The sequence below is a fragment of the Lissotriton helveticus genome, chromosome 9, assembly GCF_964261635.1.
Source record: "Lissotriton helveticus chromosome 9, aLisHel1.1, whole genome shotgun sequence".
Lineage (NCBI taxonomy): Eukaryota > Metazoa > Chordata > Amphibia > Caudata > Salamandridae > Lissotriton > Lissotriton helveticus.
This window is the reverse complement of record NC_136070.1, coordinates 557,688,356-557,960,047: the sequence shown is the minus strand read 5'-3', so window position 1 is coordinate 557,960,047 and position 271,692 is coordinate 557,688,356. Positions and strand designations below refer to the sequence as shown.

Genomic DNA, 271,692 nt, shown 5'->3' with positions numbered 1-271,692 from the left:
GGTTCCCTTTTCTGTCCGCATTTTGTCCTTTTTCTTCTACCTTTCATCTCTACACCCCCGACTGGCTACGCTTCAGCCACCTATGGGGCAACATGCATTCCAGACAGAGCACGACTGTGCTACCTGTCCGTCTCAATATTGACAGCAGGCAGCACTTCAACCAAAAGGTACATAGTCATACAGACGTTTTAAGGTTATGGACATGAGATAAATGCACATCCACAGAGTCTGAAAGTGAAATGGAACACATTACACAGTCTGTGCTCATTCCAACACCAGCCAAGGATCCAGCCTTCCTGAACCAAACTTGGACACCTCTGAGTCAGCATTTCAAAAACTTGTTATAAACTGCAGCAGATCCAAAGGAAGAGACAGCTTTTTTGACATTACGTTTGTCAGCCTCACTTTCCTTTGCTCCTCAAAGTACAAACAAATGCGTGATCACATGACTACCTCCAAGATTTAAACACAACTGAATTTTTAGTCATATGAAATACCACAAAAGACCTGAACATTTGCTCAAAGTTGTGTGAAAAACTTTGAAATCCACAATTGTCTCAACCTTATACAAACATATTTTGACTTGAACTTATGTAGGTTGTCTATTTACTTATATATTATTGCGGGACCTCCTCTGAAAGGCCATGAGTTTTAATCCCTGCAAAGCCAATAGTTTGTCCAGAAGAGTAACGCCTGTGGGTCGTTACAAAGATCTGGGGACAGCTGGTTCTGTGGCTTATACGTCGATGTTGGCGTCACTTCAGACCACACTTTAAATAGCACTGACCCAAGTACTGGTTGTACATTACACCAGGGGCAGTATTATGCATAGGGCCCCGGGGGCAGTATTATGCATCGTGCACCGGGGGTACAACCGGCATATGAGGAAGGAAAGCATCCAGAGACTCGATAATCCACAGCCCCACTTCTTTCACGCTTAGCTTGTTTCATACTTGAGGCACGTATTTAGAAAAGTAATGACGGTCATGGGTGTTCTCCGCCCTCTAGATTCTGGAGAGCTGGTCAAACGCTGTGACCGTCATGTTTGCAACCAGCTGCTCAGCTCCCGAACGAAACTCCACCAGCAGCAATCGGCCCCTAGGTAACCTGATTTAATAATAACGACACATTTTACTGTATGTTGTTTCACTCCAACATGTAAGATTTGTTAGATTATTGTTTAAATTCTGTGATATTTGTTTATCCTGCTCGTGCTCACATTACCTACGCACCCTGTAGGGCTAGGCCTTTGTGTATGTGTATGGCAGAGCTATCTCGTCCATGACAGATTCTCAGACAGATCACCTATGCCGCTGTGCAAACCTGCTATCATTGGCAAAAACAAGTCTCCCATGTGACGTTTGAGACAGCCCCGGCATTGGGGTTGGTGTGACAGAAGGAAAGATACATAGATTTGGGCTTGGTAATTTTTTTACCTATGTTTCACCTGGGTACCGTGACCCAGGGTGACACATTATAAGAAAATCCAAACCGTTAAAACAATTTTGACTTTATTTTACTTTCCCTAAAAGTATTTGCATTTTCCATACGATGTTGTTTCTGCAGTGTTTTCATGAAACCGATATGAATCTACTACAGTGCACTCGGTTGGTTATAGGTGTCTGAGCTAGTTAAAGCTTGTGAGTGACTATTATGGGACATGATAGAGAGCTGGGAGGCTGAAGGCACAGAGAGCTTCCCACAATTGGTCAAATTAAGGTGTTTACGCTATCCAAGCTTTGGCCTGTCTGTAGAGAGATGTTCACATGTAGGCCATTTGTGATTTCTAGTTTATATAAAAATGTGTAGAGTGGCACCCCCCCCTCCCTTTTCTAACACGGGATGAGTGTCTGTCACTGTGCTAAGGCCAGCCTGCCAGGCACTCGTTATGTTAAGATCAGACAGCCACCAAAATGTCACACTTAAGTAGTCTGCAAACCTGGCAGCTATGTTTCTGGCAGCTATGTTTCTGGTGTTTTGCAGCATGTTTTAAAATCTCCTAGAGTTTCTCATTGCTCAAATGGGTGTGATTTCTGATATTTATATGTTTCCTTTGCCTTCATTGCTTTATTTTTGCTCGCGAGAAAGTGTCACTCATAGATGTTGAATTAATGTCACTCATAATTACACCAAAATTATGAAAATGTCACACATAAGCAATCTGAAACCTTGGCAGCGCAGGTACAACACAGACACAGTCAGTGTCAGTGACGTCCACTGCTGCCACCAGGGCCTGGTCACGTAGCGCTGGGCTGTCACACATAAGCAATCTGAAACCTTGGCAGCGAAAGTACAACAGTCAGTGTCAGTCACGTCCACTGCTGCCACCAGGGCCTGGTCACGTAGTGCTGGCTGTCACACATAAGCAATCTGAAACCTTGGCAGCGCAGGTACAACAGTCAGTGTCAGTCACATCCACTGCTGCCACCAGGGCCTGGTCACGTAGCGCTGGCTGTCACACATAAGCAATCTGAAACCTTGGCAGCGCAGGTACAACAGTCAGTGTCAGTCACGTCCACTGCTGCCACCAGGGCCTGGTCACGTAGAGCTGGCTGTCACACATAAGCAATCTGAAACCTTGGCAGCGAACGTACAACAGTCAGTGTCAGTCACGTCTACTGCTGCCACCAGGGCCTGGTCACATAGCGCTGGCTGTCACACATAAGCAATCTGAAACCTTGGCAGCGCAGGTACAACACAGTCAGTGTCAGTCACGTCCACTGCTGCCACCAGGGCCTGGTCACGTAGCGCTGGCTGTCACACATAAGCAATCTGAAACCTTGGCAGCGCAGGTACAACACAGTCAGTGTCAGTCACGTCCACTGCTGCCACCAGGGCCTGGTCACGTAGCGCTGGGCTGGCTGTCACACATAAGCAATCTGAAACCTTGGCAGCGCAGGTACAACACAGTCAGTGTCAGTCACGTCCACTGCTGCCACCAGGGCCTGGTCACATAGCGCTGGGCTGGCTGTCACACATAAGCAATCTGAAACCTTGGCAGCGCAGGTACAACACAGTCAGTGTCAGTCACGTCCACTGCTGCCACCAGGGCCTGGTCACGTAGCGCTGGGCTGGCTGTCACACATAAGCAATCTGAAACCTTGGCAGCGCAGGTACAACACAGTCAGTGTCCGTCACGTCCACTGCTGCCACCAGGGCCTGGTCATGTAGCGCTGGCTGCGCTGGAGAAGCAACTTGCTTCTCCAGCGCAGCCAGCGCTACGTGACCAGGCCCTGGTGGCAGCAGTGGACGTGACTGCAAGCAGCGCAGCGCCAGGAGCGCTGCTTGCTTGCTTCTTTACTTTCTCGGGGGCCGGGCAGAAAATGAAATTAAACTGACTCAGTCACAGAGTCACTCACCTCACTCAGGCCTGGCTGCCGTCCAGTGTCTGCTGACTGCTGTCTGCTGTAACTGTTGGTCAGTGTTGGTCAGGCACGGTCCCGGACGGTGGCACAGGCAGGCACTGTCTGTGGCAGAGACACAGGGGGGTCGGGCTAGGCGGCGCCGGCGCTAGTAGCCAGTGAGTCCACTGCCAGTAGCCAGCCACCCACTAGAATAAAATTAATTTATGGGCCTGGCGGGACTCCGACTCAGTGCGCACAGGGACTTCTCTCCTCTCTCGTGAATCGTCGTCACGCGCGCAGTAAATTACCAATGCGCATGCGGAAGGAGGAGAATTAGTGCCGCACCCTAGAGAGGCGCGCCGCGCGCAGACGCGGCAGAGGAGGGGGCAGGCATAATTCTGCGCGCTGCGCACAGGCACCTCCCCCCTCCTCCTCCATAACCATAATCCATTTGTTTATTGTCTGACTGACTGACTCATGTGTTTACTTCCTGGGTAACGGACGGTTACGGTCGGACTCGGACCCTCACCCGGCGGTGGTTTGCTTGCTTGCAGATTGCAGTGCTTGGCGTTGGGGGCAGTGTTCGTGCAGGCAGGCCTGCATTATACAGAATCAGTTGTGCGAGCAGGGCAGGCTGAAAGTGAGTGACGCACGCTGTCGCTGCCGGGGCCCGGGGCAAAATCGGCCCCCGGACACAAAACCGGCCCCCTTTTCTGAAACCGGCCCCCAACACCCTCCAGCCGACCGGGGGATTGCCCGGTGCCCGGACTCACCAGTCCGGGCCTATATGATTCCCGTTCCGACAACTGATTTCCTGTTCGGGTTCATTTGTTGGCAAGTCAAACACCTTTGGCAAAGAGACTCTGCAATTGTTCTAAACTTGGTATTGAACCAGGTCTCTTTGAAAAGCCTAATCATAGAATCTCTTCCAATATGACCAGGGCCATGATACATTCTGGCCATGTCAGCAATCATGCAATTTGGTAAAACTATTCTGCCATTTTTGTAAGTCCAAACTCCATCCTCATCTCGTGGCCTACATTCTGCTTTCAACCATGTGTCTTTCTCTTCATCATCAGCTTCATTTTGCAAGTCCCTAATTTCCTCCCATGTCTCAACAACAGATGTTAGCATCAATGAACTTGAACCATAATCTTTGTTTTTCCCCCGATTGAGTGCATAATCATTTCTTGCACAAAATTTTGCAATTTCATCTGCATAAGCATTGCCTCTGGTGATAAAATCCTCACCTTTTCGATGTGCTGCACATTTAACTACAGCAATTTCTTTCGGCAACTGTATGCCATCAATTAACCTTTTGATAAATTCTGCATTTTTGATTGGAGAACCTGCTGACGTCATATAGCCTCTCTGAGACCAGAGCTGTCCATAATCATGCACAACTCCGTATCCATACTGGCTATCTGTAATTATGGTAACTCTCAAATCCTTTGCTATTTCACAAGCACGAATTAAAGCAATTAATTCAGCCACTTGTGCTGAACGAATTCCTTCAAGACATGAAGCTTCTTCAACATCTGCTACTGTGCAGACCGAGTATGCTGCTCTCAAAACACCTCCCTCTGATCTCAGACAGGAGCCATCCACAAAGAAGGCGTAATCTGATTCAGGCAATGGTACATCTTTAAGGTCCTGCCTTGGCTTGGTACAGTATTCCATAACATCCAAGCACTCATGCTCCACACCATTTTCATCAATATTCTCAGTATCAGGCAACAACGTGGAAGGATTTAAATTCACACACCTTGCTATTGATACATTATCTGATCCCAGAATAATTTTTTCATATTTGGTCAATCTGCTGTTTGTCAGGTGCTGCGTTTTACTCCTTGTAAGGAGAATTTCAACTGAGTGAGCAACATAGACTTTTACAGGAAATCCCATTATTATTCCTTCACTCTGCTCAAGGCTAACACTTGTTGCTGCAACTGCTTTTAAACAACCTGGTAAAGCCTTTGCAACTGGGTCAAGAACTGCTGAGAAGTAAGCAATAGGCTTTCTCATGTTACCATGTCTCTGAATTAACACAGACAAAGCACATCCTTCCCTTTCACTGCAATACAGCTCAAAACCTTTCTCGTAATCTGGCATGCCTAGAGCTGGAGCTTCACATAGGCTTCTTTTTAGTTTCTCAAAAGCTTCCAACTCAATGTCAGTAAGAACAATCGGATCTTTCACGTCTGGCTTTGTCAGTCTCTGCAATGGCTTCGCAATTACCGAAAACCCACTGATCCATTGACGACAGTAACCAACCATTCCCAGGAACATTCTCACCTGTCTCTGTGTTCTTGGAGGTTGCATTGCCTGAATCATATTGATTCTCTCAATTGTCACCTGTCTCATTCCTTTTGCAATTCTATGACCAAGGTATTTTACTTCTTGTTTACAAAACTGCAGCTTTGCAGGAGACACTTTATGTCCTTCATCTGCCAAATGATTCAAAAGTGTAATCGTGTCTGTCACACAATTATCTCTCGTTTTTGCTGCGATTAACAGATCGTCAATGTACTTCACCAATGTCGATCTGCCAGGTAAATTCAAATCCTCCAAAGATCTTTTCAACAACTCATTAAAGATAGAAGGACTCTCTGTATACCCTTGAGGGATTCTGCACCATGCGAGGGTCCTACTTTGGAACCGGAAAGCGAAGATTTCCTGGCTCTCTGGATGCAATGGAACAGTAAAGAACGCATTGCAAAGATCAATGACAGTATACCATTCTGCATCATGCGGAATCTGGTAAAGAATGACAGCTGGGTTTGGAACAACTGGGCAACAAGGAACAACAATCTGATTAACTTTTCTCAAATCCTGAACTATGCTATACGTTCCATTCGGCTTTTTGAGTCCCATAATCGGTGAGTTACAAGGACTGCTCACAATTTCTTTTAAAACACCTTGCTTGATGAATTTTTCAATTACAGGAATAACACCCTCAATTGTTTCTGCCTTCATTTTATATTGAGGAATGTTTGGAAAATATATTCCCTGCTTCATTGTGATTTTGACTGGATCGACATGTTTCATCAGACCCATCTCATTTCCAGTCAAATCCCAAATTTCAGATTTAACTGTCTCTTTCAATTCCTCTGGTAAATTTTCTTTATCAAAGGTGGGAAACAATCTCTCTTCTTCTGCCTCAATCATTAACATGGTTAGCCTGTATAACCCATCTTCCTCCATGGTTTGTAATTCAATTCCACCAGGTGAGCAATATATTCTGCAATTCATTTTACACAATATATCTCTCCCAAGCAAATTCACTGGACTGCTATTACAAACTACAAATCTGTGTTTGTCTTTGAAATTTCCTATCTCCACATTCACAGGCTCAGTAAGGTCAGTCTTCATTTGTTGATTGCTAACTCCGACTACTTGGATGGTATCCCCAGAGAGAGGTAGGTTTTCAATTTCTACTGATCTAACAGTAGAACGGGTAGCACCAGTGTCCACAAGAAAAGTGATTTCTACATCGTTCACCTTTCCATTTACAAATGGACCAGACTGGTCAACCTCAAGAGTGGCTCCAATCACACACTTTTCCCCCTCTCTCGGGCCCCGTCAGAAGCAGTCATCAGAATCGCTTCCTTGGTTTCCTGTTAACAAAAATTGTCCTGATGCACTTTGTAAATTTTGTCTTTGATTTCTTATTACCTGATCACATCCACTGAATCCAATATCTGGATTGAATTTTTGACCTCCCCCACAGTTAGGGAAAGGAGGCAATGGAATCTGATTCTGCTGCTGGGTCAACTGCTGTTGTAGCTGTCGCTGAAGACTCAGATCGCTTAGTTGACGCTGCAGCTGCAGCTGTTGCTGCAGATCAACATCATTCTGCATCTGTGGGTTTAAAGATGTGTTTTTAAAATTTCTGGGTGGGTTTTTACATTCATTCCTCCAATGACCGATCTCGCCGCAATTAAAACAAGGCATCTTTTGTTTTAACTCTTCAATTTTCGGATTAAACTTTGGCTTGTTAGAATTGTTGAAATTATTTTTAAACTTTCCCTGACCCTGATTCTGATTTTGCACAAAATTTCCATTTTTATTGTCAAGGCTTGCAATCTGTTGCTCAGCCACTTTCACCTGTGCCCACATCGCCTTTTCCTTTAACTTTTTCTGTTTAGCCTCCAACTCATCACTGCAGTATTTTGCCTTTCTCAAAATATCATCAACTGAATTTGATTGCCATCCGACAATATTATTCCTGATCATTTCTCCAATTTCTGGTCTGAGACCATATACGAACCTGTAGATAAAATGGCTCATATCCTTTTCATCTAATTTTTCATAGCCACTGTATTGTTTGAAAACCAGTAATAACCTTTCATAAAATGAATGAACTGATTCCTTCGGTTCCTGGTTTGTCCTGTCTATTTTAACCCAGTCAACCTCTTTTGGTGCAATTTTTTGTTTTAACCAGTAAATCACTTTTTCATAGAACTCCATGACTTCAGGCGCTGGAGCACCTGTCTCTTTAACTCGATCTGGTTCTGTTTTTGGCCAACTCACAGCAATTTTGCATTCTGTCCAGAGATCTGATGGGACGACAATGTCGAAAAAGCCATCCAGATCAATCCACAGAACTTTTGAAACTTTAATAAACCTGTCTACCTGTCGGTACCATTCCACAGGCTTTTCTCTCAGCCGAGGAAAATCATTAGTAAAGAGCAGAATGTCCTGTCTTGTCCATGGAACATGTACATACCCTCCACCTGCAATTTCTCTCATCGGAAACTGTTTAGACAGATTATCCAACCTATCCAACCTCTCATCTTCCTTCTTTTTGGTCCATTTCACTCTCCATTTACTCAAGTCACCCAATTTCTTGATGTAAACAATCAATTCTTTTATGTGTGTAATTCTCCCTCCTGTATTGAAATTCTCAATGTCTTTTTCTGTAAAATTTAATCTGTAGTGCTTACCCAGGTTTTTCTGTTTGCTTAAATCAATTTCTAATTCATCTGCCAGTTCTTCCAACTGATCATATTTATTCTTTATTTTCCATTGCATACTTTTGCTGATGAACAGGAGTTCATCATCTCGATAGAATTTTAAACTGTCAGGACCAACTGTGCCAATTATTAATTCTTCCAAGTCTGCTTTTAATTTTGCAACATCAAGTTTTGGATTCGATTCTCTTTTCTCAGGAGTCTCAGCATCTGACTCTGCACCCATTGGTGTCTGGTTAAAAGAACCTTGATTAAAAGTTAAGTCAGGCATCCCTGATTTTTCACGATTAATTTCAGATAAATCTGAATAAAATTTCTCAGCTACTTTTTGAATTTCTGCATTTAATGGAATTGTTAACCCTGGCTGTTTAATTTCCTTTAGATCGAAAACAGGCTGAACAGGACCAATCGTTACTGGAACTGTCACTGCTTCCATGCCTTTAGTTATTTGCCTAATTAATTTTTCTTTTGATCGCAAGTATTCTGAAGTATTCTCAACTTCCTCATTTCTGTCAGTCCTCATCAAGTTTCTAGGGGCTTCCCTTTCCATTGGAAAACTTCTATTTTCAACAAAAGCACTAGAATTAGTTCTTGTCTCAAACTGTTCTGGAGTTCCAAAAGATTCAGAATTATTAGGGTACAATTTTGGGGAGTCATTTATTGGGGGTGCACTAGGAGTGGTTCCAGCAGAAACCGTTGGAGTGGACCATGAACGAGGCTGTCTCAAAGGGGCCTTTTTATTATTTGTCGTATAAATGTCTTCTAAGACTGGATCCTCTGATTCAATTTCTACAACAACATTATTTTTCTTCTCAGTTCTCTTTTCACCTGGAGACCCTAAAACCATTTCTCTAATTAAATAGAGACCATCGCACATATCTCCCTGTCTCCACATACGCATTCTATCTTCATGCGTTTCTCGTCTGTAACTCGGTGTTTTTGGAGGTCTTTTTATCCCATTCGCTTCCTTCTGAAGTTGAAACATCTCATCCTCCCATTCAACTAAAGCTTCAAATTGTGTCGGTCTAGGCCGTGGTACAAGAGCTGACATTTTCTCTCTCAAATTTCTTAAAACCTTTACATTAAACGAACCATCATCCGGCCAAGCCAATACGCCGTCGTCCCTTGTATAATGTTTCCAAACATCAAACCACAGAACAGTATGGTAACCATATTCACCTTCCATATAGGCTGCAGGTGTCTTGTACTTATGAAGTAATTTACCACCTCGCGTTTGAATTTTCTTGTCAGGTGAAATAAAAATTAAAAATTTTTGAAGTATCGAAGTCTTTTTCTCAACATGTTTAAAATAATAAGTCATTATCAAATCCGCTTAATCAGAAATGATCGTAAATGTTTTCCTGGTTGTTCCGCAATACCAGCCAATCCGTGCGCGAAACACACCAACAAGCCAATCAGGTTCGAGCTACGTCACCTCCCTGCTCGACCAGTAAAAACAGAGCTTCCCACAAAAGCCAATCAGCGTTTAGCTCAACAAAGTCACGTGAGCCAATCAGAGTACAGCTTGTGACGTATAGTGCCCAATCCCTACGCGGACCGTGTGACGTACACAGCCGCTGCGGTTTCTCGCGTCTCACTCTCAGCGCTCACCCCTCCTTCACAAAAACTTTTCACAGCGCCATTTTAAAGACGCTTTTCTCAATGAAATTCAATTAATCAACAACAAAAAGAACAAATCATTTGTCTGTTTCTCTAAATAAGATGATAGTTTTTACAAACACACGAGAAATTCTTTGCGTGAAATAGACGACGCTATTCTCACAGAATATACATTCGCCGATAAAGTAAACTTTTACTTTACCCTTCACACACGTAATAACGAACGCGCTTCTCTCTGAATGCACATAAAGTAGCAATTCAAAGTTTGACTCGAACGGAATTACTGAATCATTTACACACTTTCAAACGGAAAGTATCCCTAACCACACACACATGAAATCCTGGCGGGACTCTAACCCCCACTGATAACATGAATCGTCAGTAAAATAAGCGACGTTACCTTACCCTTCACTCAAGCTCGAATAAATTCTATTACTTTCTCACAGAGAGTTTTAGAACGGGCGCATTGTCCCTATACTCAAAGCTTCGATTTCATAGACAATCCTCACTATGCATACATCCTACCTGACACACCTATATCCCTAACACGTGCTGCATGACGACAACACGTGTGATACACGACGATACCACAACTCTGAAACAGATCAAATGCACTGTGTGACTTGTGACTTCACCCTGGCCACACTACTCTGTACCGGTACAACTAGGATTTTTCACGCAGGAAAAAACCTTTCGACTACACATAACGAAAAATGAACAAACTCAACATGTGTTAATTATCGATCCTATGCAACTACCATGTAACATGTCGGTTACCATAGCAACCATCAAGTCTGCTACCAGGAAATAGGTCCAGCGGGCTATAGGAAATATGTCATAAGCAACGCTACCCAACTCCACTATATACACCATCAATCAATAAACACTCATAAGGCCCATAAATCTAACATGACATATTATAACCAACTGAATCATGTGACCTAATTAACCTATTCACAAATTTATATACATTTATATACAACCATGCTAAATGTATTCATCATACTTCACAAACCTGCAAGCTAATTAAGCCACTGTGGCGATAAGATCTAGCTATAATAACCTATACCCATGAAAATAACAAGACCAGCTTGTTTTCCAAAGTAAGATTTTTATTAGCCACTCATTTGGAAATGTATTAGAAATTTTATTAAAGCATTTTTTATTTGAATCATTGCAAATGGTTATGGCAATTTTTATTATGAATCAAAAATAATATTGCAAATGGAAATTATCAGTTTGGCATTTTCAAAACCTAAGTCCCTAACTAATGCTTACTATAATGAAGAAATAAGAATAAAAGTTTTGAGGGTTCTTACGTATTCCAAGAATGTTCATCCGCACGACACCCTCATCAAAGGTCCGCAAAGAGAAGCAGCCAAACTCTACCACGGGGCAAGAGTTTTTATACCTTTCTACGCTAAGCTAATCTAAAAAGTGTATTCTTTTCTGCTGAAAATGGAGTCCCATTGGTTCAAAAGTGACAGGCGACGTGTCACCATATTTTAAAATCACAGTTCCGTCATCATTCTTAGAGACCATTGTCTATAGTTTTCGAACAACGCTGTTTCCTCCAGTTCGCAACATTCTTTGCAAATAAAGTTTTTGGCTTCCTCGGATACGTGGTTGCTACAAGCCTTTTGCCGGTTCCTGGCCTTGGCTTTGTTTAGCTAAGAGAATGTCATCTCAGCACGACAAACTTTTCAGACCGGAGAAAACTGTTGCCATCATGGACTCACTCTGGCTCCAAGCAGATTTTTGCAAGCACGGAAATTCACTAGGCCCAAAACCTTTTTCCATTAACTATCATATAAACAAACACAAAAGAATAATTAATGCGAGTAATACAGTTCGTTATGTTGCCTCCCTCTATTTCTAATGATTAACCCATTAGTCTAAATTACCTAGCTGTAAGCAAACAAATAAAGCGGCATTTTATATCTACCATTCTTCTTTTAATCCAGCAGAATTCCTTAGGCACCTATATAGAATAGAGTGACACCACATAGACAGGGAAGCAAAATAAGCACATGCCATTTATTCTAAAACAGCTGCAGTTAATTTCTGACATGACAATAGACACGATTAATTTATTATTTTTCACAAACAAGGAAAATGCAACATACTGCACATTTATGAGCACACATGTTAGTACCCCATATGTATTTGCGTGTATTGTAACTTAAAACTAATGGACTTAACTCAAGTCTTTTGTAATGACCAGCAGGGCCAACTAAGGAAGCGTTTCTTTAGGAGGAACGGTAGTCAGACAAAATATCGAAATTAAAATATCGATATACAATAATATCGATGTTTTAATATCGATGGTATAGAATATCGATGTGCCATAATATCGACAGACAGAATATCGAGATTAAGGTATGTATGTTAGTAATATCGAAATTTTGTTGTTTGGTGTTATGTATTTTATTTTGTTGTTTATATGTTTGCTAAATATGTTTAGAAAAATGTATGTTTGAAAATTAGTAATTTTGTTAACATTTTGCGTTTTAGTATTAGAGCGGGTTGTGGGTTTATAGGGGAATAGGGTGGGAAGTAATTTAATAATAATTAATTAATTAATATATGTTTGTAAATATTTTTAATTAATAATTAATTAGTAATTAATTAATATTAATTAGTTAATTAATTAATATATGTTTGTAAATATTTTTAAATAATAATTAATTGGTAATTAATAATATTAATTAGTTAATTAATCAATATAAATTTGTACATATTTTTATTTAATAATTAATTGGTAATTAATTAATATTAATTAGTTAATTAATTAATATAATTTTGTACATATTTGTAATTAATAATTAATTGGTAATTAATTATTATTAATTAGTTAATTACATTAATTAGATTAATTTTTTAATATATATAATTTTTTTATTGTTACTTAATTATTTGGGAAAAATTAATATTAATTAGTAAATTAAATTAATTTTAGCTAATGTGCTAATATATTTACTTTATTGTTATTGTTAATTAATAATTAATTGGTAATTAAATAATGTTAATTAATTTTGGGTAAAGGAGTATTTTTAGGGTTCAGGGTCAGTTTTCAGTTCTTGGGTAAAGGGGTATTTTTGGGGTTCAGGGTCAGTTTTCAGTTCTTGGGTAAAGGGGTATTTTTAGGGTTCAGGGTCAGTTTTCAGTTTTTGGGTAAAGGGGTATTTTTAGGGTTCAGGGTCAGTTTTCAGTTCTTGGGTAAAGGGGTATTTTTGGGGTTCAGGGTCAGTTTTCAGTTTTTGGGTAAAGGGGTATTTTTAGGGTTCAGGGTCAGTTTTCAGTTTTTGGGTAAAGGGGTATTTTTAGGGTTCAGGGTCAGTTTTCAGTTTTTGGGTAAAGGGGTATTTTTAGGGTTCAGGGTCAGTTTTCAGTTTTTGGGTAAAGGGGTATTTTTAGGGTTCAGGGTCAGTTTTCAGTTCTTGGGTAAAGGGGTATTTTTAGGGTTCAGGGTCAGTTTTCAGTTTTTGGGTAAAGGGGTATTTTTAGGGTTCAGGGTCAGTTTGGGGTTTTTGGGGTACAGGGGTATTTTTAGGGTTCAGGGTCAGTTTTGGGTTTTTGGGGTACAGGCGTAAAGGGTAAAAATAAAATAAATTTAAATTTAATTTAAATCAATTAAATGAAATTAAAAAAAATAAAATTACATTAAATTATTACATTTTTAATTTATTTTAAATGTATATGTATTACTTTTAATTTTTTAATTATGTTTTAATGTTTTTATTAATATTTGTTAAATTATATGTATTTTAACATTATTTTTACATTATTATTAATACATTTAAAAAAACGATATTTTTAATTTCGATATTTTTGTACTACGATATTATTTTTTCGATATTTTTGTACTTACCTTTATGAAGATAGGATCCCGATATTATTGTCCTCGATATTTTTGTTGCGATATTTTTGTATTGCGATATTTTTGTGGTCGATATTATGTCATACATTCAGGAGGAACCGCGCTGAAGCAGCGCGATAAGAAACGCCGGCGAATGTCACTGCCCATTGAAATCACAGGAGGGAGTCTCCACGCAACCCGCGTGAGACCCTGGACCAGAAAAACAGGAACTAAGACAGATTACGCGCACCATCGCCCTGGCGTTGCTGTCTGATATAAACGATGCACCTCCCCTTACAGGCATTATGGGAGATGTAGTCCCTAGTGCAGTTACTAAACCCAGTTAGGCGCTTGAAATACCGTTGGTCCCAGTCAGCGCCTGACACAGACATACAGGAAGAACCCGTGACTAATTGTGAAAATGAACTATTTGTAGATGGCTTGTGCATGAGGCATGAAGAAGGAGGGTTGAGTGCTGCTTATGCTATTTGTACATTGGCTGGAATAGTCGAAGCATCCTATTGACCTGGAGTCAGGTCTGCACAAGTAGCCGAATTGATTGCTCTGATTAAAGCCTGCAAAATTGGGAAAAACTGGAGAGTAACCATTTACACTGATAGTATGGTTACGGGGCTGTGCATGACTTTGGCCAACTTTGGATGCAGAGGGATTTCATGACTTCTTCAGGAACCCCTATCAAAAATGGACAATATGTGAAAGAGCTTTTAGAATCAATACAATTGCCAAAAGAAGTAGCTGTGGTCAAATGTGCTGCACATCCGTCAGGAAATGACTATGTGCCTGCTGGTAATCATTATGCTGACCAAGTTGCTCAATACTGTGCTTAAACAAAAATGGCAGTGAACAAGAAAATTGAAACTACAGGAATCAGATGCCAATCTATACTTATCTCAGCTCTAGAAACATGGGATGAAGTGAGAAATTTACAAGATGAGGTAGAAGTAAGTGAAAAGGAAGAGTGGATCAAAATAGGATGCCAAAGGAGAGAAGGAGCTGGTGTCTGGATTTATCCAGATGGCAGACCAGTCATGCCAGATTGTTTACTCTCACAGCTAGCAAGAATGTACCATGGAGATATCCATATAGGTAGAGATGCTAAGATCAGACTTTTCAGACGGTATTGGTACAATACGAAGTTTAGAGCTGTTGCAGAGAGCCTTTGCCAGAGGTGCTTAATTTGTCAATAAAATAACCCAGGTAGGAAAACAGTGGTCAGTTGGGGAAGAAGTGGAAAGGCAGAAGGACCATTTGTAAGGCTGCAAGTTGATTTCATTCAGTTACCACCATGTAGGGGACTAAAATACATACTAGTCATAGTGTGTTTAGTCTCACGATGGATGGAAGCATACCCAACCAGGAGAAATGACAGGATAACAGTTGCCAAATTATTGTTGAGGGAGCTCATTCCGCGTTTTGGTTTACCAGTAACAGTGGAATCTGTTAGAGGATCTCACTTTAATAATGAAATCATTCGATTGATCTGTGAAGCATTCAAGATTGAACAAGAGTTGCACTGTGCTTACCGCCCAGAGGCTTCTGGGATACTGGAACAATTGAATGGCACAATAAAATCAAGATTGGCAAAGGTGTGTGCATCCACATCACTATGTTGGCCAGATGCATTGCCTCTTGTTCTGATGGGACTCAGAAAAATCCTGACAGAAATACCGGGTTGAGTCCCCATGAAGTACTCATGGGAAGAACAATGAGACTAGCTTTCATACCTGGACACAGATTGTTAAGCAAAACTGATGATCTGGTATTGGACTATTGTAAAAGATTGGCTGATCTAGTGCGCTCTGTCTCTCATCAGGTTGGAGAAGACGCAGAGGCCAGGCAGCCGGATCAAGCACATGATCTAAATCCAGGTGACTGGGTGGTAGTGAAGAATCACACCTGAGAGATGTGTCTAGCACACAGGTGGAGTACCCCAAAACAGGTCATACTTGTTACAACGACAGCAGTAAAATGCGCAGGATTGTCTAACTGGATACATGCCAGCCATACAAAAAGAGTACCAGCTCCTGATGAGGGAATTCAACAACAAGAAATCGAAGTTGAAGGTGCAGAAGGTTGTGCAGTTAAAGAGCCTAGAATAACAAACTCTTAAGTAGCTGATCAAGAACAACCAAGCACTAGTCAGGAGTATTGGGTACCAGTAATCGACTTACCTGATGCAGAAATAAGAACAAGGAGCAGAACGAAAACAGAAAAGCTAGAGGCTAGTGAGGACCAGTGAAATACAGAAGATCAAGTTAAGGAAACGGAATATGAGATTGTTGAAGATTCTGAGCAGGAACAGATAGGGATTGAAAAATACATGCAGACTGAGTTGAGCAAATATTTTCCCGAATATGAAGGAGAAAAACATGAGCAGAACCAGGCAAGACTAGGGAAACAAGAACAGGGAGAAGAACAGGCTAGAGAAGACGCTGCACAGGGTCAGTTACATAACGCGGAACATGTTCAGGTGAAGGGTAGTACTTCAAAAAGTCCTGAATTAAGTCAACTATAGAGCGATTCAGAAAGCGAAGAAAATCAAGTTGTGCCACAACAAAATACAAATAAAACAATACTCGAAAGTGACGAAGAAAGTGAAAATACAGTGCAACCTAAAAGAGTTAGAAAGGGTGATAATTGGCCCAGGTAGATGAAAAGATTGAGGTATCACCTAAAGACCATTGATGGATAACCTGATCAAGTGAATGAAGTCACTAGTCAATCAGGACAGAACAACGAGAAACTCAAGCGAAGGAGTCAGAGACTAAAAATATTGAACAACTAGCAGCCCGCCCCAGCGTTGCCCGGGGCAGAAGGGGGCTGGGGGCAGCATTTCAGGCTTGCGTGCACTCCCGCCCGGCACCCGCCCGCCACGACATTTCCACTCCTCCCCGCGCTTCACTCAGCCGCACACGTTCCGCCTCCTCCCAACGCTCCCGCGCTTCACCTACCTTAGCCCGACTTCACCGCTACTCGTTCCGCCTCCTCACATCAGCCCGACTTCACCGCTCCTCGTTCCGCCCCCTCCCATCAGCCCGACTTCACCGCTACTCGTTCCGCCTCCTCCCATCAGCCTGACTTCACCGCTCCTCGTTCCGCCTCCTCCCATCGCTTCTCTGAGCCACACACGTTCCGCTCCTCCCCGCGCTTCATGTATCTCAGCCCGACTTCACCGCTGCTGTCCCCCGCTCCTCCCCGCGCTAGATGATGTCAGCACGCACGTCCATGTTGTTAGCGCACACGGCCGGCGCTACTTCTTAGGGACTACTTTTTTTTATTGTTTATTTTTTAAATAACGTTTATTTTTATGTTTTTATAGCCTATGTCTATCTACAGGACCCCCCCTTTCCAACGCTGTATTGGGTGTTGCGATTGGTGGTGTACTTTTCGAGTTTACCTGGCTCAAAGGACACAGTTCTCTCTTTATAATAGTAGTATAGATAAGTTTAGAGGACCTGAATGGACTTACATTATTCTTGAAAATGTACATTTAAATGAAGAAAGTGATGAAGAAATAATTGCAGATCAAATTGATGAAGGAGAGGTGAGACTTCCTTGAAGACGAATAAAGAGAAGTTAAAATTTTCTGAAAGAAAAGAAAGGAGAGAGATCTTCTTAAATGGCTAAAAACAGAGTTGCTGAAAGACCAAAATTAAATTGTTTACAGAAATGTTGTAGAATATGTATATGTAGTATCCTATTAGTAATTATAGTATGGTTAGGATTAACGATAGCGATACCATATTTGATGAGTATAGAAAAGAAAAATACCACAGTTACAGATGGAAGACTAGCTAACTTAAAAGGAAATAGAGTAGAATTAGAAGCATCAGATGAGTTAGAAGTACATCACACAGTAACAGATAATAACACAGATTTACATTTTTTCACAAAGCTAATTTTTGAATATGTAGATACTATGGAAGTTAGTGATTGTTATGTATGTATAAAATTACCAGCTTCAGTAGCAGAGGGTGTCACATACCACCACCTACCATTAACCTATGGCATTTCATGTAGTGTATTAACAAGTCTGTTCTGTACAACAGGGAAATTGCAGTATTATTACTCAAACCTAGATGTGATATTTTCAGAGATTCCTGTTAGAAAGAATATGAATCCAGTGCTCACTAGTTTAGCTGCACAGTTTATGGGAGAATTTTTTTAGAACAAAATGCAATAGATATAGCAGAAGCTCACAAGCATAATTTAACATGTTCACTAAAAGAAGAAGAAAATATATTTTTGAATTTAGTAGAAGAAAGGAGACAAGATTTCCAGAAGAAGGCCAATGAAAAGAAACCTAAAATTCCACCTTGGGCTGAGAAAGAAAGAATGTATACATGTGGCAAGGCTCAGGCTGCAATGGCACTCGATTTCGAAAAGAAAGGGAAGATTTGTCTCCACAGGTTGAAAACTGACTATAACAATGTATTTATTGGTTCCAGTGAAAGTGAACATAATTTCTTGATTATTGGGGGATGGGGACTAAAGGGAGGAACAGATCCAGTATTTCCTGGAGTCTATTATATATGTGGCAACAAGGCTTACTTTAAGCTACCTGAAAGATGGTATGGGAGTTGCTATTTTGGAATAGTATTACCTAAAGTCTATCTTGTAAAAAGAATCACTGGAAGCAATGAAAACAATAATGAACTAATACGTAGTAAAAGAGCTAGTTTTGCAGAAATGGTAGGAGATATATTTAGTGCACTGATACCTTCAGTGGAAGTAATTCTGAATTCACGAAGAATTTGTCAATTGTCCACAGTAGTTGATCGCTTATCGACTAACACTGCTGGAGGGTTTCTAATGATCAATACTGAAATGGTTGCGATCAGATCTATGGTTTTGCAGAATCGACTTGCCCTTGATATTTTATTAGCAAAAGAGGGTGGAGTCTGTAAAATGCTGAAAGCGCAACATTATTGCACTTACATACCTGATAAAAGTACAGAAATTGGGAAATACATTAAGAATATTACTAATCTGGAAGAGGAATTAAATCCACTGGGAAGTTGCAGTGTATGGAAAAGACTAACGAATAGTCTAACTTCAATAGGATCGTGGTTCACTAACTTTGGTAAAGGAGTTATAGCCCAAGTAATTCTTCTGATACTTGGAATAACATTGATAAGTCTAATAATAATGATCTGGTGCAAATGCATTAAGAGGAGAAGAAAATATGAAATAAATAAACCGGGAAAGAAAAGAAAATATGAAGAAATTAGGCTTGAAGAACTAAAGGGAGAATTATATTAAAAAATGAAGAACATGAAAGAACAAGATGATGTGGAAATTGATAAGATAGAAAAGGGAATGGAGATATGCTAAAGTTGGCATTTGATTTGGATATGGGTAGTTGTTGATGGCATAAAGGCCATCAGAGAGGGGATTGATGGAGCAAGGATTTGCACATAAGCAACTTGCTGGATAAATCCTCTCGTATAATATCGTAATAAATTACTAATATTGTTTGTAGTACTAAATGTACACGTTATTCTTACATTTATTAGAAAAGGGGGAAGCTTGCCTATGTGTCTACTAACAAGCAACCGGAGTGAGACTCAAAATGCCTGCTAACGCGGGTAAACATACTGCGCATGCGTCAACTGCATGACGTCTTAACGCTTGGAGGGAAGGCTTTGCTTCTGCGCAGTAACACTCAATATGGCTGCTTAAGAACTCACATGCTAAGCATCTGCTTTGCCCGAAACTAAATCGAGTAATATACGAAGTGCTAATGGATTAAAAGTTTTTTAATGGGATTAGAGTAGAGATAAGTGGTATACAGTGAAATCATTTTTTATGATTCTAACATCTCATCTTTATGACTTCTCTGTTAGTTCCTATTTGGGCCTCAAATAAAGTTATGGCTGATAATAACGTGGTCCCCATGCACAGGCGCAATAGAGACAATGCCGGAGTTATGATCTCAAGTCTTGGAACCCGATCAAGGACACCCCTTTCCCATGTCCTAGGAAACAGCTGAACATCCTGAAGACTCAATGGACAAATGTATAAATGTTATACAATGTTAATAAAGACATTATAAAAATAGGTGGGAAATGAAGCTTGGGAAAAACAAACTAATGGGTGGGAACATAAGACAATGCTCTTAAGAAAAGTATTAAACTTAGCATGGTGTAATGATCATCCCCTTGGCTTGTCCAATCAGAATTAGGAGTTTTCACGAGTTTGAAACATTTGGGTGTGGAACATACCATTAAGAAAGTATAATTGGGGTAGTTAGTTAGATCCAGTAGCCATTGTCGCTGCCAGAACGCTGAGAGATAGAGATGCTGTCTGAATGCTGATCGAAATACCTGAAAGTAGACTTAGAATTTTTATTAACAAATAGAACTAGGAAGGAGTTTTGCGGATGAATCGAGGAGGCAGTAGAACTAGGAAGGAGATTTTGCGGAAGAATCGAGGAGGAAATTAGCAACAGAGAGGGGTTTTGACGCTGGCGTCAAATCTAGAAGAGGTAACCTGTCCTGTCCTAATCCTGCCCTGAACCTGTCTCTTGAAACTTTTCTTGAGGGGCCCAAACTCTTGGCCAGAGGGGTCTGATATCTGTGTATTGTGTTAATGTGCCTTTTCTCTCTGTCCTCTTCCTGAGGTACTCGTCATTGAAAATTATAGTTTCATCTAAATAAGTTGAATCTTACCTCTTCAGAATAATGGAGTTACACTGTAATTTGTCTTGGATTCCTATAGTAAAATTTAGATAAACCTTTTAAACTTAACCGTGTCTGTGGTTATTTAATGAGCAAAACAGGTAAATGTTTTAATGTCATAATTACAAAATCTAACTCAACTAAAATAGATCCATGTGTAAAGAAAGGGCTTAGAATTAAATAGGCTCAAGACTGAGAGGCAAATGGACATATAGAATTTAGACCTAAAAATTGATCTCCAGCGAGGTTTCATCGACCGGATATTGTGAGTGAGTGTGGTTTATGGGCCCGAATGTGTGTGTTTTAGTGATTATTGTCCGCAGGTTGGTGTCCCGCTGGATCAATGGTAAAGGGGCATTATAATGGAAGCAAGGCTATTCTGCTTGGAACACCATCAGGTGAGCAATTGGAGAAAAGACCAAGGTTCCATTATGGTCACCAGTCCCTATGGAATGGCCAAAGGCGCCATATGTGGGCGCAACAAATTGATAGAGTAAACACTCTTTTGGAATAATACTACTTAAGTCCACTAGAGAGCGAGTGTTTCTCTAATGATCCCCAATTTTGTTGATGATCCTCAACCCATAGGAGCCATAGCACCATCTGCCTTTTCAAGTCAGTCTTGCGCATCCAAGGATGATAGTGGTTCAAAGGGGTTAAATGTAGAAATGTTAAAATGAGTTCGACCACAATTAAAAAAAAGGTCTACCAGTACTGTATGTTCAATTGTTGAGACTTGGAACAAAAGACTGAGATCTATATTAATGCCCCAAAGGGAGTGCCTTTACTTTCCCAGGAAGCGTTTTCAAATTTCTGAGGTGTCTTCGAAGCATGTCTACAGTCGCGGAAGTCTTACAGTTCACTAGAACACAGTCTCCTCCAGATTCTTTTGGATAAACACCAACCCATGGGACTCTTCTTGCCGAGATGATGTATATGTCATATGGGCATCTTGTATTTGGTTTTATCCAATGCACATAGATATTTTTCAAGGCTGCATGGATTTCAAGACTACCTGTGGGCAACAGTCATGTGCTTAAGAACGATCATTTAGGGCTGTGGTTCCCAAACTGTGCGCCGCCGCGCCCTGGTGCGCCGTGATTAGAAGCCAGGGGCGCCGCGGCGCAATTCCTCCCCCTCCTTTGTGCTGCCAGGTCACTCTGCATCTCAATTAGTGATTGATGGAGAAAGCCAATTCTCACACGTGGCAGACATTGCCCCAGGGCACGCATCTCCCGGTGTTTTCTTCTCGCTCCTATATGGACTGTTTCTCTGAGCCCGGTGCAGCAGCCTGTCCTGTTTCTCTGAGCCCCTATGTAGCTGACTGTCCTGCTTCTGTACCCCGGTGGAGCAGCCTGTCCTTTCCTGTGAGCCCGATTGCGCTGCCTGTCCTGTTTCTCTGTCCCCAGTGCAGTTCTTTCTGTGAGTCCAGTAAAGCTGCCTGTCCTGTTTCTGTGCCCAGTGGAGCTGCCTGTCCTGTTTCTGTGCCCAGTGGAGCTGCCTGTCCTGTTTCTGTGAGCCCGGTTAAGCTGACTGTCCGGATTCTCTGTGAATGAGTCCAGTGCATGTCTTCCTGTCTTGTCACTCTGTGAGTCTCTGAGGCTGCTGTTGCCCTATTTTTCTGCAAGTAGAGCCTGTCCTGTCTGAATGCGCCGTGTCCACAGTAGGCAGAATGTCCCACTGCCATGTACCCACTTGCACTCTACCTATGGTTGAGGTGCAGCGCCCTGCCCCCTGGCACGGACAGTCTTCACTCTATGAGCTGTCGGCTCTGCCCTGTCTCCTCTGGGTCGCCCGGTTTCCTGCATGAACAAGTCCCAGACTGTCCCCAGCTCAGGGCCTGTCCCCTGTGTGGCCAAGCCCAGTCGCCGAATGTATGATGTTACAACGCATGCTTTTACCACGCATGCTGTTACAACGCAGGTTTTACTACGCATACCATTACAACGCATTACACTTGGGGGTGCTGGATAGTGAATAGTTTAATTTACTATTCCAACTCCAGTCCCCGTGGATAGTAGGGAAGGTGTTGGATAGTAAATTAAACTTATTCCCTCTCCTAGAGCGCCCCCCAGTGTAATGCGTTGTAATGGTATGCGTAGTAAAACCTGCGTTGTAACAGCACTGCGTGGTAAAAGTTTCTTTGTAATGGTTGTAAACCCAGTCGCCACGCTGAGAGAGGGCGTCCTAATGCTCCCTGCCCCTTCCCGAGCTGCCTGCTGCACCCCTGGGCCTCCATTGCCATCTGCTGGTCATGTAGCTGTATTATACAGCTGCCACTTGCACCCTGCATGCTGTGCTTGGGGAGAGAGGAAAGTTGGGGGCACTGTGAGGTCCCTGGTGTAACTGAGTGGCTGAAGGTTGTGTGCATGTGAGCGGGGCACAGACGTGTGAGCAATGCACGAACAGTGACGTTTTGAGTTTTCGCTGAAGTTCCTACAGGGGAGCTTTTCATAGATAAGTTTCAGTGGTACAAAAACACAGGAGTAGCCAACGTGCCCCCTTTATTAAGCTGCTTGTGCAAGACAACAACATAGCAGGAACTAATGTCACACTATTTGTACACTGTTTATATATTAAGACGGGGTGGGGTGAAACACATTTCCCTACTTTTCACATCTGAAAGATGGGGGGACATGAAGCAAAGTAAGCGTGTTCCATTTTAATTACACAAAACAAGAAAAGTACAGAACCAGTTTGCTCCATTTTGTTATAAAAAATAACATCAGACAGGCGGGTGTCACCCGGTGCGATCCTCACCCCCCGCACCCCCTAGTGACGCCACTGTATCTGGTGATTGCTTATTGTGCTCATAAGCCCCAGCACCTTACCTGCTCCTGCTGCCCCAGTGGCGAGCTGCTCATTACTGGACTAGGGGACTCTGTAATTACTGATGGAGAGTGTTGGGTGGGTACAGGATCAGAGGCCTGGTGAAGAACGTTGGGTGGGTACAGGGTCAGAGGCCTGGTGGAGAGCGTTGGGCGGGTGGGTGCGGGGTCAGGGGCCTGGTGGAGAGCATTGGGTGGGTGCAGGGCCAGGGGCCTGGTGGGGAGCGTTGGGTGGGTGCAGGTTCAGGGGCCTGGTGGAGAGCGTTGGGTGGGTGGGTACAGAGGGTAGAAGGGTGCAAGGCAGAGGGGAGAAGGGTGCAAGGGAGAGGGGAGAAGGGTGCAAGGCAGAGGGGAGAAGGGTGCTAGACAGATGGGAAAATGGTGCAAGGCAGAGGGGAGAAGGGTGCAAGGCAGAGGGGAGAAGGGTGCAAGGCAGAGGGGAGAATGGTGCAAGGCAGAGAGGAGAAGGGTGCAAGGCAGAGGGGAGAAGGGTGCAAGGCAGAGAGGAGAAGGGTGCAAGGCAGAGGGGAGAAGGGTGCAAGGCAGAGGGGAGAAGGGTGCAAGGCAGAGAGGAGAAGGGTGCAAGGCAGAGGGGAGCGGATTGCAAGGCAGAGAGGAGAAGGGTGCAAGGCAGAGGGGAGAATGGTGCAAGGCAGAGGGGAGAAGGGTGCAAGGCAGAGAGGAGAAGGGTGCAAGGCAGAGAGGAGAAGGGTGCAAGGCAGAGGGGAGAAGGGTGCAAGGCAGAGGGGAGAAGGGTACAAGGGAGATGGGAGAAGGGTGCAAGGCAGAGGGGAGAAGGGTGCAAGGCAGATAGGAGAAGGGTGCAAGGCAGAGGGGAGAAGGGTGCAAGGCAGAGGGGAGAAGGGTGCAAGGCAGAGAGGAGAAGGGTGCAAGGCAGAGGGTAGCAGGTTGCAAGGCAGAGAGGAGAAGGGTGCAAGGCAGAGGGGAGAATGGTGCAAGGCAGAGGGGAGAAGGGTGCAAGGCAGAGAGGAGAAGGGTACAAGGCAGAGGGGAGAAGGGTGCAAGGCAGAGGGGAGAAGGGTGCAAGGCAGATGGGAGAAGGGTGCAAGGCAGAGGGGAGAAGGGTGTAAGGCAGAGGGGAGAAGGGTGCAAGGCAGAGGGGAGAAGGGTGCAAGGCAGAGGGGAGTAGGGTGGAAGGCAGAGGAGAGAGGGTGCAAGGCTGAGGTGAAGTAGGGTAAAAGGGGAAGGGGTAGAAGGGTGCATGGTGGAGGGGGAGATGGGTGTAAGGCAGAGGGGGAAAGGGTGCAAGGGGGATGGTGATGAAATTAAAAAATTCCCCACCCCCCGAAAACATTTCTGCGGATGCCCATGATCAGAGCCCACCTCACGTAAACTTCTTGTAACGCCACAGAGCTCCTTGAGCCTTTCTCTAGCCTGGTTACTTTTAGTGGGAGTGCTTTATACTACTCTATGATGGTGTTGTATGCACTGAGATGTACTTTATAAGATCTTTGTGATTGCAAATAAGGTTTTATGACAGGGATGGCTACTCTCTGAATCCTTCATCACGTCTAGGCTTGATTCTTCATGTAGACCAGTGGTTCCCAAAGGGTGCGCCGCGGCACCCCGGTGTGCGGGTAAAAAAATGGTGGGGAGCCACGGCCAACTGCCAATTAGGTCAAGGGAGCCACGGGTCCAAAAAGTTTGGGAACCACTGATTTAGGGGGTACACTCTGGTGAAAGTTGTGGACATACATTTTGAGATCGTTTTCCCGAGGTGGCCGTGTGGGTTGAGTTTAAATGTGCTACATTGTGTCTGCCTAGACTCAGGTTAGCCTAAAGAGGTTTTAGGCATGTGGCTAGTTGATGGAGTCGAAAGAGGTTTGTCCTGTGCCTGTGGCGGCTGCTTAGTCGAAGGGGCCATCGGAGAAGAGGTAGGAAGATTAGTTCCCTTGACGGAAAGTGGCAAGATCTTAAGAGTCCTTATCTGCAACTCCAAATTCTCTAGTCGGGCTGCTAAAGTAGCAAGTTCCTTTTTTAAAATGTCTTTAAATTGCTCAATACATGACTCCATTACCTTGGAAATAAGATTAGTAGTAAGTCCTCACGCAGGTTCACTTATCATTTTGACAGATTGGTAGCAATAATGATTAATAAAGTGTGGCGCTTTGTCGGTTGGTTAGTACAGATGACTGGTAACAGGAGAGGCAACCGCCTTTGCTCTCTTTCTTTGTTACTTTGGGCGTGTTACCCTTTTGGCTATAAAAGTGGTTTCCAAGGATGCAGAATTACCATACAGCAAACTGGGATCTCTTGAACAAGACTGTGAAGACGTTGCTAGGGAGGTGTTTGAGTTGTAAGGAGCATCTTGGAGAGACTGGGACGTCATTTGGGAGTCAGATATAGCATCCATGATTAATAGATAGGGGGCTACAGAAGGAGAATCAAGGTTTAAAGATAACCTCCTTTCTTAGGGAGCAATATATGTGGATACTACACCAATTGCCCTCTCTAACATCCCATCAATAGACGTACATTTGTTAGTCCAAGTATTAGACAAAGTCCCATTCCTAACTGTTTCTTCCCCATTCTCGAGTTTGAAATACCAGTAGATAGCACTACTGGAGAATAAGAGCTAAGTGAATAGAAGTACCTTTGTGGCTAAGATGGGCCCGGTCTTCGCCTGGGTACATGTCTAGGCGCGAACTGTGCGTGTCCCGTACTGCGAGACGCTGGAGGTAGTGTTATCGTGTTCTGACTTCCACCCTGTCAAACTGCACACTGGGGGACAAAGTCCCACCCCAGTGCATCCAGCACGGACCAATTGCTTACAAAACAGTAGGCAGGGAAACCGTTGATGAAGGCACCCGCACTGCGAGAAGGTGGAGGTAGTTTTATGGTGCTCTGAGCTCTACACTGTCAAGGTGCATATTGGGGAACGAAGTGCCACCCCAGTACATCCAGAACTAACCAATTGCGGGCAAAACAGCAAGCAGGGAAACCGCCAATGAAAGCCCATTTAAGGAATGAACCTGCCCTGTTTTTGCAGTCCTAGAGTGAGGCAATCCGTTGGGGTTCTTTCTTGAACGTGATCACTTTACTGTGCATACTCTCTTGTGTTATCCTTTGTCTATACAGCATGCCCTACTAAGTGGCTCTGATCTTGAAGGTCAAGAACTGGCTCCTTGCCCAACCCATAACAGACACCATCACTATCGATGGACCTACATTTTTTGGGAGTACCTCTCAGCAATGATGAGACACTGCACACAAAATTTACACTAATGGCAGCAGAATAGTATGGCGTGTGCCTTTGGCTGCATTGCGAGGCACATCCCATGATCCCCATTCTTCCCCTATTAGCCTAGGTAGGAGCAATATCCTTAAACTACTAATTTGATAAAGAACGCTTTAATGTGGCCTTTGGTAGGGCAACTGAAAGACTATTTTTGATGCCTGCAAGGCTTTTACCTCTTGAATATAACTTTGTTTGAGAGTTACAAAGTCTCTCGAATATCGCATTACGCTTTTAACAACGTTCTCACCCCCACCCTATACACATGCAAAACCTACATACTACTGCTGGGCACTCCTCGCCACACCACAGCAATGGCCTAAGATTTTTGGACGACCCACACTTTTAGTAAAATTTGTTTTGTATTTAGGCATCCATTTCGAAGTAAATATATATCGTTTAACAACCAGATTCATCACTTTGTCAAAATTTACACTTACCACTTAAATCTAGCTTAACAATCATCTTTTCTACGTTGGAAAATCCTAATTACCTCCAGTCTGCTAGTTCCCAAACCTCAAGCAATCCAGTAGAGCACAACTACACCGACCCTTAGCTAAAAACTGCAATATTACAACTAAGAAATGCCATCTAGCATCATGTTCACAACAATATGCCTCACCAGTAAAGCTATCCCCTACAGAACTCATTATGCCCGGGTCAATGTGCCAAGGACCTACCAGCAACTTGAAATCCACCAATTACTGTTGCTTACACAAACACTAGATTAGTAGTATCACAGCAGTTGAAGATTCTCAGCACACACTAAAGTCTCCTAGATTCTTAAGCCAAAACCTGAAAACTTCCCGCTCTACCTTACATTCTTAAGTAACTGATCGGGTACCCGCCACTACTGCTCAACATACATTTTATGTACAGTGCTTAATACAATTTAGTGGTTTGGGGACTTTGGAAATTTGGGCCCCCTTTATGGTTCTAATTTACTTGCTGACAAGAGTTAAAGTGGTCTGACAGACCACTGATGATTTATTAGGTTGAGCCTATCCCATTCCGCAGGAATGGATAGGGGAGAATTTTAGTGGGCAAAATAAGTTCTCAAACCATCGGGCGGATTTCAAACAGTTCACGTGAAATCACGTGAACACAAGCACGTGCATTTCCCCACATCAAAGCCATCACCCTCCCTCCCACAGGCTTCCTCAGCGTGCGCAGTGCGTGCTGGCCTCACTTCTCCTCCCCCCTAATTGCTTGCACTTTCACGGCCGCCAGGCCGTGAGCTACATCAAAGGGTTCCGCTGCCCCGCCCCCTGCTTCACGGCCGCTTCTCATTTCTGCCCGTCATCACATCATCAGTCTCCCTCCCACAGGCAGCCTATTTTTAAAGAAGACTTGTTATCTGAGCTTCCTTGTTGTGAACCATTTTTTCCTGATTGTCTGCTTCTTTCGATGTTCTCTTCTTGTCTCTCTCATCTGCATTTTTATTCACATTTTGTGCCTCCTTCTCCAGGCTGCTGTCCAGGACAGGCTTAACGAACAAGAGGGTGTTCCTGCCGTGTTCAGTCCTCCTCCAGCCCGGCCACTTATGGTGAATACAGCAGACCATAGAGTTTACAGCTATGTTGTTTCCAGGCCGCAGCCAAGTGTAAGTAGTTCACAGTACTATCCTTTTCTAGTCGATATGCATTTCAGGCCGCCAGGCTGACATTTTGGTACAGGAGATGGAGACTGTCAAACTAATCAAAATTGTCGGCGCCAATCCAAATTTTTAGGAACCACAAGTTTCAGGCGCATGGAACTTAATTTTAATAAAAAGTATACCTAATATCACAAATCAAACTATAAATACAATGTCTGTACTCAAAATATTTAGCCGTTTTTATTGTGAAACAGTAACTCACTGACTACAGGCATCCTTTTGTCCCTTTCACCTGCTCTCTTGCACCCTATGCCCTCTTGGCTGCTCTCTTCATTCAGTCATCTGTCGGCCCCTCTTGCACATCGCTGCCCTAGTTGCGGCACTACATTGCAAGAGCCACCACCCACATTTTCTGCTTTCATCTTTCTCCCAGAACCCCACTTTCATCAGTTTTACTTCCCCCTTCATCTACTATTTTCTGAGCCTCGTCGTCGCACTCTCCTGTTTCCCCTTAGTTGGCCGGTGATTGGAAGAAAGGAGTAGAGTGAATCTTTTTCCTTGATGGAAGCTGCTGAACACCATAAAAGCGGTCTGCTGCATGTCTAAAGGAAGTTTAAGGTGTCTCCTGGAAGGTTTAATAGGGTGAAAGCAACAATTTTAAAGACTCTTTGAATGAATTGAAGGGGTAGTTGCAAAGAAGTGAGCAATTTCAGTAGAGTAGGTTGCTTAAGACCTCATCAAGCAGAGTCGTTTTAGGCATGTAGAGCAGATGGTAGTGGACAGAAATGGCCATCAAATAATCATTAAAAAAAACGACTGAAGTGTGCAACTATGCCCATGCATGGTATCTCTGCAGCCTGTGGGATGATATTACTTCGTCCGAGAGCACTGTGTAAAGCTTAAGCAGAAAAGCTAGACAGCCAGATTGTGCACTGTTTTCTAAAGAGAATATAGTCTGGCTATGAAGAGAGGCCAGCAAGCTGTTCCACATTTTGGCTGAAAAAAAGTTTAAGTATGCCACACTTTGTGAAGGAGGTGCATCTTTAGCAAATATGCAGAAGTAGAACAAGGGAAAGGGGAGTAGTGTGCCTAACAAAACTATTATGAAGAATCATGGGCTCCATTCATTGAACATCACTGTGTGACACGGTGACCGTATTAAAAGTGCTTCCCTGATCCATGTTGAACAATTGTAGATCGAGGAGGTGTTCACAGGCAGAGTCCAGGTGAGAAAGACCACGATTCTGCCTGATCATTGCATTCTGGATAGTTTGCAGCTGAGCTATTGGATATGTGGGCCGGTTGAGTTGGATGGGATGACACCACTGCCTGGATTATAAATATGCTTCAGTAAGAAGGGAGCAGAGACTGAAATTTCCTCAAGGTTAGGGCACAGGAAATGCTAAGAAGTGTCCTTACTGATCAGAGGTTGAAAGACAAATTGCCATCCAGTATGATCCAAAATTGTAGGGCCACGAGGAGTTAAGCCATGGACTGCGGACCCCCTACAGCCCTCTGCCCTCACCAAACTCGGTGTAAAGGAGTTTCTTCCCTGTCAAACCCAAAGGGTTTCAGGGTACTTCCATATAGCATTGGCCATGAGCCTCTAAATCCACCCTCTAACTCCACCCTCCAAATCCACCCTCCAAATCAAAAGCCAACTCCACCCTCCAAATCAAAAGCCAACTCCCCAACTCCACCCTCCAACTCCACCCTCCAAATCCACCCTCCAACTCCACCCTCCAACTCCAACTCCACCCTCCAAATCCAAACCAGTGTTTGTAATATCAATACATGTAAGTCACATAAATACAACACATATTGCATTCAAATGCTATAGGTGTCACATTTGCAACAGTTATAACTATTAGCGTTGTAAATGACAAAGCAATTATTTTCACTATTTTCCCCAACAAAACATTAAAATAAAATTGTTCATTTACAATAGCAATAGCTCAAACTTTCCAAATGAGAAACATATTGCATTGCAACTCCATGTTAACTTCTGCTGATTTGATGCTCACTTTCACCACACCTCCTTCTCTAACTCGCTATTCTATTCTCTTCTCCTGTGCTGATCTGCTGCTCTCTTCCACCCCACCTCCTTCTTTAACTCCCTGTTCTCTTGCCCTGTGCTGATCTGTTCCTCTCTTCCAACAAACTACTTCTCTAACTCCCTGTTCTCTTCTCCCATGCAGAACTGCTGATCTCTTTCACCCTGCCTCCTTCTCTAACTCCATGTTCTCTTCTCTTCTCATGTGCTGCTGATCTGCTGCTCTCTTCCACTCTGCCTCCTTCTCTAACTCACTGTTCTCTTCTCCTGTGCTAATCTGCTGCTCTCTTCAAACCCGCCTCCTTCTTTAACTCCCTGTTCTCTTCTCCTGTGCCGATCTGCTGTTCTCTTCCACCCGCATCCTTTGTAACTCCATGTTCTCTTAGCCTGTGCGGATCTGCTGCTCTCTTCCACCCCAAATCCTTCTTTAAATCCCTGTTCTCTTCTGCTGTGCTGATCTGCTCCTATCTTTCACCCACCTCCTTCTCTAACTCCCTGTTCTCTTCTCTTCTCTTCTGCTGCTCTCTTCCACTCTGCCTCCTTCTCTAACTCACTGTTCTCTTCTCCTGTGCTAATCTGCTGCTCTCTTCAAACCCGCCTCCTTCTTTAACTCACTGTTCTCTTCTACTGTGCTAATCTGCTGCTCTCTTCCACCCCACCTCCTTCTTTAACTCCCTGTTCACTTCTGCTGTGCTGATTTGCTCATCTCTTCCACCCACCTCCTTCTCTAACTCCGTTCTCTTCTCTTCTCCCGTGCTGATCTGCTGCTCTCTTCCACTCTGCCTCCTTCTCTAACTCACTGTTCTCTTCTCCTGTGCTAATCTGCTGCTCTCTTCAACCCCGCCTCCTTCTTTAACTCCCTGTTCTCTTCTCCTGTGCCGATCTGCTGTTCTCTTCCACCGCATCCTTTTTAACTCCATGATCTCTTAGCCTCTGCGGATCTGCTGCTCTCTTCCACCCCAAATCTTTCTTTAAATCCCTGTTCTCTTCTGCTGTGCTGATCTGCTCCTATCTTCCACCCACCTCCTTCTCTAACTCCCTGTTCTCTTCTCTTCTGCTGCTCTCTTCCAGTCTGCCTCCTTCTCTAACTCCCTGTTCTCTTATCCTGTGCTGATCTGCTGCTCTCCTCCACCCGCCTCCTTCTTTAACTCCCTGTTCTCTTATGCTGATCTGCTGCTCTCTTCCACATCGCATTCTTCTCTAACTCACTGTTCTCTTCTCCTGTGCTAATCTGCTGCTCACTTCCACCCCACCTCCTTCTTTAACTCCCTGTCCTCTTCTCCTGTGCCGATCTGCTGTTCTCTTCCACCCGCATCCTTTGTAAGTCCATGTTCTCTTAGCCTGTGCGGATCTGCTGCTCTCTTCCACCCTAAATCCTTCTTTAAATCCCTGTTCTCTTCTGCTGTGCTGATCTGCTCCTATCTTCCACCCACCTCCTTCTCTAACTCCCTGTTCTCTTCTCTTCTCTTCTGCTGCTCTCTTCCACTCTGCCTCCTTCTCTAACTCACTGTTCTCTTCTCCTGTGCTAATCTGCTGCTCTCTTCAAACCCGCCTCCTTCTTTAACTCACTGTTCTCTTCTCCTGTGCTAATCTGCTGCTCTCTTCCACCCCACCTCCTTCTTTAACTCCCCGTTCACTTCTGCTGTGCTGATTTGCTCATCTCTTCCACCCACCTCCTTCTCTAACTCCGTTCTCTTCTCTTCTCCCGTGCTAATCTGCTGCTCTCTTCAACCCCGCCTCCTTCTTTAACTCCCTGTTCTCTTCTCCTGTGCCGATCTGCTGTTCTCTTCCACCGCATCCTTTTTAACTCCATGTTCTCTTAGCCTCTGCGGATCTGCTGCTCTCTTCCACCCCAAATCTTTCTTTAAATCCCTGTTCTCTTCTGCTGTGCTGATCTGCTCCTATCTTCCACCCACCTCCTTCTCTAACTCCCTGTTCTCTTCTCTTCTCTTCTGCTGCTCTCTTCCACTCTGCCTCCTTCTCTAACTCCCTGTTCTCTTATCCTGTGCTGATCTGCTGCTCTCCTCTACCCGCCTCCTTCTTTAACTCCCTGTTCTCTTATGCTGATCTGCTGCTCTCTTCCACATCGCATCCTTCTCTAACTCACTGTTCTCTTCTCCTGTGCTAATCTGCTGCTCACTTCCACCCCACCTCCTTCTTTAACTCCCTGTCCTCTTCTGCTGTGATGTTATGCTGCTCTCTTCCACCCACCTCCTTCTCCAACTCCCTAGTCTCTTCTCTTCTCCTGAGCTGAACTGATGCTCCCTTCCAACTGCCTTCTTCTCTAGCTCCCAGTTCTCTTCTCTTCTCCTGTGCTGATCTGCTGCTATCTTATACCCGCCTCCCTCTTTAACTCCCTGTTCTCTTCTCCTGTACTAATCTGCTGCTCTCTTCCACCCGCCTCAGTCTTTAACTCCCTGGTCTCTTCTCCTGTGCTGATCTGCTGCTATCTTCCACCCCACCTCCTTCTTTAACCCTCTGGTCTCTTCTCTTCTCCTGTGCTGATCTGCTGCTCTTGTCCACCCCAAATCCTTCTTTAAATCCCAGTTCGCTTCTCTTCTCCTGTGCTGATCTGTTCCTCTCTTCCACCCCACCTCCTCCTTTAACTCCCTGTTTTGTTCTCCTGTGCTGATCTGCTGTTCCTTTCCACAACCTCCTTCTCTAACTCCCTGTTCTCTTCTCACATGCGGATCTGCTGCTCTCTTCCTCCAGCATCATTCACTAACTCCCTGTTCTCTTCTCCTGTGATAATCTTTAAGCTATCTTCATCCGCCTACTTCTCTAACTCCCAGTTTTCTTCTCCCGTGCTGATCTGCTGTTCTCTTTCACCCGCCTCCTCCTCTAACTCCCTTTTCTCTTCTCCTGTGCTAAACTGCTGTTCTCTTTCACCCCGCCCCCTTCTCTAACTCCCTGTTCTCTTCTCATGTGCTAATCTGCTGTTCTCTTCCACCCGCTTCCTTCTTTAACTCTATGTTCTCTTCTCCTGTAATAATCTTTAAGCTATCTTCCATCCACCTACTTCTCTAACTCCCTGTTCTCTTCTCATGTGCTGATCTGCTGCTCTCTTCCACCCCGCCTCCTTCTTTAACTCCATGTTCTCTTCTCCTGTGCTGGTCTGCTGCTCTCTTCCACACTACCTCCTTCTTTAACTCCATGTTCTCTTCTCCTGTGCTGATCTGCTGTTCTCTAAAACCCACCTCCTTCTTTAACTCCATGTTCTCTTCTCCTGTGCTGATCTGCTCTCTACCACCCGCCTCCTTCTTTAACTCCCTGTTCTGGTCTCCCATCCTGATCTGCTGCTCTCTTCCACCCCGCCCCTTCTCCAAAACCCTGTTCTCTTCTCCCGTGCTGATCTGCTGTTCCCTTCCACCGCCTACTTCTCTAACTCCCTGTTCTCTTCTCCTGTGCTGATCTCTTCAACATGCATCCTTCTTTAACTCCCTGTTCTCTTATAATATGCTGATCTGCTACTCTCTTCCACATACATCCTTCTGTAACCTCACTCACATACATAAAACCATGCACGCACACACATACAACACACATATAACCACACACACACAACCACATCTATCGCCCTCACTATATCTATCGCCCTCACTATATCTATCGCCCTCATTCTATCTATCGCCCTCACTCTATCTACTATCGCCCTCACTCTATCGCCCTCTCTATCTATCGCCCTCACGCTATCTATCGCCCTCACGCTATCTATCTATCTATCGCCCTCGCGCTATCTATCTATCTATCGCCCTCACGCTATCTATCTATCACCCTAACGCTATCTATCTATCGCCCTCACGCTATCTATCTATCGCCCTCACTCCATCTATCTATCGCCTCACTCCATCTATCTATCGCCCTCACTCTATCTATCTATCGCACAACAACAGCATCACTCAGGGGCACCACAAAGTCACTATGCGCTACCACAGCATCACTGAACGTCACAGCATCACTCGTTGCCACCACAACATCACTCAGCACCACCACAGCATCAATCTGTGTAACCATTCAACAACAACTGGTTCAAATATGTTCCCTCAATGTTTCAAGCTTTATTAAAAATGTCACAAAAAGATGTTAATATTTCACTTCTGTTCTTGGATTTTCGTCACAATAAAATGCACTGAACATAATCTTCACAAAAGTTATTTACAAAAGTTTAAGCTATTGCCATTATAAATTACAATAACTTTTATTTAAGTATTAATTATTAAACAAGCATTGGAAATGCAATAGGTCTCGCAATAGAATAGTTAGACATTTTTCTTTTTGCAAATGGAAGAGTGGCGTTGCGTGGATGAGTGGCGTTGCGTGGATGAGTGGCGTTGCGTGGCTGAGTGGCGTTGCGTGGATGAGTGGCGTTGCGTGGATGAGTGGCGTGTGTGAGTGGCGTTGCGTGTGTGAGTGGCGTTGCGTGTGTGGCGTTGCGTATGTGAGTGGCGTAGCGTGTGTGAGTGGCGTAGCGTGTGAGTGGCGTTGCGTGTGTGAGTGGCGTTGCGTGTGTGAGTGACGTTGCGTGTGTGAGTGGCGTTGCGTGTGTGAGTGGCGTTGCGTGTGTGAGTGGCGTTGCGTGTGTGAGTGGGGTTGGAATGCAATAAGTATCGCATTCGAAAAGTTGTAGTTATTGGTCTTGTAAATGACATAATTTTTTTTTTTTTGCGATGTTAAAATTGCTATATTGATGGCTTTGTCATTTACAATGCCAATAGTTATAACGTTTGCAAATGTGACACCTATAGCATTTTGAATGCAACATGTTTAGTATTTACGTGACTTCTATGGCAGCTCTGGTCGTTATGCTACATCTCTAGATAGTTTTATCTTCTGCAAATGTGACACCTATTGTAACACAATATGTGTTGTGAGGGTGAGTGAGGGTGAGGGTGAGTGAGGGTGAGTGAGGGTGAGGGAGGGTGAGTGAGGGTGAGGGGTTGAGGGTGAGTGATGGTGAGGCGTTGAGGGTGAGTGAGGGTGAGGGGTTGAGGCTGAGTGAGGGTGAGGGTGATTGAGGGTAAGGGGTTGAGGGTGAGTGAGGGTGAGGGGTTTAGGGTGAGTGAGGGTGAGGTGTTGAGGGTGAGTGAGGGTGATTGTGAGTGAGGGTGAGTGAGGGTGAGTGAGTGTGAGTGAGGGTGGGGGTGAGTGAGGGTGAGTGTGAGTGAGGGTGAGTGAGGGTGAGTGAGGGTGAGGGGTTGAGGGTGGTTGAGGGATTGAGTGAGGGTGAGGGGTTGAGGGTGAGAGGGTGAAGGTGAGGGTGAGTGAGGGTGAGGGGTTGAGTGTGAGTGAGGGTGATTGAGGGTGAGGTGTTGAGGGAGGGTGAGGGTGAGTGAGGGTGAGGTGTTGAGGGTGAGTGAGGGTGAGGAGTTGAGGGTGAGTGAGGGTGAGGGTTAGTGAGTGTGAGGGGTTGAGGGTGAGTGTGGGTGAGTGAGGGTGAGGGGTTGAGGGTGAGTGAGGGTGAGGCTGAGGGGTTGAGGGTAAGTGAGGGTGAGTGAAGGTGAGGCTGAGGGGGTGAGGGTAAGTGAGGGTGAGTGAGAGTGAGAGTGAGTGAGGGGTTGAGGGGGAACGGTTGAGGGTGAGTGAGGGTGAGTATGAGGTGTTGAGGGTGAGTGAGGGTGAGGGGTTGAGAGTGAGTGAGGGTGAGGCGTTGAGGGTGAGTGAGGGTGAGGGTGAGTGTGGGTGAGGGTGAGTGAGGGTGAGTGAGGGTGAGTGAGGGTGAGGCTGAGTGAGGGTGAGTGAGGGTGAGTGAGGGTGAGTGAGGATGAAGCTGAGTGAGGGTGAGTGAGGGTGAGGGGTTGAGGGTGAGTGAGGGTGAGGGGTTGAGAGTGAGTGAGGATGAGGGGTTGAGGGTGAGGGGTTGAGGCTGAGTGAGGGTGAGGGTGATTGAGGGTAAGGGGTTGAGGCTGAGTGAGGGTGAGGGGTTGAGTGTGAGTGAGGGTGAGGGTGATTGAGGGTGAGGTGTTGAGGGTGAGTGAGGGTGAGTGAGGGTGAGGGTGATTGAGGGTGAGTGAGGGTGAGGTGTTGAGGGTGATTGAGGGTGACTGAGGGTGAGTGAGAGTGAGGGTGAGTGATGTGTTGAGTGTGAGGGGTTGAGGGTGAGTGAGGGGGAGGCTGAGGGGTTGAGGGTGAGTGAGGGTGAGGGGTTGAGGGAGGGTGAGGGTGAGGGGTTGAGGGTGAGTGAGGGTGAGGGTGAGTGAGGGTGAGTGAGGGCGAATGAGGGTGAGTGAGGGTGAGTGAGGGTGATTGAGGGTGAGTGAGGGTGAGGGTGAGTGAGGGTGAGTGAGGGTGAGTGAGGGTGAGTGAGGGTGAGTGAGGGTGATTGAGGGTGAGTGAGGGTGAGTGAGGGTGATGTGTTGAGGGTGATTGAGGGTGATTGAGTGTGAGGGGTTGAGGTTGAACATTTTTTTTTTAATGAAAATGTCTGACGCAAAGCGCCACCTTAACGCTACCTACATTTACCAGGTTAGCGTTCTACTTTTTTTTTTCTTTTCCCTACCGTTACGTCTTTTTTTTGATTGACATTTTTTTTAGCCAATCGGAGCGCTACGTTTTTGACGTCGCGTTCCGATTTGCATACGTAATCGGTGGAATTCTCCAGAACATGGAGAATAGCCGGATGCGGAAGGCGTGTTCCTGTTCGTGTGCTGTTGGTGCGTCGTATGATAGGTAAGAGATTTCCTCGACGTGTTTTTTTAATCTAATTTAAAGTAGTATTGATAGTATGCATAAATTAGTTAATAATTATGAGTGTATTTATATAAATAGTGACATATTTTGTTAGCGATTGTAATTATTTTAGTTATTTATGTAATTTATATGTAAGTAATTGTTTTTATTTACTACCTATAGTATGTTTAAGTTAACGAATGAATAGGAGTGTATTTTTAATAATGTTGACATTGTATTTTTTTGTTTGTAATATTTCGAAATGATTATGTAATGTAATTAAAGTCTTGTTTTTATTATTCGATATGTAATGTATTTAATTTCTCAAAGTGTTATGTAATGTATTATTAGCAGTTGTTTGTTATTTGACGTACAAGAGCTGTTCTTTGAGTTTCTAAGTACTCTTTTCGCCATGAATATTGTACACTTCAAATGTATTAATTGTATTACGAGTTGTTTTGTGAAGCTAAGAGACATATGTAATGTTTATTGATGATGTTAGCGCTGAATCCAAGTTGCGTAATATGTTTTTTATATTTGATGTAATTCCGTGTGATGAACTGCTATTGTTATATGCCTACGGCTTTTTGTGTAACTCGTGACAATTGTGTTTAATCCGTCCCATTTACCGGATGAATAGTGCTTGTTTATTACCCAAGTTAAAAATAGGCTGTTTTACTTTTGTGTTTGTACATCCTCGTCCTCGCATCCTGACAGATATTTCTTCGTTCTTTTGTTGGTGTTATTTTGTCCTAATAATTGTTGGTTTGGTGACCTGAAGCTTGATAAACATCATTGCGCGTATTTTTACTTTGGTTGTTATTTTCTAGGATGTCTTTCTGTTGCGTATATTGAGGGTGTATTTGTAGGGTGAATTAGGCTGTTAGTTTATTAGGGTGAATTAGGACTCAGGATTTCTATCTTGGAGTTAGAGTGTGGATTAGGATAGTTTATTTCTTTTCTTCCTTTTGTTGTTGTATGTGTGTGTGTGTGTGTGTGTGTGTGTGAGGGTGAGTGAGGGTGTGTGAAGCTGAGGGTGTGTGACGGTGTGTGAGGGAAGCTTGCACTGCTGCTGTCGGTGCTGTACCTGTTCCATGTGTAAGGGAAGCTTGCACTGCTGCCGCCTGTGCTGTACCTGATCTATGTGTGAGGGAAGCTTGCACTGCTGCTGCCTGTGCTGTACCTGCTCCGTGTGTGAGGGAAGCTTGCACTGCTGCTGTGGGTGCTGTACCTGTTCCATGTGTAAGGGAAGCTTGCACTGCTGTTGCCTGTGCTGTACCTGCTCCGTGTGTGATGGAAGCTTGCACTGTTGCTGCCTGTGCTGTACCTGCTCTGTGTGTGAGGGAAGCTTGCACTGTTGCTGCCTGTGCTGTACCTGCTCTGTGTAAGTAAATGGAGAGGAGGGAGAGAGTTGGAAGAGAGTGAAAGAGGCAGAAACGTGGAGAGTAAAAGAAAGAGCGAAGGAATATGTAAGCTGAGAGATGTGGCATAACAGAAGGATTGGTAGTGCGGGCACTGCTGCTTAGGGTTTCTGCGAGATTTGTGTAAGTAAATGGAGAGGGGGAGAGAGTTGGAAGAGAGAGTGAAAGAGGCAGAAACGTGGAGAGTAAAAGAAAGAGCGAAGGAATATGTAAGCTGAGAGATGTGGCATAACAGAAGGATTGGTAGTGCGGGCACTGCTGCTTGGGGTATCTGCGAGATTTGTGTAAGTAAATGGAGAGGGGGGAGAGAGTTGGAAGAGAGAGTGAAAGAGGCAGAAACGTGGAGAGTAAAAGAAAGAGCGAAGGAATCTAAGCTGCGAGATGTGGCATAACAGAAGGATTGGTAGTGCGGGCACTGCTGCTTGGGGTATCTGCGAGATTTGTGTAAGTAAATGGAGAGGGGGGAGAGAGTTGGAAGAGAGAGTGAAAGAGGCAGAAACGTGGTGAGTAAATGAAAGTGCGAAGGAATCTGTAAACTGAGAGATGTGGCATAACAGAAGGATTGGTAGTGCGGGCACTGCTGCTTGGGGTATCTGCGAGATTTGTGTAAGTAAATGGAGAGGGGGGAGAGAGTTGTAAGAGAGAGTGAAAGAGGCAGAATCGTTGAGAGGAAAAGAAAGTGCGAATCTGTAAGCTGAGAGATGTGGCATAACAGAAGGATTGGTAGTGCGGGCACTGCTGCTTGGGGTATCTGCGAGATTTGTGTAAGTAAATGGAGAGGGGGGAGAGAGTTGGAAGAGAGAGTGAAAGAGGCAGAAACGTGGAGAGTAAAAGAAAGAGCGAAGGAATATGTAAGCTGAGAGATGTGGCATAACAGAAGGATTGGTAGTGCGGGCACTGCTGCTTGGGGTATCTGCGAGATTTGTGTAAGTAAATTGAGAGGGGGGAGAGAGTTGGAAGAGAGAGTGAAAGAGGCAGAAACGTGGAGAGTAAAAGAAAGAGCGAAGGAATCTGTAAGCTGAGAGATGTGGCATAACAGAAGGATTGGTAGTGCGGGCACTGCTGCTTGGGGTATCTGCGAGATTTGTGTAAGTAAATGGAGAGGGGGGAGAGAGTTGGAAGAGAGAGTGAAAGAGGCAGAAACGTTGAGAGGAAAAGAAAGTGCGAATCTGTAAGCTGAGAGATGTGGCATAACAGAAGGATTGGTAGTGCGGGCACTGCTGCGTGGGGTATCTGCGAGATTTGTGTAAGTAAATGGAGAGGGGGGAGAGAGTTGGACGAGAGGGTGAAAGAGGCAGAAACGTGGAGAGTAAAAGAAAGAGCGAAGGAATATGTAAGCTGAGAGATGTGGCATAACAGAAGGATTGGTAGTGCGGGCACTGCTGCTTGGGGTATCTGCGAGATTTGTGTAAGTAAATGGAGAGGGGGGAGAGAGTTGGAAGAGAGAGTGAAAGAGGCAGAAACGTTGAGAGGAAAAGAAAGTGAGAATCTGTAAGCTGAGAGATGTGGCATAACAGAAGGATTGGTAGTGCGGGCACTGCTGCGTGGGGTATCTGCGAGATTTGTGTAAGTAAATGGAGAGGGGGGAGAGAGTTGGACGAGAGAGTGAAAGAGGCAGAAACGTGGAGAGTAAAAGAAAGAGCGAAGGAATCTGTAAGCTGAGAGATGTGGCATAACAGAAGGATTGGTAGTGCGGGCACTGCTGCTTGGGGTATCTGCGAGATTTGTGTAAGTAAATGGAGAGGGGGGAGAGAGTTGGAAGAGAGAGTGAAAGAGGCAGAAACGTGGAGAGTAAAAGAAAGAGCGAAGGAATCTGTAAGCTGAGAGATGTGGCATAACAGAAGGATTTGTAGTGCGGGCACCGCTGCTTGGGGTACGACAAACAGGAGATGGTGACTAAAGTTTCAACCATGAGGTTGGAAGGCAGTGAAGTGAAATGTGAGGAGGCACTCCGATTACCTCTTCAAATTGTAAAACAGACGGAGGGCATTGCTGTGGGGAGGGGGTGTAGGAGAAATGCACACGGCGGGCAGGGAAGGGGGCGGAGCGGGGAGAGCGGCATGTGGGTGTGAAGAAGCCGGGGCCTTTGAAGTGAAGCTAAGCTTCACTTCAAAAGGTGTCGGAGGAATGCGGCTGAGGGAACAGACGGCGATTGCGGCTGAGGGAACTGATGTGCACGCGCTTTTAAGCTCAATGCACATGCGCATTGAGCTTAAAAGTCACGGGCACTGCAAGGAATCGCCACGATTCCTTGCTTGCTAGTTAAAGGTTGTTTAAGCCGCAATAGGCTCGCAAGCTCGATGCGCATGCGCATCGACAGGCGAGACCTAAAAATAAATGCCATTGTTATTTGTAATATCAATACATCTAAGTCACGTAAATACAACACATATTGTATTACAAATGCTATAGGTGTCACATTTGCAAAAGTTAAAACTATTGGCATTGTAAATGACAAAGCTATTAATTTAGCTATTTTCAAAACCAACACATGAAAACAAAATTTGTCATTTACAATACCAATAGCTCAAACTTTCCTAATGCGAGACCTATTGCATTGCATATACTTGTTACAACGGCAGGATGTAACCAGTTAGGTAAAACCCGTTATGGTTGTATGTAGAGCATTACATTCATGTATGTTTGTACTGATGGACATTGCCGTGTTGATTAGTTCTTCGGGGGTGTACGTTAGTTCATTGTTTGGCTTCACACACGTACCTGTCACTTTTCCAGCACATCCCTGTCCAAATGGCTTTGATGCCATTTTATAATCCCTACAAACTATTCCACATACTCAAACCTAACTCCCAATCCCCGTCTAAATGTATATGCGCTCTGAAGCGTTATTGTGTATACAAGGGCGCGATACTAAAGCCAATAAATAAAAACATTTTCGTTTTTTTATGTGATATTTTAAGGTACTGTTGAAACTACTGCATCGGACATTAGATGTGTTCTATACAAACCTTGTACGCAAAACCCGTCATTTATTTGTATTTTATTCTGTATAAAAGGCCGCCGAATACTTAAGTCCTTATGCTCCTCTTAAACGAGGGAATGTTATATAATACTATTAGATTCAATTTTATATTACTTTGCATTTCATTATTACTACATCCTCGTGTCGAGTCTGCAACCCCCAGGTGAGGCCCACGAAGTCTTACAGACATCACCTGCACATCAAACATGATCTATTTATGTTGAATTCAGTATTTTAAGGACATGGACGCTGTCGAAGAATTATCCACTTGGCCCTGCGTTCGTGTGCGCGCATTTTGTAAAACCTCCTTGTGTGTGAAGCGGTGGCTTCTCTCATGTATTATGTTCAGCACAATCGAGTGGGCATACGGATGTAGGCATCTATTAAATTCATTATACTGCTCCTTGAGCCGGTGCGCCTTATTAAGGACCCGAGGCGCGATATATACGTCTATAAGATAAATGTATATTTTCACGTCCCCTCGCCCTGCGCTGCTGTAGCTCCGCCTCAGGCCCCTGAGGGCTCCTTCACGCGCTCGCCTCGACAGGGGCCCTCCCTTTCCACCCCGCTGCGGTTCTGAGCCTGCCCCCGGCCCCTGGGGCCTCTCCTCATCCCCGGCCCCTCCCCGGGTCAGGGGCCTCTCCGTTCTCTCCCCTCCTCGGCTCCTCCCCCTCGCAGGCCCGCAGTGGCCCCTCCTTGCCCCCAGTGTGTGCAGGGCCCTCCTCCATCTTCTCGTACTGCAGCTAGCGCGCGGACCCTGCCTCACCGCGGGCCACAATTGGAGCCCCTCCGGGCCCGCTCCGCCACCAGGACCGCGCCCAGCCGCCACCGAAATCTAACGCCGGGGCCCGGGAGGGCAGCTGGATTCGGGGAGACGCCGGGCCCGAGGCCCCGAGCTGCGGCGGAGGCCCCGTGGAGGAGCCACCTACCGGGGTGGGGGACCCCCCACCTCCCGGACAGAGAGCCGGGCTGAGCGAGCATGGCTTCCCCGGTCCACAGCCCCGCGAGGCGGGAAGAGCAGCGCGCGGCGGGTGAGTGAGGAGCGGGGGCCCGTGGCGGACGCAGGGCCAGCGGTGCGGCATGTTTAATGCGCAAGGCTCGGGGCCCGGCAGAGAGCAGCACGCGCCATCTAGCGGCTAGTAGTAGAGGTGGCTCACGGGGACAGACAGACAAACAAGACGGACGGGGAGGAGCAGAGGCCGGGTTGCATGAGCTGAGATGGGAGGATGGAGGGCGTTCGTGAAACGGGCAGATAGATAGGCGATGGTGTTTATTATAGAGAGGGGCAGGCGTGCTCTGGTGATGAGTAAGGGCAGCGACCATCTCGTTTTTGGGTCAGGTTTCCCGAGGTACGAATTATTTGTGTGGTACCTTTAAAAATACAAATAACACTAAAGCTTTAAATTTACAAGGTTGAGAGATAATTTTCGTAACGGCGCTCAGTTTGAGGGTCATAAAAAAGAAAACTGGATCAGTGGCGAAGAACGGGTTTTAGAGTTTCGGGTCTGAGGGGGAAGGCGATCAGGGGACATGTTTAAGGATTCATTTGTGAGGGACAGGCCGTACGAGGTCAAGTTTAGAGATTCTGCTGCGAGGGGCAGGCGAAATGATCAGGAGACCTGTTCAGAAGAGAGGAAGTGCGCTCAGACCAGCCAGGGCCGGGCTCTGTCAAAACTAAACAAGCATTGGCAAAGCCAATAGATCTCGCCTTTGTGACCAGTTGGCTTTCCAAGGTCTCGCTTTTGTGACCTATTGGATATCGCAATGGTTTTTAGTTATGTTGTGCAGCATGGATACCCGAAAGCATTTTCCAAGGGGCCAAAAAGTACGGTCTGTGGTGTGGCCTGGTGCTGTATTGATACCAGCAGGGTGGGAATCAGGGAGAAGGTAGATGTAAGGTGGGTGTAGGTGAAGCAAAGCATGTACATGGTGTGGAGTCGTAGATTTATTTTGAGGGTCTCATTCCATACTGCTCTCTAAGTTATGCCCCTAGTTTCTAGAAGAGATGCAGATTGGACAGTACTGTGCTACGCCATCTCTTAGTTATCCATCTTACTCGCCCTGGGGTGGGCCAACTCTGCTTGCTGTCGCTACCTTTAGTGAGTCAAGTGTGTAGCTTGATTACTGAGCTGGAATGAAATGAAAGCTTAGGCCTCACAACCTCCTTATTCAGTTAGTCTATTGTCTGTAAACATTAGGAATACTTAGAAACAGCCTCAGTTAAAGATAGCAGGTGCTATAAAAACTCACTGACACAGACCCCCTGCTTTACTGACACTTGCACTCTAAGTGTTGTTGGTAAAAGGAGAATTTTGGGTGTTTAATCTAATTGTTTCCAATGTCTGCACACAGTTCTTTTTATTGCTTTTGATTATATCATAGTGTATTTTTAGATTCTTGTGGAAAGTTTTCTTAATGTTTCCCTGCACTGTTTTCAGTAGGTCCCATTATCATCCGTAATTATGTTTGGTCAAGATGTAAATTACAGATAGTAATACAGTAATTTGTACATATGCTTCATTGATGAAGACTAGTCTTTTCCAGGACTTAATAAGAAAGTAGAAGCTGAGAAATGCGCAGCAGATATATGAACAAATTATATGAAATTTGCAGTGTGCTGTTTCCTACATTATCTGCAGGATAGTTGAAAAGAAATATACCAACAAGGGCTCATGTGCGATTGACATTTCGTAATTGGCATGCGCTTGTGGTGCTGGAACAATTATCAGAGGTGGGCTGCTGCCATTCCTGTTATACCACTGAAGTCAAACTGCAAACTACATGTGTCACACAAATAAGTGTAACAAATGTATTCAGTATTAGAGTGGTAAGGATGTAGTATGTAGCTGGTGGTACATTTTGGAGCACACTGTCGCAAATATATTACTAATGGAAGATGTGGTAGCACACAGTCTGTTACATAAAACACATTTTCCACTGAAATGACCATTGCATTTGCACAGGCTATTAATAAAACTATTCCGCACACAAACTATAGTGTGTGAAAATTGGAAAAACCTAGTATATTGATTTTGTTTTGATTGTATTTAAAAAAAGAATTTCAACTATGCTTCAGAATTACAAAAGTATTTAGTTTATTTGTGCTTTTCTATTAATGATATATTCTTGAATATTTGTACAGTTAGTTCACTGGAATTTAACTTTTTTTGTGTGCTAGAAAGAAATAACATCCTACAGCCTTTCCTTACGAATGTCAGTACCCAGCAAGATTGTCCCATACATCCTTTCACTTTGCAGTCAGAGAACACCAAGCTCCTTTGGAAGACAGAGCCTAACATTTGACCCTTGTCTTTGAATGCACAGCAAATGTGACCCGATATTACCAACATTTTCTAAAGCTTATTTATTGCTCATTCACTTCTTAACTCCAGCATGGTTGTGTTTGAGTGCTTCAGCATCCCCCACCTAACCCCGTACTTCCAATGCCTATGGCATGGGCCTTAAATTGAGGAAGTGGATTGTTTAAATTATGCCATTGGTAAAGAGCACTGACCAAACTATATACATTTGTAGACAGAACATTTATCCTCACAGGCATCAAGATTGATGAACTGATAGTGGCAGAGATAAGTAGATTCAGTGGAGCAGAAAGATAGGAGTCAAGAAACCTTTTCAAAGAAACACAGCACATTTACTGTCTTGAACTACCATATAAGAGAGAAAACTGAAAACATATTCGTTCTCGTGGAATGACTCACAAAAAAGAAAAAGTTCCCAGAAACGGAGCACTCGTAGTAGAATACAAGAAGCCAGTCAGAGAGATGGTAGGCAGGTAGACAGGCTATACTCCACTAGTGGGACAAAGTTCTGCTGGACAGCCTAAAACAAATAAAGCCAGCCAATCGAAAGATAGCAAATTGCGATACAAAACACAAAGCCAATAGTAAGCAATGGGTGGAATGCATCCCCAGGGAAGCTTTCAGAATGTCTCCATCATGTCTTTGCAACCACTGTCTGGTAGTCTTTGACCTAAAAAGAGAACAGTGGGGCTGATTAGGATGGCCCGCCACCCTGTCGTAAACGGGACCGCCCGTCAGATGTCGGTGGTCCCGGCAGAGGCATTACAATGCGACCGCTACCACGGCGGTCCCAATGCCTATATTTTGCATTGCGGCGGGTGCTGCTGGCTGCAGCACACACCGCAATGCAAAATTGGGATACTTTACATATCACTGCACTACGTGACAGGCACCATGCGCTGCCTTCCACATGGTGCAGGAATATGTAGTGGGACAACATAGGTACCCCCCACAACTCACTACAGTGCCACCATTGTAGGGCATACAGCCCCTTCGCCTCAAACAAACCGCCCGCCATTGTAATATGGGAGGCTGGGAACTTTCTTGCGTAGGCGGTAAGGCAGCCACCGGCGGGGTGTTGGTGGCGGTCTCGCAACCATCGTAATTGGCCCTTATGTATAGGGGAGGACAATAGTTGTTACATGATTTCTGCAAATGTCCATTGAGCAAGAGCTGTAATCAGATGGTCATGAATTTCTGCTGAAAAAGTTGTTCTCCAAATGTATGGAATTTTCAGATTTCTTTATTTGCAAGCCAATTTTTGACAGACCCTGCCAACTCTTTACGTCCCAATGAAAGAACTTCATCGGGGCCTATAAAATAAAAAAATAAAATAAAATAATTTATATATATATATATATATATATACACCTACCCAATAATCCATATATAACACAGACATAAAATAATGTGTTCCTAATTTTATTTAAATTAATGTATATGTTGTCAGGGTTCCTGCCACAGCTCACCTCTCTTGACTATCACAATATACTAGCATGACTCATATCATTCCTCCCACCACTTATGAATGAACAAACGTCTTGTTCCCTGACATTTGACCATATTACATGCTGTTATTAATAGCTAGCTGCAGCTGGTGTTCCCTGGTTTGTTTCAAAAGGCTTAATACCTTTTACAAATGTTTTATCATGCATATGCAAGGTCATGTTTCAGGTGCTATGAAAACATCCAGAAAATCCACCAGAATAAGCATCAGGCAACAGGCATAGGCAACATCAACATTAACATTCTGGAAGACAGCCCTCATCAAATGAGTCCCTTGCACCTTTTCCTTGCTGTAAGCAATTAGAATAGGAGCTTTGTGAACATTCTAGAACACCTTCCAGAAGACAGCCTCATCAAATTAATCATCCACCACCTTTTCCTTGCTATAACCAATCAGAATGCAACCTTTGTGAACATTCTAAAGCACCTTCTAGAAGGCGGCCTCATCAAGTTAAATATCTCTCTTTTTTTATTTGGAAATCTTTGTTTGGTTAATTAAAACCGTAACAATGTTGCATAAAAACTTTATTTTTAAAAAATTGTCAAAAACCCATTTGATTTCTTTCCATGAGAGTTAAAATTACAATTCAGATACTAAAAAATTTGATTATATTGTCAGTTAAATTTATGTGCTTTTTCAGGCAGATTCATAATGCTTTAATAACTTTTAACAGCTTGCAGTTCAATTGAATGTCTGATGGGTTAAGGCACTGAGTTATAGCGCTGAGTTGTTACAGCTCTACATGTCCTGGTATCTGCACATATTCCTTGTTAGAAACAGTTAGAATGTGAGCTTTATGAACGTTCTAAAGCAGTCTTATTTAAAGACCATCCACACTGCTCCTTCGCCTAGCCTCTTCGCCTGCTACTTATCTGTTTCCCAGCTTCCAGGACTCTGTTTTGCCAGGTCCCTTGATCCTCTCTCTTTTACCTCACTGCAAAGAACGTATCACATTAGTCTCGCACCTGGATAGAAAAAGAACAAGAAGAAAAGGAGAGATGCATTATCGGACTTGATTTTAGTATGCGCTGAGCTTATTCGCAACATCGTGCTTCAAACAAAGATAACCTGCGTTTTTGTTCAGGACTTTGCCAGAGCAGACTTGGGTGAAGTTTATCCCATCCAAATTTGGTTGTGGGTTTGATGCTGAAATCGTACTCCCTACCGTTGTGTACATTTTGATAACGGAGCCTCTACAGACAATGTAAATGAAAACAAATCAACAGCAAGTCTAAAGGTACCATATCTGCCGGTACCATTCATCAGACTGGTGTGAATGCCTGCTGCAGTGTTGCTGTTGAGTGGACGAGCCACAGCAGCTTTGACTGTAAGTGCTCTCTCCATCCCAACCCCCTTCCCCCTGGGATTTGCCACTGAAGCAGTGTTTCCTCCTGTAAACTGAGGGCAAGTCTCTGGAGCATTCGGGAACTTTCATCGCCGTCCCATTGTAATCCTCTGTAATCCAGATAGTTTGCTTATGAAAGCAGGCTAAGCTACACGCCTAACATTCCTTTCGGGCGGCGTCATGACCAATCAAGACCAAATATTCACGGATTACCTAGCACATGCCTTATCAGGGGATCTCAATGACGCTAACAATCTGTCTAAGTTAATGCAGCAGTTGCAACTAGATCTGAATAGGTTAAAATAAGAAAATGCAACACTTAAAGAAGAGTTGCAACTAGAGAGTACACATTTTATAAAAAGGAGGGATGCTAAACCCAAGGATAGTTGCGCAGTTTTAACCCAGCTTTGTTCGGAGAACCATTTCAGAGAGGGGTGTTTACAACCACTGACCAGAATCTGCACATATCTGTCATTACATCTAACCCCATGCTCTTAGAAGCTCCAGAATATTTCATGCGACAGTACTATATTTTTTATTTATTTTTTTCATCAAAAGGCGGAAGGCACACTCATTGAAATCACAGAGACGATGTTTTTAATCCAAACAGTTTTCTTCTTTATTTTGGTAATTATACCAGATAAAACAGACAGCCAACGCGTTTAGTTACTTTCCGTAACTTCGTCAGGGCTGAAAACGATCATAAAAAACCACAAGGTACACACACAAAAAGTGCAACAATTACAATGTGACATGAACAAAATATCTACAACATAGAATGGAAGACACAACAAGGACATGATCATATTGTGACAATCAAAAAACCGTATGTACATCCTCACCACCTGAAACACATATATAAGCAATACATGTGTGCAGTGCTCACATAATACATGAATATATACATATAAAAAACATTTTTTACAAGCCAAGTGCGAGGGATAATGGGTACATTTATGAATAGAAGTTAATCAAAGAGAAGACAAGGAAAAAACGAGAAGGATGGAAGATTTAGAAAATTTCTAAGCCGACAAAATGGTCCACACCAGAGCAATACTAACAGAAGACCAGATGTAATACAAGGACATGCTACCAGTAGCTAGGTTAATACGAACAGAGTCCTACCCTCATGGTCAAATACAGGGAATTAGTCTTATTATGACATAATATATTGATCCTATCAACTAATATGAAACAATAATATGTATCATGGGCAACCATCCGTTTAATTCTTAAAAGGTAACCACTCACCAAATATTCAGATGTTATGATGAACCAGAGAACTGATGGTAGTAACCGCAAATGTGGATGCGAGGTGCAATTTCTGCAGCTTTAAGAATGCACTGTAAGCAGATATAAATTAAAAATAATCCTATAAATGATCGTAATGACTGACCTAGTGATAAGAAAAATCTGCAAACATTTTTTGGGGTATGCTGGGAATTCCCATGACCTAGCAAGAGAGGCAACAGGGCTCAAACGATCAGTTATAGGATGACAATAAGTTAATTTGGCGTCATCCAAATAAATACAACACAAGAGTAAATGAATTTCAGAAAAAATTGCTTATATCTTATTAATTAACGGTCTGCCAAAATAGAACCATCTGATCAAGTGTCATTCTCACCCTACCACAATATCAAAAAGCTGGTCCAATTGCAACAAATCACGCTGTGACAATGATCCCGAAACACCGCGTATAAACACATAAGGACCGTACTATTGGATGTATGACGTTACAACGCATGCATTTACATCGCATGCCTTTACAACGTAAGTATTACAACACAGTCCATTACAACGCATAGTGCTTTTGGGCGCTGGATAGTGAATAGTTTAATTTACTATTCCAACTCCAGTCCCCGTGGACACTAGGGATAGTAAATGAACCTATTCCCTATCCTAGAGCGCCCCCCAGAGCAATGCGTTGTAATAGTTTGCGTTGTAAAAGTTGCGTCGTAATGGTAGTGCGTTGTAAAAGTTTTGTTGTAAAGGCTGTTCACCCGTACTAATTAGAGCACAGCCTCATTAAGCAATACAGGATAATATGATAGTGTCTCACCTTATGAATACTCTTCCACATGTATATGATGCGTGACAATCAGGAGGTACTATTCTCTATCGCTATAAAATCTGTAAGAAATAAAATAGTACCCGGCTGTAATATAATTGTTGATGAAGTGAACTAACTCGGATGTGGTAACTGAAATATTATGAATCCTTTCAAAAATTGTGTAGTATTGTACCTGTGGCATGTTTCTAAATAAAAACGATGCAAAAAGGTGCCCCGATCACCAAATAAACAACAACCGCTACCCGTGATGTCCAGGTGTATCTCAAAGTACTATATTTGCAGCCTTTGAGTCAATGCCAATTTAATTTCCTATGTAAACCCCAGGCTTTCCCCAATGACGCTGCTAAAGTAGCTTTTGTAATCTCTTATTTGGGAGGTGTATCTGCTAAGTGGGCAGTTTCTTTAATAGAAACAATTGATCCCCTTTTGTTGATCTGCCCGGTTATTGTGCAGATTTTATTGATCTTGTGGTTAAGCTAGATCACCGATTGCGCGAGTGAAAGAGTGACCGATCTCGCAGTGACACCAGAGTAATTGTTCTCAAAACCGAGAAGGAGTCAGACAGTGAGACTCTTGATACTAAACCTAAGCAAATAGGAGGTATAAGGGGTCCAATTTCGAATGTGGAAAAGGTACGTCACCTCAAATTAAACCTATGTCTTTATTGTGGCAAAGCTGGTCATTTCGCTAGGCAATGTTCTGCAAAACCAAAAAAGACTAAGGCTGTGGCTAGTGTATATTGTCTCATTGAGAGAAGCCATACAGGTCTCACAATATCTGACCAATGTAGTGTTGTGTACCATTTTAGGACCCTATTGTAATTTTCCCGATTCATGCCCTTATATAGGTATAAAACACCATATCAAACAATATATACTTTATTCGAAACAAATTTCATAAAAGTACAATTATACAGTATCCGAAATACATTAACATATTCCAACCCGTATACATTGAACAAAAATAACTATACATGTAACATTTCAGACATCGGGTAAAAGTTTTGACCTGATGAACCAAGCATTCGCCACATATTTGGCCACCCCACAAACCATATGCATTGAAGTGACATTAGTTAGAATGATACGCATGGCTATTTTATGGTCCCTCACCCCTAAATTCCTACAAACAGGTTTCAACCATCTTTCTCTCGGTTGTTTGTAAGCTACACATGCAAATAGGAAGTGGCCCATTGATTCTTTCGGGCAGGAACAACCTGGACATTTTAGCTCTGTTCCTCTATATACTTTCCAACCTTCTTTGAATGAGTTAAGGGGTAAAATACCATATCTGAATTTCAAAAACAATGTTCTATCGCGAGGGACCTGGATGAAATCCATGAAAGGCTCTAACTTTCTAAGAGGCTTATGGTCAAGGAAGGCACTAGTTAAATGACCCCAATTTGGATTCCTGAGTTCTTTTGCAACAACCCAATCCCAGTAGAGTTTTTTAACAATTGGTTTCGAAGGTGGCATTTGTGAAATCCAGCTCTCCTCCAGACCTATAGATATCACCAGCCTCTTTAAATTGTTGAGCCATTTAATTTTATTGGCTACATTCAAACTAATCAGCTCATCCAAAACCTGGGCATAGTTAAAAAGTTCAGGGGTCCTTCTAAGACGAACCCAAAATAACAAGGGGCGAATTTGCACCAGATCAGAAATTGATTTTTTACCCAGGTCTAAAAATAAAGGTTTCAAGGGGGACGATAAGGGTAGCGAAACCATATCTCTAATAAATTTATTTTCCGCCACTACTAAAGCTTTTATATTTTCCGCCCCCCAAAGTTCTGAACCATATACTGCCGCTGCCAGTGCTTTCCCTTCATAAACTGCCAGGGTAGGAGCTATGGGTCTACTAATGGATCGTCGCTGATTCTTAAAAATTACTCCTGAAACCCTTTTGAGATTTAAAACCATTTTGGCGATATGGGCAGACCATCTCAGATTATTACAAAGTCTCACTCCGAGGTAATCAAATTCTTCTACCACCTCCAGCGAAGTGCCATTCAACAAGAGGTTTACCCTCCTGTGTTTCTTTTTCGCAGTCAGCACCATCAACTTTGTTTTCGAAGTATTTATTGACAACCCCCTAACTTTGCAAAAACGATCGAGCAGTTTTTGCAAACCCATGGGGGATTTTGACATGAGAAGGGTGTCATCGGCAAAGAGGAGAGTGGGTGTTTTCTCTCCTGCAAGGACGGGGGCATCAGCAGGGTCCTCCCTCAAATGGTCTACCACCCCATTGATAAAGAGGGAGAACAGAGTTGGAGCCATCACACACCCTTGTCTCACTCCCCTATTTACCGGGATCTTTTCAGTCAGTTGGCCCTGGGTTCCCCAGCGAATCCTAGCATAATTCCCCTCATGGAGTTTAATAATAAGTTGTAGGAGGTAACTAGGGAAACCCATATCGGATAAGACCGACCAGAGCTTAGCCCGTGGAATGACGTCAAATGCTGTCTTCAAGTCTATGAAAGCCAGGTATAGACTGCCCTTAGTAATTAACACTGACTTCCAACAGACTGCACAAAATCTAAAGACCTGGTCTATTGCACCTATATTGCATCTAAACCCGGCCTGAAAGTGGGACAAAATGCCTTTGTCCACAAGCCAAGACTCTGTACGATTTATGATCACCCTTCCAACCACCTTCTGAATAGTGTCTATCAGACTTATCGGTCTATAATTGGCGGGGTCATCCCTTTCACCCTTTTTATAAATGGTTATCACCTCAGCACCTTTCCAGGAGTCAGGAACAGAGTGACCAGACTGAATCAGATTCATCAGACAGGATATATACTTAGCCTACGCATTTGGTTCATACTTTAACATATCCCCTGGAAGACCATCTTGGCCTGGGGCCTTCCAGGGGCAGTAATTTAGAAATGGCATCTAATACTTCACTCTGGGAAAATAAATCTGTGTTGGGGATCAAATATTCACAAGGCATGCTTTCGGGGATAGTAACTGATGGTAATATCGAGCTATCCAAGCTATCCTCACAATACAATTTTAAAAAATGGGAATACCATTCCTGTTCGGTAATGTGATTTAAAATGGGTCCTGCTCCATTTCTATCTAGAACAAGGGGTGGTGATGGACAGAGTCTCTGAATTAAGCAGAGTACTCTCACCCAGTCAAGAGATCAGGGCTAGATCCAACACCGTTTTTTAGCTCATTGCACCATCCCAGTTTCAGAACCTGGCTGTATGCAAATTAGTCTGTCCCTGGCCCAGTGCATCATGGGAACAGGGCAGACCAGACTACAAAAGCCAATTCTTACACTGGGAAGGAAACAAGCTTCCGGGGACCGGTTTCTGCCATTGCAGGCGTCTTCGGCCCGGCTTGCTTGAATCCTGATGGTGCAATGAGCAAGGGACTCACATCTGAATATACCCTTCCACGCTTAGGGTGGACAAAATTATTTACAACAAGGGGTGGTGATGGACAGAGTCTCTGAATTAAGCAGAGTACTCTCACCCAGTCAAGAGATCAGGGCTAGATCCAACACCGTTTTTTAGCTCATTGCACCATCCCAGTTTCAGAACCTGGCTGTATGCAAATTAGTCTGTCCCTGGCCCAGTGCATCATGGGAACAGGGCAGACCAGACTACAAAAGCCAATTCTTACACTGGGAAGGAAACAAGCTTCCGGGGACCGGTTTCTGCCATTGCAGGCGTCTTCGGCCCGGCTTGCTTGAATCCTGATGGTGCAATGAGCAAGGGACTCACATCTGAGTATACCCTTCCACGCTTAGGGTGGACAAAATTATTTACAACAAGGGGTGGTGATGGACAGAGTCTCTGAATTAAGCAGAGTACTCTCACCCAGTCAAGAGATCAGGGCTAGATCCAACACCGTTTTTTAGCTCATTGCACCATCCCAGTTTCAGAACCTGGCTGTATGCAAATTAGTCTGTCCCTGGCCCAGTGCATCATGGGAACAGGGCAGACCAGACTACAAAAGCCAATTCTTACACTGGGAAGGAAACAAGCTTCCGGGGACCGGTTTCTGCCATTGCAGGCGTCTTCGGCCCGGCTTGCTTGAATCCTGATGGTGCAATGAGCAAGGGACTCACATCTGAGTATACCCTTCCACGCTTAGGGTGGACAAAATTATTTACAACAAGGGGTGGTGATGGACAGAGTCTCTGAATTAAGCAGAGTACTCTCACCCAGTCAAGAGATCAGGGCTAGATCCAACACCGTTTTTTAGCTCATTGCACCATCCTTGTTTCAGAACCTGGCTGTATGCAAATTAGTCTGTCCCTGGCCCAGTGCATCATGGGAACAGGGCAGACCAGACTACAAAAGCCAATTCTTACACTGGGAAGGAAACAAGCTTCCGGGGACCGGTTTCTGCCATTGCAGGCGTCTTCGGCCCGGCTTGCTTGAATCCTGATGGTGCAATGAGCAAGGGACTCACATCTGAGTATACCCTTCCACGCTTAGGGTGGACAAAATTATTTACAACAAGGGGTGGTGATGGACAGAGTCTCTGAATTAAGCAGAGTACTCTCACCCAGTCAAGAGATCAGGGCTAGATCCAACACCGTTTTTTAGCTCATTGCACCATCCCAGTTTCAGAACCTGGCTGTATGCAAATTAGTCTGTCCCTGGCCCAGTGCATCATGGGAACAGGGCAGACCAGACTACAAAAGCCAATTCTTACACTGGGAAGGAAACAAGCTTCCGGGGACCGGTTTCTGCCATTGCAGGCGTCTTCGGCCCGGCTTGCTTGAATCCTGATGGTGCAATGAGCAAGGGACTCACATCTGAGTATACCCTTCCACGCTTAGGGTGGACAAAATTATTTACAACAAGGGGTGGTGATGGACAGAGTCTCTGAATTAAGCAGAGTACTCTCACCCAGTCAAGAGATCAGGGCTAGATCCAACACCGTTTTTTAGCTCATTGCACCATCCCAGTTTCAGAACCTGGCTGTATGCAAATTAGTCTGTCCCTGGCCCAGTGCATCATGGGAACAGGGCAGACCAGACTACAAAAGCCAATTCTTACGCTGGGAAGGAAACAAGCTTCCGGGGACCGGTTTCTGCCATTGCAGGCGTCTTCGGCCCGGCTTGCTTGAATCCTGATGGTGCAATGAGCAAGGGACTCACATCTGAGTATACCCTTCCACGCTTAGGGTGGACAAAATTATTTACAACAAGGGGTGGTGATGGACAGAGTCTCTGAATTAAGCAGAGTACTCTCACCCAGTCAAGAGATCAGGGCTAGATCCAACACCGTTTTTTAGCTCATTGCACCATCCCAGTTTCAGAACCTGGCTGTATGCAAATTAGTCTGTCCCTGGCCCAGTGCATCATGGGAACAGGGCAGACCAGACTACAAAAGCCAATTCTTACACTGGGAAGGAAACAAGCTTCCGGGGACCGGTTTCTGCCATTGCAGGCGTCTTCGGCCCGGCTTGCTTGAATCCTGATGGTGCAATGAGCAAGGGACTCACATCTGAGTATACCCTTCCACGCTTAGGGTGGACAAAATTATTTACAACAAGGGGTGGTGATGGACAGAGTCTCTGAATTAAGCAGAGTACTCTCACCCAGTCAAGAGATCAGGGCTAGATCCAACACCGTTTTTTAGCTCATTGCACCATCCCAGTTTCAGAACCTGGCTGTATGCAAATTAGTCTGTCCCTGGCCCAGTGCATCATGGGAACAGGGCAGACCAGACTACAAAAGCCAATTCTTACACTGGGAAGGAAACAAGCTTCCGGGGACCGGTTTCTGCCATTGCAGGCGTCTTCGGCCCGGCTTGCTTGAATCCTGATGGTGCAATGAGCAAGGGACTCACATCTGAGTATACCCTTCCACGCTTAGGGTGGACAAAATTATTTACAACAAGGGGTGGTGATGGACAGAGTCTCTGAATTAAGCAGAGTACTCTCACCCAGTCAAGAGATCAGGGCTAGATCCAACACCGTTTTTTAGCTCATTGCACCATCCCAGTTTCAGAACCTGGCTGTATGCAAATTAGTCTGTCCCTGGCCCAGTGCATCATGGGAACAGGGCAGACCAGACTACAAAAGCCAATTCTTACACTGGGAAGGAAACAAGCTTCCGGGGACCGGTTTCTGCCATTGCAGGCGTCTTCGGCCCGGCTTGCTTGAATCCTGATGGTGCAATGAGCAAGGGACTCACATCTGAGTATACCCTTCCACGCTTAGGGTGGACAAAATTATTTACAACAAGGGGTGGTGATGGACAGAGTCTCTGAATTAAGCAGAGTACTCTCACCCAGTCAAGAGATCAGGGCTAGATCCAACACCGTTTTTTAGCTCATTGCACCATCCCAGTTTCAGAACCTGGCTGTATGCAAATTAGTCTGTCCCTGGCCCAGTGCATCATGGGAACAGGGCAGACCAGACTACAAAAGCCAATTCTTACACTGGTAGCTTGTCTCCTTTCTGGTGAAGAATTGGCTTGGTAGTTTGGTCTGCCCTGTTCCCATGATGCACTGGGCCAGGGACAGACTAATTTGCATATAGCCAGGTTCTGAGCTGGGATGGGGCAGTGAGATAAATAACGGTGATGGATCAAGCCCTGATCTTTGGACTGGGTAAGAGTGGTCTGCTTAATTCAGACACTCTGTTCATCACCACCCCCTTTTCTGTATCGTTTTTGGCCACTATAGGTGTGGCAGGGTATACTCAGACATGAGTCCCTTTCTCACTGCTCCATCAGGATTCAAGCAAGCCGGGCCGAAGAGGCTGAAATGCCAGAAACCGGTCCCCGGTAGCTTGTCTCCTTTCTGGTGAAGAATTGGCTTGGTAGTTTGGTCTGCCCTGTTCCCATGATGCACTGGGCCAGGGACAGACTAATTTGCATATAGCCAGGTTCTGAGCTGGGATGGGGCAGTGAGATAAATAACGGTGATGGATCAAGCCCTGATCTTTGGACTGGGTAAGAGTGGTCTGCTTAATTCAGACACTCTGTTCATCACCACCCCCTTTTCTGTATCGTTTTTGGCCACTATAGGTGTGGCAGGGTATACTCAGACATGAGTCCCTTTCTCACTGCTCCATCAGGATTCAAGCAAGCCGGGCCAAAGAGGCTGAAATGCCAGAAACCGGTCCCCGGTAGCTTGTCTCCTTTCTGGTGAAGAATTGGCTTGGTAGTTTGGTCTGCCCTGTTCCCATGATGCACTGGGCCAGGGACAGACTAATTTGCATATAGCCAGGTTCTGAGCTGGGATGGGGCAGTGAGATAAATAACGGTGATGGATCAAGCCCTGATCTTTGGACTGGGTAAGAGTGGTCTGCTTAATTCAGACACTCTGTTCATCACCACCCCCTTTTCTGTATCGTTTTTGGCCACTATAGGTGTGGCAGGGTATACTCAGACATGAGTCCCTTTCTCACTGCTCCATCAGGATTCAAGCAAGCCGGGCCGAAGAGGCTGAAATGCCAGAAACCGGTCCCCGGTAGCTTGTCTCCTTTCTGGTGAAGAATTGGCTTGGTAGTTTGGTCTGCCCTGTTCCCATGATGCACTGGGCCAGGGACAGACTAATTTGCATACAGCCAGGTTCTGAGCTGGGATGGGGCAGTGAGATAAATAACGGTGATGGATCAAGCCCTGATCTTTGGACTGGGTAAGAGTGGTCTGCTTAATTCAGACACTCTGTTCATCACCACCCCCTTTTCTGTACCATTTCTATCTAGGGCATTAATTAATTTCCAAAATATGACAGTATTTTTCCCACATGCTGCTTCCTTCAGCTGCTGCCAATGCTCTTCCTCCCAATCTCTTTTTGCTGATTTTATACTACTTATATAATCTTTCCTAGCCAACCGTACGGCCACAGAATCCTTACTTCGTATTGCTTTAGTAATTGCTTTCCTTTTGTTTCTACAATTAATCGTGTACCACGGGTTACTTTTAGGTTTAATACCAATAGAGCGGGATTTTGCCAATGGCTTCTTACAAAAATGGGCTCCCAATTTGCTTATTAAATTGTTATAGGAGACCGACAAACTAGGATCGGCTAGATTAACTGGCGAAGAAACTAGAGCTGTCAATTTACTAGTTTCTTCAAGTACCAATTCTTTAATATTTTGGAGCTTCCCCTCATCACATTTGACCACATTCCATTTTAGCTTCCGGTTATTATTTACAGGGAAAACTTCTTTAGTTATCAACTCTGTTTTCCGGCTGGGATCGCGGCCACTTACCCACTGAAGTTGCATACATAAGGGGTTATGGTCGCTATAGGAAGACTCCCTGACTTCCATATCAATTACGTTGGGCCAGGAGTGTTCATCTAAGAGGATGTAGTCGATACGAGAGGGGCACCCTAACCTATTAAAGGTCATCGCTCCTTCGTGATCTGACTTTGTACGGCCATTAAGAGCCCATAAATTATGATCTAACACCAGGGCATTCAACTGAATGACCCTCGATGACCATTTCTTAATTGGGCTAAGTTTCAATGGTGGTATGATCTGTCTACCATCCACTGCATTAGACCCCAATGCTTCTTCAACATCTAAAGGTTCGAATGTGCAGTTAAAATCCCCCCCAACCAGTATTTTGGATCTGGTTGGGAGGTTTGATAGCTCCACATCCAACAATTCCAATATTGGGGAGGCGAGCCCTCCCTGGAGGCCTCTAGCATAAATACAGAAGATTTCATAACTATAACCCCCTGCACAATTCTTTAAAGTAATGTGTAAGATGTCATTAGAAACATACTTGTTAGAGATAACACTACAGTTCAAAGATATTTACACCCAGATATGTAACCCACCGGAGGGGCGCCCTCTCCCCTTTGAAACAGCTGGAACATAAAAGGTAGAATAACCATTCATGTATTCGGGGGATAGGCACCACGTCTCTTGAAACATACATATATCAAAGTTGTTAATAAAAACGTTCCAATCAGGATTTGCCAAATATTTCTTTAAATCTGCAATATTCCACAATAAAATGTTGATAAAGGGACCCGGTGCCTTGGATTCCATTTGTCCTATAGAAGCTGTATGTAGCGTACAGTTACCGGCTGGAACCAAGGTTTCAATACTAACTATACCATTACTGATGGAACCTGCAATTGCCACTCTGTCTACAGGCGGTTTTACTTGATCTCCATGTAAAACCTGCACCACCCGACTACCCAATCGCTCAATGGGCTGGTTAGGGAGTCAATCGACTTCCTCCAGACCATTGAAACGATTGTGGCATTGGATAGGGTAATCCAGCTGTGGGCCCAACCATCTCTCCTTAAACCTGTTTCCACCAATGTAGGGTCTACCTCTCCCTCTTCGGACTTCTTGCCAGTCTCCATTTGCATCCCATCCCCAATTATTGGAACGTTGATTCCCTTTGGTTTCAAGTCTCCTCCTACCATTTTCATGCGTGGTAGCCCTTAACCAACTCCATCTATTATCGTGGTTCCCCACGGGCATATAGAAGTATGACAAGGGTTTAACAAAGATCTCCGAGTCATTGTTACGGCAATGCCCAGAGCAGATAAACTCTACTATGCAAGGGTCTTCAAATGTAATCACCACACAGTCTCCTTTGAGATGTTTCTTCTTCTCTCCTACCCATGGTGCTCTCTCTACCATAAGGATATTTTTATTGACATTAGGAGGGGGTGGGAAATTCCTATCCAACCAGTGACAAACTTTATTTTTGAGTCCCCAAAATGTTTCGGGGCTGCCTGGTGTAAGCTCTGGGACACCCGTTAGCACTATCACAAATGGGCAGGCGTCTGATGGTAAGCTAATATTCCGCCGTACCCTTGGTGACTTCACCAGGGGAGGAGGAGGGACAACGCTTGAAGCCGAAGAACCAGCTTTTTCCATAGGTTTATTAACGTCTGCAGAAACTTGTTTAGTGACCACTTTACCAACCTTCTGCACAGTTGGAACGGTAGGACAGGTCTTGGTTAACTGATTGGGTGCTGGTAAAGGGTTCTTGGCCAATGGCAGTGGGGTTCCCGATGTACCGGCGGTATTCTTCAGGATTACTTGAGTTGCTTTTTCCCCCTTACAATTCAGGTCCTTGGATATAATTTCAAGTTGGTGTTCTATACCCTGGAGTCTAGTTTCCAAGGGCAAAAGCAAGGACCTAAAAAGTGCCGCTAGAGAATCAAAAAAGGGCGCATTCTCATCCTCGTCACTCTCTACAGATTCGTCAGGACTACCATTATCAAGAATGCTAGCCAAGCTTGAATCGGATGCAGTTACATCAGGTAACTCTAGGGGCAGGGGGTGGGATACACGATATGGCCTGCCAGTGTCAGCTGGGGCGTTCATACTTATCCCTCCCTCCTGTAAACCATTGCCCACACAAACTAAATTCCCCATACAAGGCAATGTATTCAGATTAACTACAGTATCACTGGACACCTCTATGACAGATGATTTTGGGGAGGATGTTATACCTTCTACAGGGAACCCTTCTGACTGTGAAGGGGCTGTGTGTATAATAGCAGAGATAACCACTGGAGTAGTAAGAGAGGCGGACTCAATTGAGGGTACTGGTAGAGTGGGTACCGGGGGTATATTTATACATTGAGACTGGGCCACAACTGATATAGGGGTCACATGAGTGGTTAACAATTGAGGCGTATCTGATATACTCGAATGTTTGTTCGGAGTACAAGCCAAGGCTATATTACCCAATGACGATCTTTTGGCATGAAGCAAATCTTGAGAAACCCTCCGTTCCATCAAGATAATACCCTCGTCAATTAGGGTGTTAGTGCGAAGGATAAAGCTATCCAAGGTATTTGTAAGTTTTTTGGTTTTTATATTCTTTACCCCCGCCACCGCCTGACTTCGGGTTTTTCGAGATGACATTGTATAACGCCAACACATAACTATCAAAGGGTACTCTAATTAAAAAGTAAAAGAACTGATACTTAGGTAACAACCCCTGTAATGTTAAATATTACAAAACCAAAATGCTACACTTAATGGTGCTAAAAAGTAAACATTTACATCCCTTAAAAGAATATAACACGTCAAATGACAACAACAATAATCAATTAATAAACTTGCAAGGAGATGCGACCAGTCCAGTCCTTTCGGTCCTCGGAGGGCCTCAGAGGGCCCGCCCTTTGCCCGGGCTCTGTCCCGCGCGCGTACCGCATGCGCGTTCACCCAAAGGTTTATATAGGGAAGCTGGGGGCGGGAAGAGACACCAGGTGCGCTAAGATGTTAACGCGCTAGGCACCCTGGGTCTCGCAGTCCCGACCCGGCAGTAACAGCGGTAAGTCCCGGCGGTCCTTGTGGATCAGGAGCAGGAACACCCAAAGTCTAAAAATCCTTTAAAAACCAACAGCAGCAGAGTATCCCCGTGTGAAGACTGCGAGCGGCCCCCGCGGAGCGGGGGCCGCGAGTCTTAAGTAGCCGTGAGCCTGGGAAGCTGGGGCGGGAAGAGACACCAGGTGCGCTAAGATGTTAACGCGCTAGGCACCCTGGGTCTCGCAGTCCCGGCCCGGCAGTAACAGCGGTAAGTCCCGGCGGTCCTTGTGGATCAGGAGCAGGAACACCCAAAGTCTAAAAATCCTTTAAAAACCAACAGCAGCAGAGTATCCCCGTGTGAAGACTGCGAGCGGCACCATATCCTTATATGGGCATAGAAATCATAACCATATTTGGCCTTAGCTCATGCAGTCCAAATACGGCAGGGATACTTCTACTAGTTCCGAAAATCTACAACGATTTCTTGGAAAACTCAGCTTCAGCAGCCAGGGACTTCCCCTGGCTCGAGAACTGACTTGTCCAAGAACTCATGGAGTTTTCAAAGAACTGAGACTCTTTTATGACGTTATTATGTCCACCTTTACGTCAAACTCTGCAACTTCAAGGTATAAATATGCCCACACTTGCCTTAGCAAATACACAGTGGTTTGGAGCAGTTCGACTATCTACTTGCCCGACGCATCCTGCTACAGCAAGTGCCGAAGGAAGCCGACCCTCCAGCAGACGCACTGAGATAGACACTGTCTTTTCTCCTGACGAGAAATCCAGCTCCAGTGTTTCCAAGCTACCCTTGCGGGTTGCTGGGAAATCGAGTCCTGAGCCTGACTTTCTTATTTCCAAATCAAGGTACGCAGCTGATTAGACCCTAAGAGAAATCTTGGACAGATTCTTGCCAAAAGAATACTACATTTATGCTACACCTCACTTACTTCTTCCCTCGTACTAAGCTTAGGTTAGGTACATCGGGGTAGGCGTATTTTAGAAGCACCAGTTGAGTACTTTTAGCCTCTGTTATTTATGTATGTATTAAGCTATGGTTTAGGAACCATACAATGCTCTTACAGTATGATTTTATTCTACTCTTTTTACTGTATGCATTATATTTTGCAACCAGTCTTACGATTGTAGCAGTTCCTTTCTTATGCTTGAGAAAGAAGACTGTTCAATAAAACCTTTTATAGAAAACGCCGGTCTACCTCTATTTCTCTGCACCTCTGGTGAAACGAAGCATGCACGATTGACTGAGTGAAATATCTATCTATTGTTTCCACGACTCTAAAGATCAGTTTATTCTTGGGGAAACACAGTTGTCGTGTGTATGCGGTTGTCAGAAACTAATCACTTCTTGTTTATTCGAGAAAGTTTCTAGTGACCTCTGAGCTAGCTGGCACTCACAATTAAGTCTAATATATTCGACAGAGCCCTAGTTGACCTCAGTCCTACGTCAAATCTATAGGATATATTATTCCAATGCGCAGAGCCTATTGGGAATATAGGAACTACACTACAGTAGGAACCCAAATTCTGCGGCATCTGAGTCGCAGTAATCCCCACGGCAGAAGCACATAATATCAATGCTTATTAACTCTGGAGCCACAGGCAATTTATTTGATCTAACCCAAGCTGTCAAGTACAGACTCACAAAAAGTTCCCAAAGAAAATCCTGAGCCTTTGTGAGCAGTAGATGGTTAAGAGTTGTTTTCTGGAATAATTTGCTTTCAGACAGAGGCTCTAACCTTAGTGTGCGATAATGGGCATAATGAGCAACCTGTCTTTGCTCTAATAGACACTCCCACCTTTTGAGGTTATTTTCGGAGTACATTAGCTAGAACATTATAACCCAAAAATTGATTGGGTACACCACACCAAAACCTTGGACTCACTATTCTGTACTTCTGTCTGCTACCAATAGGCTCCAGAGGTGGGAATACCTCTGCATTGCGTCTTGGTCCTAGGAACAGAAAACATTAAACTGTCCAGAGAATACCAGGACTTTCAAGATGTTTTTTACCCTGTGAAAGCAACCCGAATGCCCCCACACAGAGCCTTTGATTGCCGCCTAGATCTCCTCCTGGGAGCAACACTGCCCTGCAGTAGAGTTTATGCGTTGACAATATCTGAAACTCAATATCTAAGCAAATATCTGGATAGACTACTAAAGAAAGGTTTTATACGCCACTCCACGTCGCCTGTGTCTTCCCCACTCTTCTTTGTACCAAAGAAGATTGGGGAGTTGAGGGCTTGTGTGGATTATTGGGCAGTCAATGAGATGACTTTTGAGAACCGCTACCCTCTCCTGTTAATTCAGGTACTACTTGATCAGGTCAGAAATTCCACCATCTACACAAAACTAGATTTATGGGGAGCTTACCACTTAATCAGTGTATGAGAAGGCGATGAATGGAAATCCGCCCTAAGGACTAAGTTCGGGGTGTTTGAGTACACTGTTATGCCCTTCGGGCTATGTAATGCTCTGGCAGCGTTTCAATAATTCATTAACGAGGTCTTGAGGGAGTTTTTGGATATTTGTGCAATCATCTAAATAGGCAACATTCTGATTTACTCAAACTCAGAACACAAGCATGTACAGCATGTACGCGCCATCTTGCAGTGCCATAGAGAAAACTCTTTTTGCTAAATTAGACAAAAGTTCCTTCTATGTACAGTCAGTAGAGTTTATGGGGTATCCCTTATCTCCGACAAGCATCACTATGAACCCAAAAAGGTAGAAGCCATTTCTAATTGGCCACGCCAACAAATGTCAAGGAAATTCAACAGATACTTAGCTTCACCAATTTTTAAAGTTGTTTCATCCTGTACTTTACAGAGATAGTGGTGCCTATAAGACAGCTGTAAAAAAGGTGCAATCATTTGCGTGGTCTCTAGTAATCTATCAGGCATTGCAACTGTTAAAAATTATTCTTATTTTTTGTGTGGAGTTTTTTTATAGCGCAAACTAGACCCCAAGGTATCAGAGTGCTTAACATGAGCACCAGTTACATTACGGAGGAACACATTCATTTTTGTTAGACTCGGGTAGATTAAGTGATTCGTCCAGATTGACAGAATGTTGAGCGACCCTGCCAAGACTAAAACCTGGTTCACCAGCTCCGAGGTCGACCGCTCCAGCCGTTAGGCCACATTCTCTGCAGCCATTCTTCAGCATCCCAATCCAGTCCAGCCCCATCATGTCGAAGCCGATGATGCGCAGGTAGCCGTATGAGGAATTTTATCTCTAAAGAACCCAAGAACTGGCCACATGCATCCCATAACATTTTATTCCAAAAAAGACGTCTACCAGCAGAGCAAAACTATACAGTGGCTTAAAGAGAACTTCTGGCGATCAAACTGGTATTTACTGAACGGAGGCATTACCCACAGGGGGCTAAACATACAGTCAAAATATTCTCAGATCCCTCCCCCCCCCCCCACCCTCCCCCATCAAATGTGATGGCAGCATTTCTTAAGTGGGTTCCATTTCATCATCACCTATCGCCCAGGAACCAAGCAGTTACAGTCTGATGTCCTTTCTGGACTGGGCTATGCTCACTCTTCCCATTCCACATCAGACTTACCTTCTATCTTTCCACCAGAAAATATAGTTGCAGTCAGCGAGGGTGATACTTTTATGGTAGCCTTACATGAAGTATATAAAAAACGAAATCCCCAAGAATGGATAAAAATCTCTAACCCTTCTATCACAGAAAATCTGTCCCTTCACGATTAGAAACTGTACATCCCAACTATAGAATTAAGATGTCAGGTAATTGAATGGAATCAGGACACAGCATTCACAGGGCACCCAGGTATAACGAAAACCCTAATGAATTGTAAAAAAAAAGCCTTCTGGTTAAACAACGTGCAGAAGGGTATACAAGAATACGTATATGGTTGCCCAACTTGTGAACGAAACAAGAACACTCACACTGCACCTGCAGGCTTATTGCAGCCTTGGCCTATACCCCCAGTTCCTTGGCACACTATTAGTCTGGATTTTATTACTAACCTTCCAGCAAGCAATACCTTCACTATCATTTTAGTTCATGCCTGGAAAAACTCACTCGCAATTGGGAGTGAGATTTTAGCAGGTTGAACTATTTTTAGCACTTACTAGTGAGTAAACTTAAGCTAGAAGAAACAGGTGTTCTGCTCATTCAGAAAGTGAGTGAGCAATTAGGAAGCCTTCAAATCTTGTTTTTATCTTGACACATTTGTCACTGCTCAAGGACAGAGGTCAAACATCAGTTTGTCTTCTTACTAATTGTTGCCTTTCTGTTCCTGGAAAATGCTTTTTACTTTTCTTTCTCTTATTACAGTTAATGCTTTTTGTCAAGTGAGCTGACAAGAACAAGCATTTTCAATGCAATAGGTCTCGCTTTTGGGAGGGTTTAAGCGATTGGCATTGTTAATGACAAAACCTTTTATTTATGTGTTTTAAACCCAACACATATATAAAAGGCATTGTTATTTTTAATGCCAATAGCCCAAACTCATGCAAACTCATGCAAATGTGAGAGCACTTTAATGTTGGCGCCCTCTTTCTTTAGATGCTGCTTTCTGTATTCAAGTTACAGTGATCAGCATCTAAACAAAGGGACACAGACAATATCAAAGTGAAAGCGCATATTGTGCATTTTCACACAAAGCAATAACAAAATAATTACGCTTCCAGGATCCGTATTGCGCGCCCTGCTTGGTGTAATTTAGGGGTTATATAAAGTACTGATGCGCTGAATGATTCAGCTAGTCCCTCTGCGCATCCCACCTGAATTACACAATACATTAGCGGCAGCAGTGAGTGTAATATTCTGTTTATTTCTATTGTTGATTGTTGGGGTCACAACGCCAATGGTTCAGTATAAAAAAGAATTACCGGAGGACAAGGAGTTATATCTATCTAGTGAATTTGAATCTTTAAACAGGAATTGTGAGCTTGGGGTTAGTTAGAAAGCTTAAGACATAAAGTGATGGGAGCACGCATTTCTCCAACTACCTATATTGTAATGGCATGATTAATACCTTTTGCACTGCAGTGTTAAACAAATACTTTCCATTTACATCAGTCGGTGAAATCTCGCTTCACCAACCACATTGTTAATATGGAACTCTGAGCTGGACTTGTGTTATTTTTTTACATGAAATTCGGTGATGCGCGGGCATCTCTTTGAGATACTGCGAAAATAGGTTTAAGACAGTACTTTGAAGGGTTCCCTATTTACTGCAACACGCACAACTTCGACAGAGTTCAGACAGTTCTCCGAACTTAACGCGCAAGGAACAAACAGCTTATGAGCTGGTACCTATTTTTGTCTTGGCGCATTGGTAATTGTCTCAGAATATATATATATAGATATATAGATATGTAGATATGTAGATATGTATATATAGATATAGAGAGAGAATTGTAACATAACCCAAAGCTAATTTGTGCCGGTTTCCTTACAACCTTTTGAAATACATTACAAAATATGCACACAGAGCTGGACAGAGATGCCACCATAAGTAAACAAGAAACGGCAGGTTAACGAAAGAACTGGTAAGTGTGAAACTTGGCGCGGTATAATCGTGAACAACGTCGTAAGAAATACATTAATTCTCCAAAGAGGCACAACCCTCGGTGCAGTCATCACACTGTGTTTTGCTTAATCTATCACGTAAAACGACGGGCACGAATGAAAATTGCAGGCGGAGCAGAGACACGACTTCTGGACCTGTATTGATTCCAAGAAGCCCTCGCATGGCGAGAGCAATGAATGCGTGCTGCTAACGCCAGGTGAGACCTAAAAAAGGATGTAAAATGCCAGTTTTTTTCTGTAGCACATTAAAAAGCTTGTAAATGAATAGTACAAGTATTTTAAAATATATCCGGAATTATGAAAGAACCTTGTTTTGTAATTCAGAAGTGTGATGGAAACAAAGATTTAAATAGGAGCAAAACAAATCATAACACTTTACTTGGTGATGTGCAAATGACACATATTTGCAGAAACTTTATTTCCAAACATTGTACACTATATAGTTTTAAAACCTCATGTCAGTGACCAATTCTGTGGTCATGTCAATGTAAAATCTGCTGAATGCAAATGACAGTGTGCTGCTACTTTATTCTTTAGTTATTTATTTATTAAAAGTGATAGTTTTTAAACATGATTTAAGAAACATTCCTACCCCGCCCTGATGGCAATGCAGTTATTGAACTCGTGTATTTGAAGGTGCTCTTATATGTGATAAAGAAGAAAATGGCGTCTCAGTGAATTCAAATATTTGCCCAGGATCATATGATTTGAAAAATGTTTATGGGTGAAGAGCATTATAATTAGATGTAGTAGATTATTTAAGTCACTAGACCTCCAGGTCTAGTAAACAATTTTTGGTTTTTTCAAGGCCTGTAGTAGTTGTTGACATGTTATCTAAAATGGCACAATTCATCCCCCTCAAAAGAGATCCACCGCCGCAGAATTTAGTCAAATATTCGTTGTTCATATCGTAATACTGCATGGTCTACCGACTTAAAACAATCATCTCAGATCGCGGAGATCAGTTCACATCTACATTTTGGAGAAAAGTCTGTGATAAGTTAGAAATAGAGGTAGCCTTGTCATCTGCCTTCCACCCACACACCAACGGGCAAACTGAACGGGTCAACTAATCCCTAGAAACTACACTAAGATGCATACTGTCCACATACACAAGATAATGGGATCAGGCCTTACCGCCAGCTGAATTAACTTATAATAACAGCACCCACTCAGCCACAAACTAAAAACACCCATCTTCTTCAAGTGAGGATAACTTCCTCGGGCACTTCCCATTGATTTATCAGGAGTTTCTACTACGCTACCTTCAGTCACAGAAAGATTAGAACAAGTGCGTGAAATTCAAAAACTCGCCAGGACAAGTTTAGCAAAAGCCATATTGCTAATGAAGGCACATGCCGACAAGCCTAGAATCCCAGCAACATGATAAAAGGAAGGAGATCGGATATGGTTATCAACACAACACCTATAACTAGAAGGCCCGAGGAAACTGCGACCACAATTTATATGTCCTTATGACATTATCAAGATAATTCAGTCACCGTCAAGCTATGGCTTCCCCCTGAATACACTATCCACCCAGTGTCATTTCACTGATTAAGCGATACCACCCGCCACACTAAAGATACACCAGCCCCATCCGTTCTGTTTAATGCCAACAAGAGTACGAAATGTACTTTATCTTGGACTCTAAATGATTTCAGGGAAAACTGTATTACCTTATAGATTAGAAGGGTTATGATCCTTCAGAGCGTTCCTAGCAATAGGCCTCCTCGCATCACGCCCTGTCTGGTGAGAGGATTTCATGCCCTAATCTACTGCCATTGGTTTGAGTATAATAAAAAAAATGCTGCCATTTAACATGGCAGGCAATTGTTTGCAATAACAAAACTAAACATAGCAGCTGATGTCTGCCTTGCAAGGGTATTGTAAATAGTTTATTGTTGTTCTAAAGTTCAAGCATGATCTCCACATTTAGAACCAATGTGATAGCTATCTTGGAATGATAAAATAACAATACACTATAGACAGTGTCATTCCATAATGGTCGTCTGGTTTAGCGGAAGTGGCCATGTGAGATGTGGAACACTGCAGATGACATGAGCAGCAACCCAGAGAATGGTTAGCGTTGCCCAAAGAGCTAAAGTATCATCTTTGAAAACTTGTACATTAAATTCAGATTGTGAGTACGCCCAGTCTTGGCCTTCACTAAAAGATAGAGCAATAATAAACTTTGTTCAGATCTTTGTAATTGTAGATTAGGGGGGCAAGAGACTGTGTTACATTTTATTCTGCTTTGAGCTTGCTCCCTGCAGATCCTTTGTCTTCGCTTTAAAAAACATAACACAGGGCCTTGCAGGAAGGCAATGTCACTATGCCTTCGATCGGACTCAGACTTTTTTTCCAGATGGTAGCTTCGTATATCTTTCTGGCCTAGAAATGTACACGAGTTGGTTCACATTCTTGTATAAACTAATTTTCCTGTATACTATTATTGTATTTTAGAGAATGCCGGTTTTCAAATTGTCGATTTCAATATGTTTATTTCATTATTATGTCAACGTTTTGAACTTTTATGTGGTTTTTTTTTAAACTGTTTTTATTACAATATCAGTAAACTTGGCCATACAGACAGATATTAATTACATTCCATTATTGACTTATATCACATTTCTTCTATAATTACCCATTTCGCTAATGCTCTGTGTATCTTATTGCTGTATCAGTACCCCATCCTATTTCTAACCCCCTCATTATTCCCCTTCCAATTCCTCATCTGAGCTATCTCCATCTGATTCTGGCAGCGGATCACAAATGTCCCCCCTGAAAGTTTTCCAAGCCATCCATATCTTATTCCATTTCCGCGGGCACCTTCTGGTGGCATATACTGTCCGTTCAGTGATCATTGTTAGGTCCATGTTTCTGCACCATACGGACAGTGTTGGTACCTCTGCCGCTCCCCATTTCTGTGCAATGTCTCTCTTGGCAATTAATAGACCCAGTGTAGTCCATATCTTCCCATAGCGTGTGAGGTTGTTAGGTTCCCATATGTTTAGCAAACATCTTCTTGGTTCTGGTAGGAGTGATGTTTCTGTTGTCTGTGATATAGTGCGTAGCACCTGTCTCCAATAGTTTGCTATTCTTGGGCAGTCCCATACCGTATGAAAAAAGGTCCCCTCGTCCCCGCAGCATCTTAAACAAAATGGGTGTGGTGCCCTCTGTATTTTATGTAGGGTTGTCCTAGTATAATATATTCTATGCAGGATTTTAAGTTGCACTAACCTCAACCTGGCAGAGATGCCTACTTCCCTAGGTGATGCCAAGGCCTCTCTCCATTCCGGGTCATCCATGTCCCCTATCTCTGCAGTCCATTTCTCTTTCAATATAACTGTGGGGTCTGGCTGATTGTTAATAAGTTTCCGATATGGTCCGTCAGTAGTCGGTCCTCCAACGGGGAAGCCTCAGGGACTTCAGTATCTAGTGGGAGCACCGTCAGTAAAGCATGCCTTATTTGCATGTATCTAAATTTTTCGTTCGGGCCTAGGTTATATTGCTGCTGCAACTGTGTAAATGGTATCACTGTTCCTTTGTCCCAAAGGTCCCCCACTGTGGAGATGCCTATGTTGTCCCACTGTGTAAAGCCCTTACTCCGCCGTAGTTGTCCTAGTGCTTTGGTGTCCCAGAGTGGGGTCAGTTTGGTTATCACCCCTCTCCATCCCAGCCAAGCTTGTGCCGCGTACCAAATCAGCGCTGTATGTTTAGTGGGTCCTACTTGTTTCGTGACTAAGCCTCTGTTATAGAGTACCGCTAACATGTTATTCGTTCCCAATTGCGCCCTGTCTGCGCTGTAGGCTGGGTCGTCATGGGGCATGTGGATCCAGTGGTTTATAACTTTGAGTTGTGCGGCCCAGTAGTACAGTTGGAGATTTGGGAGTGCTATCCCTCCGTCGTACCAGCTGTTATATAGTTTCGCCTGCGCTATGCTGGCCGGGCGGTTGCCCCAAAAAAGAATTGAAACCTGTGCCGCCACTTGCTTAAAATATCGGGGTGGGATCAAATCGGACGCATTTTCAAGGGCGTATAGGAACCTAGGGAGGGCCTTCATTTTGTATTGTGCTGCTCTGCCGGGAAGTGCGAGGGGTAGTGATGCCCAGTGTGTCACATCACGTTTTAGCCGCTCCAGTGGGGGAGCTAAATTCTTAGAGAAGAAGTCTGTTGTGGATTTGGTGATGTGTATTCCTAAGTATTTAAACGAATCTTCTGTAGCCAGCAGTGGACACTCTGCCGAAAGTATTGGCTTCGGACCCTTCAGGATGTACATAACCGATTTCGACCAGTTTATTGTATACCCTGAGAATCTTCCATGGGTGTTACATATATTAAGTAGCTCTGGTATTCCGCTCTCTGGCTCTGTGAGATAGACCAGCATGTCGTCCACATAGAGTGAGAGGCGGTCTTCCCCTCCCTCCTTCCAACTGATCCCCTTTAACAACGGGGTTTTTCTAATTAGTGTTGCCAGGGGTTCCAGCGCTAGTGCGAATAGCAGCGGCGATAGGGGGCATCCTTGACGTGTCCCCCGTGCCAGGGCTATCTCCTCTGATATGTGGCCATTAGCTGTCACTCGTGCCACCGGTTTAGTATATAGGAGCCTTACCCATGCACAGAATTTAGGGCCAAAACCCATATGTGTCAAGACTCCGAATAAATATTTCCATTCCACCATGTCTTTTATGTGGTTTTGTCCTACTTGTATGGCTTGTCATAGCTGAAACAAATATCCCTTTATATTGAAATTTGTTTCTCTAATGAAATATTACAATAAAAAGTAGAAGCAAAGAAATTAAAAGGTAACTATAAAAGGAGAACATTACAAAGCCACTTCTAAACTAAAGGACTGGCAAACCAGCTGGACACTGAAATGCTCATTTTCAGGTGATGTACACACATGATCTGAAAATGCAGCCTTTCACATGGCAAGAGAGCCAATGACAGATGCGGACTGCATCATTATCCCATGGAGTTTGCTGTAATGGATGGAAGCTGTAGGAAAGTACTCCTTTTGCCATGGTTACCTCCCACCTTTTGCCTGACTCTGCATCTTTGACTGAGTGTGCACTGGGTTCCTACTAACCAGGTTCTCTGTGGTCTTTCTCAAAACTGTACCTTTGTTTCCACAATTGGCACACCTCTGTCTCACATGTAAGTCCCTCGTAATAGTATCAGTGGTACCAAGGGCCTTGTGACCAGAGAGGGTCTCTAAAGGCTGCAGCATGTATTATGCCACCCTAGGAGACTCCTCACCAAACACAGGCATACTGCCACAGCAGCCTGCATTTTTTGTCGGAGATAAACGTGAACAGTCGACCTTGCACACCTCCCTGTGTGCAGGCCTACCAGCACTGCAAGAGTCATAGGTAAGTCTCCCCTACAGCAGGCCTTACAGCCCTACGGTGGGGTGCACTATACTTCCTGTGAGGGCGAAATTCATTAGCAGAAATGCCCCTATAGTGTCTAAATCCATTCTTACTAGTTTAGGTGAGAGGAAATCTCAGCTAGTTGCGCACTGTTCACTGTGTGTTATCCAACACTCATCAATTTAAACACAAAAACAAGAAGACACTTCAGTTATTTTAATCCATAACCTGATGCTTCTATGATCATCTGAATGTTTTTACAAAATACAATAATAAATCAATTGAACACATAATTTTGTGATTCTCAATTCTATACATGAAACATTTTTGTTTTCAAATTATCACAACGCAAAATGTATAGTACTTGATTTTCATATTTTCATATCATGCCCAATGCATTTCGGCACAAGGGTGTGCCTTCATCAGGGGCTAATCTGTAATAAAGGTAGAAACAATGGAACAAGTAAGTGTATTGTGTATGTTGTATTACATGGGGGTGTGTATATGCAAATAGAGTGTCATCATACCTCTAGTGGACGTTAATTCCTCAAGTAAACTGTAGGAATAAAGTAACAAACCAAATGAAAGCCAGTGGTAAAGTTACCTAAACCAGATAAAAACCAATAACAACAATAATACAAATAATAGTGATGATGGTCCATCAAACAAATGAATAAGCAGCCGCTTACCTAGATAAATCTGAAATGTATTGCCCTGTAAATACAAGTAACAGCCAAGACATTTACGCCTGTTCGTTCACAAAATGCTCATGACATAGAAGACTTAATAATAAGAAACATGAGGTCCTACCTGATCTGCGTTGACTATTCCAATCTAGAAAATATATGATATGGTTGAAAAGTATCCAAAGGGACTCCAGATGCCCATAAATAAAACTATACATGCATTGGAACGTTGCAAGTTCACTAGTCAATGCTGTTTCTCAGTACATATAAATACATCCGAATATGTAGTTGTCATCCTTAATATGTAATTATAAACATGTAGTCAGATCGCAAATCATTAATTAATTGTCTTGGGTGTATACATACGAGTACAAATGATACATTGGATAAGCAGCATGTACATCATAATATAATTCAGACTTATAATAATATCACTATTGGTGATCTATATTTCAAGGGCAGACCACTTATCATTTCGTGGGACCTTTGACAGTGTTTGATAATAGTATACACTGCATAGCGCTTCTTTCACAGGGAGTTTGTGTTTACATCATAATGTTTTAACCCTTTTTTAAAATGGCGATCTTGGTTTACTGGATTATCGGTATACTTGGTTGTTAGAGTCCGTTTTCAGTGTTGATGACTCTCACATGCTACAAACAAGGTCGATTCGAGTAATGGCGCGAGACGTCTTGTTTCAAGGCAACTTGGATTAAATTGAGATACGAGGCTGAGAACTACTGTTTAAAATATTGGCGACACTTCAAGCAGGTAAATGGGTATCTCGGTTGTATTTGGGATTGATTGTCACACTAGCTTTACTGATGTAGGATAGCCACAGTGCATAAACTTTTTGTAGTTATAAATCACTCGTTTTTTTGTGTTTTAGGTCAGAATTTAGCACGTATGAGGTAGGTGATTTTAGATTTGGCGGATTATTTATGGGCATCTGGAGTCCCTTTGGATACTTTTCAACCATATCATATATTTTCTAGATTGGAATAGTCAACGCAGATCAGGTAGGACCTCATGTTTCTTATTATTAAGTCTTCTATGTCATGAGCATTTTGTGAACGAACAGGCGTAAATGTCTTGGCTGTTACTTGTATTTACAGGGCAATACATTTCAGATTTATCTAGGTAACCGGCTGCTTATTCATTTGTTTGATGGACCATCTTCACTATTATTTGTATTATTGTTGTTATTGGTTTTTATCTGGTTTAGGTAACTTTACCACTGGCTTTCATTTGGTTTGTTACTTTATTCCTACAGTTTACTTGAGGAATTAACGTCCACTAGAGGTATGATGACACTCTATTTGCATATACACACCCCCATGTAATACAACATACACAATACACTTACTTGTTCCATTGTTTCTACCTTTATTACAGATTAGCCCCTGATGAAGGCACACCCTTGTGCCGAAATGCATTGGGCATGATATGAAAATATGAAAATCAAGTACTATACATTTTGCGTTGTGATAATTTGAAAACAAAAATGTTTCATGTATAGAATTGAGAATCACAAAATTATGTGTTCAATTGATTTATTATTGTATTTTGTAAAAACATTCAGATGATCATAGAAGCATCAGGTTATGGATTAAAATAACTGAAGTGTCTTCTTGTTTTTGTGTTTAAATTGATGAGTGTTGGATAACACACAGTGAACAGTGCGCAACTAGCTGAGATTTCCTCTCACCTAAACTAGCATTTAAGTCACAGGCGTGACACACCTGATTAGTTGCAGCACCGATTGTACAGGTTGTATATAGTGTTTATAACGGAGTGCTCCTCACAAACCCATTAAACCTCACTAAATCCATTCTTAGACATTATAAGTGCACTGTGAAACCATACTGAGTACATGGGCTGGGAGATTGTTCCACAGCTCCATGATACATGATGACTTTACCGAATTCCAAGATGTTTGGTACCAAACGTCTCAGCTTAATAAACCCACACCTGCCAGTGTTGAAATTTTTAAGAAATGCACCCGGGGGCACCTCATACATGCCCCCTGAAATCCTACCAACCCTCTAGTGTGTACCTGACTTGGTCCCCACCAGCCTGCTACCTCTAGGCCGATTTCTGACCCCCTGAGGGGGTAGCCTTTTGCTCTTGTGGTTCAGATACAAAGCCTTTTCTGGGTGGAGGTGCTTCACACCTACCGCCAAACAGGAACAGCATAGAAAGGCGGTGAGCTCAAAGGGTTCCCGTCCTTTGTTACGCTGACCAGGGCCTCTCCAACTAGTGGAGATGCCCCCCTGCCCCGACCAAGCCCCGTATTTGGTAGTAAGGTTGGGGAAAAATTAGTAAGCAAGAGAGGTGTGTCCTCTCACAGCCAAGGACTCTAGCCTACAGAATAGGGTTAGGGGTATGCCCCCTCCCCAGAGGGAATGTGCATACAAAGGGTGAAGGCACCCTAAAGGTAAGTAGCCCATTGGCTACTACCTTCTGACCCCTGTAACACCCCTGAAGTTAGTATTAAGGGGGCACCGCTAAACCTTAACCCTCTGGTTACTGACAACATACGAAGAAGAGGATAAAGAAGATTAGATCCTTGCACGACAAGAAGCTCCCGCCACTGACTTGGTCCCCAGCCCGGCCAGCCTATCTGCGAACTTCGAGCTTTGAAGCTCCCACGACTCGTCCCGCAGACCTCCAAAACCCTGGGAGGACTGCCTGCCTTCTATAAAGCTTCCTGATCTCCGTAGGCAGCGGACCTGTTCAAAGGGAAATCAACTTTAAAGTCCAAAGGTCGCCCTGCAGGACCGTGAAACCAACTACCTCTGCACCCAAGGCCCAGCAAAGGTTCCCCAGCATTTCTGAGGAAGAGTCCACCATGGGCTGCCCCTTTCTGGACTCCATGTCAACGCCTGCAGACTCTGCACGACAACCCCCCCCCCCCCAACCTTCACCGATAAGCTGTTTCCTGACGCCAAAGGACATCCCTACACCGAAGGCCTTGGGGAGATCAACTAACAGTTTTCTGACACTCCAACACATCCCAGCTTACCTGTGCAGCTGTAGGTCTCCTTTGATTGGCCTTCTGGTCTGAGACTGCAGCCTTTTTTCCAACTTTGAGATTCCCCATTGGTTTATATCAGGCACCTGACGCTGTGTTTGCACTCTACACCGGGCCGCTATGTGTCGCTGGGGGTGTACGTTTGGTGCCTCCTTCTGCCTCCCGTGCTTTCTTAAACCCCTAGAGACTGGGTTACCAAACCATGCTGCTTACCTGTAAGCAGTACCACTTCAATTGTCCCCTTTCTCCATTGGATAACATTGGCTCTAAATACAGAGTTTCACCACTGCGCCCGGCTGCCCCAGTGCTACTGGTGGTGCAGTTTTGACACTTGCCAGAACCTTACCTGGTACTGATTCTGTATCCAGAAACTCAGTACCGTAAGTCGCTTACTTAACCGGCATATTGCTGATTGTGTTTCCTCCCATAGGATAACATTGTATTTTTGAAATATTTACTGTGCCCATTATTAGGTCTCGTGCGCTGCGTAGGAGACCTTTAGCCGTCGTTCTGCTCTGTTTCAAAGCACATTCTCGTGCTTGTGGCGGTATCCACCTTGCGGGAGCGTGCCGCAAGCACGAGTATGTGCTTCCAAAAAGAGCAGACTGCGCACGCACCACTCCCAGGCTCACCTCCTGCTCCCCCTCTCTCTCACACGCATTCCTTTTTTTTTTTTTTTTTTTAAACTTTTAGCTCGTTTTCACACACGCATTCCTTATTTTTTTTTTTTTTTTCAGCGCGTTTTCACACACATTCCTTGATCAACCCTCCTCTCTGCCATTTCCCTCTTTCTTTTGCTTTCTGTCACTTTCTTTCAGTTTCTATCTGTTTTTCTCTCTATCTTTCCATATTTCACTCTCATGTTTCTACTTATAGAGGTCTTTATCTGTCTGGAGCCCTCTTTCTCCCTCATTTGCTCTCTCTCCTCATCTCAGTCTGCCTCTCCCTGTCTTTCTCTGTGCCTCCTGGACTTTTCTCTCACTCCAGTCTTTGTCTCTTTTTCCCTCGCTCACTGTTCATCTCGAACCTTCCCCCAGATACCTTATGGTTGAGGCAAGACTCCGTCAGAGTGACTTTAGCTCACTCACAAGTATTTAAATGTTAGCCATATGTTGCCAGTGCTGTGTATGTGTGGAGCATAGGTGACACGTGCTGATAGTGACACCAGGCAGCGTGCGCCCCTCGCCCCTGTGGCTCCTTCTTAGAGGCACTGGCTGATGAGACCCAGCGGATACACCTGCATTCTGGGAGAGGTACTTATTTATTTATTTTATTTATTTATTTATGGGATTTTTAGTGCGCAACTAATACCCTAAGGTGTCTGGGCGCAGTGAGATACTCTAGGATACAGAAAAGTCAGGACACGAACTTATTGATTAAAAAGCCAAGTCTTCAAAGCCTTGCGAAAGACAATGGGAGTTGGTGCAGTTTTAATGTACAAGGGGAGTGAGTTCCACAGTAAGGGAGTTGCTACCAGGAAACGTCTGTCTCCCCATGTAGCCGTTCTTGTACGGGGTACAGACAATAGACAACTTGCTGCTGATCTTAAGTTCTTTTTAGGAGTGTACACCTGAAAAGCATCCTTTAAGAACTTCGGTCCAGTCTGATGAATGGCCTTATGGGCGATGCAGAGAGCTTTGAATTTGATCCTGCTCTCCACCCTTAGCCAGTGAAGGTGGCGTATGGCTACTGAAGTGGAGTGTCGCCTGGGAATGTTAAGCAGGATCCGTGCTGCCATATTTTGGACAGACTGAAGTTTATTCAGGATGTATTTATGCGTGCTGAGAAAAAGAGCATTTCCGTAATCCAGTTTTGAAAACACTAAGGTGGTAATCAGTGTTTTTCCTGCTGAAGCTGGTAAGTATGGCATGAGTTTTTTTTTATCTTCTTCAGCACGAAGAATGCAGCTGAGACCACCTTGTTAACATGACATCCAAAAGATAGCCTGTTATCAAAGATCACTCCCAGATTCCTGACCTTAACAGCTGGAACCGGGGGGACCCATCTGACTGGGCCACCATATTGGGGACCATTCTGGAGAAATTTTACCGAAGGTCATGACCTCAGTTTTCTCCGCATTAAGTTTCAGGCAGTTACTGTGCATCCATGATTGTACATCCAGTAAACCCTCCTGAAACTTAGCTGCTACCACTGGGCCGTTCTTGTGCACCGCCAACACAAGCTGGGTGTCATCCGCGTAGGTGGTTAAGCACATCCCATAAGATTTAATGACCCTCGCCAAGTCCGCGACGTAAATATTAAAAAGCGTAGGACTTAACGAGGATCCTTGAGGGACCCCACAGAGCAGTTCGGAGGTAGGTGAATAATAGTTGCCCAAATTTGACTTCCTGCTTACGATTAGCTAAGAAAGAAGCTATAAGGTCTTTGGCCAGATGGTTAATCCCAAGGGCTGCGACACGATCGACCAAGATGACATGGTCGACCGTGTCAAAGGCCGCCGACCGGTCCAACAAAATGAGCACTGCCGCTCCTCCCGAATCCATGATATCTCTGATTTCATCCGAGGCCTTTATCAGTGCTGTCTCGGTTCCGTGTCCCTTCCGGAACCCGAACTGAGTGTCATCTAAGAGTTTGTGGTGTTCAATAAACTCTGAGAGCTGTTTGTTCATGATTGCCTCTACGATTTTGGCTGGGAAGGGAAGGCAGGCAATAGGCCTGTAGTTGGACGTAATGGTGGGGTCTAAAGAGGGCTTCTTAATCAAAGGTTTAACAATGGCCTTCTTCCAGGTCTCTGGATAGACACCGGTTTTGAAGATGGAATTGCATATATTGGTCAGCGGCTGCGTGATAACATTATGTAGTTGATTCATTATGGCGGGAGGACATGGATCCAGCGGAGAACCTGATTTGATCTTGCCAACAAGCGCGCTGACTTGATCTTCAGTAACTGGCTGAAACTGAGCGAGGGAAGAATGATTCGTTACTGGATGAATGATTGAATCAGTAGTTCTTCCCACCAGCTCTTTAGAAAACGTGTAATAAATATCCATCACCTTAGTGGTGAAAAATGTAGCCAGTGAGGTGCAGAGGTAGCCTAAAAGCCATTTAACTGCATTCCCGTTCACTCCAGACTGACGTGTTACTCTCTGTTGCTGAACGACAATAATCTAGAAACAGATCTATCCAGAGAACCTCAGCACTGGCTGCGTGAACATTTGACAAACCCTTCAATACTTTTGAATAAGCCTAGATAACTCTACACACTGCCTTTACCATAACACATCAGCAGGAAATGTATACTGACTGGCAGGGTGTGGGGGGGACCTGAATTTTAAAGCAAAACCAATAGGTCTCGCCTTTGGGACCTTATAAGTATTTAGTTATGCAGCACAATATCCTTAGTGCAACAACATCAACCGTTGCATGGGTAAACACTTATAAGGTCCCAAAGGCAAGGCCAATTGTTTATGCCAATGCTTGTTTACATTGAAACGCATTGAATAAAAAAAAGATATAAAAAGTATTATTTTTACAAACCATTAGTATCGGATTTAGTCATTGAATATGTGCATCATTTATTGCCTGTTTGTGTATAACAAATGCTTAGCACTGACCTCTGATCAGCCTAACTGCTCACCCACACTACCCCAAATAGAGCATTAGTATTATCTACTTGAGCCTCTGGGGATCCACTAGACTCAGTGCACATTTCACCTCATTTTGGTATAGTATATAGAGAGCCAGCTTCCTACAGAAGCAGAGTGTAAATGACAGACTAAATACATAACCGAGCTGAACAAAGGCCCTATATATATGTATCAGCTAAGAAAAGATTCTAGCAAGGATTATTACAGTACAAATCTTCTCCCCCATAGGGTTTGTCAGAGGCAGTAACCAACACCAATATCCTTGCCTATAAAAGGTAATCTTTTTTTCCTAATTCGCTAATTAGGCCTGTAGCTATAATCAATGGCTTATTACCATAACCAACGGAGCTCCTGTACTGAGCTTAAGCTTTTAAGGCCACCATGAGGCATACAGTCATACTAGCGTACAGAATTATAGTTGGCAAAGCAAAATACTATCTCCTAAAAGGGGCAAACAAGGATTGTGACAGTACAAATCTTCTATACCCACATTTTGTCAGAGGGGGTAACCAGCACCTAAACCCTTGCCTACTGTGGTAATCTGGGAGACTCCATGTAACAAAATACCTATCTGTAGGCTTTAATACAGAGTAATGACAATCATATCCTTAAATGTTTATTGTCTTTAATGTATGCATTTTACAGTCAGTATATTAGGCCTTTTTTGTAACTTTTCATAACAGCAGTCATTGATAATCCTTGCTAACTGATTATTTCTATTTTCTATCTGTGGTTGCCAGGACCCCCTACAATTAAATGTTCAAGTTAGTCATGTTTAACTTGGGTGATACGAAGTTTAAAGACCGGCCTCTCGCCTGTTCTATAACCACAGAACATTACAAAGGATTTGGTGGTGTTGATCTTCATAATAAGGCCCTCTATGAAGGATGCAAAAGCAACCAAAAGACGCTGCCATGCTACAGGTGTGCGGCCCATAAGAACCACGTTGTCGCTGTACAGTAAGACTGGCATTGCGCGCTTTCCAATCTGGGGCATGTCTTGCACCTTCATACTAGCTCCCTCTGTAAGTGGTTAATATAGATGGAGAATAGAAAAAGCGCAAGGACACACCATTGCCTAATGCCCCTATGCACCCTGAACATTTCGGAACACCCCGGGCTCAAAACTTACTGCAGCAGTTGAGTCACAGTAAATTTCCTCAGTGGTGTTAATAACTGGTTTGTCAATGCCTAAGCCTTCCATAATGTTCCACAATTTAAATTGGAACACACAGAAAAAGGCACTGGACAGACCCATGAAGCCCTGGTGGAGTGCACCGTGTTTGACAATTGTGTATTTTCCCAAAAAGAGGCAAAGTTTGATGCATTGATCTTCCGTCCCCATCGCTCTCCTGAACCCATACTGGATATCCGAGAGAAATCCACTCTCCTTAGCGCAGGCCTCCAAGCAGAAGAGTGGTACGCTTCCCAACACCTTCACAGTAGAGTCCAGTATGGAAATTGGACTATAACAACTTGGGTAGGTAGTAGCTTCTTGCATTGATTCAAATTATTTAATTTAATAATAATTGACAATCAACATGATCAGAGTAAGAAACATAAACATTATTAGCGGGTATTCTGTAAGGGTGGGCGGAATTTGCGTAATTGCGTTACGCAAATCTCCGCGAAATGGTTAAAAATCTCCACCAACAAGCAAAAATTCCGAAAACACGCGGAATTGTTTTACGCAATGCTTTTTTACTGTTTGCAATCTCTTTGCGTGCTCGGGTGCAATATCTTGCGAACACGCATTTTGAGAACGCGAACAAGCAAAAATTTCGCAAAGTCGCGAAATGCAAAATTTTGGGCAATTTCGCGTTCTCTGCGGAACGCGAAATTACCCGAATTCCGCGAGCGGAACGGAATTTACCAGCCAGGCCTAGTATTCTGGGGGATGTCACATAAGAAATGTAGAGTACCTGTGGCAGAGGTGCTGATGATTTTTGCAGTACAGAGGAAAAGGTGGTAGAGAAGGTCAGATGCAACCCAAGGGCCCGGAGTGGTAATCAAAATCCTTCTTTGAATATGTTTTCCAATCATCCACAAATTGCACTATAAGAGTGAGCATAGCAAGCTGGCTCTGCCCTCTACAGTTAGATTTGGAGTGGTTTCCGTTAAATAACATTTTTACTTGTTTTTTAATACATTGGCTAAAACGCCACAGGATTTCCAGGCAGTTCTGAAGGAACAGTAATAAAATATCAATTTAATTCGAGGTCTGCCAATTCAGGTGCACATTACTCCAAAGTACAACTACTATGCTTGCCTAAGAGCTGTTTTTGATACAGGACATGCTAGCAATGTTCGATGCTTTGTGCACCACCGAGTGAATGCTATTATAAATCCTATACTGACAGAAATGACAGCTGGTTTTAAATTCTTTGCCATAATGTGCATCATTGCTTCTGTGTCACTTAAGAGTAGATCAAAGCTTTGGTGCTGTAAATGGTATGATGACAAATATGGCAGCCTGGCAGGCACATTACTTAAGAATGCAACAGTTCTGCTTAAAAATGCCAGCCTGAGAACATCCCTGTTCGCTTTTCCTCCTCTACTACTCATATGCATCTGTCTATTACTCCTACTGTGGGCTGCTGGGCTTAGGACCCACAGGCTCAGAGCTGCGAGGTGTAGGATCCACATACTTGACGCTGCAGGGATTGTACTCCCACAACTGACCGGGATTTTAGAACATAAGAGCAACATCAGAACAAGAAACGCTAAATCCACTGTTCCTTACACTTCATGGAGAAAAGACATAATGTTTCCCAACTCAAGTTCCTCATCCTAGAAGTGATCGATCAAATTTAGGGGAGTAACAACAAGAATAAACTTTTGCAAAGAGAGAACTACTGGAGACGATACCTGAGCACGATACAGCCACATGGGCTGAATGATAGAATGGAATTTCTTTGTTATCTTTAATTTAACATTTGCTTGATATAATCAATCAATCAATTGTTGACACTTATAAAGCGCGCTACATACCCGTAGGGTCTCAAGGCGCTGGGGGGGGGGGGGGGGGCGGTGCCGCTACTGCTCGAACAGCCAGGTCTTCAGCTTCTTCCTGAAGGAGAGGTGGTCTTGGGTCAGGCGCAGGTCGGGAGGGAGGGAGTTCCAGGTCTTGGCGGCCAGGTAGGAGAAGGACCTTCCTCCTGTAGTCGCTCTTCGGATGCGGGGGACGGCGGCGAGGGCGTGGTTGGCTGATCGGAGGTGGCGTTTGGGAGCGTAGAAGTTGACTCGGCTGTTGAGGTAGCTCGGGCCTTGGTCGTGTAGGGCTTTGTGTGCGTGGGTGAGGAGGCGGAAGGTGATTCTTTTGTTGACGGGGAGCCAGTGAAGGTCTTTCAGATGTCCGGAGATGTGACTGGTTCGTGGGATGTCGAGGATGAGTCTGGCTGAGGCGTTCTGGATCCGCTGGAGTCTCTTCTGGAGCTTGGCGGTGGTACCGGCGTAGAGGGCGTTGCCGTAGTCCAGTCGGCTGGTGACGAGGGCCTGGGTGACGGTCTTCCTGGTCTCGGTGGGGATCCACCAGAAGATCTTCCGTAGCATGCGTAGGATGTTGAAGCACGCCGAGGAGACGTTGTTGACTTGCCTGGTCATGGAGAGGGAGGAGTCCAGGATGACGCCCAGGTTTCGACAGTCATATAATGAATATGACTGTCATTTACACCATGATCTCATTTACACCGTATGGCACTTTTTTTAATACACATTTACATGCGTTCATTGGCACTTAAGGGTCTTCTTTTCACGTTGTTCCGCTCTTGTCGTTCATGAAGGCACAGTGTGTTTATCACCCCGTTTTCATCATATTCTGTTTCATTCAATAGCACACATAAACACCCTTTTAAGGTGGCGCCGAAACTTTTCACTACACTTTGAACTCGTCTTTTATACGCACTGAACTTCCGGCTCCGGACGCCACTAACTTTACGAGTTATAACGCCCACGCGTTGAAATGATTCACCTACAAAACATGAACCACACACAGCTCGTATGGCCTCGTAACTGTTAATCCAGTAAGTACACTGTTGAGAGGACTACCCATAAGGTGGTTCACCGCACCGGACTTTTTTTTCTTATTGCCGTTAAACTTTGTTTTCACAGAAATCACGCGTCCCGGTTTCACCGTGGAGAACGTGAGGATATTTTCTCTTACTGATTTAAGGCACTCACTGTTTGCGTTCATTTGGTTTATCCACTGACTAATCTTTTATCACGGCACCTCGATCAGAACCGCTTCGTTGATTTTCTTTCGGTTAACCTCTGCATGTCACGTTGTTCATAGAATTTGTTCGTACTCCGTTCTCTCCGATTTTCGCTCACTCGTGTGCGTCACTTAGGTGCATGTACTTTTGCACATCCGAATACTATTGGGAAGTATGATGTTGTATACAGCCTCACATTTTAGACACCCACAGTATAGGTTGTCTTTTCATTGTATATAATTTGTGAGATTGTGCAGTGAGGATCTTCTTGTAAGGATCTATTTCATGTGTTTTCATTTCAGAATATTCCCCTGACCAAGGGTAGAACTTATGCCCGAAATGCATTGGGATGGACATTAAAAGGGGATACCATTGAGTTAGTTATGATGCTTTCATCATCAAGCCATTTAAGAGTATTCATATGTACTATGTCACGAAGATGAATTGACATATGCAGTGAACATTGAAACTGAAGAACAGTCATTAAAATAGATGACAACTACTCACGTTGCATTTCTCAAGATTTTTCAATGTTAAATTTTTTTGGGGGGATTGAACCATTAAGTTGGGCTCTCACGCTGTGCACTGGGGGACAACTCCTATACAGGAGTTGCATTTGCATTGACTTTGGAGTAACACTTGATGGAACGGAAAGTGAAGCCCCGCCAGCACGCAAAATTAGTTTCTTCTGTCTAATCTTGGTCCAAACGGTTGTGCGTGTCCTTTCCATATGATGACAAATATGGCAGCCTGGCAGGCACATTACTTAAGTATGCAACAGTTCTGCTTAAAAATGCCAGCCTGAGAACACCCCTGTTCGCTTTTCCTCCTCTACTACTCATATGCATCTGTCTATTACTCCTACTGTGGGCTGCTGGGCTTAGGACCCACAGGCTCAGAGCTGCCAGGTCTAGGATCCACATACTTGAAGCTGCAGGGATTGTCCACCCACAACTGACCTAGTTGTCTGAAACCTCTGAGTCCATATTCGTCTTCAGTAGTTTGGTTTTTGCTCACTCAGGAGTTGGAGTAGTCCTTCTGTCTTAACCTCCTGGTCATGGTCTGGTTACCCGCATATTAAATCTACTGCTTTCATGTTCATGCAATTGTATGACATCACTGCTTTACTGCTTTGCTATTTTGACCCAGAAGATAAAGTTACCTGTAAAATACATAAGGCTGCTTTAAGTAGAGGGAGAAAGCAGGCAGTTTGGTTGGGTTCAGGTACTGGCAATAGAGTACGGCTGTCGTTAGATTAGGGCCATGGGCGTTTTTGTGCTGGATCATGGCAGACATCTAGCTCTGAAAGCAGACTGTATCTGGGAAATACCACGGTGGTCACGTAGCCAGTCTGGTTCTTAACCCACAGTTCCCTTTTGAGTGAATGAAGTGTACCTTGATCTACTTCTGTGTGCAAGCGAAGTTTATCTTGCTGGTTAGTGATCATTATGTACTTTTTTGTGTGTGGGTAAGGAGCAATCACATTTCCGCTGTTCTGTACCATTGAGGAGGGGTGTTATGTTATGTTAGTTTATATAGCGCGTAATCACCTGCAGGTCTCTTAGCAATTGGAGAGAGAGCTCAGATACCCTCTACCATCCCGGATGAGCACCAAACAATTGTGTTAAACTGTGTCCAGAGCCTCCCAAATCAGAAGGGTTTTGAGGCGTTTCCTGAAGGGGAGGAGGGTGGGTTCCTTAGGGGAGTTCTCAGGCAGTTCGTTCCAGAGTTGGGGAATTAAGACAGAGAAGGCTCTGCCACCTTTATATGCAATTTTGGCCCGAGAGTGAGCCAGAAGACCTGCCTCGGACGAACAAAGTATGCGCCCCAGTGCATACTTCACCAGGCGCTCCTTAATCTAACCACGAGCCTCACCATAGATGGCATATATGTGTTTATGGCTTTCGTGGCTGCTACTTGTGCAGTACCCTTATGTATGTGATTATTTGGAGGATAGAAGAAATTGTGACTGAGACCATCCCAAAATTAACAAAAAGTGCACATTTTGGAAATCAAGGGAGTGATAGTGAACCAGACATTTGTTTAATACGAAGGCTTAAAAAAGAGAACTCTTTTTGGATGACTGGTACAAGATTTTATGCAGTTAGGATAACAGGATTCGTAGAGGAGATCTTGGACTCCTTGCAGAGCGAAAGCCCAGTCATCTGGTGGAAACTTTAAAAATTGTAGACCTAGCGTGAATCCTTAAATCCCCAATTATATTAATTAAACCACACTCTCTTTATCTTCTCAAGACTGGCCAATCATTTGCAGGACCTTGTGACAGCATCATTTTCGCTATCAAGAGGTAGTGTTCATATAATCAGTAAAATCAGACGCAAAGGGGTGCGCCTTGGCTATGGGCAAAGCAAACTTGCTTCTAATTTAGAAAAGTATCTCAAAGTTTGACAGTACTTTTCTGAACACATCTAAACCATCAGATGATACACTCATGGCTATAGTGGCTTGATATCATTTGACTTTTTAGGTCTCGCGCCTGCGATGCATATGGCGAAGCCATATGCATCGCGCCAGGCGCGATACTATAGTTGCGGAGTCTGCTTCCCAGGAGACAGAGACTGGCGCGCGCACGCTCAGGAAAGCGATCGGAGCCGGCCGCGCGCGCGTTCCCAATCTCCTGTCTCTCTGGGAAGCACACAAGCAAGCCCCGCCAAGGCATCACGAGCACGTCCCAGCCCGGGGTGCCAGCCAGAGCCAGCCCGCGCGAGGACACCCCCTTTTCTTTTCCCAGCTGCCGTCATGGGAGTGGAGATCGAGACCATTTCACCCGGGGACGGTAAGCCGCCAGGCGGGAGGGGGTTACGCGTGCGCATGGGTGCCGAGCAGGGAGGATCCCCGGGGCTGGCTGGTTCCATACAGCGAGGACAAAAGTCATTCGTAACTAGGTTGGTGAGCTGGTTTTTACAGGTCGGAATCGACCTTACACTGAAATTCAAAGTGCATCTTGATGCGTTCATTAGCTCTCAATCGGCAAACATTATCATTATGTATACATTGGCCAACTCTTGAATTGCATTGTAACAGTAGGGCATGATTTGGCAATTGCAGGTTGCATCGTCCTCTGGGGCTGGGTTTCCATTGTTCCGATATTGCATATACATTTATAAATATTCATATAGAGGTTTTGTTATACTACAGGTTAACATTTAGATGGTCTTTAATTAAAAAAATTAAATTGAAAAATGGGCAGTGACACAAGCTGTAAAATTAGAGTTCTTTGTCATGGTTGGACCGGCAGAATTGGTGTCTCGTTAATAGAGATCCTTTCTACAATGCAAATCTGTGTTATTAGAAATTTAATGCAGAAATTTGCTTAGGTAATTCATAAATGGAGGAATTTTTAGGTTTCGTAACCTGGCGAGGGGCGAAGCCCCTCCCAGATCGAAATCTGTTGTTTTTAATAGTGAGGTTAGGACAGCCTCTGTTTCCAATTGGCTAGCTCCATAAATGGAGGCTAGCCATTGGGAGGCAGAGGCTGTCAATCGCGTTTTCTCTCGAAAACGCGATTCGGGGGCGTTTCTGGTGCTTTTTTTAAGCCCCGCCCCTTTGTCCCGGGCCGCGCTGCCATTGGCTGCCGGCCCGGGACACCCCGTGACGTCATTCCAGGGCCGCGCTGTGATTGGCTGCCGGCCCGGGACACCCCCGTGACGTCAGCCAATCACAGCGCAGCCCGGGACCTGACTTGTTCCCTTTTGTCACTGTTTTACCTTTGGTGTTTTAGTTTCTCCCATTTCCACTATTTGGTCGAAGCCTGGTAAAGCAAAAATAATTTATGGTCCCTACCACCTGCAAATATCGTCACAAAGTAGGCACTGGGGCTAACGCCGATGAGCGAGGGTTAGTCAGGAACAACTCTAGCCACTCGTGTTTAAAACGTGTCTGCCGACAAGTCTCTTATATCACCCTATTTACTGTAACCATCTGACGTCTTGCCACATCAGGAACTTGAGAAACCTTGCTCAGGCACACAGGGCAGTCAGCGTTTTAGGTGTGACATTAGGTCGCCAAATGGACAGATGGGTCTGCATATTCACGCAATGACACTCGGCAAATTCATTCCCTTACTTTAATTTCTTTCAGGTTAGTTCTGCCCATCTGTCCCAGAGTTCCTGTCAAAACAGGTGTCTGAGGTATTTTCGTGCCAGCCCTTCCTCCGAGGCTGGCAAGTTCACTGACATCACGTGCCATATACCGGAAACCAAGCACTTACTGTCCGGAAAAGTGAGCATTCAGAAACTGACACACCGGAACGGAGGGAGGAAATCATCCGTCTCCGCAAACCGCTCTGTCGGGTGGCCTGCTCTACGCCTTTGCTCGAGCGCGAAATACTCTTACGTCACTCAACTCGTCAAGGGACAAAAGAGTCCCAGACACCTGTTTCCAGCCACCGGGAAAAATGTGCCTAGGAATTGTTTCAGGGCTATTGCTAAACGCCCTGGACTGCTACCATGACAGAAGATGACATTGGACGCAATTAATAATGTAATTGCATTCGTCCATTTGCAGCCGTCACCGCGTTCTGCCCGTCAGTGACCACAGCGTGCAACGTCCGCCTTAGCTGCAATTGCAGGTACGCATCCTGCCCACGGTGAGGACATTTCTCTCTGCCAGTCACCGGGTCAGACTGCTGTCTTCAACTTTCAGCTGCTGCCGCGTTCGCCTTGGATATCTGTTAAGTATGAGTTTATTTTGTGCATGATATTGTCAGCATGCTAAAACCGGACGTTCGCTTTTCGCTCTCTTAAAGGGTATTCTTGTTTAATCAGACTTTACTGTTCTCTATCCTCAGTTAAGCAGGTTCGTGATTTTTGTGGGCAGGGCTTGTTTTGTATTTTCTTTTGGTAGGGCGTGCGCTTGTTTTGGGCTTCTTTTCAAGGGGGAGTGTGCTTGTTTTGGATTTCAGACCTGGCAACACGAGTGGCGAGGTGAGACGCAGTCGTGGTATCTGTGCACAGACTCTGTCCATGGGACGGCTTGCCTGCCCCCTCCACTAGCTGCCCCGGTGTCCCCTTGCAGAGCCTGCGGGGGCTGGACGCCCTGCTGTTGTCGTTGGTGTGGCTGCAGCCTGTGGCCGGTAAGGAACTGCAGCTGTGTCTGCTTTGGGTGGAAGGAAGAGGATATGGGGGGGGGGGGTAGATAATCGAGGCAGTATTGCAGAGTGTATTATTTTAGAGGATATACGGGTTATGGGCTTCTGTACGGGCATGGGAGACTTTGGCGGAGACTATGTGTTTTGGGGTATATGGTACTTGAGTAGTCAGTGTTCGTTCCTTTATGAGGGGGGTATGCGGTGGTTTTCTTTTGGGAAGTATTTTCGGTAGGTTGTGCTCTTGTGCATTGTCTACGTTTTTTCGGGATTTGTGTTGCTTTTTAAGGCTATGAGTTGTTTACTTAGAAGTAGTCTGTGTTTTTGTCCGTTTCCATTGGAGAGAGGGTATGCGCAATGTTTTCTTTGGTATGTTTCTGTTCGGGGTGTATGTTTTAAAAGTGTAGGCTTTTCTTTGAGTGCCGTTTTGTGTGTGTATGTGGGGTACGTGTCTTCGGGCGGGCATGAAGGGTATTGTTCTTGCATTACAAAAACCCGCGCACTAAAAATGTATTCTGGTTCAATGATGTGGAACTAAGGAGGGTGACTGCTTTGCAGGTATGGGATGTGGGAGGAGGGTTGAGTTTAGCAGGGTCCGTTATGCAGTAGTTCGTGGGTAAAAACAACTGTTATGGTTGGGCTGCGGCTAGCAGGAAAATAGATGGGCAAGCATGCATGGTATCGGCGGACCAGTCATTAGGGCTACATGTCTGGTTTCATTCGGAACAGTCTATTGATGTGGAGAAGTGTGGCTCAATGGTTAGAGCGGCAGACCCTGATGCAGAGGTCTGGCCCCGGACCAGGGTTCTATTCCCGCCTCGGCGGGTCTTGGGCTCAATCTCCCCGGACCTGATAATTCTCGCCTTGGTGCCTAGTCTAATCATGGGTCCCACTCTGTGACTCTGGGCAATAGCTTGCTTAATCTCCACAACGGCCCCAGCATGCACCACCTCGTTTTATTTTATTCTAATTGTAACAGATCTTTGTGTAGTGTGCAGAGTAGTGAGTGTGCAGAGTAGTGAGTGTGCAGAGTAGTGAGTGTGCAGAGTAGTGAGTGTGCAGAGTAGTGAGTGTGCAGAGTAGTGAGTGTGCAGAGTAGTGAGTAGCTAGGGAGTGCAGGGGGAGTGCAGGGGGAGTAGCTAGGGAGTGCAGGGGGAGTAGCTAGGGAGTGCAGGGGGAGTGCAGAGTGAGTAGCTAGGGAGTGCAGGGGGAGTAGCTAGGGAGTGCAGGGGGAGTGCAGAGTGACTGCCGACATTAAGCTAATGGCAATGTAAATGACAATGCCATTTATTTATCTGTTTTCAAAACCAACACATAAATACAAATGTTGTCATTTACAATGCCAATAGCTCTAACTTTTCCAAAGGCGAAACCATTGCATTGTAAATGCTTGTTTTTTAAAGCAATCTAAAAAAGATAGTGTCGCGCACCTGCATGCTTTTGGGGTGAGGTGGATGATGAAGCCTTGGTTTATTTAAGGTTTAGGTCACTATGACATGGCTGGCAATGTGGGTTGGCTGTCTAAGTCTGCTATGACCTTGTGCCTCAAAAGGTTATCGATCAACCTTGATAGGCTGGGGTGACGTTCGCCCTTGCTGATGGTGCATGGGTTGCTCCCACACACGCCAGTATTTTAAAGATGCACTTTTTTTTTTTTTTTTAAAGTACTTGTCCCTTAGTGAGTAGCCCTGAGAGTTGTGTGGACTTGTACCCCTTCCGCCTGAAGTGCTGTGATTCATCAAACTGAAATGTTTTGTTCAGAAAACAATAAAAGGTATTGGATGCTATTGATAGACGCACAGCCGGTGAATGCATGGTTTACAAAGGCCTAGAAAAAGATTGGAATGTGGTCTGGACATGACTAGACCTCTAGCCTTATCAATTTTTGCTGATTATTAAACAGTAACCTGTTGCTGGCGCCTCAGAAGTGTCATTATAGCAATGAAGTGCATGTAGGTCCTCAACTTTTTTTTTTTTTAAAACTTTTTATTAATCCTCAAAATTGTTGTATATACAAAGAGCGTTTATATTGCATCATCCATCCCTTTTTTTACAGTTCACTTATCTACCGCTATTAACAAATCTAGGGCCAGGTTAATAATGTTCACCTTGGTACCCTGCTTCCCTCTTACAGTCCTCGATATGTCTGCCATGCAGTCCAGATTTTCTCCCCTTTCGTAAATCGTCAATTCCGCTTGCCAGCATCAGTCCAGATCATTTTCGCATTCCTCCAGTGTAGGTGTGGACATCACCCCCCCCCCATTTCCTTGCCACATTACTTTTAGCAACCACAGCCGCCAACACCAGCCACTGCTTCACATGTCGTGGCCAATCCTCGTTTTCTTCTGTTATTAGGAGGAACCATTTGGGCTCTAGTTGGACTTCCATGCCCAATACTACTGACATTGCCCTAGCACACCCCCTCACCGTCACACCCCCTCACCCTCACACCCCCTCACCCTCACACCCCCTCACCCTCACCCTCACACCCCCTCACCCTCACCCTCACACACCCTAACACCCCCTCACCCTAACACCCCCTCACCCTCCCACACCCCCTCACCCCCACACCCCCTCACCCCCACACCCCCTCACACCCCCTCACACCCCCTCACCCTCACACCCCCTCACCCCCACATCCCCTCACCCCCACATCCCCTCACCCCCACATCCCCTCACCCTCACATCCCCTCACCCTCACATCCCCTCACCCTCACATCCCCTCACCCTCACACAACCTCACACCCCCTCACCCTCTCACCCTCACACCCCCTCACGCCCTCACGCCCTCACACCCCCTCACACACCCTCACGCCCTCACACACCCTCACGCCCTCACACACCCTCACACCCCCTCACGCCCCCTCATACCCTCACACACACTCACTCCCTCACACACCCTCACACCCCCTCACCCTCACACCCCCTCACCCTCACCCTCACCCCCTCACCCTCACATCCCCTCACCCTCACACACCCTCACGCCCTCACACACCCTCACACCCCCTCACCCTCACACACCCTCTCACCCCCTCTCACCCCCTCTCACCCCTCTCACCCCCTCTCACCCTCACACACCCTCTCACCCACTCTCACCCTCTTGCCCCCTCTCACACACCCTCACCCTCCCACCCTCACACCCCCTCACCCACACTCACCCCCTCACCCTCACACACTTTCCCACCCTTCTCACATTCACACCCCCTCACCCTCACACCCCCTCACCCACCCTCACCCTCACCCTCACATCCTCTCACCCTCACATCCTCTCACCCTCACAACCCTCTCACCCTCACAACCCTCTCACCCTCACATACCCTTGCCCTCACACCCACTCACCCTCACTCACCCTCACTCACCCTCACTCACCCTCACTCACCCTCACTCACCCTCACTCACCCTCACACACACTCACACACACTCACACACCTTCACCAGCATAGCATAGCATAACAAAACACAACAAAACATAGCATAGCATAATAAAAACATAGCATAACAAAGCATAGTATAACAAAACATAGCATAGTATAACAAAACGCAACAAAACATAGCAGAACAAAACATAGCATAACATAATCTAAAACAAAGCATAACAAAACAAAACATTGCATAACAAAACATAGCAAAATACAAAAAAACATAACAAAACACAACAAAACAGCATACATAACAAAACATAGCATTGCAAAGCATAGCAAAACACAGCATAGCATAGCAAAACACAACAAAACGTGTAGCATAGCATAACACACAACATAGCATAGCATAACAAAACACAACATAGCATGGCATAACAAAACAAAGCTTAGAATAGGATAACAAAGCATAGCATAACAAAGCATAGCATAACAAAACATAGCATAGCAAAACATAGCATAGCAAAACATTGCATAGCATAATAAAACACAACAAAAGATAGCATAGCATAACAAAACAGCATAGCATAACATAGCATAGCATAGAAAAGCATAGCATAGAAAAACATAGCATAACAAAACATAGCATAGCATAAAAAAACAGCATAGCATAACAAATCAAATCATAAGATAGTAAAGCATAGCATAACAGAACAAAACATAGGATAGCAAAACAAAACATAGCATAGCATACAGCATCACTCCGCACCTCCACAGCATCACTCAGGGGCAACACAACATCACTATGCGCTACCACAGCATCACTGAACGCCACAACATCACTCGTTCGTCATCACAACATCGCTCAGCGCCACCACAGCTTCAATCTGTGCAACCATTCAACAACACCTGGTTCAAATATGTTCTCTCAATGTTTCAAGCTTTATTACAAATGTAACAAAATGATGTTAATATTTCGCTTCTGTTCTTGGATTTTCATCACAATAAAAAACACTGAACATTCTCTTCACAAAAGTTATTTACAAAACTTTAAGCTATTGCCATTATAAATTACAATAACTTTTATTTAAGTATTAATTACGGAAAAAATTAAAAGCCAATGTTATTTGTAATATCAATACATGTAAATACAACACATATTGCATTACAAATGCTATAGGTGTCACATTGGCGAAAGTTATAACTATTGGCATTGTAAATGACAAAGCTATTCATTTCGCTATTTTCAAAAACAAAACATAAATAAAAAAATTGTCATTTACAATACTAATAGCTCAAACTTTCCTAATGCGAGACCTATTGCATTGCAAATGCTTGTTTGTTTACTTATAATAGGTTTACTAGCGTTCTGAGTACCTGAACATCCATTGAAAACCATAGGAAGGGCACCTGGTGAACAGTAGAGTGATTTAGAAGTGCAGTGTGAATCAAGGCTTCAGCCCATTAGTCATTAGTGCTTTTTAAATTAATCGATCTAGCTGGTTGAAATCTGCTCTGGGTGGAGTCTCCCACATACATGCAAGTGCTCTAGTATCCTGTACTTTGCTTTTCTTGTGACAAGAGCATCATAATCGATTTGGTCCTGCCATGGGGTATGTTTTTGCAGAATATTTGATGTCCTGTTTGCTCTTAAAGTGCATTATACATGAGAGCATACTGGTGGTAGTACTGCACTTCAAGTGGTGCATTGGGTTGCTAGAATTAGTCTTGCTGTGCTTCTGTCTAGATGGATAGGATTTTTGCATAAAGTATATGCCTACAGATGTTCAAGTTGTGGCTCACATCAGAGACCATATATCACTATTGAATGCTGGAGTTTCTTGGGTGATGCTATGATTTGCTCGGTTGCCAACTGGAATGCTTCATTATCATTTCTCAGGAGCTCAGGGAGAAACCATCAACCGTAACCCTAGAAAAATGGGCACGTAAATGGGCTCACCTTTTGTTCCCACAAATATATCCCACCACAGCTAATACCCTGAGTAAATTATCTTGTTACATTGAGAAAACATACAAAACATGTTTTTTCCAATTCGTTTACAAAATCAGAGTTTTTATACCTCTGTTTGGTCTCTCGGCTTTGTTGTCCAATTTACCATGGTCCCAGACTCGACTTTGTAACTCATTACTAACTGAACTGGCATACCAGATTATCTGTTTCTTATTTGCTGTAAAGAAAGGGGACCTCACTCAATTCCTATATCCTGATTGGTTATCTCTGGCTGTCTATAAAACATGCATTAGCTTTACAATCGCATACATTATTTGTAAAGCAGTTAAGCATCAGAAATTAAGTTACCTAGCATCCAGGTACTGCAGTATAAGTAGGCTGTTTCAGACAGACTTGCAGAAGCTACATACTAAGACTAGTAATTCCTCTTTACAAAAAAAGCATAACCGTGTCTTGAACATTCTCAGCACCGAACACACAACTCCCTTTCTTTTTGAGTCCGACTTACCCTGGACTATCTGATTCTCAAATGCTTAAAACTATTTTGTTGTAAAATGGTACTTGTTCTTACCACTGTAATTTCTGCAGCAAGAGTTTTTCAAAGTTTATGAAAAAGCAATATTATTATTTTCTTAGTTCTTCTCATCTTCATACACCTTTTACTTCTCTTCCCTTATTTTAGTTTCTTTTCATTCTCTAGAGAAACATTAAAAATCAGACTGCTTTACCTGTGCTGACATAGTGCTCTTTGGGGAGCATAAAAATAAGGACATAACGATTTTTGGTTTCGCCACAGTATGTTGATTAAATGGCATTCTGCATGACAATGTGTAACCCATCAAAACAATGCACATTTAGGATTGCCATTAAAAGGAGTTTGGAGTTTTGCAGACAATATTTAATTTTCTTCCAGATATTGATGGACCGATTGTACAGAGAGAACCTTGCAAATGAGTGCATGCATAACTTGGTGAGAAAAGCCAGTGGTAAGAGTGTTCCAGGATTGGATCCAAAAAGGGATTTGGATGTTGGGAAGAGTAGTAGTTGTCCCTAAGGAGTAAGCTGATTAAATCTAATCAAAATGCTGTGAGGCTGAGTTCAGTTGACATCTTGGAAGTGGAGGTTATGGGAAATGACTACCTTAAAGATTGTCACAGGTTTTAAATGTTTTTATTTTATTTTTGTACCCATGCAGTTGAGGAGATTCAGCTTGACGGGACTGCATCATCCCATGTGGAAATTCCAGAGGCAAGTGGAAATCCTAGTGATGCCATTTCCCCTGAACAATTGGACACTCCTAATCGGGACATTTCTTGGAACTCACTTGATGACAATGAGACCTTCCCCCTGCCCATGGGCAGAAGGCTCTGGGACCATTGTGAGGAGCGGGCCTCACGACCTGGGAACAGTCGAATTCCTGGACGGGACCACCGGCGCTACTACCACAACCACTGGCGACTGGAGTATCTGATGGACTTTGATGCCCGCTGCCACAGCATGATCTGCATGGTGTGCGGCAGCTCGCTGGCTACACTCAAGCTAAGCACCATCAAGCGCCACATTTACCAGAAGCACTCTTATTCCATCCACTGGAGCATGAAGGAGAAGGAAGCCATTATCTCCAGCTGGGATGCTCACCTCTCCCTGGAGGCAAAGTCGCCAGCTGCAGATCACGAGGGGTTGCTTGATGGCCAGCTGGGAAACCCAGGTATACTATTCCATTAACTTTTTGCTGACTGGCATTTGTGTCTTTTTGTTCCAATTTGAAAGTATTATCCATAGATTTCTAGATTTTTGGGTAATTCAAGGGTTCAGATGTTAAGTCAAAACCGGAATGTGATTTTGCGTGGTGTAAAACTTGGCTAGGGTCTTCTGAGGGAAGGAGGCTCAGAGGATTAGTCTCATAGAAGATGAGCCACAGGAGTAAACCATCAGATGGTGACTATTGTTGAAATAAATGTACGTTTTAAGGTCAAAGGAATTAGGAGTAAGGGAAAGAATCACTTTCTAGTTGACGTGCAGCAATCAAAAAAGCTGCTGGAGAGGTTAGGAATGTCTGAAGCAGGAAATGTTTGAATATGTATATTTTTTAAATATTTGTTTATTGTTTTAAACATAGTATAACAAACATCAACGTCCTTTGCTATCTCACATCGTACATCCAACATATACCAACAGGCCTATCGCATCAAGCGAGTAGGAGAATTTAATTTGTCAAACACATACGTTACACTTCTCCTTTTAGTGTTTCTATCTTCCACCTTTAACAAGCTTATCCCCACCATTTATTTGTCCCTTCGTCCCTGACCCCCTCAACAGAGTATATGTCTATCTAAACTCTCGTGTGCCCCTAGCCCCAGCCGTCTCAGGGTTTTTCAAACCTCCTCTGCAACCCTTCTCCCTTGTATATCTCCCTTTCCACCAATTTACAGTGATCCATGCCTGTTTCTCAGTCTGTGTGTGTTTTCACTAGAATTTTCTGCTAACGTGTCTTATCTGTTGCCCCCAATATTCCCAGATTTGCCATACTAGTCTATAACTCCAGAGGCACCCCAGTGGCTTCCTCCAGTGAACCCCTTACATCCACCCAGAAGGCCCGCAGATGGGGACGACTCCACAGTATATGCAGTAATGTGCACTCCATCCTGTATCCCCTGAGACAGTCTGGGCTCTCAGTTTTATGCAGTAAGGGTTGCTTATTGTATATTTGATGGAGGATTTTAAGTTGAATCAGGCGGTCACTGGCCTTTATTGTTACTTCTGCTTGAACCCCAGTGTCATCTGCCAGTCCTCTCCCCCAGGTCCTGTCCCCATCTGTCCTGCTGCTTTAGAAAGGATGCTTGTGTATTCCTCACTATGTTGCCACATGTCAATGAGATTAGTTTAACATCCACCCCTCCATCCAAAAGTCTCTAATGGGAAGTTTTCATTGGTCTCCTCCTACTCATAAAACACACATTTTCCAAGGGCATGTCTCAACTGGCCATATCTTAGCCATTGTGACTCTGGCATCTGATATTCCTTTATCAGATGATTGAAGGGCACTACTCTATTGGCATCCCAAACATCTGCCAATCTTGAAAGGCCTATGTTATCCCAGCCCTGGAAGGCCGTCAGTACCACCACGGATCTCAACCTAAAACCTTCCCACTGCAGAGTTTTTAGTGTCAATCTCGTACACCATCCGATCTCCCTGGTCAGTCTCAAATGTTTGAATTTAGTGGTGGTGTAGCGGTGAGGGGAAAGCTGTCCATATTGCAACGGTCCCTGTTATGAGGAGATAATGGTACCTCCAGGGGGTATTCAGAATTTTACAAGGATTATAAATGGGAACTGAGAGTCTCCCTCAAGAAATGAGGAAATCATGCAGGAATTGGTGAATCCTCACATGTTCCCAGAGTTTCACCTGGTGTACGGAATTATGGTGTGGCTACTAGAATAGTGGTAATTTATACTAGGTTAACGGCGCCACAGGGAGATGTGCACTTTTCTTGTATACAAGTAATTGGATGCAGATTTTTTCTCACGGTGCTACAAGGAGAAGAGAACCACTTTCCCTCTTCTAGTTAGGTGATGCCACAAGATGCTTGGTACTCCTTAGCACACGTTTGGTATTCTACGTAATTGATAAATACAAGTGTTTCCACAATACAGTTCATTCACCAACAAAATAAATTTCTTAATCCTTTTGTTCAGGGTTTGTCGTTGTTTATTGAAGGAGACGTCACAGCCAACACGTGTTTCGTCGTATTGGGGAATGTAACCCCCGACTTTTTCAAGGCTGTTTAAAGAAAATGGTAATGTTGTAGCACATTACTTTTGATCATAACATTTGTTCAAGTCTTTTAAACAACATTAAATGATTCTTAAAATTCGGTGGTGGTGTGATATTCTATTTACATCCTTTGTAAGCATGCTAGTGCTGTGACATTTTTAGTTACCACATTTGGTGCATGCTTATTGGTATTGATAAAGATTCGTTTACAGTATGTTGTTTCTTAACATCATAGAAAGTATGAGCCCATTCGAAGGTATGGAGAGACCGGTGAGGGTGTCGTTATCGTTATCTTGGGGGTGGCATGCAAATTCCTTTAATTGTGATTGTTTTTGTGAATTTTAACGTGGGTTCATGCTTATCTAGGAACCATGCATTTTAATACCTATTCTCCGATGCTGTTGTTCGTTCTGTGTGAGGGAATATGGAAGCAAGATGTAAGCTTGAAGTTGTCCTGATAGGTACATCTAGTACAACATATGTTAGATTCTTAGAGAATTTTTAGATTTACTTACGTTAGTTGAGGTGATACTTCCAACCCTCAAAGGGGTTCTGGTGTGGATATCGTGGGTATTATTCAAGCTTCGTTGATGTGATGACCAATCTAATGGTTCACTCTCTGTAAGCTGTAATTGATATATCAGACTTTAGTTGGGTGCACTCAGGAGATATCTGTTTTTTGACAGCAATCCTCTTGACTTTTAACAAAATGAGCCACCTGGCGTCATATGCGCTTATATTGGGTACTTGGAGATAAAAAGTGCTGTACTAGTATATACGAATTTAAGACGTATATAAAATATATATAACGTAGTGCTTCCCGATTTATCGGCACGAAAAAAGAAACGAGCCAAGTCAGTGTCATTCCTCAATATGTACACTGGGACAATAGACGGGGAGCACTTCCGATAATAGCAAAGCCCGTCCCTCGCTAAAATATTGTGGCAATTAATAATAAGCACGATAAATCGGGAAGCACTACGTTATATATATTTTATATACGTCTTAAATTCGTATATACTAGTACAGCACTTTTTATTTCCAAGTACCCAATATAAGTGCATATGACGCCAGGTGGCTCATTTTGTTAAAAGTCAAGAGGATTGCTGTCAAAAAACAGATATCTCCTGAGTGCACCCAACTAAAGTCTGATATATCAATTACAGCTTACAGAGAGTGAACCATTAGATTGGTCATCACATCAACGAAGCTTGAATAATACCCACGATATCCACACCAGAACCCCTTTGAGGGTTGGAAGTATCACCTCAACTAACGTAAGTAAATCTAAAAATTCTCTAAGAATCTAACATATGTTGTACTAGATGTACCTATCAGGACAACTTCAAGCTTACATCTTGCTTCAATATTCCCTCACACAGAACGAACAACAGCATCGGAGAATAGGTATTAAAATGCATGGTTCCTAGATAAGCATGAACCCACGTTAAAATTCACAAAAACAATCACAATTAAAGGAATTTGCATGCCACCCCCAAGATAACGATAACGACACCCTCACCGGTCTCTCCATACCTTCTAATGGGCTCATACTTTCTATGATGTTAAGAAACAACATACTGTAAACGAATCTTTATCAATACCAATAAGCATGCACCAAATGTGGTAACTAAAAATGTCACAGCACTAGCATGCTTACAAAGGATGTAAATAGAATATCACACCACCACCGAATTTTAAGAATCATTTAATGTTGTTTAAAAGACTTGAACAAATGTTATGATCAAAAGTAATGTGCTACAACATTACCATTTTCTTTAAACAGCCTTGAAAAAGTCGGGGGTTACATTCCCCAATACGACGAAACACGTGTTGGCTGTGACGTCTCCTTCAATAAACAACGACAAACCCTGAACAAAAGGATTAAGAAATTTATTTTGTTGGTGAATGAACTGTATTGTGGAAACACTTGTATTCATCAATTACGTAGAATACCAAACGTGTGCTAAGGACTACGGAATTATGGTGGGTCGTGCAATTCGGATTTGATGGTGCGCCATTTTTTGTTTAGAAACTTAAGTCTTACCAAGAATTCCAGTTGAACTTTTCTCCTGCGTGAGCATACTTTACTTAGTATTAAGTTAATTTTTTATATTACTGTCTTGCAATTGATGCAACATCCAACTTACTCAAAGTACATGGTCTTAAATGCTGTGTATGAATTTACAGCCTGTGCTTTACAACTGCTGGTACCTACAAGAATGTCTGCTGTTGCAGAAAATGTGTGCAACTTCTCCCTTTTTATTTCCAGTTTTTTTTCTTCTGCTTCCTAGATGTTTTCTTGTCTGTCTCATGATCACCTTGTTGCCATCTCTTACTCTTTTTATTCTGTCCCTTGCCTTTATCGCTTTCACATTTCACTGTAAACATATGAAGTAAAATTCCTCTTATTATTATTTCCAGAGGATCATCTGCAAGATCCGCTGCTGCTGGATGGCCGAAAGCGTCGCCGGAGATTGCCCTCTGTTACCAAGCGTTACCGCCAGTCCTCAGGAAGAGGAGGTAAGAGATCGCAGGACACAGGTGACCTGGAACATTACCTGAATGAGTCCCTGCAGAACTGGTTCAGACTCGAGTTCATGATGGACTACAACAGTGAGAAGAAAAAACTTTTCTGCATGATGTGTGGGAGCATGCTGCCCAGCCTCAACCTTCAAGATATAAAAATGCACATTCTCGACTCCCACCCCAAGTCTCTTGACTTCAGCGACGATGAGAAAAGCATCATCCTAGGGGCCTGGAACACCAAGAGCATGTTGGAACGGGGTGTCAAGGAAGAAGATGAGCCGAAAGAAGGGGGCAAGCAGGAAGATGACAAAGAAGTTCAGGAGATCCTCAGCACTGCAACTGTGTACAAAGGTTAGTAGCTCCATACTGCTCGAATTAACCATTTTAGATGTAGAATGTTGGCAAGTGGATGGAACCTTCGATTCACACATAATTGTCACAGATCAGTTTCTTAATGCCTTTGGCGAAAAGCCTGTGTCTGTGCCTCTAAAGTAGCTTAGAAACAAAATAAATTTGAAGCCATGTTGCACAAAAACGAAATCATCACGTTTTGTAGCTCGGTCTCTTTGGTGTGTCTGATTTTCACATTTTCTGGAGCTTATCACTGTTTATGTGTGGTATATGTTTGAATAAAAAATATATATTTTTTAATTAAAACAATTCTATTTACTGATTACGCTAAGATAGCTCTCTCAGAAATTTGGCGAATTCCTGCTCTGGGTGTGTTCTGTTAATTCATGCAATGTATGCACCCTCTATGTAGAAGTTCTTCATGTTAAATATTACTTTCAAAAACAGCAGGGAAAGGCTAGATTTAGTTAAAGATTTAGAAACCATGGAGGTACTGAGGGGTTACTGTCCTAATAGTTCTACTTGTATAAAAGTAACAAAGTTCATTATATGACTAGGCCATCTAATTCAAAAGCAATGCTTTGGGTACTTCACAAATCAAGCAGTGGCATGGCAATCCTGAAAGGCATTCCAAAACTAGATGCTTGCATCAGCGTTGTTATCAGGCAGTGTCACTGGTACATGTGAAATAATATGCTTCCTTTATTGGCGGAAGTTTAGATTTGGGTCAGGGGTGATGTTTAGGCTCTGTAAGGGTCTTCCATATGTTTTGTATAGCCTACAGTTTAGTATTTGAGTTTTCAAACTATACTGATTAAGATCTGCACCGTCCCTCCGGGATTAAGATCTGGTTGAAATTTTGCGATCCTTTAAAATAGTGGTTCTTAATCTGGGATCTGAGGGGTACTCAAAGCCTACTTTAGGGGGGTGGAGGTTGCAACTTCTTAGAAAATTCAATTAAATGATATTGAGTGAATGAAGGGTATTTATATAGTGTACAGCTATTTATGGTGTGTCACGGTGCTTTAGCATCAGAGGTTGAAGAAATCCTGGCCGGAATCCCTTTTGCTCTAACTACTAAATAGGAATGTTTTTATTGATCTTTTTTTCTAAACACTATTCCTCAGTCATTAATCTCATTAATCTCAGCTGTCTCGGTAACTGGTTCCACAATCCCTGGGCCAGGAAGGAAAAGGAGGAACCCCCTCTATGTTGCTTTTTAAATCGGGGGACTATTAACAACCCAGCCTGACTGTAGCGCGTCAATCTCCCAGGCCTAAAGGCCTTAATCCTTTAATTCAGAAAACAAGTGCCCCTATTTTAGAGGACTTGATGTGTCAGAGTTAATGCCTTGAACATTATTAGCTGATGCACAGGAGGCCAATGCAGCCTCTCGCGAAAAAGTGGTACAGATGAGTGCTTTGGTAGCTTTTACAGTAAGCTGACCGGCATATTTTGCACTACCTGTAGGCCCTAGATTAAATATTCTGGAATGCCCCAGTATAGAATATTGATATAATCCAGCAGCGATGGTATCCGTGCCCTAACCAGTGTGACCTGTGCTCCCTGAGGAATCACATGCAGAAATTTTCGGAGCAGGCGAATAATCAAAACACAGGCTTTCACCACCGATGAGACCTGTGTATTAAAGGATAGATTTGAATTGAACAATACGCCCATGTTTCTTGCCTACTCCATAGGAAGAGGTGGTGGAGGCGAAACATTGTTCAGCCAGTCACCTGTCCATCCCGGTATGGCTTATGCCCAAACACTGAAGTGTGTTCTTTCTGAGCCAGTAAAGAAGTACTTTTAAGCAAAGAGCAAAGGTTTCTTTGAACGTGACCGAGTCTCCGTCATAGGTTAATAGGAGCTCTCTATCGTCTGCATAGGAGATTAGTCTAATACTAAACCATTCCACCAAGTATGACAGAGAAGCCAGGTAAATGTTAAAAAGGGTAGGGACCAGGACAGAACCCCGAGGCAACCCCTCATCTCTGCCGTTTGACTTTGGAGTAAGGTTTCGTCCCAAAAACCTTCTCTCTGTCCTCCAGGAAAGATCTCATCCTTCTGAGGGCAACATTTTCTACACCCAGATGTTCCAGCCTTTTTAACAAGATGTTGTGGTCCACATTGTTGAATGGTGGAGATAGGTCCAACAGCACCAAGGTCACATTAAAACAGCGTCCAAACTCCGCTTAATCGCTTCAGAGATTTCTAGCAACACTGTCGAGTGCGGAAGCAGAACTGGGATGGTTGCAGCCGTTTACTGCTATCAAGAAAAGTATTGAGCTGGTTGTTTACATATATTTCCAAAATCTTGGCAGCTTCAGGCAGTAATGAGACTTGGCGAAAATCATCTGTTGTATCTGGGTCTGCATTAGCCTTTTTAAGGATGGGGACAACATTAGCTTTTTTCTAGGACTCGCGGATAACACCCAACTGAAGTGAGACAGAGAACAGCTACTGATATGTTGGAGCTACCAAATATGCGGGTGGAATTGATCCTCAGAAGATCCTGATTTGCACCTCTCAATTGTTGCTTCAAGTGCTCTACCGTAGGAGGTACAGATAGTGTCAGTTTAATATCTGCTGACGGCCCAAAAATTCACCAGAAACCATGACAGAAGCTGGAGAAATGGAACCTCACATATTGGCCTGAATTTTAAGAATCTTGTCCTCAAATAAATAAATCTTGTGCACATAGCTTGATTGGACACCGGGAGAGGGGCTATTTTGAGGTCATCAAAATTGGGGACAAACTTAAAGATTTCCTGGCTGTCTTTGTTGGCTTCTCTAATTCACCAAGTATAAAAAGAGCCACATGCGTTATTAGTGTTGCTTTTGTACACATTTAGGGCATTTTTTATAACAGACTTCATCTTCTCTAAGTAATTGCAATGCCTCACTCTCTCAAGCTTTTTGCAAGCTCTCTTTCCCAAGCCAATTCCTGGGAGAACCATCCAGCTGAGCGAGCTTTGTGGCCCTTCCCAGTGAACCTCATAGGTACTGTTGAATCGGCCACTTTCAGGAGCCAGATTGAAAGTGAGGGTCTTGTCTTATCCAGGGCCTTTTTAAGATCAGTGAGTGAGGCTTTATTCCAGGATCTCGTTCCATGCTCCAGGGTAGAGACTCATCTAGCCCCCTGGCCCAAATATGGCCAGGTGTAGGGAGCAGGAAATGGTCAGATCAACACACCTGTATCGGGCTTTCCCTATGCACCTCTATGTTAGACATAATGTAATCTATAGCATGCCCCGCTTTACATGAGCTTTACAGGTCAACATACATTAAGTTGAGAGAGGCTAGAGATTCCATGAAGCGAATAGACTAGGGGTCCATTATCTTCTCCAGGTGAATATTAAAATCACCTTGTATCGTAATATTTACATAATTAAAGCAATTGGTGGCTAGAGCTTGGTCCAAGGAAGCCAAAAAATCTCCTGCCTAGCCCGATGAGCGGAAATCCAACACACCAGAAAACTAGTATTTGGCACTGGAAGAAATGGTAAAATCAAGGGCTTCAGCACTCTTTAGTTCCTACAATCTAAATGTCTTACACTTGAAGGACTTCTTCAAAATAATAGCAACTACCTCCCCACCCCCTCTCTTGCCCTCTCTATACGCATGCATACAGACATAATTATCCGGGATGTCTAGCTGTTCAGAGGGGCGACTGGTGTTCATGGGCAAAAGGGGCCTTGCCCTGCCACCCTTCGGGGAAGAGGCAAGAACAGGCAGAACTACTCTGAGGCAGTGGGCTGTATTTCCTGGATGAACTCTAGTGAACATTGCAGATGTCCTAATATGCATGCGCCTGCCTGGTTAGGTTTTTGTCGACTTTCCTATTTACTATTGCTTTTTATGCAGCTAGGCTACTGCCTTTATTTAATGTTACGTGCCTTCATCTATAAAGCACACCATAAATGATGATCCAATCACTTTTCAAAAAGGCTTGTACTTGGAGGTAACCAGTGACGTATTAGCACGTTGGAAATCCAGCCTTTAAAAAAATTGAGAAGTTGTATTTTTTGCAGAGGTCCAAGCTACCGATCTGAATATTTGTTCCTCTGTACATCTTGTGTCTGGTCTTCTTGTTTTAGGCTCTAAAACTGAAGTTCCTGATTTTAATTTCACATGGGTAAAGACTACTAAGGGCTATGTTGAACATTAGCAGAATGGCTGCTGGACATAGTCACAGAAGGGGTTTTTAGCTGGCAAGTAAGTTGTTCGTTATTATGAAGACGGAAGCATGCCAGCATGCCATCACAAAGTGCCTCCCAAATTCCAGAATCTGAACCTACATATCGAAGGCTGGCTCTGACCAGGGTTCCTGGGCCAGAGAAGGGGAGAACATCATTAACTTCTAAGCTTTGAGACAATGAATGCAGTAACTGTTTTTTGCAATGACTATAGTACAACCTGGAATGCTATCTACAGGTACCTTTGCTTGTAAAGAGTATCATCCATAGAGAACTGGTCGAAGTAGATAATGAACTACATTTTGGTTGTCAAATCGGGCTTTGGGTCTGTTCTAAGAGCAGTATTTTTCCCTTGAAGTGCTCTGAAGGAATTCTCTTGTTGCGTACCTGCTGCTTTTGAAATCGGCACCATGTCAGAGTTTGCAGATATATTAGGGGAATAAGAGCGTATAGTGATTTTATTTTTTAATAGTACAGAGTGGCATTCACCCTGGAGGAATCTTAGTGATGTATAATGGAAACAATAACTTAGCCAGCTGTGGTTCAAGCATTCAGTTAAGAAATAAGACAGTGGGCTGTAACACTCCGGAAACTCCATGCGGGCAGAAGGTGCAGAGGGAGTGTTAACATCTAGGCCCCCCTGAGATGCCAAGAATGGGACCCTGAAGGAGGAAGGAGCAGCAAAGGAGCACAGTTGGAGAGGGTGGGCACCATGGAAGACAGTGACGAGACGGACTGTCACAAAGAACTTGGCGCACCACTGAGTTGGCCGCAAGTCAGGATCCAGGGAGGCCCTGAAGAGAAAATATTTGAGGAAATGGGACACCCACATCCACCGGTGTGCTACAAACATCACATAAACTGCCTCACTCTGAGAGGAAGGCAAACTGTAAAAGATTGGCCTAGTGATTCCACCCCCACCATCGCCCCTGAGCACTGAAAAAACACAGCAACGTTGGGTCCTGAGGAAAACCCACAAAGAGATCGGTCATGGGATATAAACATTGAAAAAGGTGACAGAAACTTCATTTGGTGTCCTGTGGTGACGCATGATCAGACTCGGGTAACTTGAAAGGATGGAAAATGCCTGTCCCATGTGCCATATCATATTACATAGTCAAGCAGCTTATGACTCTACAGTTGATTAGAAGCCGTAAATGTGCAATAAAGATGTGTGATGCAAGATATGACGTATGTAAGGAAAAGGCAGACAGGCCCATGCCACATAGGAAGCACTCCCAAAGGACAATCATGTTTTTTTTTTATACTACTAGGGTCTGATAACAAGGATATCTTAGAAGCGTGGAAAACCCATGACAACAACCATACAGGTAAACCCACCATGCCAGCTTACAGTCCGTCAAAAGTGAATTGCGGGAGGAGTTTAAGACTGACCTCTCCAGAGAACTCACTTCCCTGCACCTTTGACCTGGGAGAAACGATCTTGACGCTAAGGACTGATAAAGACAGACTCTGCTTGTTCTAGAGTTGTAGAAAATTTGGGGCAAATGGAGAGACTTAAAGAAAAAAGCACAACCCTTGAAGAAAAATGTGGCACTTGATATGCACAAAATAAAGCAATGTCAACCATTCTCTGTCTAACTTCTTGGAGTCTAATGGCACCTTCCATCCCACCCAGATGGGTTTTCGAGCCACATACAGTACTGATTCGGCATTACTGACGGTCACCGAGGAACTAAAATCAATACTTGATGAGGATCAGTCTGCCGCCATCCTCCTGCTGGACCTCAGCGCCGCCTTTGACAACGTAGATCACGCTATCTTAAAAGCAAGATTAGAGGAAGTGGGCATTCAGGGAAAAGACTTGGAGTGGCTTGCTTCCTTCCTGGAAAACAGAACTTTCCAGGTGATGGAAGGGGCTGCGTCTCAGAGCACCTCCCTATCGCATGTGGTGTCCCGCAGGGCTTGTACCTCAATTCAGCTGGCTGAGGTGGTGCAGAAATATGGAATATCTGTGGTGTCATATGCTGATGACACCCAGCTAGTGGTGTCCTTTTCTAATGGCTCAGAATCCAGCAATAACCAACTGCCCGCATGTCTGGAGAAAGTGGTTAGTTGGATGTCCAACAGCTGTTTGAAGTTGAACAGTGGGAAAACGTGGCTCATGCTGCTTGGAGATCCGGGCATCCACTCACCCCTGATACATTGGCCCAAATGTATGGGAGATCCACCTATCCCTAAACCAGCTATAAAAAACCTTGGAATCTGGCTGGAGGACTCCCTAGCACTGGATTGCCAATCCAGAAAGCTCTCAGGGACATGTTTTGCCCTTCTTAAAATGTTAAGGAAAATAATTGATGTAATCCCTGTCCCCCTGAGGAAACGTTGATTAAATCCATACTCATCTCACGACTGGACTATGGAAACTCGCTTTATCCGGGTTCACCGAAGTACGTCACAAGGCGACTTCACGTGGTGCAGAATGCGGCAGCCAGACTCCTGTTAAAAATCCCCAACCGCATCTCTGCAAAGGAAGCACTTAAACAGCTGCATTGGCTGCCTGTCGAGGCTAGAGTTAAGTTTAAAACTCTCTGCATAGCTCGTAGATGTAGAGCTATTAATAACTGGAGAAGTAGTGGAGAAGTGTGGCTCACTGGTTAGAGGAGGCAGACCCTGAAGCAGAGGTCAGACCCGGGACCAGGGTTCAATTCCCGACGCGGCAGGGTCTTGAGCCCAAATATCCACGGACTCGATAATTCTCGTTTCGGTGCCTACTCGAGTCACGGGTTCACACTCTGCAGCTCTGGGCATTAGCTTGCTTAATCTCCACGACGGCCCCCCCGCGGCGGGATGTCTGCCTTTCACCTTGGGGATGCCCAGTACGGGTATCTCACAGGGAAAAGCCAGGACGGGTTCCCAAGGCAAGCGCCGAGATGCCTACGGGTAATCGAGCGCTATATAAGAACGCATAATAATAAAATAATAAAATAATAACTCTGGGCCCGAAAAACTGAGGAACCGGATATCTAGGTACTGCCGAACTAGACCTCTCAGATCTTCCCAGCAACAGCTCCTCAAAACAACCAGAATTAAAAGAGCTAGATTGGGTGGTAGATCTTTCGCCCATCTGATACCCAAGCTGTTGAATGCCCTTCCACTGGCAATCCGAGCTGCGCCAAACAAAAAGATTTTCAGGAAAAATCTGAAAACCTGGCTTTTCCCATACTAACTATGCGTTGGCTCATCTCTTCACTGGCAGAATTCTTAGCGTGGGAAGCCCTCGGTCAGCCATGCGCTCTACAAATCCAATCAATAAATAAATAGAGTGCATAGAGCAGGGTCGCTAAGAAATTGAGAAATTAGCACAACACATGACATACTAGTCAAATTTCATGAATGTCAAATCAAGGAGAAAATACTAAAAGCAGCAAGAGCGAAAGGCCCAGTTAGTTACAATGTTTATGTATGCTCCCTATTTCAAGTTATTGCCTCCGCTATGCAGGACAGATGGCCACCTTTTCAACCAATAACAGACAAACTAAAACAAAATAAAATACGCTACTGATGTGTTCCCTTTTGGCATTGTGTTCAAATTTTGGGACGAATCACACCAGACCGAATATCGAACAGTTCTGGCCTAAGTTCTGGGTGTCCGTCTGGAAGAATCCTTGATAAATCCGTGTTAATGAAGCACAAGGAGGTTCAACGATGGAAACTAAATGGTGAATACCACACCTGCAGAAAGCCCAGGGAATACGTCACAAGAGGGGACTCAGAGAAACAACCTAAAAAGGGAATCACCAAGTCCTTCTCTCTTGCTACTTCTAGTAATTCCTCCTTGATTTGATATTTATGAAATAACTATTCAGATAGGTGAATACAAGCCTTTCCTTCCTTTGGCTGTTAAAGCCCTGTATATTCTTGGGGCCACATTTAATGGTAGGATGTTTAACCATTTTAGCGTTGGAAGTAAGTTAGACAGACCATTGTTTTGCAATACTCCCTTAGTCTTGTTGCCTGACCGTATCGTTTTGGCCTGCAACGTGTTTAGCCGTGGTAAACTTCCACATCAACTCCCAAACCCTCACCCACCCATGTTGAAAACCACAACTGCCAGTGTAGCTGCCCCAAACTTGTTAAACCCACCAATATGTTACTGTTGCATGATGTACAACGAGGCGTAGCGGCCTCCAACCACACTACTTTCTTTGTACATTGTAGAGAAGTTATAGCAAAAGCATTACTCATTAATTGTATAGACTCCGGTCAGTCTGTCCAGCAAGAATAAATACATCTGCAAGTTAAATTGCTAACCAGAAAAACACTCTCAATAAGAGAAACTTATCTGGGTAGCATGAAGAAGCTGAAGAATCAAGTAATTTCACATTGTTCAGTTGTGCACCATAATCTGACCTCAACGGGGGGAGAATTTACAGAGCACTTTTGCAAACCAAGTAATAAACAGAAATTCACAGTATCTTCTGATTTAATGAAGAAGAGTGGACTACCATCAAAGATAACTTGACGTTAGAAGGCTAGATCATGGAATTCGTCATGTCTACATCATGCAGGATCCATTTAACATCTGTGAATGAGCACCTGGAGCCCTGAACGGCTGCTGCAAAGTCCAGTAAGCATGAGGTTTTGGGGCCTAAGTATTCTGTAGTGCTGTGTTCTTATGCCAGCCACAGGATAACCTCTCTATCTCTGTAGTCTAAGAGTCTCACAATGATTGGTCGTGCATGTGCAACCCGAGGTGGATTGGTGCTAGGGATCTAGGTACACCATCCACTATAAAACACAGGGAAAATGGGTCTCTACCATAATATCTGATAAAAGGGATTCCATAAAAGTCTGAGATTTCTCGAAGGGAGTGTTCTCTGCAACCCTTAATGTGCACATTATTGCATGTCAAGTAGTCATTGAGATCTTCACATTTCGCCTTGTTTGAGTCCATTAATTTTGTGAGCTGGGTAAAAAGAATGTTTGATGATTTTGCATCATCCCTGAGATCCAACATGCGTTATTCTGCTTCATCAAGTCTGTTAGCCTGCCTGTGGAGTCAGGCGCTCATCTGATCGAGCAACAGGGTCACGGTGTTTCTTTTTGATCTATCGTTTTGAGATTACTTTTAAGATCCAGCAGGCCGTTTTTCATGTCGGAAATAGATATTGAGAGGTCTGATTGCACCTGAGCAGTACTTGTATCATCTGATGTTTCCCTGCCTCTTGAGGACTTTCTATTTTCGAAGGGAGTTTAGACTGCTTTGAGTCAACCTTCCCACTTTGACAGAATGTTGGAGGTAATCTCCAGGCTGGGTTATGTACTTACTCCAGCAGTTCTATACAGCAGGCCTGTTACGTTTATATGTAATATTTGCTATGAGATGAGGCATGGCAGAAGTACTAGAGGCTGTAATCCGTGTGAAGGCAGTATTATAATCTGATATCACATTCGTAACCGCTAGGAAAAGTGAGGACAGACTTAACTTCATGGAATTTCAGGCCAAAGGAGGATTTGAGTAAGAGATCATCCTAAACAATGGCGACAAAAATCCCCAAAGAAGATGGGAAACTTGAGGCTTTCTATGATTACTTTTCAAATCTACACAGCAGAACACCTCCGGGACACACTACTAGAAAAATACTTGAGAACATGCCACATTTGGTTTGATTCACTCGGTGAATCTGAGATGGCCTTTTCAAACTTGTGCGCCTTGATGCCCTTGGGCTAAGTTTGCGCGATATAAATTCTCAATCAATCATTCAGAACTTAAAACGTGGTTTTTCTATCTGGCGTATTCTTAGATTTGTACTCGGTGAATCTGAGACGGCCTTTTCAAATTTGTGCGCCTTGATGCCCTTGGGATAAGTTTGCGCGATATAAATTCTCAATCAATCATTTCAGCTGTCACACCAGAACAAGCATCTGACGTAGAAGCTCCTCTGTCAGAGTTGGAGGACAAAATGAAAGTGGCCATTAAAACCTTGAAAACTAATAAAGAACCTCGCCCTGATGGCTACATGCGGCTGGGGGGCTCTTTGGATTCCTGTCTGCCAGCTTGATGGCAGTATACAATCCTTCTCCACTACTGGACTGGTGACCCCTACAATATCTGATAGCTACATTGTCCTTAATACAAGGAAAGGTCCCGGGTAATTGCTCATTGTAATGATCTATAGCTGCTTCTACATATCAGTGCGACGAGCTTCACAAAGCTATAGGTGCAGCTACTGGAAAATGTGCTTTCAGATCTTATACACCATGACCACTCAGGATTCGTAAAACCTAGTAAAACCCATGATAATAGTAGATGGGTGGCCCACCTGGTCAAGAAAGCAATACCAACAATTATCTTCACTTTAGACGCAGAAATGCATTTGACCAAGAGAACTGGCACTCCATGGTGCAAGTGTTTAGAAGGGGTGGCTTAAATCTAAATTTCATGACATTGGCTTTTCAGATGTATCAGGTACCCCAATAAAGAATTGTAGTTAATAGAACAATGTCTAGGCCATTTAGGTGGGAGAGGGGGACATGTTAAGGCTGCCCACTATCCCCTCTCCTCTTAGCCCTTCGTATCAAGTCACTATCAAACCACATAAGAGAGGATAGGCCTACAATTTAGTCGAGCACAAAGTCATGCTCTTTGTGGATGGCATGCAATCTTAAGATTTAAAATAAATTCACCCAAATCAGAAATACTAAAGCTGAACCTTTTGGAGGTAGATGCCATCAAGGAATATACAAACTTTAGATGAGTCAGAAAATGCATTATCTACCCAGGGTTAAGGATAACACTGAATATATTTGATTTATATAATACCAGTTTGATTCTGTTCTTGAAGGCGATCCGAAGAGACCTCCAGAGATGGGCAAGCCTACAAGTTTCCTTTTTAGGCAAAATTAATGCTATCAAATTGAAAGTGCGCCCTAGGCTACTTCATTTGTTTCAGGCCTTGTCTTTAGTGATAGCTACTTAGCCACTTTAAAAAGTACGATCTTGAAATGCATCTGAGGAGGGGATGACCAAAGATATTGCATAAAGTGTTGTGCAGACCCAGCTAGAGGACGGCTGGCCTTGCCAGAGTTGCACACCTACTGCAGAACTGCACAATTGCAGGTTCTAGCAGAACTGAGCACCTATGAATCAGAAATAAATGTTGGTTTACATGTATTGAGCCATACATAGCAGGTAAGTTACTTTGAGACCTTATATGGAAACCCAGGCGAGACGGTCCGACCAACGTCTACTTTAGCACTCCAATGAATACCACTCTTACAGTCTAGAGTGTGGTGAATATGTGACTAAATTTGACTATGTATCAACTTGGAATTAGCCAATAGGTGCATTACACTCCTAATGTTGCTATATAACCGAAAACCTACATTGAAAGGCTGTGAATTGCACAATTTCACTCTCCGTTGGATACATAACCAGTAGACAAATATATATATAGCTGATAATGCGTCAGCTGTCCCCCTCCTCCTTTGTTTTGTTAAACATTGAGTTGTGATTTCACACAGTATGTACCACTCTTTAACAATTGTATGAGATATATGTTATGATCACTAAAATGCAATAAAGAAACATCCCTGTACGTGCACCCTAATCCACTTAAATCTATTCTTCACCCCAACAATTTGATGATTTCCTGAACGGAGACTGTCATATGGTGATTGACATTTATCATAAAGAGGTAATTTAACCATTCTATGACTGTAAAAGGGTATTCCAAGTGGGAGAGAAAAAGAGACTACACTATGCACGGCTGCAACACTGGGTCTTACAGCCCTCAATTAAAGAAGCAGTATAAGAGTATTCCCTCCAATAGAGAAATATTTGTATCATGTGTTGGCTGCATATACACAAGCAGTGCATACTCCTGACATCTAGTGTTGGACCTGGACTTTGCTAGTTGTTTTTCTCGAGGAAGCTTCATGATCGGCGTAGTTAGTTGATTCGCCTCTCACTCGAGGCATTTCGCATGTCGAAGTCTTTTTCTCCTCAGAACGTTTTTTTCCGCTATCAAGCTCTGACGGATTACGTCAGAGCTGTTTGAGATTCAACACCACATAGCTTATGGGGGTAAAAAGTAATCACCAGAATCTATTTCTACACCGGGAAGGACTTCCCGGATTCCGAATACACTCAAATGTCAGAAATGATCGTCTCCGGTTGAAGTAGACGAAGAAGGACCTCTTCAGAAAGTGTCCTCAGTGCGGAGCCATGAACACACACTCTGACGCACAGGATGTCTGTAACTTGTGTCTCCCTCTGGAGCACAAAGAACAGTGCGCTGCCTGTGCATTGTTTGAAAGTAAAAAGACACTCTTGATCACGACAGGATTGATGGCTCGCACATATTATGGAGGATGCAGCTGAGGCCGAGTTCAACGACAACATGGATCCAGACAGCGAAGCCAGCAAGACGCGGGACGGTATTAGCCAGCCCACACTACTCCACATCCAAAGTATCTTCTAGGAAAGAACTAGCTACGGTACAACCCAAATCACCGGCACCGACCACAGAACCGAGGACCAAAGTGATGCCACGTACCATGAGTTCTTCCCCCAACCCGCCCCCCGTAACCAGTTAAGAGATTGTACATTCGCCACCACCAATACTCCGACATGGTGTGGCACTACCTTCGGGCTCAGGCCGATACCGTGACCAAGCCTCGGACCTGAGAAAGGACGAAGTATTCTCGATCCTTATTGGGTGACCTGGCATCAAAAAGGGGACAAACACGAAACTATTATGGCACCGAAGACCACATAGACTCCAACAAAGCCTTCGACACCAAGGCAAAAATCTGAACCGATAAAACCATTGACACTGAAGTGCTCCAAGACACAGACATCGGAACTGAAAAAGCATTTGGAATTGAGCTAAACTGAGCTCTGACAAACATCACAGATCTTCTTCTAAACAGAAGTTCTAAGGCAAAGACTGTTTCTAAAAGCACAGCAACTGCACACAAGGAACAGAAGATACAAAGCACTGAACCCTTTGCAGATCAAAAGATCATATTTTAAGGACTATAACAGTTAAAGCAACATAAGAAAAAGGACACTACAACAGAAAAGCAGAAGAGGGCCAACTTTTTGAGCCTCATCAAAAGATTATAATCCAAGTAACTAGAGGCACAAGCCCTAAAGTTTTAAGTGTACCTGCTTCACCTCGCACTCGTTCATCATATCCACAAGGAGAAGAAGGAGGAGAAATACAGGACACTGATTCCCACGGTACACACAATACTAATGACACACCTGACCCATGGGAAGACTGTGATATAGACCCACCTGTGCCCACAAAGCATTCTCCCTCTGATGACACTTCCTCCTATCACAGTGTCAGACAGAGAGCTGCTGAATATAATTAGCTCCTCATGCATTCAACAGAGGAGGAAAGTGACTTTCTGGTTGAAATACTGTCACACACAGAAAACTGTTCTATATTTACCCATGATTGGATCCAACCTGAATGAGGTTTTCAAAGACCATGTAAAATCAAGAGTCTTAACACCATGTATTGAAAAGAAATATAAAGCCTCACCAAACAACCCAATAAATATTCAAGGTTATCCACTTGCAGATTTACTTGTTCTCACAACTGCTAGGAATAGAGCTGCTGCACAAGGCACTGGAGAAGCACCTCCTTCAGATAAAGAAAGCAAAAGAATAGATGTAGCAGCAAAACTAGTTGCTACAGGCCATGCAAAACATTGGAGGATTGCAAAGTCTGTGGTACCCCCTCTAACGCTATAACAGAGGTACCTGGCACAAGATAAAGGAGCTCATGCAGCCTCTTCCAGAGAAATACTGGAAGAAGGGGGAAGATCTAGTTAGTGAAGGAAAGATCATTTCAAATGCTACCATCAACTGTGCCTTAGATGAAACTGAAACTGCAGCTAGAGGTATAAATACTTCTATTAGGCTCAGAAGGCATGCATGGGTATGCATTTCTGGCTTCAAACCTGAGGCACAACAACCTATTTTAAATGTACCTTTTAATGGAGAACATCTTTTTGGTCCCCCCATAGATGATCAACTAGAAAAGGTTAAAATGACACCGACACTGCGAAGTCAATGGGTGCTTTACAAACAACTACACAGAAGCAACAGCCCTCTTAGAAGCACCAAGTTAGAGGAGCTGCAAAATCCTCTACCAGAGAGAATACTTCCTATCAACGCCAACAGCAGCAATACCATCAACAAGTGCATGGTTATTATTGGGGAGAATACAAAAACAAGGGTAGAGGAAGAGGCACACACAACAAGACCGCCTCCACCCCTGCAAGAAAAGTGCTTGCTACTGCTGCCCCTCCCCCTCACCACAAAACACCTGTCCGTGTAAGGCTACAAGATTTCGATCTATTGTGGCAAAACATTACATTTGACCAGTGGCTCTTAGACATTATCAAACAAGGACATTGCCTAGAATTTCTTCAACAACCACCAAATATTCCACCAAAAAGGCAGGTATTAAAACCACTAGATCTACACCTGCTCAAGGAACAAATAAAAGCATTACTGCAAAAAGGGGCCATCGAGAAAGTCCCATACAAATGCCAAAATAAAGATGGAACCCTAAGATCCATTCTGGATCTAAGGGCACTGAATCGCTTCATACTGTCTGAATATATTCACATGATCACACTACAAGATGTAATACCACTACTTCAAAAAGACGACTTCATGACCGCATTAGACCTGAAGAACACTTACTTCCATATTGCAATACATCCAGCACACAGAAAGATCCTGAGATTTGTTGTAAGTGAACATCATTGTGAATTCAAAGGGCTTCCCTTTGGCGTAATGGAGCCCCAAGAGTATTCCCAAAATGTCTAGCAGTAGTAGCAGCAAAACTAAGAAGAGAAAACCTTCATGTGTTTCCTTATCTTGATGATTGGCTGATCAAGAGTCCAAATAAACACGAATGTGTAGCAGACTCCCAAAAGACAATACATTTAGTGTTTCAATTGGGTTTCTCAATCAATGTGACAAAATCACATCTCCAACCATCCAAATTCAACCGTATCTGGGGTCAATTCTCAATACGATTTCGGGGACAGCTTACCCTAAACCTCAGTGTTCTCAATCTCCAGAACCAAATGGGTCTTTTTCAGCCACATCATCATCTACCAGTGAAAATGATTGAGACTTTTAGGAATGATGGCTTTTTGTATAACAATAGTACTTTGTTCTCGCCTACACATGAGACCCCTCCGGGAGTGTTGAGCATCTCAGTGGTCACAAGCAGGAGGAAATTTGTAAGATCTAGTGTTTAGTTTTATCAAAGGTTCATCAGGTTCTATCATGGTGGAATAATCACAATATTTTAGTAGGGAGAGCCTTCAAGGATCCAATCCTGCAAATAAAAATCACAACAGATGCATCACTACTGGCTTGGGAAGCTCATATGAAGGACATTGTGGTTCAGGGACACTGGCCATCACAACAGCAGTTGCTACACATCAACATGTTGGAGCTATTAGCTATTCCCATGGCTCTCAAAGCTTTCCTCATAAACATAACAGAAAAGACAGTACTTCTATGCACAGACAATATGAGTGCTGTGTGTTCCATACAAAAACGGGGGGTACCCATTCCATACAATTGGCACAGAAAATATGGAAATGGGCCACCTATCTCAAAATCTATCTCCTAGTACAATACATACCAGGAGAAGCGAACACCATGGCAGATCTCCTTAGCAGTACATACCAACTGGTGCACGAATGGAAGATACAGAGTACGTTACTACAAACATTCTTCCAAAGGTGGGGGAACACCCACAATAGACCTATTCGCATCAAAGGAAAATGCAAAATGCCAATGCTTCGCATCCAGACATCCACACCCATAATCCAAGGGCAATGCTCTATGGATGAACTGGTAAGGGATGTTTGCATAGGCTTTTCCTCCTTTCCCACTACTGCCTTATGTAGTCAGAAAACTCAGACAGACTTCAATGACTCTCATTCTGATAGCACCCACATGGGCCCACCAACCATGGGATACAATACTAGCTCTCTCTACAATCTCATGAGAAGCTACCAAATAATCCAAATCTTCTAACACACAGCAGTGGCAGGGTGAGACATCCTAACCCTCAACAGCTCAGTCTTGCAATCTGGCACATGAGGTTTTCGAATTTGGATACCTCGATCTACCTGAAGAATGTGCGACAATCTTAAAAGAAGCAAGAAGACCTACAACAAGAGCATGCTATGCAGCTAAATTGAAGCGTTTTGTACATTATTGTGCTACACAACACATTAGCTCTTCTCCATGAGAACAGCAACTAATATGCTATATTCTTTGCAGAACGCATACGGTCCAATCCGGACATAGGCGGAGTCCTGTTTGGCTCGGACGAGCATAAGATATCCCTCTTCGTGGACAATGTGCTCCTCCCGATCACCAGACCGCTATCCTCCCTGCCAGTGATATTGTCAGAGCTCACGGCATATAAGCGGGCCTCGGGCTTCGAAGTGAACCACTTGAAATCCTTTCTTTTGAACCTCCGTGTCTAAAGAAACTATGCAATCTATTGAGAGCACGACTCCCTTTCGTAGCACCAGCAAAGACATCACCTACCTGGGCATAAAATTAAACCCCAAGCTGGAGCACTTCTATTGAGCAATCTTCCCCCCGCTGTTGCGCCAAATTAAAGTTGACTTCGCTCGATGGCCAACTGCCTATCTATCGTGGATTGGCCGGATAAACGCTATAAAAATAAATCTCCTTCCACGACTAATGTATCTCTTCCAGGGCCTTCCGATTCCTGTGGATAGGGCACTGTTCTCCGAATTTAAAACAATGGTCACTAGGTTTATCTGGCAGGGGCAGAGGTCTAGACATTCCATCCGTTAATTGACAAGACCGAGTGGGGAAGGTGGGTTAGCCCTTCTGAACTTCCTGGGTTATCACAGGGCAGCCCAACATCGCGGAGTGGTCTCTTCATGAGTCTGGTAAACTGTGGCTTCATGTGGACAGGCAAATCACGAGTAGAACGATATGGGACCTGCTTTGGAAACCCAAACAGCATCGCTCACGTAATGCATACATTAGCACGGCTACGGCGACCACCTTGGGGGTCTGGGATGTCCTGAACAGGTCCACTCCTCTCACCACTTTTCCGTCCCCATTCACGCCTATACACTTTAATCCAGAATTCCCCCCGGCCTTACAGGAGGGTCCCCTCGATATTTGGCGGGAGGGGGGCTGTCTTGCACTCTTTCACTTGTTCGAGGGGGGAGGATTATTCTCCTTCCCGGAGTGTTCCAAGGCTTTTAAGCTCCCGCCTGCTGAGGAGTTCCATTATTTACAACTTAAAAATTGGGCGCTACTACCGTGGGTACGGCTGGCCGCTACCCGGGAACTGCTTCCCATTGAGAAATTTGCCTTATTTGGGGCCTCCTCAAAGGGAACTATCTCCTTTCTCTACTCCCTTCTACAGAAGCTGAGCTCCCAGCACTCCTTGAGACACCAAAGGTTCTGGGACATGCTATTGGACACTCCACTGCAGGAGAAACAATGGACCTCGCTATACAGGGATATCCCCAAGTTTAACCGCTCAGTATTTCTTCGGGAGGCCCACTATAAAATTATGTTTGATTGGTATCTCCACCCCCAGAGGTTGCGCTCCATTTTTCCTTGCGCTTCAGATAGGTGTTGGAGGGGTTGCGGGCAGCTGGGTGACTTTAGACCTATCTGGTGGGACAGCCCCTACATCAAGCCCTTTTGGAAGAAGGTCCTAGCACAAATTAAACAAATGTTAGGTTACCCGCTTCCAGACATGATTGAACACACACTGCTGGGGATTCAAGATGCCCAGCTCAAGCGCCAGACGCAGGGGGCACCGCCTGATAATGTGGCTCTGCTTCGGGGCAGCCAAGATGGCTTTGGCCACAGCGTGGAAGAAGCCAGAGGCCCCCTCCCTCACGCAATGACATGGTAGATTGTGGCGGGTATTGGCAATGGAGAGGATGGCAGATATTGTTGAAGACACCCGCAAGGGGTTAGACTATGTGTGGGCCCCCTTGGTGTAATACTTATCTGAGGGCTTGCCCCTGTTTGGTTGCGGTCCAAGGTTGCGAGTTCTCCACCTCTTACATGTTTAGTTTCCCACTAACACTCTCCACTTCTAGAAGGGCAACCCCTGAAAGAGCTTCTCTCTATTGGCTGGATTATACCCTAACAATGCCTCTGCGTGCACAACTCTCATACTGACCGTGACACCCCAGTTTATGCTTTTTTTTTGGTTGTTTTTTTTGTTTAGGGGTTTGGGTGGCCTGGATGATCTTTGCTTACGCTACTTCGATTGCTGACTGCCGATACTTGGTTCACAAACTGTGTCTGATCTATTAGCACACTGTCCTGTTTGGCAGATCTTGTACTTCGGGGTTGCCTTCCCCTACTTGTTATTATTGCATACTTGTCTATCTCAATGTCTTTTAAAAATCAATAAAAATATACTTGACATAATATGCTGTTACATATACAAAAGTCACACTTGGTGTACACCTCAATACAACTACATTTAGCAGCTTTGCTGCATAATTACAAAACAATTAATTAAAAAGGATCATTCCACCACGTACAACACCAGTACCAGCGTGGAATTTAAACATTGTACTGACACGGTTTATGAGACCACCATTTGAGCATCTACATAATCGTCAAATAAAATTTTTAACATGGAAAGTAGATTTCCTAGTAACAATAACCTTATTAAGAAGGGTCAGTGAAATACATTCTCTTACCATTGAAGAGCCTTATTTCTAAATCACAACGTGTGTGTACGTACTAACCCCAAGTTTTTACCTAAGGTTTATTTCACCATTTCATTTAAATCAACCCTTGAAACTATCAGTTGTCTTTCCAAAACCACAAACTATTGCAGAACATTCCTTATACACCTTAGATATTAAAAGAGCACTCATGTACCCTGTTTAATGTACACAGCCCTTCAGAAAATCCAACCAACTTTTTGTCTCCTTTACTAATCCAACAAAAGGAAATGCTATAGCCAAACTGGAATAGCAAGATGGATTGCTAAGTGCATTCAAATATGTTATGCAAAAGTAAAAAGAACATTACCACATGCACCAAGAGCTCATTCAACAAGGAAGAAAGGAGCAACCAAGGCTTTTTTAGGAAATATCCTTCTCAATGATATTTGCAAAGCAGTAACATGGATAAACCCACACACTTTTACAAAACATTATTGTGTGGATGTTCAATCAAGACAACAAGCTCTAGTTGGACAAACTTTCCTTCAAACATTATTTCAAACCACTGCACCACCTCATGCCTAAAGCCGCCGGGTGGAGGGGTTCTGCTTTACAGCCTATGCATAGCATGTGTATCTGCAGGCAACAAATGCTGCTAATGGATTATGCTACTTACCATGTAAGCATCTATTCGTAGCGTGTAGGAATAAATCTAACCAGTCCTGCCAAGAACTGTCCCACTCTCTTTGAGGGGCTGAGTCTATCTCCTGAAACACACTTATATTTGCCCTATTTCACATTAGACTGAAAAATCTATCAATTGTTCTTCCTGACTGACACTGCTGGGCCTTACACAATCTAGAACAGTGGTTCCCAAACTTTTGATTCCTGAGGACCCCCACTGAATCACTACTGGAAGCCGGGGACCCCAAAGCAATTTGTACAATTTAAATTTCTTTTAAAAAACGCCTTTTGAAGCAGAGGCAATTTCAAGAGGGAGACAGCCTGGAATTGGGTCTATTGGCATGGACATGTATGCATACAGCAGTGTATTATTTAGTGGTACAAGTCTCCTGCTCTCAGCCATAGCAGCACCTCTACATTCTCATTCCAGAGCCTTGGAGTGGTGACCCTTCCTTACAGCAACAGGTTAAATGATTGTGAATTATTAGCACTTTTACCTATTCACAGTTTAAGAAGGTCTAAAATATTATACAATTATGAAGCATTTTATAATAAAGACATGCCCCAAGGAGCAACGAATATTGTGAAAATTCTAACAAGATAGTGCACAAAGCGACGAGTCCAGTGTTCAGAGCAAATTCAAGGTCTATATTAGGAGTTCATCATGGAAGTGCAAGAGATGGCAGGAAGGTTTCTGCACAGGAGGCATATTGTTTCAGCGAGATCATGGAACAATGCTATGCCAATTACCATAAACTCCTGTTAGACACAATCTTTAGTCACAGACAGCATAACAACATTTTACCACCAAGGGCTGAGCAGTGCAGTTAAGGCATATTGCAGAGAGGCCTTGTGTGGCACCTGACATGACCGTCTCCTGTTATGATGCCCACTGCTCCGTCCCTTGCCAACAACAAACTGCAAAGGCTACACAGAATAAGAGCTTGATATGTCTGAATATGAAAGCTTGACAGCACACAATTCACCCAAGGGCTTGTGGAAAGTGAGCAATCAGACAGCAGCACGAAAATCCTGCTGCTGATCCTGACTGCATCTATTTTTACCTGCCTGCCAAGTAATGGTAACCTATTCACATGTGCCTTTCAACGCTTTATTGCTTTTATTGTATTGCCTGTGTTTTCATTGTTGTGTCTGTGACTGCTGTTGTCTGTCTTTCCCCGCTGCCTGTACGTGGTCCATGCCCCTTTTTCTTCCCTCTGTTCCCCTCGCTATCCCCGTGCTCTCTCTTCCCGGTCTTTCCTTCTGTACCCCTCGCTGACCCGTGTCTCTGCCCGGTCTTCCCTTCTGTTCCCCTGGCTGCCCCCGTGCCTCTCTGCTCGTTCTGCCTTCTGTTCTTAGTTGCCCCTATATTGCTGTGTTCTGTATGTTGCCTTTGTGCCACTCGTTTTTTGTGTCCTTCTGCCCTCTGTGCCACTCGTTTTTCCCTCGTTTTTGTGCCACTTTTGCCTTCTGTTCCACTCGTTTTCCCTCGTGTTTTGTGCCTTTCTGCCCTCTGTTTCCCTCGTTTTTTGTGCCTTTCTGCCCTCTGTGCCACTCATTTTTCCCTCGTTTTTTGTGCCTTTCTGCCCTCTGTTCCACTCGTTTTTCCCTCGTGTTTTGTGCCTTTCTGCCCTCTGTTTCCCTCGTTTTTTGTGCCTTTCTGCCCTCTGTGCCACTTATTTTTCCCTCGTTTTTTGTGCCTTTCTGCCCTCTGTTCCACTCGTTTTTCCCTCGTTTTTTGTGCCTTTCTGCCCTCTGTTCCACTCATTTTTGCCTTGTTTTTTGTGCCTTTCTGCCCTCTGTGCCACTCATTTTTCCCTCGTTTTTTGTGCCTTTCTGCCCTCTGTTCCACTCGTTTTTCCCTCGTGTTTTGTGCCTTTCTGCCCTCTGTTCCACTCGTTTTTTGTGCCATTCGGCCCTCTGTTCCACTCGTTTTTCCTTCTTTTTTTGTGCCTTTCTGCCCTCTGTTCTACTCGTTTTTCCCTCGTTTTTTGTGCCATTCTGCCCCTGTTCCGCTCGTTTTTTGTGCCTTTCTGCCCTCTGTTCCACTCGTTTTTCCCTAGTTTTTTGTGCCCTTCTGCCATCTATTCCACTAGTTTTTTCCTTGTTTTTGTGCCCCTTTTGCCTTCTGTTCCACTCGTTTCCCCAGCCGCTGTGCCCCCTGCGGCCAGCCCCCCTGACTGCTCACTGCCCATTCGCTGCCCCCACCTCCCGATTGTATTGTTGTGGTCTCGCCGCCCCTGCACCAACATTCACAGCTCTTGTGTGCTGTGAGGACGCAAGGGCATTTCATTTTTCACTACGACGACAGGCACTCGAGTCCTGCGGACCCCCTGGGAATGTCTCACGGACCCCTGGGGGTCCGCGGAACACAGTTTAGGAAACGCTGCACTAGAAGATACCATCAGCATTACGAGTTGGCCGTAAAGGGAAATGTGTGCTCTATATTCATTCAAAATCCTAATTTCGGTGCATTAGAACCATAAAAGATACATAAAAACATTCAATTTTGATACAATTACAAAGGTCCAAATAGAAATTCATGCGAGCAATTTGTACAAGAGAAACACGGAATGGGGGGTATATGACCCTTACGCCTTTATATTAAAACATAAATAGTAATATAAATATATTAAAAAGGCATCAAGATTAAAATAGAAAAACACGTGATATTTAGGCTTGGGATCTGCAATCAATCACAAATGTTCCAATATTATTAAACTAAAACAATTAATATCTATACATTTATTAATTCATGGTACAATGCGAAGAATGTCAGTATCATTTCATTGAGACAACTTATGTTATTTAAATCGATTTTGATACAGTACGGACAGTTCATTAAAGTTTTAGGCCTACTTTGGCTCGTAAAAAGCTTATTGCTAGCAAAAATCGACTGATGCCAAAGACAATGTCCTGTGCAGTGTCAGTTTTCAAAATCCTTTCCGCCTCTTTACATGATCTCGTACCTAGGTTTGAACAGAACGGTTTGATCCATCTTTTCCTAGCTTTAGCATCAACAGGACAGAAGAAAAGGGTATGCAACTCATCTTCTTTGGCTTTACCTGAGCGTAAAGTACATAAAACATCTATTTTTTCAGTACAATTACTGGTCCATCTTGCTACAATTGTATTAATGTTCAATACACCATATCTAAATTTCATGTATAGTGTTTTGGCAAGTGGGGGATGTACCTCATCCAAAAACTGCTCAAAGTAAGCTCTATCTTTAAACAAAAGGCACCTGCTTGTTCGGGTTCCACCTGCTTGATCATGTAACACACTATTTTGGATGTATGCCCAGAAAGTAGTTTTTAATGCCTTTTTCGAAGCTTGGGTCAATGTAGATGTGTCATCCCAGAACTGCGATAGACCAATCTTTTTTAGCCATAGACAAACCTGTCTAAGCCATGTAATGCTTTTATTCTGGTCCAGTTCCATTATCTCTTTTAGACCGGCCTTCTAATCTAACAACTCCAGAGTTGACCAGAGTCTCACCCAAAATGTCAGAGGTCTTAAAATTGCATGGTGATCGGTCCTTTTTGTGTTCAGATTGAGAACAATTGGTATTAATGGTGTACGTACAGGCAGCCTTAACAGGGCTCTCTGGAATTTATTTTCACCCACCTCAAAATTGTTTTTGCAAGAGGGTCCCCATATTTCTGCCCCATATAATGCAGCAGACTGCTCTATATAAAACGCTGACATAGATAAGAAAGCCCAGAGTGTCCTTTGGCCCATGGCTTTCTGCTTCCATTTTCTTGTCAGAATGTCGAGCTGTTCAGACGCAAGACTAGCTACTTCTGATGAGGCATGGGTTGAGAGAGTGCCTGTAGAATGGCAGCAAACCACGCATCACTTGAAGATAAGCCATTTTCTGGGCCTCAGATGATGGCCTTTACTAAAATGGACTATAAAATAAGTTCCCAGTTTTACTAGTATCCGTTGTTATCTTTGCCCCTGTGTGCACATCACAAAAAATTGTGAGGAACCATTAGGGCACAAGTCGGGGGGTACACGCAGGTGGACAGCGTTCACCCACTATCTTAACAGGGTGAACGCCATCCACCCTGCCAGGGAATTGGGCCCCACTGACTAATGTGCTGAACTTGTCCCAGTGGAATTTCCAAACACTGGGACACTTTCAGCAGCGCCTGCACGTTGTCTGCTTTTCATCTGCAACAAGCAACAACGTGCAGGCGGGGGTCTTATTTTAGACTCCTGCTGGGTCCATAACAAAGGCCGAATTTGAGGGGTCATCAGGCCTCCTTTTGTTTGAGGCTCCTCACTGGGAGCAGTCAGGAGCCTCACACATGATGCCAATGAAGCGGAGGGGAGACAAAGGCTCACACCTTGTTAGCACTTCACACATACTTTAGAGAGGCAGCTTTTCACTTTGTTCAGTCCCTATTTAGGAGATATGCATGCACTGAAAGAATGTCAGATGTGTTGGTCTTTCCCAGTATTTACGCACAGCAAATTGCATTTATATAGAGCTTACTACACCTGAGGATGCGTTGAAATCATTTAAGTACCACTGTGTTCGAGGCATATGAGCTGTGAATCACATGCTGTTCATAGTCTGCCATCTAGTGTTGGGTTCAGATGTTTGCACTTTGTTTTTGTTCAAAGAAGTCTTTTCCAGTCACAAGGTAGGTGAGTCCTCCTTTCGGTGATAGTGTGCATGGGCATCAACTCCATTGTTAGATTGTTTTTTCCTCCATCGGGTTCGGATGTGAATTCCTGCACTCCGGTTTGGCGATTTCTCGGGTTCCCTTCGCGCATTCCACTACCCTCAACAGTATTGTTTCTCTATTGCGTTTTCCATTCTCCGTGTATCGTTTCAAACCATGAATCTTCGATCAGAAAGCTCATGGAGGGCCGTTGGGCCTACCTGCACCGGGTTTGCTAGCAGTCGATGGAACGGACTCCATTCAAGATCTGTCCCGGGTGTCGTGCCAAGTTTCCGCACACCGACCTGCACGAAGTGTGCAATCTCTGTTTGTCCCCGGAACACCACGAGAAAGACTGCGACGCGTGCCGATCGTTTCGATCAAAGAAGACGCTTTGTGACCGTCCGGTTCGACGTCACGAGATGCAACACCAAGGCGGCTCCGTATTGGACTTCTTCGGAGAAAATTCTGACCGAGAATAAACACACGCTCAAGGAGCCGAGGAAAAGAGGAACATGTATCCCTGTCTGAGGCCGACTCCTACATGGAAAAAGAGGAGCAAGTTACACCGGGTCAGCGTACCGTGAGTATAGAAACCCCCTTGCCCCAACAACCAAAACCGAAAAAGGCTCCGGTCCTTCCTTTGCCTGTGGGCCAAGGTCGGCCCCGAGAAAAAGTTTCAAGCACCCCGCCAATGGGTCTGTCGCCAAAACACAAAGAAAAGCCTTCTGGCACGATTCGGCCCGATGCCGGCGCTGAACCAAAATGCTCGATGCCAAAAATGAAGCATGTCCATGTTCCTTCTTTGTCGAAGCCTTAATCTTTGGTGCCGAAGAGTTAGGAACCAAAACTTTTGACACACAAAACTGGAAGTAAAGAGAAAAAGACTCCGACAAAAGAGTCTCGGTCCGATGTTCCGCCTCTGGATCCGAAGCCAAAAGAACTGGTTATTAACCTAGATACTGGACATCTTCATTCCAAATTGCCAGAAAAAAGGTAATTGGCCGATCAGGATGAGCATCACATGCCCCTGAAAAAAAGGAATGTGGGTACAAACCCATCACCACCTTATGTGCCACCTCCTTCACCTACTAATCCTTAACTACTCATTACCCCCACTAATTCACCACCACCACCACCATCACCTGACCCACAGGATGAATGGGAAAGGGATGGGGATGAGGATAGGCCACAAGATGTTGACCCATGGGAGGATTATGATACTGATCCATGCACAGACACTGACCCTGACTTATATCCATCACCTCCTGATGATAATATACGTTACATTGAGCTTCTTAACAGGGATGCTCGTTACCGTGGGGTGGAACTACATAAGGCAGCTTTAGAGAAGGACTTCTTGTTTGAGAGCTTAAGCTCCACTCAAAAAAGTACACATACATTACCAATGCTTAAGGGGATGCTTAAGCATGCAGATGAGGTTTTCAAAGACTCAGTCAGGGCAAAAATCATCACACCCAGGGTTGAGAAAAAATATAAGCCAACATCCAATGACCCTGCTTACATCAAGGGTCAGCTGCCCTTAGACTATCTTGCGGTCTCTAATGCTCGTAAAAGTGCAAATTCACAGACCCCAGGTGAGGCCCCTCGTCCTGATAAGGAGTCCAAGTTAATTGATGCCTCTGACAAAAGGGTGGCCTCACAGGCAGCTAATTACAGGCGCATAGCCAATGCTCAGACTTTGCTTGCCAGATACGATAGAGCTCATTATGATGAGCTGGAAAAACGTATCCAATTTCGGCCTGATAAGCACAAATCTAAGGCAAATAATCTTATATGAGAGGGAAAACTAATCACCAATACCTCCATCAAGTGCGTATTAGATGCAGCAGACACAGCAGCACGCGCAGTAAACACCAGTGTGTTGCTACACTGACACGCATGGTTAAGAATATCTGGTTTCAAACCTGAGGTACAGGCCTACATTCTCAATCAGCCCTTTCATAAAGAACACCTCTTTGGTCCAGCAGTTGACACCTCGCTGGAAAAAATGAAAAAAGACACTGAGGTCGCAAAGTCTATGGGGGCTTTACCTACTAATAGGCGTTTCCTTTCGCCGCTCCTTTTACAGGGGTGGTTCCAAAAATGTTACCACAGAAAATCCCTCCTCCTCTTAAAAAGGCAACAACCAATCACCCTCGTCAGGATGTTTTAGAGGAAGTTTTAGAGGGAACAATGGTAAGGGAAGAGGCAGAGGCAACTCCACACACACTTCCCCCGCTAATAACAAACAGTGACTTCCTTCCACTACCCCCTATCATTCCACTCCTGTCGGGTGACGTCTCTCTCAATTTCTCCCTGTCTGGAACATCACCTCAGACAAATGGGTTTTACAAATTATCCAATATGGTTACTGGCTGCAACTTACAGACACTCCCCCAAACATTCTTCCAAGATCACATGCAATGACACCGGAAAAATCTAACCCTTTAAAAAAAAAGTTCTCTCCCTGTTACAAAGACGAGCAAAAGAACCAGTCCCATTCTCCCTGTAATTCCCAAGAAGGACGGCTCTCTCGGGCCTATACTAGACCTCAGGCAACAAAATCTATACATTCAGTCGGACCACTTTCACATGATCATTCTCCAACAAGTGCTTCCACTCCTTTAGCAAGGCTACTTTCTGTCCCCTCTGGACTTAAAGGACGCCGATTACCATATCCCAATACATCCTGCTCATCACAAATACCTAAGGTTCGTAGTAGCAGGACAGCATTATCAGTTCAAGGTGCTCCCGTTCGGAGTAACTACCGCACCCAGAGTTTTCACCAAGTGTTTAGCAGTAGTCGCAGCTCATCTTCAAAGACAACACATTCATGTCTTCCAATATCTGGACGACTGGCTCATAGAAGCCAGCTTGCAAAAAAAGCTGTCTCCATCACACTCACAAAACAGTGCAGTTGCTTCATGATCTTGGATTCACAGTAATCCTGTCCAAGTTTCGTCTACAGCCATCTAACACACAGGTGTATCTAGGAGCCACAATAGATACACAAAAGGCTTTGGCCTATCCCAGGCCGGCCAGAATCCGCAACATGCAGACTCTAATCTGCTAGTTCCAGCCTCAATACTCATTGCCAGCTCAAGTGTGCATGCAGTTACTAGGGATGATGGCGTCTTGCATACTAATAGTTCGAAACGCAAGACTTCACATGCGCCCCCTTCAGGAGTGCTTAGCACGTCAGTGGAACCAGGCTCAGGATCTATTATCAAATCTAGTGTTGGTGGACGGCCGCACCCATCGCTCTCTGCAGTGGTGGAATACACAAAACCTTACAAAATGGCGGCCCTACATCGACCCGGTTCCACAGAGAGTACTAACAGCAGACTCATCGCTCACTGGTTGGAGAGCTCCTCTCCAGACACATACAATTCAGGGCATGTGGAGTCTGCAGCAAAAGTAGCTTCACACAAATCATCTAGAGCTGCTAGCAATTTTTCTAGCGCTCAAAGCTTTTCAAGTTCATCTAGTAGGCAAAGCTGTCCTGATCTGTACAGACCACATGACAGCAATGCACTACATACAAAAACAGGGGGGTGGGCGCACACACTCTCCAGCTAGCACAGACTATCTGGAAATGTCCATACATCACATAATGTTTCTCTTTGCAGAACACCTTCCAGGAGTAAACAATCAGATTGCAGATCTGCTTAGTCGTCAAAGACAACAGATTCACAAATGGGAACTCCACCCTCAAGTTCTCCTCCCATTCGTCCAAATGTGGGAATTTCCAGACATAGATCTGTTAGCTAAAAACCTAAACGTAAAATGCCCAAACTTAGCATTCAGACAACCACACCCATTGTCCAAGGGCAATGCATTATGGATGAATTGGTCAGGAATATTTGCCTATGCTTTTCCGCCTCCCACTCATTCCATGAGTGGTTCGGAAGCTCAGACAGGCGTCCCTGACATTAATCCTAGTTGCTCCCTTATGGGCCCAACAACCCTGGTTCACAACCCTGTTGGAGCTCTCAGTAGTTCCTCACCAACAACTACACCTTACTCCCAATCTGCTCACTTGGAGCCATGGAGAGATAAGACATCCAGATCCCAGCCATCTCAACCTTGCAATCTGGCTCCTGAAATCTTAGAGTTTGGCTACCTTAATCTTCCGTCAGACTGCATGAACATTATCAAAGAGGCTAGATGTCCTACCACAAGAGCATGCTATGCAGCAAAGTGAAAGCGATTTGTGAAATACTGTAATAGCAATCAAATAGATCCACTGGACGCTTCAGTTCAAAACATCGTTTGCTACTTACTACATGTGCAGCGTTCCAATTTAACGTACTCTTCCATAAGCTTACATATTGCTGCAATAGCTGCATACCTACAGAACAGGCAACATATGTCTCCTTTTAGAGTGCCTGTCTCAAAGCATTTATGGAGGGAACTAAGAGATCATTCCTCCAAGGCTTCCAACTGCTCCAGTGTGGAATCCCAACATTGTCCTCACCAGGCTAATGGGTCCACCCTTTGAACCATTGCATAGATGTGAAATACAATTTCTTACTTGGAAGGTAGCGTTCCACCTGGCTATCACATCTCTAAGGAAAGTGGGCGAGCTTCAGGCACTAACCATAGAAGAACTATTCTTACAAATACATCAAAGCAAAGTGGTTCTTCGGACTATCCTTAAATTTCTACCAAAGGTCATTTCGGCTTTTCATATCAACCAATCTGTTGAGTTGCCTGTGTTCTTCCCTCAACCAGATTCTGTGGCAGAACATGCTTTACACACTTTAGATGTGAAAAGAACAATTCTTTACTATATAGAAAGGAAAAAACCTTTCTGCAAAACAGCTATTTGTCGCTTTTGCTCCACCACATAAAGGCAATCCAATATCAAAATCAGGTATTGCAAAGTGGATAGTCAAGTGCATTCAAATAGGCTATTCAAAAGCAAAAAGACTTTTAACTATTCCCCCTAGAGCACACTCCACTCACAAACTAGGGGCTTCTATGGTATAAAACATACCCATAGATGACATCTGCAAAGCTGCAACATGGTCTACACCTCACACATTCACAAAACACTATTGTGTAGATGTGTTAGCAAGACAGCAAGCTAGTGTGGGCCAAGCAGTTTTATGTACACTATTTCAAACCACTGCAATAGCTACAGGTTAGCCACCGCTTTGGGAGATAACTGCTTTTTAGTCTATGCACAGCATGTGATCTACAGCTTGTATGCCTCCAACGAAAAATGCTACTTACCCAGTATGCATCTATTTTTGGCATGTAGAGCTGTAGTCGCATGCACCCACCCACCTCCCCGGGTACCTATATTTGTTGCAGTTATATCTTACTTAGATACATATATACATCTCTTACTAACTCCATTATCACCCTCTGCGGCAAACAATCTAATAATGGAGATGATGCCCATACGCACTATCACCGAAAGGAGGAGTCACCTACCTCGTGACTGGAAAAGACGTATTCGAACAAAAACAAACTGCAAACATCCGGACCCAACACTAGATGGCAGGCTATGCACAGTATGAGACTCTACAGCTCTACATGCGAGGAACAGATGCATTCTGGGTAAGTAGCATTTTCCTTTTTCTTGTATAGCCCTTCTCATCCCAATGCAGGGTGTCAGAACGCCTTACATCAACACACGTATATTGCGTGTCCAATACATTATATAACTTTGTAAATTAATGTACATGATGTGTTACATAAAACTGGAGGATTGCAAGGTGTCGAAGTCACATATCATCTTCCATAGCTCACTGTGCTATTATCCTCGCAATGCGCTCAAACGTATACATGATAGACCTGCTAAACATATATGTGAGGGCTTTAGGTCTGATGTCACTTCTTGTGATGCCACTTCCTGTAAATTCGTGGCTTGTGATGCCACTTTCTATGATGTCAATTCCTGTGATGCTGTGTGTGATGTTGTGCGCCTTGATTTGCACCGTGATGTCGCGCGCAGTGATGTCTAACTAGGTTAGTCCCTCCACTTTATTTTTTTTTTTTAAGACTTGTGCCCTGGGAACCAGGCCTATACAAATGTACATTTGTCTACTTTCATTTCAAAACGGCAATTTCTGCTTTTTCACTTGAAATTGTATCAGGTTCCTTTGACAAAAGTAGTGAAAATGAGTTTAGTTCCTCGTCTACATCAAATGCCCTTTCACCGGTTCTGCCCCTGCACCTAGTTTGAAATGTGAAATGGCTTGAACTTCTCCACATCTAGGCATTTGTGAATGTGTGCTCGTGGTTGGGATTTTCCTCCCTGGAGAAATTTCTCCCAACATTTCAAGAATGAACCTGGTATGAAGGCCATTGCCAATTTGAATCTGTTCTGCTCTCATTTAATTGTTTTTTTTTTTTTACAGAAATTAAACTGTATTAATGGTTCTCAATGTTATTCCTACCATTCACAAATCATTGTCTTAGTTATGTGAAATATAAACTTGCAGTGTCTTGCTTGCTATTATATCCGAAGTGTGAAACATTCTCAGTGTGATTCCGAGTAGTCTCTCCAGATCTACAATTAACATGCACTGTTTTGCCCAGTGTTTTCAGAATTTAGGGAGTATCAGGAAAAGAACACTTTTAGTCTGTATGAAACTTGATTCTATAGTATCAGTCCAACTATGCTGATACACACATTTCAATTTGACATTCACTAGCAATAGACCGACACCTTAGACCCCCAGTTTATATAAAGGCACAAAAAAATCAAAATAATTTTGCAAGAGCCCTTGCCTAATTATTTTGAACATTTGTCCAAGTATGTTCAAGTATGTTGCAACACACAGTTGGATTTTTCATATTATAAGCGCTTGCATGTTTATTTATAGCTACCTTTTAAATTATTTCTAATACTTTATAATAAATATTTTGTTACAGTTCAGAAGCCGATGGAAACTCAAATTTCAGCTCCTGCTCCGGCTGTAGCTACAGCTTTGACTTCAGCACCCTTTTCTGTGCCGGTTCCTATTGCTCTGTCTTCCTTGGCTCCTATTGTAGTTACTGCTCCATTTGCCATCCTCTGCCCGGTTCGGATTCCGGCTCCTGGTCAGACTCCACTTACCATCCGTTCCCTGACCCCGGCTCCACTGAGCTCGCCACCTTCATTTCCAGCACCAGTGTTGATCCCAGCTCCAGTCCAACAGACTTCTCAAGTAGACCTAACCATGGATGAGTCTGAAGAAGAAACGCCAGCAGATCCTTCATCATGCAATGGACAGGAGAGCTCCACGTGTGGTACCCCTAATCCTCCACTGAGTATCGATGGTGCCTCTTGGGTGGATGATCCAGATACCAATATGTCTGATAGGGTGACGAATAAGGGGCGGGGGCGGGACCACAAACGGTATTACCAGGACCGCTGGCGAATGGAATACCTTATGGATTACAACTGCCTGACACATGGCCTCTCTTGCATGGTGTGTGGCAGTTCCCTCAGCACCTTGAAGGTCAGCACGATTAAGAGGCACATTCTCCAAAAGCATGATGAAACATTCTTTCTAGGTGATGCAGAGAAGTTGGTCATCCTCAAGGAATGGGATAAAAAAATGGCCAATTTAGTGGTGGCAGACGGCTCTGCGCTGGACAGCTTGGAGGTTGAAAATGGCATGGTTTCAGAGAACGGTATTCAAGGTAAGGTTTCTTTTGATGGGCAAGAGTGAATGTCATGGGGTTGTGAGAGAGCACGGAGGTTGACAAGTCTGTAGTAGCACAGTAGGAGGGGGTATGTTTTTGTTTAAGTTGGCGATGCCTTGGATAGACTTTTTAAGGCACATTTTATTTGGGCATCAATTTAATTTGAATTAACCTTCTCTTTGGGTTTTCAAATATTAACAAAGACAGCCATGGTAAGCACAAGCCAATGAATGTGAAGGACAAGAAACACATAAAATATAATAGCCACAAATTCAGATGAAAAATATTGTTAAAACGACTAAGCACCCACCGCGTATAATAGGTATACTACTATTTGACAACAGCATCATGAATTTCGCTGTCCGTATATTGCGATGGGTATGAAAGGACCCAGCTTAAAATATACTAAAATAACTGCTCTTTTCATGATAGCATATCGTTTCATGGTAGCAATTGGATTTACGGGGGAGCATTCACAAATCCGGTCCTCTTCAATTTGTGATCCGTTTTTGTGACAGTTTTATGTATTGCCTCAGTCTTAACTACTGCCAGTCACTCCTCAACACCTTTCAGCCACTTTTTTAAATCCATCAAGCTATATTAATCTGTTCAATTTCCAGCTGCAGAGACACAGCGATATTAGGGAAATCCCACCGCCAATGTGAAAACATTCCAATGATCCTCCACTCCCAAGGGCAGCTTTAGCTCCTGCCAGTGTTAATCTTACATTAGACTGTAGAGGACATACAGGTATAATTCAAGATATTAAATTGATTCAATTCAAACCCAGTGTTGCTAGATATCTTCTTGATATGCCAGCATGCCTTGATCCATTCTTGTTATGCTGTTTCAGAGGTTTGGGCATTTCCAAGGTGCAACAAATTTCTGAACCCCCAAGATGGTTTGTGAAGATTGTTCTCATAGTTGACGTTATGGCACTTGCATCAAGGCCAGCACATATGCTGAACACTCATAGTAGTCTAAATATGTTTATTTGTTTACACTTTTGCCCAGGAGCTCATGTGTGAAGGAATAAAAGAATACACATAGAAAATATAGTACACCGTTGTACGGCTACACTGCAACCAGGAAAAGGTGGATAATGAAAAATATGGTTACAAAAAAGGGAAGATACAGAAAAAGAAGGGGGTGGTGAGTGAAAAAATTGAGGGGAAAATATGCAAATAATTACATACATTAACCTTATGGTGTTTTAAGTGGTCCACATTGGTCATCCATGATGAGAGACGAGAGACGTGCAGCCTGACTGCTTATACCCAAAGAAAAAGACCATGGTGATGTGTATAGAGATATGTCTGCATCCTCTCCGGCATGGCGCGGAAATAAAGATGGTAAACAAGATGCCGGGAAACTCCTACCAAAATAGCTAATTTGCTGAATGTAGATTTTGTGTGGATGTCTCTTACTTTTACAAGTTTGATTCATATGCTTTGTCAGGGTGTTGAGACTTAACATCACAGGCATTACATTGTGGTAATTTACATCGCAGGAGTTACGTTATGACGATTTACATTAGAGGTAGCATTTTCTACCTTTATTTGCAGCAACAGGTCTTTACATCACAGGTAAGTGTAAAAAAAATGTTTTTAAGCATTTTTATATGGCATATTATATACGTATTTTATATTTAATATATATATTAAGAATTATTTTTCTAGTAATATAGTTAGATAATGGAGTATAATTTAATAATAATATTCTAGTTAAATAATAGTAATAATAAAACTTTATGTATAGGTAAACTATTTTAATGTTTTAAAAACATTGATTTGTACTTAATTTAAGAGTTCTGGGGTGAGTAGTGTATAGAATTACTAAGTTGTTTTTTTTAGGACTTTGGAATGAGTAGTGCATACTACTAGTAAGGGTCTTTTAAGAGTCAAGAATGAGTAGTGCCTAGGGCAGCAAATGGTTTTTAAGGTTGAGGCTGGTTAGTGCATAGTAATAACAAGGACTTTTTGGTGTTCAGGAATGGGTAGTGTATAGGGTTGTTTTAGGGTTCAAGGTTGGGTGTGGTGGGCTACCCCTACAATTAATAGGCAGTATTTGTTTCCCCACACATTTATACTTGTATGTGGCTGTGTGTGTGTGGGTGTGTGTGTGTGTGTGTGTATATATATATATATTTATATGTGTGTGTGTTATTAGCACGATTTTATATTGGTTTTACCGATTTTATGGTTTTACCTAATTTTTGTGTGCTGAGGATGTTATTGTGATTGGAAGGGGATGTTAAAATCAGAAATTAATTGAAATAGTTTCTTTAAAAGTTAAAACTATACTTTGCAATATGAACCTTTTGAGAAACTTTGATGAAGTATATAAATTATCTGTATTGAATTGCTTGCTAGGGTCTGTTATCTTATATCACTGTTTGCACCTTATCCGATAAACTTTCCTGCTGCCATTTTAAAAGTAAAATGGATGAATTAGCCGTGTTTATATTATATTGCACTTTATTGCACTTTGCACTTTACACATTATGATACATATGCTGCTAATGCTATTTTCTTGGTATTTTTGCTCATTATATATTTTTGATTTATGAGTATGCCCAACTAATTATATATTTTTTTGCACTCATTAGATGTTTTGTGGTTTTTAAAATATTGTGTGTGACATCTTTAAATCACCTCTTTTTTTAATCCTCCTTGATTACATATTATACCTTATTCTCTTCTTAGGGCACTTGCCCTCAATTGTTGGAACTGCTAGAATAAGTCCAGCTCTTTGATTTTTTTTGGGGCTGTATACAAAAAATTATTATTCCAGGATGTACATAAATGATGAATTTTCCTCTGGATCTGCAGCAAGAGTCACTGTCAGACTTACAATTTCATTAAAGATATGATGATATAATTGTATTGTTTGGCATACATATAAGAAGAAGTATTGTGGTAAAACGAATAAGTATGTTTTTCATTTCTATGAGGGGTAGGAGGTGGAGTCACGAAAGGTGTGCACAGTATTTAAACCGCATATGTCTCTGGGTATGTTATGTGATCAAGTCCGGGCTTCCCGGACGAAATGCGTCATGCTGTTACCCATTTTGGAATAAAGCACTTCTTGCATCATGCATCGCTGTGGTCTGTACCTGTTTGTGCTGGTGTTCGGTTTGGATCCTTGTGCTGCAGGACTGTGGAGTTATATATATATATATATATATATATATATATATATATATATATATATATATATATATATATATATATATATATATATATATATATATATATATATATATATATACACCAAGAAACCGCCCAGGTGTATGTTGCGCTTAATAAATATTTTAAACTTAAACTTGCACACACAGCATAAGTCCGCCATCTAGTGTTGGGCTCGGAAGTGTGCAAGTTGTTTTTTTTTCTTTTAAGAAGTCTTTAGTCACAAGGTGTACTGACTCCTCCTCTTACTTGCAACGTACATTGTCCTCGACTCCATTGTTAGATTGCTTTTTTCTGCCGTTGAGTTCGGTTGTGTGCTCCTCTGCTCTGGTTTGACACGGTCATCGGGATACTTTCTAGTACCGTCGGTATTGTATCGTTCGCAATTCGATCACTATTTTCATAAATATAATATCAGCGTCTAATTCATCCAGGAGTCTTGATTTGATCACGCCTTTCTGGGCCTTTGCCCTCCGGGGCGGAATTTCTGTTTGACATTCTTTTCTAAAAATGTCCAGGTGGTGATGGAATGGACACCCTTTAGATTTTATCCTTTGTACCATGCAAAGTTCCCACACACATATTTACACGAGGTGTGTCATTTGGGCTTGTCTCCAGATCACTGAGAGTAGACCTGCGAGGCCTCCCGATCGTTTTGATCCAAAAGGACTGTGTGATTGGAAAGCTAGAAAACTTCAGATGTCTTGATGCAGCATTGAAGAGATGCCTGACATTTTCGGTTCGGAGGAACTGGAAATTGAAATGGAGGCACATCCATCAGCTGTCGATGAGGGTAACCTATTTCCAGACCACAGCTCTGAGTCGGATGCAGAATATGATATCACGTCGGGGCAACAAACTGTAAGTACTTTGCCCCTCTCTGCCTCCACCACAGCCTGCGCCGGCAAAGCCACAAAAGTCTGCTATTGGGTCACCACTGTCTACTGGTGATGGTCAGCAACGACCGATTGCGCCAGTAACGTCTAGCCTCGGCTCAACTCTGAAGAAGCAGCCTAGACCTCAAGTCATCAATCTAAAACCCTCCACCTCAGTAACAACCCAACTTTCTGCACTGACACATTCCAAGGCAGACGCCACCCGACTTTAGGCACAAAAGTCTTCAGAACTGTAAAAACATACTGATTCGACATCAAAAAGGCCGCCTTTGACCCAAAACCCTCATCACAGAAATTAGCTGGGGATAAAACCGGGTCAGAGCTGTACAACCAGTACTTGAGAAGTTGAAGCAACAGCTGGATTCTCTGCAAGAACATTTAATGATTCACCATGATACAGGAAGAATCCTCACCAGGCCCCCTCAAGCAGTACTATAGCCTGCATAGAGACAACTTTCTTTTGAAGAGGCAATAATGTCCCTATTGTCCCAAAAAAGGATAAAATAGGACAAGTCTACTAGCCCACTTCTCATTAGTCCTCCTCCAATCCCTGCTATACACACTCCATCACCATAACAATCACCAATTTATGACCCTGCGGATTCATCAGAGTGCTCACTACGTTCCATTACAGGAGATGGGGGATGATGATCAGCATTCATTACCACCACAAGATGACTGGGGGGCATATGACACAGATCCACCGGATAATACTGACCCGGATGTATATCTATCAAGACCCTCCCCTCCTGATAACATCAATACTTACCACAGTCTGATAAGTAGGGTAGCTACTTTTGATAAGGTGACACTCCACACTGAACCACTAGAGGACAATTTCCTCTTTAAAATGTTCTCCTCCACTCAGCGCTCCACGCAGTACCTTCCCATGCTTAAGGGTATGCTCATGCACACTATGGATATTTATAATGGCCATGTCAGAGCCAGGATTATTACTCCTAGGGTCGATAAAAAATGTAAACCTTCCCCAGTAGTCCCTACGTACATTAAAGGTCAAATCACACCAGACTCTCTAGTGTTGGTCACTGCTCATAAATGAGAAAACTCTTAAACAATAGTGAAGCTTCCCACCAGACAAGAAGAGTAAATGGATAGATACAGCTGGTAAGAGAGTGGCAGCACAATCAGCCAACCATTGGAGAATTGTCAACTCCATTAGTCTCTTGTCACACTATGATAGGGCACACTGGTAAGAAGTGTAGGAGATACTCCAGTACCGCTCGGAACATAAAAAAAGAGCCTAGCACATTCAATCAGAGGAGAAGTTTATATCAAATACCAATATAAGAGGTGCCCTTGATGCGGCTGACACAGCAGCTAGGAGTAATAATTCGAGCCTTATATTAAGACGACATACCTGGTTCAAGCTATCTGGCTTTAACCCAGAGGTAAAACGCCATTTGTTAGCCCTCCCCTTTGATGGTGAACAAGACGGCAAAAACATTGTGAGTGTTGCAAAAACAATCAAAATGTCGCTCCTTTCGCTTCTCCACCTATCTTGGAGGATTTGAAACAACCTCCCTTGACACATCCACCTCTTAGAATAAACCACAAAGTCAAACATCCTCTCCTGGAGGATACTATAGGGGCTCCTATAAGGAAACAATTATGAAGGCAGAGGTAGAGATTTTAATAAACCTTCCACCACCACCAAGCCTTGTCTCGTCCACCATTCCCCTCCCCACATTCACACAACACCTGTTGGGGGAAGACCGCAGCAGTTTCTTCCCGCATGGATAAATCTCACATTCGACCAGTGGGTGTTGGAGATTATCCAACATGGGTCTGGAGCTCTTTTGAACACCTCCAAAAACTCCACCTCGCATCCACAAGATGTGAACAGACAGTCAAACATTGCTAAAATAAGTTGTTCAAGCTCTACTAAGCAAAGGAGCGATAGAACTAGTGCCATTACAAATCAAATACAGTTATTACAATAACAGGGCACAGGGGTCTATTACCTTTACTTTCTTATTCCCAAAAAGGACGGAGCTCTAAAAGTCATTCTAGACTTCTAAACAGGTACATTATTTCAGAACTTTTTCATATGGTCACTCTTGAAGATGTCATACTACTTATGCAACAGGGAGATTTCATGACTGCATTGGATCTGAAAGATATGTACATTAACCTTCTAATTCACCAAGCACACAGGCAATAGCTCAGGGTTTCAATTCAAAGTGCTTTTGTTTGGGGTCACCACAGCCCCCTGGGTGTTTACCAAATGCTTAGCAGTAGTAGCAGCCCACCGAGGAAGACAACATGCATGTTTTTCCTTATCTGGATGACTGGTTTATCAGTTAGCTTTTACAGTCCGTGTAGTCAAATGGCACCTGCAACTTCTCCAGATACAGCCTTTCTTGGGAGCCATCCTAAATTATCTCAAGAGAGTAGCTTACCCAAATACAGCACAGCTAAAAACTTTGAAAAACACTTATTACACAATTTCAGTCTCGCAAACAGATAACAGTATGAACTGTTATGCGGCTACCAGGAACCATGGCATCATGCATAGCCATAGTACCCCATGCCAGACTCAATATGCCCTCATTACAATAATGCTTAGCGCAACAGTGGTCTCAAATGGAGGGTCAGTTAAAGGATCTAGTGTTGATCAGCCGTCAAGTTTACCACTCTCTGCAATAGTGAAATTCCAAAAATCTTCTTCAGGAAAAGACTTTCATAGACCCAATTTTCCAAACAACCATAACAACAGACGCATCAATGACCGGAAGGGGTTCTCACTCACAGGAGTTGACTGTACATAGGCATTAGACACACAGTCAGTCTCCTACATAACAATCACCCAGAGCTATCTGTTCATCTGTCAAATAAAAGAATTCAATCATCACCTTATATGCAAAACAGTCCTAATCAAAACAGACAACATTACTACCATGTATTATCTGCAAAAGCAGGGAGAGACAAGATCTCCACAGCTGTCTCTCCTACTTCAAAGCATCTGGAAGCATGTTCCCCAGCACAGCATTCTGTTGTTAGCAGAGTACATACCAGGGGTGGACAACGACTTGGCAGATCTCCTCCGCAGGAAAACACCAACAAGTCCACGCAATGGGGGAAACTAAACATAGACCTATTTGTAATGCCACAGAATGCAAAATGCCTAAACTTTGCCTCCAGGTTCCAACACCCACAGTCCTAGGGCAATTCACTATGGATCAATTGGTCAGGCATATTTGCTTACCCTATTACACCTCTCCCCTTCTTCCATTTGTAATTCACAAACTGAGGCAGATGTCTCTGACACTCATCCTAGTTGCTTTCAAAAGGGCCACGCAACCCTGTTTTACAACACTACTAGAACTATCAGTAGTCCTGCATCAAGTACTACCCAACAGACAGGACTTCCTCACTTAGAACCAAGGAGCAGTAAGGCACCCAAACCTCAGATCTCTGAATCTATCAATTTGGCTCCTGAGATCAGGGAATTTGGATATCTAAATTTACCACAAGAATGTATTGATATCCTAAAAAAAAAAAGCAAGAAGGCCCACCGCATGTGCATTCTATGCCACAAAGTGAAAGCGCTTGTTCACTATTGTCACTCAAAAGATAATGACACATGAAATGAATCACCTCGAAACATTCTTTGCTACCTTCTTCATTTACGAAGTGCAGGGTTAGCCTTCACTTCTGTAAAAATGTATCTTGCAGTGTTGGCTGCATATCTCCAAAATAGAGAACATACTTCTATTTTCAGAATTCCTATAATTAAAACTTTTCTACATGGTCTCTTATTCCACCTAGAGTTCCACCCACACCAGCATGGAATCTCAATATTGTGTTAACATGGTTAATGAATCCACAATTTGAACCTCTTCGCACGTGCCCTCTGCAATTTCTATCATGGTAACTTGCATTTTCCATCGCAATCACTTCACTCAGAAAGGTAGGTGAGATTCAAACATTAACTTTAGAAGAACCATTCTTTCAAATATACAAAAGGACAAAGTAGTACTACGAGCTAATCCTAGATTTCTATCAAAAGTAGTCTCGCAATTCCACGAGTCAATCCATTGAGTTGCCTGTATTCTTTCCTCAACCAGACTCAGTGGCAGAAAGAGCATTACACACATTAGATGTTAAAAAGGCACTAATGTACTATATTGATTGAACACAATCATTTCGCTAAACTCAACAACTATTTGTGGCATTCTCCGAACCACATAAGGGTAAAGCAATTCCCAAATCCAGAATCTCGCGTTGCATAGTAAAATGTTTACAAACCTGCTATACTAAGGCCAAGTGACCCCTCCCTATCCCACCAAAAGCTCATTCTACATGCAAAAAAGGAGCTTCTATGGCATGGCATTGAATGTACCAATACTGACCTATGCAAAGCAGGTACATGGACTACACCGCACACATTTACAAAACATTACTGTGTAGATGTCATGGCACGACAACAAGCAAATATTGGTCAAGCGGTACTATGTACATCATTTCAAACAATTGCACCCAGCACAAGTAGCCTCCGCTTAGGAGGACAACTGCTTTTCAGTCTACTCAAAGCGTGTGTATCTACAGCCATACATGCCATCAAACTGTAAATGTTACTTACCCTGTATGCATCTATTAGTGACATGTAGTGCTGTAGATTCACATGCGCCCACCCTTCTCCCTGGTCACTTGTGTTGGTTGCATTTCACCACAGCATACATTAAATTATTATTACATGGCTATCTCCATAGGATACATTATCCTTTCACTCCATCGTCATCCCGCCAAGCGGAAAACATACTAACAATAGAGCCGAGGACCATGCGCAATGCAAGCAAAAGGAGGAGTCACTACACCTTGTGACTCGAAAGCCCAACACTAGATGGCGGACTTATGCAAAGCATGTGCATCTACAGCATTGCAAGCCACAAGCAGATGCTTACAAGGTAAGTAACATTTACCATATATATATATTGAGAGAAAGAGAGGTCAAAAGATCTGTATTGCACAGTGGCAGTTACCACTGTTTACTATACATGGGTTTCCATAGGAAGAGTGTTTTTTTGTTTGCTAATAACACTGATGCAGTTTGATGGATCTTCACAAAACTTTCTAAAAAAACAAAAGGTTAATTCCACCTCCGTTCCTTTCCAAGAAATTAAGGGGGGAGGCCCATCGTCAAGTGGGAGTCAACAAAAGGTGTGGGTGGTAGAAGGCTCAGGGGCAAAATTCATTTTCCCATGCAGTTTCCCATGGGGATTTTGGATGACGATACAGGAGAAAAGGGTCAATAGACTTGCACCTCAATTGTCAGAAAGTTCCAGCTTTACCCGAAAAGCCTGCTTTTTTTTTTATTGACTTAAATCAGTTCAATTAGTTTTTGAGAAATTGAGGTTAAAAGAAACTAGAGATAGATAGTTCAACAGAACTCCCGCCGTACCAAATTAAAAAGTTCAAGCATCTTGATTGGCCAATGGGGAATTTTGTTTTCCTGTTGGCCAACTCGCTCTCTTGAGACCAAGACCGGTCCTGCACAAGCGAGCACTCTGATTGGCTAGCTGCAGATTGAAGAGAGATGTTTCTTCTGCCATTGCAGGCCTCAGGGACTTCGTCCTTCGGTCCTTACAAGTTAGGGATACCTTGACTTCTTAGACCTTGTTGGGGGTCCTCCTTGGAGCCAATTGTTTTTTAAATTAGGTTGTCAGGCCTCTCCAGCAGAACCCAGCATGGCCCACATGTGGTCCTGCAGGACCTGCAAAAAAAATGTGTTAAACAAAAAAAAACTACTGTGGTGTGGGCTTCTTTGCAGAGCTGTCCACCTGCTGGGGCCGATTGAGTGGGACGGGGTGTTGGGCATAGATGGGGCCGGGCCAACTTCCTGCCTCAAACGGCTTAAGGCTGTGCGCAGCAGGAGTTGAAGACCCTGATGCCAACCCCTCGCGATTAACGGCTGAAGGCAGCAGGCAGTTAAGCTCTGGCACGGGATTGGGTGCTTAGATTGGGTAGCGCGCGCGGCCAAATGCTCTGCGTGGCAGTAGATGAGCAGCCAGCGGGGTGGGCACAGAGCCTTGCAGCAAGCCAGTCCCTGCGGCCTATCCCTAGCTATGCATGTCCAAAGACCAGGGGTGGGTGTGGGCCACAGACATATGGTTATAAGATCTTAGTTTATGTTGAAAAAGCAGAGAAATTCACTGAAAAAATTAAGTGAAGTGGAGATATACATTAGTAGGGTGGTAAGATTTTAACTTACTATAAAAAATCGGAAAAATACAAAGGCTAAAGCGAAGTTCTATGTAGGTCTTCTAATAGTAACAAAAAAAACCTAACGTTTAAAAACCACAAAAAAATAACTGAAATTCTCCGGTTACACATAACTGACTTAAGTATAACGTGCACCACTATGATGCATTGCTTATGGCCTCACATATTACATCTGAAATCAGTGATGGTGAAAATGATATTTGTCAGTTATATATCACTGGCAAATGTCATCGTTTTTATAATTGTTATACTTTTTTTTATTTTTAGAAGATTTACTTTTCACTCCACTTTATATATGGTCAAAAGAGGGAAACATTAACATGAATATAAACATCAGGTTTGTGACATCTGTAGATACACATACACTGCATATTCCTGCCTTCTAATGTTGGTCTCAGACGTCTACAACTTGTTTTTCTTTGCAGAAGTCTTTAGAGTCTCAAGGTATTGTGACTCCTCCTATGGATGGTATTGCGCATAGTCATCGGTTCCATTGTTAGATTATTTAATTCTGCTGTCAGATTCGGACATGTGTTGCTGAAGCACCGAGTCGAAGCTGTGTGGCGTTCGTTGTCAGGGCATTCAGTGCTTCCACTACCAGTGTACAAAACAGTCTTGTTTGCCGGTTTACGTCTTGGTCCATCGGGTCCATTGTGGGATGTTCATCAATGCTTCGATGGGGCTTCGGCCCCTTGGCCTTCCTCCTCAGCCACCCGCTTCATGAATGTGCAGACCTTAATGGGAAGGGCCACCTTTCATTATTGTCCATTGCCACTCCAAATACTCGTGACACAATCACCACTCGGTCTGCAACCTTTGCTTGTTGCCAGAGCATAATGAGACCTCCTGCTCCACCTGCCTCACGGTCTGGTCCAAGAAGACCCTCTGGTATAGCGGCGATAAACGGCTTGCTCGGAGCAAGATGGTGAAGGAGCAAGATCTTTGGTGCCGACTTTGAAGAAGAAGCAGGCGCCTCCGAATCCAGTCTTCTTTAGTCCGGACTCCAGCTCGCCTTCGGACTACGAGGGTGACGACCAGCCACCCCTACATGGGCAACGCCAGAAGACTTCAACCTTGAGTACCGTGCCCCATCACTTAACCAACCAGCTGTCCACCACCCTTCAGGGGGCCAGACATTGAGTCCTCCACCAGCACAACAGCCTTCAAGGCTGCTACTGCATCCCAGCCATTGCTGGCATCGTCACGGAGCCTCAGAGCAGACTGAATCTGACGTCCAAGCCGTCGCACAGTACTCAGACTTCCTCCGCTCCGGCAGCGCCCTTGATGCCTTTCAGTTCCTCGCACAACCTTGCCATACTGAGCCTCAACGCCCTTTGACGATGAGACTGACTTTGGAGTCGAAACAGCAGTCAACTTCGGAGCTGAAACACTCATGGAAGCCGACTAGTCCATCCAAGGCGCCTTCAACGGACTCCGAGGACCTTGATGCTCCCATTTTACAATGCCTCCAGGCGGAGTTAGACAGTAAGCAGAGAAGACTTTTCATCCACCCTCAAATAGTTAGAATTGTTGCCAAATCGCAACCGAAAGTGCATGGAAGCTTACATTCGAGGAGCATCTTTCATTGGTGTCGCCACCTCCTCCCAAGTCCAAGAAACATCAAGATAGGGGCACTTGTCGCCAGCCTTATGAACCTCCTCTGCACTTAAAGCCCCTGCCTCCCTTCTCCACTACAAGGGCTATCTCCATCAACTTCGCCTGGGGGTCCTCATATTCCTCATAGAGACAGGATAGCCCAATAGACCCTGCAGACCTATATGATGCCCTGTAGAACCTGTAGCCCTGGGATGATTCTTAGGATGATTATGGGGCCGTCCTACCGGCAACAACGACCCTGACCTCTTAACCCTCAAAGCCTTCCCCTCCAGAATGATACTACCTTGTAACGCGAGGCCATTTACAGGGCCACTGTCTTCCACAGGGTAAACTTACCATCACTGAGGAGGACGACTTCTTAGTGGAGATACTTTCTCACACTCACAGTGTTCAACCCAATACCTTCCCATGATCAAGGGCATGTTAAAATCCACCCACGAGGTGTTTACTAACCCTTTTCTGGACAGATATTAGAGGGCAGCTTCCCTTGGACTTTCTGGTTGTGCACATCACCCCAACAAGTGAATGCACAAGGTACTGGAGCTGCCCCGCCACCAGATAAGAAAAGCAAAAATTAGATGCAGTGGCAAGAGTGGCCACGCAATGTTCCACCCATTGGCGCATGGCCAACTTGATAGGCCTCTCAATGTATGACCGGGCTTAGTGGTATTAGGTGGAAGAACTACCCCAACATCTCCCAGACCAATATAGGCAAAGGGCCCAGGAGCTTGTGGCCAAGGGGCATACCATCTCTAATACCACCAGCATGTGAGCCCTGAATGTGGTCTGCACCTGGGGTATTAACTCCAGCATCCTAATCCACCAGCATGCCTGGATCTGTGTCTCTGGCTTCAAGCCAAAAGTCCAACAGCATCTGAACAACATGCCATTTGATGGCGAACACCTCTTTGGGTCTCAAGATGATCAGATGCTGGAGAAAATAAAGAAAGACCCGGACACTGTTAAACGATGGGAGCCCTGTAGACCCCATCAACGTGTGGGTCCTTTTGGTATGGCGCCAAGACCACCTCTCCGGAAGGTTCAGCCTCATACCAGAGGCGACCACTGTAGCAGTAAGCCTCCAGTGGTTATTCCAGGGTGCCTACAGGGAAACTAACTCAGAAGGCATGGGTAGAGGGGGTACGGTAAAAGGAGATACTCCCGCCAACCAGTGATTCTCTCTCCCTTCCCCACGATCACACAACACCTGTCTGCTTAAATGGGTTCCTCGCACAATGGTAGCACATTACATCCGACCAATGGATTCTGTCCATTCTGAAACACGACTACTGCCTGAAACTCGCTGTTCCACCTCCAAACAACACCACCCACTCTGCAGATACTCTCTCCCAAGCGACCACCAGCGCCTTCTCCAGGAGGAACTAAACGCGCTACCGCTCAAAGGACTATGAAGCCCGTTCCGCTGCACCGCTACGGCAAAGGGGTATATTCCCTGTACCTTCTCAGGCTCCTCAACAAGTGCGTTCTGTCAAACCATTTCCACATAGTCACGCACCATGATGTCATCCCTCTGCTGCAGCAAGGCGACTTCATGACTGCCCCACAACCTGAAGGACTCCTATTTCCTCATCACAACCCATCTTTCCCATCACTGCTACTTCAGGGTTGTGGTAAGTGGACAGAACTTTCAATTCAATGTTCTGCCTTTGGGGATAACTGCATCACCCAGGGTCGTTACCAAATGTGTGCAGTTGTAGCCGCTCCTCTTACCAGAAGCAAACATCCACGTATTTCCACTGGGTGATAAAGAGTGCCAGCAGGGAAAAGTGTTTTTCCCATACTCGGATCACCTTTGATCCCCTCCACGACCTTGGCTTCGCTATCTATGTGGGCAAATCTCACCTCCACTCCCTTCAGGTACAGCCCTTTTTAGGGGCAATCCTAAATATAGTCTCCGGGAAGGCTTATTAGAGCCCTGCAAGGGTCCAAGTCTTCCGGCACCTGCTGTCTCTTTTTCAACCAAATTGCCAGTTAACAGTCAGGGAGGTGATGCACCTCATTGGCAAGATGGCCTTCTGCATCGCTATTGTTCGCCCCTAGATGATTACACATGTGTCCATTCCAGTGGTGCCTAAGTGTTCAATGTCCACAAGTGGAGGGTCTGTCGAAGTTCTAGTGTTGATTTGGGCCAGCACCCATCTCTCTATGCAGTGGTGGAACAGCAAAAACCCATTGCAGGGCAGGCCTTTTCTAGACCCAATCCAACAGCTGATCATTACTACGGATGCCTCCATTACAGGTCGGGGTGCATCTGCTGGATATGACTGTTCAGGGTACATGGAAGCCCTTTTAGCAGTCCTTCCATAACACCACCTAAGGTTGCTGGCAGTCAAATTCACACTCAAAGCTTTTTACTGCCATTGCATCACAAAACAGTCCTGATCAGAAGAGACAACATGACTGATGTGCATTACCGTAGGAAACAGGGGTGCACACGCTCTCCCCAGCTGTCCAAGTTTGCGCAGAACATTTGCCATTGGGTGATTCACCTCAAGGTTCACCTGCTAGTGGAGTAGCTTCTGGGAGTGGACAACGAGTTTGCAGAACTGCTCAGCAGGCTGCAGTAATAAGCCCAAGAGTGGGAACTCCACTTCCTGCACCCTTCCAATGCTGGGGGTTCCCCGTTCACAGCTGCAGAAAATGCCAAATGCCCAAGCTTCACACCATGTTTCCACATCCGTAGTCCAATTACAATGCACTATGGTAGAACTGGTCAGGAATATTTGCCTATGCTTTTCTGCCTCTCCCACTTCTTACGTACATGGTCCAGAGGCTGACAGACCGCTCTCAACCTCATCCTGGTAGCTCCCACGTGGACCAGGCAGCCGTGGTTCACAACCCTGCTCAAGTTGCCAGTACTCCCACACAAGAGGCTCCCCAATAGGCGAACCATTTCACTCCGCACCAGGCTAGAGTGAGTAATCCCAACACCAGGCAGTTCAATCTAGTAATCTAGCTCTTGAGGTTTGGGTATCTCAATATGCCAGCTGAGTGCATGTCCCTTCTTAAAGAGGCTCTGAGTCAGAATACCCGAGCCTGCTATGCAGCAAAATGGAAGAGGTTTTTTCGCTATTGCCTTACCAAACAGATTGATCCCCTTAAGCCTGCAGTACAGGACATTGTCTGCTATCTTTTGCATTTACAACACTTTGGCTCACACCTCTATTTGCTTAGATTTAGCTGCAGTGGCAGCATACCTGCAGAAGAGGGAGCAGTCTTAACTTTTCAAAACCCCAGTCATTGAAGCCTTTATGGAGCGACTGAAAAGGGTTATCTCTCCTAGGTTACCTCCAGCTCCTTCCTGGAACCTGAAATAGAGTTCTCACTAGACTCATTGCCCCCCGTTTGAGCCCCTTCACTTGTGCCCTCTTCAGTTTCTATCATGGATGGTAGCATTACTGGTCACTATTACTGCTCTTTGGCAAGTCAGTGAGATTCAAGCTCTCACCCTGGAATAACCTTTATTCAAGGTTTCCGCAGACCGTTCCGGACTAACAACATTTTTTGCTAAGGTGATCTCCCCCTTCTGCCTTAACCAAACCGTTAAACTGCCTGTGTTCTTTCTGCACCCAGATTCTGTTGCAGAGAGAACTCTTCACATGCTAGATGGAAAGAGGGCCCTTGTGTACTAAATCAATAGGACAAAAGCTTTTCGCATCGCACAGCAGCTGTTTTTCGCCTACACTAAACCACACAAAAGTAAGGCTATTTCTAAAGCAGGAGTAGTGCGCTGGCTAGTCAAGTGTATTCAAACCTGCAATGCAAAAGCCAAGTGTCAACTCTCTGTTCCGCCCAGGCCCCATTCTACGTGCAGAAAAGTCACTTCTATGACTTTTCTGGGAAAAATCCCATTAGTTAACATATGTAAGGCAGATACCTGGTCCACACCACACACGTTCACTAAACACAACTGTGCGGATGTCCTAACCACCAACAGACCCAAGTGGGCTAGGCTGTACTATGTACACTTTTCCAATGTTCTGCAACATCCTATGCCTAGCCACTGCTTCCTTTATGGGGCAACTGCTTTACAGTCTTATGCAGAGCATGTGTATTTACAGCTAAACACGCCACGAACGGAAAATGTTACTTACCCTGGAAGCATCTGTTCATGGCATGCAGTGCTATAGATTCACAAGCGCCTATCCACCTTCCTCCCCAGAAGCCTTTGGCTGTTGCGAAAAAAAAAATATATATATATGTCATGGGATCAAGCCCTGGGAGCAGGGTAAAACGCGTTGTGGCGGTGGTGCGGTCGAAATAAACAACTTTTAGCACATACCGTTGGGTCTGCATTCGTTCTTGGTGACGGCAAGCAGAGGAGTGTTGGATATATCTATATATATATATATATATATCCTCTACTTTCATTACTTTTCATGCACACTTTGGCGTGGTCATCTTCCATCACTTTAATGCGCAATACCATTCATAGGAAGAGTCACGATATCTCATAACTCAAAAGACTTCTTTGAAGAAAAACAAGTTGTACACCTCCAAGCCCAACGCTGGATGTATGATGTTACAACGGATGCTTTTACCACGCATGCTGTTACAACGCATACCATTACAACGCATAGCGCTTTGGGGTGCTGGATAGTGAATAGTTTAATTTACTATTCCAACTCCAGTCCCCGTGGACACTAGGGAAGGTGTTGGATAGTAAATTAAATCTATTCCCTATCCTAGAGCGCCCCCCAGCGCAATGCGTTGTAATGGTTTTCGTTGTAAAACCTGCGTTGTAATAGCACTGCGTGGTAAAAGTTGCATTGTAAAGGATGTTTCCCCCAACGCTAGATGGCAGGAGTATGTTGAGCATGTGAATCTACAGCACTACAGGCCACAATCAGATGCCTACAAGGTAAGTAACATTTTACTTTGAAATGATTAAATGGTCTATTTGAAGGAATTGATTTAAAATGAATTTATTTAAATTAAGTATAATTAAAATATAAATATTTAGAGTAATTCAAGAGGCATTTTTACATCGTTAATGGATTTGATTATTAAAAAATGTATATCGATGTATAATATATATATATATATATATATATGTGTGTGTGTAGATTATTATAATACATACATATGCTAAAAATAATACCAGCAAATATGCAAAGTAAAATTCCACTGATGTAACTTAACCCAATACAGAGATACTCCTGATGCAAAGACCGTTCTTGAATCATTCCAGACAAAAACAATTGTGATTTAACAACTGACATTCCTTTATCACAAAAGTTGTAAAGTAGCATACTCTTAATGAGCATGTCATTTTAGTTTATTATTTATGGATCACTATTATCTATATCGTTTACACCAAGCGTTTTACTAGTGTTGAAGGAGATGATACAATAAATGCAAGAAAAGCTAATTAAGGGCCAGATGTAGGTAATCCAAATTTACCAATTCTAAAATACTGAATTCTACCGATTCTGTATTTTAGAATCGGTAAATGCTATGTAGGAAAAAATTCTGTAAGTATTACCGAATCTGTACGATCCGGTATTTACCGAATCGGTATTTACCGATTCGGTAATTCCCATTCATTCCTGTGGGCCCATAGGAATGAACACAGGGGAACACATTCAAGGGTGGCAGGGTGTCACTTTGACACCCTGTTGCACCCCTGAATAGTGCATGGGTGCACATGTGGCACACATACATGCCCTAAGGGCATGTATGTCTGCCACATGGCACTGTTATAAATTGCAAAGAATTGCTTTTTTTAGGGTTTTCTATATTTACCACCAACTTGTAGTTGGTGGTAAATAACGAATCCTGAAATGGGAAAAGCACTCATTTGAGTGCTCCCTACATTAAGGATTCGGTAATTAACCAAATCGGTATTTTAAGAATTCGGTAATTTACAGATTCCTTAAATTACCGATTCGGTAAATTACTGAATCCTTAAATTAGGCCCCTACATCTCAGATGCCTAATACCGGTCGGTAACGGCCGAAATTCGGTCATTTCGGCCGTTACCGACTGGTATTGGGCTACCTACATCTGGCCCTAAGAGTAGTAATTAAAGAAAGATAAAAAATAACTACCACAATAATTAACCATGAAGAAAATGGTAGCATCTATGACTTTACCAGTATTTAAGGAGATGGTATAATAAATTCAAGTAAAGCTAACTAAGAGTAGTAATGAAAGAAAGATAAAATAACTACCACAATATTTAACCATGAAGAAAATGGTAGCATCTATGACTTTACCAGTATTTAAGGAGATGGTATAATAAATGCAAGAAAATCTCACTAAGAGTAGTAATTAAAGAAAGAGACAAAATAGGTACCCAAAAAATTAACCATGAGGAAAAGTTGGTAGCTTATATGAGTGTGCCTAGCCCTGTGGCCTCATGGGATCCACATCTACTGCTTCATTCTTGCCGTATGCTCGAAATAAATGAACGTTTTTCGTTTCTGGCTTAATGCCTCGTGATTGCAGGATTCTTAATACTGTCCAGGGACTTGACATATTCTGGGTTCTTAATGATTATTGTGTTTGCTGTATTTATTGAGACCAACAGTTCCTTCCTCTTCTGTAATAATGGTGATATATGAAAGAAACCCTCTCCTGAAAGTTTTGGATGAAGGGAACTTGACATGTTTGTCGCATCTTGTTGGCCTGTTGCTGCTTTGCCAATCTCCAAAGACGGCTTTGATTAACTTTACCCATAAATTATGGATTAGCAAAGATTTGGTCTATAATTCCTTGAAGTGACATTACATTATAGAGGGAGACAGAGAGCGATGCGACTCATGTTCCATTCTCTACGACTACACATTCCCACTCGTCGGTGGAGATGATCTTCGAGTTATTCACAGAGGCCGTTCCCTGCCCTCAAACCAGGATAGAAGGCTAGAGTCTGCCCACCTGCCCTTTAGAGCGACAGTAAAGCAGTACTTGTGAGACTACAGGCTGTGAAGCAGATTCAATAGAAAGGTTAGTCTTCACTATTGCACTGCCCATAAATACTAGGGGTGGGGGGAACTCACGGAGTTACAAGAAAACTCTGCATGATTTCACAGAGTTCTGTGAACAGGCGGAATTAAACAAGTTGCACTGCTCGTGCTGATTTTTAGTGCTGGGAGCTCGTTCCGCACTGAAAAATCAGCGCCATGTAGTGCACCCGAGGGCGCTACTTTTCGAGTTGATTCTGCTGCCGCTCGAGTAGATTTTCTACTCAAGCGGCAGCTTTCTGACCGCAAACGGTTGCCACCACCTGCATTGGATGAAATCTCTCCAGGTGACCTCCTAGCTACTGAAAATCGCACTAGGGCACGCCAATACTGGCTCACTAACATACCGCTGGTGAGCCGCGCACAAGAAATAAACGTTGCCACGCGGAATTTGGCCTGAACGACGCTTAAACGATTAACGCGAAGTGGACGAAAGTCTGCCAACCCTCCAGTGGAGCAGAATTTATCACCCATCCCTGATAAATACCACAAACTCACCTGTCCCTTTGCCAGTTGGGTGTTAACTTTTAGAGTACCTACAAACCTGCACCAGGATGCATTATGTGAACGTGGGTACCTGCTGCAAGAAGGGGTTACCATAGGCTTCAGGTGAGAAACTCCCGAGGAACCTCTGGACCCATTCTGTTGTAGATGTAGCAGCATTTATCCGTTTCCATTGTGAGGTGAATAAAGAAGTAAAAAAAGGATATGCCATACTGAAACAGGCTGGCATCCCCAAAATGTAAATGTGAGCCTTGAATAACCGATCCAGAGATCACCTTAATTAATGTGAATAACCAGGTTCAAGAATCCTGAATTCTTAAGTGAGGATATATAGCCTATTGTTTTTCATTGTAAATATATGGTTTGTGTTAATAATATCCGCTTTCTGACCGTTCAATATCTTGAGATGAAAGCACTAGCTCTTACAGTCGATGCAGTTCCTGCATGCTCTCTGTTTTTGCCTTTGCTCACAGGTACTGTTGTGGTCTATTCTCATGTGTGTGTTGTAAACATTCGAGACCTTTTGAACAGTTCAGTGGAGCCGCTTTTGATCATTTGAGACACCCTGTAATTTTGGAGAAACTGCATAATTTTATTAGCGTCAAACATGGTTGGTTCTTAATTTGTAAGACATGAAAAATAAAACATTGACTTTGCTGCTAGTAACTATGAAAAAAACAGATAGTGTGAATGTTTTTAACCTGAATGTATAAGTAAAAGTAATGCAATTAGTCTGGGTATTGACATTTTTCTTCCATTTTCTGGCAGAGGGGGAGCAAACGCCAACTCCTAAGGACTTTGCTGTTCATGGAAGCATCGACACTCCTGCCAAGCCACCTTCTCCGGAAGCCTTGGTGTGTAGCAGCTCCAGTAGCCAACCGTCCTCCATCATTGTGGACAACACAAGTGGTAAAGACAGCGTTAAAGCAGCCTCTTGGAACTTCTGTTTCGGCAAGACGAGGGGACGGGGCAGTGGCCGTGGACGCGGCCGGGGCCGGGGCCGTGGCCGTGGCCGAGGCAGAGGCCGTGGCCGTGGTCGAGGCGGGAGCAGAGACCGAAGCCTGGGACGGGACCAGGGCAACTATTACCAGGACCAATGGCGGCTGGAGTACATGATGGATTACAGCAGCGGAAAGAATGGGCTGGTGTGCATGGTGTGTGGATGTTCAATGCCGACATTAAAACTCAGTACCATCAAAATGCATATTCAGCAGAAGCACCCAGACACCACTTACCTGAGCGACCAGGAGAAGGCAGTCATCATGGAAGAGTGGGCCCATAGGATAGCTGAGGATAATTCCAGCAGCAGCATGGCGAATGCAGACACGGTTCCAGCAACTAAGAACGACAACAAAATGTGTGTGGAGATTTCTGGTAATGTGTTTGGTTTTACTTTAACTTGCTGTTTGGAAGTGCAGGCTCGATCCGTCGAAGTCTAACTTGTGTGAAAGAAATAGATCTTAATATACACACTTTATAAAAAAAGGTACCGCTAGTAACATTACTATTCAAGGGTCTATACAAGGGTCATGCATTCAGAAGACAAAACTTTGTAAACTGTTTTACAAAATCTATGGGAAGGAATATGCTACTCCACATCCTGACCTCGATGTGTACTTATGATATGATAGGATACATTCTTGTAAAACGTGCAACGTCTTCAGGCTGCAAGTATTCTGGAAGGTCTTAAGTTAGAAAGCCCTTACTAATTTACAATCAGTCAAGTTTTTTTAAAGCCCTTTTAAAGAGAAACTGAGAATTCGGCATATTTAAAAAAAAATTTTTTTTAAAGCAGCGGAAGACATGCAGGATGTTGCTTAACAATGCAAAAGAGTTTGGAGATTGGGAGAATCAAGGTCATTAAAATGGTATCTGGTAACTGGTAAGCTATTGTCATCATGCTTACAGTTTATACTCGAATGGCACAACATTACACTGTCAACAAAGACCCTTAGTTCCATTTTAGTTTCCTTTTATCAGAGGATTGCTACTTCCCTTATTTTGCAAAGGGAAGAATGGAGGTGCTAAATAAGACTATCGAAATAAGGGTTTTGAGCCCATCATCGTCGTTTTATGATTAGATGTTGGTGTAAAAATGAATGTTTAATCAAATATAATCATATTTCCATTTGACAGCCAAGTCACTGCAACTTATGCAAGACGTACTGAGTCAGCCTTCCCCGTGGTAGAACAAGTCTAGGGATTAATCTAAACCAGGATCAGTTGTTTTTCGTAATATACTTTTGTGCAAGAGGCTGCTGTATGATTTTAATTACCCTTAAAAGCATGAGGCCTATCAGTTACTATGGGGACGCTATGGAGGAATGTCAAGATCACAGGCTAAACAGAAATACAGTGATAAAATATTGTTTGCAAATCAACAGGAAAGTGATGAGATTAATAATGATTGTAATTTGTAATTCAGCTTGCCCTCTGAGAACTGTCAGAGGCCAAAAAAGTCTTGTCCAGATTACCTTCTTCAAGAAAACAATGTATTTTGTTCTGAGATGTTGTCCGACAGAAGCCCATTATTGCCTAGCAACATGAGAGAAATGGAGATTGGCTTGTTTCCCCAGATCGGGTTGAAAAATACCCACTCTGAACAAAGGGCAGAGCTAGAAAACGTCTTATTTATTAGTAGAAATAGTTTTGGGGAGGCTGTCTTACAGAACAAAAAGTAGGAACGTGTGGGCATCCATGTTCACCCTGGCCAGCCTGCAGGTGAACCACACAGTAAACCCATGGATTCACATTTTGCTGTGAAAATTGCACGCACAGTATACACTCGCCCACTTGCCACCACCTTGCCACTTACACATGTTCCACACAGGGGCGGCTGGTACCCTTTGAAAGTGATGGGGCGAGTGAAGTGCCCCCCCCCCCAGTTTGCTAAAAAACAAAATTACCCCCTTCCTCCAAAATCCCAAAGTAAATCACGCCTCCCTCCAAAAGTAAAAAAAAAAACAAACACTAGAATAGCATTTTAAATAAATAGTACTTACCAATGCGGCACGTCCTCCGCCGTTCTTGGTGTTCCAATTCTGAATCTGCAGTCAAGTTCCCCTAACCAGTCCGGAAGCTGCTCTCATGATCTTAACCAGCATGAGAGATGCTCCTGGGTTAGAGGGAGCGGGCTGGTGGACGCTCCTTGTAGATCTGTGTTTGAAGCTCTCCACTCAGCTGTCTTAGACAGCTGGGTAGAGATCAAAGTGCACATGTCACTTTGGCTGCTCCAAGACAGCCGGCCAAAGTGACATGCTCACTTTGGAGCATCCAGCCAGACAATGCTCCTACCTTGTCAGCAGAGGACACGCCCCTTATGTCTCTGGTCCAGGGGTTTGCTGACTGCTGCTATGCGCACGTCGGAAGAATAAAATGGCAATAAAATCTTTTCATTGCCATTTTATTTTTCCTGCACGTCTGCTAGCAGGCAGGGGTCGACACTCATCTGCCCTCATGCAGAGACAGCCACTGTTCCATGTGTGACAGTTGACAAGAGCCTGGGCTGGGCTTTACAATGTTGATTTGGCATGCAACATCTTTACAGGGTTAGAGGTAAAAATGCCTGCGCCCATGGACTAGAATAGTGCTGGCACCTCCTGATGCCAGTCACCTGATAGCCAGGAATGAGAGGGATGTAGCCACCCTCACTCAGTGTGAGGGTCAACTTTTGGGGGGGGGGGTCACCCAGTCAGATCCTAGTGGGACTGCTGGAACTTAAAGCATATCGGGAAATACTTCTAATGTATTAAAAGATTGTGAAGTTCTCTGGAGTTAAAATATAGGGAAAGCTAGAGAAAATTGACGGAGCAGGGAGTCCGATCACTTCCAAGCCACTCACTGGACCTTCTTCCCAACAAGAACAGGTTGGTTAATGTTACATTGTCGGTAAATGCCACTAGTGTGGCATCCTAGTGGTCATGGACTGTCCCTTTCTGAAGACCTTCACTGTTCCCAGCGGTCTGTGTAGTCTAGTGGCACACAGGGTGAGGTTCGTTTTTGGAGTATAGACGATACCTAGGCAGGTGAACACTGCGAATCTGCAATCCATATTGGTGTAATGAAGGAGGGAGGACCCTTTGGTGTCTGGGGTGACAAGATGTGGTTCTATGAGTGGGAGGATCGCAGATGGTTAGTTACTCTTTAGAATTGGTAGGCAACTGAATGTGCAGTAAGAGCGCGTTTTGTGGAGTCAGGGTAAGGTAGGCCGAAGGTGCAAAAGATTAATGTGACCTTTATTCTGACCACATGTTGCGAATGTGAAGACCTTGGGCAAGCGACAGATGCAGAGCCAGGAAGGGGGAAGGTAATATGTAAATTAAATTCGATTTTTCATTATGTAATATTGGTACATTTCCTAGTTTATAATGACGTGAATGATCTCTTCTTTAATACAATGTAGTTCAGACATCCTTTCAGCCTTTCCATCTATTTCTTAAACACAGCTTTTAAATAACCCATTGTCTTCTTAACAGATATACATGTCAAACTCTTGTTCTAATCTGGAACAATATTCCCCTCTGGTGTGGCTCAAATGTCTAAATTTACAGCTAGACTACTCCGATGTGGCCTAATAGGACACTTTACCCCGCACACTTTTGCTCCGAGTGCTATTACCCCGCAGTTTTTACACCGCAAAATCTTTTACAATACAGGGCTTTACAACGCAATCCATTACAACGCATTCCCCATTACAAAACAATTTACTATTTAACTCCACTGGGGCGTTACCTTGGGGAATGCTTTGTAATAGTTTGCGGTATAAAGCCCAGCGTTGTAAAAGATTTTGAAGTTTAAAAAAAGCAGGGTAATCGCATGCAGAGTAACGCTTGCGGGGTAAAGGATGTTTCTCGATGTGGCCACCACAGCATAGACAATCCATGCACATCCATTCATATTATCCATTCACATATCTGCATGCTCTTTTGGGAATGTTCTACATCAAACAGTCTCCTCCCACATATTTATTTATTTATAAAGTTTTATATAGCGCATACAAGATCCAGCGGGATATCAGAGCGCTTTTAACTGCAACATGTTCTTCGCATGATCAACATCATTTCTTGGGTCAATATGTCATGTGTCCTTTTTTGCATAATAGTGTAGCACGCCCACAAAATGGCCCTTTACCTTTTTACCATTTTGAGCCGTACAGTGTCGCAGATTGTAGTCAGGATATTGTCATACATTTCCTTATGTGTTTGAGCTTCCTTTTCACAATTCACTATATGTCTAGATTTGCTTCTGGCGCTCTTTGTTGAAATGCCCCTTGCACCCATTAATTGTGCTACTTCTATCCCCTGTTGAACAAGTCGTAGAATTTGCATGGTCCTCAATCAGGGGACTCGTAAGCTCGCTACTCACCCGTTATTACGACACTAGTCCCACCAGTCTCTTTCCTGTCATCGGACTGCATTCTCATACAATTAATACCCATTTTTCTGAACTTTGTCTTAGCTACATTGGAACACTAATACCCTCAAATCTGAGTTCCTGAATTACTTGGATGCAATACTTCCCTCCAGTTACTACGAATTGTATTCTTCAAAATGTGGCATAACATGCAGATATTGTTCTTTTCATTACTAAAATCTACACATCTTAGAATTTAAGGGGCTTTCCCTGCATTATGCCTGAGCAGTTTTGACCTGTCGACTGTAGTTCATGTTCTTTCCCTGCATTATACTTCAGCTGTTTTGACCTGTCTAAGTGTAGTGAATGGGCTTTTCCTGCCTTATACTTCAGCCGTTTTGACCTGTCTAAGTGTAGTGAATGGGCTTTTCCTGCATTATACTTCAGCTGTTTTGACCTGTCTAAGTGTAGTGAATGGGCTTTTCCTGCATTATACTTCAGCTGTTTTGACCTGTCTAAGTGTAGTGAATGTTCCTTCCCTGCATTATACTTCAGCTGTTTTGACGAAGTGCAGTTAATGTTCTTTCACTGCATTTACTTCAGTTGTTTTGACCTGTCGAAGTGTAGTTAATGAGCTTTCCCCGCATTATACTTGTTGAAGTGTACCTGGTGGTCGTTGTGGGGGGAATGGAGGTTATTGCATCAGGTTCTCAGATCATCTTTTTTATTAAATACTGAACATGTTCATAAATGATATGTGGCATCAATGAAGAGAACCACCACTATTAGTCTCTCACTTTGGTGCTGTACTTTAATGCATGGATACCATTAATTTTTTCCTAAAACTGTGAAAACAGTATTGACTTTATTGTCAAAAATCTGATCCATTTGTTTCAGCGCATAAACGTACACATGAAACTGAGCTTGCAGTTTCTCCAACTGTTGCAAAGATTTAAATTTGCGTAAGCTGTCAGTACCCGGACAATATAAAAGCTACTCTGTATGGACTATCTTTCCACCAATCAGTGTGGTACAGACTTACTGTGGAAACCTTCTAGTCTCAAACGGTCTGATGTACAAAGCTCTTTACGATTGCGTACCCTGAGATTCACACAAATTTAAGGGGTAACAACCTCAAAAGGGCTTTTCTTTATGTAAAGAAACCCCTTAATGAGTCGGAAAATCCTTTCTGATTGGTAAAATGGCTTTTGTAAACCTCTTCCAATTCTCAAATAGGAGAGGGTGTGCAAGGGGCATCTCTCTCCTTTTTCCGATTCGGAAAAGAAGGTGTACGTTTACAACTATGACGATTGCGAACCGTTGATGATTTACCGGCCCCCAAGTTGTGGTGGTTACTGATTCAGAAAGGGGAAGGGCTCCTCTTAGGACTCTTTCCCCTTTGGGAATCATGTTGGCAGCCTCAAGCTGGAGCAGGCATTGTACAAGGGGACAATATCCTGCTCCCCATGAAGTTCCCTAAAACAGAATTGTTTTTTAAAGCTGCACTAGTTCCTATTAAAACCAGCATTGGCATAGCCAATAGGGTCTCTCCTTTGGGACCTTATAAGTGTTTAGCCATGCAACAGTTGATGTTGCCTCTGACAACTTCTGGCGCCAGAACTCACTAAAGTCACAGAAAAAGGGCTAACAGGCGGGTAAAGAAATGCTGACAAGAGCAGCTCAGGGTGGGAGGTTTGTTTTTACCGATTCATTTACCAGAAGAAAAAAAAAAGTTCCCATTTGGGCCCAGCCTTTCCAAAAACGGGCACGTGACGTTACCACACAGTGAATCAGGGGCTGAGACGTGGTTACAGTTTAAACCTGTTAGTTCCAACCAGGAAACAGCAAAGAAGCCCCTCAAGTCCCCCTTTGTTCCTAAAACAGTTATCAAAAGCCCCCCCTGCCCCCACCCAAACCCACTGAACCGCCGCCCCCACAAAGCACTTTTTCCAATTATACTTTCTTGTCCTTTTCACTGATCCCTGCCCTGTGAATGACATGCGAGCACCCGCTTGATATATGTAAAACAGTGGTCCCTGGGGTTTAACATATAGAATTTGAAATACGGTTAATGCTGCAAAGGATAAAAAAAATAAACCACACGAGTAAACAAAAAAAACTAAAACCGCTTCGTAGCCTAGCAAGAATATGGTTTTAATAATCTGAGGTTCATGAACAGATATCTGAAAAAACTGCAGAAAAAGCGAATTCGTAGAAAAAGGTTGAGGGAACACGAAGCTGCCGAGTGTCTTTTCACTCACCAACACGTGACCCCGAGCTGCCTGCTACCCCCGCAATGCATGACTGGGGGCTCTTTGTATATAGCTACTAGTTTAGCCACCTAAAGGACCTCTCAAAGATCGCAGCCACAGGGGTCATGTTGGAAAAGAAGGCTTACAGTACAACGTGAAAAGAGACACTACAAGTCCCAGAATGCACCGTTCTCATGGCCCAATAGCTAGGACCGAACAAAGGAGTCGCCGGGCTCGAGGTATCTTGATAGCAAAGAGATCTGCACTTGTGCACAGACAGGGAAATGGCAGACTGGGGGAGGGGTGCAGACACTATGCACATATACTGGACCATTCTAGAAATGCACAATAAATAACTATAGAAAATGGAAGTTAATAGGGTAAAGGTGCGGCATGCAACATGGCTAAAATAATAGTTATTTTCAAGCCCACAAGTACTGCTTAGAAACATGCTGCTAAAGCGCGCCGCAAACAGAACAAATGGGAAAAAAACTCTCTCAGGGTAGCCCGCAGGTTAACAAGTGGGAGGGGTGGGGGGGGAGTGCTGCCGAGAGTACACACAGCGTTTCCCTTGCGGGAGTGAGCAGGGGCACCATCTGTTTGCAAGTTAATTACAAACAGATGTTGCCAAAGCTCGCTCCCGCAAGGGAATCGCCAAACGTGCACGCGTTGCCATTGAAAGCAATGTAATGCGTGCACATTTTTGGCTCGATGCCTAGAGGTCTCCACCTAAGCAGCTCATGCGCACTGCCGGTACCTAAAATCATGACCTGCTTTTCTTTTGTTTAAAAAAAAAAACATTTTGGAATGCAGTCATAGGGATGGTGGTCTGCTGTGCCTAGCAGGCCACCATTCTTGTAATTGGAGCCAATAACAGAGTTCGCAAATTGTAATCTGTTTAATCAATATTAAGTAGGCAGGTCATTTTGTGAACCTCTGTGATTCGGTATTTTGTCAGCTGACTTATTAGTACACAGGTCAGTTAATAAAATTGTATATATTTCCCAAAAGTTAGTTGTGCATATTGCAACCACGTTTTGTGACTGGTATAAAGGTAAATTAGGCCAAATGTTCCTACCACGTTTCCTCTACACATACATACAGGTCTTTCATGCAGCAGAAACAGTTCTGGTAATGGTTAAATCTTCTGCATATTCCACAAATGCCATAGGTATATTAAACACCCCTTTGCTTCATAGGTGATGGCCATGTCATTCCTGCATACAGAACCATGCAGTAAAATTTACTCCATAAATGTAACTCCTGGCTGCCAGCACAACGGTCAAGCAAATGCTGCCACTCTGTTGTGCCTCTTAACAGCCACCAAACAAATCCGCCGGCTCCCTGCTTGTTCTGTATTGGAAGTTTCATATGCATGTAAGACAACTTACTCCCTTCTGTTTCAACTCTTGTTTGAGTGCACATAACTATTCCAGGTCACATGATGTGTTTGTGTTTATTTTACACACTTATTGCTTAATTTGACTTATAAGCACCATGTGGTTAGAATAGGCTATACGGCCTCACTCTTTATTGCATTAGCGAAGTCACCCTGAAATCTTTGGAACCATATCACAATGGACAAGGGCCGTACCATCATGAGGTTATCTGTTTGTTCAAATATTTAGTGCCTCCACTTTGTCTAAAACTAAAGCTGTTTGCAGAATTCTGCAAGATGATCAAGATGTGAATGCAAACTAAAATATACCATGTCATGCAAGTGAGCTAATAAAATGCTGATCACCTCGGAAATGGGTGTAAAACATTAAGGTATTTCTTTTTAATAGGCAAACTGTAACTTGACAGGGCAAGACTTTGCTTTACTTGACTGTTTCTGTACATCATGCTAAGAATGAAAATATTCTTTCAGTCCTTTAAAGTCCTACAATGAATTTCCAGAAAATGACACTTTATGAAGAACATCAAAAACAAAGTGATGGATGGATTGCTTAAATTAATCTCCACCGCTAGCAATCGCTTGGGCCACATCCCAAGCCATCGTTTTTTGCCCACCATGCCACCTCAGTTGGGACCCAGCAATATGGAAATCCGTCTTGACCCTGCTCCAGAGGGAACAGCCCAGCCCTAACTGCCAAGCCAGGTCTCCCTGAACTAAAACACAAGCAACCCAGGACTGGTTTCGCCCTTATTAGGGCTCATCAGCGACGTATAGCTAGGGTCCAGTGGCACAGTGGACAGGGGACCCACATCTGGTCAAACCCATCACAATTAGGGCATCAAAAACAAACTGATGGGCGAAATGCTTGAATTAATCCCAGCCACTGGCAATCCGCTCTGTGTTGCAACCTGATCAGTTATTTTTTGCCCACTGTGCCACCTGAGTTTGGACCCAGTCATATGCAAATCAGTGTTGACCCTGTCCAGTGGGAACAGTCCAGCCTGAACTTCCAAGCCAGATCCTCCCTGCACTGGAACACAAGCAACCCTAGGCCTGTTTCATCTTATTAGAGCTCATCAGCCAGTTATAGCTTGGTTCCAGTGGCACAGTGAGCACTGGAGGCACGTTTTGCTCAGGACAATGTGCCTCATTTGGACCAAGCTGTACCTGAAATTCCCAATCTAAAATGTTTACATTGCGAGAGATGGATCTTGTTTGCTGGGGTGGACGCAGCGAAGAGACTTAGTTATACAATAAGATCAAATTCACCCTGATCACGTTTTAGGAGCATACTTCCAGGAAAACATGTTCGAATGATGTTTGAGAAGAAAAGTTTGCTGGGTTTTTTAAGAATAAGTTGGGGTTGCTAAAGGGGTTTGCTCACAAGATCATTTTGAAAGGAGGAGTGATTTCCAAGTGCAGAAACCCAGTTGTGTGCCCTTGGTGATGAGAGAGTCTTTGCAAAAGGAATTCCAGATATTGTGCGAAGAGGATATTATCGAGGGAATGGAGTCATCTGAGTGGTTGGCTTTGTGGTTTTGACACAAAATGTTAATGGGGATTTAAGGTTGTGTGTGGACCGTTTTTTGGACCACAATAGGGCAATTTGGTTGGACAGACATTCTATGCCGAACATTGAGCTGATGACAATCAAGAGCACTTAGTTTTTCTTCACTTTAGATTTGTTGTTGGCATATCATTAAATCTCTTTTCAGTCTGACTCCAGACCTCTCACATCATTCCTTACTGCAAAAGGAGCTTATCAATTCAAGCGCATCCCTTGAGGATTAGCATCGGCTTCAATTGTTTTACAAAGGGCAGTGCATCAACTTTTCAAAGGAATGAGGAATGTGACTTCTATCCAGGTTGATATTTTGTTGTTCCGTGAAAATAAAGAAACCCATAATAGAGGCCTGGACACTGTGTAAGATATTTTGCAAAGAATTTGATTGACTATCCGGTTGAACAAACGTAAAATTGATGTGAAAGGCGTTGAATATCTTGGGAATTGGCTGGATGAAAGTTAAAGTTAGTGAGGGAATTTGAGGATGCCCATTCGCCCAAATGAAAGGGGATCAACTACGATCGTTTTGGGGGTTTGCAGAATATTATTCTTGCTTTATTCCAGAGTTCGTAAGCAAAACAAAGTTTTTGCATAAGTTTGTTAAAAAATGCAAAATTCGAGTGGTGTACCCAGTGTAAGAAATAATTTACATATCTGACGAGGAGCATTGCTGCGTTGAGGCCTTTTGATAGGCATGATCAAAGCATCATCTGGACAGATGCCAGTAGTGTGGATTTGGGTGCTGTGGTAATGCAATACTGGGATGGTGAAGAGGAATCTTGAGAGATGCAGAACTATCATTTCCCACCATTGTGAGGGAAGCATTGGTATGTTGGTCCGGTGTGAAGCTCTTTAAAAAGTTTGTATGGGGTACTGAGTTTTTTATTCAGACGGACCATCGTCCCCTTGTGGACATTTTCACGAACTAGGGAACTAACCAAGCTCCTTCCAAGATTCTGCAAAGGGTTTTGTAAATGGAGTATTGTTATAAGATGGAATCTGTTCTAGGCAAGAAAAACATTGTGGCTGATTGTGTGTATCAGTTACCAGAGAAAGGGCTTGAAGAATGCTTGGATGGTGCAGAGGAGTGGCATTTAGGCAAATGTAAGCATGATCACTGTAGGATATAGATCACATGATGAATGGGTTCAAGCTGAAAAGGAAGATAAGGTGGTGGGGGCCTGGCCTGCGGACCATAACAGCAGCGGTGTAACCATTGAGCTCTGACAGGCGACTGCCGCCATGAGACAATTTCTCCTGACATAGCCTGACCGGGCAGACCGCAGATCTGTCCAGGCGGTGGCAGGCGTGCCCTATTTGGGACATGGCACCAGGGCCACTGAATAGGAGGTAAAGGCTGGTGAGCAACACTCCTCCAGCGCAAGCCCTGCATTTAACATGGCGCCCTGAAGGAGCTGTGTGCGGCGCGGGCGGAGGCTCTCTCCAAGTGCCACATTGCAAACAGTGAGAGAAGGCTGCGGCAGAGGTGCCGCAGCAGGGAGAATCCCTGCACGCATCGCATTGCCCTGCACCCGTGCCGAGGAGACGGTAAGGCCTAAGGACCCCAGGGGAGATTATCTACCCACCACAGTGCTCTGACTGGGGCAAGATTGAAGGTGTTCTCGCCTGTAGATCCACTGAGGTTAGAGGTGAGCATTCAGCCCTCTGTTGACACGATGGGACCCATGAATATATTAACGATGATGGAGTGCTTACATCTACATCTGTTATTCAGTGCCAAGATACTCTCGGGTGAACGTGCGTGTTACAAAAACACACAATATGTTACATGCCAATGAGGCACTACAGTGAGGCCCAGGAGGCCCTGGGGAATAGCACCACATAGCCACAGCTCCTGAAAAGGAGCGGCAGGAGAGGAGGGAGTTACCCTAACTGGGTTCTTCTTTTGTGTGGTGTGAGTCATATATGGACCCCAGACCGCCCTGGCTCTTGAAAGGCAATGACTTCTGGTTATTCCCCCTAACGACGAAGAAGAGGAGCTGTGGGAGGTGGATTACCAGCGCCAAAAAGGCCTTGGAACAGGCCCTGACATCTGCATTGTTGATCGTCCTGAGGGGAACTAGTATGATTGAGGGGTGCTCATGCCCAGGGAGCAGTGGTAGCAGGGTCTATGTGCTTTGAAGCCCAAGGTTCAAACCACAGCCCAAAGGTGGCGGCCCTGTTAATTTCTCCCCCATAAAAAGTGACAAGGTCCCCTGGGTCTTGGCCTACGTGGCTACTGGAGTGAACGATTTCTGGACCGGTGGGAGCCTCTCTGCCCCTCTGGTTGGGAAGTAGAAACACACAATGGTGCAAAATAAACCTGTGGAACCACCTAAGGGGGTGGACGCATCCAGAACACTGGGGGCGTTGGCGCAATAAATACCACCAACAGGGGTGAAAGCACTGGAATCCCACAGGGTAATTATCCTAGCAGCTATTAAGGACACTAAAGAGGTGTTAGAAAGATTGAGACAGTAGCCCATGATGTGAACCTTCTCAGGTACGATCATAAGAAAGTGGTAGACAGAGTGGCGGAAACGGACTCTACACTTGCCCAGACTTGGCCCACGGTGTTGGATCATGGAGATCATGTCTCACAGCTTAAAAAAGAATTTGCCCTGGTACGAGCGGAAATTGACGATGCAGAGGGCTGGGCTGGAGAAACAATGTTAAAGTGGTGTCTCCTGGTGGGGGCGAGGGCCCATCGTTGGAACTGTACTTAGAGGACTGGCTTGCTGCTGGGGTTCTTGAGGTGAAGCCCTGTAAATGGTTCACAGTAGAGAGGGTGAACTGGGTGCCGGGCCTTCTGCCACAGCCAGAACATCCCCCTAGGTGGTGGCATGACTATTAAATTACAGAGATGCTCCTCTACAGAGGGCTGGATGCATGAGCCTTGGGAGCTGGAGGGGGCCTCTGTCACGCTGTATCCGGATTATACCACAGTGGTGGAGAAACTGAGAGAAATGTTCCTAGCAGTTAAGCGGCACCTGAGGACCCTGGTTAGTCAATTTGCGTTGTATTACCCTGCAAGACTCTGGGTCAAGCTAGACGGTGAAAAGTACGTCTTCTCAACCCTAGGTTTAGTCTGTGACTGGCTGGAGCGTCAAGGATGTCTGCCCCTGCCGGGAGACCATGGAGATCACCCCACGGCAGGATGGAGTGAAGAGAAAAGGTGCCATAAGTTGCGGAAGAAATTGTCCCAGAGACTATCCAAGGATCAGACTGAGATCGAAAGGGCAAAAATAGGGGGGAGGCCTTACAACGACGAACCACCATGCACAGGGGCACAAGATGGGATGTTCTCCGGGATAAGGGGGAAGACACGGACGAGGACAAATCTGAATCTGGGGCCTCTGGATGAGAGACACCGCCATCTGTGGTGATGCCAATGACCTCTGGATGTAATTTGACCACCTCCATAGACACATATTGATTGAGTGGGGGGCTGCCTTCTTCCTGCCTGCATCCGATAACTAGCCAAGGGGAAAATGTCCAGCTTTGAAGATGTTCTTTAGAAGCCTCACTGTCCATGCCTTGCCACCACAGACTCTGGACCTTTGTCGAATGAAGAAGATAATACAAGTTGGGGGGGGGTGCGAACGACGTACCATGAGTTTATGGGGTGGCCATTTACAAGACCGGAACACGGAAAGATAGGGTAGGGTGGGAGTTGGGGGGAGTATGTTATGCTTTGTAAAGGTAAATAGTTTGACACGAATGTTAACAGTAACTAAAGCGCCCACAAAATATTCCCCTGATGTGGTGTTTTTATAAGAAACTCATATGAAGGGATATCATGCACCACCATTGGGGAGCGAGAGATAGAGGGTGGTTGAACACGCATGGTTTACCACAGCATCTAGAGGGGTGACGATACTGCTTAAAAATTCCATCCCGATTGTGATGACAAAGAAGGGATGGATACCTAGGTTCGCTATGTGGTGATTCTAAGAAAACGGGAGATAGAACATTTTGCGTTAATACTTTGCCTCACTGGGTCTACAGATTGAAACCCTGAGGGCAGTAAGTAACATACTGGCATTGGTCCCACTGGTAATGGGGGAGGGACTTTAATAAGATTATAGACCCAGAGATGGATCAGACTTATTTTAGATCAGTACAGCCAACCCATGGAAGGGAACTGTGGAACTTTATCAGAGCCCTAGGTATGGAGGATGTCTGGCTCTCCCTGCATGAACGGGAGAAGAGATTTTCCTATTATTCAGGTGTGCATGATATGCACTCCTGCATAGATTGTGTATTTACGCCTGCCCTGACTATATCTAGATTTACAGAGGCTACCTTCCAAACAAGGGTAATATCAGACCACTCCCTATTGGAAGTGAAAATACATACCCTACGACCAAGCAGGAGTGAATGGCATTTGGTAGCTTTGCGTCTGTCCTCATCGACTGAGGTAAAGAGACTTCCAGAGATAACAGAACGGTACTTCCTAGTAAATGCAAATACAGTTAGCAATGCAGCCACCCTTTTGGAGGCCTATAAGGCTACTGTAAGGGGGCAAATAACCTCTAGGGAGGTAGTGAGTATACAGAAGCTGGAGCGTGAAGGCTTGGAACTAGAGAGGGAGATACAGCTCCTGTAAGACTCAGGAGTTGAGTGAAATCAGATATTTCTAAGGAAAAGGGAAGAATATTGACTGGTGGTGATTAACAAGGTTAAACAGAATAGTCTGGCCCTATAAAGGCAACTGTATGATGTGGCATCTAACGAAGGCAAACTCTTGGCATGGCTTGCAACGGGAGACGCTGCTAGATCACATATCACTGAGTTTATAGATCCAACGGGAGAGAGAATACGAGGTAGTGACAGCATAGCAGAGGCCATAGCAGTATCTATGAGTAGGTTCTGTGAGATAGAGCACAAAGGAGAAAGGTAGGAGGTGAGTAAATTTGTTAGGGACTGCCCTTGCAGATGACTGTATATGGTATTGGGGATGGAGCTAGATGAAGATTTAATGGAGTGGGAGGAGAGGCTGGTAATCTTGCAAATACAATCCAGGAAGGCGCCAGAGCAGAATGGCCTCCTTGTAGAGTGCTTGCACTGCGTATCAACAAAACTGGTACCCCACCCCACTCCACAAGATGTACATCGAATCATATGTGCAGAGCAAACTCCCACGAGATTACAGAATGGCAACAGTGATACCGGTTCTAAGACCAGGGAGGCCCCCAGATGCATGAAACTCCTGTAGACCTATATCTCTATTAAATGTAGATGCGAAAAGCCTAGTAAAGACATTAGCAAATAGACTCAGGAGAGTGATCCCGGATTTGATGCACCCAGATCAGACTTGGTTTATTCCCCACAGATTCACCCAACGTAATCTCAGGAAATTGCAAAACAATTTGATGGTGGCTGAAGAAGTGGGAGCGCCGCTGGCTGTGGTCTCTTGACATCCACAAGGCATTTGATTTGGTGCAATGGCCCTATATGCTTGCAGTCCTGGAAAACATTTGATTTGTGCCAAAGTTTCTGGCCTGGATCCTACTGCTCTACACGGAGCCTAAAGCGCAACTAAAATTGAAGAAGGTCCTCTCATCGCCGTTCCAGATTGAGAAAGGAATGCGACAGGGTTGCCCTCTGTCACCAAGGCTTTTAGCGCTGGCCCTCAAATCTTTTAGCGGAATTGGTAAGGGTAGATATGCGGGTGGATGGTTGGAGATGGGACCCTCCCCGGGAGGATCGTTTCTCACTATATGCAGATGATGTGCTACCATATATTGCCAACCAGATAAGACACTGGAAATGGTATGTGAAATATTTGGAGTTTGTGGGTAATGTTTCGGACTGCGAAGTAACTAGGGAAAAATCCTGATTTTCCTGATGGCAATGCGGGGGGCAGAGGACTTCCTCCCAGTGCCACTCAGAATCGAATGGGTGTGGTTTAAATATCTGGGAATTAGGATGTTTTCTCTGGCAGAGGACTGGAGGGAAATCCCCCCTCAGTGCCGAACCAGGAAGTGGACATATGGCATGAGCTTCATAGAAAGATGGGATGGTGGGGGCTCCTCACCCCCAAGACTCCATTGTGGATAGGCGCACAACTGTATCTGTCAATGAGAGCTTCTGTAACTGGGATATAATAGAGCTAAGCACGTTGGCAGATGTGCAGGATGCCAGTGAAGTGGTGCCATTTATACATCTTTAAAAATAAAAAGAGATGTTGCACTCCCACATCGTTCAGTACCTCCAAGTAAGGCACGCACTACAAGCTAGGCTTGCGTCGGATAAAGAGGTAATTGAGGCCTCCTGCCTAGAGAATAGGTTACTGGAGGGGCCAATGCTAACGAAAGTAATATCTCTCACCTACCAGAACCTGATGAGGAATATACAAAGAGAGATTAACTCCATGAGGGTACGATGGCAGAGAGATGTTGGAGACATGGAGGATGAAGACTGAGGGGAGGCGTTGCAATACCACAGACAAGCAGTGATTAAAGCCCGATACAGACTGATTCAGTTACAAATACTGCATAGGGTATATTATACCAGAGTTTTACTATTTAAAATAGGGTAGGCACTGGATGAGAACTGTCTGATGGAGTGTACACAGTAGAGGAAATTTGTACATACACTCTGGGAGTGCACGAAACTAGGTGAATTCTGGGAGGGTGTGACCCATCGATTAGAGGGTGCTACTGATGTTCAGATTACCCCCAAAGGCCTCCCTGATACTGCTAGGAATTTGGAGTGAATTGGATGCAACCTATTATCAGCGCACATTAATCAATTTGGGTTTTCTCTTGGCCAAGAGAAGTGGCGCGAACATGGGGATCCACTGTGGCTCCTATGTTACAGGACTGGGAAATTGAAATGGACATTAGCTATGTGCAAGATAAGGCGTTTTAACGGAAAGGGATGTTCGAAGAAATTTGAAAAGAACTGGAAAGGATGAATGAGTGTTGTATAATTCCTTAAGCCAGTGACCGCAGCGGGAGGGAGGGACAGGGGGGTGTTAGGGGATGGGTGGGTTGAATTACATAGTTACTGTATCTGTGTTGTTTGGAAAAATCAATAAAAAGTTTTACAAAAAAAAAAGATAAGGTATTGCAGGGGGTCAAAAGACATATGTCTGTAGGATGACCAAAAAGGGGATGGCACCGTCTTTTAGTAATGACAGCCCAGAGATATCAGTTGTGGGCGATATATTGTTAAGAGTTGTTAATGGTGCCCAGAAGTACTGAGGAGCTGAATTTTGAATATGGCCCATGAGGGACATATTGGAACGAGTGCGGCCAAGCGCATAGTGAGATTGAGTATTGGTTGCCTGGTTTAGACTGTGATGGAGACAGAACCATAAGAGATTTATTGCCGTGTGCTTGGAGTAACAAGTCGCAGAGAATGGATGCCCAATGGAAGAAAATTGGTTTGGACGTTTCAAGACTGTACAGTGTGTGGGATCTTGTCCCAAATATGCCATGGTAGTTGTTGATTATCATTCAAGGTGGTTGAATGTTAAGTTTTCGACCAAGTGACCTCGTACAATGTAGGAAAGAGAGGGAAGAACGTTGTTACAGACAATAAAAGTACAGTTTGTATCACCGGTCATGAAGGATGTTTTTAAGTGTGAATGGGTTTGAGTTGATAGACCATCTGTTTACTATCCCCAGAGCAATGCTCATGTTGAGAGGTGGAGCAGGACTCTTAAGGAAGGATTGCAGTTGGCTTTGTGTCTAGGCGGTCAGTGGAGGAGTATTGTAAGCATGTTTGTATGGGTGTATCCCACAACATCTAGCAGTGTTAGTGGGAGCATACCTTTTGTGGTCATGAGAGGAAGGAAATATAGAGTGGTATTATCTAAGGTGATCGAAAGGAAAAATGCAGGTGATAATGCCTTAAAAGAGCCACAAGGAACTTGCTTAGAGAAGAAACTTGTTTTGCTGCGTGTACGAAAGGGACTGAAGGGTAACAAAGGGTTGTTGTAAGTTTTCAAAACAACTTCTAGTGAGGAAATTGAATCCCTACACAGTGTTTTTGAGTGATGGGAATGTGTGGAATCATTCAAAAGTGGTGAAATTACCCACATGTCTCTTAAAAGGTGTGAAGAATGGTTGCAACAATAAGTTGGATGACACCAGTATTCTTGTATCTTTGGGTCCACATTAAAGGATTACCAGATTGGTTCCTAGGTTGCTAAATTATTATGTGGTGGATTAGTAGGAAGATGTTATCAGCTGTGATTTCACTAGTGCTATTAACTTATTGTTGATTGTATGTTTTATAGATAGATACATGTTTTCCTTAAGAAAGTAGTGTTAAATCTTATTTCTTGTTAAGGAAATGCTGATCCAACATTCTCAAACGGGTGTTGATTCAGCATTCTCATTATTTTGGAATTTTGTGATTTGTATTGAGACTGTTAGTCCGATGGCTGGCAGGCTCGCTTTTGGATCCCATGCACTTAATAAACCCTAATAAATATGTCCTTTTAGGAGTATCCCCCGTGCATGGGTGTTATGTCTGTACCCCCCATATTTAACAATACTGGGGACTCTGTTAACCAAGAGGTGCAGAATTAACAGGAAACGAGAGGAACCCTGCAAATTTACTGAGCATTGTGGAGATACCAGGGGAATTTGCAATTCCGAATCTGATTTCCTGCACTCATTTCTTATTTTACTCTGCAATATGCTGCTGAATTTTCCATGGGAAACATGATTGGCCCTTGGTAACCATACGGATTTACGGGCCTCTCGTAATGAGACCCTTATTGGAAAGCACATATTTTCATAGTCAATACGAAAAACGAAGCATACAGCAGAGGCGAGCTGCATAAGTGGAATCTCTGGTTAAGTTGTGGCAGAACAAAATAGAAATAGTAAAAAAGGGTATTGGAAAAAAGATTAAAAAAGAAACTGTGATTCTATCTGACATTGTTGAAATGTGTTGCTTAAAGTTAATGCCTACCAAGATGATTGAAAATGTCTTGATAAACGGTCTTGTGATGCAGATTTGGTGAATCTCCTCTAATACTGCACATAACTGATGTAATGTATACGTGCAGTCAGTCTCTGGTTGTAAATCGACCTTCTTTTTCTGTTCCACAGATGATTTGGGTGAGCAGTTACCAAAGAGTAAGGAACTACCACCCAGTGGGGAATTGCCAACTAGTGAGCACGACACAAAGAAGAAGAAGAAGAACACAAAAAGACTAACACTTGCACAGATCGTTCCCAAGGTTGTAGAGCAGCCTACGGAGGAAGCCTGCAACACAACGTCCTTCAAGAATCAACAGCGCTACTACCAGGTACGCTGGCGGACAGAGTACATGATGGACTATGACTGTCGGCGGAAAGGACTGATCTGCATGGTGTGCGGGGGAACCTTGGCGACACTGAAAGTTAGTACAATTAAGCGTCACATTGTGCAGGTCCACCCCTACTCGGTGGAGTTCAACCCAGAAGAAAGGCAGCGCATCGTGGACGCCTACAGTGAAATGGCAGGGCAATACATTCACTCTGGGGAATGCTTCAAGCAGTCACAGCTTGATCCCGGCCAGCCCCACCCACCGCACCCTGCCTGCGGCAGTGTTGGCAACACACCCTTGACTACAGACCCAGACGATGTGATTGTGATCTAGAATCCTGGCACATTTGATTTTTATTATTACGATTTCCAGAAGATACATTCCCACCATTTGGTGACCTTTTTAATTGTGAAAGATGATTAATTGTAATGAAAGGGATTGGTTTGTTGTCTCCATCATGACTTACAGCAGCACAAAATTGTTCTACGTCGGAGAGAATTGTTATGTGACAAACTCATCCATTTCTGAAGAACTAGAAATGGAGCCAAACCAAAATTTAAGTTTCAAGAAGATGCTGCAGTCTGAACACAAGAGAGATTTGCTAGCAGAATAGAGCCTGAGGCCTATCTTGACTTGATCTTTACATGTTATGCAATTAAATTGCAGATTTGTGTTTATTTATTTATTGTTTTAATTACTGTGACCCAGAATCTAAATCTGTAATCTCATGATTTAGGTTCGGTTAAGACTTCTGTTTTGAAGCCAATGTGTCAGGTGACCTTTGGCATGGTAGAACTATGAGTTGACCTGCTCACTTACAATGTTCTCCTTTGTGTTGTCTAATCTTGTACAGAACCCCTGCCACAGGGTAATGAAATTACTCCACTCTTTTGACTGTCAAAGACTTGTGAAAGTGTGCTATAACCAGAGCGGTCCTAGACCACACGAAAGAAAACCCTGAAATAAATTACTTATTTGGGAACACATGACGTTGGCTCATTTGCTGTGTCTGCCTTTACCCGTAGGTCAAAATCTGGAATGGCAAAACCAAGACTGTCACCACGAGCCTTCTTAAATGAATGATTGTCTAAAGCATATGGCAGTAAATAGTATTAACTAACCTCTCTTTCTTGCCTTTAACAGTTGACACCCCAGTCTAGGCAAGTGATACTGTTTTTTAAATTGCTTCAGCCTATCTCACTGTTGCTAGGATGAGGAGAGGAACTGGAACATCTCTTCCATACCTGCAAACACGACCATTACTTTCCTTCCACCTCCAAGCTTTGAAAGTCCATTACCTTTCCTTGAAAGGACTGGATATTTGAGCACATCATGTTTCATTCTTTTCCGGCACACTCTGGTTTGGCTCCTAATCTCGCCTTCTAGTACTAGGAAGCTAAGTGATGCAATGTGTAAAGCCTAACCACCCCACAACCATTTTGCTTCATCATTGACTGTTTTATTTATGTCTTTAAATAGGCTTTTTGTCAGTTCTTCGTAATTTAATTACTTTTCCTCCGAATGTCTTGTGGTGGTGAAGCTATTCAGCTGAAAAGGTCCTGTACAGTTTGTTCTAAAACTCTAGAAACAGCCCTAGGGCCACAAGAAAGTCAGTGTCTGCACATCTACTAGGAGCAACGGTAAAGGTCATTTACATGCCTATTACTGAACATGCATGTCATTAGAGGTTTTTCTAAGTTTTGAAAGGACTTTCTTGTCTTCCACACACTTAGGTGGTACACTGTGGTTCCCAGAGATGTGTAGTCTTCCGTTATGTGCGACTTTGATCCCGATCAGCCCAGTAAGTATACCAAATGGTTCCCATCACCAGAGGTCCCGATCCCGCCTCTGCCACTGGATCCAGTTTCATCCCCATTGCATAACACCCCTAGTGTCTTTGACAGTGAACAGACGATATATGCATCTCCTGGAAGACAATCTAAAGTTAGCTGTTACAGTTCCTTATTCCTCAGTTAACACAAATAAAATAGATACCAAGCACAGACTAGTTACACAGATTGTTCAACCACATAACACATTTTTTCCTTCTGGCTTTAGCCCAGATTAGTAGGAAAAGCCCAGCAAACTGGACAAAGAGACTGAATTCATCCACAGTAAATTCATAAATCTAGCTGTATTAGCACACCCATGCTTAACCCAACAGTATTTTGCCCATCCACCTCATTTTATGATCTGCAAAATAGCTAGTGAATGAGCTTATTGTGAAAGGAATTGAACCCTTATAGGAGGCTGTGAGGAGTCTTTAAAGAGGAATGTGTTTTTTTGAGGAGGCCATTTTCAATATTTTGCTGCCTTCTTTACCTTCCAGCTGGTTAACCAAGTAATTTCCTTTAAGTACTTGACTCTATCAGGCTAGCCAAGCAAAGAAGTAGTGTATTCATATAAAAAGTGGTGATGGTTGTTACTAGTTGTCATCATGTCGGGGATGACTCCTGACAAACCGTATACATAGACTTGCTCCAAAATGCTCTGTCCTCTATGCGGGTCTTCAAACTTCTCAATAATGCATTGTTTGCTGTTGCAATTGAGTCGATCCACCTTGTTGCTGGACGTAGTCATGCGCATTTTCCTTTGACCTTTTCGATCATTGCAGGTTTTTTCATGGAATTTGGTGTTCACATTATGTGTCCAAAGTATAAGCCTTAGTCCGGTCATCTGTGCTTGTAGTGAAAGTTCTGGCTTGATTTGAACAAAGATACAGCTGTTTGTTTTCCTATCTGTCCATCGTAGCCTTAGAAATCTCCTCCAGCCCACAGTTCAAAAGCTTCAATGCCTCCCCATACTGCTTTTCATTGTCCAATTTTCGCTTCAGTACTTTGTCAATAGGAATACTATTTCTCAAATAATTCAGACATTTGTTGTTGTAAATACATCAGCGCCTTGAAAATTGTTTCTGGGTCTGTCCTCTCCGCTCTGCCTGGTGTTAATTTGCAGTGATGTTGACTTATGCATGCAGCATAGGCTCGAACCATTATTATTGATGTTAGAAGACAGTAGCTATGCTTGACTTGTAGGTCTCTCCATCAACTTTAAAGTTGGTTGCTGCACTTATTATCCTCACTTTAGTCTTTTGTACATTTAGTCAAAGTCCCATTGTTTTGCAATACTCCCTAACTTTAATTATGAGGGTTCTTGGGTAGTCACTCCCTGCAATGATACTTTTGTCATCAGCATGTCGGAGGTTAAGGTTTCCATCCTCTGATTTTGATTCCACGTCCATCTGCCAGACCAGCTTCTTTCTACATACAAGTTAAATATGGTAGGGTGAAAACATTCTGCCATGTTTAACTACTTTGCCAATTTAGTACCCGTCTGTTTCCCCATTTTCTGTCTTGACTGTTTCTTCATGTTAAAGGTAGAGATGTTGATTTCCTTTTGGTATTTCTTGACTTTTTCAATTATCTTTTGCACATCAGGAAAGAAGCTGGCATTTCCTGAACCCAGCTCTGGTAACTTTTTCTTTGTAGAGCTCTAATCTTGTTTCCTGGGCATTATGTTATTGGCATATGAAATTTAGTAAATATGCTAGCTTGAATCTTCTACTGTGCATTGTAATATTTCAATTGCAATGGCAAGTTCATATGGCTTATTTTCTTGGCAGTGACCTTTAGTCTGATCTAGGTACTTCTTCCATTGTTAAAGACGCTTGTGTGGATCCAGTGTCTGAAGGGTATCTCCGATTTTGATATCCCTACTGCAGAAGTCTTTAGTGTATTATTTCAACTTCTGATCTTCGAAGCATCGACTGTCCTTTGTTCTTGGATGTTTTGTCAGCATACCAATTTCTGCATATGCTGGCATGTGACTGCTCAATAGATTTTGTCCACATATAGTAGTATTGGGTGCTGTATCGCGATGAAGTTAGCTCTGTCTTTTACAAAATGATAGGAAAGTCTTTCTGTGACCATTGTTTCCCAAAGGTTCATGAGCCTATCTTTTATCAACAGAGGCATTGTTCCTGTTCAGCATATGGCCAGCACAATGTTTGCTCCTGCCAACAACTGTAAGATTAATTTCCACTATTTCTGTTTTAATGACTCTGTTGTCAGGCCTCATTCCCAAATCTTATCAACTATTCTTCTGTTATCCATGATTGGGCTGCAATATATTAACTTTATATGCCTGCGTTTCTCATGGGTCTAGTAGTTCTCTCCTGTATATTATCTCTGGTTTCCCTAAAGTGCGACTTTAGTAGTGGGTTGGAAAATTGTTCTGTGTATATTAAATGTGAAATCTTGAAAGGCATATAATGGCCTAAGTACAATTGTAATTTTTATAGCTGTGATTCGTCCCAACCAGGAAATGGGCAAATAGCTCCACTTGAAAAAATGTTTTCTTTGTCTTCTACCAAAGTGCCTATGTTAGCAGTGTCGAGCTCCATGAGTTTAGATGTAATGTTTATCCGTAACTATTTATATGAGGAGTCGTTTTTCTCTAAGGATGCCTCCTTTTTTATTAATTCTCTAGCTTATAAGTCTAGTCCTGATTCAGTGAAATGCAAGTGTAATACATCCACTCAGGGGAATGCTTCAAGCAGTCACAGCCTGCTTCCCCTTTGGGGGTTGTGTTGGGCTGTTTTGGGCGGAGCAAGAAGTGGTCCCACAGACCACTGCCTGCTTCCCGCAGTGTGTTCCCAAACTGGATTTTTTTTAAAGCTTTACTGGTTGCCTTAAGGAACACAAGCTAATTAGTATATAAAAAAGGTTCCAGCATGGGAATGCAGTCACAGTGATACATTTTTATACCCCCTTCCCTCCCCATTGTACATATGACCAGGTAGGTTTTCACATCCCCCTGGTAAGCACATGTATGAACCAAGTTACTGTGGGAGAAGAAAAAACAGACAAGCTGTGACAACATCCCATGATTTACCAGGAGATTATGCATATTGAGTAACGATCATTGCTTTCAGAGACTGTCAAGATTACACTTGTCTGATAGAGACTTCTGACCGCAGATTCCTTAACTTAGAATATCCCCAGACGTCAGACTGGATCCAGAAGATTTTTTAGCAGTACCCCTGTGTTCCAGTAGGTGGCGTTGTTCAGCTCCGTGTCGTAAGTGCCAGATATGACTCTGTACCTTTATAGGTGTGTGCCGTACCTCCACCCCCCTACAAGCCTCCCCGTGCTGATGTCACTTCTTTCCTTTCTGCGCCTAATAGCACACACTCATAGTTGGAGCACTTTAAGGACAGCAGACCTATGGCCAAATTATTGGGCTTGTCTACTGGCCCCTCATCACCCCAGTCCGGCTTCTGCCCCTTTCGTGACCACGGAAGAGGTGTCCAGCCACCTCCATACATCCAGCAACAATGGCTAATAGGCTTTCTAGCTTTTGCGTGGTAGAGGACGCGGATCCCGTAAATCGTGTGGGACAGGCAGCCAGAGGGCAGTTCCACCCAGCAGCTGCAGCTTACAAACCCCATTATTTTGCCCTCTGACAGTCATGGGTATCCAGAGGGAGGCAGAATACACCATCACCTGCACCACTAGCGGTCAGTAATATCGGACCGTTGGGATTTGCAGAGCGGCTAATCCCTTCCCTTTTTGACTAACCCTTTACCCATGCCACCCACTTACGATCAGTTGATGGAGGACCACCTCTTCTTGCTCCATCACAAAGTGTTTTCTTTTGGCAAACGAAGCCATCAAGAGGGTGCAGGCATTAGAAGTAGGTTGTGGTTTCTGTTCCTGCTACTTTCTGATGCCCAAGAAGGACGGGGGCCTTTGTCTGGTCGTACACCTGCGCCTTCTCAATCTTTTCCTGTAAAAGAAGGCATTCAATGCGCTCAAACTTGCACAGGTTCTGTTCACCGTGGACCTGGGATACTGGATGATAGCATTGGACTTGCAGAACTCATATTTCCACATCCCCGTCCTGCCTGGACACAGATGATACCTGCAGTTCACAGTGGGCCTAGAGCGCTTTGTTTGCCATGCTTCCCTTCGGCCCTACCAGTGCCCTACCAGTGCCCCATTGGTGTTCACAAAAGAGATGGCGGCGGTGGGTGCAGCTTATCTCCAGAGTTCTGGGGTTCCAGTTATTTCCTACCTCGACGATTGGCTCTTTAAGCGGGGCTCGATCTAGGCAGTCCTCTCGTTCCTCTAGACTATGACAAACATTCTGCGCTCGCCAAGGTTTACTGTCAACATACCCAAGTCACACCTGAATCCCTCTCAGATGCTCCCTTTCATCGGAGCTGTTCTAGACACAGTGCGTTTTTGGGCCTATACTTAGGAGCGGCTAGTCCATGATGTTCAGGCTATGATACAGAGATTTCATGATGTTATGTTATGTTATGTTATTGATTTTTATTATGCGCACAGCTGCTCCAGCGAAGGAGCGTCCTGGCGCAGTGACAAGGTAGGACATAACATAACAGAAACTAATGATTGAGACTCCCGGAGAACATTTTAAAACAAGAAAGTCTTAATAGCTTTCCGAAAAAGCATGAGGTCCTCCAGCAGGCGGATTTCAGCCGGGAGGGAGTTCAGGCTATGATACAGGGATTTCAGCTTCTATCCTGTATTTCAGTAAAAATTACCCTTAGGCTGTTGGACCTCATGGCCTCTTGTGTAGTGCCTATGACTCATGCCCGCTTGCACATGCGAGCTCTGCAGTGGGACCTGAAGTCTCCGTTGGCATGGCATCAGATGAATCTCTCCGTCTTTGTCTAGATCTCAGAATGTACTGCAAAAGCTCCGAAGTGGTGCCTGACGAACCACGATTGACTAAGTGGCAGACCCCTCTCCATTCCCCAACCGTAGTTGACATTTGTGATGGATGCACCACTTCTGGGTTGCGGTGGCCGTCTGGTAGAGGTGAAGCTCCATATCAACCCGTTGGAGCTTCAGACGATTCGCTTGGCAGTGGAAGTCTGGTGCAGGTGTTCACGAACGCCACCGCCATGTGGTACTGCAAGAAAAAGGGTGGGGGGGGGGTCATGGACTCTTTGTCAAGAGACTACATCTTTGGACATGGCTGGAATGCCAGGGCATTTCCCTGGTGGGTAAACACCTGGTGGGCTCTCTGAATGCCGTGGTGTATAAACTCAGCCGAAGATGCCTACCAGTGCACGAGTGGCGTTTCCACGCAGAGGTGGTGTAAGGACTCTTTCAACATTGGGGAGAACCTTGGTTAGATCTGTTTGCCATTGCTGAGAATGGACAATGTCAGCAGTTTTGCATGCCGAAGTTTTTTAAGGTGACTCTAGCTCGGAGACACTTTCCGTCTTGAGAGGGAGCTCCAGCCTCCTGTACTCCTTCCTGCCAATATAACACCTGCCCGAGTTCTCAAGAAGATCAGGAACGTTTCTTGTGACATCGGATTGGGCATGCAGAGACTGGTATCCAGAGCTGTTGAGCGTGACAATCCGCCCACAGATCAGACTGCACCTTTGAGAGATCTTCTGTTGCAGTAACAGGGGAGGGGTCTGCACCCTTCACCTGTGTACCCTTCTCCTTAATGCATGGAGATTGAGCGGCAAGAGTTGACAGCTTTCAACTTTCCTCCTGGATTCTGTGATGTCATTCTGGCAGCCAGGCGTATCTCCACCAAGCCTGCATAGACTTGCTGTTGGGATAAGTTTGTGACATGGTGTAATTCCCACAAAATTGAACCCCCACTCCTCAGAGCCACTTAAGTTCAGTGAAAAATGATCCTGAGCTACTCTGGTTATTAGTTGTAATAATGACCATATAGACAAGATTACATGATTGGCCACCGTTTCCAAGATTACCAGCACTGATCACGTTAAAGCATCATGCACAGTCACCCTCAATCAGGGTTGGATTGGGATCAAAAATCGGCCCGGGCACACCGAAAAAAGTGCCCACATTTGCGTAGTGCCTTTCCACAAAACACTGCTTCAGCAAACTTTTATGAAAAAGGGGGTGTGGAGCATGTTTTATTAACTTCACTTAGATAAAAAAAATGCACAGATTAGTTAACACTGCTGAGCCACACATGAATGCAAGTGAGACCACTTCTGCTCAGACCCCCTGCCCCCGCTCAATCAGCATACATTATTGGGCCGGTCGAGCGAGAGAAAGGGAGTGATACCTCCGCCCATCTGCCTCTAGAAAGGCCACTCAGGCACCCACTGGGTCGCTGGCGGCATCCTAACAGCACAGACAGCCCTCAGGCTGCCCAAAAAAGCAGCCCGCAACTAGAAGCCGCGGCTACCGGCCCTACAGCCATTTCCCGAGTGCCCGCATTACCAATCCGAACCTGCCCTCAATGATGTAAAAAATGCTTTATCAATGTGGAATTCCGCTACATGGGTAATGTATAATCGTCGTAGTTGAGGTGTCCCTTGCAGCGAATCAATATTAGTAATATGTCTCCCTAATGCCATATGATATATCACTCACTAGATAAGCATTAAATATATTTTTGAAATTCACTCCGTTGCCGCCAAACATCAGTACAAGGGTTCTGAAAATACACATATTTTCATCTCGAAAACACACTTTTCAATTTTGATATACATATGTTCACTAAACCAAGGAAAAGCTTCTAATTTAGTAGGAGGGGCGGCGTACACAAGAGCTACTTACAATTAGCTGGAGAGCTACTAGTAGCTCATGAGCTACTCATTGGAAAAGTATGCATTAGACAGACCAGAGTGCCTATAAGCTTGAAATACCTGCAGGGAATACACGCTGGTGCTCTCCAGTAGATGGAATTTAACATCTTACGGTCTGTCTCGTGCAGAGAGTTCACTCTGTAGGATCAAATGCCCTCGCATACCTTGATAAGTATCATGCGTCATTATTGAGCTTTTGCTCCACGTCGGCCTGGAGCAGCAATAACCTACGAGCACCCTCAATGGGGGCCCTTTACCGGAGATCTTTCTATAAGCCATATGGTGAAGTGTGGATGTGTGGTGTGAGTAAAATAGTAGATTGGTGTATTTTAAGTAAATATGTGAAAGAGTGGGATAAAAATGGAACAAGGGTACTCTACAGAAATATATTAATGATTTAGTCCTACTGCCTATGTTAAAATATGTGATGCCACCTACTAGAAGTGATTATCTAAGGTAGCTGAAGGTCGACATGTTTCAAGCCTAATTTAGTCATGTGAATGATCTAGCAGCTTTTCTTCAGGACCAAAAAACGTAATCTACACAGTGACTGGGGTTTCAATACGAGTTCCTTTGTGTAACTCCCAGCCATCTATACGTCTCTGTGTATCAATATAAGTAAATCTATTTTTTCTTCAGAGGTTGCCAGTGTGAGCAGGTTTTGCGATGTGGTGATATACAGTAGTTCCACGCTAATAAGCGTGTCACCAGACAACATACTTGAGGAGTCCTCATTTATACCCTCAGTGGGTCTTCTCAAAAATTGATCGTTCACATGACTGAATTAGGCTTGAAACAGGTCGACCTTCAGCTACCTTCGATATTCACTTCTAGTAAATGGCACCACATAGTTTAACATAGGCAGAAGGACTCAATCATTAAAATATTTCTGTAGAGTACTCTCCGACCTATTTTTATCCCACTCTTTCACATATTTACTTAAAATACAACAATCTACTATTTTACCAACACACCCACACTTAACCATACGGCTTATAAAAAGATCTCCAGTAAAGAGCTCCCATTGAGGGTGCTAGACGGGCATTGCAGCACCTGCCCGACTTGGAGCAAAAGCCCAATGATGAAGCATGCCACCTAGCTCGGTGTGAGGGCATTTGTTCCTACAGAGTAATGCTCCCTGCAGACTCTGTGGAACTTAACTGACCTAAGCAGACAAATTCATACTTGCTAGGAATTGCGTATTGGTTAAAAGCCTTTGCAAGCTGACAAACAACTGTAAACATAGTGCAACAACAGAGATTACCCTAAAGGAACAACATGATATTGTTGACAGAAAAATGCAAATGTTTAGAGAATTGTTCATGGTGAAATAACATTTGCATCTGAGGAATACCAACGGACATCCATAACGGTGAAATGGAAAAGTATGTCCTAGCTCTTTTTGAAAGCATCTTCAGTCGACCTGGTATGGAACCCGTTAAACTAGACCGGACACTTCGAACTGCCCAACGACAAAGCACAATGTCAGGATGCCCAGACTTGAGTCCACTTTTACAAAGAGAAAGAAGCCATCATGACACATGCTCGAGCGGGGGCACCATTTCTCAATGGAGCGCTAATACAGCAAGGCCTTTACCCATCACGTTGAAAAGTGCAGATCATTCTGTCAACGAATGGCTGAGGGCAAAAGGAATATAAAACAGATGGGATCTGCTTTCTGGATGTCTTTCAGTGGAAAGGTTCTCAAAGAAGTCTAGTCTCCCTACACCAGACTAGCGCATTCCTGGGTCTAAATTCTCCAAACTCTTTTTCCGCAATGGAAGAAACAGAAATGACAACAATACGAGGGGCATAGAAAACAGTAACGAATATGTTAGGGAGATCAAAACTTGAAAGAAAAGAGATTGCAGAAGGAAGGAAAGCTTTCTAGGACACCTGAAGCTTGTTTCCAGCGATCATCCGGAACCCTCTCCGTCCAGCAAAAGTTGAGATGGTGTTTTTACAGGACTTGGCACGACCAGGCTAGAGGCAACAAGGGCCACAAACAGTCAGCAAACATTTAGCAGGATGTGAGGGAATGAGCTCAGGTGTAGGCTCTGGACACTTGTAGAAAAAGGCTTCTACATCACTTGCAGCACTTTAACCCACATGTAAACAAGACCGGTGAAATAGAGGATACATATGCTGAGTCCGTGGCACACAGTCACACATACACGCTACAGCATACAATTTTGCAAATTTAGTTTGATCACACCGTGTCCAACCCCCCATTTAGAGGGCAAGCAGGATTTATAAGGCCTAACCGTGGGGTTGAGTGAGTACATTAGGGAGAGAATTCCCAAGACATTTACAGGAAGAAGTTAAAGAAGAATATACACTTACCTTGTTTTCTCTCATAGAAGATAGAACAGAGAAGGAAGTCAAAGGGCCTGTGAAGAAAAAGAACAAGAGACTTAGTGAAGGCTTCTTTTAGTGAAAATACACATCTATAAGAGACGTAAGAAGAGAGGCAAGCCCAAAACTACTTTCTGGTAAGATAAGTTATTCATGTGTTTAAATCTGAAGAAGAAGAAGAGCGAAGACGCAAACAGGCAGAGTTTTGGAGCGGTCTCTTCTCTATCCCAATCCCCTTTTCCCCCCTTAGTACTTACCTGCAAGGAGTATATTACTTACCTGCAGAGGGGTTCTGAGAGGGGCACTGGGACTTAGCGGCATTCTGCTCCTGTGTGGTTCTTGCTGCAGTTGAGCAGCCTCCTGACACTTACCCACACTAGCAGGATCCGAGTGACTGGAGTCTCTGAGCACGCCTCCTTCACGGGCACTTAAGCTGCAGCAGCTACCTCCAGAAAGTCTTCCACACACAGCCTAGTAGCGCTGTGGTCAGGTGTCCTTGAGTTCCTCACATGTGGACCGACCGTGACCGGCAGGTGCTCGAAGCTCCTCTGATGCTTGCTAAGTTCCTTGGATTCCTTCCCATGGATGGGGGTGTGTGACAATCCTGGTGCTGGTCTTCAGTCACGATTCAGAAAAGGGGGTGGTGATGAACAGAGTGTCTGAATTAAGCAGACCACTCTTACCCAGTCCAAAGATCAGGGCTTGATCCATCACCGTTATTTAGCTCACTGCCCCATCCCAGCTCAGAACCTGGCTATATGCAAATTAGTCTGTCCCAGGCCCAGTGCATCATGGGAACAGGGCAGACCAAACTACCAAGCCAATTCTTCACCAGAAAGGAGACAAGCTACCGGGGACCGGTTTCTGGCATTTCAGCCTCGTCGGCCCGGCTTGCTTGAATCCTAATGGAGCAGTGAGCAAGGGACTCATGTCTGAGTATACCCTGCCACACCTATAGTGGCCAAAAACGATTCAGAAAAGGGGGTGGTGATGAACAGAGTGTCTGAATTAAGCAGACCACTCTTACCCAGTCCAAAGATCAGGGCTTGATCCATCACCGTTATTTAGCTCACTGCCCCATCCCAGCTCAGAACCTGGCTATATGCAAATTAGTCTGTCCCTGGCCCAGTGCATCATGGGAACAGGGCAGACCAAACTACCAAGCCAATTCTTCACCAGAAAGGAGACAAGCCACCATAAGCGTGGAAGGGTATACTCAGATGTGAGTCCCTTGCTCATTGCACCATCAGGATTCAAGCAAGCCGGGCCGACGACGCCTGAAATGGCAGAAACCGGTCCCCGGAAGCTTGTTTCCTTCCCAGTACAAGAATTGGCTTGGTAGTTTGGTTTGCCCTGTTCCCATCATGCACTGGGACAGGAACAGACTAATTTGCATATAGCCAAGTTCTGAGCTGGGATGGTGCAGTGAGCTAAAAAACGGGGATGGATCAAGCCCTGATCTTTGGACTGGGTAAGAGTGGTCTGCTTAATTCAAGCATTCTGTTCATCACCACCCCCTTTTCTGAATAATTTTGTCCACCATAAGCGTGGAAGGGTATACTTAGATGTGAGTCCCTTGCTCATTGCACCATCAGGATTCAAGCAAGCCGGGCCGACGACGCCTGAAATGGCAGAAACCGGTCCCCGGAAGCTTGTTTCCTTCCCAGTACAAGAATTGGCTTGGTAGTTTGGTTTGCCCTGTTCCCATCATGCACTGGGACAGGAACAGACTAATTTGCATATAGCCAAGTTCTGAGCTGGGATGGTGCAGTGAGCTAAAAAACGGTGATGGATCAAGCCCTGATCTTTGGACTGGGTAAGAGTGGTCTGCTTAATTCAGGCATTCTGTTCATCACCACCCCCTTTTCTGAATCGGTCTTCAGTCACGGCTTGGGCCTGCTTGGTTCACCACAGTGACTTCCGCATTCCCTCGATGGTCTTGACCAGAATACGCTTCTTTCTTTGTCCTTGTTGCTCCCCCAGCATACGGGGTCACTATTTGTCCTCTGGGGGCTATGGCCCAATAGACATAACAGCAAACTTCATGATGGCCACACCTGCCATAAGGTATTGCTGACTTGATACCACATATGGGCTACAACTCGATTGGCACGCCTGCAATCTTCACAGCAACCTGATCTGGCATACAGTGTCGGTGACTTGGGACTGCACACTGGCAATTAACTGTTTGGTGCAGCAATGGTCACAACTCACTTAACAGCCGCCCTCCTCTGGCATACAAGCATTGTTGACTTTTCCCTGCACGTAGGTAATGACCCGATCGGTGCAGCAGCTGTCTCCTCACACCATGTTACGGAGATCCACTTGCCAGGATCACTCTACTGGACCTCACTTGCTCCAGCGCCGTCCTCGCTCTCACAGGGCACACTGGTCATGTCAAGCAGGCAGCCGGTGGTACTCCAAGGGCAAGTGGTCTGTCTGGATTCCCTGGGTTGTGTCCCCTCATACAGCTGTGAGACTAGCAGACCTTTGCCCCCAGCCCTGGTCACAAAGAGAAGTGTTGCAGAGCTTCTGCCCCTCGCACAGCCCGACTGGCTGCTTGATTTTTTTTCTTTGTTTAATCGGTTTCTTTTTAATGAAGAGCAAACCGGTACTTACATACTATGCAGAGTTTATTTATCAGTGGATATATGTGCAGAAGAAAGCAATGCTTGTGTTACCAATAGCCATACATATCTGAAAGAAACAGGTTAGTGTTAGATTCCTTACCTTAGAATATCCCCAGGCATCAGACTGGATCCGGAAAGATTTTTCGTCAGCAGTACCCTTGCCCCTCGGTTGGCGTCGTCTGCGGCTCCGCGTCCGTCGTCTGCGTCGTGATTGCCGGGATGACGTCGTTTGAGTACTTAGACGCCGCCCTCGTGTCAGTTTTTCTTTTTTTCGTGCCAGCAAGTGCAGATCCGGGAAGGGCTAGTACCCTAGTCATTTTTTTACTAAGTTTTTGGCTATTTTGGCTATTCTTTTCAAGTCCATATCGACTCCTGGTGCTGGTAGGGATGCCTGGATTCAAGCCGTGCGACGCCTGTCACCGCCTGATGTCGGTGACCGACCCCCACCGCCGGTGTCTCTACTGTCTCGGGGCTGACCACGACGACAAGTTGTGCCCTGACTGCCAGGCCTTGACCTCGAAAGCTAGACGGGAGCGGTCCTGTCAGCTCCTCGAGATCCGTCAGTCGGCTCCGCACAGTTCACGGTCGAGCAGGAAGTCGAGGGACCGGTTGCGGAGCCGGAGCCCACACCGTTCATCGGGCTCCAAGTCCTCGCACTCGGGTAAGTCAAGGCACTCTAAAAAGAAGTCGAAGAGGTGACATCGCTCTTCTGACTCCCCTCGCGCGACGCGGCTGAGGGTTCCGCTGGAGCCGCAGGCGTCGCATCCAGCCCCATACCCTCCAGTCCCTGGGCTGCATTCGACGCTGGAGGAGATACGTGATTTCCTTGTGTCCATGAGGATTCACTTCCCACCGTCGAGGCCTGTCGGCGTGCCTTTGGGCCCCGCAGACCTGACATGGGGCCCTGGTGGGCCAGCAGCTTCGGCACCGTTGGATGCTTCGGCCCCGGCGCGGTCTTCGACTTCGGTCCCGACACCGCAGGGCCCTGGGGGATCCAGGCCTGGATCCCGGTCGACGGCAGTTGACCTCACAACTCCTCCGCTGGCGCCGACCCAGATGGTGTCGCTCCCAGCGCCGTCTTCGGACGACGCCGTCCCCAGTTTCAGTCCGGGTCCGGCGTCGGAGCAACGCCGCTCGGCGACGTCTCCCGCGTCGGTGGGTGAATAATTCATCTATGACCCGGCTCCATCATTTCTGCCGGTTTATCAGGACACGGATGAAGGGGAGGACTAGGAGGGGTCTGAGGACTGGGCAGATGAGCTGGGGAGGCCAGTGGTCTGGATACATCGTCTGACACTGGATTAATCTATCCTCCCTCCGTGGCTACGGAGGAGGGTGCTACCTATGGTGTGGTGTTGCGCAGGGCAGCCAAGGCCTTGGCTCTTGAGCTCCCTGCTGCGGCCGTGAGGACTACTCTCCTCACCGAGGTGCTTCATCTGCCAGTAAGCTCTTTGGAGCCTATGCTGCTGTTCAATGAAGCCCTCACGATGTTCTGATGGGCACTTGGTCCAAGCCCTCCACAGTGCCCCCTGTGGATCGGAACGTGGCCCGACACCACCGCCCGGCTCCAGGCGACCCCAGCTTTCTGTCCGTTCACCCTACCCCTGGGAGCCTGGTGATCCAGGCATCTACCTCCCAGACCGCGTTCCCGACTGCTGCTGAATCTAAAAGGTTTGACCAGTTTGGAAAGAAACTGTTCTCCTCACTGAGTTTGGGGTTGCGGTCTATCAACACCACTTGCCTTTTGGGCTGCTACACCCACTCCTTGTGGGACACGGTTGCGGACATGCTGCCCCAGTGTCCGGAGGAGGCTCAGGTGTCAGGCTCGCCCAAGCACTTGCTGAGGGGTGGGATGCAGCACGTTATTCAGTCAGATGTGGACTAGATACCACGGACTCGCTGGGCAGAGCGATTTCCACGACCGCGGCGATCCGTCGCCACGCCTGGCTGGGGTCCGCCAATTTTTCAGCGGATGTCCAGTCCACGTTCATGGACATGCCCTTCGATGGCTGTCGCCTTTTTGGCGACAAAGCAAATAGTGCGCTTGAGGGTTTCAAGGACTCCAGGGCTACGGCCAAGTCCTTGGGCCTGTCGGGCCAGCGCCAGCAGGTTTCTGCTTTTTGCCCTTTTCGTGGTCAAGGAAGGGGTGCCCCAACATGTTCGTCCAGCCACAGGCGCAGAACCAACCTCAGCGTGGTCGTGGACGTGGGAACCGCCGTGCAGTGGGACAGAGGCCTGGTCAGTCCACATCCACTCCTGCAGCATCTGCCTCAAAGCCTTCCTAGTCCTAGCTTTCTGATCCATTCGACACCAGTGGGGGAAGGCAGGGTCCGCCATCACCTCCTCTACTGGCGTACCATCACTTCGGACAGGTGGGTGCTGCAAATCGTCCGAAGGGGCTACTCCCTCCCCAATCGAGGCGACCCCTCCAGCCATGCCACCGCATGTCGGGGGATCACTTGCAACTTCTGCAGGAGGAAGTTATGGCCCTCTTGGCCAAGGGGGCCATCGAGCGCATTCCTGGGCCAGAAGTAGGACGTGGTTGCTACTCCCACTACTTTCTGGTACCCAAGAAGGGCAAAGGAGGCCTATGCCCTATCTTGGACCTCCGGAGCGACAACTGCTTCCTCCAGAAGGAGAAGTTCAAGATGCTGACTTTAGCTCACGTCCTGGCTGCCCTAGAACCTGGAGACTGGATGGTAGCATTGGACTTGCAGGACGCATATTTCCATATCCCGCCCTGCCGGCTCACTGGCGCTACCTGCGGTTCACGGTAGGCCACGAGCACTTTCAATTTACTGTGCTCCCCTTCGGCCTCACCAGTGCCCCTCGGGTGTTCACAAAAGTGATGGCGTGGTCGCAGCTCATCTGCGCAGATCAGGGGTTCCAGTCTTCCCCTATCTCGACGACTGGTTGTTGAAGGCGGGCTCGCCCCAGACAGTCGTCTCCCACCTCCAGACTATGGCCGACCTCCTCCATTTGCTGGGGTTCTCCATCAACGTGCCGAAGTCACACTTGATTCCCTCTCAGAAGCTCCTCTTCATCGGAGCACTTCTGGACTCGGCGCAGTTTCAGGTTTATCCTCCCGGGCAGCGGGTTCGGGATATTCAGACTCCGATCTTTCAGCCTTTATCCCGAGTTTCGGTCAGGTTGACGCTGCGGCTCCTGGGGCTGTGGCCTCCTGCATCCTACAGGTGCATAACGTCAGGTGGCGGATGCGGGCTCTGCAGTGGGACCTGAAGTTTCAGTGGGCACAGCATCAGGGCAACCTATCCGACCACGTCCTGATCTCGGAGGGCACTGCGAGACAGTTGCAGTGGTGGCTCACGGACAGCGGTTGGGTCAGCGGCAGATCCCTCTCCCTTCCCCAACCGGAGCACGTAGTGGTGACGGATGCATCCCTCCTGGGATGGGGGGCCACATGGGAGAGGCGGAGATCAGAGGCCTCTGGTCTCCGGCGGAGTCTCGGCTCCATATCAACCTTCTGGAGCTGCAGGCGATCCGACTTGCACTGAAGGCATTCCTTCCCTCTGTCTGGGGAAGTGTAGTGCAGGTGTTCACGGACAACACCACCGCCATGTGGTACTGCAACAAACACGGCGGGTGGGGACATGGTCCCTTAGTCAGGAGGCTCTGCGCCTCTGGACATGGCTGGAACACCAACGCGTTACCCTGGTGGTTCAACACCTGGCAGGTTCTCTGAACGCCAGGGCAGACAAACTCAGCCGCCGGTGCATGATGGATCACGAATGGCATCTGAACTCGGACGTGGTGCAAGGTCTCTTTCAGCAGTGGGGAGAGCCTTGGTTAGATCTATTCGCCACCAAAGAGAATGCGCAATGTCATCAGTTCTGCGTGTTGGAATTTCCAAGGTGGCACTCGCTCTGCAACGCTTTTCATCGCGAGTGGAGCTGTGGTCTGTTGTATGCCTTTCGCCTATACCACTTCTGCCCAGAGTGGTGAAGAAGTTCCGGCACGACCAGGCCCAAGTCATCCTTGTGGCTCCAGATTGGGCATGAAGGTACTGGTATCCCGAGCTACTCAGTAGGTCAGTTGATCCCCCAATTCATCTGCCTCTTCAGGAGGACCTTCTGTCGCAGCAGCAGGGGAAGGTCCTCCACCAGAACCTGTTCAGTCTCCACATACATGTGTGGAGATTGAGCGGCGACAGTTGAGGCCATTTGACTTGCCTTCTGAAGTCTGTGATGTGATTCTTGCAGCCAGGCGTTCCTCCACAAAAACGGTATACGCCTGCAGGTGGAACAATTTTGTGGCATGGTGCACAGCAAAGGCTGTGGATCCACTTTCTGCCCCCCTTTCAGAGGTTCTCCTCTTCCTTCTTTCTCTTGCCCAGCAGGGCTCTGCTGTGGGCACTATCAAATGCTATATCTCGGCCATTTCAGCCTTCTTAATGCTTCCTGATTATCCTTCTCTTTTCAAGTCCCCGGTTGTAAATAGATTCTTAAAGGGCATCACACATGTTTCCCCCTGTTCCCTTCGTGATGCCTCAGTGGGACTTGAACCTTGTACTGACTTATCTGATGTGCGCTCCCTTTGAGCCACTTCATAACTGTCCACTTCGTCTTCTGACTCTTAAAACTGCATTCCTGGTTGTCATCACCTCTGCCAGGAGAGTGAGTGAGCTCCAGGCTCTGTCTTTTAAGCCTCCTTTCCTCTCTGTCCATCCGGACAAAGTTGTTCTGAGGACTCCTCATTCTTTCCTGCCCAAGGTTGTTACAGCCTTTCACATCGGGCAGTCCATCACCTTGCCCACCTTCTTTCCGCCTCTGCATCCCTCGAAAGAGGAAGAGAGGCTCCACCGTCTGGACCCAAAACGTGCACTCTCCTTTTATCTAGTCTGCACACGCCACTTCCGGGTGGATGACCCGCTCTTTGTTGGTTATGTGCTAAGAAGGGACGGGCGGTGCAGAAGTGGACCATCTCTCGGTGGGTCGTGTTGTGCATCAAGGTCTGTTATTCCTTGGCGAAAAAGAAGCCTCCTGTGGGGCTGTGCGCCCATTCCACTCGGGCCACGGCAGCTAGTACTGCCCTGGGTCAGGGAGTCCCCTTGCAGGACATCTGTCAGGCAGCTACGTGGGCCTCGCTGCACACGTTTTTCTAAGCACTACTGCTTGAACAGCCAAGTCCGGAAAGATGGCTTTTTCAGCCGTTCCATTCTCCAGGACTTTGTGTGATCTTGGTTCGCAGACCCACCACCGGGGTTGGTATTGCTGGGGTATCTATTCTAAGGTAAGGAATCTAACACTAACCTGTTTCTTTCAGATGCACAAGTTACTTACCTTCGGTAACGATATATCTGTAAGAAACAATAGTTAGTGTTAGATTCCTTACCGCCCCACCCATCCTCCCCGTTCTGCTAACCGATATCTAGGGTTAAGGTATCTCCCTTTGAGGGCCCTAGTTTCATGTCTCCAGTGTCGGTTCTTGCATGGCTCTGCATTCCTGATGCTAAAAGCTGTGTACAGAACTGACATCAGCGCGTGAGGGCGGCGTCTTAGTACTCCGACGACGTCATCCCGACGTTCACGACGCTGATGACGAACGCGGAGCCGCAGACTACGCCTACCGACGCGCAAGGGTACTGCTGACGAATAATCTTTCTGGATCCAGTCTGACGCCTGGGGATATTCTAAGGTAAGAATCTTACACTAACTACTGTTTCTTACAGATATATCATTCTGTAGTAGGGGTATCTCTGTTATAGTCATAATCTAGTGAATAGTCCCGCCCATGTGCGTGGACCCCGGAGCAATCAAAAATAATCTCTTATAGTGTCAAAAAATGCAGAAAAGCATAGACACTTGAGAGAGAATTTAAAGACAGATAATGCAGCCTAAAAAGGCTACACTGTCCAGTACTTCAACTAGAAATTCCACCATAAAATCCACAAAACCGCAAAAGCCTGTACAGATTTCCCTTGCTTCACCAGCAAAATCCCGCAGGAATGATAAAGAGAAGAACCTGGACAGACAAGCCCTATAGGCTGCCATTATGTGGCTCAAAACAGGATACTGTGCCTTTAAGAGAATCTTCCAGAACCTTCTCCCAGTATCCCAGAATGCATAGCAGGTCCAACTTAGTTCCAGTTCTTTTTTCCGGCTCCTGCAAGCAGGACCCTGGAGCATTGAGCTCTCCCTTTTTAGGGTTGTTTAGTGTTTTTTCATTGAAATTTCGTTTTTGAGTACTTTTAAAGTACTTTGTGACTTTTCTTCTTGGTGTTTGCACTCTTTTTTTGTCGAATATGCCTTCTTTATTCAACAAATGCCCTGAGTGCTCCAGGAAGATGGCTAAGTCAGACCCTCATGAGGTGTGTATCCTCTGCCTGCCCTCTTCCCATGTTCCAGAGAAGTGTGAGATCTGTAAAGGCTTCTCTGGCAGGACCCTGAAAGACAGGAGGAAGATCAGACTTCAGGGCCTCGAGGAGAGGAGGCTGAAGGCTCAAGGTGGGTCTGCTGGGGCTTCATCTGCCCATGCTGAGGCCTCTGGGGGGCTCCCCAGGGGCAGGAAGTCCAGCAAGCGGCCTATTTCTCCTTCTGGATCGGTGGCTCCGACCACGACGCCGAGAGGAAGGTCCACGGCCAGTTCCCAGTCTCCCCAGGGCTCTGGGTCGAGAAAACGTCGCCCGTCGACGTCGAGGAGCTTACACCGACCGCCGTCGAACTCAGTGACGGTTTCTTCGTCGTCGTCGCCGTCGACGTCGAGTGGACGGCGTCGATGGACCAGGCGTCTGCGCTCGCCGTCGAGGCGACACCGCCGTTCGCCGTCAAGGACATCATCGTCGTCGAGGGGATCCTCGTCGTCGAGGCCGCCGTCGAAGCGGAAGAGATCGCCGTCGAGGCAGAAAGGGTCTCTGGCAAAGACGAAGTCGACGTCGAGGCGATCGAGGTCGCCGTCGAGGCGCTCGAAGAGGTCGCCGTCAAGGCGGTCAAATAGGTCGCCGTCGAGGCGGTGGACGCCGAGGCACAAGCGATCGTCGTCGAGGTTTCGAGGATCGTCTATCTGGTCAGGATCGGCGTCGAGGCATAGAAGCCGGTCGACGCCGAGGCATGTAAACCGGTCGACGCCGAAGGGCCGCTCGACGTCGAGGGGACCACGTTCGACGTCTGAACACCGGTCTTCGACGTCAGGGGGTCGTAAGGACAGGCCGAAGACTGTGGGGGGCTCCCCTCAGTCAGGACGGGATGATGGCTCGCCGGGAACGGCGTACTCGGAGGTGTATACCCCTAAGAAGACTATTACACCTCCTCCTCCTTTGCCTAGGGGTCCTCCTCCGAGGGCTCCGACTCCTCCTCCGTTGCCTCCTTTGCCTGCTCGTCCTTCCGGACCGCAGGCCCCGGTACCGGGTGTTCCTCCTCCGGTTCCGCCGAGATCGGTGTCGATGCCCAGATTCCCGACACCTCCGAAGAAGACTCCTAAGTCGAAGGTTTCTTCTAAGCCCAAGACGTCCGAGCCGGGGAAGCCGGCGGAGCGTCCCAGACCCAGGAGATCGAGGTCTCGCTCAGGGAGGAGAGATAGATCTAGGAGTGGACACGGATCCTCCTCGAGATCCAGACATTGCCATAGGAGGCATAGGTCCAGGTCTCGTTCGGCCTCTGGGACCCGTTCGTATTCACCTACGTTGTCGGATTCACCGGAGACGAGGGTGTCTCCGATAGATGACATTGGCACGTTCCAGGAGGTTCTCCTGAGAGGGGCTGCGAAGTTGGGAATCAAGGTTACGGCCCGACGCCCTCAACTTCTGTGATCTTTGAGACGCTGCATACGAAACACCTGTCTCGCCCCCTACTGCCTTTGGTGCCAGGACTGGTTGAGCCGGCTGAACAGCTCTTCCTTGCGCCGGCGGTGGTGAAAGCTGCCCCTTCCAGGCTCATCAAGAAATACAGGGCACCAGAGTCTGACCCGGCTTTCTTGCGGAAGGACCCGGTACCGGATTCGGTGATTGTGACGGCGGCTCGGAAGCTACATGCCACCTCTCCGGCCTCCACTGTGCCTCCGGATAAGGAGAGCCGCTGGATTGACTCTGCTGGACGGAAGGCGTGTGGGACTTCCTCCACGACAATGAAGGCTTCCAGTGACTCGGCGTTGTTGGGACGTTACGACCGTGCACTGTGGGACTCCATGGAGCAGTTTGCGGACCTCGTTCCGCGTGACAGGAGGGAGGACTTCATGGAGATTGTCCAGGAATGGATGCTGGTTTCCAACCAGGCCATCAGCGCCGCCGCGGATATCTCCCTGCTGGCAGCGCATGGATACTGCCACGGTATCAATCAGAGACGCCATGCGTGGCTCCGGCTGACGTCGCTCAAGCCTGAGACGCAACAACGAGTGGCCAATCTGCCGTTTTCTGGCGACACCCTCTTCGGGAAACACGCAGATGGTGAAATGGACAGGATGAAGGCCGAGGCTGAAACCCTGACGGCGGTGGGCTTGGAGAAGCCCAAAGAAAAGAAACCCTACCGTCAGTTCCAAAGGCGGTTCGGGTCGCAGGGTCGAGGAAGGGGACAGTCTTCTGGACAACATCAGCAGCAGCAACAGCAGCAGCAGTACAGAAGGCCCTTCCAGAAACGCCAGAGGGGTAGAGGTGGACAGCAGTCCTCTACCGCGAACAAGGGCCCGGCCGGGTCTCGACCCTGAGCGGTTACTTCCCCTTCGTCCGTTACCCGCTCCGGTGGGGGGAAGCGTTCAATTTTTTCTGGCAGAGTGGAGAAAAATTACTCCGGACAAGTGGGTGCTGAATATTGTTTGCAATGGATACAGTCTTCGGTTCATCAGCCCTCCTCCATCGATTCCTCCGGTCAGCTCGCAGTATCAACTGCGCGAGCTCCAGGCGGAGGCCGACATCCTTCTAAGGAAAAGGGCGATAGAAGATGTACCTCTGTCTCAAAGAGGAAGAGGTCTGTACTCCCGGTTCTTTCTGGTCCGAAAAAAGGACAAGAACGAGTTCAGGCCCATTCTGGGCTTGCGACAGGCAAACAAATGGATTCGCAGAGAAAAGTTTTGCATGCTGTCGTTGCATCAGATTTATCCTCAGCTGCAACGGGGAGACTGGCTTTGCGCCATAGACCTGCAGGATGCGTACTTCCATGTGCCCATTGCACACAAACACCGGAAGTTCCTGCGATTTCAAGTCGGCACCAATCACTATCAGTACACGGTACTTCCGTTCGGGCTGAAGTCTGCGCCCCGGACGTTCTCGAAGTGCATGGCAGTGGTAGCGGCGCACCTGCGGAAGAACAAGGTGTTTGTCTACCCATACCTGGACGATTGGTTGATCAAGGCCTCCTCCTTCTCGGAAGCTCAAGCACACTTCCAGAAGACGTGCGTTCTCTTGAACAAGCTGGGGTTGCACATCAACATGTCCAAGTCTGTCCCGACTCCGGTCCAGTGCATCCAGTACTTGGGAGCCTCCATCGATACGCTGTCGGCAAGCGTGTCTCCTTCGGAAGAGCGACGTTTATCACTCCTTCGGAAGGCTCAGGCTCTCCTGTCCGCTCCATCCACGACAGTGAGGACGGTGTCTTCTCTGCTGGGATCGATGGCTTCTTGCATCTTCCTGACGCCACATGCACGGCTGCATATGAGACCGCTGCAGGAGTGCTTGGAAGATCAGTGGGACCAGAGGAGAGGCTCTTGGGACGACAAGATACGACTGTCTCTGCATGCTCTTCAGTCTCTGAAGTGGTGGTGTTCAGCGGAGAATCTCCTCAGAGGGGTTCCCTTCCACAAGGACATTCCCACTCAGACTATTGTGACGGATGCTTCTCTCCTGGGATGGGGAGCGCACTCCGGGGATCTGCAGATTCAAGGGACGTGGTCCCCGTCTGAGTCCACATACCACATCAATTTCCTGGAACTCAGGGCTGTTCATTTGGCGCTGAAGGCATTTCAACCGTCCTTCCGGACCAACTCTCTGCTTGTACAGACGGACAATACGACCACGATGTATTACCTCAACAAGCAGGGGGGCTCGAGATCGCGCACTCTGTCTCAGGAGGCGCAGGCGATCTGGCATTGGCTTCTGGCTCGAGGACTCTCGATAACGGCCACTCATCTGCCAGGTGTGCAGAATGTTCAGGCAGACGAGCTGAGCAGACTGATTCAGGAAAACCACGAATGGGTCATAAACGACGAAGTACTAAGAGAAGTCTTCGCAAGGTGGGGAACTCCAGACGTAGATCTATTCGCCACCGCCGAAAACAGCAAATGCCGAGACTTCGCCTCCAGGTACTACCAGCCAGGGACGCTGGGGAACGCGTTATGGATCAACTGGTCGAACAGCTTTCTGTACGCTTTTCCACCCATTCCCCTGATTCTAGCGGTTCTCATCAAGCTCTCCCAATCCAGGGCGAAGATGATTCTGATTGCCCCGGAATGGCCCAGACAGTGGTGGTTCACGGACCTGCTTCACCGGTCTCTCCTTCCTCACATGAAGCTGCCGTGCAGGCCGGACCTTCTCACGAAGTTCGGGGGGCGGATGGTGCACCCCAACCTCTCGTCTTTGAGTTTGGCGGCATGGCTCCTGAAATAGTGCAATATGGCCATTTGAATCTCCCAGAGGATTGTATGGACATACTGAAGGAGGCTAAGCGACCTTCCACTAGGACTTCTTATGCTTACAAGTGGAAGAGGTTTTGCATCTGGTGCAAGTCTAAGAACTATGACCCTACGACATGCAAGGAAGATGTCATCCTTCCATATCTGCTACATCTGGCGCAGTCTGGCCTTAATGTCCATTCCATTAAGGTTCATCTGGCTGCTTTGACTGCCTACAGGAAATGCCCTTCACAGACTTCCTTCTTCCAGATCCCTGTGATCAAAGATTTTCTGGAAGGCTTGAAGAAAGTATTCCCTCCAGTCAGGCTTCCTTCGCCTTCATGGGACTTGAATGTGGTGCTGTCCAGATTGATAAAGGAGCCTTTTGAACCTATTCATAAGGCTTCGTTGCAGCACCTGTCCTGAAAGGCGGCGTTCCTCGTGGCCATTACATCGGCCCGAAGGGTGAGTGAAATTCAGGCGTTGTGTTGCCAAGAACCTTATACTGTATTTCATGCTGCTAAGGTTGTTATGCGTACTCACCCTAAATTTCTTCCCAAGGTTGTTTCTGATTTTCATATCAACCAGACTATAACTTTACCTACGTTCTTTCAGAATCCTTCATCTCCAGCGGAAAGGTCTTTGCATTCCCTGGATGTTAGGAGGGTGCTGAAATTTTATCTGGATAAAACCAGTGATATTCGTAGGTCAGACCAATTGTTTATCAATTATGGATCAGTCAGGACGGGTCTTGCGACCTCTAAGCAGTCTATCTCTAGGTGGATTGTGTCCTGCATACAGCTGTGTTACCAAAAAGCTAATAAGACCTTAGGAGGTAAGCCTAAGGCTCATTCCACCAGGGGCAAGGCTGCCACGACAGCATTGCTCCGTAATGTTCCGATTGCAGAAATCTGCAAGGCGGCCACTTGGAAGTCGGTTCATACCTTTGCTAAGCATTACTGCCTGGACACTGATGCCAGGGCAGACGCTCAGGTTGGGCAGGCTTCGCTGCGAAATCTGTTCGCACAGTAGTGGCGTTAATTCTCTTTTCTCCACCGCCGCTTTGGTGTGGGGATGGGCTTGCCATTCTATTCACTAGATTATGACTATACACAGAGATCCCCTACTACAGAAGGAGTAGTTTCTGTCCTGTAACTCCAGTTCTGTAGTAGGGGTATCTCTGTTATAGTCACAAGCGCCCTCCCTCCTCCCCGGTGGAGAGAGACATATTCCTTTATGGAATGCTACAGGTCTGGCGTGTTACGCCTTCAAAAAGAACTGAAACTAAGTTGGACCTGCTATGCATTCTGGGATACTGGGAGAAGGTTCTGGAAGATTCTCTTAAAGGCACAGTATCCTGTTTTGAGCCGCATAATGGCAGCCTATGGGGCTTGTCTGTCCAGCTTCTTCTCTCTATCATTCCTGAGGGATTTTGCTGGTGAAGCAAGGGAAATCTGTGCAGGCTTTTGCTGTTTTGTGGATTTTATGGTGGAATTTCTAGTTGAAGTACTGGACAGTGTAGCCTTTTTAGGCTGCATTATCTGTCTTTAAATTCTCTCTTAAGTGTCTATGCTTTTCTGCATTTTTTGACACTATAAGAGATTATTTTTGATTGCTCCGGGGTCCACGCACATGGGCGGGACTATTCACTAGATTATGACTATAACAGAGATACCCCTACTACAGAACTGGAGTTACAGGACAGAAACTACTCCTTACCGAAGGTAAGTAACTTATGCATTAGTTTGTCAAAACAGTGCCATGTACATTGACTCCAGGGGTGTCGCGGATTAGAACAAGCAGGAATGGGCATATACACATGCTCCCTGAGGATGCAGTTGGTAAGGCTATACACCGAGACTTGTACCTTAGATAGCATCCCATATGGGGCCCTGTACATTTGTAGGTGGTGTGCATAACATTGGTATTGCTGTATTGACATCAATGAGTACCAAAGGGAGAGAGGAAAAAGAGAAAATCGGGGAGGGGGGTTGTGGGGAGGACAAAAACAAGGGAGTAACTGCCCTGTAAAGATTTTCCAGCCTCCATACCTCCTCCAATCTTAAGAAAAAGTAGGCCTCAGCGTATACTTCTCTACCCTATGAACATCTTATGGCCCAGGATGTGTGAAAGGTAAGTGCAGCATGACCACTCCGTCTCATTCGTGCGATGTGTGGGAATGTATCTGGTTCTTGTGCGAGTTATTTTGGAAGTCCTGTAGTATAGTGTCTCAGTTTGCAGCAATAAGGACTTTGCAGATTCCCACGGTCTCCTCCCTGTGTAGTGGGCTACTCTCAGTATGGGCCCAAACCAGGAGCGACTGCTTCTAAGATATCAAAAGAGGCAGCTCAGCTTACCTCCAACGCTTGGTAACTATGCTTTTGGCTGTCGGGAGCCCTAAATCAGTAAAGCGAGACGTGACTTTCTGGTTCTTACATCTGCAGAACAGGCCCAGGATACATACCTCCAATGCAATGTTCCATCTAATTTTTTCCTCAGTGTGCAGCAATATAAGGTCTATGTGCACTGCAGCTAAGGCTATGTGCGCCAGTAACCAGACTGTGCGTATGGGTGCAGCGCTAAATATCACTCCAAACTTTTGCGTAAAAAAGGGAAAGCGAATGGTAGTTCTAGTGCGGCATCCAGCTGTCATATAACTTCAGTTACAAAAACATATAATACATAAAACTTCAAAAAGTCACTACCTTTATATATTCACCAGAGTCAAAACAGCATGTTGGCCACCTTAAAATGGCTGCCGATCAGTACATCACGTGACGTCCTGTATAGTCCTTGTAGAAAGGCGTAGTCACTTCAGATCACTACCAAAACCATTTTATTTATGGTAGATTTATAGTTTCCAAAACATGCTGTGGATTATCTCTCAAATACTTAAAATGTCAATTAAAAGGTTTCTCCCAAGCTGAAACAAATAGCAGAGAGTTGTTTCATAAAACACTCTCCCAGTCTATACCGAGAGTTTTACTATACAAATCTGTCAATCAGTACCAGTCTAAAACGTCACAGCATTCACCAGCCATTAGATCTTTCAATGTGAACATTCCCGATATGTTAATGTGCAGCAAATGCTATAAAAGACATCATTAGTTAAATTGCTAAGAATGTTTGTATAACATAAGTTCAGTCCATGTTTATACCAACATCAAGAAAAGCTTCTTCATAAAAATGCCACAAATGTTTGATTTTATAACCAACTGCTTTTCTGTGAAAACAGAGAAGTGTGTCCGGAATATCCATATCACAAATAGTCTTATCTCATAGAATTCCAGGTCCATGTTAAGGCCATATTATTCATGATGCCTTTAATAGCCGCTCTTGATCCCAACTCCTCAAGTTTGGAGGGACCACATCAATACGATGAAAAGGGGAACATGTTTTTATCTCAAGCCTCACAATGATGCAATTGCCATTGGATATGCCACATATTTATTCTGACACACTCTTAGGTGTTCCAGAATCAATAGTGGCTGCTACTGAACGGGGGTGGTGGGGCAGGGGGGAGTGGAGAGTGGGAGCGTAGAGGGAAATAACAAATAAAATAAATGGACTCACCTTGGTGTTGTCCGGCCACTGCCTCTCCTCCATTGTCTTCTCCACGCCGGAACAGGGAGCACACAGCCTCCCAGAATCCCCTGGCCAATCCGGACACAGGGAGAGCTGTGCATGTTCTCCACCAGGCTGTGTAATGCAACTTGGTGGGGAACATGCAAAGTACGTTGGCCGGCTGAACTGTCCTGTACACTTAGAGTGTGCCTAACACTCCTCCCCCTGGTCCTTGCTCTGGACAACCCAGTCTTACCCACCCGCGCGCATTGCAACTAAGCAGGAAGGAAAACTAAAATGAGAATAACATTGGTTATTATCATTTTAGTTTTTCTTTTTAAACTGTTTGCAGAGCAGTGGGGCGATGCTCCTCCGACTTAGCGAAGGAGCCGCCGCTGTCCAGCATCCGTAATCTCAATTCGTTAGTGGCACTTCCTACACAGATTTCTCACAGCCACAAATAACAACGTGTTTCGTACCGCAATTGATAAACTGTCCTGAACCGTATTGTATTTAATACAGGTTACTTTGTTGATACCTAATTTACATGCCAAACTATTATTGCATGCATAGAAACCCAAAGATTGAGACAGTGGCATGTCCCCACATCCCTAATGCGTTCTTCTTTTGAGTCCCTACACAAGTGTCCGTTGTGGCTTCTCACTGTAACATTGGTGCGGAGCATGAGTGAGCTAGTAGCCCTCTCTATCAACCTGCCACACACAAAACTATTTCTGGTCAAGCTTCTGTTAAGAAAGCAAGCTTCTTTCCTATCACAAGTGATCACTCCTATTTAGGTCAGGCAAACGATCATCCTCCCAGCATTCTTCATGCCACCTTGCCCTTCTAAGGAGGAGGCGAAACTCCATAGGCTGGACACCACAAGAGCCTTTAGTTTTTAAATTGACTGCCAAGGAACATTGTGTGAACGATCAGGTCTTAGTTTGATTCACTGCGGCAAAAAAGGGCAAGGCAGTGCAGAAACAACCACCTCTGACTCAATCTTTCTCTGCATCAAACTCTGCTACGCACTGGCTAAGATGCTGGTCGCAGAATACTTGTGGGCTCATTCCACTAGAGCCAAGGCTGCTTCCACTGCATTGGCATGCAGAGTGCCTGTCCTGGCCATTTCCCAGGCTGCTACATGGGCGTCATTTCATAAGTTTAGAATACCCCATTAGGAATACTTCTAGGTCTTGGCTTCTTATAAGTAGCCATAACCATTTTTATCCATGTGTCTCACATGCCAAAACTTGTTTTCTCTCTTTTAATAAAGGACCAGATTATGTGGTCAAGCCCCTACTCTGCATTTAATGCCAACAATGCACCTTATTGTTTGGCTTTTTTTTGCTAGTGTGAACTCTCCATGTAATGTTGTGAAAACTTTGGGGCTTATTTACAAGCCCTTACGCAGCCGGTACGTAACTTTTTTTATTTTATTTTTGAAATTTTATATATATAATACAACATTGTTATATGGGTTTCAATATAACGACAGACAATATATTTGCTCGGGCCCTCTTTTGCTGACTATACTTTGTAGAGAAGTAAAGGAAAGAAGGGAGAAAAAGTAGGAATAAGTATACGAGAAGGATAGGACAGACATCCAAGTATACCACTTTGACGTGGTAGAACGAAAGACTAGTCCAAGTAAGTCTCTTGCACGTTTAGCTGCTGTGTTGCCCAGCAAGGCGTGATCTGTCTGTTTTTATCATGGTGGCTCCTACTGTACCAAGGCTTTGTCCAGAGCTTCCCATAGCCCCCTGGACGATGTTTTCCAGGGTGAATATTGTAACGCCAGATTGTCCGCTCCTCTGAGGTGGATGACCCAGTTGAGCCAGCCTTTGTATGTAGTCGTGGTGGATTCCTTCCAGTTTGTTAGGACCAGTTTGACCGCTGCTGTCAGGAGAAGGTTCATTAATTCCATCTCTCCCTCCAATTGGAGGTCGGTGCGAATAAAAGCCAAGATGAGCGATTCAAAGTCTCTTAGAATCCTGCAGTTAAGTGCTTTATCTATGAAGTCGAAGACCCTGCCCCAGAACTCCCTGAGTGTGGGGCATTGTAATATGAGATGTTCTAGATCCCCTTTCTCTGTGTTGCAGTTCCAGAAGTCTGGGCTGTCTCTGATGCCTAGTGTGTGTAGCCTGCTGGGGTCCAGAATGTTTTGTGGAGCAGCCTTGGTTTGGTTGTCGCTAGAACTGGGGTGATCTTATTTCGGGTGGTGGATAGCCACACGTTCTTCCACTCTTTTTCGTCTAGCGGGGGTGTGTACGTTTATCCCAGTATTCCTTTGTCTTGTTGTTAAAGTTAGACTTTTGTGGCCGAAGTGCTTTGTATATTTGTGAGGCTTGGTGGCCTATTTTGTTTCTGTTTGCTTCGTACTGGAGGATCGATTGCTGGGTGTCCACTAACTTTGATTATGATAGGGCTGCTTTCAGCTTTAGAAATCTATACAGGTCCAGGTCCTCAAGTTGGTGTGCTGTTGAAAGGTCGGCAAATGTGATCCGGGATGTGTCTTTCTCCAGTTGGTGTGGGTGTGAGATGCCCCTTTCTATCCATGTCGCGAATTTGAGAGTTTTCCCCTTGTATTTGATCTTGTTATTCGCCCATAGGGCTTCTGATTTGGTCCCCTTGATGCTGGCCTCCATTTTGTTGTCGAGTTTTAGGAGCGCTATCTTAGTGTTGTAGGCTTCGTGTGGGTGTGCATTCATCTTTAGTAGGGCTAGTGGGTTCAGATTGTTCAGGATGGCTTTTTCCACCTGTAACCACATGGGCTTGTATTCCGCTATCTGGGGAACCCAGTGTGTACCTTGTTTAGCTATGAAGGCTAGCTGTAAGAGCCTGAAATCTGCTAGGTTAACCCCCCTGTGTTTTTGGTAGTCTAGGTTTCTTAATACTGATCCTTGCCTTCTTGTCGAGCCAAAGGAATTTGGTACACATTTTGTCTATGTTTTGGTGGAAGTCATCTGTTAGGAAGATTAGGAGCATGCTTGCCAAGTAGTTTATTAGCGGCGTGATCATTATTTTTAGTGTTTCAATTCTTCCCCACCAAGTCATGAATTTGGGTGACCATGCTTTTAGTTGTTTCTTTATCTTTCCTATTATGCGTTTCTCATTATGGTGTAAGGTGGTTATCAGGTCTGTGTCAAATAAAATTCCTAAGTATTTAATGTGTCCAGTCTGCCAGGCCAGACCTGACTCCCCCAACATGTCCCTGTTGCAGTGGATGTTTAGCGGTTTACATTCTGATATTTGGTTGTTAAGTTTATACCCGACAGTTCTGCATACTCCTTTATTGTGGACATTAGCGCCTTTTTGAGGCCTTCGGCTGTTGCGTCATTATTAGTATATCGTCCGGTAGGCGGACAGTTTTACTGTTGTTTCATTAATGTCTACCCCTGAATGCTGTAGTTAAGTTTTATGTCCTGAATTAGGGGTTTGAGCGCGAGGAGGAAGAGAGACAGCGAGAGGGGGCACCCTTGTGGGTTCCCTGTTGGAGTTATAATGGGTCTGAGAGTGAGCCGTTTACTGTGATGCGAGCTGATGGGGACTGGTACAGGGCCATTGTCATCCTAATGTATTCTTCCCCTAGGTTAAAGGTGTGCATGCACTGTTCTAGGAATGCCCAGGAAACTTTGTCGAAGGTCTTCTCTGCATCTAGTGCTATGGCTACTGCTGGTGTCGGTCTCGTTGAGACTTGTTCTAGTACATGGCAGAATAGCCGTGTGTTGTCACTCGCCATCCGGTTTTTCATAAAGCCCACTTGGGTGTTACTTATTAGCTTGGGTAGGAGTTTGTTCAGTCTGGCCGCCAGTATTTTGGCGTAAATTTTACAGTCTCCATTGATGAGTAATATAGGTCTGTAGTTTTTCGTTAGTTGGTGGTCTTTGCCCTCTTTCGGGATTACTATTACTGTTGCTTCTGTCATGGATTGTGGCACCCTACCAGAGGGTGCTGTTTGATTAAAGACCTTTTTCATAGTTGAAGCTAGTTGAGGTAGGAAGGCTTTATAGAAGTCAGCAGTGTAACCGTCTGGTCCGGGGGCCTTGTTCTTTTTCAGGGACCTCACTGCCATTTCTATCTCAGTTTGGGTGATTTCTTGTCCCAATCTAACTTATCTGCTTGGTCTAATTTGGGGAGTATCAGTCTTTCTAGGTATCTTGAGCATTCCTCCTTGTCTAGTGTCCTGTCCGATTTGTATAGCTCTGAGTAGAAGTCTTTGAACGTCTTGAGGATCTCTTTATGTCTTGTGTGGGTTTTGCCATGTGCGTCAGTAATTGTTGAAATCGCTTCTTGGTTGCGTTTGTGCTTCAGGTAAGAGGCTAATAGCTTCCCTGCTCTGTTGGATTCGCATAAGTTCAGAGCTTTGCATCTGCTCAGCCACAGTCCAGCTCTCTCACTTATGATTTTGTTGTACTCGTATTTGCGTTGAGTTAGTGTGTGTACTATTGTGGTGTCATGTTTGGCTTTTATGTGGTCAAGCTCTAACTTTTTTATCTCTTCCTCTAGTTGGGTTATCCTGATGTTCGTTTTCTTGTTTATTCTTGCTTTGATGTTGATTAATTTGCCTGACTGTTGCTTTTAGTGCCTCCCATAGTATGTTAGTGCTAACCTCCCTGTTGTCGTTGTTAGCTATGTACTTCTCTATGGCTTCCTCTATTTCTTTTTTGTTATTCAGGTTCAAGATGGTGTCTGTTCTAAACCACCATCTACTTGGGATATCTTCATTATGGCAGCCCCTCAGTTTTAGGCTGAGTGTCGGAGACTACCCTTGGTTCTATTGCAGATTCTTCAATCAAGTGTGTATGGCTGCCTGAGATTAGGGTATAGTCTATCCTTGCGTGAGATTTGTATGGGTTGGAATAGAAAGTGTAGTCCCTCGTGTCAGGGTGTTGTAGTCTCCACGCTTTTTTGAGGTTGAATCTGGCGCATATGTTCTGTAATGTTGTGTGGGAGTTGGATGGCTGATATTGGCAGGATGATTGTCTGTCTATTAGGGGTCTAGTGGGATGTTAAAGTCTCCACCTACAATAATGAGCTCGTCTTGCGGGATTTTGTCTAGTGTGTCGGCTTCCTCCGTCCAGAATGAAGGGTCGTCAGTGTTGGGGCCATATAGATTCGCTATATGGAGCCGTTCCTCTCCTCTTGAGAGGTTTGTTATAAGTAGTCTACCCTCCTTGTCCTGTGTATGTGAGTCTATTGTTAGCTCCAAGCCTTTGGAGACTATTGTCAGAACCCCCCTCCTCTTTTTGTCTGCTGGTGAGCTTGCTACCTGCGCAATCCACTTGGCTTTGACTAGCTTGGTGTCTTCCTCATCTAGTTTTGTTTCTTGTAGGAGCACTATATCACTTTTGGACTTTGCTTTGTATTCCACTATCTTTCTACGTTTAATGGGGTGGTTCAGGCCCTTGACTTTGAGGGACATTATTTTAAGGTCTTTCGCTAGGGTGAGCTTTTTTTTACTGGCCATTTGTTTTGTTGTGGTGCGGAGGTTCTATTTGCCCAACACTCAATGTTCTGCGCTGGTTTCTGTGTTGTGTGTAATTATGTAGGATGAATATGAACTTTTGGTCTAGTAAAACAACGCTTACATTGGTATTGAAAATTGAAAGAAAAAGAGAATGGAAAGTGAAGAGAATATATATACCTGAGATGTACTGCAGCAGTTCCCCCCTCTCCCTGCCCTCCCTCCTCCCTCCCTTTCATTAGAATACGGAAGGTGCGACGGCATGATCGCCATTCCACCTCCCAGAGCTTGAATGTCTCGTACCTTTCCGTTGTGAACTCCCTTTTCTTTTAAGGCTTAGGTCTGAAGTGTGTGGTAGCTTATATGTCTGAATCACAGTAAAAGGATACGCTACGGTCCCGGAGTTTTCCTTTTATTCTGTTTGTTTCTTCTCTCCGTTTCTGTGCTCTGGTCCTCTGGTTTCTCCTTAATGTCGTGCATGGTGTGAGGTAGATGTTGCTGTTTCTGGGGTCTCGGCCCTCTACATTGTGAGGTAGTGGGGTTATATAGTCTTTTGGTGGCAGCCTATGCTGTTATTTCACTCTGCTCCCCCCTTGCTGTTCGGTTCGGGTGAGGGGCCTCTCTTCGTCGTGCCAAGAAGGGCGGTGTCCATGGAATGTGTCGGTTACACCTCCAGTTATCTGTGCAGTTCTCGCGGTTCTGGGAAAAAGAGGCATTTCCCCTTGTCGATTATCTTGAATTTTGTCAGCGCTACAACCTAGAATTGAATGTTCCTATTTTTGAGGCTCTGGCGTAGACCTAGGAAGCCTTTCCTGGTGTCCACTATAGGTTTCGAGTAGTCATGTGTTAGGATGATTCTGTGCCCTTTCCAGTTGATCTGGTGGTTCTTACATGCGAAGTTAAAAATGTCCTCGGTATGCTGTGATCTCAAAGGCTTGCATATGATGGGTCTTGCGTATTGAGACGCTGGAGCTTTGACCACAGGCACTCTGTATGCCTTGCCCAGCTCAATCTGCCAGGTGAACTTTAGGTTGGTCAGCTTTGGGATCAGATCCTCCAGGAATGTAGCGCAAGACCCCGCCGCCTCTTCTGCCCCTTCAGGGATCCTGAGTATTTGTATGTTCCCCTTGCGGTTTCTGTCTTCCATCTCCGCTGTTTGTTTGTGGAGGTAGGACGTCGCTTCTGCTAGGGTCTAAACTTCCTTTCTCGTGTTTTGGGCCGAGTCTTCTGAGTCACTGATCCGTTGCTCCGCTGCTGTCAGCCTGATGTTTACTGAGTTCAGGTCTGCTCCTACCGCTGCGATCTCTAGCTGTATTGATTCAGTGGTGAGCTTAGTGCTTTTCGCCAGTTCGTGCACCTGCTAGCTTTTTGAGTATCATTTCTAAGGTACTATTCATATCTGGTTTTTGTTTGATTGGGGAATCTGAGATTGGTGGTTCACCTTTGCTCTTCTTCATCTGTTGTTGTTGCAGCCTCAACTCTCTGTCCGCCATGTTTCTCTTCGTTCTCTGGTTGGGTGGTCCCCCCTTACTGCTTCCTTGGTATTCGCCTCGGAGCTTTGTTAGACCGTCTCCTTTTGTCTCAGCCTTCCGCCCCCTGTTCTTTGCTTCCGTCTTGCTCGATACCCCTCCGGTGCGTAACTTTTTTTTTTTATATAAAGTTTTTATTTTCAGTTTCCAGAATACAAAGTGGGAGAAGGGAAAAAAGGGAAAAACAATACAATGAGCGACACCCCTGCAATGCAGACTACACATGGGCAGAGTAACTCCGGAGGCAAGCACCTCGTAGGCCAGAATAGTTTCGAAAGAAGTGTAGCATAAAAAAATCCAAAGTCAATGTCTTAAATCTTGCTACGGCGATCAGCCGGATCCGAAGCAGGCACTCCCGTGCACAATCCTCTGAACCCTTCCAAATGTGCCAGGGGTGTCGCATATCAGGGCCAACCAACGAAGAACCCCCCCCCCCCCCCCTCCCTCCCACCCCACCCCCCGTGGTGACGACAGCCATTCATACGCACAAACATACTGAGCGCACAGTTAAAGTTGAAACAGGTGGAGCGCGCGCACTGATGAGGGACAGACTGCTGATGGCAATCCTCGGGAAAGGAACCGGACCAGCGGGCCCCAGCGAAAGATGAAGTTCTTAAAGTTGCCCAAAAAGATGTCCGCCACTCGTTCCACACTCAAGAGTCTCCACAGTCTAGCGTGCCAGAGGGAAATCGCTGGAGCAGCTGGGTTCTTCCATGCTGCCGCCAGGGTGAGCTTAGCTGCTCCAAGACAGAGCCAAAGAATCTGCTTATCGGCTCTCGTCTGGTGTTCGAGAGCAGGGTCCCGAAGCCCGAGTAGGACATGTTCTAGTGTGTCAGAGATTGGGTAGCCAAGTATGTCCTTGAGGTGGGACAAATTCTCCTCCCAGTAAGGGCGAATGACCGGGCAATCCCACCAGATGTGGCGGAAATCCCCCAAGAAACCACAGCCCCTCCAACAGCGGTCCGATGAGGACGGAAAGATGCGGTGCAATTTGGATGGGTACAAGTACCAGTCCATCAGTGTTTTGAGATGGGCTTCCCGCAGCGCCACAGAGCGGTTATGCGCCGTGATGTCCCGCCAAAGGCCCGCCCATTCTGCATCGGTGATGTCTCTTCCAAGCAGTTCCTCCCAGTGTCCCATATAACGTGGGCGGGGTGATGTGGCCGTGGTGAGAAGCAACTTATAGAGAAAGGAGATGGCTCCTTTCATAGTGGCAGTGCGTAAGAGGAAGGCCTCGAAGGCGGACGGCGGTCTCGTGGCCGCCTCACCCACCCCGGTGGAAGTAGCCCAGTGGAGGAGCTGGAGATGGTGATATCGTTCAGACGAAGGAACCCCATAGTCTCTCATGCAGTTAGCGAAAGTAAGCGGGACGGAACCGTGGAAAAGATGAGTAAGTGCCCTACAGCCCCCCTCACGCCACAGACGGAAGGGACCTTCCTGCAACGCTGGGGGGAAGGCCGGGTTGAAAAGTATGGGGGTGAAGGGTGACGGGAACGTCGTCCAGCGGTCATCGCTCGAGACTGTGTCCCACACCTTCAGCACCGTGCTAGTGGGGGTACTGATATAGGCATTCCTGGGCCTATCTCCTTTGGGCTTCCAAGCCAGGTCCCATATGGACCGACCCGCGACACTTCTGTCCATGTGCAGCCAGTGTTTTTCTGAGAGTTTCCGGGACCATTCCAAAAGGACTCGTAGTTGTGCAGCCTTGTAATACAAGTGCATATCAGGAAGGCCCACTCCCCCCTCCGACCGTGATCGACGCAATGTGAAAAAGGAGAAACGGGCTCGTCCGTCCTGCCAGATGAAGCGGAGCATCAAAGTCTTGAGGCGCCTAAAAAAATCTAGATCCAGTGGAATGGGAAGGGCCTGAAAAAGGTAAAGAAGTTTGGGGAGGAGAACCATCTTGATGGCATGTATTCTGCCTAGCCACGATATGTAGTTGGGCTTCCAGCGGGCTAAATCAGCCCGTATGGACGACAGCATCGGGGGGAAATTTGCAGAGAATAGGCCCCCTATGGTAGGTGTCAAGTGGACCCCCAGATACAAGAGGGAACTGGTCGCCCAAGACAGGGGGGTCAAAGGCCGTACCCGCTCCACTTCAGCGGGCGAAAGTGTAATGTTAAGGACATACGACTTCCCGAAGTTAACCTTAAATCCAGCTACCTCCTCAAACACGGATAGGACCCTCCGGATATGTGGGAGCGAGCGGGCTGGCTCCCCCACAGATAACAGAATGTCATCTGCGAAGACTGAAATCTTGTGTTGTTCTCCAGTGAAGGGGAGGCCCCGAATCCCCTCGTGCTCTCTCACCACTAACGCCAGTGGTTCAATGCTCAACGCAAAGAGTAGAGGAGAAAGGGGACAGCCCTGTCTGGTCCCGCGGGAGTGGGAGAAAGCGGGGGACAAGTGGCCGTTAACCGACACCCTGGAGCGGGGAGTACTGTAGTTCGCCCGAATCATCGTGATAAATTTATCCGAGAACCCGAAGGCCGCCAGGGTACGGAATAAAAACCCCCAGTCCACCCGGTCGAAAGCCTTCTCCGCATCTAGTCCCACCAGTACTGCCGGGATGCGGAATCTGTTGGCTTTTTCGATCAGATGCATCACTCGACGCAAATTATCGTGAGTCTGTCTTCCCGCGATAAAACCCGATTGATCCGGGTGGATGAGGATCGGCATTAGCTCCTGGAGGCGCCGTGCAATGATAGCTGAATACAGTTTCGCATCTATATTTAAGAGGGCAATCGGTCGGTAGGAGGAGCAACTAGAGGGGTCCTTCCCGGGTTTAGGAATGATCGAGATCACCGCCTCGGCCATAGAGCCTGAGATGCCTCCCGTTTCGGCCATCACGTTGAAGAGATCAACCAGGTAGTCACAGATCTCGGTGGAGAAGGTCTGATAAAAAAGGGCGGTGTATCCGTCCGGCCCCGGTGCCTTATGAGGTTTCAGGGCTTTGATGGCGTCTAGTACTTCCTCTCGGGAGAAGGGGGCCGTCAAGAGTTCGTTCCAGTCAGCAGAGACCTGAGGTAGTTATAAGTCTGCTAGATATCTCCTTTGCGCTGCAGGGTCGAGGTCATCGCTTCTGTAGAGGGCAGCATAAAAACGGCCAAACAAGGCCCCCTTTTCCTCGTCTCGATGGAGTGGGTCACCTGTCCCGTCCCGCATGCCCCCAATATATTCTCTTTCCAGTTTGTCTCGAAGCTGACGGGCTAAATGTCTCCCTACCTTGTCTCCCTGCGCATATGAAATGTGGCGCAGCTGCAGTAGAGTAAATTCAGCCCTGTTGTTGTAGTGGGCCCTCAACTTCCCCCGGACTGCCGTAAGGGGGCGAAGGGTAAGTCGGGAGGGGTTCAATTTATGCGCTGATTCCAGGGAGGCAAGCTCCGCCGCCAGCTTCTCCCGTTCCGCCCTCCGCAGTTTAAGATTAGCATTTAGGGCGAGGCATGTGCCCCGTAGGGAAGCCTTGCAGGCATCCCAAGTATTGAAGATGGAGGTGTCCGATACGGGGTTAAGAGCCAGGAAATCCCGGATGGCCGTCCGCAACGCCTTGCACGAAGTGTCATCTCGGGTTAAGGCAGCTGGGAAATACCATTTGCGTGGCCTGTCCCCCCTTGCCGACCAGCTCAACCCAAGGACCAGTAGACTGTGATCTGAGCCAGAGAGTGGAAATATTCTGGAGTCAGGGACATCGCCCCGAAGGGCCTGGCTTAAAAAGATATGGTCTAGTCGGGAATAGGAGCGATGGACAGCAGAGAAGAAGGTGTAGTCTCGGGAGTGGGGGTGTAGCGTGCGCCAGCTATCAATCAGACCCATGTCAGCAATCCTACTCTGTGTAGCTGCAGAGAAAGAGCCGGCATCAGCTCCAAGAGCACCCGAACTATCCAGGGTCTTGTCCCACACCAAGTTAAAATCTCCTAGGAAAATCAAATGACCCTCGACAAAGTTCTCAACTCTACACAGCAGATCCTGGAGAAAACTATTCTGCCCCGAATTAGGAGTATACACCACCACAAACGTACAGAGCCTTTCGCGGAGTAACCCTTTGACCATCAGCCAGCGGCCCTCCCTGTCACTCTGCATCCCCATTGGCTGAAAGTGAAGGGCCGCTCGGAACACCAGGGCCACCCCTCTATGTTTGGTGGAGGCCGAAGACCTATAAATAAGAGGAAGGTGCCTATGCTTAAGGCGGAGCTCATCCTTGCGCGCCAGATGGGTTTCCTGTAGGCCCACCACATCTAGCTGATGATCAGTCAGGTATTTCCAAACTTTCTGGCGCTTCTGCGGAGAGTTCAGGCCCTTCACATTCCAAGTAGCAATATTAAGTGACATTAAAACAGAGCAGATTCACCCGCGTAGCATTCATCCCATCCTCTCGTCTCCTTGTGCCAGCCAGCATCCCAGCCCCAGTCCTCCAGCCCCTCCAAATCTCAGCGTTCCTCCCGCCAACATTACTCACCACTTCCCTCCTCAGCACCCAGTTCCGCTCCCTACTCACCCTCCCGGGGTTTGTCAAGGGTCGCCTGGATTCGGGGCCAGCAGAGTCAGAAAATGGTCTAACCTCCGCAGTACCCCATCCCCTCGGGACAAGGAAGGAGCTCCCCAGTAGATTCAACACACACGACAATCCAAGCATTACTGTCATCACCACCCCCGAACAACCCACCCGAACATCCCATCCCCCAACCCCAACCCCCCTCAACAACCCATCCCGCAATCAACTCCCCCAACCCCACAACCTCCTACAAGTGGACAAATAAACCATCTGGATGCGACGTAGAGTAAACGTAATTGTCTCTCTCGTGGGGGAAGGGCCCAAGGGATGAGTCCTCTTAAGGCCTGTCTGTGGTGTCTTCCCAAAAAGTACAAGTTACCCACAGTACCTGAAGGTAGAGGGCCCCTCCGGTGCCAACAGCTGAAGTCCAAGGCTCAAGCCGCCCCAAAGCTACCTTGCGTTGAAGACATCGTTACAGACGTAACGGAGGCCACCGCCGCACCCCGTTCCTGCAAGCTGGTCGAACGATCAGGCCGACCCAGGTTCCTATCTCGCCCCACTCTCTGCCAAGATGGTGATCGGTGTCTCCGCCTTGATGGTGCGTCTTCGTCCGTGGGCTCCGGATTTTCGTCGTCAATGCCCAAGATGTCCTTGGCAGCCTGAAGCGACCTCACCTACACCAGTCTGTTCTGCCATCGAAAGATGAGACGGAAGGGATGGCCCCAGGAGTAGGATATAGATTGTTCCCGGAGGCGAGAGGTGACAGGCCGAAATTCCCGCCGCTTCTGGAGAGTGGACGCCACCAAATCCTGATACAACTGGGGTCGATGGTCACGGAACTTGATAGAAGGGATGTCCCGAGCCTTCCGGAGGATGTGTTCCTTCAGCTGAAAGTCGTGGACGCACACTAGAATGTCGGGGGGCGTCCCCCATCCTCGTTTGGGTAGGCCAACCCTGTGGACTCTGTCCATTCTAATGGCTGTAACGTCCGCCTCGTCCAATACCTGTAGGAAGAGCGCCTCCACGTAGCCTCGCAGGTCCCCCGCCTCTCCATCCCAAGGCACCGCACGAATGCAAATGTTATTCCGGCGGGAGCGGTTCTCTTAGTCCTCGGTGTGGGCCTGGAGATCCAGGTTTTGTCGACATCCCGTCGCACCTCGCGGAAGTCAGAGGCTAATTGCGCACAAAGTTCTGAGATGTCGTCCTTGATGGCGGCAAAGAGCTCCTTCATAAAGGCCTTGGTGGCGGGAGCCTCATCGTCGGATTGTCCGGAGGACGCACTGGTCCCAGGGGACGCCGGTTGCTGAGCCCCTCTCTGCGGCATCTCCTTATCGGGCTTCCCCTTACGTAGGGACGTAGACATTATGGCTTCAGCGAGCTGCCCACCTCCTCGAGATAGCGCAGGTCCCGGAGCAATGCAAGGTGTACTGCAGGTCACCTTGTAAATAGCACCAGAAACAGGGGGACAGCCGGCCAGATCCAGAGAACACCCCCGGTACTTCCACTCACCGGTTGTGTTAGCGTCGAGTGCCGCCAATTCTTAAGGCCTTGTAGGCGACGAGTTCGGTCTCTCGCAGCCGCGGAATGGCGGCCCTCGTGGCGCCGGGTCCGCTCCCCCTCGCCAGCAGGCCGGGAGTCAACTCCGTCTTCCGCCTCCCCTGCTCGACCTCGTGGCTGAATCTGTAGGGCCACCCAAACACCAGGCCACCAGTAGCAAAAAACAGTCCAGGCCGGTACTCAGGGGAGCCGGCCGACCCCCTCTGTCGAGAGAATCCAGCCGAGGTCCCTCTCCGCCGCCCCTGCATCACTCAGGCCTGCAGGTCGGGCTCGCATATGGTGGCGTCTTCCGCCGCGACCGGTCGCTCAGGCGAAGCACAAGCAGGAAGGCCACACCAGCGCTCTCCGCGCTCGAGCCGGCTCACCGCCAGGGTCATCAGCAGGTAGTTCCTTTACCAGGGTAGGCCAGGAGCGGAGATTGGGGGGGAGAATGGCGCACCGCCGTTGTCGCCGCTCTCGGCGGCCAGCACTCGCCTCCCGCCCGCAGCAGCAGACCCGGGCAACACCACTCCCACAGGGACGAAGGTAGTGCTCTCAGTCTGGGGGATCCGCCAATCCGGGGGCTCCGGGGATCGTGTGCGCGCGGCCCGTCTCCGCCGCTGCTCACACCCGATTCGATGCAGTGGGGTCGGCCCGTCTCACCACTCGAGGCCGGGGATCATAGGGCCTCAGGTCTCCGGGTGGCCGTTTGCCGCGTCTGAGGTCCCGTCGGCCAAGCGCTCTGCACCGGACCGCTCTCCGCCTTTTCGGGCTGTGCAGCAGGCAGTAGGGGTGCCGCTCGGTCGGCGCTCCGGGTGCTGGGCAAGGCTAAGCGGAGGTTGGCGCCGGATAGACTCTCAAGGACGTCTTACTCCGTCGCCATCTTGGCCACGCCCCCCTGGTGCGTAACTTTTAACATGGGAAAAGTGACGTACAGGCGATGCAAGGGGCTTGTAAATAAGCACCTTTGTTTGCACACCACAAACCCCGCATTAATCTCCATGTATACTTGCAAGGAATATTTTCCTGTAATCTTTTGGCCATTTTTATTTTCATGTGGATCTTTATATCTACATTTAATGTTTCAATTGCTCGTAGTGATGTGTATTGTTCTGCTTTTTGCCTGGTAATTGATTTCATGACTTTCACCATCTCTCTATCAATTCGAGCAAATTGGTCAAGACATGGTAGGCTCCAACTTAGATGCAAATTCAAAATTCACTTGGAATGCTGCCAGGGCCAGAAGATTTATAGGAATTGAGGCTGGTGACAGTTGCAAGCACCTCTTATTTTACAATTGTAGCTATCAAGGACTCCCTGTCCTTTCAATATTTTTGGGAAATTTAACTATGCGAAGAATTCCTTTTATTCTGTATCAGTCTCTTCCCCTTTGGAGTATATTTATTTCTAAAAGTTCCAGGATAGTGCTGCATTGCCTCTGTCATCTAACTGAAGTTTGCCAAATGCCAGTATGGTGGACTATTCGATCCCTGTTTACCTTTGAAATCAGGGCACAACAGCATATATGCTCTGTTTGTGGTTTCTTATATTTTACTTTTCGCATGTTTTCAGGTAGCGATTCATGAATATCTTCAAACCCCATGAATTCCTCAGCAGTATGGCTAACCTGCATGTTGTATGTGCGACCGAGCTATGAATTTGGACAATGTTTCTTTTTGAAACCTTCCAGCATTCACTTTTTGATGTCTCTCGCGGCAAACCGGTCTCTTGTTCTAGCTTAGTGTATATTCTGCGCCTTTTTCCTGGGGAATTCAAACACCTCACATTAACTGATAGTACCCTGAATAGGTTCCTCCACTTAACATCTGCCTTAATTACTTTCCCTACTGTTGCACTCTCTGGAGTGGGAATAGTATTTTTTACCCCTCCAGCTATGCAACACTTTCCCTACTGTTGAACTCACTGGAGTGGGAATAGTAATTTTTACCCTCCCGCTATCCAACGCTTTCCCTACTGTTGCACTCCGGGAGTGGGAATTGTAATTTTTACCCTCCCGCTAGCCAACACTTTCCCTACTGTTGAGCTAACTGCAGTGGGAATAATCATTTTTACCCCTACGCTATCCGAGGCTTTCCCTACTGTTGCACTCACTGGAGTGGGAATAGTAATTTTTACCCTCCCGTTATCCAATGCTTTCCCTACTGTTGCACTCACTGGAGTGGGAATAGTCATTTTTACCCTCCCGCTATCCAACACTTTCCCTACTGTTGCACTCTCTGGAGTGGGAATAGTAATTTTTACCCTCCTGCTATCCAACGTTTTCCCTACTGTTGCACTCTTTGGAGTGGGAGTAGTAATTTTTACCCCTACGCTGTCCAACGTTTTCCCTACAGTTGCACTCACAGGAGTGGGAATAGTCATTTTTACCCTCCCGCTATCCAAAGCTTTCCCTATTGTTGCACTCTTTAGAGTGGGAATAGTAATTTTTACCCCTACGCTATCCAATGTTTTCCCTACTGTTGCACTCACTGGAGTGGGAATAGTAATTTTTACCCTCTCACAATCCAACAAATTCTCTACTTTTTTTTAACATTTATTATTTTTACATTTTAAGCTTTTTTTACATTATTTTAAGTATGTTTTATTTAATTGTTTTTAATATTTAATTACTTTTATATTATTTTTAATACATTTAAAAAATTCGTTATTTTAGTTAACTATATTTTAACTATCGATATTTTGGATTCAATATTTTAGTACTTACCTGTTTGTAGATAGAGATTCTATATTCTGTACTTCGATATTTTTGAGTCGATATTTTGGGAATTCTATATTATGCCCCTCGATACTTAGTCACTGAACCGTCCCTTCCTGCACATAAACAATTTTTAAATGGCGTATTATAACTTCTAAGTGTGCTGCTTAATGCAGTACACATAGAAGTTCCAAAACGTATTTTTTTTTAAAAAGGGACACCTCCCTCCACATAAACAGTCAATGGCGTAATGCTGTTTCTATTTGTGCTGCACATCGCAGCACACATGGAAATGGCAAAAACAAGGAGAAATTAAACATTTCTCCTTGTTGCGCCATGGTAAGACCAGGTTTTCCCTTGTCTTTAATCTTTTATTTTATTTACTGGTATATTTAATATATCTTGCATGCCCTCTCAGTATTAAAGTGCGTTCGTGCTTCTTTCAAAAAAAGAAGCCTTTTTTTCAAGAAGGCTGGTTGATTTACCACTAAGCGAACCAACAAGATATATTGTCAAAATACATTATTGAAATTCAAGGCACTGCTAAAAATCGTACTTAACATGTTAGGTCATAAAACCCCACACCACTGTTATCCCAAGGTAACGGATCTGAGCCAATAACCATAAAACATCTAAATCTTGGTGGTTTCCCCCACTAGAAGTGGCAATCTGCTAGCCATTGGCCTAGGCCTATTGTCTGATGTCTTCTTACCAATCTTTTCGCATATCGTTAGGAAGTGTAGGATATCTTCTTTTTTGTGAGTTGGATTCTTTTTTGCTATGCCATGACTGCTTCTTTGATTGTGGCACACTGGCACGAAAATGCTTAATCCACTAAGAGCCTTTGGGGCATATTTACAAGCCCATATCGCTACCACAACTTCACTTTTCAGGACGTTGTAGTGGCGATAGGGGCTTTTCCTTATTTACAAGGCAGTGTTAAGCCACTTAACACTGCCTTGTAAATAATGCCCCATTTAATGCTATACTCAGCATGAAAGGGGCGGGCTATGGGTGTTGTGGTGGGCGTTCCACCGCAACACCGATTGATTTTGATGCTGTCCCCTTACAAGTGTGGCGTAAATTGGAGACAGTACCAACATTAATACCAGGGAAAACCTGGTCTGAACCTGGTGAAACGAGGAGAAATGTTTAATTTCTCCTCATTTTTGCTGTTTCCATGTGTGCTGCATTGTGCAGCTCACATAGAAACAACAGAATGCCATAGATTCTCTATGTGCAGGAAGGTGTCCATTCCTGCACATAAACAATAATTTTTTTTTTAAATGACGTTTTGCAAGTTCTGTGTGTGCTGCAATAAGCAGCACACATAGAAGTTACAAAACACCATTTAACCCCTCCCATGCTGGTGACGAACCCCAGCCGTCACGCCCCGCGGTGGGCGTGTGCGGATGACGGCTGGGGTTCGTCACGGCTCCGCCCTGTTCTTTTGTTTACCGCACAGCGGAAAAATCACGGCCGCAGCGAAGGGGTTAAAGATTGTTCATGTGCAGGAAGGGAGACCTTCCTGCACATAAACAATCTTCCCTTTAACGTAGACACCCTTTCACTATAGTGCAAGGGTGTCTGCATTGGCCCTAGGCTTCTAAATTTAGCACCAGCGCAGGCGGAAATGCAGGACTGCACCATATTGTTGTAAATAAGGAGCAGCCCTGCATTTCAGAAGTGGAAGAGTGCGGCGTTAAGCTAGGAAGGCTAACACCGGTCTCCGTCACTTCTTAGTAAATATGCCCATTGTCTTTCCGCTTGCTGCTGCCCATTGTTTCATTTTGGTGACAGATTCAGGTTTCTCAGTCGAGAGGAAAGTGTGACTTGGTTTGTGGTGGGTATAAGGCACTTTGGTAGAAGAGTTATTCATAGAAGGGGTTTCCATCCACCCCCAGTAGTGACCATTCATTTTGTTTATTTTCTTTGTAGTCAAGTCTTATTTTATGGGTAGTTATGTTTATTAATAACCAGTAACTCTTCAAGAAGGGAGCACTGGCCTGGTGCTTTAGTGTTTTGCTGTTCTATCCCCTTTATTTTAACTCTATGGGTCCTACGCAAGTCGTTTTTAGGTCTCGCTATAACCACACACACAAACCCACAACCACACACACAAACCCACAACCACACACACACAACCACACACACAAATACAACACACACAACCACACACACAAAACCACACACAAACACAAAACCACACACAACCAAAATCACACCCACAACCACACACAATCACACACACACAACCACACAAACCATACCCACAACCACACCCACACCACACACAACCACACACACACACCACCACACACACAACCACACACACACAACCACAACCACACACCTCAACCACACCCACACACAACCACAAGCACACACCCAACCACACAACCACACACACAACCAGACAACCAAACACACACACCCAACCACACACAACCACAACTACACACACAACCACAACTACACACACAACCACACATACACCAACTCTTGAACCATACATGAACCACACACAACCACAAACCACACACCACACACAACCACACACAACCACACACACAACCAGACAACCAAACACACACACACACGCACACAACCACACACACACAACCACACACACACACACAACCACAAACACACACAACCACCACTACAACCACACACAATCTCACACACAACCAAACACACACAACCACACACAAACACACACAACCAAACACACACACAACCATACTCACACAAAGACACACAACCACACACAAACACAACCACACACACAACCACACACAAACACAACACCACACACAACACCACACACAACACCACACACAACCACACACACACAACCACACACACACAACCACACACACACAACCACTCACACAACCACTCACACAACCACACAAACACAACCACACACACAACCACAAACACGACCACAACTACACACAACCACAACACCACACACACAACCACACACAACCACACAACCACACACACAGCCACACACACAAACCACACACACACACTCACAACCACACACACAACCACACCCACACACAACCACACACACAACCACACACACAATCACACACAACCACATACACAACCACATACACATCCACAACCACACACACCGCCACACACACACAACCACACATAAACAACCACGCAAACCACACACACCATCACACACACAACCACACACACACAACCATACACAACCACACACAACCACACCCACACACAACCACACACACAACCACACCCACAACCACCCACAACCACACCCACAACCACTCCCAACCACACCTATACCCACAACCACACCCACAACCACACACAACCACACCCAAACACACCCACCCACACACCCACAACCACACACACAACCAACCACACACACACACACACACAACCAACCACACACACACACACAATCACAGACACACACACAACCACAGACACACACACAACCACACACACACACAACCACACACCCACCCCCGGCCACTCACTGCCTATCAGCCTCCTCTCAGCCAGGTAGCGCGATTGCGATCAGTTAAACTTTCATGCGATCAGTTTCACTTTCACGCGATCAGTTTCACTTTCACGGCCGAGTTCACCATGAAAGTGTTCACATTTCTAGTTTTATTCAGCATTCACTCTTGTTTCTTAGTGCTTGACAATCCAATCTCTACAATATTTAAGCAGCCTACACGTCTCCTGTCAACCATACCACTCCATGCATTTTCTCCGATCCACATAGATATTAATGGTACAGACAAAGGTAACCAGGTTTCTTATCCTTTCTTCAAGCAATAACCAGAATGCTATACTGCATTCGTGCCCCACTTAGTTTTAAACAGCAAACAGTTATTCTAATCGGTTTGTTTCACAGAGGGTGTGTCTTAGAAGAAGGGCAGTGGCACTTGCGTGTCACTATACACTAATGTGTAAAAAAGAGTTGTTTAAAAATAAAAGTTTTATGAAAAATTGACTCTTAAAAATTCAGATTCCACCAGAATCCGAGTCCTCCACAACACCCTGTTGTTTGGCTGTCAGCTGTGAAAAGGAGACCAATATTGCCCCCATTTTATTATTCTGTATCCTCTGTTCAATACTGGGGTGCTTTTTAGGTTTCGCCTGGCATCCACTGCGCAGCAGTGTTCGCGCAGGCAAAATCTTTTGAGTTTCAGTATGGGGCTTTAACCTGCCTCTCTGTTCCATTGGCTAGCCCCATAAATGGAGGCTAGCCATTGGAACAGAGATGCGTCAGTCATTGTCCGAGCAGATTCGTGGGCGTTCCGGCAATTTTTTCGCTCTCCGCCCCTTTAACAACGTCATTGCGGCGGTGGGCGGATGTTTTTTTTTTTTCTCGGCATGTTATTCTCATTTCCGACGTGTCTGTTTCCGGGATGGGCTGCGCGATTTTAGTGGTCCTGCAAGGTCTCGCTGAGAGGGCCGGATACTCGACATGCACGGACGGCCTGGAAGCGAGTCGGAACTCGGATGAAGACCTCACGCTGACCGGAGTTGAAGCAGGTACGGGGTCGTTTGACTGGTGACATCGGCCTGCTAGTGAGAGTCTGTGTGGTGTTGTGTATTTTGTTTGCTCACAATTGTCACTTTAGCCTCATGTTTCAAAGTTCACCCTTCCAGTTTGCTATATCTGCATGAACATGGGAAGCCGCGAACGTTTAGCCTTTCCTTGTGGAAATTGATTTAAATCCCCGTATGTTTGGCCAGGACCCCTTTGGCATTGGTTGAACTGAACACTGTACCTTGACCAAGCCACTGTGGTAAAAACAATAAAAAAAACATTAATCTTTCAACTCCCTTAGACTTTTTTTTTTTAAGCGACAACGTCGGTTTCACATTGACTGCACTACATTATCAGTTCCGAGCAGGGTTATTTACTCACAGTAAACATGTCTGAAATGTTTATTGGGCGCAGATGAGGGAGGGTCCGGGTTTATCTGTGCGCAAGGCCTGTGCATTGTGGATGTGATTTCTTTTTTGGGGGTGGGGAGAGGGTGTTTGGTGCAGGTTACAGCGATTGGGAATGTTCACTGCGGGACAACTTAAACCCACAATGTATCGGCCATGCGCAGGCCAACTGAGTGAGATATGCATATAGAACTGTAATAAGGCTGGCCTGCAAAATATTTGGAAGCCAATGGCCACGCATGGCTCCCCCTCGGCTAATTGCAATAGCTGAGGCTTTCCACTGATTATCTTATCCAGGATCAATATTGCTAAAATCCGACCAGAAGCTAAACAAAGTCAGTTTCCCTTCATTGCACTGGGCCTTCTTCTGGGTAACAGATGGCTGGATGGGGATGGCTGCCTCGCAAGCTCTGTCCGTACTTGGTTAGTTAGCTAGTTGGTGTTTGTGAACTATACAGATGCAGGGAAATTAATGTTAGAATTGCAATTTAGTAGCGGACACAAGCAGCATTTTCTCAGTGTCTGTCACGTTACATTCTTGGATTGGATGTGGGACCAGTGACTACAGCGCTGCAGTGTTTCGACACAGCCGTAACCAATGTGCGGCAAATGGAGGTGAATTGAGGTTCTCGCCTTCTCTTCTTTTGGTGGGTGTGGGTGTACACTGAAAGTGACCAGCGTTGATATACCCTTTCACTTGTGTTTAACAGAGGGCTTTGGTGAATTTCAGTATCTGCAGATGTGAGCACCGGCTGTGTTGCTGGGTTTCTCTGTTCCTGGGTGATTTATGACCTAGGTGCACATTTCGGGGCTGTAAAATATGCACACAGGACTCTAATTGCCGCAATCGCTCTTAAAGTGTTGTTAGTGGGGTTTGCAGTGAGTGCTCCTTGCTATTTTAAGGCATTATGCGATCCCTCTTATGGGGGTAACCAGAGCTCGCCCCGGATACTAGGCGTTCAGTTCTCGGTGGTGGAAGTTTGGGTCGGCCAGGCAGTTGTGGAAAAGGTTGAAATGTTTTTAAGGCTGATGTAAGACACTGCACCCTGTGGCTGGGTCCCGTGACGACAGGATGTTCGTCCGGGCCCTGTTGGGGTGATGGGTGTGTGTATATCTCCGAGCCTCGTGGCCACGGTTTGTGCCCTGACCCGTGGAGAGCAAGCTGTTTAGTGGGCAGTATGAAAGAATGAAGTGGGCAGGCGAATGGTAATATGAGTGTGGGTCCACTTGTGCCGGGGCAAGGCATTTGTGCTTGGGACCTGAACGTGCTGGTTACCTTTGTGACCGGGCTCTTGAAAAGCAGTGTGTGAATGGGGGATGTGGACGCAATACCATTGTGCCTGGGTCCGTACACATAGAACTGGGCTGGCCCTTCGAGGCCCTAATGTACATGTGCCATAGCCGACCATGGGGTGTATTACTGACATGAGGTAGCATGCGTGGGCCTGTGAGAGCGTGGTGCTTATGTGAGCGTAGGTTTATTTGTGCCGGGGCCCGTGCCTCAAATGCATGCGCTATTGGTATTGTAAATGACAATGCCATTTATTTATCTGTTTTCAAAACCAACACATAAATAAAAATGTTGTCATTTACAATGCCAATAGCTCTAACTTTTGCAAAGGCGAAACCGTTGCATTGTAAATGCTTGTTTAACTTCTCTAGTTCATTGCGAATCGTACCGTTACTAATTCAGATTGTGTTAGCTTTGGCTTATTTGCAATGCAAACTTTATCTCAATAAGTTGCTGTAACAAGCTGCAAGTCTTTAATTTGGTTATGAAATTCTGCGATACTTCTTTTTTTCATACAGATTTACCATTATGGGACAATCCTGGGCTACCCGCTATTTTCAACGATAGGGTAGGGAGAGACTGGGCTATATACGGAATTAAGATACTGGGAGATTTATATGGCTCTGCTGGCTTTCTTGAGTTTTCTACTCTACAGCTGCTTTATACTTTGCCAGGGGGCACGATATATAAATATATGCAAATTAGGGATTATTTAATACGGAAAATGAAGCTGAAAAAAATTACAAGCTCGGATATTTGGAGTTGTCTGTATAATACAAAAAAGAAATCGTTAATTAGTATGGGATACAAATATCTTATCCAGCATAATGCGGATGATTGCCCAAGATTGTCACAAAAATGGACGCTAGAGCTAGGAACTAATGTGACTCCACAGAATATATCAAGTGCTCTCACAAGTATTAACAAATTAGTCCACTCTTCAAGCTTAAAGTTACAATTATATAGGACGGTTAGTCAATTATATCATACTCCATCAAAAATTTCTAAATGGACACAGAACAATTTAAACTATGATCGAACTAAATGTCCTAAATGCGATCTGGTGGCAGCAGATCTTATTCATATGATTTACTCATGCCCTATGCTGGTAAAGTTCTGGCAAGACATAGAAAACATTTTATATCAAAAACTATTGATTTTCTCTCCACTTACTGCATCTATGGTCTTACTTTCTTTACACTCGACGGGCAACAACAAGACAAGCTGGCTAAATATAGCGCTGCCCTGTGCTAGGTTGGTGGTAGCTAGAGCGTGGATATCACCAAACCCACCATGCAGGGCAGAGTGAATAACCTTATTACACGAAATATATACTATGGAAATGGCCCTGGCTAAGAATAGAAGTCGGAAGTCTGTAGTTAAAATGGAAAAAATTTGGACTAATTTTGTATAAAGGCTACAAGTGGAACTTTTCTGATTGACTGAAGTTTAAAGAGAGTAAAAATGTACGGCTCCTCATTCTTTTCCATTTTTATTTATTTATTCACTTATCTTTCTTTATTCTATTTATTTATTTTCCCCTTTTTTATTGTTTTTTCCTTTTAGGCCAAATTTGTATGGTAGGATGTATAATGAGATACTTTGATTATATGATTGCTCCGGGTTATCACTCTAAAGAATGTATGTTTCTGTTATATTGCTTTTTTATTTGACTTGATTGCCTAATAAAAAATAATCAAAAAAAAAAAACCAAGCTGCAAGTCCGCTACGGAAGCCTATTCATTTGCTAATTATTTTCCACATAGGGTTGCAAGACCATAAAGTGGAGTTTTCAGGATTTTGCATAGTTTCTTGTTTGAAGATGTTACTCTCTCCTGCGCACCCCACTCCTGTACTAAGGTTACGAGTGACCTGGCACCCGTCTTTCAGAGGTTCTTGCATCCACCCAAGTCTGGCCTGGCACTGGTGCGTCACAGCCTGGCACACACCGGGTGATGATCTCCACACCTCTTTCTAGACCCCAGCTCACTACTGTTTGTAGTCTGTCACTCACCCCTCACCTCCCTGGCACTCACTCTTCACACCTCAGGCCTGGCAGTCACTCCTCGCACCTGGCACTCACCCTTCTCCCTCTCTGGCACTCAGCATTGACTCTCTGTGACACTCAACTGTCACCTCCCTGACACTCACCCTCGACCCTCCTGGTACTCATACTTCCCCTCCCTGGCACATATCCTTCACCTCCCTGACACTCCCCCATGTTCTCATGGCGTTCTCTACTCACCCCCTTGGCACTCACCCTTCACCTCCATGGCACTAGCCCTTCATCCCCCTGGCCTGGCAGCTACCCTTCACCCCTTGCACTCACCCTTCACCCCTTGCACTCACCCTTACCCTCCCTGGCACTCACCCTTGACCCTCCTGACTCTTACGTCTCACCTCCATGGCACTCAACCTTCATCTCTCTGGCACTCACCCTTCATCCCCCTGACCTGGCACTCAACCTTCACCTCCGTGGCACTAGCCCTTCACCCCCCCCCCCCCGGCCTGGCAGCCACCACTCACCCCTGGCACTCATACTTCCCCTTCTCGGCACTCACCCTTCCCCTCCCTGGCACTCACCCTTGACCCTCTTGACTCTTACGTCTCATCTCCCTGGCACTCACTCCTCACCTCTCTGGCACTCACCCTTCACCCCCATGGCCTGACAGTCACCCTTGTCCCTCCTGGCATTCACTCCTCACCTCTCTGGTACTCACCCTTCACCCCCATGGCCTGACAGTCACCCTTGTCCCTCCTGGCATTCACTCCTCACCTCTCTGGTACTCACCCTTCACCCCCATGGCCTGACAGTCACCCTTGTCCCTCCTGGCATTCACTCCTCACCTCCCTGCCACTCACCCTTGACCCTCCTGGCACTAGCCCGGTTTCCCCCAAGAACAAAAAATAACCAGCATTGGCATAGCCAATAGGTCTCGCCTTTGGGACCTTATACGTGTTTAGCCACGCAACTGTTGATGTTGTTGCACCAAGGATATTGTGCTGCATAACTAAATACTTAGAAGGTCCCAAAAGCGAGGCCTAATGGCTATGCCAATGCTTGTTGACTGTAGCTGGAATTGTGTTCCTTAGTTTCCTTTCTCGTTTTGCTGATTCTTCTTGCTAGCATTTGTAAGAGCCTGCCCCTTACCTTATTATTCGCTCGCCCGTTCCCTTCAAACTTGCACACCTTCCATTTGTGATTTTATGTGTATATATATTCCTTTACGTCTTGCCCTGCGTGGCTGCTACCTGGAGCGGAGGCGTTTCTGTGCATCTCTACTGCTGCTCGGCATTGAAATTCCGGCATCTGGTTACCTCGTCCGTCGAGGTAGGGATTCCCGCTTAGAACGTGGTGCCGACCATCTCTTGTTACAGAGAGTCCTGGCTCTATCTGGCTAATGCAGGGATATAAGGGCTTCTTTACTGCATCCGAGACTCAAGTGCATCAGTGATCGGCAGCCGCCAACAATGTACGCCTCGTCAGCCTAAGCACTATATAAGTACAGTTACAATTTCAACTTGGCGCGGCTACACGCACATTGTAGTTTTTTTTCCTCTATGCCCAGTTTTCCCAGGTTCTCGTCAGGGCCGGCGCTTGGCGTGGGAAGCTGCCATGGTCCTCGTGGCCTTCTAACTCCTTTTGAAAAAGGGCCGCTGTACGAGTTCCACGTGGGCCTTCATGTGCAGCGTTCCAAGGCCCAAGGCGCCCCCCCTTCAGCTGGGCCCTGCTGTCATGGGCTGAAAGGGCATTATGCCTCCCGCATTCCTGTCCGCTGTGGCAGACTGGGCAGGGCTGGGCTTCTGGCCGTGATCGGCTTTCCTTTGCTGGCACCTCTTTCTCTTAGCCTAATCACTGCATCTGCATGACAATAATGATAGGCAGATGCTTGAACTGGCCTGAGGTGCAAAGTGAGCCCTGCCCCTGCATGAATGAAAAGCAGAGCTTCCTGCAGGGCTCACAACAAGCATTTACAATGCAATGGTTTTGCCTTTGTTAAAGTTAGAGCTATTGGCATTGCTCTTGACATTATTTTTATTTATGTTTTTTTAAACATAAATAAATGGCATTGTCATTTACAATTTACGTTCGCCTATAGATTGCACATCTGCCTTCCTCGCAGGTGCGCCGTGTGGGGCTACTTGACGTATTTAATATGTTCATCTTTGCATAGCGCTGAACGCCGCTTGGGTGGTTTCTCGGCACTAGCCCGGGGGATAAGCAATACTTTTTGGGCACATAAGGTGGGCATGTTGAAAACGTGTGGTAGAGGTGGGGCGAGCGGGAACTTTGACGGGCATTCTTCCCACTGGAACAGGATTCAATCCTGACGGGGCAGTAAACGTTAATAAGCATCTTGCTGTGAAGCAAACAGGCACAAGGACTCCCACCACTTTTACAGGGATATGCCTTTTAGACAGGTGCGAGAGAGGTGCAAATGGGCAATTCAAACAAGTACGAGACGTGAAGAAGCGAACGATGGACGTGGATTCTGAGGGGGCGATCGACGCACTTCCAGATTCTAACGGTGAATTTAATAATGACGCAGATCTTGAGCGGGCAATTAAAACATGCGGGGCCGCCAGGCGCAATAACTACAGCGTGCATTCTGATATGCATAACACATATGAGGGCAGATATTGACGGGCCACTGAATGATGGTAAATACCCTAGTGGGGCCATTAGTATTGACACAGATCGTGGTGGGGCAATTCATTCTTGCATTCAGTGCTATGGCGGCAATGCATACTGTCAGAGATTCTGATTAGGGCATTGCATACTGGCACGGACACAGGAAGGACAGTGTACGCTGGCACGAGTCACGGAGGGAATACACACTACCACGCATCACGATGGGGGCAAGTATGGCTCCTACTCGGGGAATGGGCAATTAATACTATCATAACATAAGTGTGGCGGGGCAATTATTACTGGCATAGGTCTAGAAAGCTTTTAACACTGCTTTGGACCTTGAGAGGGCAAATAATAAAAAATCACGGCAAGGTTGCTGATGGTGCAATTATTACTAATTGAGAACCTGAGGGGTAAATAAAAAAAATGGCACGCGTTCCGATGGAGGCAATAGAAATTGGCACAGATACTGATAGGAAAAAATAATGTGTGTGTATATCCTGTTTTTTTTGGGGAGGGGGCACTGAGTGATGGAATAGCGCACAACGCGATGGGGCATTAATGCTGCCATAAACCCCAAGCCCAGCTCCCGGCAATCACCGAATGGTCACGGCAGGAAGGCAGGATGACCTAATCCAATGTCAGCCTCCCTCCCGGGGCCCCTCTCCCCATCACCCAGCGCAGCGCATCTGCCCAGCTACGACCCTCTCTGCCACTAGACGACCCCCCCGGCTGGCACGAACATCCGTCTAGAGGGAGTCCGTGGTGCGAGTGAAGCAGCCGAAGTTACTCACCCATTCTTTGTCATCTGATTAGCAGGTCCCCCCTTCTCGGTTGAGTTCTGTGTTTTTATGTCCGTCTTTTTTTGTTTGTTTTTATATTCAATTAAATCGCCGACGCCTTCATGGTAGTGGAAGCCCGTCGCTCATAGCATCCCATATCCAGCAAATACCCCTCTCAATCCAGGCAAAGTTCCACCCCGAGGAAGAACGCGGGGGCAGGGGTTGAGGGGTGAAGGGTAAATTAGGGGAGTGGGGTGGTGAGGTGAGCAGGAAGGGGAAATCCTGTGGCAACCGGGACGGCGTCCAATTTTCTCGGTCCCCGCGTCGAATTCACCAAAGAGACATCAGTTTAATATGCAACCTGCGCCGGCGGTGAGCTGCAGCGGGCTCGGCGGCAGCCAGACATCAACTTCTCCCAGGCAGTGGTGGCTTTCCCAAAGATTGGCATCTTTCAGGCTGACCGCCCCGGCCATCCCCAGCTGAAGCAATGCATCCTCCTCCGCAGCCCCAAGGGTCCAAACGGCGGCGAGCAGCCCGCCACGCGGGAGTGGAGCCCCCGGTCTAGAAGCCACGCACGGCGGCTTCGTCAATGGAGCGGGGCCGGATGGGAAGTGGTTTGTCGCTGTGCTCAAAGCAGCCCTTGTTTAATTCAGCAGCCTTCCCTGAGCTCGAGGACGCTCTGCTGCTGCGTGGCGCTGCTGCCTCGGCTCCACTTGGAGGTACGGCGAGTGCCCTCCACTGGAGGAACCAGATTGCACATCAAAAACCTGAGTGAAGGGAGCCTGTCATTGCTATGCAGCCCTTCCGCTGTCAGAAAATACAATTAAAGGCACAGCGGCTCTCTTTGCCGCTGTTTTATTCAATTAATCGTGCCCCGGCTGCGCAGTGAACAGAGAGCCTACTACCTGCGGTGGCAGCTTCGAGGCACCTTCACCTGAAAGTGGGGGGAAGTCATTATGATTTCAAAGACAGACGGGCTTTTGTTTTCAATCAGGGAGGCAGCGTTTGCACCGTAGTAGGAGGCGGCAGAGCGCTCGGGGTGCCACTAGTGCCTTACCAGATTCGGGGGCGTTCCCGAGAATCGGCTTTCGGCTGACGTAGCGTGACGTCGGCAAAAGCCAAAGAATCTCGGGAACGCCCCCGAATCTGGTCCGGCATTGACGGACAGGCCCCTCGTCCAATGGCTAGGCTCCATTTATGGAGCCAGCCAATGAATGACGAGGGCCGACCCAAACCCCACTACAGTTCTCATCAGGTTTTCGCCTGCGCGAAAAAGATGCGCAGAGCGCATCTTTTCGCCAGGCAAAACCTAACAAATAAAGGAGTGACCCCACATCACAATGGGCCCTGCTCGCTTCCAATGAAGGGAAAGGTAGACGAGCAGAAAATGAGATGTTGTTATTCTTAATTTTGCAACTCTATTTTATTGGTTTTTTTTTTCCCAAACAAGCACGTGCATCCAAAAGTACCATAAACAGAATTAAGCATAAATAGTAGTTCCAGTTTAGTATAAGAGCTTAGTGTTTGTTACTTTAGCTTAATTTACATGAATAATGAACAATTGCGTTTGTTAAAGAATAGTGGAGATGATAACTGAGTTGGTTGGGAGGGAAGGAGGGTTGCCTCCCCACATCCATCCTTACCAGAGAAAGGGGTAAGAGAAACAAAAGAAGGTAAGAGGTGGGGGGGATGATACAGTACAGCAGAGAGGTGAGAGATGAACATCAGGGGCAAAACAGGTATATAGAGCACAACGCTTAAGGAAAGGGAGATGAGAAAGGAGTGATGTGTATGCAATGGCAGCATCAATGGGAGGAGGGAATCATCTTGGTTGGGTAAAAGGAATAGCATGCAAAAGAGAAATGGAAAAGGCTTGGGGGGAGAGGGAGGATGGGAGGAGAGAATGATAGAATGATGTAATGTAACAAGAGCAGTGGTGTAACACAAAATGATGGGTCACTCTCTGCAGAATGTGATAATGGGCCAGAGTTTCCCACATCGCACAGATATTCATTGGCCCTGGGCTGAATTAGAGCCCCCTGATGGCTGCACTGGCGTAATGAAAAGTGAGGGGACCTCCCTGCATGGTACTTAGGGGGGGGGGGCCCTCTGGGCTCAATCAGGAGCTCTCCCGGCCAGAGTTCAGTGCTGAGGAGGCCCCTTGGAGCTAGGCCCCCCCCCCGCACCGCACAGAAAGGTAAGAACCTGGGGGGAGAGTGGTGAATAGCAGCGTATGTAGGGGAGAGGTGGAAGCTAGAGGAGCAGAAACAGCAAATGGAGGGTAGAGATGAGAGAGATCTAAAAATCAATCAAAGAGTAGAGCATGGAGGGGAAAGGTGGACATAAACGGGGCAGAACCAGAGAACACAGTTGAGGCTGTAGAGAAAGATGAAAAGTGAAAGGCAGTGCTTGGATAGGAGAGGTAGATATAACACAAGCAGAACCATCAGAAGAACTTGGGTGCCATGGAGAGTGTTGGATGTAAGAGGGCAAGACAACCAAGAGCAGGTACGAGGCTGGGGGAGAGAGGCAGGGGAGAGGTAGATTTTAGAGAGGTAGAACCAGTTAGAGAAGGTTAGAGGCTGCGTATAAATACGAGGTGAAGAGTTCAGTAGGTAGGTAAGAAGTGGGTATAATATAGGAAGAATTAGTGAGAAACTTAAGAGACAATAGGAGAAATAAAGTGAAGTATAGAGCATGGAAGGGAGACGTGGATGTAAGAGAGGCAGAAACAGTGAGTCCAGGTAAGAGGCTGGGGGTCAAAGAGGAGAGGTGGGTGTAAACTGGACAGACCAGCAAAAACTCGTTAGGGGGGCTGGAGGAAGAATTGAGAGGTGAAGGGTAGTACATGGATGGGGCAGGTTGATGTAAAAGAGGCAGAACAATCAAGAAACCTTGCACAGAGAAAAGAGAGAAAATGGTGAGAGGTGGATGTAGACCATCAGATTCAATGAGGAAAGTAAGAGGCAGGGGGAGAGATGAGGTACACAGCATGGAAGAGAAAGGTGGATATAAGAGGGACATAACGAGAAAGAGAAGCAACGAAGCTGGGGCTAAAAGAGAGAGATTGATGTAAGAGAGGCGGAATCCACAAAATAAGGTTTGAAGAAGAGGCGAGAATAAGAGTAGATCATTAATCGAAATAGGTGGTGTAAGAGGGGCAAAATCAGTGAGAAAAGATTAGAGTGTTCAGGAGGATGAAAATGGAATGAAGATGTAAATGGGGCAGAGCCAGTTAAAAAAGTTATGAGGCTGGGGGAAGAGATGAGCAGTGAAGGTAGTGCATGGATAAGAGTCAGGGGGAAGTGTGGCTCAATGGTTAGAGCGGCAGACCCTGATGCAGAGGTCTGGCCCGGGACCAGGGTTCAATTCCCGCCTCGGCGGGTCTTGGGCTCAATTTCCTCGGACCTGATAATTCTCGCCTCGGTGCCTATTCAATCATGGGTCCCACTCTGGGCAATAGCTTTAATCTCCACAAGGGCCCCAACAGTGCTAGGATGCCTGGCTTCACCTTGGGGGTGCCCAGGAGTGGGCACTTCACAGGGAAAAACCAGGAAGGGTTCCACATCGGTATGCCTACAAGCGCCTTGAGACCCCTTCGGGGGTGATACGTGCGCTATACAAGTACTACATTTACATTTTTTTTTACATTTACATGAGAGAGAGAGAGAGAGAGAACCAGCAAGAGTGCATAGGCAGAGTGGCAAGCGAAGGAAGTGGATGTAAGAGAGAAGAACCACCAAGAGACAGTAAGAAGTTAGATGAAGAGGGGAGAAGGTGGATGTTAGATGTGCAGAACCAGCAACAGAACGTTAAAGGCTTCGGGAGAAATTAGAGATGAAGAGTACATCAAGGAGGTAGAGTTCAATGTAAGATGGGCAGGATCTTCAAGAGAGGGAAAGGGAGAAGGAAGGGTAGAGGTGTACGTAATGGGGCAGGAGGAGCAAGAGAAGATACAAGGAAGGGAAAAAGGCATAGCAGAAATTTGGATGGCATAACCAGTAGAGAAGATAAAGACTGGTTGGAGAGCTGTGAGGTGAACAGTAGAGCAGGGACGAGAGACGTGGATGTAAGAGGGGCAGAATCAGCAAGCAAATATGAGAGACAGGGTGCAAAGATGAACGGTAAAGAGTACAGCATAGAGGATGAGGGCCAAGATGGATGTAGTGGCAGAACCAGAGAGAAAAGGTAATAGGATTGGGGAAAGATGAGACATTAAGAGGAGAGCATGCAGCGCAAAGTGGATGTAAGGGGGTGAACCAGCAGGAGAAGATAATAGGCTGAGCAAGAGGTGAGCAAAAAGCAAAGCACAGAGAGGTGAATGTAAGTGGGCAGAATCTGCAAATAAAGTAGTAGGCTGGAGGAGAGGTAAAAGAGCCTTTGAACTAGCATGTGCTGCTAAGTACATTGAGTCTTCTGCTTAAGGGGCTTAAGGCTGAAAGCCTCTCGCTTTACATAGTATTGTTTCCTTGAGAGGAAAATCATGTACACAAGACAGAATATCAATGGGGCGAGAACCTCCAGGACCAGGAATACCCACTTGGTGGACTCGGTCTAATCACAGGTCCCTGGTCTGCGTATCACCCAGAATTTGGTTAAAGAGAGCCATTACATAGCATTTAACGTCATCCCCCTCTGCTCCTGCAGGGTCCCCCACTAATTCTGATGTTATTTTTCAGCGACCTATTTTCTGAATCCTCTGTATGCGCTTGAAGATCGAACTGCAGGTCGGTGAAGCATATGATTTCTAGCTGTAGCTGTTTGATTTCCTCTCTAGTAGTCTTGTGTTGCTCCAGGGTGTCGACTCTATCTCCGATATCAGTGACCTCTTTCTGGACTATTTGTATCTCCTGAGCAGGTCCCTCTTGATCTCCTGAAGATTGTCCTGCAAGGAGGAAAATAAGGACTACAAGTAAGACGCTCGTGATTGGGGCTTCAGCATCTCCCATCTCCGGAGACGCAACCCTGCTGGAGACAGCTGGTTTGTCTCCAAATGGGGGAGCAGACGTCTTTGCAAACATATCTTCTGGTGATATTGCAAGTTGAAGTCCTCTTTGGCAGCCTTCCTAAAATACAAGGGATGGTGTACTTAATGATGAGATGGTTACCTGTGGGAGCGGATAGTATCTGAAGTTGAGCCACTGAGGAGGCCGCAGCGGGAGGAGCAACACTTGCCTCAGATCGCCTCAACAGCAGCTCCACAGCAAGTCCACAAGTTCTTCCACAGTTTTGTCAACTTCCCAGGCAGACCCACTCAGCAGGGCAGCAAATAAGGACAAACCTTCCTTAGGATTTAGCACCCATTGGGGGTCACTGGCATGGAGAGGAGAGCATCCCACAATTCTTTTACCCTCCTGGAGATGTTCAATCAGACTGCATCTCCGGGCCTGATAGCAGCCCTGGGCGGAGCATCCACCACTCCATGTTCCCCTAGGAGCACCTGTGACTGTTCTCTTGCACTGTCAGTCTCTCACGACCACAGGCTTGCAGGTCATACAGCCTCCGTCACTTCGTCGACACCCCAGGCCACAGGAGGACCTGGGTCCTCAGTTCGCAGTTCGGAGTTCTGCGGGGGGCTTTCCGCCCAATCCACAAAATCGGCTCACTCAAGCCATGGTATGTCTCTCAAGCCCAGCGCGCCCATCTCACTCTTGTGGCTGGGCCTCTTTGCTGTCCGCTCCTCCCAGAGGCCACCCCTCACTCACTGGCCATTAGAAAGGGAAGCTAACCACTCCACAGGTGCGCTCTCATGTCTCCCATCTACACCTCCTATGCCTCCAACACCTCACAAGTCAGCCCTGATGAAGATCCCGATTAATGAGGATAGAAATGCCGTCAACCACTCAGCGCAATCGTAGGCGCAGCGCACAATGTGGTTCATCCAAACTACAACTAATCTAAATTAGAACCAACTCCACAATTCAGCTGGAACCATATTGTTTCATTTACTCACTGTATATATTTATGCACTAGTAACTATGCGCCGTTTATGCTGATCACATTGTCACTTGCGTCGCCACCTTGTTCATCACTTACACATCTTTTGCACCAAGTACAATTTGGTTTGTATTATTTGTTTATTTACAGTGCTGCTACAACTGTAACTTGCCCATCCTTTTTCTAGATAAATATGATGCCATGAGCACATTTGAAACAACTAAAGAGTCTCCTTATTTCCATTCTGATAATGTTTATGACATATCCTTTCTAATTGTCTTTCAATAATACCAGTTGGGATACTACAGGTTTATTAAAAATGACGCTAGCACACTTGTATACTAGCAGAACAGACCCAACTCACTTTAGTGATCTCTATTATACCATGGATTAACTGCTATTGCAGCTCAGAGCACCTAGTAGACCTCCACCACCACAGAGGCAGCGTAGGAGAAGGGAGAGGACATACCGTCGGAGGATAACCCTAATTGACCTCAGGGAGAAGTAGGCCATTGCCCATTACAGACTCAAGAAGGAGTTCATTGTCTGTCTCCTGCAGCAGATTCTGCCAAGGCTGCAGCCAACATCCCAGCGCTGCACCAACCTACCTCCGCAGGCCAAAACTGCTCGCTGTCCTGCACATGCTGGCGTCAGGTACTTTTCAACCCACGCCAGCCAGCAAGGCTTTAATGCCATTACAGGACTACCACGTGTGTTAGGGGCAATGGACTGCACACATGAGCATCTTTTACCTCCTGCGGCTACATCACACATCTACTGCAACAGGAAGCACAACTATTCAATGAATGTGCAGGAAATTTGGAACCATCTATGACTTTTTATCAACGCCCTTGCCAAGTACCGGGACAGTGCAGATGACTCCTTTATCTTCCGGCAATCTTTCAATCAGCGTTTCCAGAATGGGACCAATGAGAATGACCTACTAGTCAGTAGGTACATCTCAAGCACACAACAGACCACAAGGCACTCAATCATGTAGGAGCACATTGACATATCAGTGTTGGGTTGAATTTGACTGTGCATACATTGTTAGTGTGGTCCCATATACTTGTCACATACTACACGGCAAATGCGCAACACATTATCTTTATGTCACACATGTCGACACTGACTAAGCCACTGTGGCCCACATGTACAAGGCTGAGGGACTATCATCAATCATGATGCTCGGGTGGAGCACGTGCCCAAATCATGTCAATTTGGCAATGGTAAGTATGTCTGTATAACATTGTAAGGCCTCATATGGATGCAGTACTGCAAGCCAAACAAAGTGCATCTCTCAGTCACCATACATTAAGGATGTATACCATGGACATTGTGGTGGCCTTTCCCATCCAACACCAATGTAGATCACATCATTGTAACACACATCATACTTACAGGGAAATGCCAGATGATGGAGAGGAAGGAGATGAGGAGCCTCTGCAACATGCAACATTAGTAGCTGCAGTTTTAGGTTTTGTTTTTTTACATTTCCTTCTGCATTAATCCATATTTATTTTTTGTTAACTGTTTCTGTATTTATCCATATTTATTTTGGGTTTGGTGAAATAAATAAGCAGAAATTTGTATATTTCCACATTTATTTAACCGATAAATATGCACTCATGCTTGAATGCCTGCCAGGTTTCAATGCTGTGAACACCTGCAGAAGAACAATCAATGCAGTTATGTGAAAATATGCACATTTCTGGATCAACCTTGTGCATAACTACTAAGACTCTTTACTAAAATTCCTTTCTTTTTTATTTCTTTACCTATCAAATCACACAGCTATAGGCCTGACAGTCATGGCAGACAGAATTTAAAATTGCTCAAAAAGCAACCCAATTTCTATTTGTATCCACATTAAAAAATAAATACAGACAAGAAAATGAATGTTTTCTGTCTGCATTAATCTGTAAAAATCAATTGAAACGGAAAACAGGGAGCCTTAATTATAAACCATTTCTTTACTGAATAATGGTTTTCAAAAGTCAATAGAAAAATTTGGTAAAATAACACATTGTACATCTGTCTATGAATTAACATTCAGAGCACTAACACGGAGTAAGCATTTGTAATCTATACTCAGACTACACTATGAATACTACATTTGTACCACTGATGTCTGTCACACAGACTAGTTACCTTGCGGAATGTATGAAACACCCTAGGACATCATCTGGTGTAAGTGTGAAATACTATTCATGCCAACTACCTGTAGCAGAAGGTTCTTCAGTGCCAGCCACTCTGATCATGGGTTGTTAACATAGATGGTGGCCAACAACGGTGTGTGTCTCTCCTGATGCTAGCCATGAGTTAGGCCTCATACTTGAGGTTTACAGTAGAGGCACATTTTTATATGAGTACTTTACAGTGTTAAGTCACTAAGGAGAGTCACTGTTCCTGAGAGCAGAATTGGAAAGGAGTTGTTTTAGAGAAGTGGAAAGGAGTCAGAGAGACTTCCACTTGATGGCCTCACACACCCCAAAGGATGTCATGCTTCATCATGGGGCGGTGCTCCTCGTCGGGCTGGTGCTGCAATGCCCCATGGTTCACATGAAGGGTCACTGTATTGGAAATCTTTTTGTGATCTACCCGTATGGTGTGTACTAGTCAGTGTGCAGTGTTATGTGAGAGGCAACAATTAAACATGGTTAGAGGGTATCGAAGGTAAACTGTTATAATGAGGGGATTCCTCTGTCATCACTGCAACAAGCATTTGCAATGTAATAGGTCTTGCATTCACGCGAGTTTGAGCTATTGGCATCGTAAATGACAAACATAAATAAACGGCATTGTCATTTACAATACTAATAGCTTAAACTCTCACAAATGCAAAACCTATTGCATTGCAATAAAGGGCCTTCTCGACCGCTTGTTAGATTGTAAATATCAGAGGAAGAGACCTGCCTGCAACGTCTTCAAAGTAGTGATAAATAGTGCAGTGAAGAAGATGTGTAAGTGTTGTAAATTACTCGGACACAAAGTGTGAAGTGAGAGTTACATATGATCCAAGCTATAAACATTAATAAAATGCTCCAACACCTTTCGCTCTGTGATTACACTGTCACGGCTCAGGAGGAAGAGCGGGGGGTATTTCCTGCCCTCTCCGTGATTTGAGTCTGCAATGTGGCATTGCGTAATGTCTTTGCTATCTTTGGCCTATTAAAAAACACTCCAGCTGTAGTAGGGCCCTGGCTTCACCTCCTGGTGCAGGGCGGGATGTGCTTGATAGCAGGCATGGAGAGAGGGAGGGATGGTTTCTGCTGCAGCTCCGGCCTCGTATATTGCCCCTGCTATTACTAGTGAGCAAGAGGCGTTGAGGTGGTGGTATTGGTGGCATACATATTGGTGGTAGTGGTATTGGTGGTGCTGGTATTGATGGCTTTGGTATTGGTGGTGATATTGATGGTGGTGGTGGTGCTGGTATTCGTGGTGTTGGTATTGTTGGTAGTGGTATTGGTGGTGGGGTATTGTTGGTTGTATTGGTATTGGTACTGGTGGTGGTGGTATTGGTATTGTTGGTGGTGGTATTGCTATTGGTGGTGGTATTGGTGGTGGTGGTATTTGTGGTGGTGGTATTGGTGGTATTTGTTGTGGTGGTATTGGTGGTGGTGGTATTGGTGGTGGTGGTATTGGTAGTGGTGGTTGTGGTGGTACTGGTGGTGGTGATATGGTGGTGGTATTGGTATTAGAGGTGGTGGTGGTATTGGTGATATTGGTGGTGATGGTATTGATATTGGCGGTGGTGGTATTGGTAGTGGTTGTGGTGGTGGTATTAGTGGTGGTATTTAGTATTGGTAGTGGTATTGGTGGCGTTATTTGTTTTGGGGTGGTATTGGTATTGGTGGTATCGGGGTTGGTGCTGGTGTTGATGCTGGTATTGGTATATATGGAGGTATTGGTGGTGGTATCAGTATTGGTGGTGGTGGTATTAGTGGTGGTGTTGGTGGTGGTATTTGTATTGCTATTGGTGGTGATGGTGGTATTGGTGGTGGTTGTGTTGCTATTGGCGGTGGTATTGATGATGGTATTGGTGGTGCTGGTATTGGTGGTGGTGGTATTGGTACTGGTGATGGTATTGGTGGGGGTGGGGGTAATGATGGTGGTATTGGTGGTAATGGTGGTATTGGTGGTGCTGGTGGTGGTGGTATTAGTACTGGTGGTGGTATTGGTGGCTTTGGTGGTGGTATTGGTGGTAGTGGTGGTATTCGTGGCATTGGTGGTGGTAGTATTGGTGGTGGTGGAGGTGGTGGTATGGATGGTGGTGGTACTGGTATTGGTGGTAGTGGTATTGGTGGTGGTGATGGTATTGGTTGTGGTGGTGGGATTGGTGGTGGTTTTGGTGTGGTGGTATTGTGGTGGTGGTGGTATTGGTGGTGGTATGGTATTGGTGGTGGTATGGTATTGGTGGTGGTACTGGTATTGGTGATGGTACTGGTATTGGTGGTATTGGTGGTGGGGTATTGGTGGTATTTGTGGTGGTGGTATTGGTGGTGGTGATGATATTGGTGTTGGTGCTGCTATCGGTATTAGTGGTGGTATGGGTAGTGGTGGTATTGGTGGTGGTGGTATTGGTGTTATTGGTGGTGGTGGTATTGGTGGTGATGGTATTAGTGGTGGTGGTATTGGTGGTGGTGGTATTGGAGGCGGTGTTATTGGAGGTGGTATTGGTTTTGGGGTGGTATTGGGGTTGGTACTAGTGTTGGTGGTATTGGTATTGGTGGTGGTATCGGTATTGGTGGTGGTATTAGTATTGGTGGTGTTATTGGTGTTATTGGTGGTGGTGGTGGTATTAGTGGTGGTATTGGTGGTGGTGGAATTGGTGGTATTGGTGGTGGTGGTATTGGTGGTGATGGTATTAGTGGTGGTGGTGGTATTGGTGGTGGTGGTATTTGTATTGGTGGTGGTTGTATTGGTGGTATCGTGGTGGTGGTATTGGATTGGTGGTGGTCGTGCTGGGGTGTTGGTGTTGGTATTGGTCGTATTGATATTGGTGGTGGTGGTATTTGTGGTATTGGTGGTATTTGTGGTATTGGTGATATTAGGGGTGGTGGTGATGATATTGGTGGTGGTGACATTGGTGGTGGTATTAGTGGTGGTATTGGTAGTGGTGGTATTGGTGGTGGTATTGGTGTTGGTGATATTGGTGGTGGTGGTATTGATATTGGTGGTGGTGGGATTGGTGGTATTAGTGGTGGTGGGATTAGTGGTGGTGGGATTGGTGGTGGTGGTGACATTGGTGGTGGTGATATTGGTGGTGATAGTATTGGTGGTGGTGGTATTAGTGGTGGTGTTGGTGGTGGTATTTGTATTGCTATTGGTGGTGATGGTGGTATTGGTGGTGGTTGTGTTGCTATTGGCGGTGGTATTGATGATGGTATTGGTGGTGCTGGTATTGGTGGTGGTGGTATTGGTACTGGTGATGGTATTGGTGGGGGTGGGGGTAATGATGGTGGTATTGGTGGTGATGGTGGTATTGGTGGTGCTGGTGGTGGTGGTATTAGTACTGGTGGTGGTATTGGTGGCTTTGGTGGTGGTATTGGTGGTATTGGTGGTATTCGTGGCATTGGTGGTGGTAGTATTGGTGGTGGTGGAGGTGGTGGTATGGATGGTGGTGGTACTGGTATTGGTGGTAGTGGTATTGGTGGTGGTGGTGATGGTATTGGTTGTGGTGGTGGGATTGGTGGTGGTTTTGGTGTGGTGGTATTGGTAGTGGTGGTATTGGTGGTGGTATTGGTATTGGTGATATTGGTGGTGGTGGTATTGATATTGGTGGTGGTGGGATTGGTGGTATTAGTGGTGGTGGGATTAGTGGTGGTGGGATTGGTGGTGGTGGTGATATTGGTGGTGGTGACATTGGTGGTGGTGATATTGGTGGTGGTGATATTGGTGGTGATAGTATTGGTGGTGGTGGTATTAGTGGTGGTGTTGGTGGTGGTATTTGTATTGCTATTGGTGGTGATGGTGGTATTGGTGGTGGTTGTGTTGCTATTGGCGGTGGTATTGATGATGGTATTGGTGGTGGTGGTATTGGTACTGGTGATGGTATTGGTGGGGGTGGGGGTAATGATGGTGGTATTGGTGGTGATGGTGGTATTGGTGGTGCTGGTGGCGGTGGTATTAGTACTGGTGGTGGTATTGGTGGCTTTGGTGGTGGTATTGGTGGTAGTGGTGGTATTCGTGGCATTGGTGGTGGTAGTATTGGTGGTGGTATGGATGGTGGTGGTACTGGTATTGGTGGTAGTGGTATTGGTGTTATTGGTGGTGGTGATGGTATTAGTGGTGGTGGTATTGGTGGTGGTGGTATTGGAGGCGGTGTTATTGGAGGTGGTATTGGTTTTGGGGTGGTATTGGGGTTGGTACTAGTGTTGGTGGTATTGGTATTGGTGGTGGTATCGGTATTGGTGGTGGTATTAGTATTGGTGGTGTTATTGGTGTTATTGGTGGTGGTGGTGGTATTAGTGGTGGTATTGGTGGTGGTGGAATTGGTGGTATTGGTGGTGGTGGTATTGGTGGTGATGGTATTAGTGGTGGTGGTGGTATTGGTGGTGGTGGTATTTGTATTGGTGGTGGTTGTATTGGTGGTATCGTGGTGGTGGTATTGGATTGGTGGTGGTCGTGCTGTGGTGTTGGTGTTGGTATTGGTCGTATTGATATTGGTGGTGGTGGTATTTGTGGTATTGGTGGTATTTGTGGTATTGGTGATATTAGGGGTGGTGGTGATGATATTGGTGGTGGTGACATTGGTGGTGGTGACATTGGTGGTGGTATTAGTGGTGGTATTGGTAGTGGTGGTATTGGTGGTGGTATTGGTGTTGGTGATATTGGTGGTGGTGGTATTGATATTGGTGGTGGTGGGATTGGTGGTATTAGTGGTGGTGGGATTAGTGGTGGTGGGATTGGTGGTGGTGGTGACATTGGTGGTGGTGATATTGGTGGTGATAGTATTGGTGGTGGTGGTATTAGTGGTGGTGTTGGTGGTGGTATTTGTATTGCTATTGGTGGTGATGGTGGTATTGGTGGTGGTTGTGTTGCTATTGGCGGTGGTATTGATGATGGTATTGGTGGTGCTGGTATTGGTGATGGTGGTATTGGTGGTGCTGGTGGTGGTATTAGTACTGGTGGTGGTATTGGTGGCTTTGGTGGTGGTATTGGTGGTATTGGTGGTATTCGTGGCATTGGTGGTGGTAGTGTTGGAGGTGGTGGTATGGATGGTGGTGGTACTGGTATTGGTGGTAGTGGTAGTGGTGGTGGTGGTGATGGTATTGGTTGTGGTGGTGGGATTGGTGGTGGTTTTGGTGTGGTGGTATTGGTAGTGGTGGTATTGGTGGTGGTATTGGTATTGGTGATATTGGTGGTGGTGGTATTGATATTGGTGGTGGTGGGATTGGTGGTATTAGTGGTGGTGGGATTGGTGGTGGTGGTGATATTGGTGGTGGTGGTGATATTGGTGGTGGTGACATTGGTGGTGGTGATATTGGTGGTGGTGATATTGGTGGTGGTGATATTGGTGGTGATAGTATTGGTGGTGGTGGTATTAGTGGTGGTGTTGGTGGTGGTATTTGTATTGCTATTGGTGGTGATGGTGGTATTGGTGGTGGTTGTGTTGCTATTGGCGGTGGTATTGATGATGGTATTGGTGGTGGTGGTATTGGTACTGGTGATGGTATTGGTGGGGGTGGGGGTAATGATGGTGGTATTGGTGGTGATGGTGGTATTGGTGGTGCTGGTGGCGGTGGTATTAGTACTGGTGGTGGTATTGGTGGCTTTGGTGGTGGTATTGGTGGTAGTGGTGGTATTCGTGGCATTGGTGGTGGTAGTATTGATGGTGGTGGAGGTGGTGGTATGGATGGTGGTGGTACTGGTATTGGTGGTAGTGGTATTGGTGTTATTGGTGGTGGTGGTATTGGTGGTGATGGTATTAGTGGTGGTGGTATTGGTGGTGGTGGTATTGGAGGCGGTGTTATTGGAGGTGGTATTGGTTTTGGGGTGGTATTGGGGTTGGTACTAGTGTTGGTGGTATTGGTATTGGTGGTGGTATCGGTATTGGTGGTGGTATTAGTATTGGTGGTGTTATTGGTGTTATTGGTGGTGGTGGTGGTATTAGTGGTGGTATTGGTGGTGGTGGAATTGGTGGTATTGGTGGTGGTGGTATTGGTGGTGATGGTATTAGTGGTGGTGGTATTGGTGGTGGTGGTATTGGAGGCGGTGTTATTGGAGGTGGTATTGGTTTTGGGGTGGTATTGGGGGTGGTACTAGTGTTTGTGGTATTGGTATTGGTGGTGGTATCGGTATTGGTGGTGGTATTAGTATTGGTGGTGTTATTGGTGTTATTTGTGGTGGTGGTGGTATTAGTGGTGGTATTGGTGGTGGTGGAATTGGTGGTATTGGTGGTGGTGGTATTGGTGGTGATGGTATTAGTGGTGGTGGTGGTATTGGTGGTGGTATTTGTATTGGTGGTGGTTGTATTGGTGGTATCGTGGTGGTGGTATTGGATTGGTGGTGGTCGTGCTGTGGTGTTGGTGTTGGTATTGGTCGTATTGATATTGGTGGTGGTGGTATTTGTGGTATTGGTGGTATTTGTGGTATTGGTGATATTAGGGGTGGTGGTGATGATATTGGTGGTGGTGACATTGGTGGTGGTGACATTGGTGGTGGTATTAGTGGTGGTATTGGTAGTGGTGGTATTGGTGGTGGTATTGGTGTTGGTGATATTGGTGGTGGTGGTATTGATATTGGTGGTGGTGGGATTGGTGGTATTAGTGGTGGTGGGATTAGTGGTGGTGGGATTGGTGGTGGTGGTGACATTGGTGGAGGTGATATTGGTGGTGGTGATATTGGTGGTGATAGTATTGGTGGTGGTGGTATTAGTGGTGGTGTTGGTGGTGGTATTTGTATTGCTATTGGTGGTGATGGTGGTATTGGTGGTGGTTGTGTTGCTATTGGCGGTGGTATTGATGATGGTATTGGTGGTGCTGGTATTGGTGGTGGTGGTATTGGTACTGGTGATGGTATTGGTGGGGGTGGGGGTAATGATGGTGGTATTGGTGGCGATGGTGGTATTGGTGGTGCTGGTGGTGGTGGTGGTATTAGTACTGGTGGTGGTATTGGTGGCTTTGGTGGTGGTATTGGTGGTATTCGTGGTATTCGTGGCATTGGTGGTGGTAGTATTGGTGGTGGTGGAGGTGGTGGTATGGATGGTGGTGGTACTGGTATTGGTGGTAGTGGTATTGGTGGTGGTGGTGATGGTATTGGTTGTGGTGGTGGGATTGGTGGTGGTTTTGGTGTGGTGGTATTGGTAGTGGTGGTATTGGTATTGGTGATATTGGTGGTGGTGGTATTGATATTGGTGGTGGTGGGATTGGTGGTATTAGTGGTGGTGGGATTAGTGGTGGTGGGATTGGTGGTGGTGGTGATATTGGTGGTGGTGACATTGGTGGTGGTGATATTGGTGGTGGTGATATTGGTGGTGATAGTATTGGTGGTGGTGGTATTAGTGGTGGTGTTGGTGGTGGTATTTGTATTGCTATTGGTGGTGATGGTGGTATTGGTGGTGGTTGTGTTGCTATTGGCGGTGGTATTGATGATGGTATTGGTGGTGGTGGTATTGGTACTGGTGATGGTATTGGTGGGGGTGGGGGTAATGATGGTGGTATTGGTGGTGATGGTGGTATTGGTGGTGCTGGTGGCGGTGGTATTAGTACTGGTGGTGGTATTGGTGGCTTTGGTGGTGGTATTGGTGGTAGTGGTGGTATTCGTGGCATTAGTGGTGGTAGTATTGGTGGTGGTGGAGGTGGTGGTATGGATGGTGGTGGTACTGGTATTGGTGGTAGTGGTATTGGTGTTATTGGTGGTGGTGGTATTGGTGGTGATGGTATTAGTGGTGGTGGTATTGGTGGTGGTGGTATTGGAGGCGGTGTTATTGGAGGTGGTATTGGTTTTGGGGTGGTATTGGGGTTGGTACTAGTGTTGGTGGTATTGGTATTGGTGGTGGTATCGGTATTGGTGGTGGTATTAGTATTGGTGGTGTTATTGGTGTTATTGGTGGTGGTGGTGGTATTAGTGGTGGTATTGGTGGTGGTGGAATTGGTGGTATTGGTGGTGGTGGTATTGGTGGTGATGGTATTAGTGGTGGTGGTGGTATTGGTGGTGGTGGTATTTGTATTGGTGGTGGTTGTATTGGTGGTATCGTGGTGGTGGTATTGGATTGGTGGTGGTCGTGCTGTGGTGTTGGTGTTGGTATTGGTCGTATTGATATTGGTGGTGGTGGTATTTGTGGTATTGGTGGTATTTGTGGTATTGGTGATATTAGGGGTGGTGGTGATGATATTGGTGGTGGTGACATTGGTGGTGGTGACATTGGTGGTGGTATTAGTGGTGGTATTGGTAGTGGTGGTATTGGTGGTGGTATTGGTGATATTGGTGGTGGTGGGATTGATATTGGTGGTGGTGGGATTGGTGGTATTAGTGGTGGTGGGATTAGTGGTGGTGGGATTGGTGGTGGTGGTGACATTGGTGGTGGTGATATTGGTGGTGGTGATATTGGTGGTGATAGTATTGGTGGTGGTGGTATTAGTGGTGGTGTTGGTGGTGGTATTTGTATTGCTATTGGTGGTGATGGTGGTATTGGTGGTGGTTGTGTTGCTATTGGCGGTGGTATTGATGATGGTATTGGTGGTGCTGGTATTGGTGGTGGTGGTATTGGTACTGGTGATGGTATTGGTGGGGGTGGGGGTAATGATGGTGGTATTGGTGGTGATGGTGGTATTGGTGGTGCTGGTGGTGGTGGTATTAGTACTGGTGGTGGTATTGGTGGCTTTGGTGGTGGTATTGGTGGTATTCGTGGTATTTGTGGCATTGGTGGTGGTAGTATTGGTGGTGGTGGAGGTGGTGGTATGGATGGTGGTGGTACTGGTATTGGTGGTGATGGTATTGGTTGTGGTGGTGGGATTGGTGGTGGTTTTGGTGTGGTGGTATTGGTAGTGGTGGTATTGGTGGTGGTATTGGTATTGGTGATATTGGTGGTAGTGGTATTGATATTGGTGGTGGTGGGATTGGTGGTATTAGTGGTGGTGGGATTAGTGGTGGTGGGATTGGTGGTGGTGGTGATATTGGTGGTGGTGACATTGGTGGTGGTGATATTGGTGGTGGTGATATTGGTGGTGATAGTATTGGTGGTGGTGGTATTAGTGGTGGTGTTGGTGGTGGTATTTGTATTGCTATTGGTGGTGATGGTGGTATTGGTGGTGGTTGTGTTGCTATTTGCGGTGGTATTGATGATGGTATTGGTGGTGGTGGTATTAGTGGTGGTGTTGGTGGTGGTATTTGTATTGCTATTGGTGGTGATGGTGGTATTGGTGGTGGTTGTGTTGCTATTGGCGGTGGTATTGATGATGGTATTGGTGGTGCTGGTATTGGTGGTGGTGGTATTGGTACTGGTGATGGTATTGGTGGGGGTGGGGGTAATGATGGTGGTATTGGTGGTGATGGTGGTATTGGTGGTGCTGGTGGTGGTGGTATTAGTACTGGTGGTGGTATTGGTGGCTTTGGTGGTGGTATTGGTGGTATTGGTGGTATTCGTGGCATTGGTGGTGGTAGTATTGGTGGTGGTGGAGGTGGTGGTATGGATGGTGGTGGTACTGGTATTGGTGGTAGTGGTATTGGTGGTGGTGGTGATGGTATTGGTTGTGGTGGTGGGATTGGTGGTGGTTTTGGTGTGGTGGTATTGGTAGTGGTGGTATTGGTGGTGGTATTGGTATTGGTGATATTGGTGTTGGTGGTATTGATATTGGTGGTGGTGGGATTGGTGGTATTAGTGGTGGTGGGATTAGTGGTGGTGGGATTGGTGGTGGTGGTGATATTGGTGGTGGTGACATTGGTGGTGGTGATATTGGTGGTGGTGATATTGGTGGTGATAGTATTGGTGGTGGTGGTATTAGTGGTGGTGTTGGTGGTGGTATTTGTATTGCTATTGGTGGTGATGGTGGTATTGGTGGTGGTTGTGTTGCTATTGGCGGTGGTATTGATGATGGTATTGGTGGTGGTGGTATTGGTACTGGTGATGGTATTGGTGGGGGTGGGGGTAATGATGGTGGTATTGGTGGTGATGGTGGTATTGGTGGTGCTGGTGGCGGTGGTATTAGTACTGGTGGTGGTATTGGTGGCTTTGGTGGTGGTATTGGTGGTAGTGGTGGTATTCGTGGCATTGGTGGTGGTAGTATTGGTGGTGGTATGGATGGTGGTGGTACTGGTATTGGTGGTAGTGGTATTGGTGTTATTGGTGGTGGTGATGGTATTAGTGGTGGTGGTATTGGTGGTGGTGGTATTGGAGGCGGTGTTATTGGAGGTGGTATTGGTTTTGGGGTGGTATTGGGGTTGGTACTAGTGTTGGTGGTATTGGTATTGGTGGTGGTATCGGTATTGGTGGTGGTATTAGTATTGGTGGTGTTATTGGTGTTATTGGTGGTGGTGGTGGTATTAGTGGTGGTATTGGTGGTGGTGGAATTGGTGGTATTGGTGGTGGTGGTATTGGTGGTGATGGTATTAGTGGTGGTGGTGGTATTGGTGGTGGTGGTATTTGTATTGGTGGTGGTTGTATTGGTGGTATCGTGGTGGTGGTATTGGATTGGTGGTGGTCGTGCTGTGGTGTTGGTGTTGGTATTGGTCGTATTGATATTGGTGGTGGTGGTATTTGTGGTATTGGTGGTATTTGTGGTATTGGTGATATTAGGGGTGGTGGTGATGATATTGGTGGTGGTGACATTGGTGGTGGTGACATTGGTGGTGGTATTAGTGGTGGTATTGGTAGTGGTGGTATTGGTGGTGGTATTGGTGTTGGTGATATTGGTGGTGGTGGTGGTATTGATATTGGTGGTGGTGGGATTGGTGGTATTTGTGGTGGTGGGATTAGTGGTGGTGGGATTGGTGGTGGTGGTGACATTGGTGGTGGTGATATTGGTGGTGGTGATATTGGTGGTGATAGTATTGGTGGTGGTGGTATTAGTGGTGGTGTTGGTGGTGGTATTTGTATTGCTATTGGTGGTGATGGTGGTATTGGTGGTGGTTGTGTTGCTATTGGCGGTGGTATTGATGATGGTATTGGTGGTGCTGGTATTGGTGGTGGTGGTATTGGTACTGGTGATGGTATTGGTGGGGGTGGGGGTAATGGTGGTATTGGTGGTGATGGTGGTATTGGTGGTGCTTGTGGTGGTGGTATTAGTACTGGTGGTGGTATTAGTGGCTTTGGTGGTGGTATTGGTGGTATTGGTGGTATTCGTGGCATTGGTGGTGGTAGTATTGGTGGTGGTGGAGGTGGTGGTATGGATGGTGGTGGTACTGGTATTGGTGGTAGTGGTATTGGTGGTGGTGGTGATGGTATTGGTTGTGGTGGTGGGATTGGTGGTGGTTTTGGTGTGGTGGTATTGGTAGTGGTGGTATTGGTGGTGGTATTGGTGATATTGGTGGTGGTGGTGGTATTGATATTGGTGGTGGTGGGATTGGTGGTATTAGTGGTGGTGGGATTAGTGGTGGTGGGATTGGTGGTGGTGGTGATATTGGTGGTGGTGACATTGGTGGTGGTGATATTGGTGGTGGTGATATTGGTGGTGATAGTATTGGTGGTGGTGGTATTAGTGGTGGTGTTGGTGGTGGTATTTGTATTCCTATTGGTGGTGATGGTGGTATTGGTGGTGGTTGTGTTGCTGTTGGCGGTGGTATTGATGATGGTATTGGTGGTGGTGGTATTGGTACTGGTCATGGTATTGGTGGGGGTGGGGATAATGATGGTGGTATTGGTGGTGATGGTGGTATTGGTGGTGCTGGTGGCGGTGGTATTAGTACTGGTGGTGGTATTGGTGGCTTTGGTGGTGGTATTGGTGGTAGTGGTGGTATTCGTGGCATTGGTGATGGTCGTATTGGTGGTGGTGGAGGTGGTGGTATGGATGGTGGTGGTATTGGTGGTAGTGGTATTGGTGTTATTGGTGGTGGTGGTATTGGTGGTGATGGTATTAGTGGTGGTGGTATTGGTGGTGGTGGTATTGGAGGCGGTGTTATTGGAGGTGGTATTGGTTTTGGGGTGGTATTGGGGTTGGTACTAGTGTTGGTGGTATTGGTATTGGTGGTGGTATCGGTATTGGTGGTGGTATTAGTATTGGTGGTGTTATTGGTGGTGGTGGTGGTATTAGTGGTGGTATTGGTGGTGGTGGAATTGGTGGTGGTGGTATTGGTGGTGATGGTATTAGTGGTGGTGGTGGTGGTATTGGTGGTGGTGGTATTTGTATTGGTGGTGGTTGTATTGGTGGTATCGTGGTGGTGGTATTGGATTGGTGGTGGTCGTGCTGTGGTGTTGGTGTTGGTATTGGTCGTATTGATATTGGTGGTGGTGGTATTTGTGGTATTGGTGGTATTTGTGGTATTGGTGATATTAGGGGTGGTGGTGATGATATTGGTGGTGGTGACATTGGTGGTGGTGACATTGGTGGTGGTATTAGTGGTGGTATTGGTAGTGGTGGTATTGGTGGTGGTATTGGTGTTGGTGATATTGGTGGTGGTGGTATTGATATTGGTGGTGGTGGGATTGGTGGTATTAGTGGTGGTGGGATTAGTGGTGGTGGGATTGGTGGTGGTGGTGACATTGGTGGTGGTGATATTGGTGGTGATAGTATTGGTGGTGGTGGTATTAGTGGTGGTGTTGGTGGTGGTATTTGTATTGCTATTGGTGGTGATGGTGGTATTGGTGGTGGTTGTGTTGCTATTGGCGGTGGTATTGATGATGGTATTGGTGGTGCTGGTATTGGTGATGGTGGTATTGGTGGTGCTGGTGGTGGTATTAGTACTGGTGGTGGTATTGGTGGCTTTGGTGGTGGTATTGGTGGTATTGGTGGTATTCGTGGCATTGGTGGTGGTAGTATTGGTGGTGGTGGAGGTGGTGGTATGGATGGTGGTGGTACTGGTATTGGTGGTAGTGGTAGTGGTGGTGGTGGTGATGGTATTGGTTGTGGTGGTGGGATTGGTGGTGGTTTTGGTGTGGTGGTATTGGTAGTGGTGGTATTGGTGGTGGTATTGGTATTGGTGATATTGGTGGTGGTGGTATTGATATTGGTGGTGGTGGGATTGGTGGTATTAGTGGTGGTGGGATTGGTGGTGGTGGTGATATTGGTGGTGGTGGTGATATTGGTGGTGGTGACATTGGTGGTGGTGATATTGGTGGTGGTGATATTGGTGGTGGTGATATTGGTGGTGATAGTATTGGTGGTGGTGGTATTAGTGGTGGTGTTGGTGGTGGTATTTGTATTGCTATTGGTGGTGATGGTGGTATTGGTGGTGGTTGTGTTGCTATTGGCGGTGGTATTGATGATGGTATTGGTGGTGGTGGTATTGGTACTGGTGATGGTATTGGTGGGGGTGGGGGTAATGATGGTGGTATTGGTGGTGATGGTGGTATTGGTGGTGCTGGTGGCGGTGGTATTAGTACTGGTGGTGGTATTGGTGGCTTTGGTGGTGGTATTGGTGGTAGTGGTGGTATTCGTGGCATTGGTGGTGGTAGTATTGATGGTGGTGGAGGTGGTGGTATGGATGGTGGTGGTACTGGTATTGGTGGTAGTGGTATTGGAGGCGGTGTTATTGGAGGTGGTATTGGTTTTGGGGTGGTATTGGGGTTGGTACTAGTGTTGGTGGTATTGGTATTGGTGGTGGTATCGGTATTGGTGGTGGTATTAGTATTGGTGGTGTTATTGGTGTTATTGGTGGTGGTGGTGGTATTAGTGGTGGTATTGGTGGTGGTGGAATTGGTGGTATTGGTGGTGGTGGTATTGGTGGTGATGGTATTAGTGGTGGTGGTATTGGTGGTGGTGGTATTGGAGGCGGTGTTATTGGAGGTGGTATTGGTTTTGGGGTGGTATTGGGGGTGGTACTAGTGTTTGTGGTATTGGTATTGGTGGTGGTATCGGTATTGGTGGTGGTATTAGTATTGGTGGTGTTATTGGTGTTATTTGTGGTGGTGGTGGTATTAGTGGTGGTATTGGTGGTGGTGGAATTGGTGGTATTGGTGGTGGTGGTATTGGTGGTGATGGTATTAGTGGTGGTGGTGGTATTGGTGGTGGTATTTGTATTGGTGGTGGTTGTATTGGTGGTATCGTGGTGGTGGTATTGGATTGGTGGTGGTCGTGCTGTGGTGTTGGTGTTGGTATTGGTCGTATTGATATTGGTGGTGGTGGTATTTGTGGTATTGGTGGTATTTGTGGTATTGGTGATATTAGGGGTGGTGGTGATGATATTGGTGGTGGTGACATTGGTGGTGGTGACATTGGTGGTGGTATTAGTGGTGGTATTGGTAGTGGTGGTATTGGTGGTGGTATTGGTGTTGGTGATATTGGTGGTGGTGGTATTGATATTGGTGGTGGTGGGATTGGTGGTATTAGTGGTGGTGGGATTAGTGGTGGTGGGATTGGTGGTGGTGGTGACATTGGTGGAGGTGATATTGGTGGTGGTGATATTGGTGGTGATAGTATTGGTGGTGGTGGTATTAGTGGTGGTGTTGGTGGTGGTATTTGTATTGCTATTGGTGGTGATGGTGGTATTGGTGGTGGTTGTGTTGCTATTGGCGGTGGTATTGATGATGGTATTGGTGGTGCTGGTATTGGTGGTGGTGGTATTGGTACTGGTGATGGTATTGGTGGGGGTGGGGGTAATGATGGTGGTATTGGTGGCGATGGTGGTATTGGTGGTGCTGGTGGTGGTGGTGGTATTAGTACTGGTGGTGGTATTGGTGGCTTTGGTGGTGGTATTGGTGGTATTCGTGGTATTCGTGGCATTGGTGGTGGTAGTATTGGTGGTGGTGGAGGTGGTGGTATGGATGGTGGTGGTACTGGTATTGGTGGTAGTGGTATTGGTGGTGGTGGTGATGGTATTGGTTGTGGTGGTGGGATTGGTGGTGGTTTTGGTGTGGTGGTATTGGTAGTGGTGGTATTGGTATTGGTGATATTGGTGGTGGTGGTATTGATATTGGTGGTGGTGGGATTGGTGGTATTAGTGGTGGTGGGATTAGTGGTGGTGGGATTGGTGGTGGTGGTGATATTGGTGGTGGTGACATTGGTGGTGGTGATATTGGTGGTGGTGATATTGGTGGTGATAGTATTGGTGGTGGTGGTATTAGTGGTGGTGTTGGTGGTGGTATTTGTATTGCTATTGGTGGTGATGGTGGTATTGGTGGTGGTTGTGTTGCTATTGGCGGTGGTATTGATGATGGTATTGGTGGTGGTGGTATTGGTACTGGTGATGGTATTGGTGGGGGTGGGGGTAATGATGGTGGTATTGGTGGTGATGGTGGTATTGGTGGTGCTGGTGGCGGTGGTATTAGTACTGGTGGTGGTATTGGTGGCTTTGGTGGTGGTATTGGTGGTAGTGGTGGTATTCGTGGCATTAGTGGTGGTAGTATTGGTGGTGGTGGAGGTGGTGGTATGGATGGTGGTGGTACTGGTATTGGTGGTAGTGGTATTGGTGTTATTGGTGGTGGTGGTATTGGTGGTGATGGTATTAGTGGTGGTGGTATTGGTGGTGGTGGTATTGGAGGCGGTGTTATTGGAGGTGGTATTGGTTTTGGGGTGGTATTGGGGTTGGTACTAGTGTTGGTGGTATTGGTATTGGTGGTGGTATCGGTATTGGTGGTGGTATTAGTATTGGTGGTGTTATTGGTGTTATTGGTGGTGGTGGTGGTATTAGTGGTGGTATTGGTGGTGGTGGAATTGGTGGTATTGGTGGTGGTGGTATTGGTGGTGATGGTATTAGTGGTGGTGGTGGTATTGGTGGTGGTGGTATTTGTATTGGTGGTGGTTGTATTGGTGGTATCGTGGTGGTGGTATTGGATTGGTGGTGGTCGTGCTGTGGTGTTGGTGTTGGTATTGGTCGTATTGATATTGGTGGTGGTGGTATTTGTGGTATTGGTGGTATTTGTGGTATTGGTGATATTAGGGGTGGTGGTGATGATATTGGTGGTGGTGACATTGGTGGTGGTGACATTGGTGGTGGTATTAGTGGTGGTATTGGTAGTGGTGGTATTGGTGGTGGTATTGGTGATATTGGTGGTGGTGGGATTGATATTGGTGGTGGTGGGATTGGTGGTATTAGTGGTGGTGGGATTAGTGGTGGTGGGATTGGTGGTGGTGGTGACATTGGTGGTGGTGATATTGGTGGTGGTGATATTGGTGGTGATAGTATTGGTGGTGGTGGTATTAGTGGTGGTGTTGGTGGTGGTATTTGTATTGCTATTGGTGGTGATGGTGGTATTGGTGGTGGTTGTGTTGCTATTGGCGGTGGTATTGATGATGGTATTGGTGGTGCTGGTATTGGTGGTGGTGGTATTGGTACTGGTGATGGTATTGGTGGGGGTGGGGGTAATGATGGTGGTATTGGTGGTGATGGTGGTATTGGTGGTGCTGGTGGTATTAGTACTGGTGGTGGTATTGGTGGCTTTGGTGGTGGTATTGGTGGTATTCGTGGTATTTGTGGCATTGGTGGTGGTAGTATTGGTGGTGGTGGAGGTGGTGGTATGGATGGTGGTGGTACTGGTATTGGTGGTGATGGTATTGGTTGTGGTGGTGGGATTGGTGGTGGTTTTGGTGTGGTGGTATTGGTAGTGGTGGTATTGGTGGTGGTATTGGTATTGGTGATATTGGTGGTAGTGGTATTGATATTGGTGGTGGTGGGATTGGTGGTATTAGTGGTGGTGGGATTAGTGGTGGTGGGATTGGTGGTGGTGGTGATATTGGTGGTGGTGACATTGGTGGTGGTGATATTGGTGGTGGTGATATTGGTGGTGATAGTATTGGTGGTGGTGGTATTAGTGGTGGTGTTGGTGGTGGTATTTGTATTGCTATTGGTGGTGATGGTGGTATTGGTGGTGGTTGTGTTGCTATTGGCGGTGGTATTGATGATGGTATTGGTGGTGGTGGTATTAGTGGTGGTGTTGGTGGTGGTATTTGTATTGCTATTGGTGGTGATGGTGGTATTGGTGGTGGTTGTGTTGCTATTGGCGGTGGTATTGATGATGGTATTGGTGGTGCTGGTATTGGTGGTGGTGGTATTGGTACTGGTGATGGTATTGGTGGGGGTGGGGGTAATGATGGTGGTATTGGTGGTGATGGTGGTATTGGTGGTGCTGGTGGTGGTGGTATTAGTACTGGTGGTGGTATTGGTGGCTTTGGTGGTGGTATTGGTGGTATTCGTGGTATTCGTGGCATTGGTGGTGGTAGTATTGGTGGTGGTGGAGGTGGTGGTATGGATGGTGGTGGTACTGGTATTGGTGGTAGTGGTATTGGTGGTGGTGGTGATGGTATTGGTTGTGGTGGTGGGATTGGTGGTGGTTTTGGTGTGGTGGTATTGGTAGTGGTGGTATTGGTGGTGGTATTGGTATTGGTGATATTGGTGGTGGTGGTATTGATATTGGTGGTGGTGGGATTGTTGGTATTAGTGGTGGTGGGATTAGTGGTGGTGGGATTGGTGGTGGTGGTGATATTGATGGTGGTGACATTGATGGTGGTGATATTGGTGGTGATGATATTGGTGGTGATAGTATTGGTGGTGGTGGTATTAGTGGTGGTGTTGGTGGTGGTATTTGTATTGCTATTGGTGGTGGTATTGGTGGTGGTTGTGTTGCTATTGGCGGTGGTATTGATGATGGTATTGGTGGTGGTGGTATTGGTACTGGTGATGGTATTGGTGGGGGTGGGGGTAATGATGGTGGTATTGGTGGTGATGGTGGTATTGGTGGTGCTGGTGGCGGTGGTATTAGTACTGGTGGTGGTATTGGTGGCTTTGGTGGTGTTATTGGTGGTAGTGGTGGTATTCGTGGCATTGGTGGTGGTAGTATTGGTGGTGGTGGAGGTGGTGGTATGGATGGTGGTGGTACTGGTATTGGTGGTAGTGGTATTGGTGGTGGTGGTGATGGTATTGGTTGTGGTGGTGGGATTGGTGGTGGTTTTGGTGTGGTGGTATTGTGGTGGTGGTGGTGGTATGGTATTGGTGGTGGTATGGTATTGGTGGTGGTACTGGTATTGGTGATGGTACTGGTATTGGTGGTATTGGTGGTGGGGTATTGGTGGTATTTGTGGTGGTGGTATTGGTGGTGGTGATGATATTGGTGTTGGTGCTGCTATCGGTATTAGTGGTGGTATGGGTAGTGGTGGTATGGGTAGTGGTGGTATTGGTGGTGGTGGTATTGGTGGTGATGGTATTGGAGGCGGTGTTATTGGAGGTGGTATTGGTTTTGGGGTGGTACTGGGGTTGGTACTAGTGTTGGTGGTATTGGTATTGGTGGTGGTATCGGTATTGGTGGTGGTATTAGTATTGGTGGTGTTATTGGTGTTATTGGTGGTGGTGGTGGTATTAGTGGTGGTATTGGTGGTGGTGGAATTGGTGGTATTAGTGGTGGTGGGATTAGTGGTGGTGGGATTGGTGGTGGTGGTGATATTGGTGGTGGTGACATTGGTGGTGGTGATATTGGTGGTGGTGATATTGGTGGTGGTATTAGTGGTGGTGATATGGTGGTATTAGTGGTGGTAGTGGTGGTTGTGTTGCTATTGGTGATGGTGGTATTGATGGTGGTATTGGTGGTGCTGGTATTGGTGATGGTGGTGGTGGTAGTGGTGGTATTGATGGTGGTATTGGTGGTGCTGCTGATGCTGGTATTGGTAATGGTGGTGGTATTGGACGTGGTGGCTTTGGTGGTAGTGGTGGTATTCGTGGCATTGGTGGTGGTAGTATTGGTGGTGGTGGAGGTGGTGGTATTGATGGTGGTGGTACTGGTGGTAGTGGTACTGGTGGTAGTGGTATTGGTGGTAGAGGTATTGGTGGTGATGGTATTGGTTGTGGTGGTGGTATTGGTGGTGGTTTTGGTGTGGTGGTATTGGTGGTGGTGGTGGTGGTGGTATTGGTGGTGGTATGGTATTGGTGGTGGTACTGGTATTGGTGGTGGGGTATTGGTGGTATTGGTACTGGTGGTGATGTATTGGTGGTGGTGGTATCAGAGGTGGTGGTATTGGTGATATTTGTGGTGGTGATATTGGTGGTGGTGGTATTGGTATTAGTGGTGGTATGGGTTGTGGTGGTATTGGTGGTGGTGGTATTGGTGTTATTGGTGGTGGTGGTATTGGTGGTGATGGTATTAGTGGTGGTGGTGTTGGGGATGTTATTGGTGGCGGTGTTATTGGTGGTGGTATTGGTTTTGGGGTGGTATTGGGGTTGGTACTGGTGTTGGTGGTATTGGTATTGGTGGTGGTATCAGTATTGGTGGTGGTATTGGTATTAGTGGTGGTGGTAGTGATGGTGGTGTTATTGGTGGTGGTGGTGACATTGGTGGTGGTATTAGTGGTGGTATTGGTAGTGGTGGTATTGGTGGTGGTGGAATTGGTGGTATTGGTGGTGATGGTATTAGTGGTGGTTGTGGTGGTGGTATTTGTATTGGTGGTGATTGTATTGGTTGTATGTCAGAATTCAAATTACACTTAGGCTTACCGGTTCTTGCACAGGAACAGAGATGCTAGTACCCAAATCCCTCTCAGCAATGCCAGCAGGTCTAAATCAGAAACTACTTACATTACCTCGGGGGAAGGGGGTATTGGATAAAATAACAGAAGAGAAGATCCTGTGGGGGTCCTTGTTCAGCTACCTTCAGTCACGAACTGCACTAAGGAACCTAGAAATAAATAAACACTTTATCACAAGTCTGTCTCTATTTAACTTTTCGTGTTCTAAGCCACTATATTTCTTACCCACCCTTATGCTCCAGGACCTTGCTCCTCTTCTGTTAAAGGTTGTAATTCTATTCTCCTCTAATAGTTGTCACTGGTATACAAGATAAAGAATAATCATTCGTTTACTTCCTAATTTTACCTTGGGCCTTTCTTATTAGTTTTTTTTTTAATTAGTGCACTTACTTCACTAGTTAGCGGAGAACTTCTATATAGAGGGTCTGTATTCTTGTAACCTGGTTTTACACCTTTCACCTTATAAACCCAGTTAATATTTCTTGCAGGTTCACTGAACTACTTCCTTTCTCTGCCTCTGGTTTATAATCACAGTCTTTTATATTTCCTTATCTTCCTTTACTTCGTTAAACATTTGGTATTAACTATATTCTTAACAACTTTCTGTGTCCTTCAGAATTGTTGGAATACAGCAAGGTTTTCTGGTCAGGCACGTTATTTGCCTTTTCATTAAGTATATTGCAACTGTCTTTTAACACAACTCGAAAACTCCGTAGTTATAATTGTACTTTTATTTCCACTTAGCTTAGCTTCTCGGCAGGCTCCTCACTCGAGAAATCCTCACTGTGTCACATGGCTTTGCTTCAATTTTAGTTGCTAGCTTCAGCGTCTTGTCTCTGTCTTCAGAAAATGCACAGGCAAATTGGTTTCTCTCCGTTTACTTCACGGAGGAGTCTGGTACTCTTCAAGATGCCGATAACTCTTGCACTTGGCACCTCGCGCTTGACAGCAATGCCGAGTGCCTTAACACACGCTCCGAAAATTAATTACTTCAAAATCTAAACGTGGTGACAGGAATTTCCTCTATGAATTAATTAAGGCGCTTCCTCAAAACGAACTTCTCAGGGCTGGATCTTAGGTGAAGTGTGCATTCAGTGATGCGCTCGCGCTGCTTCTAGTGTTCTCAGCAGCTGCGAAGAAATGCCTAGAACGCCTACTCGTCTTCTGTTGTGGCCTCTTCAGCGGCCATCTTGTCTCTCCATACCTGTACCTTCCTAGACCAGGTGCCTCTGGCAGGGGCTCCTTGCTCAGCTCGCCTCATAGGGTTACAAAGGGTCGAACCCAGGATTTGAGTCCTGACAGTACCCCCCAACAAGGCAGGTCCTCTCCTTCTGGGCTTATTGGGAAACTTTTGATGAAAAGATCTAATTAACCTTGGAGCGTGAACATCTTCCTCGAGTTCCCAGGATCGTTCCTCAGGACCGTAACCCTTCCAGTCTATTAAATAGTACAGTTTTCCTCTGGTTTCTTTGGAATCTAAGCTCTGTTTCACTTCATACTCAGTCCCTGTCTCTAACTGAATTGGTTTTGGAGGTAATTGAGTCCTCAGATTTGTCGAAGCCTTCTTTAACAGTGATACATGAAAGACTGGGTGAATCTTTAATTTGGGTGGCAAAGTCAATCGATAAGTCACCTGATTGATTTGTTCCTCAATAGGGTAAGGACCAATGAATCATGGCTGAAACTTCTGATTCCCCTTTAACCTCAAGTTCTTGGTGCTCAACCAAACCTGATCTCCATTTGTCAAGGAAGGCCCCTCACGTCTCTTCAGATCAGCGTAACCCTTTTACCGTTCTTTGGCTATTCTCAGATTATCTTCTGCTCTTAACTGGACCTGATGCTAATGCGAAATGACCTCCTTAACTGCTGGGACTGCCGTTTCCATTTGTCGAATGGTCGCATTTGGATGTCTGCCATAGTTTAAATAAAAGGGGGAATAGCCAGTCGAACAGTTTCTAGCATTGTTGTGAGCAAATTCCACTGACCAGAGGTATTCAGACCAATTTCCTTCCTCTTTCAGAAGATACAAACGTAGATATTGTTCCAATTCTTGATTTGCTCTCTCCGTCTGCCCATCAGTCTCTGGGTGATAGCTGGTGGAAAATCTAACTTCAGTTCCTAACCCCTCCATGAAGGCTCTCCAGAAGTGAGATAAAAATTGGGAACCCCTACCTGAGATTATGGTTTTAGGAATTCCATGCATCTTAACTATCTGGGAACTGAATTGGGTGGCTAATTGTTTAGCAGAGGGAATCCCTTTTAAGGCTACAAAATGGGCCAACTTGGAAAAGGCATCCACCACTACTAGAATGGTGTTGAATCCCTGACTATTTGGCAAATCTGTGATAAGATCAAGTGTTACTGTGTGCCAAGGATAAGGTGGTGTAGGTAATGGCTGTAATAACCCCTTAGGTGCCTGCCGCTCCGATTTTCCCTGCGCACAAATCTCACAGGACTTCACATACTTCTCTATGTCAGAGGTCATCTTCGGCCACCAATAATGTCTCTTAATTAACTCTGCAGTCTTGGCTTCTCCTTTGTGCCCAGCTAGACGATCATCATGACATTCTCGCATTATTTGCTGTTGTAATTATGCAGTAGGAATGTACAGAGCATCCTGGAAATACGGCAATTGTTGATTGATTCTTCTGTTTTCATCTTCCTTAACCCATTCCTACAACATCTCCGGACTCATGACTTCTCCAATTGCTTTCTCCAGATTAATAGAAGTTGTGGCTCCTATAATCCTTGATTCAGGAATGATTGGTTGGTTCTCAGTTAGGGTTTTCTGAACTTCCGTGCCAATTCTTGATAAGGCGTCTGCCTTTCCATTTTGTGCCCCTGGACGGTAAGTAATGACAAAATCGTAATCTGCAAAGTATAGAGACCACCTCAATTGTCGGGGCGTAAGCGTTCTGGCTGTCTTCAGAAATTTTAGATTACGGTGATCAGTGAACACTGTCACCTGATGCTGAGCCCCCATCAAGTAGTGCCTCCATTCCTTGAAGGTGTCTTTAATCACCAATAGCTCTTTTTCAGTTATGGTATAATTGACGTCTGCTGAAGTCAATTTCCTGGATCTGTAAGCCACCGGGTGTAACTGTCCCGTAGTCTTATGCCGTTGGGACAAAACTCCTCCTACAGCCTGGTCTGAAGCATCCGTCTCTACATAAAAAGGCTCTGACGGATCCGCATGTAGTAAAACTGGTGCCGTGGTGAAGTCTTTCTTCAGAGACTGGAAGGCCTCCTCTGATTCCTTAGTCCATTCAAACTTGATTCCTTTCCTTAGTAATTTCGTCAAAGGGAGAATCTTCCTGGAGAATTCGTTTATAAATCTTCCATAAAAATTGGCAAATCCGATGAAGCTCTGAACTTCCTTCACACCTGCAGGTGAGTTCCAATTCGTAACTGCTTCTACTTTTCGTTGATCCATCAATATTCCGGAGGATGAAAGGACAAACCCCAAAAACTCAACCTGCGACACATGGAAAGCACACTTCTCCAATTTTATGAACAATTTATTCTCTCGTAGCTTCTGCAACACTCCCTTGACTTGTTCTTGATGCCTGGTTACGTCGGCCGAATAGATCAAAATGTCGTCGATGTACACAATTGCGCACTGATCAATAAATTCCTTCAAGACGTCATTTATGAAATGCTGGAACGCTGCTGGAGCGTTGCACAATCCATAGGGCATGACTTGATACTCAAAGAGCCCAAACCTTGTCCGGAAGGCCGTTTTCCACTCGTCACCCTCTCGCATTCGGACCAGATGATAAGCTCCTCTTAGGTCTAACTTAGTGTAAATTTGAGCTCCCTTCACCTGGTCCAAAAGTACCGAGATTAAAGGTAAAGGGTACCGATTCCTCTTGGTCATCTTGTTGATTGCTCTGTAATCGATGCAAGTCCTCAACTCTCCCTTCTCCTTCTTCGGTACGAAAAATAAAGGGGATGAAACGGGGGATTGAGAGGGCCGAATAAAACCGTTGGCCAAGTATTTATCCAAATATTCTTTTAAGTGTTGGTGTTCTCTCTCAGTTAGGGCGTAGAGACGACTGCATGGTAAATAAGAACCCGGTTCCAAGTCTATTTTACAGTCATAGACTCGATGCGGCGGTAGTTATTCGGCCTCCGCTTCGTTGAACACATCCTCAAATTCCTTATATTCCTCTGGTATTTCGTGGGCATTGATTACACACATTGAATGACCCGTTGAGCACAAGGATATAGCTGGGTTACACTCTAAAGACCCTTTCTCGATTCCAAAACAATTTTCTTGACAATAACTTGAATCCATTGCGATGGTTCTGGAACTCCAGTCTGTTGTGGGATTATGCTCGGTGAGCCATGGGAGTCCCAGAATTAGTTGGAACTGAGGTGCATCAATCAAGTTAAATTGTAACTTTTCTTTATGCCCATCATTAGAGGTTAATTGAATCGGTTCTGTGTGACTCACAATGGGCCCTGACGAAAGGTTTGTTCCATCAACTGCTCGGACTGGCTCACTCTTGTCTTTCCTGATTGCCTTTATGCCTTCTTTAGCAGCAAATCCTAAGTCGCAAAAATTTCCGGTCGCTCCTGAATCGATCATGACTAAAACGTCCGTTAAGGTCATCTGCCCAAATCTCACTTCCATAGACAAATTTAGATGCGGAGCGGCAGCCTGCAAGGTGTTCGCAATTTGATGCTCACTTGGAGTTATTTCTTGGACCGCACTCACCTGTTCAACTCCTCCCACAGGTGGTGCCGTTAGTTTTCCTTCAGATTTAAGGCTGTCTTTGGTTTCTTTGGACAATTCCTAACGAAATGCCCTCCAGATCCACAGTACATGCACAAATTGCTTGCTCTTCTTTTTTCCTTTTCCTCTTTAGACAATGGTCCTCTTATCGTTCCAATTTGCATGGGCTCTGTTCCCTGTTGACCCTCCGAATTTCTGTTGCTGTCAGATCGAGCTCTATCATACCTTGGAGGGATTGTTCTAAAAAAAATTTCTTTTCACCTCTTCTTTCTCCTTGGCGAAAATCAATCTCCAAGACTAAATCAATCAATGCTGAAATTTCGGTTGGTCGGTTGGGAATTTGGGCCAAAGCATCTTTTAATTCGTCTCTCAAGCCCCTATAAAAGACTGCAGCTCTCTTGCTTTCTGGCCAATCAGTTTCCACCACCAGTTTGTTGAATTGGGCCAAGTAGGCTATTAGATCTCGATTGCCTTGCCGCAAATCCAGTAACTCATTATCCACCACTTGGGATATTCTCCGCCGATCAAATATTCCAAGAAATTCTTGTTTGAATTCCTCAAAATTTCTTAACAAAGGATCATCTCTGGTGACTAGAGGCATGGACCATGACGCAGCATCTCCGCTTAGATAAGACAGTATGAAAGCTACCTTGGACTGTGCGTCGGGAAATATCGAAGGGCGGCACATAAAATGCAATGAACATTGTGAAAGAAAAACTTGTGCTTTCTGTGGGTCTCCACTAAATCTTTCAGGGGCGGCTAGAGGTATAACTGGGGATAATGAATGAATTACTTGTGTGGTGGATCTATTCGAGGCTTCTAATACTGGATTAATCGCTTCCCTCTCTAAGGTACTGGACTGTCGTAACCTTTGCGCTAATTCTGCGGTCTCTTTTCTGGAATTAACTACCTCCTGTCTAAGATTTCGATTATCTTCTCTGACTGCCATCAATTCCTTTTGTATGGCGTCTAAGACTGTTCCTAAGGATTGCAGGTCAATTCCTTCCGCCATCTCTGTTCGGGTGCTGAAGGCAACGTGGGCACTTCACTCTGTCAGAATTCAAATTACACTTAGGCTTACCGGTCTTGCACAGGAACAGAGATGCTAGTACCCAAATCCCTCTCAGCAATGCCAGCAGGTCTAAATCAGAACCTACTTACATTACCTCGGGGGAAGGGGGTATTGGATAAAATAACAAAAGAGAAGAGAAGATCCTGTGGGGGTCCTTGTTCAGCTACCTTCAGTCACGAACTGCACTAAGGAACCTAGAAATAAATACACATTATCACAAGTCTGTCTCTATTTAACTTTTCCTGTTCTACGCCACTATATTTCTTACCCACCTTTATGCTCCAGGACCTTGCTCCTCTTCTGTTAAAGGTTGTAATTCTATTCTCCTCTAATAGTTGTCACTGGTATACAAGATAAAGAATAATCATTAGTTTACTTCCTAATTTTACCTTGGGCTTTTCTTATTAGTTTTTTTTTTTTTTAAATTAGTGCACTTACTTCACTAGTTAGCGGAGAACTTCTATAATGGGGGTCTGTATTCTTGTAACCTGGTTTTACTCCTTTCACCTTATAAACCCAGTTAATATTTCTTGCAGGTTCACTGAACTACTTCCTTTCTCTGCCTCTGGTTTATAATCACAGTCTTTTATATTTCCTTATCTTCCTTTACTTCGTTAAACATTTGGTATTAACTATATTCTTAACAACTTTCTGTGTCCTTCAGAATTGTTGGAATACAGCAAGGTTTTCTGGTCAGGCACGTTATTTGTCTTTTCATTAAGTATATTGCAACTGTCTTTTAACACAACTCGAAAACTCCGTAGTTATAATTGTACTTTTATTTCCACTTAGCTTAGCTTCTCGGCAGGCTCCTCACTCGAGAAATCCTCACTGTGTCACATGGCTTTGCTTCGATTTTAGTTGCTAGCTTCAGCGTCTTGTCTCTGTCTTCAGAAAATGCACAGGCAAATTGGTTTCTCTCCGTTTACTTCACGGTGGAGTCTGAAACTCTTAAAGATGACGATAACTCTTGCACTTGGCAACTCGCGCTTGACAGCAATGCCGAGTGCCTTAACACACGCTCCGAAAATTAATTACTTCAAAATCTAAACGTGGTGACAGGAATTTCCTCTATGAATTAATTAAGGCGCTTCCTCAAAACGAACTTCTCAGGGCTGGATCTTAGGTGAAGTGCGCATTCCGTGATGCGCTCGCGCGGCTTCTAGTGTTCTCAGCAGCTGCGACGAAATGCCTAGAACGCCTACTCGTCTTCTGTTGTGGCCTCTTCAGCGGCCATCTTGTCTCTCCATACCTGTACCTTCCTAGACCAGGTGCCTCTGGCAGGGGCTCCTTGCTCAGCTCGCCTCATAGGGTTACAAAGGGTCGAACCCAGGATTTGAGTCCTGACAGTACCCGCCCAACAAGGCAGGTCCTCTCCTTCTGGGCTTATTGGGAAACTTTTGATGAAAAGATCTAATTAACCTTGGAGCGTGAACATCTTCCTCGAGTTCCCAGGATCGTTCCTCAGGACCGTAACCCTTCCAGTCTATTAAATAGTACAGTTTTCCTCTGGTTTCTTTGGAATCTAAGATCTGTTTCACTTCATACTCAGTCCCTGTGTCTAACTGAATTGGTTTTGGAGGTAATTGAGTCCTCAGATTTGTCGAAGCCTTCTTTAACAGTGATACATGAAAGACTGGGTGAATCTTTAATTTGGGTGGCAAAGTCAATCGATAAGTCACCTGATTGATTTGTTCCTCAATAGGGTAAGGACCAATGAATCAAGGCTGAAACTTCCGATTCCCCTTTAACCTCAAGTTCTTGGTGCTCAACCAAACCTGATCTCCATTTGTCAAGGAAGGCCCCTCACGTCTCTTCAGATCAGCGTAACCCTTATACCGTTCTTTGGCTATTCTCAGATTATCTTCTGCTCTTAACTGGACCTGATGCAAATGCGAAATGACCTCCTTAACTGCTGGGACTGCCGTTTCCATTTGTCGAATGGTCGCATTTGGATGTCTGCCATAGTTTAAATAAAAGGGGGAATAGCCAGTCGAACAGTTTCTAGCATTGTTGTGAGCAAATTCCGCTGACCAGAGGTATTCAGACCAATTTCCTTCCTCTTTCAGAAGATACAAACGTAGATATTGTTCCAATTCTTGATTTGCTCTCTCCGTCTGCCCATCAGTCTCTGGGTGATAGCTGGTGGAAAATCTAACTTCAGTTCCTAACCCCTCCATGAAGGCTCTCCAGAAATGAGATAAAAAGTGGGAACCCCTATCTGAGATTATGATTTTAGGAATTCCATGCATCTTAACTATCTGGGAACTGAATTGGGTGGCTAATTGTTTAGCAGAGGGAATCCCTTTTAAGGCAACAAAATGGGCCATCTTGGAAAAGGCATCCACCACTACTAGAATGGTGTTGAATCCCTGACTATTTGGCAAATCTGTGATAAGATCAAGTGTTACTGTGTGCCAAGGATAAGGTGGTGTGGGTAATGGCTGTAATAACCCCTTAGGTGCCTGCCGCTCCGATTTTCCCTGCGCACAAATCTCACAGGACTTCACATACTTCTGTATGTCAGAGGTCATCTTCGGCCACCAATAATGTCTCTTAATTAACTCTGCAGTCTTGGCTTCTCCTTTGTGCCCAGCTAGATGATCATCATGACATTCTCGCATTATTTGCTGTTGTAATTCTGCAGTAGGAATGTACAGAGCGTCCTGGAAATACGGCAATTGTTGATTGATTCTTTTGTTTTCATCTTCCTTAACCCATTCCTGCAACATCTCCGGACTCATGACTTCTCCAATTGCTTTCTCCAGATTAATAGAAGTTGTGGCTCCTATAATCCTTGATTCAGGAATGATTGGTTGGTTCTCAATTAGGGTTTTCTGAACTTCCGTGCCAATTCTTGATAAGGCGTCTGCCTTTCCATTTTGTGCCCCTGGACGGTAAGTAATGACAAAATCGTAATCTGCAAAGTATAGAGACCACCTCAATTGTCGGGCGTAAGCGTTCTGGCTGTCTTCAGAAATTTTAGATTACGGTGATCAGTGAACACTGTCACATGATGCTGAGCCCCCATCAAGTAGTGCCTCCATTCCTTGAAGGCATCTTTAATCGCCAATAGCTCTTTTTCAGTTATGGTATAATTGACCTCTGCTGAAGTCAATTTCCTGGATCTGTAAGCCACCGGGTATAACTGTCCCGTAGTCTTATGCCGTTGGGACAAAACTCCTCCTACAGCCTGGTCTGAAGCATCCGTCTCTACATAAAAATGCTCTGACGGATCCGCATGTATTAAAACTGGTGCCGTGGTGAAGTCTTTCTTCAGAGACTGGAAGGCCTCCTCTGACTCCTTAGTCCATTCAAACTTGATTCCTTTCCTTAGTAATTTCATCAAAGGGAGAATCTTCCTGGAGAACTCCTTTATAAATCTTCCATAAAAATTGGCAAATCCGATGAAGCTCTGAACTTCCTTCACACTTGCAGGTGAGTTCCAATTCGTAACTGCTTCTATTTTTCGTTGATCCATCAATATTCCGGAGGGTGAAAGGACAAACCCCAAAAACTCAACCTGCGTCACAAGGAAAGCACACTTCTCCAATTTTATGAACAATTTATTCTCTCGTAGCTTCTGAAACACTCATTTGACTTGTTCTTGATGCCTGGTTACGTCGGCCGAATAGATCAAAATGTCGTCGATGTACACAATTGCGCACTGATCAATAAATTCCTTCAAGACGTCATTTATGAAATGCTGGAACGCTGCTGGAGCGTTGCACAATCCATAGGGCATGACTTGATACTCAAAGAGCCCAAACCTTGTCCGGAAGGCCGTTGTTCACTCGTCACCCTCTCGCATTCGGACCAGATGATAAGCTCCTCTGAGGTCTAACTTAGTGTAAATTTGAGCTCCCTTCACCTGGTCCAAAAGTACCGAGATTAAAGGTAAAGGGTACCGATTCTTCTTGGTCATCTTGTTGTTTGCTCTGTAATCGATGCACGTCCTCAACTCTCCCTTCTCCTTCTTTGGTACGAAAAATAAAGGGGATGAAACGGGGGATTGAGAGGGCCGAATAAAACCGTTGGCCAAGTATTTATCCAAATATTCTTTTAAGTGTTGGTGTTCTCTCTCAGTTAGGGCGTAGACACGACTGCATAGTAAATTAGATCCCGGTTCCAAGTCTATTTTACAGTCATAGACTCGATGCGGCGGTAGTTGTTCGGCCTCCGCTTCATTGAACACATCCTCAAATTCCTTATATTCCTCTGGTATTTCGTGGGCATTGATTACACACATTGAATGACCTGTTGAGCACAAGGATATAGCTGGGTTACACTCTAAAGACCCTTTCTCGATTCCAAAACAATTTTCTTGACAATAACTTGAATCCATTGCGATGGTTCTGGAACTGCAGTCTATTGTGGGATTATGCTCGGTGAGCCATGGGAGTCCCAGAATTAGTTGGAACTGAGGTGCATCAATCAAGTTAAATACGAACTTTTCTTTATGCCCATCATTAGAGGTTAATTGAATCGGTTCTGTGTGACTCACAATGGGCCCTGACGAAAGGTTCGTTCCATCAACTGCTCGGACTGGCTCACTCTTGTCTTTCCTGATTGCCTTTATGCCTTCTTTAGCAGCGAATCCTAAGTCGCAAAAATTTCCGGTCGCTCCTGAATCGATCATGACTGAAACTTCCGTTAAGGTCGTCTGCCCAAATCTCACTTCCATAGACAAATTTAGATGCGGAGCGGCAGCCTGCAAGGTGTTCGCAATTTGATGCTCACTTGGAGTTATTTCTTGGACCGCACTCACCTGTTCAACTCCTCCCACAGGTGGTGCCGTTAGTTTTCCTTCAGCTTAAAGGCTGTCTTTGGTTTCTTTGGACAATTCCTAACGAAATGCCCTCCAGATCCACAGTACATGCACAAATTGCTTGCTCTTCTTTTTTCCTTTTCCTCTTTAGACAATGGTCCTCTTATCGTTTCAATTTGCATGGGCTCTGTTCCCTGTTGACCCTCCGAATTTCTGTTGCTGTCAGATCGAGCTCTATCATACCTTGGAGGGATTGTTCTAAAATCTTTTTTCTTTTCACCTCTTCTTTCTCCTTGGCGGAAATCAATCTCCAAGACTAAATCAATCAATGCTGAAATTTCGGTTGGTCGGTTGGGAATTTGGGCCAAAGCATCTTTTAATTCGTCTCTCAAGCCCCTATAAAAGACTGCAGCTCTCTTGCTTTCTGGCCAATCAGTTTCCACCACCAGTTTGTTGAATTGGGCCAAGTAGGCTATTAGATCTCGATTGCCTTGCCGCAAATCCAGTAACTCATTATCCACCACTTGGGATATTCTCCGCCGATCAAATATTCCAAGAAATTCTTGTTTGAATTCCTCAAAATTTCTTAACAAAGGATCATCTCTGGTGACTAGAGGCATGGACCATGACGCAGCATCTCCGCTTAGATAAGACAGTATGAAAGCTACCTTGGACTGTGCGTCGGGAAATATCGAAGGGCGGCACATAAAATGCAATGAACATTGTGAAAGAAAAACTTGTGCTTTCTGTGGGTCTCCACTAAATCTTTCAGGGGCGGCTAGAGGTATAACTGGGGATAATGAATGAATTACTTGTGTGGTGGATCTATTTGAGGCTTCTAATACTGGATTCATCGCTTCCCTCTCTGGGAACTGGACTGTCGTAACCTTTGCGCTAATTCTGCGGTCTCTTTTCTGGAATTAACTACCTCCTGTCTAAGATTTCGATTATCTTCTCTGACTGCCATCAATTCCTTTTGTATGGCGTCTAAGACTGTTCCTAAGGATTGCAGGTCAATTGCTTCCGCCATCTCTGTTCGGGTGCTGAAGGCAACGTGGGCACTTCACTCTGTCAGAATTCAAATTACACTTAGGCTTACCGGTCTTGCACAGGAACAGAGATGCTAGTACCCAAATCCCTCTCAGCAATGCCAGCAGGTCTAAATCAGAATCTACTTACATTACCTCGGGGGAAGGGGGTATTGGATAAAATAACAAAAGAGAAGAGAAGAGAAGATCCTGTGGGGGTCCTTGTTCAGCTACCTTCAGTCACGAACTGCACTAAGGAACCTAGAAATAAATACACATTATCACAAGTCTGTCTCTATTTAACTTTTCCTGTTCTACGCCACTATATTTCTTACCCACCCTTATGCTCCAGGACCTTGCTCCTCTTCTGTTAAAGGTTGTAATTCTATTCTCCTCTAATAGTTGTCACTGGTATACAAGATAAAGGATAATCATTAGTTTACTTCCTAATTTTACCTTGGGCTTTTCTTATTAGTTTTTTTTTTAATTAGTGCACTTACTTCACTAGTTAGCGGAGAACTTCTATATAGGGGGTCTGTATTCTTGTAACCTGGTTTTACTCCTTTCACCTTATAAACCCAGTTAATATTTCTTGCAGGTTCACTGAACTACTTCCTTTCTCTGCCTCTGGTTTATAATCACAGTCTTTTATATTTCCTTATCTTCCTTTACTTCGTTAAACATTTGGTATTAACTATATTCTTAACAACTTTCTGTGTCCTTCAGAATTGTTGGAATACAGCAAGGCTTTCTGGTCAGGCACGTTATTTGCCTTTTCATTAAGTATATTGCAACTGTTTTTTAACACAACTCGAAAACTCCGTAGTTATAATTGTACTTTTATTTCCACTTAGCTTAGCTTCTCGGCAGGCTCCTCACTCGAGAAATCCTCACTGTGTCACATGGCTTTGCTTCGATTTTAGTTGCTAGCTTCAGCGTCTTGTCTCTGTCTTCAGAAAATGCACAGGCAAATTGGTTTCTCTCCGTTTACTTCACGGAGGAGTCTGGAACTCTTCAAGATGACGATAACTCTTGCACTTGGCAACTCGCGCTTGACAGCAATGCCGAGTGCCTTAACACACGCTCCGAATTTTTTTTACTTCAAAATCTAAACGTGGTGACAGGAATTTCCTCTATGAATTAATTAAGGCGCTTCCTCAAAACGAACTTCTCAGGGCTGGATCTTAGGTGAAGTGCGCATTCCGTGATGCGCTTGCGCTGCTTCTAGTGTTCTCAGCAGCTGCGACAAAATGCCTAGAACGCCTACTCGTCTTCTGTTGCGGCCTCTTCAGCGGCCATCTTGTCTCTCCATACCTGTACCTTCCTAGACCAGGTGCCTCTGACAGGGGCTCCTTGCTCAGCTCGCCTCATAGGGTTACAAAGGGTCGAACCCAGGATTTGAGTCCTGACATTGTATCACGGTGGTGGCATTGGATTGGTGGTGGTCGTGCTGTGGTGTTGGTGTTGGTATTGGTGGTGGTGGTATTGATATTGGTGATGGTGGTATTGGTGGTATTTGTGGTATTGGTGGTTATATTAGGGGTGGTGGTGATGATATTGGTGGTGGTGACATTGGTGGTGGTATTAGCGGTGATATTGGTGATATTGGTGGTGGTGGTATTGATATTGGTGGTATTTGTGGTGGTAGTGGTATTGGTGGTGGTGGTGATGGTATTGGTTGTGGTGGTGGTATTGGTGGTGGTATTGGTGGTGGTTTTGGTGTGGTGGTGGTGGTATGGTATTGGTGGTGGTACTGGTATTGGTGGTGGTACTGGTATTGGTGGTGGTACTGGTATTGGTGGTATTGGTGGTGGGGTATTGGTGGTGATGTATTGGTGGTGGTGGTGGTATTTGTGGTGGTGGTGATATTGGTGGTGGTGGTGATATTGGTGGTGGTGGTATTAGTGGTGGTATGGGTAGTGGTGGTATTGGTGTTATTGGTGGTGATGGTATTAGTGGTGGTGGTGGTATTGGGAGTGGTATTGGTGGCGGTATTATTGGTGGTGGTATTGGTTATGGGATGGTATTGGGGTTGGGACTGATGTTGGTGGTATTGGTGGTGGTATCAGTATTGGTGGTGGTATTGGTATTTGTGGTGGTGGTAGTGATGGTGTTATTGGTGGTGGTATTAGTGGTGGTATTGGTAGTGGTGGTATTGGTGGTGGTGGAATTGGTGGTATTGGTATTGGTGGTGATGGTATTAGTGGTGGTGGTGGTGGTATTTGTATTGGTGGTGGTTGTATTGGTGGTATCGTGGTGGTGTTATTGGATTGGTGGTGGTCGTGCTGTGGTGTTGGTGTTGGTATTGGTGGTGGTGGTATTGATATTGGTGATGGTGGTATTGGTGGTATTTGTGGTATTGGTGGTGATATTAGTGGTGGTGGTGATGATATTGGTGGTGGTATTAGTGGTGATATTGGAGGTATTGGTGGTGGTGGTATTGATGGTGATGGTATTAGTGGTGGTTGTGGTGGTGGTATTTGTATTGGTGGTGATTGTATTGGTGGTATCATGGTGGTGGCATTGGATTGGTGGTGGTCGTGCTGTGGTGTTGGTGTTGGTATTGGTGGTGGTGGTATTGATATTGGTGATGGTGGTATTGGTGGTATTGGTGGTTATATTAGGGGTGGTGGTGATGATATTGGTGGTGGTATTAGTGGTGATATTGGTGATATTGGTGGTGCTGGTATTGATATTGGTGGTGGTATTGGTGGTATTTGTGGTGGTGTATTGGTGGTGGTGATATTGGTGGTGGTGACATTGGTGGTGGTGATATTGGTGGTGGTATTAGTGGTGCTATGTGTTTTGGTATTGGTGGTGATGGTGGCATTAGTGGTGGTAGTGGTGGTTGTGTTGCTATTGGTGGTGGTGGTATTGGTGGTGATGGTGGTATTGGTGGTGCTGGTATTGGTGATGGTATTGGTGGTGGTATTGGTACTGGTGATGGTATTGGTGCGGGTGGTGGTAGTGGTGATATTGATGGTGGTATTGGTGGTGATGGTGGTATTGGTGGTGATGGTGGTATTGGTGGTATTGATACTGGTGGTGGTGGCTTTGGTGGTGGTATTCATGGCATTGGCGGTGGTAGTATTGGTGGTGGTGGAGGTGGTGGTATTGATGGTGGTGGTACTGGTATTGGTGGTAGTGGTATTGGTGGTGGTGGTGATGGTATTGGTTGTGGTGGTGGTATTGGTGGTGGTTTTGGTGTGGTGGTTTTGGTGTGGTGGTATTGGTGGTGGTGGTGGTATTGGTGGTGGTGGTGGTATTGGTGGTGGTGGTGGTATGGTATTGGTGGTGGTATGGTATTGGTGGTGGTACTGGTATTGGTGGTGGTACTGGTATTGGTGGTGGGGTATTGGTAGTGATGTATTGGTGGTGGTGTTATTGGTGGTGGTGGTATCGGTGGTGGTGGTATTGGTGGTATTTGTGGTGGTGGTGATATTGGTGGTGATGGTATTAGTGGTGGTGGTGGTATTGGTGGTGGTATTAGGGGTGGTATTGGTGGCGGTATTATTGGTGGTTGTATTGGTTATGGGGTGGTATTGGGGTTGGTACTGATGTTGGTGGTGGTATCAGTATTGGTGGTGGTATTGGTATTCGTGGTGGTGGTAGTGGTAGTGATGGTGGTGTTATTGGTGTTATTGGTGGTGGTATTAGTGGTGGTATTGTTAGTGGTGGAATTGGTGGTGTTGGTATTGGTGGTGGTGGTATTGATATTGGTGATGGTGGTATTGGTGGTGATATTAGTGGTGGTGGTGATGATATTGGTGGTGGTATTTTTATTGGTTGTGGTTGTATTGGTGGTATCGTAGTGGTGTTATTGGATTGGTGGTGGTCGTGCTGTGGTGTTGGTGTTGGTATTGGTGGTATTGATATTGGTAATGGTGGTATTGGTGATGGTGGTATTGGTGGTGTTGGTATTGGTGGTGGTGGTATTGATATTGGTGATGGTGGTATTGGTGGTATTTGTGGTATTAGTGGTGATATTAGTGGTGGTGGTGATGATATTGGTGGTGGCGACATTGGTGGTGGTATTAGTGGTGATATTGGCGGTGGTGGTATTGGTGATATTGGTGGTGGTGGTATTGATATTGGTGGTGGTATTTGTGGTGGTGTTATTGGTGGTGGTGACATTGGTGGTGGTATTAGTGGTGGTGTTGGTGGTGGTATGTGTATTGGTATTGGTGGTGATGGTGGCATTGGTGGTGCTGGTATTGGTGATGGTATTGGTGGTGGTATTGGTACTGGTGATGGTATTGGTGCGGGTGGTGGTAGTGGTGGTATTGATGATGGTATTGGTGGTGATGGTGGTATTGGTGGTGCTGGTGGTATTGGTACTGGTATTGCTGGTGGTGGCTTTGGTGGTGTTATTCGTGGCATTGGTGGTGGTAGTATTGGTGATGGTGGAGGTGGTGGTATTGATGGTGGTGGTACTGGTATTGGTGGTAGTGGTATTGGTGGTGGTGGTGATGGTATTGGTTGTGGTGGTGGTATTGGTGGTGGTTTTGGTGTGGTGGTATTGGTGGTGGTGGTGGTATTGGTGATGGTGTTATTGGTGTTATTGGTGGTGGTATTAGTGGTGGTGGTATAATTGGTGGTATTGGTGGTGGTGGTATTGGTGGTGATGGAATTAGTGGTGGTGGTGGTATTGGTGGTGGTGGTATTTGTATTGGTGGTGGTTGTATTGGTGGTATTGGATTGGTGGTGGTCGTGCTGTGGTGTTTGTATTGGTGGTGGTATTGATATTGGTGATGGTGGTATGGTGATGGTGGTATTGGTGGTGGTGGTATTGGTGGAGGTGGTGATATTAGTGGTGGTGGTGATGATATTGGTGGTGGTATTAGTGGTGGTATTATTAGTGGTGGTATTGGTAGTGGTGGTATTGGTGGTGGTGGTATTGGTGATATTGGTGGTGGTGATATCGATATTGGTGGTGGTGGTATTGGTGGTGATATTGGAGGTGGTATTAGTGGTGGTGTTGGTGGTGGTATTTGTATTTGTATTGGTATTGGTGGTGATGGTGGTATTAGTGGTGGTTGGGTTGCTATTGGTGGTGGTGGTATTGATGGTGGTATTGGTGGTGGTATTGGAGGTGATGGTGATGGGAGTGCTGGTATTGGTGATGGCATTGGTGGTGGTGGTATTGGTACTGGTGATGGTATTGGTGGGGGTGGTGGTATTGATGGTGGTATTGGTGGTGATGGTGGTATTGGTGGTGCTGGTATTGGTACTGGTGGTGGTGGCTTTGGTGGTGGTATTGGTGGTAGTGGTGGTATTCGTGGCATTGGTGGTGGTAGTATTGGTGGTGGTGGAGGTGGTGGTACTGGTATTGGTATTGGTGGTAGTGGTATTGGTGGTGGTGATGGTATTGGTTTTGGTGGTGGTATTGGTGGTGGTTTTGGTGTGGTGGTATTGGTGGTGGTGGTGGTATTGGTGATGGTATGGTATTGTGGTGGTATGGTATTGGTGGGGTACTGGTATTGGTGGTGGTACTGGTATTGGTGGTATTGGTGGTGGGGTATTGGTGGTATTGGTACTGGTGGTAATGTATTGGTGGTGGTACTGGTATTGGTGGTGGTGGTATTAGTGGTATTTGTGGTGGTGGTATTGGTGGTGGTGGTGGTGGTGGTGGTATTGGTATTAGTGGTGGTATGGGTTTGGTGGTATTGGTGGTGGTGGTGGTATTGGTGTTAGTGGTGGTGGTATTGGTGGTGATGGTATTAGTGGTGGTGGTGGTATTGGTGGCAGTGTTATTGGTGGTGTTATTGATTTTGGGGTGGTATTGGGGTTGGTACTGGTGTTGGTGGTATTGATATTGGTGGTGGTGGTAGTGATGGTGGTGTTATTGATGTTATTGGTGGTGGTGGTGACATTGGTGGTGGTGTTAGTGGTGGTATTGGTAGTGGTGGTGGAATTGGTGGTATTGGTG

The 271,692-nt window shown here is 45.3% G+C and overlaps 1 protein-coding gene across 1 annotated transcript; it reads left to right on the top strand.

The window, feature by feature from the left end:
- The first annotated feature begins 42,014 nt into the window (after nt 1-42,014).
- On the top strand, nt 42,015-172,534 carry ZFTA (zinc finger translocation associated). Its single transcript, XM_078660455.1, has 6 exons — nt 42,015-42,332; nt 94,904-95,416; nt 99,908-100,363; nt 131,520-132,272; nt 152,478-153,083; nt 171,351-172,534. Exons 1-6 carry the CDS (start codon nt 42,281-42,283, stop codon nt 171,881-171,883), a joined length of 2,913 nt encoding a protein of 970 aa, XP_078516581.1. The 5' UTR covers nt 42,015-42,280; the 3' UTR covers nt 171,884-172,534.
- The last annotated feature ends 99,158 nt before the right edge of the window (nt 172,535-271,692 follow it).

What these genes read in the sequence shown, in the direction of transcription:
- ZFTA (XM_078660455.1), top strand. Translation starts at nt 42,281, where the DNA reads ATGGCTTCCCCGGTCCACAGCCCCGCGAGGCGGGAAGAGCAGCGCGCG. An exon ending in TGGCCAGCTGGGAAACCCAG is followed by an intron (nt 95,417 to 99,907) that starts GTATACTATTCC and finishes TATTATTTCCAG; the next exon opens with AGGATCATCTGCAAGATCCG. An exon ending in CACTGCAACTGTGTACAAAG is followed by an intron (nt 100,364 to 131,519) that starts GTTAGTAGCTCC and finishes ATTTTGTTACAG; the next exon opens with TTCAGAAGCCGATGGAAACT.